Genomic DNA, 288,358 nt, shown 5'->3' with positions numbered 1-288,358 from the left:
GGAAAAAGATGTTACTTGAGGGATAAACATAAAATTAAATTGGGGGATAAATTGCATGATGAAGTTTAAATTAAAGAAGCCCCTAAACAAAGGCAATTAATATCATAGAATCATAGAATATCCTGAGTTGGAAGGGACCCTTAAGGATCATCAAGTCCAACTCTTGACATCGCACAGGTCTACCCAAAAGTTCAGACCATGTGACTAAGTGCACAGTCCAATCTCTTCTTAAATTCAGACAGGCTCAGTGCAGTGACCACTTCCCTGGGGAGCCTGTTCCAGTGTGCGAACTGAATTTTTTAAATTTTTAAATTTGAATTTTTTAAAACAAATTTCATAAGGACTTTTACTGGAGTCAAGCAACAATTCCTGATAGCCTCTTTGCATTGTCCTCTGCTGATAGGTCTTCTTATTTGTACTTTATCCATGCCTGACAGGGTATGGAATAGCCCCAGAAAGTGAATATGTAACATCTTTCTGATACTCCATCCATATCTTTGGAGCAAGAAAAAAAGAAAAGCCATCTCTTCTGCAACTACTTGTAACATACAACTCCTGTATCACATCACCTGCTTGTTTCTACACTGGTTAAAGTGGTGATTATGTGTGGCTAGTGGAATGTAGTTGAACTAACACCTTATGGAAAAAGCTCTCACAGTGAATGGGAGAAAGAAAAAACTTTGATATGAATCTCATGTCTGTGGTTTAGGCTCATCTTTTGTTAATTTAAATACTCAAGGATTCATAGATGAGTGAGGAGCAACAGATCTCTGAAAATGTTACAATCAATAACAAATCAGGGTAAAATGCACCTAAATGGGAATAAGTACAGTACTATAATCCATATGTAAGAACAATCAATGATTAGACATTTTTATGGTATGAATAAACCACCTCAGTGCTATTCAGGAAAACAATGTACTTTTCAAAAATGTTATTGGATTAAATTGCACTATTTTAAGATTAACAAAAACTCTAAAGATCAATTATTACCCACCAACTAGTTTGCAAGCCAGATGTCTTAGGGGAAATGAAACATCCATGCTGTTCTGATATATCAATAAGTGCAGGAACAACAGACATGATGGAAGCCATCATGATTAGTCTCATCTATATTTCCTTGTTTATTAAAGGCATTTTCTATGTAAAGAAAATATTCCCATATGCCTGCAGCATAGCTTAGAGCTAGAGTAAAATAACTTTTTTTTTTTTTACCATACACAACAAGATTAACTCAACAATAATTACATGGAACAGACGTAGAGAAGAGAAACTCAAAATGTCACATCAACAACATCCTATTCTTTGTTCCTGTTAATCATTTTAAACTGGACTTCTGCATAAAACAGAAACAGCCAGTTAGGTGAGTATGGCACCCTTTTAAACTGCATCTTATAGTACCTACTTATTTCTATCCTATCAATAACTGAATAGCTCATTTACTTCAGTGCCATTGCAAGCATTTACAACAGCATTGTGTTTTTCCATCTTGATACTTCAGGCCCCAGAATACTAACAAAACTCACGGGAGAGCAAGAAATGGGAAATATCTTGAAAGTCATCCTGACATCATCATAATGAAGAGTGTGTAGCGGGCTAGGTTCCTCATCAATTCCACTCGTGTGTCCCTTGTGGATTTCACAGTGTTATCGGGTAGCAGCAAAAGACCTTTGTAAAGCCTTTGCAGAGTGAAGGCCTCCTGACTTCCTCAGTCCACACTGCCCTCCTCTACAGGTCACAGTAGCCTGGCTCTAGCCCACCTGTTCTGTCAAGGACCTCACCTCCCTCAAAGCTGCTGTTATCCCTAGCCTATTTCTGTGAGTCCTGTATGCCTGCAGTCCAGCCATGCTCCCATTTCCCAGTTTCTTCACCGCCTTCTCTGGCCCTTCTGCGAAACAGCTGTTTGTTCTGTGTTTGTATTCTCAGATGTGCAAACCCTTGGCCTCCTGTTCAGATAACAGATACATTTATTAAAACTTGTATATTCTTTTGATCAATTTCCAGCCTTATTGAGTCTCAGAAAACTATGAGAAGGAGTAAAGAGTAAATGTTATATGCCATTCCTTTAGCAAAAATACTGTATCCCTAACCCTAGGTCTAATCCTGACTTTGGCTGCACAAGTTCTTGGCTGCAGGATGAGCTCAGCCAGCTCAGAAGGGCCTGTAGGCAGCTCCCACTGGTGCTGATGATTTCCCCACCTGTGTGGCCTTGTCTTTACCTAAAAGTGCAGTGAGAAGTTCTCATGAGAACATCCTTTATGAATAATGATTTATACAAGGGAATATTACAAGGGATTTCTTGTAAGAAAATCGTTTAATAGCTTGAATTAAAAACCCCACAGACGGGGTCTGTTCTGTACAGTGCTCTGTGGGAAAATCCATCTGGGCTCTATCAGAGCCCAAACATGGGGTGCCTAACATCTGCAGGGACAGAAGATGTACTCACTCTATATATTCCTCCTCCTATTCTGTTTGATTAAAACAGTTATCTTATTATGCAACTTGTTATCAGGCCTTTCTCACTGTGGTACAGAAAGAACATTACACCACCTCTCTCATTTCACCTTCTACCTGCCATTGCAGGTGCAGGATGCTCTGTGAGCCCAACCCTCCAAAAATCCTAGGCTACTTGTTCAATTCTTTTTCTCCATAACAACTTAATACCAGTTCTGAACCTTAGCTTTGGTTTCAAGTTGTCATCTTCTGAATAGTATGAGATACTCTGTTGTTTTATGCAATCCTATAGTTGGAAGTAATTATTATTTATATATACCTAAATTTCGTGTCTATTAATCATATTTCAAAAGGAGGTTTTGTATAGGTTTGTATTTTAAGAAGACTGAAAACTCTAATTTTTTCACAAAAAAAAAAAAAAAACAACAAACAAACAACAACAACAACAAAAAACACAATGAAACATTTCCTTGAATATGAAAGATGACTCATTCTTAAATATTGTTTGATTCTGTAACATGATTTGGGAAGTAATCAGCCACAAATGGATACCGACTGTTACAGTCTAGTTTCTGCTGGAATAACTTTCAGTGATTTTGAATAACCTTGGTTCCTGCTGAAGCCAAATGCAGCTTCAAATGTTCAACTCCTTGAAAAATCAGGCCTCATCTAAGCACTAGGTTTTCTTTTTAGTTTCTGTATTTGCTTGCTTCTTTAATTCATAGAGGGTACAGCAACATCTTTAAGCATATGCTGCAGATTTTCTAGTGATTAGTTCCCTGATCACAGTATTTCCTTGGGTCAAATGCCAACCACTGACTAGATCTGAAGTGGCAGTACAAGGGTGGCAAGTAATAGAAATATCTGGCAGAGTATGGCACTTATTTAAAAAAAAAAAAAAAAAAGAAAAAAAAAAGAAAAAAATTAAAAAAAAGTTTAACTTTAGTGGTTTAATGGTTTAAAAGAAGGAAGATATGCTAAAAATATAAACAATTATCCGGTATCAGCATCTCAACAAAAAAGTTTAACCCATCGGCTGCATACTCTATAAGTATCTGTAATGCAGAGGTGGAAAATGTTATGACAATTCCAGTGCTTCTGGGATTGTCTCATAATCCCATCTGGGAAACAGTAAAATAGATTGACTTGACAGTTGTTCGTATATCTTATTGGAAATTTGTTATCCTGATTTCTTATGTTGACATACCACACAGTTCTCAGGATAGAATGTGGAAAAAAAGGAAAAAAAAAAAAAAGAGAGAGAGAGAAAAAATAGAAAAGAAAAAAAAAAAAGAAAAAAGGAAAAAGGAAAAAAGAAAATAAGAAAACATGAAAAAAAAAAAAAAGAGAGAGAAAGAAAAGAACAGGGAAAAAAAAAAAAGGGGGGGGGGGAAGAACACCACCACCACCACCAAAAGCCTTTGTCAGTATACCTTACAATCTTAAAATTTAGAGCAAAATGCTAAAATGTCTAAAGAGGCTGGTATGAAACACACACTCCAACTTCTGTTTACTCTTTTAACGAACCAAACTTTCAAATATTTTTTAATTGAAGAAAGAAATATAATTCATGACAGTCATTCTCAGGCTTGGTTCCTCCAACACCTTTTGCTGCAATGCTTCAGCTTTACTGACAGTGATGCTCACCTGATAAATATGAACTCTGGCCCACAATGTAATATTCAAAAAGCCCTTTGGAGAACCAAAGAAACTCTCTGTTGCAAAATCTGTATCTGTGTTGTCATACGTTATAAAAAAGGAATTAAGAAAACTCTGTGTTGATAACATGAGTACAGAAGCACCAAACATCAGCAATCATTAGTTAAGAAAAAAATTGGAGTTTTGTTTTGAGACCATTGGAAGCTGGATGGCAGAAGCAGTTATGACAGTACGAAGGGAAGCTGTCAAAGGAGCACCAATGGGTAATGAGAGAAGACATTTCAGAAAATAAAATATGGCTCCATTTCTGCTTGTCAGGGCTCATTGAGGCTGAATAGCTCTGAATTCACTGCTTAAAATGGACAGTGTACATCGATGACTAGCAGCAACCAGCCATTCTCTAGAACTTCAAATGTGCCTGGGAAAGCAGCGCATGCCCACGTGCTTCCAGAGTGCAAGTTTGGTTGCATAAGCCCACTCTCTCATGGTGATTAATGTGATTGTCGAGCATTTACTCATACTGACACTGTGGCCCATTTATGATGGCAAATGTTATTATCAAAATCTGATTCCTTCCATTTTTACAGCATGTGCTGATAAAGGAGCTAGTACTTCCTTTCTTTGGCTTTCAAAATTGATATGTCCCTTGGAGTAAATTCATTACTGGGAAAATAAGAAAATTTGAGAAGAAATATATGGAACACTTAAATCTAAAACAGCTATAGATTGCCATATATTCCAGGAAAGCACCATATCAGTTAAATATAGTGTAAATACAATTTGATTTTAGATTGTGTCTTTCAAGAAATCAAGACAAAACATGTTCTTTTATCTCTATTATCCTTTGAAAGGCCTGCCTCTAGTGAAATCAGAGCTAGAGATTCTTGGAAGCTGAATGTCTAAAAACAAATGTGTAAGATGCTTGCTTCTGGAAGGAAACCTCTGAAGCTAATTGGTCCAATGTTCTGAATAGCATTTTACAGACACTACATGCATGTCCTTATTTAGGACACTGCTACAAGGTAGTTTCTTTCCCAAATCTCATATACAGATGAAAATAAATAAATAAATAAATAAATTGTTGTCTTACCTAAAATTTACAGTCTGAATGTTGTAACAAATTCTACTGAGATAGAAAAAGCAAAACTCCTGCTGATCAAGGGTGATTGATGTTGATCAAGCTCTAAGATCAGATTTATGCCTTGTCTCCACCATGAGTGAGCAGTGAGGAAGGCTGCAAGAAGTCTTTCCTCCTCTCCTCTGCATGTGCATCTCCTCCTCTCCTCCTCTGACCCACACTTAGCGGGTCGCCCCTAATCCACACTTAGCGGGTCCCCCTACCCTGTAAGTTCAGTGCTACCACAAAAGCTTTAGAAAAGCCTCCATAGAGAACTTGGGAACTTGGATTTGGCAGCTAAGTATCATAACTTGATTGAAAGACAGGCTGCATTTTCCAATCCCAATGTAGCCGTCATTTACCTCATGGAGAGAAACAAGACATAGAAGCAGCCCAAGCACTCTGTGAAGTCCAAAGATTTCTCCTAACAACAGGTAAAGTGGTAGACTTGCAAATTGCAAAGACTGAGAGAAGATATGTTTAGCTGTCTGCTCTCTTTCATCAGTGATAAACATAAGCCAAGCAAGCGTATTATTTGGGGGAGGAATATTTGCAAGTGATTGTTTTGGATTTGGAATCATTTTAAAGAATAAGCAGAAGGGCCCAAGGAGGAGAGTTAGCAGTGGATAATAAGCCACAGAGGACTGAAAGTTCAGAAAAGATATGTGGAATCAGCACATATGTGCTGGAATTCTCGTTTTCTAACAAGAAAACACCTGCTCAGAAAAAAACACCACAGCTCCGGTGGGTGGTCATGGGCTCATGGGCTGGTCCTAGAAATGGCAAGATACTCTAACATGAAGAGTGATATGGTGATGTGTGAATCCCACCCCTTCAAGGGATTTGGCACTCTGCATTCCCAGCTCTGATACAACCTAGCACAGTAACCTTGGCTCAGGTTGCTGAGGAAACTGAAGCTGTGAGAAAGAGCACTCAGAAGGTATCTACAGCAGAGCCAGGCAAGCTAAGGAAGGTAAAATTGTAGACACAGGGATGCTGAGACAGTGGTTGTTAGCAGCTTGAGGAGGAAAGTTCAAAAGGGAAAACATCAACAATAAAATCTTAAGTCAGGGAGCTGGAAAACAGCAACTCAATGCTATTGAGGATGCATTCAATGAGGGCTCTGTGGTGAGCTCACTAATGTTTGGCTGAATAGCATGGTAATCATTGCTGTCTTGTATTTGTGTTAGCCACTAAATAACTCTGTTATTCTCGTAAATTGTGTATATCCTATTTGCAGAGTCTTTTTGCTTATGGCAAAAGGTGTCTGAACAGAGTGACCTGGAAAATTACAACTGACACAAAGAAAATGATCAATAAGAGAAAACTTAAGATAAGAGATAGGCACAAATGAAAACAAAGTAAATAAAATATGACCCTGAATAAAAGATGGATGTGTGCCCACAGTCTATTTAGCAAAAGCTACCAAGAGAGAAATTGTTGTGACTCCCTGTGGTGCAAGTTCTCTGCAATACATGATATTTATTTAAAACTGAGTAAACCCTATCAGGAGGTAGATTTTTGATGAGCACCAATAACATCAAATAAAATCAGCATTGTAATTCAGCTTTCCATATGCATGAATTGTTAATCTGACATTAGCTATGTCTGCACTGCAGTTGCAGTCTGACATCATTGTAGCTTATATTTTTCTAACTAACTAGCCTGAGTATTGGTGGCAGTCTAACCACAGCAGAAAAAGAGCCTTTTTTTGCCAGCAAAAGCAGACTAATTCTGCTTGCTTATGTACACTGAGTGCCATAATGTTGCAGGTACATTTTTGCAAGTGCTTGAATGAAGCCTGCATTGGTATATCTAAGGTGCAAATAAAGCATTTTGGAGGAGGAGGGCAAAGATCACTAAAAAGAGTCACCTGAAATAAACTACCAAATGCAGCTGAGAATGCTGCTGATCAACAGCTACAGGAAAAGTCTACAGGAAAGGCTTTTGAGACAGACTAATGGAGTACTGCAGAAAAATGAGGAAGGAGTGCCACAGTGGGAGACACACAGACACCACGTTCTGGCCCAAACCTGTGACAGACAAAGAGTCAGGCTCCTACACACTTTCAGAAGAGGCAGTATAAAGTCAGGGTCAATATCAGATTGTAGCCTTAGGCAAAATGCTTCATAGCATCTTGGTGTCAGGAAAAAAAAATAATTAAAAAAAATCAACAAATCTTAGTACTAAAAGAATTGATGTAAGTAAGATGGAGAAAAAAAATGGAAGTCAGAGAAGAGCTAGGATCACTACTGAAGCCAGGTTAGTTAAAACCTGCACAGGCAGGATGACTTCCTTTAACAGTACAAATAAAAAACTCCTTAATTTTTAATAACTGCCCCATTTCCCCTTCACTATTAAGCTAATTGCTCCATTCTGTACTGTGTTTAGCCACAATTCTTTCACTCCTATCTTAGATCTGGGTCTGGTTTAATTTAAAGAGCTTTCTCCCAATGCTTCCCATCTAAAGCTGGGATCTAATGTTTTTTCCTTGTTCTCTCTGACTAGTCAATGCCTCTCTTGCATGGCTCTCAAATTTCAATGTTTTCATTTAGTACTTTCCAACAGCTTGTAGGTTACAACCTTCTGACCTCTTTAGCTAGTTGGATAGAATGATGAAGAATTCTGGGAATGGTAAATGTATGGTTTTGGTGATAATTTGTGCCTGGCACTTTCTACTAAGAAGAAAATGAATTAATAATAGCACTGTTTTCTCTATAAAACAAACCTGTTTTCTAAGACAAGAGTTTGTTTTATTTTTTGGCAGGCAGACAGGAAGAAATATACTCATTTAGATTTAGGATCTTGTGAAATAAGAAGTTTTTGAGAGGGACCATATTTTACGTTTTTCTCTCTTCCACTCTTCTCTCTTATTCCACATTCACCATTTCAATTCTTGCTAAGCTGTCACTTAGCATTTTTCCCCTCTGGAATGACAGCAGGGCATGCTGCTTACACTGGCTAGACAGATGCCTACCCTAGAGAGTGAGTATATCAGCTTCTGGACTGCACAGCCTGTACCAACATGGTATGTGTCCTTGACATCAGATCTTTGGCATTAATGTATGTAGGTGACAAGCTTGTTAGCAAGTCAGATGGTGCAGAAGTTATGCAATTCAGGCAACAGCCAACGAGCTAATTTTAACCCATGAAAATAAACAATTTAATCCTGGTTACTGTATAAATAGATGTCAGATAATTAAAATGAAGTCAAGTTCTTGCAGTATATTTAAATGGTTAAAATGTGTCTATAAACTCAGAAATACTGAAAAGTACTTATAGTTTAGTATGATTAAAAAAATATTAAACAAGAGCCCAGTTATTGCCAGTGAAGTGCCTAGAGCACTAGCATAAATGAAAGTTTTACTATGGGGGGAGATAAAATGTTTCTGTAAGGTTTCATTGTCCTAGAGCGGCCTTTGAGAAACACTTTGCAGGGCTGAAACTTTGAAAAGATGCAGTTAACCTTCCTGCACCAGCATACAAGCCACCAAGAACAATGAAGTCTCTTCTCTGCCACATTTCTGCTCCGGTTCAAGCTACAAAGACAGATGCATTGATTCCACCCTAACTTGTCTGCTCCTAAGTCCATTATATTATGCCATCATGGGTTCTCATTTCTCACTTTCACTCCTGCTAGGTCCATACAATACTAGCTTGGCAATACCTTAACCAATTCTTAAAATTCTCAAAACAAAGGAAGAAGAAAACCAGACAATATCAATCTGTTTGCAGATGACACCAAGCTGTTACTGTGTTCAGCTCTATGGTCCCCAACATAAGAAGGATGAGTCCAGAGGAGGACCTTGATTATGATCAAAGGGCTGGAGCACCTCTCCTATGAAGACAGAGAAGACAAGGCTGTGGGGAGACCTTACAGCAGCCTTCCAGTAACTAAAAGGGGTCCTCCTGTGAGAAAGCTAGGGATAGACTCTTTACCAGGGAGTATCGTGATAGGACAGGGGGCAACAGCTTTAAGCGAAAAGAGGATACATTTAGATTTCATATAAGGAAGAAATTCTTCACCATGAGGGTGGTGAGGCGCTGGAACGTGTTGTCCAGAGAAGGTGTGGATGCCCCATCCCTGGAGGTGTTCAAGACTGGGTTGGATGGGGCTTTGAGGAACCTGATTTAGTGAAAGGGGTCCCTGTCCACAGCAGTGGTGTGGAACTAGGTGATTGTTAAGACCCCTTCCAACCAGTAACATTCTATTATTCCAGGAAATCATCCCAAGCTTTTCTGAGAGGTTGTTTTGACAGAGTGAAAATGATTATATGACACATAGAAGAATTTAAAGGAAATAATTCAAATCTACAGTTAGAATACATTTAGATTAAGAAGAATTACAGCATATCCAGTGGCTTTACTGTAGATTAATACAGTTTTAGCACAGAGATTTCAGGTAAGTTACCATCAGTTTGGTTTAAGATACCACACTTAGACTCCCTTAGGTGTTAGATCCGTCTGATTCATAACTATTCCCACTTACAAAGTAAATATCTGCACTTGTGTTGGACTCATAAATTGTACAGCTTATAGTGGAGAAATAGGCTCTTCCTCAGTGTCACTCTTCACATCCTGAAATATGCTACTAAAAGCAAGGCAACTTAGGACAACTTGCTCCTAAAAGCAAGGCAACAAGGCCTTGCAATTGTCTCTATTTCTCTCTATTTTCATGGGAGTTAAGGTTGACTAGTTCAGATACAATTGTCTACATCACTGATCTCTAAAATCAGATATGATGAACTTGTTGTGCCCATGGAACATTTCTGGGACATCCACTGCATCCATTCAAAAATTTGAAACCTCTGTAATAAATGGAGAGTTAGAGATGGATTAGCTTTTACCCACTTGGAGAGCAAAGACTTCCATTTTTTTCTTGCCTCTGGCATGACCAACCAGCACAGCAAAATACAGTCAAAGAATCACAGAATATTTGAGGTTGGAAGGTACCTCTGGAGATTATCTGGTCCAGTTCCTGTGCTCAAGCAGGGCCACCCAGAACAGGCTGCCTATGACCATGGACAGATGATTCTTAAAGATCTCCAAGGAGAGAGACTCTACAACCTCCCTGGGCAACTTGTATAAGTCACCCATGCACTGAAGTGCTTTCTGATGTTCAGAGGGAACCTCCTGTGTTCCAGTTCGTGCCTGTTGCCTCTTGTCCTGGCACTGGACACCACTGAAAAGAGCCTGGGTCTGTCTTCTTTGTACCCTCCCTTCAGGAACTTATAAATATTGTTGAGATCCCCCTTAGCCTCCTCTTCTCTAGGCTGAACAGTCCTGGCTCTCTCATCTGCTCTTTGTAGGAGAATGCTCCTGTCTCTTGAATATCTTGGTGGCCCTCATTGGACTCTTTCCTGTATGTCCATGTCTCTCCTGTATTGGGGGGTCCAGAACTGGACACGTTACTCCAAGTGTGACCTCACTAACGCTGAGTAGAGCAGAAGGATCACCTCTCTTGATCTGCTGCTGATAATTTGCCTAATGTAGCCAAGAATACCTTAGCCTTCTTTGCTAAGGCACATTGTTGACTCATGTTCAGCTCGGTGTCCAGCAGGATCCTGGGTCCTTTTAACCTGTTCCAGCTTACTGCCAGTTACAGAACATGTGAATGGAGTATTTTCAGACTTCAAAGAAAGTATGGTTCAAATTTCAAAGAGCAAAGATTTGGCACAGTTCTCATTTTATCCCAGCTGACTCTCTCCTCCCAAGGCTCAGGTAGGTTGTCAGCTTTCAAGCAGGATGAGATCCATTTAAAGACTGTGACATTGCAGGTGTCAGAAAAATCACAGAATCTACTTGAAAACAACATTTATAATTACATTTGGCATTCCCATGCATATTGCTGTCACTTCTGTACTGCTGATGGCAATAGGCTAGGGAATGCCCAGCATAATTAAAAACTTTCATTTCTAATATATTCTATGACTTTTATGTACCTTTGAACCTTAGAACTGCTGTACTGAGTAAATTGGAAGAGAAGCTACAGGAGACTAACACCTCAAACACCACTTACAAATTAAGATCCAGCCAAGGTACCGCCAAGAGATGAGTGCCAAAACAAAGCATCAGGAATCAGCTTACCTGATGCTCCCACTCCTCTATGGAGTTAGAGTCTCTTCTAGGAGTGGCTGCTTAATCAGCCACATCTACTTTTGGAACCAAGGACTGGAGAAGAGGTAATGGTATTGGTGCAGTTCTCTGCCTTTTCCAGAATAGCACTGTGGTCAGGTCACTCACCCAGAAAGTGGAAAATGTATTTTAGGCTCTCTTTATGCTGAGACATTTCAAACTTCCCAAGAAATTAGACAAAACAGGTTTATGAGCATTTAGGACAGGGTGGGAGTAAATGGTCCTGAACCCTACTCCCAGAAGAGGTTGTGCAGCTCATGTGTGAAAAACTGATATGATCCAGAGTGCAGAGCCTCAAAGATGTCATCCTTGCTTCTGAATGACCTAATTCGAGGTTCTCAAGGTTCTCCTAGATTAACTTCAGTAAAACCTGTTCCAAACATATACTGAAGCATTCAATTCCTCAAACACCTTAAAATAGCATACTGTCAATCTTCTACAACACAGTATTTCTCTCTGAGCAAAGCTTCAAACCCTAAGAAAGTATATTGCAATTTGGTGTCAGAAACTAATTCTTTCGGAAGTAGAATTTCTTCCTGCTCCACAGGACACCTAAAGCAGAATTCACTTATGGCTGCTGAAAGTGAGCAGTGACATAAGTACTACATCTGACTCCTTACTGAAGTAATTTATCAGAAAGATGATCAAATATTGCAAGGTCAAATGGCCCTAACGTATCACTCACAAGATATGTGTTCTTCTAACAATAAATCAGGGAAAAGGGCAAATTAGAATGACAGTGCAACACATGTCTACTGTCCCATAATGTGACCTTCACGTAGCAAAATTTAAGATTGGCCTTAGCTTCAATATCCAGTCCAGACCAGTGGTAAACTGCACATTTTGCCTATAACGTTCCTAAGGCAGTGAGTCAAAGAACATCTGATATCACACAACCATCTTGTGATGGAATCTTGTTGCTTAGTATTGAGAGGGGTACTAAAGACTAGCTAAGGCATTAGGGAACATTAGCCACAGCATCCTCTGGTATTTCTGTAGCTTCCCATAAACTGGCATAACAAACAAATCTAAATTGCACTGCAGTATGCACATGTGCATGAATGTAAAAGTTTCCTCCATGCCATCGATTTCTGAGTCTAGGGACATCCCATTTTCATTTCCTCATCTGTGTTCCAGGTTCTGAACAACTACTGTAGCTGACCCCACTTTGGCAATCTCCAGAGCTCCCTTCCAACCTCAGCTATTATGACTGTCTGTGATTTCATGTTGTCAGTAAGGGACTGCAAACTAAAACATCTCATCACTATTTCTCTACAATGTTTTGTTAGCAGTGTTATCAAAATGTTATGATCTATATATAGTCTGTATAAGACTCTAGGTAAATTGTCTATTTTTCTGTCTATTTATTCTGAGCAATTTTTTGTCCTGTTTCCTCTTCACTTAATTTTTCAATTAATTGCAATGATTCTTACAACACTGGATTAGTGTCAACCATGACTGCCACCAAAATAAATAATGTAAACCTGTATATTGACTAAGTATTACTCCTTTAGTAGAGATTCCACAACTGTCCAGAACAAGCCTGGAATTTTACATATCAGTGATCTAGAGAGATAAAAATTGAACCATATTTCTGAATCAACTCTGTATCCTGTGATAAAATATTTTTTTAGAAAAAAAGTTACATATTTGTAACAGCATTATATTAACTGGGTAAGATTTCAATCTAGTATGTAAGCATTACAAGTCAGGAAAAAAAGAAAAAAGAAAAGACAAGAATCACCTGGAAGACACTGAACAAAATTACAAAGGATTATTGACTATTGTAGAATAGCTTATCAGTCAGTGTTTTGTGTGTTACAGTAAACTTTTTAAAATCATACACCAAGATAAAACTGGAACCAAACCAAACTTCTGACTTTTTTTTTTTTTTTTTTTTAAGTGCACGAAGTATTAAAACAAATCTTTGCAGCACAAATAAAATCAAGCAGCTTGGTGTAACAAAAGCCATCAATTGTCTGCTGTACTGATAATGTGATGGTTCACACTCTAGCCTTAAAAGTGAAAACGAACAAATTTGTTCCAAAAAGCTCTAGAAAAATTTATTTTATACATGTAAGTGATTCTCGGTCACCCTAGGCCTATAGCCATAAAACTAGATTAATATTCTTAGTTCTTTTTCTCATCTGCTTTGGAGGAAAGTTGTCATAAAGTACTAGTAGATCTTATATTTCTTCACTGATCTATCCTGGCCTTCTTTAACCTCTCACAGTAAAACACTTCTACTGAACAACAGTAAGTGGTAGAGTTTGTCATTCAGATATGTGATTGGCCTTTATTTTAATGGACAACACCTTTTGCAAAGCAAAGAATATTAATTTGTGCTGGTTTGTTGTTGTTTGTTGTTGTTGTTGTTTGTTTGTTTGTTTGTTTCCACCAGCAGATACTGGAACCCTCACTGGAGAAGCTGAAGACATTCAGTGACAAACTTCTGAATCTGGTGCAAACCGGGAGCCTCTGCCCAGGATGGAAATATGGCTATGCCCAGTCCTGAAATACAAACTAAGATCCGAACTAAGATCCAAACCTCCAGACAGCCAAACCAAGGGTTTCAGTTCCTCACACAGATGTGTCCTTGGCTCAGAAAGCAGGAAACATCTAAAGCACCTTAAGTAAATTGGGATAGTATAGAAAATGCAGATTCAGTATCTAGCATTAATTCAGTAGCCTGAGGCTGGTTTATCGATGTAGAAAAAAACACTAACAATACAGAATGCATCTGCAAGGTCTTTCAGACAGCTTCTATCCATATTCAGAATATTAGCATGTGACAAAGCAATTTCACTTGTTGTTGGTTAGACCAAGAGCTACAATATGCCTTCACAAAATGTCTGGCCTTTCTACTCTGTGTTTTCTACAGAATTTCTAGTGAAATGTATAGTTTTTTTCACAGGTTCACAATATTAAGATGTGTTTGCTTTTCATATTTTGAAACTTCCTAAATTTTCTTAGTCTTTGCATTCAGACACATTTTTACATGATGTGAACAATGTTTGCAAACCCTTGACTTACTACTTTATGTCTGCCACTGCCAACTCCATTTAGCTGGTAAAGGATTTAGCTTTCTGCAGTGCTATGTCTGATATAAGTAGTAACTGTTTTTATAAGCTGCAAACAGTTGCCTTAAAGAAAGTTCTGTGGAGTCTGCCTTTTCTTTTCTCCTTCTTAGAAATTATTTACATGCTTAGTTTTAAATATTAGTAGCTTTTAGCTACAATATTCAATTTAAGGACTAAAAAACTTCTTCAATTATATGAGTCCTGTAACATACTCATCTTTGAAAAGAAAGAGTGTGAAATATATGCTGATCTCTTCTACCACAGTGGTGCATAAACAACACACCTCACACACTGCAGAGCTTTTTGACACTCATATTGAAATTTTGTTTTCAAAGACTTCTATCCAAAGGCAAAAAATAATTGAAGGCTTACCTAGGCTTTGCAGACAAAGCATAGGCAGATTCAGGGATGGGAGAGCCATCCTTGTTGATAACTTTCTGTACAACAAGAACAAAAAAGTAAGCCAAGTTTATTAGTCAGATTATTAAACAAAGCAAAGTGAATGCCTAAGCAGTGGCAGGACCAACAGCAGGACAGCATCTGTGTCTTCACAGCAGCCCTGGCTCCTCCCTCTGTTCCACAGCTTGTCTGGTTCTTCTTCCATCACCGAACACATGGACATTTTCATTATGTGCAGCAACACTTGCCCTTTTTTCAGTGTAATCTTTCTCATCCCTTAAACCATTCCATGCACTCAAATGACAGAGCTCATCACATTTCCTTGATTTACATCATGTGGGACATGCAAAGCACCTTGTGGAGACAGTGCTATACAACTGTCAGAATATGGTTCCAATCTATCTGTCTTTTAAGACTTAAACATCACTATTTCATTAAAGCCTTCATCTTTAAAGCCTTCAGCTTCAAACTGTTTACAGTTTTGCACAGCACATGAAGCACCCTCAGCAGCAGGTTGGTTGTAGAGTTGGGTAGTCAACTTTTCCTTTTTTCTTAAAAGAAATATGGCACCTCACTTATTGTCATTCCGGAAGAGTTCAATGGCTGTCTGAGGTGCAAGGCTTCTACAGATGACTTGAAAATGAAGAGGTATCTTGAATGGACATACATAGCTATTGTTAAGCAGCTGAATGCAGCCTTTCATTTAGGAGGAGTCATTCTGAGATTGACTTCTGAATTTATCCACATATATATGTGCCTGCCTGAAGTTGAATTATGGCCTGCAGAGAGTTACCTAGAGTCAGTGCAGCCTATATAACCTTTCTCTGGGGACTGCTTAACTGCTTAAAGACAGGTATCTAGTGTTGTAAGAGATACCCTAGACAGTCCAAGATATTAGTGTGGGACTGCCAATATGCCACAGGATTTGACAGAGATGCATACTCATCTTGGGAGGGACGAGGCGCCAGAAGCCATACCTAGTCAGACCACATTTCAATTAGATGTCTATGGTAAAAATGTCCTTTGGTGTGTGCATGTCACAATCTGTAAACCAAATTTATTTTATTTTATTTTATTATTTTTTTTTGGGGGGGGGGTCTCTGTATTTTCTCCAGTCTTCTTTCACTTGAATGGTGTAACTGCCTGAGATTAGATAATTTCACTGTTTTGTTTAAAGGAAAAAAATAAATGCCCTGGTTTGTAATTCTCTCTCTCTCTATCTCTCTGTCTCTGTCTCTCAAATGCACACATTCTCTCTCTATATATATACAGTTTGAATACTTAAATGAATCTTTCCTTGAGCCTACGCTAAAAAAAGAAAAAAACTCTTTATTTTCAGGAAATTACTATGCTGTCACTTCTACAGTGACAATACATTTCCTCTGACATATGACAATGCTCAGATCCTGTAGTGATATTACAGCATAAGCCAGTAACTAGATTGATATATATTTTCTATTTTCGTATTTAACAGAGCAGAAGAATGATTTCTCTAAAATATCCTCTGTTTCTGTGGCATGGAAAGCATTCAGTTCACTTGCTGTGTGTCTTTGTCTTGCTCTTTCCTATGTCCTCATGATGACTTGATCAGATTGTCTTATCCTGGTGTGACAGACTTTGACTGAATGCTGGCATCAGTGAGATCTTTTCTCAGGCCCCACTTCGAAATACTCAGAAAATCAGGCCTAGATAACAGTAGTCTGGCTGAAGGATACACATGGGAGGACAAATTTTTGTTTCAAATCTGCAGACCTGTAAAAAAGCTGAGGCAGATCTGAAATGAATACTGCTGGAATTGCAAGGAATCTTTTTTTTATTATTATTATTCATTTTTTCAAAAAAAAAAAAATGTTGACATATATGCTGACATGGTTTATAAGAGTGTATGTATTAAGGACTCTGACATAAAGTGTTTGGAGTGAAGAGACATGTTTCATCTATATCACAGTTTGGAAGTGGAGATAGCATAGATAGGACATCAGCTAAAAGTAACACCATGTGTATTATACTGGTGAAAGCTTTCCCTATCCCATGCAAGTGTGAGAACCTTACAACATTAATGAGGTAAGGGTCCATTTTGTGAACAGTGTAGCTATTGTCAAACGGGATTAAGAACAGGATTCTGCTTTCTTTCTGCAGCAGTATGCACATAGCATATATGGCAGTGACAAGACCTATGGAAGGCCCAGTTGTCTCTACAGTGACATAATGTTCCAAAATTTTAAGAATCTAAACATAACCCACTAAGTCTGTGCACTTGGTGGTCTAGCAACTGTGAACATCCTGAATTTTTGCCTGACAGTTGCTAGCAAAAGCACTTACTTTAATTCTATGCAATATTGCCCTTCTTTGGACCGATTAAGAATCCATGTTTTAACGGAGCTTGACGTTAAGCTCTAATCCTCAAGTGTATTTAAACTCAAACTGCTTAATATATTGTACCAGGTGCCAGTGATGAGGTGTTGGCAGTGGGAAGCAGCAGGGGTGGCCTCTGTGAGCAGAGCCCAGCAGCTGCCCCAGGTCAGATCAGAGCCAGCTCCAGATGGCTCCAAAAGGGACCCGCTGCTGGCCAGAGCCGAGCCAGTAAGTGATGCTGGGTGGGCCTCTGGGAGAGCAGATTTAAGAAAGGGGGGAAAATAAATTTAAAACAACACTGGGAGCAAAGAGTGAGAACATGTGAGGGAACCAGCCCTGCAGCCCCTGAAGTCAATGCAGCAGGAGGGCAGAGGTGCTCCAGGCACGCAGCAGCAGTTCACCTGCAGCCTGTGGAGAGGCCCCTGGTGGAGCAGGCTGTCCCCCTGCAGCCCATGGGTCCCACATGGAGCAGATCTCCACGCTGCTCCAGGGGGCTGGAGGAGCCCCTGGTGGAGCAGGTGGATGTGGCCTGGAGAAGGCTGCAGTCCTCCGTACAGGAGCAGAACCCTGACCAGAACTGAGGCCCTTGGAAAGGAGCCCATGGTGGAGCAGGTTGTCTGGCAGGAACTGCAGCCTATGTGGGACCCATGCTGGAGCAGTCCACTCCTGACAGATGAACCTCATGGTACAGACACCTACTGGAGCAGTTCTTGAAGAACTGCAGTCTGTGAGACCCCTACAGAGACCCCTACACTGCACCAGGGAAAAAGTGTGAGGAGGAAGGAGCCGCAGAGATGAAGTGTTGTGAACTAAGCACAATACCCACTCTCCGTTCCTGCTGCACCACTCGGCAGGGGAAGGAGGTAAAAGGATCAGGAATGAAGAAGTGTCATTGAGCCTGGGAAGACGGAGGATAGTGGAAAGGTGTTTTAGTTTTTGTCTTTTTTTTTTTTTTTCCTTTTTCCTCAACATCCTGTTCTATATTTAATCAACAATAAATTAAGTTAATCTTCCCCAATTCAAGTCAGTTCTGCCTGTGATGGTAACGGGTAAGTGATCTCCCTGTTTTTAAACTGACCCACAAGCTTTTCCATCTTATTTTCTCCTGCTGTCCTGTTGAGGAGGGGAAGTGAGAGAGCATCTGGGTGGCTATCTGTCAACCAGAGAAGGTCAACACACCAGATATTTAAAATGAATGATAGTTACACTGACTACCTTTAGGAATGTGGTCTCAAAATAGGTTTAGTCAAAACAATTCAAAAAGTTAGCTGCAATCTCCAAATTGTAATTCCTATATTTAGCTGTTAAAAATGATTCTGTATGTAGTAGAAGTAGTTTCACAAATGCTGCACAAGTTCCCCTGCTTTAATCATGGTTTGCTGTACATCCATGGTCCCACCTACCACAAAATTCTGTTTTCCCCACATCATGCTGGCCCTGTAACACCCTTGGGTTTTCCCTAGTGCCCAGGCACTGTACTCATAACCTCTTCTGTTCCCTTGCCCCACATCTGCTCATAGAATTATGGTTGTTCATATTCCAACAATGGTTGGAAGGGACCTTAAAGATGATTTAACTTCAACACCCCCCTCCATAGGCAGGGATGCCACCAGATGTCCCCTCCAGTCCCCAGATCCCTTTCCGACTCCAGAAACAGGTGTTAACCTCTTGGCCAGATATCCTGTGCTGCATCCAAGCAGCCCTCTGCACAGGGTCCCAGGCCATTTAACAGCTCAAACCCAACAAAGAACCGTTCAGGTCATGTATCAGCCAGTGCAGGCATTTACATGGGTATTTTATTCTGACATATTTCCTCTACTCAGCCACTGCTTGTTATGACATTTTTAAGAGCTTAATGTCTTTGAGAATTTACCCAAGTCAAATTTTGGAGAAATTGGCCAATAACTTAAAAATACATTTTTGGTGGGGAAAATGATTGACAGTAAGATCACAAAAAAAAAGAAAGCAGATTAACAGTCTGGTGAGCTATGAGTCTTTTCATCTGTAATGCAGAGGGAAAGTCTGCAAAGACTTCAGAGACTACAGGTGCCATCACACAGCATTTTGTCTTGATCTAAACAGCATGAAATTGTAAGTTTGTATATTTGTACCTGTGACTTCTGCCATCTGCCCCTGAGATCAGGCTGGAGCATTATATGCTGGCACTGCATATCACATTATGAAGCATTACAGGCAGTGACCTTCAGTCTCCAGGGGCCACACTTCAGTTATTAAAAGATGAAAGAGGCAGCCGTCTTCTCCATTTGATTCCTGGCATAAGATCCTCTCTCTGAGCAAGGAATTAATTTTTTTTTTTATATATATTTTTTCTACAGCTGTTATGTATGCATTATGTCAGCTTAGCAGAATCATTTTCTTAAAAAAGACCTGAACCATGCATTCAAACCACATTGAAAGAGCAAATTTGAAAGTTACTTTAAACTGAATGTAACAGTCTTTTATGCTAGGGTGAGTAAATAATAACCTTACCAGTAAAGCTTCCTTGGGAATCTATTAAAATATGTAACTGTCATCATATTGCTTCCTCCTCCACATTTGAGCCAAGGAGCTATCCGTGCCCCTTAGACAACTCAACATGCCTCATCGAAAAAAGAATCTTTCTTGCTTCTGAAATGGGAAAGCAAAATTACAAATAAGAACACTTTGTATTTTTACTGACACTTCTTTTCTATTAAATGTTGTCTGCAAATATTAGTAGAAGGAAAGTTCTTCCATTTGTGAGACCAGTAGGGAGCTGGGCATCTGAGAGCCTCACTCTGCCAGGGCTCCCTCAGGCTGGTCCTTAATTTCCTTTGGAAATATCTATATGGCAGGACTTGGTGCTATGAAGAGACAGCCAAGTTAGCTCACATGCAGGAGACATGATTAAACATTAATTTTTACAGTATCGTGCACGGGCTACTTAATGCTCATTAATAACAGGATATATCTGCTCTGGAATAGAACCAGGGTGGCATAGCTACACACTGCTGCTATCCTGACTAGCGCAGATGGCTCCATGAGGCATGCTTTGGGCTGTGCAACTGTATCCTAAAAATCCCTGACAGCAGAAGAGAGCAAAATTCCCCTCTTTGGAAGCTGGTTAGAAGTTAGAAACCCAACCTTTGTTTCTTCAGGAATGTGTACCATGTATGTGTACCAGCGTGAAACCCTTCCACAATTCTTGTCAAAATGCAGATCAAAGTCTTTTCTACAGTGACATGGCAGATGTCAGACAAGTGAAATGTGAATTCGCTTTAATGGTCCTGCAAACCGTCACAGTATTTGTAAAGTGGAGTTTACACTCAGGAGGATCTAACCTGCTTCCATATGCTAATGCAATGGGAAAATATCTCTATCTGTCCCAAAGACAGCTAGAGGTATTTTCTAGTTTGCACTTTACTAATTGCTCCAACTTCCTCCTCCAATCAGATTTACAGATCTCCATTTTTTGGGGGGCTGTTAACACCTTCGAGAAATTAAAAGAGATCATAGAGAAAGTTTCAGGATTTCCTTAACACTCATTAAGTCATTTATATGATGACTACATAGGGTTTAGAATTGGGAGTTGAAGCCAAAATGCCTATTTTATCCCACATCAAACACTCACTGTGTTGTGATGTAGCCTGTTCCTTCCATTTCATTGGCAAAAAGGAGAGTAAGTCCCCTGGGATCCTAAAAGCAGGTCTGGGCTAATAAACAACCTTGGAAAGGTGAAATGAAATGCATGTAGAAATGAATACTATCCAAAAGTGCTCCATCTTCACCCAGCTATTCTGTAGTCAGAACAGCTGGCTACTGTGAGCAAGGCAGTAAGCTATTATTTTTGAAGATATGCTGTAAATTTTCTTCCTGTCTCCTGCTTTGTCTTCCCCCCTCACCAAACATGAGCAGAGGAGGAGAGTCCTTGAGGCACAATGCCTCCAAGGGCTGCCTTTGTGGTACTTCAGACTGTGCTGCTCATCTTGCTCAGGGCTGTGCCTAAAGACACAATCTAGCTCCAGGGCGCTAGCAACAAACATGTCAGCATTGTAATCAGGCATAAGAACATTAAACTAACTGAAAAAAAAATAATAATAAAAAAAAATGCTGGTTTCACTGTCTGTGCTGAAGGAAATATGAAGTATGCATAAAAGTGAATTTGGTTTGCAAAAATTCATTGTGACAATGTCACAAGATATTGCTAATCACCACACGGTGTTGGTCGTTGCACAGAGAAAGTATTTTAAATATGATTTTCATCTTTATGATGCCCTTTTAAACCTTCATATATGGACCCTGTTTGCATTGTTTCCAATCATTGTGGTCCTTAGGAAAAGCTCTTCAAAGAACAGTATGACTGTAAATAATGTCTGGGAACAAGCAGTTCCCAATAGGCTTAAAGCTGTTTTGCTCTGCCTGTCCCCCACCCCAAATCCCTTCAGATTAAGTCTAACACAAATGGAATGCATAATGGCTTGTGGCATGAATTCTGATTTGATTTAAAAAGCTAACACCTGCATATTTTGGCCAATAATATAAAAAGAAAGTGAAAAGCTGTAGATTTCTTTGTGGTACATAGTGTTTTCTGACATACATATCATTTATCTTATCCTGAAATCATACATGCCTGTGCTTACAGCTGTTGTCAGCAATGACTATAGTTACATGAGGACCAGTTACATGAGTTGTTTCCCAAACATATCCTTGCAGGACTGTATCCAACAAATCTTGAAGAGAGGCAAAACTATGGAAAATAGCTAAGAACAAAATATATCACAGCATTAAAACACTGCACTGATTAGCAACTGATCACAATTTTCTTGATACAATTCAGTCTGCCCATTCTGCACATTTTAAGTAATTTACCCCATCTCTTATGGTTTTGGTGTGTGGTGTTTTTTATTACTATTATTTTTTTTTTTTAAGAAGAAAAGAGAAGCTTATTAAAGGCATTTTGTATTTACACGTCCTGTCACTGCTACAGACTCTAATATAAATGGCATCACACTGAAACACTGATACAGGATGTAACATGCCACATAATGAGGATGCCTCTCATCTGCTTTCAACCCTTTTCAGGATATGATGAGACAGATATGTTTCCAACACACGTGCAGGCTGTGTGGCACACCACCAAACAACTTATGCACAGTTTGGGTTTTCATCATTGAAGTGTATATTTCAGTTTCCATTTTAATATGTATTTTTGTCTTGGTCTATGTCAGTCACCATCACAACTGACAGGTGCATGTGGCATATGCTAGCTTTGTGCTTTGCCTAAGGTCACTCTTTGTAAGTGCTCTACTTTTGCCAAATCATGTTATTTCTTAGCAATCCATCCTGGGACAGGTGCACAGCCTCCAGAAACATTTAAGTGTTTTGGATGTATGTTAGCACAAGTTATTTTAAATTCTATAAATTTATCTATGTATAGATACACTAAAGAAACTGAAGTATAACAGCTACAGGTGAAATAAAAAGGTAAAGAAAGTATAACAGACATGAATAGACATGACAGGCTGGGTCCTTTGAAAGTTCAAAATAGGAGAGCAGGAATGTGCTCTCCATAAATTTGGGATTACTAATTCAACATTTGCCTACCTATTTTAGCTTCTGCTGCATATAAATGACTATATATTATTCATAATATTTCTTTCATTATGATTTGATCTTCCCACTCAACTGTTAATAAGCCTTGGTTTTAATTAGGCCACCTGCATCTTGTAATGTAATGGAGGCACAACTTTAAAACTATGAATGCAAAACAGTAAGTGCAGCCTCACATGAAGAAACTTATCATGAAAAATAATTTGACATTATTGTTTGAAGCTTTGCATTTCTGTAATGTGATAAGTGAGAATAATTTCCTCTTGCTGTAATTCTTATAGGACACAATGCTTATTTAATACAGAATTTAATAGAACAGAAAGTGTTCATGCAATGGGAAAAGATTAGGAAAAGAGCTATGCAGCATGCATTTCAATGCAACCTTTCCCACACATCTATTTTAGTTTATGCAGGCCACCTGTTAACTAAATGTCTCATGTGACCAGACACAAGTACCATGCACCAGTTATGGCTGTGCCTCTCTAGATACTAAGGAAGAGTAACACTTGTCATGCACATCATTGGCTTGACAGAAGATAACAATCGTATTTTCTCATAGTTGGTATGTATCACAAGATACAAGAGTACGCTGCTGAATTGTCATTTGTTGTTTAGAGGCACAGCAGTTGCTATGTTTCTTCTTAAAACATTGATGGGGTATCCTAAAGCTATGTAAGTAAAGCCTAAGCAGCACATTGGGATTCATAAGGATACAACAAGAATGACTCAAAAATAGGAAATTTGTTTGCAAAGACACTCCATGCATCTAAGACTAGCGAGCTCAAACCACATTCTGAACTAGTCTTGCTTCAGTTGAATACACAAGAGTCCGGACATGAATAACAAAAGTTTATGAATAATAACAACTCATGGACAGTATTAATTAATCACTCATCCACAAGTTGGGAAAATGGAACTAGACCTCTCAATTGCAATTTATGTTTCTGAAAATACAGAGTTTGGCAAAAACATTTAATGATCCATTGAGGTTCACATCTTGATTAGACTTTTTCTAAAAGGCAAAATCTTTCTAATTCCATGGTTTACTCATAAAAGAGTTATTGTAAAAAATAATGAGAACAGGATAGGTAATATATGCATTTCTTATTGTTTATTTAGTAAATTTTTAAAATGTAATAATTAAATGTCAGACCATGCAAACATGAAACAAGAAATGACCAAGTGATAATGTGATGTTTTGTGAGAGCATGCTAACCAGATTGAGTAAGTAGAAATGTCTTATCTGAGATGCATTTTCTGGTAACAAGTTCCATCACTGACAGATTTTATTTAGGTTCCAAGAATAAGTTTCCTACTTCCATAACAGATCATTACATGAAACTGTAGCAATTAACTTTTAAATTTTCCTTCTGCTTTTTTTTAATTACATGAAATAAAACTATCAATATGCTATCATTCAAAAATTAGAACTGTTAATATTTTTAAGTTTGCTTATGAAATTACTGTGTGATTACTTCTCACTCTAGCAGGAGAATGTAAATAGATTCTTCCATGAGTCTACAGCGATTCAGAAACTTTGACACAATATTGTGCAGCTATTGCAAAGCTTGAAAATATGTGAAACCATTTTCTTTACCTCTGTGTCTGAAAATTGTTTCTGTGGTTAAGAATCTGGCTGAGCATTGCATGATTTCACTCCCACTCATGCCTTCCCCCAGTCCAGAATCATTGCATTTCCTGACTGTTCCTCTTTTAAATCTGTTACAAGCTCAATAAAAGTCTGTGAGACATTGCTTTAAGCCCTTCGAATATGCTTTGAGATGTGCCAAAGTTTGCCTAGACTTGGCAATTCAGAGCATCCTTACTGCCTCATGAATTGAAAAACCTGGTTCAAAAATCCCCCAGAGACCTATTATCTGTGGATCACTGACACAATAAACCAGAATAGCTTTCAAGGAACCATTCAGGTCAGCGGTGTCGCTTTGTATGTGGTACCTGGGGAATCTTTAATCCATCACTCACTGACACAGTTCAAAACCATTCCAGACTACTCAGGCTATGCTTAGGGAGCATTAAGGCAATAAATCTATACAACCTCCTAAGCTCAGCCTCCTAAAAACCTTTATTGAAGTTTCTGGCTAAAATTATTGATGAGTCCATGGTTGACTGGTTTTCTGCCTGAATTCATTGTGTTAAAACATGTGCCTTCCATGACATTGACCAGTACACCACTCTGACATCACCTGGAGACTGAGAACCGTGTCACCTTCAGGAGGTTGATTTCAGGATGTATCTAAAAGATGTCCAAGGCTTTTGTGTTCCCTTATTACTCATCCACAAGAAAAACTAAGGATACTATCATAAATAACCCATCAGGACCTGGGAGAACCAACAGGCTTTCATGGACCTGACCTCCTCTGTATTCTTCCTCTGGGGGTTTAAGGTTCATGCACAAGGTCTGCCCTGATCTGGTGCAGGTGTGTAACCTGGAATCCAACTTCACAGAAAACAGCAAAGTTGCAAGAAAAGGATATGAGAAGCCTCCTGTGGGGCTTCCCTGGTGATGGGACCTGCACTGAGCTCAGGCTCTGCCCTCAACACCTGCTGGCGGTACCTTGTCACTCTGCCTGTGCCTGGCCTTGTGCACTGATGGTCTTGATCTTGACCCTGACTTGCCTCCTGGGCTTCCCAGCAAGGTCTCAGACCTGCCTCATGGCTATAGCCTCACAGGGTACTGGGCTACCTTGACCACAAGCCCAGCCCAACCCATCTCACACAGCAGCCCCCTTCTGACCAGCCTTGGCTTAACCCAAGTCAAGAATATTTGAAATGTCCTGGGGAAAGGTGTTGTCAGGAGAAATGTGACTCCTTTCATGGTCATTTTCCCTCAGATGATGGGCAAAAGCAAAATTTTCCTCATGTCACATGGAAATCTGTTGTGAAGAGGTTGTCACAGAAGACAAGAACAGCAACATCAGCCTTGAGAAAGGTCTAGAAACAGAAGGAAAAAAATATTGGGGCATAGGAGAGAAAGGAAGATGAGTTGATCAAGTAAATATTCTAAATGTCTACATATCATCACAAGAAGCACGAAGACAAATAAGAAGAGCTGGAAATCTTGCTACATGATCAAGGAAGTGACTAAACACTTATAGCATATATTTTGTGGAAAAACTCACGATTCACTTGTCAATAGTAAAGTATATAACTTTTTCACAGAGTAGGCAAAGATATGTTGGCCTGTAGACTCAGCACCTAGACAGTAGCTTAGAGACCAAGAGTATAGAGAAAGCAAAACCAACTGAAGCAAGGTTTAGTTAAGGTTAAAAGAAAACAAACAAAAAAACAAAAACAAAAAAAAAACACTTGAAGACAAGGAGTACAGTCAATGAAGAACAGTTCATTACAGAAAAGGAAGAACAGGCTAAGGGAGTTTTTTGTCTGCACGAGGTAGAATTAAGTAAGAGACCTTTAGGAAAGTCTCAGCTGGCTGAATGTCTACGGAAAGCAACCCAGCAGGACGGACTTCTCATATGCAAGTTAGGGAAACATTGCTGCATGTCCTATTGCATGATGCAAAACTGGTTGGACAACTGGAGTCTAGACAACAGCTGCTAGTAGATAGCTGTCAAAAACAGAAGGAGGTCTTGAAGTTCCACTCTAGTGGGTCCTGGCTTTAGTGGCAAAAAACATTTTCATTAAGTGCCTGAAAATCAAATGGGAAGGCTTCTTATGTTTTTGTTTTTCTTTTTCTTTTTCTTCTCATTGTAATTATTATTAGATTTGCATAAGGCAAATAAAAACAGGGCTACAAGTATCTTGGCTGGCATCATTAGAGTTCACATATTAACAAACAAGAAATTGTCTACAGATACAGAACAGGAAACAATTCACTGTGAAAAAACAAACAAACAAAAAAAAACAGGTTTCTATTCTTAGCAATAATTGCACAAATGAAGGAAATACATCTGATTTCAGTAGCAGTTCTTCAGAAATGGATCTTTTGGATTACTGTGGATCACAGGCTGAACATGAGTGATGAGTGAACGAAGTCCTACTCCCAAGAAAAAGACAGCTAGACATGCTAGGATATATAATTAGGAATATGTGGAGATGTGAAATAGGTCCCTTGCTCTGTGTAGCATGGATTTGGTTTCAGATGGAAAATGGGATCCGGTTCTGGGCACAGAATGTCAAGAAAGTAGTAGCAATCTATTCAGAAAAAATGGAAAATTGTGGTTATTTTATCAAAGGAGACATAACTAATTTGGAAACATGGTAAGTCCTCACATAAGCTGAGGGATGGAACGCAGAAAGGGATTAAATACCCTGTTCTCTGCCTATGATGAATAGGACAAGAAGTAAATGGCTTAGGCTGCAGCAGTAAATATTCATAGAAGACACTGCAAAAACCATACTAACAGTGGAGGAACAAAGCCCTTGAAAAAGTTGCATAGGGAGGTTCTGAAATCTGTCAGGAAAGGTACAATATATGTTATAGATCCCATTTTGGAAGTGAGTGGTCATTTTAGCATTTTTCCTATGCTTATAATTAAAGTAACCACAATGCTATAAGAAATATGTTATATATGTATATGTATATATATAATGTATTCAGTATATTTTGCACTGTTGTAGCTCTCTGTTTGGATAAAAAAGCAGCATTCATCATGATAATGTTTGTTCCCTTTTCATCCACTTATGATCTGAACCTTTTTCCAAAGTCTGATGAAGCAGAATTTTTTTTAATTATTTTTAAAATGATTAGATTAGTCTAGAGATTATGAGAGATAACATATCTGATAAAGTTATATCTTTACGTGCAAGAGGAAGATTTCGGGGAAAAAAAAAAAAAAAAAAAAAAAGAATAAGCATGTATCAGATTCAATATTTAATCTCCCAGAAAGAGTGCAATTATATTTTGTACCACCATAGTCTTAAAGCTGTATGTCAATATTATTAGGTTATATATTGTGTATATTCTCTGTATGGTTTCCTCAGCAACTATATTTTGGATAGCTTTGCTATGGCAACCAGAGATGATTGCTTATTTTACTGTTTCAATTAATAATCCATGGCCTGAACCATAAAAGCAATAGTTAGATAATATCAATATGAAAGGCTAAATAAACATATGTTATACAAGTGGAAGCCTTCTGGAAGAGTTATTTCTCTGGTGTAGGAATAATACATAAGTACATCACTAATTAGGCTCTGTATTTCAGTGCTTAAAATAGAAAGACTGGGCTCAGTTCTAGCCTTATGTAGAGGAGGGCACAACAGTGGGTTTTGCAACATATGTGACAATCATCTATTATGTGAGAATCACATTATGTCAGAATCAGTTCCTTATTTAAGAAGGTAGGAGAATGAATTTCCCAGTATGCCCTTCTGCCTCAGTCCTGCCCCCAATTATATGGAAACAAATCTATCAAGTCAAAAGAGTGTCTCTATAGAGCCAAAAGAGAATTGGGCCTTTGTCTGTTCTGCTTACAGAATTTCTAACCACACTAAGCTGATCCACTGCTTTTGTTATATAGTGGTCAACATATGTATCTGTAAGAATTCTTAACACTGATGACAAAATATTCTCAGTCAAAAGCATTTCAGATTTGGGGACATTGATCACAAAAGCTGAATACATCTCTAAGCTAACACTATTTTCTGTAATTAGTTTGGACAAATATACAGGGTATTGCAATTTCCACTTACATAAGAATTATTATTTTTTTGCAGCTCTCCACATTTCAGCACTTTGTCATCTGACTATGAAGTGGCTCTCAGATTTAATTATAAATACAAGCCTGGAAGCTGGTTGATGTTACCAGTCTGGATCTGAACATTGCTTTCACATGTCATGTCTACATTTTTTTTTTTTTTCTCATATCAGCAATGTCCTTATATTGAATGCAGGTCAAATTATCTACTCTTTTGAAGTACATGTTTAAACAATGTAAGGCAACTTATGGAAGCTCTGAAAATTAAAACATGCTGAAGTCTGGGACTTGTGCAAGTATTAATATATGTTCTTACTCTAACAATTCTACCATCCTTTCAGATATATTTATGGTATGTCAGAACTGTGTACTTGGTGAACAGCTAGAAAATGTATGCAATACATAATATCATAGCACGTGAATACCCTACTAAACTACATTTTGAAAGCAGTACCTCATGGTAGACTTTGGAAATCCAAAGGAAAACCATAAGAATCTAAGCAAATAGGTATACTTTAAAATAAAATAAAATAAAATAAAATAAAATAAAATAAAATAAAATAAAATAAAATAAAATAAAATAAAATAAAATAAAATAAAATAAAATAAAATAAAATAAAATAAAATAAATAAAATAATAAAATAAAATATCTTGGCCTCATTGTCTTGTGTTTCAATCCATCCACAGAAACATTCTTTCTACTACAAATAATTTAAGATTTTGGACTATACATGTGCATAAGTTTTATCTGTACAGTAATATCTAAATATGTGATATGCTTATATAAATAGCTATATTTTTGTACATATCCTTCACTATTTGCCTGTTCAGCTTTCCCAGGTCAGTTAGATGGCAATCCATAACCAACGAAACTGCTTAGAATTCCTCTTCATGAAAACCAGGGTTCCGTAACTTTAATTATTTTTGAACCCCAGGTCCTAATGGGAATACTTCAGCTACTCAATTTATTTGGAAAATTAAATAATGCTATTTATTTATTTTTAATAGCCGCATTGCTAGCTGATGCACTTTTCTGCAGTTTGTCCATCTTTTTTTAAAGATGGTTAAATCAGTGCCATCTGTTTCTAAAGAGAACACGGGAATTTCCAAAGAGAACATTACCTCATGTCTAATCTAAATGAAGGTGAAAATAAAAATCAAAATCCTCATGTACAGGTGGGGATGTGCAGGTGAGTACCTAGTGAATTTTCAAAATAAAAAATCTATATATACACTCCATGAATGAATTCAGAATCTTTCCTTGGGTCATACAATCATCACATTCAATGTCAAGATGATCTTACTTTTTATCATCAGGTTTTTCCAAGTGCTATATAATCCATATGCTGTTCTAGATTGCCTTGGAAAATCTCTAGATGTTAAGACAAGATTTTTCCTTGAAAAATCCAGGACTGCTTGAGCAAGGCATAATGGAGATAAATGTCACACTAAAAAGAAAAAAAACAAAATGAAACAAAAGACCACCAAAAAAAAAAAAAAAAAACAACAACAAAACACAAAACAGCAAAACAAACAAACCCCTATATCTATATTTCTTTTCATAGAATCATAGAATCATTCAGGTTGGAAAAGACCTCTAAAATCATATAGTCCAACCTTTAACCTGGTACTAAATTCCACCACTATACCATGCCACTAAGTTCTAAATCTACACGTTTCATGAAGACCTCCACAGATGGTGATTCAAAAATTTCCTGGGTAGCCTTTTCCAATGCCACACAACTCTTTCAGTAAAGAAAGTTCTCCTAATATCCATCCCAAACCTTTCCTGGTGCAACTTGAGGCCAGTTCCCCTCATACTATCACTTGGTGCTTGGGAGAAGAGATTATAGCCTCCTGTAAGGTAATTGGACAATCAGGTCTCCCCAGAGCCTCCTTTTATCTAGGCTAAACAAACTCAGTTCCCTCAGCCACATCTCATAAGACTTGTTTTCTATATCACTTGTCAGCTATATTGCCCTTCTTTAGACATGCTCCAGAACCTCAACATCCTTCCTGTAGTGAGGGGCCCACAGCTAAATACAGTATTTGAGGTGGGACCTCACCAGAGCCAAGTCCAGAGGGAAAACCACTTCCCTAGTCCTGCTGGCCAAACTACTTCTGATACCAGCCAGGATGCTGTTGGCCTTCTTGGCCATAGTCATATTCATATGAATACTGATTCATATTCAGCCAGCTATGGACCAGTGCCCCAAGGTCCCTTTCCACAGGGCAGCTTTCTAGCCTTTAGCATTGCATGAGATTGTTGTGCCCCAGGTGCTAGACCCGGCATGTATGTTGAACTTCATGCAGTTGACATCAGCCTATCCAGATCATCCTGCAGAGCCTTCCTGCCCTCGGGCAGATCAACACTTGCTCCTAACTTGGTGTCATCTGCAAACTTACTGAGGGTGCACTCAGTCACTTCGTCCATATGATAAAGATATTGAAGAAAACTGGCACCGGTACTGAGCTCTGGGGGACACCACTTGTCACCACCTTGAGCTGGATTTAACTTCATTCACCACTACTCTTTGGGCCCTGACGCCCAGCCATCTTTTAACCCAACAAAGCATGTACCCATTCAGGCCTTGAGCAGACAGTTTCTTCAGGAGAATGCTGTGGGAAACTGTCAAAAACCTTACTGAAGTCAAGGTAGACCACATTTTCTTAATATACCAAGAAACTATTGCACTAATATGTTTCAAATAGTACACAAGGGAATTGGGGAAAAAAAGAAAAGTCCTTAAAATTTAATTCATGGTGAAAGTTTGAATATCTGCAAAGTCCAGGTAAAGCTGATAATTAAGAGCCCTTTATGGATCGTGAGTTGTTTTAAAGGTAACCTGGTGGTTCTATAGCATTGTGACTCCAGTTAACATGTATTAATCACCAAGTACCTGTCATATCCTATGAGTCTTAATCCCAAGAATCCTGTTTTATAGGAACATATTATTCTCCACCTGTACTATGCAGCATGAAAGTTTCTCCCCATTTCTGATTTAAGAGATGATTTGTAAGATTCATAACAATATGACGTTATTTAGACATTAGACATTATACTGTGATGTCATTTAGAAATCAAAATTTGAGTTACTCACCCATTGACCAGTGGAGAAGACATCTGAAAAATTGTTTTTGCTTATCCAAAGGAAAAAAATGTCTAAAAGAGGTTAAATAACTTCTAGAGATTCCCATTTCCTCATCACAGTCAGGATGATGTATGATGGTGAGGGCATCATATTAAGAGGACAGAGGAAGGTGGTACAGCCCTTATGTAAGAAGGTACGTCTAGCTGGATAAAACTGAACTGTTGTCAAGTGAGAGGCAGCTATAATAGATCTGGAGACTCCTGCTGTTAAAATAAATAAATAAGAAGTGAATTTACATGTCCAAATACCATTCTCTACAGAGCAATTTCAGGATTAGAATTTCTCCTGGATACCAGTGTTACATCCCGTTTTTTGCAGATACCAGCACAACACTAAATACCGATTTGTATTTAAATTGTTTAATTTTATTTTTGTGGCATTTTCCTTGGGATTTTACCAAGAAAAAGTTCCTTCCATTTCAAGATGAAAATGCCTCCACTACTCCTTTGTAAATGTGTTTAATCTTTCTTAACAAAAGTCCTTAGCAAATTGTAATTGGTTGGTTTCACTGAAATTTCTAGACAGAATTACAATTAAATTACTAAAGGCAAAAATAAAAGGAAGCTCTTCCAACAACTATCTTAGCAGAATCACCAAAGAGAAAGGAAAGGAATAGGCAACATTTTAGCAAGAAATGTAGCTGAGGAAGATCTCCTACACATATTAGTTACCTTATTTTGAAATCAATTTAAGCTACTTTTATATATTTAAGCAATAAATAGTACCAAAAACTTATTTTATTTTTCATGTTAAATATCGTAACTGTGGGTTCTAGAATCACTTCCAAGAGGGACGCATCACTTTAAATGTGATTTGAGACTGAGCAACCTGCATAATGCATGTATTTGTGTTGGTTTTCACACTAATAATTATCAAGCAAATTGCCAATGTTAAACGTAATTCTTGCCAAAAACCCTGTTCTTGTAGTAATCAATCAACACTTACTCAACAGTAGTTTAAGTTCCACAGAAACATTCAAAATATACCACAAAGTATAGAATTACTTGTGAGGAAAATGGTGCAGACACTTCTCATGGATAACTACATGATTCTTTTCCTTTTATGACCTCAGTGAAAATGACAATGGTGAAAATATTGCTTCAAGTTCTGCATTTGGCAAATATATACGTATGTGTATATATATATTCATATATTTTAAAATGTATGATAAGCAGGCAATTAAGACTTTGAAATTAATTCCCTCACAGGAAGAAGGGAAAAACAACAGTGAAAATCAGCAAATGTTTTCCAGGCAACAGAAGAGATGTTGCCATCTGAACAATGACCTTTTTAGGTCTCCAGAGATTTGGACTTACCAGAGGTAAAAGATCTGGCTTAGAGAGAAAATGTTGAGAAAGAAGGCACAAAAAAGGAGGTCACCTGCTTCCAAATCAATTACCAGACAAAAAAGAAGCACTGAGCTGAAAGTCCACAAGCGTAGTTTCAAATAGAGATTCAGGACTAATGAGTCTAGACTAAGACATTTATGGCCTTGATAGAAAATGCCAGTACATGTTGTCTCTTGAGAATTTTGACAGAGAATAAGAATTTGAGATTGTGTTACAAATACTAGGAATTATGTATCATCTCCATGATGATACATAAATATATAAAACTCACCATTCAAATGTTAGCATGTCAAGAAGTCTAATGCTAGGAAAAATTGCCATTTCCTCCTATGGAACCACCAACAGGAAATTCAGAAAAGCTGACTTAACTTCTATAGGAGCCTATTTTAATATGGTGAGGATTTCTAAGATATGCAAAGAAGTGACAGCTTGCTAGATTTCAGAACTGGCTGAGTTTAATAAGCAAAACTTAAACTAAGGAAGAACAAGGTTTCAGTTTACTTGACAACATGTGACACAAGGAGTAAAATGGAGAAGTTCTCAAACAAATCCTAGAAATCAGGATAATTATGAACATTCGAAACCATATGTATAAAAATTTCAGAGAATGAAGGAGAACTGGAAAGAAAATGCAGAAAGTCCCATCAAGTTCAAAAGCTATTCCGAGCCAGTTTGAAATGGACACAGTTCCCTTGGATAGGAGGGCAGTAGAAGAAAACAAACTTTCAAATATTTTCAGCTTCCAATGAAGCATAGAAATACAGGTATCTAGGTCAGTATTGCACACCTGGGTCCACACCTTCAGCAGCTGTAAATTACTCCAAAAAAATAGCCTAACTATTGCATCTTTGTGTATTCTAAATTTAACTTCCATAATGGACAAGTCTGGAAAATCTCTGTAATGTTGTGATTGCTGAAATAAAGTCTATTTCTTATACCCAGTTTTAACCTATTACAAGGATATTGGGAGAAAATCGGCTGTTCTTTTGAGAAAATCAGTACTGAAGATCTGTGATCCACACAGTGGTTACAATGGCTCCAATTACAGGATGAGGTTGCTTCTGGCCATAATGCTTACCTTCATCTACCAAAACATACTTCTAGGAACACATTGTTGTTCCTATAATCTGCAGTTAAAGAGTGTGCAAGGCCCTGAGTGGCACATTGCAGACATACTTTTTCCCTAAAACACCTGCATGTTGTGACTTGATGGGACATTCAACATGTGGATGCCTATGGACATGTTCACACCTAACAGTGTAATGTTCTTGATGTGAATTGCTGCCATAATTGATTCTTCTAGTATCCAATCCAAGTCAAGCCACATCCTCTCTGACATTCAGTGGTCCTTATGTCACCTATATGAACCTATATCATTTTGATAAAACTCCCTAGCAAAGCCAGTGCTGTGTATGTGTGCAAACAACTGTGCTAGAATTTCTCAAAGATTCACCATCCCCTGCAAATTGAGGGGAAAAATTTTCTCTCTCATAAAGGAAATTTAGAAGGAAATAAAATATCTATCCATCTTATTTTAAGTCTTATATGCCCTTGCACTATCAATCAGGAACTTATAGGACAGCATGATATCTTACACCATGTCAGATAAGGGGGGGAGACAGTCTTGTATTTGGATTATTTTTTAAAACAAGACACTATTGTAATTCATCCCCAGCTTCTCCCACCATCCCTCGACCTCACAGTTAGAGTACCTAACTGTTCACACAGTAAATGATCCTAGAGGTGTTATCTGGAAAACAAAAGCACCAAGTTTCATGGGGGCTGTGTAGACACAGTAGTCTTCATGGACTGTTAATAATGTTTTCAGTTTGCTCATACTTGTCCATACCAGCACCACACAATATTTATTGTGACTGAAGTAAAAAGTGCCTGCACAGCTTTGCTCCCTGCAGTATGTCTTCATTCACACTCAGCAAGGCACTGACATGAAGGCACTAGTACTTCCTAGAAAAGCCAGAGAGAACTTTACACCTCCCCTTCCCTCACACTGGCACTTTATGTCACTGATGTCCTCAGCCCCTATCTTCCCCTGCCACTCTACCCCTCCCTTGCATTGTACAGGATGGACACAAGAATGGGTATACAGAAGTCTGTCCATCCTCCAGGCAGAAAAATGAATCATCCCTTACTGAAAATAACTAATTTGCAAGGGCAAAGCCAACACAAGAGGAAAGAGAATCAGGCCTAGATTTGTGCGTACCTTTTTGTGTGAAGAAGTACTTTAGAAAACAGTTTTATTGCACCTTGATAATAGTGAATGAAAACTTTTACGGAAGTACAAAATATTATTATATCATTCTTACAGCATTATTTGAAAAGTAACATGAAAAATGTTATTTCTATTATACTCTAGGATGTCTTTCATTTCAGAAAAAAAAATATTTAAGTTAGTTTAAAAGTAAGACTAGCAGCAATGAAAACATGCTCACAGCATTCCCCCTGTGACAGACCTGCTAATGGACATGCAAAAGAAGCGATGCTGCCATTGCAAGGAGATAGCCATGACAGATCAGGTTCAGGAGATGTCTCTGCAGGTGCTAATTCAAGAGACCTACCTTCTAACCTTCTAACAGGGAAATACAGAGGAAGCACAAATCCAAATTATTCAGTGTGTGCATTTGTTTTACTGGAAGCAAATTAGAACAGAGGTAAAACGCATCCCACTATCACACAGATATTTAGCACATAGTGATACCTTTGACATGCAATTTGTCTTTCAAGATGGGGAAAATACTGTCTGCATTTTAAAACTGTTTAAAGATTATCTAAGCTGGCATACCTTTGTATTTCCTCTCTGGTCTCAGGTAGCAGAGCCGACAGTAATGTTCCTTGGTGTCACAGTCAGGCTGCAATCATCAAGCTGCCCACTTCCAGAGAGGCGAAAATTTACCATGTTGACATATTCTAACTGGCAGTGTAGCTATTTCATCTCACGCAGAAGGAACATACTGTCGTGTTAGATTTTGACAGGTCTCCAGAAAAAAATGCACTTAGCTGGCAACTTCTATGTCAAGATGCTGCAATATCTAACCCACTTCCCTGAAGACCAACAGAAACATTTTCATTATTATTGACAGTATAATCAGCACTATATGGATTTTCATTAAAACATTTCCTTGTTAGTTGGTTCTTAGAGAAGCTTTGAGACTAAACATGTTGTTTTACTCTTGTCTAATCTCCAGCAAGAAATTAGGGACATTGATTTCAAGATCTAAAGACGAACACTTTCTCACAATCATTAGTTCCTTTCCAGTTGCTTGCTGGAATAAGCTTTGATGTTTCTAACTCTGCAGGAAACAGAGTTAAAGAGTTTTCTGCTATTTGAAATCTGAAGTCTAAGGTGTTGCTCTATATAATCCCTTGGTTTACCTGAGAAAAGTTAAGTAAATTTCAACCTCGTTTGTCTTCATTCTGACACTTTTAAAAGGCAATGACCATTTGTTGTTACTACAAACATATTATTTCTTGGAAACAAAGGGATCTTTGTTCATTATTAGTAAGCAGTCTAAACAATATGTTGCTATAATTGGGGATAAATATTCTTCCCTTCTATATGCCCTATTCTCACTTGATTGTTTTTCGTGATGCTTTTCTCCAGCTCCTGAGCTAACTGTCCTGGGTTATCCTTGGTGTGATATCCAACAGGATTTGCTCCATGGTTTAGTGTGTTGCTCATGTCCTGCTTTTGGTCACTGGACAAGTCTGATTCCTGGGAGCTGTAGCTGAAAGAACATATTGGTTAAAAGAATAATAATAATACATGGACCACATTAAAAATGGTGAGCAGATTACTTATTATTTATCTGAAGTAACTGGAAGAGCTTCAAGATTACTATTTTGGATAGTAGCCAGGCAGAATTACCATCACTTTATTGTGGAGGCTCTAGAACTGCATTGGGGATGTAGGGATCTGCTCTAGCATATCCAACAGCTTGATGGTGGTGCCAGGTACAGAGTTGCCCTACAGGCATCCTGGAAGGCAAAAATGAGGTGTATATTTGCAGAGACATCTGAATATCAGACCCCCTCAAAGATCCCACCATTAGATGGGGTGAGATGGTACTCACTGAAATAATCCTGTTACACTGGTAGCAATCAGACACCTTTTTTCTTGCAGTAAAAATCCTTGCTTGTCTAAATAATGGTGGATGAATCTTTCCCACCACTAATGTTTTCTACTTACAGCTCCTATCATACAGGCTTGTAATTGCATTAGGCTAGAAATGAAGCCATGGTACTTTTGCAAGATTATGTATAAAGATAATATTCATTTTCAGAATCACCCAAACTGAGGAAAAACATTACTTCTACATTATACTGCCAGCTGCAGCATCTAGGTCTTGGTATGCTTTGAAGAAGTCAAATTACCTGGGATTACCAAATGTCTCAGAATTGAAGCAAAAAAAAAAAATATATATATATATAATAAAATAAAATATATATGTGGTAGGACAGAGATGAGAGTACTTTGGTTTATTGAATTTCCAGTACATAGGAACAGAGACCTAAACAGGAAATAAAACTTTTATTGGTCTCTGTTTGGGACCTGCACTATCATAAACCATCAAGTCACCCCGATAAAGCAGTGAAGAGAAAGGGTAATTAATGATTTGCAGTTCTAAATTGCGGTTTCTTAGCTTGAAAAACCCACCTGGCACGTTCATGGGGCTCTACAGCAGTTCAGTCAGATCCCAAAATAAAAAAGCTTTAAGTTCTGCAACACACAGAGAATGCATCATGTTTTAACTGCTTGGAATCCAAACTCCTGAATAAATCCTATGAACAACTTTGCAGTGTGCCGGAAGACCCATGAGAGACATGGACAGGACTGGGCAGAGTCCAGTGGACTGGGCAGGAGCCATGGACAGGGTAGAGGGCAGGGCTGTGTTTGCATACACACGCTTTAGCCTTCCCTGAGAAATTAGATGTAGGGGAAGCCAGATGTGGGCAAAAGATAGTTTGAGAAGCACTACCTTAACACAGCTCAAATACAACCCCCCACTGAACTACACTCCACATCCTAGGACTCCTGTATACATTTTCAAAAAATAGTCTGTAGCAAATTTGAATTGCAAATGAAGCTACTCTAATCTTAGCTACCTTAAATACCTTACTACATGAATCCTTCAGGGTGACAGATGACTAGATTTAGATTTCTTTCAAGTTAGTCTCATGACAACGATTTGTGAGATAATACAACCTCTATTTTTCTGCAGCTCTGAGGCAGGATTTAGCTGTTTGACACACACTAAAGACATCTTTGTTCCAGATCTTTGATATCCTGTCCAAAGGAAAGCCCAGTTACCCCTTGATTCTTGGTCCAGGGTCTGTGCAACCTTCTGTCAATAAAAGAAAATCTTCTAATCACCAACAGCGTGCAAGTAATTGCTCAGCATATAGCAACAGCATTATTCACCCAGACAATTACAGCATTTCTAGTGTCTAAACCAGTTTGGTAAAGCACTTCAAGATTTCCAACACAGGGAAAAAACACTGCCTAAAACTAAAATCTATTGCATGCTATTTACTGGTTAATCACCAAACAGTAAAGTTCTTGGGACAATTTCTCAGTAAGATTATATTAAACTCAACTGAAACAATTTAGTGAAACAGATACTGCTCTGAGCTCTAATAGATTTTTACTTGAGTGTTTACTATTGCTAAATTTTGTGTGGACATGTAATTTCAAGTGACATATTTCAACCCACAAATCTCATACCAACATTGCTAGGACAAAAAATAGTCCCCTATTATTCTACATCTCAGTAGCTGCAGTAGGTTTAAACTGAGGGGAAAAAAAATCTAAATTGAACTATTACTATTTTCATTGATGTAAATAACACAGCACTTCAGAACTAAACCCACACAAGGAAAAGTAAAAACCTGAATGTTTTCAGTTTTGCTAGATTGCATCATAAAAAATGTTATATCAATGTCAACATCTAGAAATGCAGAGGGAAGATATCTTTCCATTTAAATAGTCTGACAGGCAAACTGATATTCATATTCTTAAAGTAGAACTAATGGCCTATGTACAAAAAACAGTACTGTTTCCATACATTAGAAATAAATCGAAACTAATGAGCATTTTAAAGTAAAATATCACTAGCTTTGTTGGCACAAAGGACATTTCTAAGAGGACATGGGACTGCTGCCTTAGAACAATTGTCATAGGAGTAAATTACTTTTTTACCATTTCCTCCTCCTTCTACAGGTTTTGTCAGGAGAATGAATATATCTTACACTGCATTCTGTACTTGCTGTAGTCTGTCACAGGAATGAATTATCACCAAATTTTAATGCTTCAACACTGTGCATTTTTATTCTCATTATATTCTCCCTTTTTTCTCAATCTTGTGAGAAAAATTATAATAATAAAGAGAAAATAGCAGAACATTTATCCATTTATCCATTCCCTTGACACTCTTAAGATTGTAACCAGAACAGAAAATTATATGAAAATGATTTGTTCTTACACTAAATATAGACACAAGGAAAGAAATAAGTTTAAAATTAATCAGTTCCCTGAAGAGTATGAATCCTTGGTCCATCTTCAGTGCCCTAAAATGTGCTTCTACATTGAGCATTGTCATCAATTCAAGCTATAGACAGTATTAAACATTGACATCTGCTACCATGATGTGGACTGCTGTGAAGTAACACTGCAATTGGACCTGATACCCCATTTTGGTACAATGAGGCATAGAGAAAAGAGAGCAGAGCACTAGACCTCTGCAATTTTTTAACAAAAGCATAGATGTCAAGAAATCTGGGCTCTGCAAGTCCTTGTCTCTAAACCAGAGAGGGACATATCTCTGCTGAATATTCTGTCTATATTTAATCCTTTTTACTCATCTTTTCTTTAACACAGAATAACAAACTACAGGTGTATAAATCTGCATACATAAGATCTCCATACCAAGGAAGAAAAAATATATATCTGTTTATAAGAGTAACATCCTATAAATATTACCACTTAACTTTCTCTCTTGAACAATATATGTATGTATATACTTACATTTGAATATATCTATAACTGTATCTATACACAAACACACACACACGTATACATAAAACAACAATATTCCAAGTATGTGTAGTGGAACAAACTTTTTCAGTTACATTCAGGATGAGCTTTCAGCTGAGTATTCTGTAGTAATTACTTTACCCACGGATAAATGTAAAGAAAATTATCCTGCAGAGTATGAGTAGCAGGAGCAGTGGCCATGGCCAAGTTCAAATTGCCTCTTTTCCTGATGTGACTAGTTCACCTCATACTCCCATGCTCAGGGCTGTCGTGTAAGGACCTGTACCATCATGTAGTGAATGGCGATTCCTGTTGAAGATTATAAACTGCATCACTGAGAAATGGGTGAAGAAACTAAGGCACAAGATGACTTGATAAGGGCTTATCAAAAAAATGTGAGAAGAATATGATCTGGGTTTCCTGACTATCATTCTAGCATCCTTCCTCTTCCCAGGAGATGTAGCTCCTATTCACCAACCTATAAAGCAAGATAATTTAATGACTGAAGATGACATGAGGATCTTTTCTGTGATATTGGTGAAGCACCTGATACTGTAACCATGTCTAGAAAACACTTTATATATAGTATTAGTATTAGTTCACCTAAACAAGTCTAAACATTTTACAAGCTGCAGGTAACTGTACTTAGTTGTCTATGGCTTCAAATTCAGATTAGCATAAGTGTGAATCGAGAAGCTGTGAACCACATTATGGGATGAGAAACTCAAATCCCCTGGATGATTCTGGAAGCGCATTTCCCTGTGATGGTAGATCCTCTTCTGTACTATACTGATAATATCACATCTAGCTTTCAAGGACTGTTAGTTACTAATTATGTATGTTCATTCTCTTGCCCTTGGAATTTTCCATTAGGTTCTTAGTTGATGAAAATGTGCACCATAAATGAGAGAATAATATTTAAACTAATTGTATTTTTTGTGCTAATAAACTCATATCGGTGAGTTCACACTAAAACAAATGCATTTCCTGATTTTAAGGTAGTGCAATGCAACTTGAATGTACTAGTTTATCTAGTTTACTTTGCTCAGGTAAACTATGATTCTCCTGGAAGAATCAAAATGAACTTTTTGAAGGTTTGAATCTTAATAGGCATAAGAATATATAACACATGGTTTCTGTCATCCTCCTCACCTCCAATGCATTCTTCTTGCTTAAAAACAAGCAGCTCTTATTGGATCCCTTCCTGGCATTAAATTATACCATCTAATCTGGAATCTGAGTTTAGGAAGGTCATAAAAAATGCACTCTTTTTTGATCCAAAATGCACTATGTGGATATAATAAACACAAACATACAAACAAACAAATGGTTGACAAGAAGCAATTAACTACAAGCCTTAGCAGAGTACAAGCCTTAGCAGAATCTCATAGTAGTTAAAAAATCACATTATGTGGAAAACTAATAATGAAGTCTGTTAGCCATATATCTGCATTGTAGGTAAGTTTTAATAATTTAAAAATCAAATAAGATCTCCATTAGCTCTAGAAAGCAATTTTAAATTAATTTAAATTATTTTCATATTAATAATATAGTGATATTATTCTAGCGCCATGCTCTAGGTCTTTTCCTAATTATGCATTCGATATCAAATTAACTGAAGTATAAATCTATCAGTATTGAGAAATAAAATGGGAAAATATGGTCAAAGCCCACAGCAGTTGTGCAGGATGGTAGATCTTCTGAATGAAGAAGACAGTTATTTATAATATAAAACATAAATATGTGTAAAATTATAATTTTATATAAATATATAAAACACAGGGCTTGAAAACATAGAAAAAGAAATCACGGTTATAGGTTTTCAGGTCTCTTCTTCAAATCTGTAATGAGCAAATGGTAAATGATATTTTTCAGAAGGAATCCTTTCCAGATTTGGTCAAGACCTTGGCAGAAATGGATCACAATAACACCATGTCAAATACCTAGAAAAATTACTTACAAGTATCTATTATATGAGGAGGGATATTAAGGCATGAGAATTTCACTTTTGTCCTTTCACGTGGTGTTTAATTCTAACAATCACTGAGAAGAACCAATTTTAAGACAGCCATACCCTCCAGATGCAGATAATAGCTTTTAAAAGAATTAACTAAATAAGCATTGGGATTAATCTGGGGGGCAGTAAGAGAGTAAGATTAAGAAAAAGATGTAACAATAAATTGTAGAAAGCTTCAGGGAAAACATCTGCAGCAAATACAACAAAATTCTGACAGCCTTGATGGGCCACAAGGAAACTGAGTTAAGACATGCTGCGCATAACACATGAATATGAATTTCCTTCCAATAGGACTTTCCAAACTGTTTAAATACCTATGTTTTTTGTAGCCACTAGAGATCCTCTTCAACTGTCACCATACAACCTGAAATGGAGCAGGTAAGAGTCTTTTGGGAAAGTCTTCCTCTGGTTTTCTGCTCTTGCACAGCAACCAACTGGAAGCTGCCTGGAAGGGATCTTAGGTGATGCTGAGCTGCCATCCCCAGCAGGTCCTTTGACACTGATAATAATGATGTCTCAATTCAATGACTTTATGATTTTTGGCTAACCTTTGGCCAAACTCCCTGCTTTTTGAAGTTGTTTGTTTGTTTGTTTTATTTTACTTTAAGGTTTTACACCTTTCCATGCTTTACTCTTTTCCATAGTTTCCCTCTTGAATACTAGAGCTGATAACAATCTTGTCTTAACAATCTCACTTCTGTCTATAATTTTACCTTTCTGACTTTCCTGCAGAATTTCTAACAGCTCTTTCACATCAGTATAAGCCAAGGTCAAGCAGCAGGGATGTATGAGAGCTGGGACCTGGAACATCAAAGACGGGTGCAGAACCCCTAGGTAGGGCTTATGGAGAGAGACAGTAACCCTTGGTGCATGGGGTATATGTTCCTCACTATTCTTTGCCAACTGCTGGATCCCCACTCACTTAACATGCATTCCTTGGGGAAGACACTCTCCATCTCTCCCAGAGTCAACATAATAACCTCAGACAGACTGTAATGGAGTGCAGCTATCTGCCCCTTACCAGGTCCAGCTCAGGGTCAGACATCTGAGCTGTCAATGTCCTAATGGATCAGGAACTTTTACATAAGGAAAAGTTCTTTATTTCTTTTCAAGAACAAAGTGAGATCTACTGCTAGTTCTGGGGATAGGATTGTGTCTTTCATGCCCTTGATGCTCATACAGGGAGCTTTGATGTGGTATTCAAAGCTTTTTCATTTTCTTTTTCTTCTTTTTTATTTTTCATTTTCCTTCACAGCCCACTGTACTAAGGAATCAAAGTGCAGCCATACAGCTTCCACAATATAGGGAAAATGGCAAGCTTTTCACAGTAGGATACTTTACATCTGGTGTTTAACACAGCTATGTGCTCAATCAGCTGTGGCAGAACCAGTCACCAGCCCACATCTGCCTTCTTCTGCAGGACAGGTGCGACCTGGATGGTCAGGTTTCTCTCTGTCCTACCAGAGATTTATATAGCCCAGGGTCTTGGCATGTGTGACCGATTATGCACTCTCTTCAGTGGTCATGGGTGTTTCATTTTTCATGCCTGATCAGGAGAGGGGAGGCTACCCATTAATCACTGACATAAGTATTGTTTCAGGTACACATGATGGATAGTTATCACGTTTGCAGCAAAGCTGCATTTGCCAGGCTTGAGCAAATACTGAAAAAGTGGTCTGAAACAAATGAAGTACCTAAGCATTTCAGTGCTATTGTAACTATATTGAGAGAGAGAGGGAGTGAGCAAGCTGGTGACTTTTTAAGCTCTAGGTACTTTTTGCTCAAGATGTGCATGGTTGGGATAAGCCCTTTAACACAAGCTGTGACAAAATCAGGCCACAGCATTTGGCATCACCACTACCTACAGATTGTTATATCAAGGAATAGGACTGATATTTTATCAAATTTATTAAGTATATTGATCATATATTTTCTCTAATGCACGCACATTTACAAGAATCTGGCAAATTTCGTTTAAAATATAGAATCCTGTTGCACAAGTGTTATACATCTTGGGAAGGTATTGGTTGGTAGTTTGGCATCCATGACATTTCAGCAGAAAATATTACATATTTTTTATGATGAGTCCTGCATAAAGGGCATTTTCATCTGAGAAAAAAATGCAGGTACAGTTTAAACTGCTTAACAGAATTAACATATAATTTTCATTCTGTGTTATGGAATGAAAAGAAGTGAATAATAGAGAATGCAAGGGTATTTCATAACAATCGTATGCTTTACCATTGTGCCTGCTTCAACAGACAAGCAGAATCACAGAGATTTCTTGTAAGAGCCATCAGTGTTCATTCCTGCTCTAGTTGTCTGTACTTGCAAGCTGAAAGCACATCTTCAGGAAGATACAGAATGGATGCAAAGTACTGGTATTAATAAAAAGTTAAAAGAAGCACAAGAAGTTACCTAAAAGAATCATCAGTCCTAAAGTACAATGAAAATAATTATACCATTAAATACTCTGTGAATACATCTGGGAGAGTGTTGAAAAAGGCCTGTTACTACAAAATGATCAAAATGAAGGGCCAGTGTCAATGTTGACACTAACTATTCGAGATTTTTAGAATTTTTATGCTGATTGGCAAAAATTAGGTATTCCTACTACAATTCCTCAAGACAGTTAAGCAATAGATTTTTCCTGCCAAATCTGCTTTTGCTGGACATGCTATATCTAATAGCAGTCTGACAACAGGATCATACTTTGGAGGACATGAATTTAGGCAGTTAAAAATTATATATGTGATTACATGTATGATAATGAGTCGGTATTAACTCCCAGCCCCAACTGATGAATGTTAAGTACTGTAGAAGGATGTAGGAAATCAGAAATGCAGGAAAAACTTGCATCAGTGTTGCAAAGCCCCACACAAGACTTTGAGGGTGTGGGACAGATGGTTTTATGTTAAAACAACAGTAGTTTCAGTCATCCATGTCACAGTCTCATACCCACACATTCACAAGCACCAGGACGGAGGTACCCAGGTGGTCGGTCTGCCTGTCCCGGCTGTACAGAAGATGAGGGATGCCAGCTACTGAGACCTCATCACATCTCCCTGGCTCTTCCTGGGTTAGTGATGACATGCTGTTTTTAGATATGCTTTTCTATATTCTTTAGGAGTAGAATGTAATTCCTGTTCCTCCTGCACTGCTTTTTAGGACTTACTCACTGTTTCATGTCTTCTGATCTGGATGTCCTGAGAAGCTGTATATAGATGCATTGAGATCCTAAAGACCTGCCCTTACAGATGTCAAAAACACGTGCTTTTCTTTTGTTGCTCCTTCTGGTTCTTCTGTACCACAGCATTTCCATTCACTCCCTACTCATACCAGTCTTCATGGCTTTTTATAATTCCTCGCACAGATAATATGATCACAAAATTATATCAATGAATCATGTGCTGACAGCTTCTGACAGTTTGCTAAACAAAAACAAAACACCTGCACTGTTAGAAAACAATGTCAGACTCACTAAAGAGCTGCGGGATGAGAAAGAGACAAATTTGGTTAAAAATAAATAAATAAATAAATAAATAAAGTCTGTCAGTATTCTAGGATTTACAACCCCTTCATGAAAATAATATCTCTGAAAATTCATCTCTGTAGTAAGAAACTATGGTTGCCAACAGCTTTCTTGGGGGTTGCCCATTGGATTATGTTAGAGTCATTCTCAGCACAGATGAGAGAGACAGACAAAGAAAGGGCAATGTGAAGATTAACTGAATATAGCTAGCATAGTTTTTTGTTCAGTATGTTATAACGGGGGAATATATTACTGCTTTTTTCAGTGTTACTATTAGCTGTCAGCAGGAAAAGGAAAAGATGACACCGAGCTTTTGAGGTAGTGGGTCTGCATGCAGCGCAGCAGGGCCCTTGCTGTTGGGCACCAGGCACAGACAAAGCCTGACCCTGGCAGGATCCCCTGCTCCACACAGCCGTAAGTGTACGTTTCTTAAACCATGCCTGTCTCTGGGATATTCTCAGTCATGCCTGGGAGCAGATTGCCACACTTCTAAGCCCTCTGTCATTTGTGTCCTGTCATGCTGGAGTGTAATTCCACCCTGACATAGCACTGTCCTCGGACTCTTCTTGCCCTGGGTTGCACAGGGGATGTCTGAGAGACCTGTGGAACCCATGTGAGATTTGACTGCACGGGAAAATGATTTGGGCTTGAGCTAAGCATCTGACCTCTCCAGGGCCACCCACCCTTTCTGCCTGGAACACCAGACTGTAAATCTTTGTGTGTCTAAGGACATTTTGTCTTTCTAAGAGAAAGAGCAATTTGGCAGCCAGAACACTCCTGCCTTCTGTGGAAAACACAAGTTCAAGTCCGTACTCTAAATTGGGCTGTAGTAAAGATTTGAACCTGAATGTTTTGGGTACAAGGTGTTGCTCAGTGTTGCCTGTTGTGTACTCACAGTGGCATTTCCACACCTGGTCCCTGGGCTATGCTTAAGGTCACGTCCAGCTGAAGCACACCTCAAGCACAGACAGAATCTGGTGCTGCACTGACTGGGGGGAGACCCTTCCAGCTCACTGAGGACCCCACTTCTGCAGCTTTGAGTTAAGGTCTCTCTTGAATGGTCAATGGGCAGATCAGTCCTGCCTGGTGGCAGGATTACAGACACTTACGGACTGGGAGGCAGTTGGGTAGTACCAATGACAGTGGTGTTACAGGGACATACACACAGTACCTAAGTCTGCTTGATGAATTCAACCTATGTTTGCCAAGGTTATGGCTGCACTGCTTTCAAGGTTTTATATTTGCGTGCTTTCTTCCAGTAAATTGCTATCTTTATTAATGAAGCCATGGGGCATTTATTTACTGATAATCATGTGTCACAACTGAGGCACTGAAAACAACACTCAGAACTCAGTTCAATAATTCATAGTAAGAATAAACACAGAGAAAAAAAAAAAAAGTGTTGTGCCAAATTCCCTTAGATGATCACAGGGAGGATTAAATAACATTAATTCTCTCATTATTCATCTCATCATAAGGTCAACTGCATCTAAAGGATAAGTAAGATGCCTTTCGCTAACTTTGAGATCTTCAGGGAAGCATGATTGCTGCATCTTATCAGCTTGGAAATGTCAATGGTAGGAAGAGAACCAAACAAGTCAGTAGGGTTTATTCTACTTTCAGCATTGTCCTAAACTTAGAAACTTAGAGCAGGTCCTTAGAAAGTTGTTAGAAGGAAAAAAAAAAAAAAAAAAAAAAAAAAAAAGAAGTAATTAATGCAGCAGTCCACTTCCAGGAATGAGTTATGGATCTAGAATTAGCTAACCTGGGGAAAAGACTCAGTATCAAACTTCTTTAGCACATGAACTCCAGATACAGCCCAAAGAACTGATCTCCATATGACTCGTTTACTGAGATTTGTAATGCTAAAGGGTAGTAATGTTTTTGTTCCTCAAAATGACATCAAGGGTTATCATTTGTCCCTCATGTAGACAGCAGAACAACCATGACTCCACAGAGACATGAATAAAGACAAACACCACAGGATTATTAAGCAGCCTAGGAAATGTTCTTCATCTTAAAAGCAGCATTCACACACTGAAGTGTTTTACACATTCCTTTCTGTCACAGTGACTTACAGTTGAGCTTTTTCATGCAAGCATGAAGTAGAAAGAGATATTGTGAAAAACAAAGGACTATAGGGTGGAGAAATTTTAGCAACAGTTGCTAAGCTTTGGCTGCACAAACCTGTGACAAAACTAGGAATGAAGATTTCTCAGTGGCTGTTAATGGGTCGTGCAGCCTTTCATCTGTGCACTGATTCAAATCCAGACTGGCCCAGAATTCTTCTTTCAGTCATACTCAGCTGACTATTACTCTGCCAAAGTTCACCATCAACTTGAGCTTGGTATTTTTTTAATTCTTTCCCTTCTTTTGTATTGTCCAGTATAAGCCCAGTACTGGGGACCTCCCAAGACAGCCTCAACACCATAGCACAAGCCATCTGGTCCAGTGGCAATGAAAGTAACGAAACTGATCAGAAATTACTGCTTTTAAGCAGTACGTTTAGATAGCCTCCATCTGGCTTCACATGTTAAAACTCACAAGCCAAACTCATCTGCTTTCTTTCCCACCATATGAATACAACCACTATCATAGACTTGCAATGCAATCTTCTACCCACAGTTTCTGCCAGACACCCAATTGTCAATAGACCTTGTCATAACTTTCTCTTTAAATCAAAACACAACATTTTCTCCCAATATCAACTGTTAAAATATCAGTCTGTGGTCCTGTCGTCTACCCTCTCTGGCCCATCTAACTTTCTCTTTTATGGCCTCCCCAAGACATACATAAATCTTCTCTGATGCATCAAAAATAATAAAAAGTCATGAAACAGAAGGACAACATTTGTAAGGAAAGCACTATCTAAGCCAATCTGCATATAGCTATTGTGTTCCAAAATATGCAGTCTAACGGATATATGCTTTCTAATTGCCTGCAATCATGGATAAATAAAAGACTACATTACTACAGGCTGGTGAAGAGAAAGTGTGACTTATTATCTCTATTTGGACTGCAAGTCATAAAAAAGTCAGAATAAATTTTGAATCCCTCAGTGCTTGACACTTCCAGAAGATGACAGATACTGGCAAAAGGAGTCCTCAGAGACTACGAATGTGAGCAATTAGCACCACCTATTAAATACTTTCAAGATATCCTGCAATGGAAACAGATAGACAATGCATTTATAATTTAGTCAAAAGCATTAGAATGCAGATGTTCGTATAAAATTGGTTTCAAACTTGCTAATCAACTGTCACCCCTTTTTTTTAAAGTTTATTCTCCACATCCTCAAACGCCTTGTGTATTAGAATGCACTCTCAGTTTGTCTTTAATGTAGATGCCTCTTATATATGTCTGTAATTGCAAAGTCTGGCTGAGCAGTCGTTGCCATTCTGTGCACAGAGGTGCGCGACAGCACGTAACACTGAGGCATAAAACCTGGCTCCTATAGACTGAAAACCCAACCTTAATACTCAGAAGAGCCTTATCAAAAAGTGGGATGCCAGTTGCAGAACTTATTGCCTCTGTTTGCTGGGATGCACGTTCAGGGCTTGATCTGTCAGGGCGCTGAATGCCTTGCTCTTGATGCAGGGAGGCAAGCAAGCGTGTGACTAAATTTAAATGGTCTCACTGACTGTCCTGGTACTGAGGATATGCTTACAGGCTGGCACGTGATTAAGGGCTTCACAGGATGTCAGACAGAAAGTTCAGACAGTGTTCAGGCTGAGGGGGAAGTGAAGCATCCTAAGTACTTCAAGAGCTTATGTGTGTGCATGTATAGCTGTGCACATACATACCTTTATATACACGTTTGTGGGTGTCTTATGCACGTTTATGCTACCATGGATATTAGGTATTTTATCTAATAAGTGGTTAAGTTTGAGCCATGCTCTGTTTTGATACTGATGAGTTCACAACTGCAGACGAACTGGTTGCAGAACATATCTTCACTCACTTCGGAAGAGAAGTAACACCTCCCTAATGCATAAAATGTGTGATTTTTCCCTACCCCTTTCCTTGAAGAAGGGACCTGTTCCCAAAAGTGAATAAGCAAAATAGCAAATAGCCATGTAAGTTAACAGTCTCTAACCCATTTGAAATTTAGGACTGGTAAAAATAAAATATTTTATGATTTAAGGTGCTACCAATAAATTCTGAAAATAGTGATGGAAACATATATCTATGACGTACATATCCGCACACCTTCCATCACAGTAATCTTTGTATCTCAGCTGGAACATAAGGACAGTCAGCATGGAAAATGTTGAACTTTGTCACTGGAAAAGACTTCTGAGACATTCAGGGGCTTTGCGGTTTGGAAGGAAATTCCATACATCTTGCCAGAGACACTGTTTTCACAAAGGGATTTTCCTTTTCTGTTTCCCCTGAATTCTATGGAAGTTACTGTCAGCTACAGTGGGAATAGAAGTCACTATGAATGGTTTTTGGTAATTATGTTGATTTTTGAACATATGAACAGGTTTTTTGCAAAGTTTAAAAAGAAAAAGAAAATAAGAAAAGGAAGGGGAAGGGGAAGGGGAAGGGGAAGGGGAAGGGGAAGGGGAAGGGGAAGGGGAAGGGGAAGGGGAAGGGGAAGGGGAAGGGGAAGGGGAAGGGGAAGGGGAAGGGGAAGGGGAAGGGGAAGGGGAAGGGGAAGGGGAAGGGGAAGGGGAAGGGGAAGGGGAAGGGGAAGGGGAAGGGGAAGGGGAAGGGGAAGGGGAAGGGGAAGGGGAAGGGGAAGGGGAAGGGGAAGGGGAAGGGGAAGGGGAAGGGGAAGGGGAAGGGGAAGGGGAAGGGGAAGGGGAAGGGGAAGGGGAAGGGGAAGGGGAAGGGGAAGGGGAAGGGGAAGGGGAAGGGGAAGGGGAAGGGGAAGGGGAAGGGAAGGGAAGGGAAGGGAAGGGAAGGGAAGGGAAGGGAAGGGAAGGGAAGGGAAGGGAAGGGAAGGGAAGGGAAGGGAAGGGAAGGGAAGGGAAGGGAAGGGAAGGGAAGGGAAGGGAAGGGAAGGGAAGGGAAGGGAAGGGAAGGGAAGGGAAGGGAAGGGAAGGGAATAAGAATTGTCCTTGGAGTGTGGTGTGTCTGTCCTCTTTTTTTTTTTTTTAACTACTGCTGTGGTCTAGTGTCATCATCTAGTCAGCTGCTTTCCCAAAATATTGCATAATTCCTCTATCCTTTTGCCAACTGAGATACGTAACTATAGATCATAAAGATATTTAAGAGCTATCAGGAGTCATGTCTTTCTAAAGACTGAAATATGTAGGACATAATCAATATCTTATATATATACTATATGTCACTTTCATTGTAAATGTTTTGCAGGAAGTTTGACACTGCAGTTTAATGGCAAGAAAAAGAACATGAGAGATCCTTTCCTCATTTGCTGTTGATCTTCCACAAGAATTTCAGGAATTCATTTCATCTTTCCACATCTTGATTATTCTGGCTATAAAAGGTGGGTGACCAACCCCACTTACCTTTGTAATATGCCATGAAATCAATGAATGAAAGCTAATATTTAAACATCATCCAAAACCCCCTGAGTCTACGAAGATTCTTCCAATAAATTTGGTTGCTAAGTTTGGATCAGGTGCCTTAATACTAAACCTGCTATTATTTTATTATTTATATGTATATTATTACTAAGCATACACAAAATATACATCGATTCCATATTTCATGTATCTTAGATTTTTATCACCATGGTCCCTGGAGCCATTAAGGTGAGATGTGTCAGTTTTAATTACATATATTTACAACTGTATTTCTCAGTTTACTCTTGATGAGTGATTTTTCTCACTGCATGAATTTTCAAATGGGTAACAGAAGATAAATGCACTTTCCTTTAAAGGTTTGTGTAATTTGTGAAACACAAAGACATTAAGCAGTTATATTTTTTCTGAAATCATGGTGTCTTTTGTAACAACAGCTGTGTATTTAGTTCAACAGTGAAACTCAAACTGTTTTTGCTAATGAAAAGGGAGCCAAATAACCAAGTGCTGGAATGAATTGCAGGCTATTGAGAGCGGACAGTTGGCTCATTAAATTTGTCCCTCGTGAATGATGTCCCTTCCCTTTAGACTGGCTTTGAAATAATCCAGATTTACTTTCTATTTCACAAAGTATTTTTAGAGCCTTCTATGACCAAGATAAGATACAGGAAATATATTCCACAAATAAACTTTGTTAGCTCACAACAGCAAATCTTCAGCATTTACCAAATAGATGCAAATCGATTTTTGGATAGGTGTTTTTCAGTGCAATTATTTATTTATGGGATCTTTTTTGGGCTTAGCCCTAGATTTATGAGTTTAGCCCTTACCATTGGACTAGAACTAGAGCATCTGGCATATGAGAGGAGACTGAGAGACCTGAGACTGCTCAGCTCGGAGAAGAGAAAGGTCAAGTGGGTTCTTAGTGATGTGTATAAATATCTTGTTAAAGAAGACAAAACCAGGTTATTTTCAGAGGCATCCAGTGACAGGACAAGAGGTAATGAGTGCAGACTGATATAAAGAAAATAGCATCTAAACATAAGAATTTATCTATTGGTTTATTGCTGGGAGGGTGACTGAAAACTGGCACAGTTTGTGCATAGATGTGGAGTGTCCATCCTTGGAAATATTAAAAACCTGACTAGGCACCATGCCTTCCAGTGTCCCTTATTCTGTGATACCATGATTCTCCTCCCCTAATCAGGGAGTTTGGACATACAGCACAGCTCCTCCTTCTGACTTCTTCCCCTTCTTCTGCTAGATACACCACCTTGAGCCTGACACTAACCTCTTGTTTTCCCTAATTATCTTCTTATGTCATTATTTCGCATTCTTTTTCAGACACCAATCTTCAAATAAAAATAAAAAATAAAGAAGTATATTTTAGGCATGCAAATATAAGGGACAATTTCATTATACCAGTTTTCTCATTTATGACTAACACACTTGGATTTAGATGCTCAGAACTTAAGCAGACAAGCTTTATTTCTAATAATGTCTAAAGCTGGTAAAATAAAAAAGGCTATTTACATGTTCCTATAGATAAGCATGCATCCAAATATGGATTAGATCTAGATTTGAAACATATGATTATTCAAGCTTATTATGTTTTAAATCAATTTTTATTTTCATGAAGCTTCTCCTACTTATTACAACCATATGCACAGAAGCCAAGAAAACATCTGACAGCATAGCTTGGAAAAAGAAAAAAAAGATGTACTATACAAAACAATGTGTGGATGACAGCTGCTACTCCCCCTTTAAATCTCATTCTGTCATTCTTGTGTTGTATCCTCTTTTCCTTACCATTCAATACCGATGAATATAGCATAACCAGGCCCTCTCAAGCTAAGCTGCTGGTGCTGTATATATTTTCTTGCTAATGTTGTACAATAATTGATTTTTCTCAGAAAGAACCAACCAAACACAACACAATATTCCAATACCTGTGGAAACACTGATGCATATTGAAATAACATCTCAATAGTTCACATTAGTACAAAGACAGACTGAAGTCAAGAAGGCTGGACTCAGTCTTTAGTTACTTACTCAGCACTGGGGGGAGTTCGGATGCTTTTATTCTACTTCTAATATACTATGCTTCCCAATAATAATAATAATAATCATGACGGTGCTCACAACGATCACAGGGAATCCCTGGGTTTGCCCTTATTGATGGGCAGCTCTCGCATTCCCCTGCGGTTGGGCAGGGCAGTCAATCAGTGGGTGTTTAACTCTGGCTGGCAAGCTCCGCACTTGCTGCTGCTGTGGTTTCGCGGCTCCCACCTCCTGCCAGCACCAGCTCCAGAGCTCCTTTCTGCAGGGCTGGCAGCTGCCTCCATGCCTCTCTGCTCCAGCCAGCGCTGCACAGAGACACCTCTCAAGTCTTGGCAAGAGAGCTCAAAGAGATTCCAGCGGCAGAGGAGATCCCCTGCCAGACTAGAGGAGCAAAGGGCTGAGGGAAAAGGAATCACTGGGCTATTTAATCCTTGATTTTCATGGCTGTATAAAGGACAGCAGGAAGCATGTGGTGCCAAAGGAAAGAGTTTTGTATCAAAAAGTGGTGCAATTCTTTCTGTAAGCCTTTTGCTGCTCTCAGAAAGAAGTAACTTTTGCTTCTTAGGGGGATCAAAAGGAGTCTGCCAGGGGTGACAAAAGAAAGGTAGAAGTTAACCTCATGACATGGCAATAAGATAAACCAGTATGAAGGAAGATTAGACTGCAAAGGCCTTCTAGGACCAAGAAGAAAATTGTCTTTGGTTCAGCAAAAGAGGGAAGTAACACCAGAGGATTAAGAAGTGAGGGAACACAGCAGAAATGACAAACCTGAGAGAAGCACCTTGGCAGCAGCACTTTAAATAAACAAAGCTGCAGGGGTCACAGCAAGAGAGAAGAATGATTGTAAGTCCACGACTTCAGGTAACAGAGTCAGAAGGGAATTGCTAGGCCTAGGAACTGCTCTGCGAGATGCAGTAAGACTCCAACACCACCAGATGGGAATAAAAAGAGAGGGAAGATAAAGAAAACGTGAGTTGAAGGATGATATCCGAAGCCATGTTTGTTGAGCAGGGCAGCCAGAGACAACGTATAGACACTGAAGTATTAAAAACACAGATGGAAACTTATCACAATCTCAGCAGCAGAAAAGGACTCAGCAACAAATACTTAAGAAGCAAAAGTGAGGAAGCAGGAGAGGAAGCTTTTTTTAAAAAGCAAATGATTACTGGATTTGGGAAGAGGAATGAGTATTTCAAAAGCAGTCTGTCAATCAGAGAGACAATAAGGAAACACAAGCTTTCATATTTGAGATACTAACTAGAGATACGAACGTGAGCAGCTTCAGCTGATGGAGGAAGGATGAGCCACACTGAAGGAGATGTAGGATATAATTATAAATGCTTTGGACAGCATGTTTGGAGAGGTTAGAGATGACAGGAATAAAAACAGAGTGATAGTTACAGGAAGGGAATCCAACTGGTGTTTTCATGATAGGGAAGGTCTGACTACCTACACTGATTTGAGAGGAAACTTAAGGACTTCAATAAACAGAGGGGAAAAAATGAGGCAGGACAAAGCAGATACACATGATGGGAATGAGGGGGGAGAGGGGGGATAAAGAGAGAGGAAGGAAGAGAAGGGGTGAAGTCAACATTTCTGTGACAGCGGACTGGGAAGTAAATGTGGAACAAGTTAATGATAGAAGTAACTCATGCTGGGTTTTAACTACCTCTTTTCTCTGCAGAGGCAAATGAGGTGTCTGTGGTAGAGTCTACTTTCTGATGGGGAGCTCAGAGAAAAAGAAATGAAAGCCAAATAAAGCCAGTCCCAATTTTTGGAAGGGAAAAATATGGATGGATCTGAGCAAAGTGATGAGGTGAGGACATACTGATAGACAGCTAAAACGTCAGATTAAGTATCACCAAGGAAAAGTAGCTCAAGGGATGAACATGTTGGTGTAGAAGTGATAAGCATTGCCCCACAGTCAATGTCTTATCAGTAATCAGAGTTAGCATTTCTCATTACAGCTGAAGTCCAGAAATTGATCAGAACGCTTCTTAGATCAGTGTAGTCTTAAACAAATGGCTCTCATGAACAGATGAACTGAAGCAAAGGAAAAAAAAAAAAAAAAAAAAAAAGGAAAAAAGGAGAAAAACAATCTCCCCTTCAGGGTGCAGCCTTGCTCTGTTGATTATGTCCTAACTTCTTCCTGTCCAGAAAGTGCACTTTATTTTCAATTTCCAGTCTAACGCATACCTCCTTAGCCTTGTGCTCAGAATTTACAAAGCTTTAGCTTGTCAGCTCTGGGAGTTCTCTGCCTTTCCTCTGAATATTAGTTACATAATAGCTTGAGCTAAGCAATCAAAGTGGTGATAGGTCAAAAGGAAGATTTGCCTGAGGTGATGCAGGAAGTTGATGGCAGAGCTTGAAGCTGAATACACATCCCTCTGCTATTCAGACAGCATGAAAAACCACTAGAGTCTCCTTCACTGTTTAGATTTTGTTGGCATTTTTTCAAAGCAGCCTTGTTTCTGAAGCCAAATCTAAGAAATGCAATGGCATTGAAAGAGCTAATAAGCCAGAGATATATCCCCAAATGGCACTGCTTTCTAACTCTCAATGGCACTTCCATGCTGTTACTAAAAAATGACATATCTAACAATCAATATTTTCCACAACATTCGTACTGTACTTGTCCACGTGACTTCGACTGTCTTTAAATTAGTACAGCTGTTGAGAAGAGGGAAGAGACAGCAAGATAATTTTGTTAGGTCCAGTCTTCCTCTGGGATTTTACACACCTCACCTTCAAAATACTCAAGTCCAAAGATGCCATAACTCTTTGGTACTGACATTTCTAGTTTTAACATATAGACTTGAAAGACACTGTTCAACCCCCTCACATCTGTTTTGTGGGACTAAAATGACAGCTATTGGAAATTTTAGTTGGTAAGTGCTGGTGACAGCAAACACAACACTGAAATTTACAGGGATGACTTAAACATTTTTTGACATACTGAACACTGTAACATTTACCTGTCAACAGTGCAGGATGCAGTAAAAAGGCCAAGCAGGGAACAAAGAGGGCCAGGACTCCAAGGCCCCTCTCTGACATGACAGCAGTGATTAAGGTGACACCTACCTACCTCCTGCACTTCACATTGCTGCTCTCCAGATTTGATAGGGCTTAGATTTGTCTGTGATTCATTAAGGAATGGGTCAGGAATTGTAACATTACTCTCCTCTCTGACATGGTAACTTTATCTCAGAAATTTCAGGCTTTTTCTCAGGTAATGAGTTTTCTTGTTCAGCTTCTCGAGAAAATGCCTTTGGAGTTGACATGAAGTATTTCATAACAGAAAAACTGTGAAAGAGGTTTTTCACGAACAAAAGGGATGATTATCTGTTATACTAATATTTGTTTTTATTTGTATTACCACAGTGTCTAGGGACTCTTGCTTATAAAGAATAAGCTTTCACACCACTTGCTATAAAAAGAATACACACACACACAAACAAAATAAAAGATACAAAAATAAAACTACTCCTATCCCTGGTAGTTCATAGCCTAAAACAGTTGATGGATCCAGACAGATGAGGAAAGCATTAGCAGCAATAAAGTAATTATGGTCAGCACAACAGTAATATCCCAGCTCAGAGTTACAAAGTTTTTATAAGCATGATGAATGGTTGCTCAAGGGCAATCGTAGTGAAGTTATATAAGGCAGAGGCAAAGCTATACGTATGTTGGACAATTTATCTGAGTTTCTAATGTTCTTAAGAAGCTCATCAGAGATTGTTTCTTTCAAAAGAAATGATTAAGGAAGCTGTTTTCTTGCAGGAGTGCAGGGAAACATTGTGACAACGTGGGTTATCATGAATTAATGCTTTACATAACACATTACAAATTCCTGGTCGATTTTACCTCTGTATTAGCACAGCTTTGTCTGGTTATTTCTATGCCCGTTCCAAAGACACACACTTCAAAATAATTGTTTATATGTCTTTTATACAAACATAAGCACACACGTTTTCCACTAAAAAACAAGTGCTTAAGCTTTGATTAGGAACTAGTGAGGTATAGCTAGTGGCATTTACATGTACAGTGGTGTGGCGTTTACAAAAAAAAGCCATATTAGCCCTGTTCAACGTAATGAAATGATATTACATTGCAACACAGTACTTCCACAAGCACCATTGTCTAAAGCAAAATAGGTCAAGCTTGACTTGGATGCCGGGGGTGAGCTCAGGTGACGCCTGATTCCCCTTGCTTTCTGCCTGTTTCGTTGCAGCAGGCGCCGTTTGCCCGTCAGACCGCCCTAGCACTGCTGAGCTGGGGCTGTGATGGTGGCACCCACCACTGCTTGGTACCACGGTGGAAGTGAACCCGGCAGCGGCTGCAGTGGGACTGAAGGCAGCTCGTGCTATTTAATCATTTCGAGGGAGACGAGCGGACAGCCAGCCCGATCGCGTTTCTATTGACTCCGCCTCGATGCCGCCCCGCAGCCGGCTCCCCGTGCCAGGTGTGGGTGAGCCCCCTCACAGCCGCCGCCATGGCGGCTCTCACGGGAGGGCGACTTCCCTCACGGCAGGCACACGGGGCTCGGCGGAGGGCCGGAGCCGGGCCGCGCCGCGGCGCTGCGTGCCGGGAGGGAAGGGAAAGGATGAAAAGGAAGGGAAGGGAGAAGAAGGAGGCGGCCCGGCCGGGTCACGCCCGCCCCTGGCTCCGGCCCCTCCGCCGCCCCTTCCTGTGATGGCGGCCGGCGGCCCCCGGCAGCGCGGCGAGGCGGCGCGGGCCGGCCCCGCGGGGAGCTGAGCGGGGACGTTCCCAGCCCGGAGCCAGCGGCGCTGCCCTGCGCCGGGAGGTGACCGGGGGGCGACGCGGCCGGTCCCGCGGCGGGTGGGCGGCTGGGGGGGGCGTCCCGCTGAGGGCAGGGGCTGTGGGAGTGCCCCACGGCCTCCCCCGTGGGTTGGGGTTCCTGCTGCTGGCGCCCATGCGCCCTCCCCGAGGTGCTTGTGTGGCCCCGGGGCGAGCAGCGTGGTTTTTTATTGCCTTGGTTTCTTCGTGGTGGCCTCAAACTGGTTCTGGTGCAAACAGAGAGGGTATTTGTTCCACAGCGAGCGTATGCACAGGGAACTTGCTCAGAAGAAGGACTGAAGGTTAAACCCACGACCTCCAGAGCACATGCCCATCGCCCCACATACACAGAGGCTGTGCCAACTCCAAAAGGTAGAAAACCGAGAGGAAAAGGCCCCTGGTGGAAAAGGCACGGCCTGGGGTAAGCAGGCACTCCCACCGCAGACAGCGGAGCACATGCTGCCCTGACCTCGTGATGAGACTGAGAGATTTATTTTCGCCGAGTGGAAAAGGAAGTGAAAAGAGTTGCAAACCCTCTCGTTTCCTCATATTAAGTGATTCATTTTTGCAGTTGGTTGTGAAGATAAAACCTGTATGACCTACATCCTGTGCAGATACTTGTAATGCAGCAGTCACATTGGTTGACTTTTGGGGGAGAATCCAAGGGGGCAGCAAGGGAAATCCTGTCACGTTCCTTCTGTTTTCCTTGTAGATACCTCAGACGTCCCTGCGTTCCAGCACTTCCCTCGTTTAACTTCCCTGTGGGGTCGGCAGCATGTCTTCTACCGGGAGCACCTCAAAACTTTTCCTGGCCCTCGCTTCGCTGCTGCTGGTGCTGCCAGCGGTTGAAGCCATGGATGCAGGAGATACGATTGCCTTCCTGCTGGGCCTCGCTGTCAGCGTCATTGGATTCTGTGCCTGCCTCGGCTTGTATGCCAGGAAAAGAAATGGACAGCAATGATGTCAAGAAGATGCTCAAATGAAGTGTATTTCCAAATACTGCGTGGGATTGAGGTCTGGGACTTAACACTGTGTTCCAGTTCTGGATAGCTTTCTAAAACTTGTAGTGGGTAATTCTGCAAACCCCTCTTACTGTGCAATACAGCAGATCGAGATTGTACTCAGTAGAAGGGATTTGTAGGATCCCGTCCTCATGACTGTAAGGTGATGTTACATTGCTTGTGATTAAATACTGCCTTAGCAGAGGTTAAAAAACTGTTTGAATGGGGAAGGAAAACCATAGAGTGGTTCACAGTAAATGATTGCAAATGAAATGTGTGAGGGAGACTATCAACAAGGGCCGCAATATTGGTTTCAGGGGTTAATCAGGTGGAAGCAGCTATTAGTCTTCCAGTCAGGATGACAGAGCTTTGGAAATACCTCTAACGAGACAACTAGCGAGCAGGCTGCTTTGACATGTGTGCATGTGCTCACATTCTTTGTAATGACAGTTAGTACCTAACAACTTACTTCTGCTGTCACAGGGACAAGATTTGGGAGAGCTAAGAAAACACGGAAAACTTCATTCTATTGTGTTTTTATTTTAGAATGTGCCCCTTCTGTAGCCTGAGTTCTTGTTAGCAGAATGGGACCATTAATTTTCTTTAACATGAATTTTGCATGTAAATCAAATCAAATAAGGGTTATGTTTTGTTGCCACATGTTTATTATTTGCACTCAGCTTTCCTTTAAGCACATAAGGTTTAAATTTTTTTCTTTTTTACTTTTTTCCCAAAAAAGAAGATTTAGCTATTTTACTGAGGAATTATGTGTAGTGTTTCTGCATTAGAGGGTTGTTAGAAATATATCAAGGCAGTTGTTCACATTTCTTTTGTAATATGGAAACCATTTGCTTTGTTAAAATCCTGGTTTTAGTCAACAGATCTGTTGTTCTTGAGCATCATCCTCATGACAAACTTAGTGTTATTAGCTAAGCATTTAGGCTTCTTATCTACTGATACATTGGAGTTCCATGGAAGGACCAAAACCAAAGTAAACAATCCTGATGCAAAATCCTATTCATACTCAGTCAGATTGTGTTATGTGGTTGAAAGAATCTACTCAGTAGCATATCTAGAACCCACTTATTGCTTTTAGTACCAAAGGGGAAATGGTACAGCCAAGAATCTCTACCACAAATCCCTCTGGCTTATTAGGTTGTTCTAGCTGTCAGCTTGATGCAAGGAATATAGTCCATAAAAGCAAATAAATAGCAGCGGAATAAGCAGCGTAGGAAGGTGAACTCTCCACAGTTCACAGAATTTCCTTCGGATCTTGTTTTGTGGGTACTGCCACTCTTGCTAGAAATCTTGGCTTTTATCTTTTGGAGCTGGGGAAAAAGGTTAAATGTGATGCAAAGTTATATATTTTGATACTGTTTCTCCCTTTTCTGTGTAAATGTTTCTGTTCAGTAGAGCACAAAGCAACAGTTAGAAGAATTGTCAAGTAGGTCTTACGTAAGTAATTGGATGGGCAGATCATGTTCTACAAATTCTAAGATTTCTATGTTCTGTATGCCATTTGTGGCCGTTTTGACTTCCCTCTCTAGCTTCTGAGGAGGCAGAAGCCTTGTTCATTTCAGTCTTGCAACTTGTGTTTCTCTGTCTCATGGCTGATAGCAGGAGGAAGGTAAAATTAAAGCTTCCAAAATTTCGTGGGGCTGAAACTGTAGAACTCAACACAGCAAGCTGCAGGAATGGTGGTTTCTGCTCTCAAACTACAGGAATAATAATGGTCACAAAGTTGCTGTGATGAAATGTAAGCCTTTCCATGTAGCTCTTCTCAAACTCCATTTGTGACTTCCAAACACCACAATGGGATGTGGTGCACCATTCTCATACTTATGAATGAAATTTACAGCCCAACAGGGAGCTTTGGTGTCACCTTCAAAGGCTGTCCTGGAGCAGTAGATGGTCCAATATGTGATTTTTTTTGACTGGGTAGATGCAAGCACACATCATGTGTGATCTTCTGCGTTAGAGCTTGGCTAAACCATTAATACCCTTTCAAAACAAAAGATAAAAAAAAATAAAAAAATTTAAAAAAATGACAAACTCAATTCACTTTGTATCTCCCCAAATTTGAGAAGTCTGCCAATTTTTCAATAGAATATTAAATAATGCTCTTTCAACAGAATACATTTTATCACAAGCAGCTTTTCTCAGACTCCTTTATCTTCACATTGAAAAGATCCCTGGCAATGGTTTCACAGGACTGTGCAACAGTTTCACTCCAGGAGAATGAAATTTTAGCAGAATAATTAGTGTCAGGCTGTAGGGATACGAGGAACTGTGGTGTTTGCCTGAAGCTTTATGTTCTCCATTGAAAGGTGTTTGCACAGCACAATGGCGTTCCCTAGGCTCTGACAGAGCTTTATTGTTGGCAACTTGCATTTGTCAATGACTTGAGTGTAAAATTGGATATCCCTCTTTTTCTTCTGTTTTAATAAACTTTCACATATGATTTGTTACCAGTTTGATGAGTAGTTGTTATGAAAAGGAAAACAGGGATGACAGAAATGACTGAAAGTGCTGCAATTCCTTATATTAAATATTTTCTTCCATACTTTTGCTTCCATTAGGTGACTTACAAATTTAGGTGTTGGTAAGATGTCTTTTCTGAACAAATTGTATACTTCTTTGTCCTGTTACTGTTACATGTAAAAGTTACCTCATTTCAATATTAGTTACTTAAGAGCACTTTTTAAGAGGCTGGCCCTCTTACTTTGAATCTGACAGCTTGCAATTTTGAAGAAGCCTGTTTTCTCTGGTACCAGGGAAACTTGAAGTATTTATTTTTCCTTTAGAATACAAATTTTGAACATTACTATTATGTAGTTGCCTTTGTACCAGAAAAGCCATTTATGGCAGTTTTCTAGCTGGAGACCCAAAGCACATAAAGGACCATTTTCTCTCTTTTTTTTTTTTTTTTTTTTCCTAAAGAAAAATTGTTCTAATGCTTTATAGTTATTTGAATTATACATTTTTTAGACTTCAAAGGAGGTTGTTTTATCCCAGCATTTTATGAAAACAGGGTTCTGGTTCTTTGGGGACTTCAGCTCGGTGCACAAAGCAGTTTGTGCACTAAGCTAATACCATTAGTGGCTGTCTTCAGAGCAGAAAGCAAAACCAGCCTGACAACGCCCACCTCTTAACAAACACAACCTACCCTCTCATTAGCGCAGGAAAGTTGTAAGTCGGGAACATAGCTTTTGACTCCTGTGATTACCGTGTGCCTTAACAACAGCGTAGCTCAAACACAGGCATCCCACAATCATTTTGCAGCCAACCTACAGTCCTTTCGTGAATGGACAGACGTCCTTCAGCGCTCATTGCTGCCTTCAGGTGCTGCACGGCAGCTGGGCATTGCCATCCTGCTGCATGCAGAGGTACCTGAGAAAGGAATGCAAACACTGCTTCCAGTTCCTAACACCCTTCCTTTTCTGGGTGTGTTAAGACCGATAAAACTGCTGTGAACCCCTTCTCCCACTCAGACAAATCCTGGTGCTGCTGTAATACTATAGGGAGATTCAGCAATTCTGTGGCATCTTCCATCTAAGAGCCCTGATATGCTTATAGATATCAATATTTGCATGCCCATTTTATCCTATGAGTGGGAAAAGTGGAAGTCACGGTCAGTGACTTGACCCTGGTGTGACAGGAAGCATATGGCACCTCCAGGATGCTCCCTGGGATTTCTGGAGCACATCATGAGTGTAGTTGGCAATCAGTGTTCCCTTGCCATAGGAGCTACCCCTGGACTAGCCCAATGACTCTTGTGTACTGACTAGATACAGTCTGAAGCCCTGGTTCCTCTTCGCAAAAAGCTGTTTACATCAGCTCTGTGAGAATGGAGTATGGAGTTGAGTTCACCATTTCTAATAAGATCAAGCATGATGGATAAGATAAAGCATGGAAGAACTGTAATAGGTCTGTTACCATGGCAAAGGCTGTAATTATTATGCTACAAAAGTAACCTTTCCGTTCATTTTTTTACATGTGATGAAAGATTTGACAGATCTAAGCAGATATAATGACAAGAGATTCTTGGGACTGGTGGAAAGGAGGACTTGGATCTGTCCTCCCATCTTGGACCTATCCTCCCAGTTCCCACTTGAACCCGTTGTTAGGAAGTGATCTGAAGTCAACAGAAGTTGGGGTGGTTCACCAGCCTAGAAAAACAAGACCACTATTCAGAATTAAATACAGCAAACCATATCGGGTGACCTTTGAGGCAACTAAAGGTGGACAGCACCAAAAACATTCTTAAAAGAATGCAACCTGCTCTAAAACCATGAAGATTTTCAGTTCATGTGAATAGGCAATGTCACCTAAATATTACATTTCCAATATTCAGAAAGAAAGCTTCCCAGCAGACAAGTCAGCTAGCATAGCCTTTGGATTCTCGATCATTCATCTAATCAGATCAGAACTGAGATTTTCATGAGAAAAGCAAAATGAAACAGCCCATTCGAGTGCTAAGAAGAGAGAACAAGCTCTTGATGGAAGTGAAGACCTGAAGGGAGGTGGCCTCTGGCAGACCTAGCAGCTGCAACCAGCAAAGGCAGCAAAGGCAGCATCCCGTCCCCAGACAGCAGTCACGGAAAACTAGGCCTTGCTGCTGGGTTGGGTTAAAGATTATCTTGAGCATCACCGTACTAGCTGTGTTCCTCATCACCCATACCTGTCTTGGAAATTTTAACTGGAATCAACATTTCCAGCAGCTTTCCCAGCTGCTAGGCACTAAAACACTTGTGCACATTTTCATACTGTTACTTTGCAAACATAAGAGCTTGAAAATTACTTTTTTATCTGAGTGGGGTCAAAATTCTGTCTCAAATTTATTAGAGCAGGCTCTGTGTTTTTCTGTTGTTCTTCTGTTTGTGCAGACATTACACATTCTTACACACATTGCTATAATACAGGAATAAATGATTCAAAACCATTTCCCTTCCCCACCCTCTCACAGAATAGCAGCAGTCCTAAAACATGACCAGTTTTAATCCTGGCACAATTAAAGTGAAGAAATCTGTCATTTTAATCAAAATATGTTCACTTTCTATTTTATGAATTACCTGTGAAACCAGAATGTCTTTTGTTAATTCTAGAACTGTTCAAGGACATTTTCTGCCAACCTTTTTCAGAACTCAGCTGGCTATGGAAATTATGCAGTAAATACCTGCACTTATTCCTTAGACTTTAACCTAACATGATCTAGCTGTGATTGTTCATAAGTCATGTGGTAGCAGTTTTAAAATGTATTTTAATCTATTCATATGATCTGGAGTATTAGCAGAAGCCATCTTGACTCATTTTTCCTCGAAACGTGTTATTTATTTCAGTGTCTTCATGAATAGCAAGGGACAATTATGCCTTGTTAAAGTTTCAGATTTGAAGAAAGGCCAATTGTGGCCAACTTTCAGAAGTCTACCTGAGGTTTGGAGTTTATTATCTATCGTGTTTATAGACTATAGTCTGTATCTATCAAAAAATAAAGGTCCTTTTTTTTTCACAAAAAGTAGTACTTCAATGGGTCTTACACAAGTCACTTTTCATCTCTTCATAAAAATTAAAGATGGTGATCATATATCCAGAGCAGTTGCCTGTAAGAAACCAGGACTCAGCAATAAATGTCACAGCCATGCTTTTCACTCTATTGTATTTGCAGAAAAGAAACGTAAATCCCAGAAACAATTGTACATTAAAAGTAGGCAGAAAGTGCTTTCCCAAGAACAAGTCAGTGTTATCTAGTAATAATTATGGCCCTGGTGAAAAACTCGGTGAAGTCAGCTCAAAGAATTTTACTGTCTTAAAATTAAATCGAGCTCTCCTAGAGGGATGATCAAACTGTGTCTTTCGAACGCCATGCAACTTTGTCACGGCCATCTCTCATGCCTGGGTTATGGCAGCAGGCTGTCCTGATGCAGAGGTCCTGGATAACCTCAACTCCTGCCTGCGAGGTGACACAGCTGGGTCTCCCTGGGTTCCCAATGAACACCCAGGCCATCGCTACCTTCTCTGAGGAGTCCTCTCTGGCTATGACAAAAGCTAGACCAAGTATTTGTTTAGACACTCTCAGTTATAGCTGTGTGGCTTAAGACAGTCTTTAACCTTCTCCCATGCCAGATTTTGGGTTTTAAAATTCAGTATTGAATGTTAGCCTTTATTTTTAAAAACCACATACATAATATTTTAAAATGTAATCAGTGTGTGGGCTGGGGTCTGTGCTTGTATTTGAGAGAAGCAGGAAAGCAGAGGTCACCGTCAGAACTTAAGGGTGGCTGAAAGAATATCTCTAAATTGCCCATTCTCAAAAGGGGAAAAAAAATCATCTCTGGGAAGAGACCAAGCCAGGAAACGGCAGAGGTGACCTCCAGAGCTCCTTTCCAACCTAATTTACCGGATGATTCTATGAAATCTTAGTTGTAAATGGGACGCATAAACAGCAACTTGATTCACTCATATCTTTATGGCAAACAAGGATATATTTGTGGTGAACAAATCTAATCACAGTGTGAGCCCATAGGGAATCTGACCGCAAAAGCTGTGAGGCTGTTCAGTCATCATGTAAGACCACAGGGAAACCAGATGTACCAGGATTCTCCCACTGCGTCTAGTGAAACTCAATCCCTGAGGCATTAAAAGGTTATGGAAAAAAGGGAGCAAATATAGCATATGTACAGTAATCCTCTTTTTGGAGCAGAATTTTCAGAGATGGGCTTATGGGGCTAGCACTGTACTCCAAAAGGAATTCAGCGCTTCAGTTCAAAGGCTCAAACGCGAGTTACCTCAACTCCTGGCAAATTCAATGTTTTGAAAATATTAAGAGTCAACAGCCTGCATAAAACACTGTGCTGCACATGGTGTTCACACCGTGCATCAGTGGGACCTTCGGACAAGGTCAAAGGCAAAATGCAGGTCTGGATGCAGTAGCCACATCGATAATTCGGAGGGCTCCCTGTCATTGGAGCAGTAGTGCCCCTTGTACTACGTGGTGCTCACGGGGGAACTACAGCCACGTTAGGCTCCATCCCCACCTCATTCCTTAGCAAAATATTAGCTGAATTATGTATTCGAATAACTGAATGCCAATTTTTCATCTGGTTGAAAAACAGCCTGAAGTTGCTGAAATCAGTACAGTCATCCTGATTTAAATTCATTTTGAACAGAAATCACAAGAGGCTTCATTCTGACCTTGCACCAGCCCTTACACTTCTGTGTAATGCAGTAGAATTATTCTTGATTTCCATTTATGTGAAAATCTAAATTGGTTCTTAAAATAGACACTTTTTTTTTTTTTTTCTCTCAGTCCGCTACCAGTAAATTATTTGACCTACATCTTAATACATATTGGAAAAAATGTTCTCCCCACTCCTATTTTACAAACACATTTCAGAACTCATATATTCAACTTACACTCTATTGGTTTCCGCCCCACAAGATTTATCACCCAAGGAAAAGGGAAATCCAGAGGAAAGCCCACTCTCAAGGACACCAGATGAATATAAAGTGTCTATTCACACACTTCTAATGCATATGTGCTGCGCACGTCAGATGTACACCAGCTTACATTTCTGCCTTGTTTTTTCTATCATTTCAGCAATGAGAAAAATCCATTCTGAGTCTATGTCAAACTTCCGTAAGAGCTCCCTTCACCTTGTCTGCATGATGTCCTCTGTATTGAATGAGCACTTTGTAAATTTTCTTTTCCTATCCAGAAGTAGCAATGAAATCCCAGCAAAAAAAAAAAGGTTATGTGCTCTCAATTTCAGAAGTCAGAAATACAAAGCACTCAAAATCTGAACTTTCATGAGTTTTTCCATGATTTCTTTGCTTAGTTTCCAATAGCCTAATAGGAATTAACTATGAAAATCCCTTCTAAGGGACTACTGACCTTCCAATACCAAACATACAGCACACGGTCACTTTATGCACCCTACCAAAATAAATTTAGTGTATTCAAAGTGAAGTCCCAGTAAGCTGAAAAGGGCCGTACATACTGGTTGTCAGATTGCTGCCTTAATATAGTGTAATGCCAACTGTCTTAATGCAGGACAATGACAATTACTGGATTTATGGCAAAATACAGGCTTTGCAAAGCAAATGTCACAGAAACAAGGTGAAGAGGCACTGACAGACTCACCTTATATACACCCTCTTTCATGTAGTAGCAGCTGAGCTGTTTGTTCAGCAAGGATTTCACATCCTCTTACAGGACTGGGCTTTCGTTTTTTCGCTATGTGGTGTGGAAAAAACAATTTCCTTTTGTCCTGTGTTTGCAACAGCTACGTTCTTTTTTGTCAAGAAATAAATGCTAAGGGAGTAAACTTCATGAGTGAAAGATTGTTTTTTCCCGTGTTGAACCACTTGATCCCTACCACCTGCTTACAGTAACTATTTCTGGTCTCATTACCAAGACTGAGAAATGTGCAGCTTATATGGAACTGGGACATTTGCAAAGAGTTGTATAAGTACATATGCTTCTCTAAACTTGCCACAGAAATAATAAAACCCCATAAACTACACTGGTTCAAACAGTTCCTTCTAGGATTTACTCTCTAAACAGACCAGAACAAATCTTTCACCATCCCCTGGTACAGGCACTTCAGAAATCCTTTCTTAAAACTGCTATGTAATGCAGTTTTATTCACATTACAGCATACCCAAGCCTTAAGCCATAATGCTGATCCAAATTCTACTAAACTTGCATTCCTTTCTTCATTTTAGCACTTGGAAACCCAATGTTAAAATCTCCACATATTCTTAGTACTAGTAGTTATTCATCCTCTTACTCTTTCTTATATCATTCAGTGGATGTGGTGCTTAGGGACATGGTTCACTGGTAGACTTGGCAGTGCTAGGTTAAAGGTTGGACTTGATGATCTTGGAGGTTTTTCCCAACCTAAGTGAATCTACAATTCTATGAATTTCAGAAACCTCAAGGCATAATTTAACATATAAGGTTTTTTATTATTTTTTTTTTACATTGAAAGAAGTATTTAGCATTATTTTCTGTTTTGAAATGTGTCTTACTCTGTTCATTAGGAGCCATATTTGAATCCGTATCCCCAGTTTAGCAGATTTTTTCAGTAAGTGTTAAAGGGCTTAAAGGTTGAACACTTACCTTACCTTAAAAATAGTTTTGGTATAAGTAGGTTCATAATTGCACTCCAAGACTGCAAAGCAAAGCAGAAGTCTGAAAGTTTCATAATTAAGACTGTAACTTTAGCTCTCTCCTGCTTCTCACTGAAAGCTACCCCAGCTCCATTATCTAACTAGGCTCACCTCAACAAAAAGTACATTTAAATCTAGTCTTGCAATTCCACTGATTCTATGTTCTCAATTTCCTCTGCCTGCTTGTGACAGCAGGGAAAAAAATAAAAAATAAAATAAAATAAAATAAAATAAAATAAAATAAAATAAAATAAAATAAAATAAAATAAAATAAAATAAAATAAAATAATAAAATAAAATAAAATAAAATAAAATAAAATAAAATAAAATAAAATAAAATAAAATAAAATAAAAACCACCTTCTTACATTCCTGCAACGAGCTTTTTCTTCTGATGTCTGTCTTACTCCAGGATGGCCCTTCCCTTTTTAACCTTTCCTTCTGTTTCAGCATCACCAGGTTTTCCTGTGTTGTGGTCTGTGTTTTAGCAACTAACCCACTTCAGCAAATAAATCATTCTGAGCAATTGCCAGCTCTTTTTGTCTGAGGGTCCTCCATTCAATTTCAGGTTGTCAGCATTTCATTATTTTCCATGGTTGGCCTTATGGCAATGTCCTTTTAAAATTCAATACACTGAAAAGTCTAGGAAAAAAAAAAAAAAAAAGAGAGAGAGAAAAAAATGTTCCCTTTTCAGTAGAGAGCATGCAGGTTGAAACAGATATATCTTGAGGACCCATGATATCAAAGAGAATTCGTAAGTTTTACATAAATTCCTCAAATTGCCACAGTTTTGTTACGCATGCATATTTATGAGGAGATATTATACATAATAGAGATATACAGTATATCAGCTAAATGTTCTGTTAGCTTTTGAAGCATAACATTAATACCAAACTTGCAATGCAGTACAGAGTTACCCAACAGGTACGTTTTCCTTGGCTGCCTGTCCTGTACTGTGAGGAACTGGTAAGTTCACTCATCAAAGGAATGCTTTTATGTCCAGGCACATATCTCAGATTAGGGAGAACAGATCACTAGTATTTAGGTCTCTTCTTTCCACATTTTATATTAATAATGGAGAGTGAATAAGTTCACTGAAGTTTAACAAAATTATGTAATGCACAAGTGCAAGAGCTTCAGATATGATTTAGATATCTAAACCATGACTTGAAAAGAATTTAGGACATAAATCCTCCAAAAAGTGACCCAGGAATCCCTCAGTGCAGCAACAGCAAGACTTACCAGTGCTCACTTTTCCCTTTGGCATTTATTCTTGGGACCCGTGTTCACAAGCTTTCCATCCATGTGCAGGACTGCCCAAGAGTACGCAGCTCAGAATCTTTGTGATACAGATGTGAGACGGAGCATAACCCAAGTGCCTCCCTCCCCCCCAAGAAAGACTATAGAAGAGTCTGATATGACTAGTGTGGTCAGGTAAGGTATATCAGCAGTAGTGCTGAGCCCAGCGAATACACAAAAAGTTCAGGAAGCCCTCCTTCTGCACTACCACCTAGCAGTTGCAACACATGAAACAAGATCTGGAATTCCTGTTCATCCTGGATCCCCTATGTGCAGAAATGCAAGAGCAATGGCACCAGAAAACAAAAATTGAAAAGAGAAACTGACTCCCATATCCACTGCCTAGGACACTTGCCTCTTACGGTAAGATCTGGGTCTTGGTTGCTGCTCCATGGCCTGACATTAAGCAGTCAGTGAGGAAACAAACCAAAACCAGCACTAAACAGTGCAGGTAGCAGGGATCAGAACCCATGAGTTGCTCTTGCCAGCTGAGTGTCTGATTTAGTGCAGTGCAATATCCTGTTCCTGCTCTATTTTCCACTCTTTTCTTTAAATACCATTAGGCATTCAAACATTGCCTAATTATATGCAAATACTAGTCCAATTAAGCACCAGATATTGCCATTTGCTAACATTAGGCTAGATTAGTTTTGTAGGTGACAATTCAATAAAACACTCACTCTTTCACACCTCCACGAAACAGGCAATTCAACAATAATTTTGTATTCACAATTGCATCATAGAGCTGCAATCATGCACTTCCTCCTACTGTGCCATCGCCATGATGTTCCCAAAGTACCTGAACAATTCCAACTGTCACGTTTCTTACAGATGGCTTATCCTTATCCAGAGACTGATTTCTGCATCCTCATCAGTACCACAAGACCTCCAGTCTTCTCCCTTCCAGTACGTAAAGGGGTCCTACAAGAAAGATGGGGAGAGACTCTTTGTCAGGAGAATGATGATCACTATCCTAGTGAAAGGACAAGAAAGAATGGCTTTCTTAGATTAGATACTAGGAAGAAATTTTTTCTGCTCTGAGAGTGATGAGGCACTGGCAGAGGTTGCCCAGAGAAGCTGTGGATGCCCCATCCCTGGAGGTGTTCAAGGCCAGGCTGGATGGGGCTTTGGGCAACCAGGTCTGGTGGGAGGTGTCCCTGCCCATGGTGAAGAGGTTGGAACTACATGATCTTTAAGGTCCCTTCCAACCCAAACCAGTCTGTGATTCTGACTTAAAATTGCTTCACCATTTTCCATGCATAAATCAGATCATTTCAAACTTAATAACCTACAAATTGACAAAATGAAACCTTGGCACTAGGTTTTAGATGTCAAATTAGTTGCATCAAACAGGTAACAGGTGACACAGTACTATCCAGGAGCATTTCCACTTTCCAGACCATAAGACCTAAATTCATGAGTAGAACATACATTAACTGCTCAGAAAGCCACCATTCACTCTCCATCTCTGATGCTAGAGACTTGATTTTTTATTGCCTAACTCCTATGCATTGAAAGTAATTATTATTCAGGATAACACTTTAAAAATTTAATATTTTCTTTGCAGAGCTTTAAATCGATTCAGAGCCCTATAGTGTACGTCTGTATTACCTTCAATTGAAACAATAAATTAGTAGGAAGTTTAACGCCTAGCTGTGAACCAATTGTATCAGCAAAAATACATATTTCTAACACCAACACTGTGAATTTTTGTCCCTGAGAAGGGCCTAAAAGTTCTCTGAAAGCTGTCAGTGACAGTTATCCTATTTTATCCTATTATTTTTAAATCCCCTTCTCAGTATATTGCTAGAAATAGAAAATGTTATTGCCAAATAGTCTCTTTAATCCTACAACATATTGTCCATTCATGGTTCACCTCTAACCTAGCCTTAAAGATGGTAGAAAATGGGAGAAGTGATACAACTCAGCTCTGCAAAAAGTGACTTAGGTATACTGCTGCACACCAATAGTGGTCATGCAAATATTTCTATGAGCACCAGAAGAAATGGAGCAGTGTCTGTGCAACAGAAGCAAGGAGGGGCTCAGCAGTGTGCCTGTTGGACAGTTTGATGCTAAATTAATAAACAGGATTGGTTTGATACTAAACTACCAAACAGGATGTCTTCAGACTATCGCAGAACCAGCAAAGCCCTCGGTTCTAACAGTGCTGTGCTCGCTACTCGCCATTCCTCCCCTGGTCAGCTGCACAGCTGAGCAGAGCCAAGCCTGGTCATGAAGTGTTTGGATGAGGACAGACTGAGACTCCAGGCCATGGATGGTTTTGGCCAGTGAAAGATGGCTGTATCCTGAAGTGTCAGGCATCAGCCACAGTCCCTAGGGTGTCCTGAGATCACAAGTGGTGGCTCATGAGAAATAAGAGCAAGGGAAAAAGGTAAACTCTAGGGCAAAATGCCAACACCTACGTTCACAGAATTTACAGGAATCTCACTTGCCCGTGAGACCTCTCTGCTCATGTATCTAACTTCACTAAAAAGAGCCTTCAGGTTCAGTGAAGGGGAGGAAATGTGCATAAATTTCCTTAGTCATTATCTAGCTTCATGATAGAAAGTATATGAAAAAGTGTATGAGAAGTATACAAAAAATAATGAACCATAATAACTTCTTTCATCAGGTCCCAACCACTTCCTAATAATCTCCAGTGAGCCAACTGCACAAAAAATAGATGCGAGTAATACTGTACTAGCCCAGGAGCCACAACAAGAAAGCTGAAGAAGCACTGCACACATACCCATACCAGCTGGAAAACTACACATGACCTCAGGACAGAATAGCTTTACATAACTGGTGTAGCTACATGCATCACAAACATGAGGCTGTCTGCACTTAACACTGGGTGCATTGAAATGCTGGACACAGCTCAGCTGGAAGAAGTCATCCTTCCCCTGTCTCTCCTGCATTTTTAGGTTGCTCTCTCAAGGCAAGCAGTCTCTCTGTAATGTCACCAACCCTTTTCACTTTGCTCCAAGTGTTGCAGTGGCACCTGTAATGGTGATAAAAAATAAATAAATAAAAATTAAAAAAAAAAAATAAAAAAGGCTCTTGAATGCTGTGATTGGCACGGTTAATGACCATGACACTGCAGAGCTGCTGTGTGCTTCAGCAGTGGTTGGAATATTTCAAGTCCTGGCTTTCCATTTAGTAAAGTAAACCAGAAGCATTGCATAGCCTCTGAGTAAGCATTTTATTGAAGCTCTAGTGTTAAAATAGCCTAGACAAAAGGACCATCAAACATAATACCTAAGAAGGGATGAGGTGGGCAAACACAAACCACCTTTTCCTTTGTTTAAAAAAAAATAAAAATAAATAAATCAGCAAACTTTTGTCTATCAAGTCTATCTAGTCTAGCAGACTACACTTCTACAATCACGGTAACAGATTTCCCCACCGGAGTAAATGAACTTAGCTTTCTGTGTCAGTGGTTGAGAGCTGCTTGTGTTGGCTAGACATCTTTCCTTGAGTGGGGATGCTCCACTCTTACCAAAACATGTTTGGCAGGCTGTCAGAAGGTAATGTCTATGGACAACAGTCAGGGGAGAGATCAAGCCTCCTTAGCCATGCATTGGAGCCAGAAAGTCATTAGCATGGCCCTTGTCAGTGCTTCCAGTTCAGTTTTTGTATTCTGAAAGACTCCACCAGTTTCTCACCAGAGTGTTTTTGCATTACTGGTTAGACAAGGCACCTGCAAAAGTTACAGCTTTCACCTACGGTGATTTAGTCATGAATTCATGACTTGTCAGCATCGTTCCTTTCAACTGTCTTGGTTGCTGAATTGTACCACTGTGATGTATTCACATAGCCATATGTCATGCACAGGAAAATGTATCGGCGAATGGAATGTATTTACAGTAGCTGAAAGACATATTGTATATAGCTTATACTAAAATATGTACAATTAACTGGATTAATTAAAGCACAGATGAAAGTATATTGAAGAAATGAATAGCTATTTCTGTAAGACTACTCCCAGTGTCTGTGCAGATGCTTCAACAAGTCCCATCTACCAGATTTGTAAGCAATGGTATTTTATTTTTGGTTAGGGAGAAAGAAGAAAGTTATTTCCAACCATTCCACATTAAGTTACCAAAACACCAACAGAATTTCTGGCACGGAAGGAGATCAGAAAGACTGGAAATAGCAGGTACTTCCCGCAGCTTGGTCTGCATTCTCTTGAAGTCCTGGTGAGAGGTTTGTTCTCCTCCCCAGGAGGGCAGGGAATAACAGCAAGTGTCCTTCCAAGGTCAGCAGCTCAGGACCTCACTGAAGACTATGTTGTTGCTCATATTAACTAAAAACTGTTGACAGGAGAATTTCAATACTTTACAGTAAGAAAATTGCAAATACAGCATAATTCACATTTTAAAAAAAATATATATATGGACGCACAAGATAGCATTTACCCTGTTTTGCTTTTTTTTTTTTTTTTTAAATTTGAGCCAAACAAATTATTCAAAGATTAAATTTTAAATACACCATTATCTATGCATACAATTTACAAGAAATCCAAGACAGCAATATCAGACAAATATTCTCAACCATTCAAAAATGTAGCTACATGGAACTACGTCTTCAGCTACTATAAAGTAACCTTTTTTTTTTTTTTTTTTTAATATACTTCTGTGGTAATAAATCATCTATTCATATCACTGTGGCTGTGATTATCTATATCTTTAATCAGTTATTTATTATCAATCCACCTTGGCTGTAAAAATAAGTAATTTGCTAATTTTTCAGTACATTACGACATACATATGGAGCACAAACCACAAAGGCAGCATGAACCCTTCTTTGCCTCTCTCTCTTTCTCTCTTAAATATATAAAAAGGCCACTTGTGAAGTCCAGCAATTTAAAAATGTAGCTTATCTTTTTGTAGAAACAAGTAATTAGCAGTGCAATTTAACATTGGCAATTAGTCATGGGCATGGTTAAGCTCATTTGCATTTCTGACTACCTGATAGCAAGTGAAGTCAAGTAATTAGTTGTCCACACTACCTAAATTGCATAAAAAATAACTGAACTTAACACTGAAATATTTATTTAACAGTATATCTATGAAAACTAGATGCAGAAGATGTGTGTCCAGTCTTCAAATATAGTTGTAATGAAAAAAATGTAAGAAGATGTTTAGAAGCTTGAGGATACCGATGAGTACCTAATGGGATTTTCAGAAGCACGTTGGTTTCTCACAGCCATTAGAGTCACACAGAGCTGTGGTTTCCCTCTGCAAGACAAAACCTTTTTATATGCTCAGCAGATGAGTTTATGTATATTGGCCCTTAAACCCTTATTTATCTCTGTGTTAGCATGCAACATAGATCAGTTTTTAAGAACAAAATTAACTTTCAAAGGGCACTTTGGAAACATTTTTAAAATACCTCATTAAACACTTCTGAGAAATATTTATAAAACAACTGAGGATCCGGCAAAAGATTAATTTTAAAAATTGCAGTAGTTACCCAGAGGAATTGTTCTCAATATTCATATGAATGTGGTTTTGTTATACGTGAAACCAGGAATCACTGAGATGGAGACCAGTTCAGGCATCTTTAGCATGGGGTGAAATTTATGTCTGCGCTCAGAGCCAACCCCGCAGCCAGACACTACCAACAATGTCTTTACTCTGCAAACACTTTACAAAGCACAGGAATCAAATATATTGCAGGTGAAATTCTCTGTTGTGCAGGGGTCTTTCACAGGTCTCTGTATTACATAAGTCGTGCTTAAATACTATTTCAAAGTTGCACAAATCTACAGCGCTGGCATGAAACTTCCCTTGGAAGAATTCCTTGAGCCCTTTGAAAAGGATGTACTTTGATAGCATCTATCACAGTCTCTTAAGCAATACATAAATCTTGTGCTGGCCTCTGCGCAGAGGTGGGTACACCTTGCAGAGTATCTCCAGTTTTGTAGAGGTGTCACAAAATCCCACAGTGCTTCTCAGTTTGCATTTTTCAGACTGAGCAGGCATCGCATACATCCAAATTTCAGAACCACTAATAAACGCTTTAATTACTCAAACGATCAAGAGAATAGGGAAATGAATATTTTACAGTTTAGCTGCTCACAGCTTCTGGCCCTGGACTGAAATCTTGATTCCACTGAAATTGGTGAGAGTTGTTACTGACCTTAGTGAGGCCAATATCTCACCCCATCTTTCAGCTGATAGCCACTTGTCATCACTAGCCTGTCCTCCAGCCCAATCTCTACCTCAGACTCCATTAGCGAGATTTCTCAGTGTCAGACTTTTCTAAAAAAAACCTCTTCCATTCTGAGGAAAAAGCTCAAAACAATGAGAATCACCTACCCATCAAGCCCACAAGGTTTATAACTTTGGTACACAATTCCTCGAAAGAAATCAAGTGCCATGTACCCAAACTGCTCTCACTTGCCAACAAAGTTCTTTACAACAGTACTCAACTGTCCCCTACGCAGGTGCCAGAACTCCTGGTACTCGAACATCGCCACCACCTCATGGCAATGGGATGCCGTGATCTCTTGCCAAAGACCAAAAATCTCAAAGTATGATTCTGTAATAAGGTGATCCTGTTCTGGGAATGGATCTAGTGGACCCACACCTTGGTTATTCTTAATCAATACCTAAATAGAAAAATAATGACAGAATACAGGATTCTCAGTTACCAACAGCACTGCTGAGTACCTCACCCTTTATTTTCTAGGCTGTGGGTCTTTTGAAAAAATAAATAACATGGAGATAAATAATATGTTTCCAGGAGACATGGAAAGAACTCTGTACCATAACTGTCAACAAACTTGCAGTAGGGTTGCCCAAACCTGCAGAGAGTTCACATCTTTGATCTAAATCAGAAAATGAGGGAAAGAGCTCTCATATTTTCTAGGGAACGCTCAAATCATTCTGCTGTTAGCTCTAATGGGGTACATGAACACTCTTGCTCTCACACTTGACTTGTTCTCTGTCCTTTTCCTCCTCCTTCTTGGGGAAAAGCAGACAAGAACTTACATAAAAACGGCAGGGAAAGTTTATTTACCTTCCCAAGAGTAATCACTTCTGTCCTCTGAGATGCTTATACAGCATGCAAGTCCTCTCTTTTAAACTTCCTTCCTGCTGTCCTTAATGGTGTTCCCCTTACACTGAGGAGCGGGCCATTTATTCCAAGTTCAGGATCCCTTCTTGTGGCAAAAGCCCAAGAAGTTCTGCTTGGCTACCCCTAATCAGCTCACTTTACAACAAAGGCTTCCCCGCATATATTTTTTTTTCTGTACCTTTCAGATCTCTAGCCTGAAGAACTGAAGAGTACAGATCTGAAGAACTACTGAGGACAGATCTCTTTTCTCTTTTGTAGCTTTTCTCCTCCCCCCCCTTCCAAAAGCATATTCATTTCAGTTTATGCTTCCTGGAGCCACCTGTAACTGACCATTCCTTTCATCTCCCAGACTCCCAGTCCATGACTCCTGGATTTGCTTTCCATCCATGGGGAAAGTGACCTGCTCCCAGCACAACAGCTTAACACAGTGTTATTTCACACTTCACCAGAAATCTCTCCGTGTGTAACAAGGGTTTCTCTTGCCTAATTCTACCCCAGAGAACAGTGTATCCATCTGACCTATTTTAGACTCGTGCTTCAAAATGAGGTGATCTGATCCCTAAAACATCTTCTCATGTGCTGTGAGGAGAGGCCAAGGACACTTGGGTTGTCTAGTCTGGAGAAAAGAAGGCTCAGAGGCAACCTCATTGCTCTCTGCAGCTTCCTGAGGAGGGAAATGGAGAGGGAGATGCTGGTCTCTGCTCCCTGGTAATGAATGATAGGATGCACGGGAACTGCAAGAAGCTGCACCAGGGGAAGTTTCAGACTAGGCATTCAGAAAATTTCTTTAGTGTGAGGGTGGCCAAGCACTGGAACAGGCTTCCTGGAGAGGTGGTTGATGCCCCATGCCTGTCAGTGTTCAAGAGGAATTTGGAGAATGCCCTCAATAATGAGTTTTAACTTTTGTTTAATCCCGAAGCGGTCAGGCAGTTGGACTTGTTGATCTCTGTAGGTCCCTTCCAACTGAACTATTTTCTCTTCTCTTCTCTTCTCTTCTCTTCTCTTCTCTTCTCTTCTCTTCTCTTCTCTTCTCTTCTCTTCTCTTCTCTTCTCTTCTCTTCTCTTCTCTTCTCTTCTCTTCTCTTCTCTTCTCTTCTCTTCTCTTCTCTTCTCTTCTCTTCTCTTCTCTTCTCTTCTCTTCTCTTCTCTTTCTTCCATTTACAATGGGAAACTAGCCTAGTTATACGTAACTTCAGTCTAGATGTCTATATTTAATTGAATAAAATTAGAGCATTATTTCTCAGATTACACATATGATGATTATGCTAAACCAGCAGTTGAACAGTAGTCCATGAATTCTGAAGTCTATGGACGTCAGCAGTCCATGACAGGTATAAAAGAAAAGCAAATTTGTAAATGTTATATAGCAATATAAATTGTAACAGCTCTATGAGAAAGCACATATATTTAACAGAAAGGGGTAGCCAGAGAGGTCTGCTTAGCTCAGCCGACTGTGACATGAGAAGCACATCTTGAAGTAGTAGCTTTAATAACCACCCAAAATGGCAGTTTTGGGAAGTGAAATCAACCCCAAAGATGAGCAGCAACCTAAGGTCATAGTAATTACGTTCATGAAAGAAACAAAGAAACAGAGACAAAGAGACAAAGAGACAAGAAAAAATGATAAAGGTATCTATGATAAGGCTCTATGTGAGTTTTCTACTCAATAAAATATTTTATTTGAAGCAAGTCACATGCTTGAAATACTGCAATTTTTTGTTCTAAGTAACTGTATTACTCAGTGGCTGCAGACCTTTGGGCTCAATCTTGCTGCTCCTGAAGCTAATTTTGTGGCTTGGCCACTAATTCCAAAGACTTCTAGAAAGTGCCATAGCCATGAAGAACCCAAACTTTGACAACAGCTTTCGCAATGCCAGTTAGTCTATCAGTGATCCCAAAGATGTGCCACACAGTTTGAATCAACCTCATTCTCCAGAAGGACTTGTTTTGGGTTGAGCGGAGGCTCCCTGTGAAGCAGTTCCTCAGAACCCAAGCCTCCTTCCACCCTGGAATATCTTGTTCTCCTCTAAGCCTTTTGGGGCACCTCTTGGCGTGCCCGCTTGCCTTGGCTAAACTTCTACAACGCCTCAAGAGGCCGGAGGGCTGAGGGCCACGCTCTGTCAAGCCTTTTCACCAAACCCTCTGCTTCTTCCCCAGGTTTTATACCCTCTGCGAGTGGCAGCGGGCGGCAAGGCTCCCACAGCGGCTAAGCCATGGGTCGCCTCCCGCCATGCCCACCTCGGTCCCCCCGAAGGGTGCCATTTTGGGGGTACGGCTGGACCGAAGGGTGTCATCTGCGGGTACGGCCGGGCTGAAGGGTGCCCTCTCGGGGGACAGCGACCCACCCCGTCCCCTCGCCTCTCCCCGCTCCCTCACAGGGGGGTGCCGCGGCCCGGCCGGAGCGGGCTGCCATTAGCATTCAGCCCCGCCGCCATGCCGCGCTGCCAGCAGCCCTGCGCCGGCCGTGCCTGCACGCTGCCAGCGCCGCCGTGCCGCCGGCTGCCGGGGGGGCAGCGGGGGAGGCAGGGGGAAGGTGCGGTGTCCTAGCGGCCCCGCAGCCCGGGCGCTTTCTCCGGGAGCCCCCCTCCCTTCCCCATTCTCCCCGCCGCCGCAGGGGCTAGCAGGGGGAAGGGGGCGCTCCCTCCCCCCCCACCCCCCCCCCCCCCCGTTTTCAGCACAAGGGGAGGGAGCGGGGGGGAGTTCATCGGCACAAACAAGGAGCGCAGGACCCGCTTCCTCCCCCCCCTCCTGCTTCCCTCGGCGATAAATCCAGCCGGGCTATGCATCGCGATGGGGACGCGCTGCCGCCTTCCCCGCGCTGAGGCGGCGGCTGCTGCTGCCGGGGGGGCCGCCATCCCCTCGGCGGGGACAGAGCAGCCGCCGCGGGGGCTGCCCGGCCCCCGGCGAGGGAGCAGCCGCCGCTGAGGCCGCCCTGCCCTCGGCCGGGGCCGCCGCCAAGGGCCGGGGGGAGCCCGAGCCGCTGCGACACGGGAGGGAGGACGGGGCTCGGCGCGCAGGGAGGAGGCGCAGCGGGCATGCGCCGGCCGAGCCGCTGACTGGATCCTCAGGCGAGGTACCGAGGCGAAAAAAAAAAAAAAAAAAAAAAAAAAGGAAAAATAAATAATAATAACCCTACAGGAATGAGGGAGAGAAGAACGGAACGCGGCGGAGGAAAGCGAAAAGGGGCTTAAAAAAAAAAAAAAAAAAAAAAAAAAAGGATAAAGCAGCGCTGGAGGAGCAGCTGTGGCATGTGGGCACCGCCGGCACCAACAGGTAGGAGGAGGAGGAGGAGAGCAGGGGCTGGGGAGCCGGGGCTGCCGCAGCCGCAGGTGCGGGGACCCCCCCCGGCTCGGGGATGGGGTCCGGGGGGGCGCTGAGAGCCGAAGCCCGCAGACAAAGCCCCGGCTCCCCGCCGCGGGGGGCTCCCGCAGGGCGCCGGCAGCTGCGGCTGCCAGGCGGCGGCACCCGGGCGGCGCGGCGCAGCCCTGCCCGGCATGGCCGCGGGTGGCGGGCGGCCCTTCCCCGGGGGGTGCCGGCGTCTGTGGGGTGCGTGTGGGGTGCGTGGGGCTTCGTGGGGTGGGGGCGAGGGGAGGCAGGGCCGCCCGGGCGGCGGGGACGGCTCCACAGAGGAGGGGGAAGCGGCAAAGGGGGGGGGGGGGGGGGGGGGGGAAGGAAGGTGGGGGGGGGGAGGGGGAGCCTGATTTCATGGTTTTAAAACGATGCCATGATCTGATCAGCCTCTGTTTACACAGCAGCAATCAGGCTCTTTTGTGGACGGTAAGAATGGCAGGGTTTTGCTGGGGTTCAGTGGGAATATCCTTTGTGCACACCCGAGGTGGAAACGCTCGGGGTGGGGAGCGAAGGAGCCTGATCATGCCTGCTGTGGCTCCCGTCCCTGGCTCCGGAGGGAGGGGGAATAATAATAATAATAATAATAATAATAAAAACAACAGCAGCAGACAGTTCTTTAACGTATTTTATTTTATTGCACGAAATGGTGTTCCGGTGAGCTTCACCGGGAGGATTAGTGGGAATCGCGGAGCCCTAATTAGCTAAAAAAAAAATTAAAAAAAAAAATCAATCTATTATATGTTTATTTAAGCATAACCAAAACCAGCCCTCCTGAAAGGATGGGCATTGTATCTTGGGTGTGTTGCCTGTTTTTTCTCAGTATTTACATCGAGCGTTGCTTATTCTGAATTATGTTGAGGCTCTAAAGATTTGCATTAAAGCGGGGAGGGGGGGGACCCTAAAGCATAGTGCTATCGCCTGTCTGGCATACCTGTTTATTTGGAAGCCTAAATGATAAAATTATGGCTTATAGGAGGAAGGGAGGGGAATAATGAATACTGTTTCTCTTACAATGTGCATGAACCAACACAGTGTGATTAATGTGCTTTGGTGACTTGGGTTAAAAAACATAAATTCTGCAGGGTTTCTTTGGGTGTGATCCGTATCAACACAGCAGCTGCCTCTAAAACATTGACAAATACTGTAGCCGTAAAATAAATATAGGTAATGTCAAAATATCAGCAGCCTTTGGGGATTTTTAAAAAGATGTCAGTGATTAACTCTTGGGCTTGCAAACTAGGAATCTTTTTGATTCATAAAATCTCCGAGGCTTTAACTGTAAAATTATATATGCTGCCGAATATAAGGGGCACTGGTCAGTTCTGAAACTGTAACGAGCCAAATCTGTGAAATGCCAATAATCAAACATGCTAAACAGTAAGTAAAAAAAAAAAAAAAAAAGCCTCGGGATTTTTGAAAACAAACAATAGTACTCAAATTTACAACTTCATTTGCTTCTCCATAAATTAACATCTTTGTTAGCACTTTCTGACATCATTTCTTGTTAACTTAAGAACTGATAGCTCGATTTTTTTTCAGATATTTTGATGGCATGACAAATCAGAAAGAAGAGGATGTACTGTATGACTAGACACCAGATCAGTTCTGTTTGTGGATTACATTTTCAGTAAGATGTATGGATCTATTTTTTCCTTGTTCTTATATATAGATCATGAGACTTGACTGAGGCAATATACATATCATCCATCCATCTATGGCGAACTACAGCCATGCAGCTGACAACATTTTACAAAATCTCTCTCCTTTAACAGCTTTTCTGAAACTGACTTCACTGGGTTTCATAATAGGAGTCAGTGTGGTGGGTAACCTTCTGATCTCCATTTTGCTAGTCAAAGATAAGACCTTGCATAGAGCTCCTTACTACTTCCTGTTGGATCTTTGCTGCTCAGATATCCTCAGATCTGCAATTTGTTTCCCATTTGTTTTCACCTCTGTAAAAAATGGCTCTACTTGGACGTATGGGACTCTTACTTGCAAAGTGATTGCCTTTTTGGGGGTTTTGTCCTGCTTTCACACTGCTTTCATGTTGTTCTGCATAAGCGTCACCAGATACCTAGCTATTGCCCACCACCGTTTTTATACGAAAAGGCTGACCTTCTGGACTTGTTTGGCCGTTATCTGTATGGTGTGGACCCTCTCTGTAGCCATGGCTTTCCCCCCAGTTTTAGATGTGGGCACCTACTCGTTCATTAGGGAGGAAGACCAATGCACTTTCCAGCATCGTTCCTTCAGGGCTAATGATTCTTTGGGATTTATGCTTCTTCTTGCCCTCATCCTCCTAGCCACACAGCTTGTCTACCTCAAGCTGATATTTTTTGTTCACGACCGCAGGAAAATGAAGCCAGTCCAGTTTGTTGCAGCAGTGAGCCAGAACTGGACTTTCCATGGTCCTGGAGCGAGCGGTCAAGCGGCTGCTAATTGGCTGGCTGGATTTGGAAGGGGTCCCACACCGCCAACCTTGTTGGGAATCAGGCAAAACGCGAACACCACAGGCAGGAGAAGGCTACTGGTTTTAGACGAGTTCAAAATGGAGAAGAGAATCAGCAGAATGTTCTACATCATGACATTCCTCTTTCTGACCTTGTGGGGTCCCTATTTGGTAGCCTGTTACTGGAGAGTTTTCGCAAGAGGGCCTGTAGTACCAGGGGGATTTCTAACGGCCGCTGTCTGGATGAGTTTTGCCCAAGCTGGAATCAATCCTTTTGTCTGCATTTTCTCCAACAGGGAGCTGAGGCGCTGTTTCAGCACAACCCTTCTTTACTGCAGAAAATCCAGGTTACCAAGGGAACCTTACTGTGTTATATGAGGGAGCATCTGTAAATCTTTAGCCTTGTGAAACACTACCATTCTCTGCTAAGCAATTGTGGCCTGTAGCCATGTCTTGAGAAGAAAATCAAGAATGGGATGTCAGCAGTTGTAAGGATTTGGGCAACATTCTGCAGTCTTTGCAATAGCTCACCTCTAATCCTATTTTAAACCTAAACATGTTCCTGCTGACCACTGCTGAAGGTTTGTAATTAAGAACAAAGGACTGAACTACTGCCCTGAATTCCTTTATGTGGTTGAAATCTAGATTATGAAAGTAGCAGGTGCTAAGTATCAGTGCTAAATGCTGTGTATATCACTACATAAAATAAGACCATCAAAAAGATTAGCATTGGACATCTTAATAAATTAAGTTGATATGAGGTTAATGTGTTGATAAAACTAATTTTAGACATCTGAAGACCTTTAAAACATTTCATACAATTATTGTTTTGCAAAGACTGAAAACTGGGGACTCAAGTACTGTAACTGATTAAAGATGTGCCATGCATTATTGGATTATCACACTTACAAATCTGTTTGCCTTGTGAGTAAGTTTTGGGGAGCATTCCAAAGCAGTATTTTTGTTCGGATTTAGACTTTACTTTTTTTTTTTTCCTTTCTTTTTTTTTCCTTTTTTCTTTTTCCCAAATATATTACTCTTTCTAAATACCATTTTCCTTAACGGTGAAATTACTAACATTTAACTGTATTCTGTGGGTTTTGCTGATTTGGTATAAAGTTTAATAGACTCTTATTTATATTTTTTAAAAAGCTAGATATCAGTCTGTTAGGCAACGTTAATGATAATATCCAGTCATAATTGAACAGTTATAATTATACAGAATAAACACATGTTGCCTTAAAGGGTTATCTAGTATCTTCCATTTTGTTTAGCATTGAAGCAAATAAGCAAGGAAAATTGAATCAGTAACTCTGGTCAGTCATTTGGGAGTGCATGAGAGATCACTTAGTCCTCTTTTTTCCTTTTTACTCCAATGGTTCCCAAAATCAGTATGCACATCACTGGGATGATATGATTTTTTTCTAGGTGTGCCGCCCTTTCTAGTTTGTTCTGAGAAACACAGGCAGTTGATGTATGTTTATATTTTAAGACAGCTGTCATGGGGAGACCGCAGCCTTAGTATGATATCTTGCACAATTTGTGAAGCATTTATTCTACTGAAGGCACAGTCTTGTTTATATTTTCTGCACATTTTGGTGTATTGGTTGTTTTAAATTATTTAAGTTTTAACTTGTGAAAGCATATAATATGATTTCTTAGTATTTTAGAAATACATTAGAGTCTGTGAGTCTTTCCTTCTTTAAGATACAGATGTGTGGATTTCAATATAAAGTTGCATTTGCCAAAATTTACCTGTGTAGCTTGTTAATTTTCTTGGAATAAAATTTTACATTTTTCCAGTTATACAATTAACCTTTTTTATTTTGTCTAGTGAGCTAGCATGAAGTACTGAGAATGTAGCCATTATGAATTATTATCCTTTGCAGTCACTGTATTCCCAAACTGTAAATGCATGAATGATGGGGACCACAGGATTGATAAATGATATTATCTACAGTAGCACTATTGTGTAGTTTATCATAATTACCCATCTATCTGTTCTAATATGTCAGTTATATTTAAAGTTACAACACAGTATTTGACATTAACTTCACGGTTTAATTTTGGAAAATGTGTATATTTGAAGCACAACATCATGAGTCAGTCGATCGTAAAGAACATTGATTTTTTTCTTAATTTTTTTGGAGAGACAAGACTAGAGGTCTTAATTCAGTATTGGTGTATCTTGTTCTTTGTTGTAGTTTTATGACCAGCAAGTTAATATATACATACACGAGCAGCAGTCAATAATGGAAATGCTTAAATTTGTATGATAACATTATACAACATATGCAACAATTCAGAGAGTTGTGTCTATATGTGATCAGACAACTTGATCAAAGATTTAGTGAGCAATCTGTTTGACCTCACTTACACTTTTATACTGAGGTTGATTGGTTGAGAGGCATGGCTTAATATACTGTGTTGAAACAGAAAACTTGCTGAAATACCGAGTCCTCATCAGTACAAGGATGTTTCAGAACGTAATTTGAAACGGGACCAATAAACTTCCACCAAAAGGACTTTTTTTACTACACCGGAAAAGGCTTGGAAATTAAGGTAGTTAAGCAATTGTCAAAGATAGCAGGAGTGCATAAAAACCGAATCGTACGTTGAGAAAAATTCTGAAAGTTATCCCACTTAAGTTTATTAAAAGGTTGATTGGCAATAACTTCAGTCTAATTTCTATAAAATAGTAACCTTTACAAGGAACATTGATATTACATATTGTAATAAAGAAGTACATATAAATAAAGTTGTAAATAGTGTTATAGTTGTAGAAGTAGTCGGTTCTGAGGATTAGCCAGAAAATTTTCAACTATGAAATTTCACAAGCTGCAAATTTGGGGCCTGGCCTAGCTCCTAATAAAGTCAGTTGGTGTTTTCCCGTTCACTTCATTTGGAGCAGAAGCAGGCCCTCATGTTTCTATAGTACTATGCTTCTGAAATACTAAGAAGGCTGTATTTACTATGCAGTGGGAAAAGGAAAAAACAATTTAAAATTATTTCCCTGGAAGTTTTGCAAGCAGTAACTGATGTAAATTAAAATAATAAACAGTAAACAAGTCTGAAAGCAAATATTTTGCTAAATGTTTTTCTTTTGATATGAATATAATTCCTTTGACTAACTGAAAAATACACGAGTGTATTGCTACCTGACAGGGGAAGACTTTCTCTTTCTTAAGTGAATTTTTATACTTGTTCCATTAAGAAGTCTTGTGACAGATGTAATTCCTTTTATTCTCTCCAGTGTTAAAAGAACAAGGGGATGTGCAGTGAAGTTAAAAGCCAACATGTGAAGTAACATGCCATGCAAAGTTATTACTCAGTGGAACTCACTGGCGCAGGATGTCCGGTACCTTAGAGAGGTTCATTACATGTAGACATGAAGTAAAGCAGTGCTTGCAGGTTCTGCCACGGGTGCCATTTGATCCTAGTCAGCACATCAAACCTCATGCATTGGGGGATGAATTCCAAAGAGCAAGAAGGTTCCTTCCAGCTCAGTACACGGTTGTGTCACAGAATGAAAAGCTCTCTGCTCTCATTTTAGTACAGGAGTGAAATTGGTGTCAAAGCTTATGCAGGGCTGGTGGTTACTCTTCTGTTTCAGAATAGCAAAGAATATCACAGTGTTTTATGTCTGCGTTGATCTTTGATGCTCATGGGTTATGTGATGCTAGTTGTTGTAATTTTCCTGGGTAAGAAAAAAGAAGAGTAAGAACAGGTGCCCTCAAGAAAAGACTGTCTGCCCCTCTTGCTTTCTTGCCCTCTATTTGTGCCACTGGCCCTTTGGCAACCTCTCCATCAGTTCTTCTTCAATGTGAAATATTTCATATATTGAGTCCTGTATTTCTTCTACTCCAGTGCTCCTTAAGAAGTATCTCAGCCATCCCCACTCCACAGCAGATAAGAGGAGCCCACTTTCCTCGATAGTAGTTTCTTGCAGCAGCTTCCCAAGGTTTGTCAGTGTCTGGGTTCCCTCCTAAAGACAGAGAGAGGCCACTGGTTCCTTCCAGTTGCCCTCCTGGGGCCATTATGGCATGGTGCTTGGCTAGCACACTGCCTATCTTGCCTTTTGGCTTTTGTCATGAAGTAGTCACTGTCTATGTTATGCAGAGAAAAATGCATACTGGCGAGAGGGCAGCAGGAAGCAATTTCCCCTCTCCCAACTCCTTCATAAAGAAACCACAGTTATTGTTGCATTGATCCTCTAAATGAATAAAATGGACAGTTAGCAAATTAATGCAAGGTTTTTGGTATAGCCCTAAAATATTATTACACAATGGTTTTCAGGCAGTCTCCAGGCCTTGAGGGCAGAGCAGCCTGCTGTATCCGTCTCCTTTTAAGTGCATTGAGTTTGCTCACTTGTATTGTCTGTGCTTTGCCTTCCAAGCATGAGAACATTTTACTTATATTAATCCGAGCCCAGTATTGCAGCAGGCTGCTATTATTCATGGGTTTAATAAATAAAGTCAAAGGGAAGTCTGGTGGTTTTTGAGGTGAATTAAAGACGTACTTTGACTAATACTTGTTTTTTTAGCAAATGTTGAATAAAACTACGGGTTGCCAGGCTCTTCCGTAGTTACACAGTCAGCTGTCAATTATTGAAAACAGAAATGGTGTAGACTAACTTGCATAAAACATAGGTAATACAAAGCATATGCACGCTAGCCTCTAAGGACTTCCTGTGTTTATTACATTTCTTGAGGAATGAAGTTAAGCTGAACTAAAAAGCTGCAGGAGAAATTCAAAGGAAAATGGTGGGTGTTTTTCCTTTTATTTCTGCTTTGTTTTAGCATAGCCCTGCTAATCTGCAACCTGGGTTACACACCCACAGACAACCAGGAGTTGACTGTACAGTTCTGCATACCACATAGACAACTTCCCTCCAGTTTATACTCATTGAGAGCTATGGAAGTGCACGCTACTAATCTGATCGACTTTTCAGAGAAAAGAGGAGTCTCATCCTGAGATACAGTATTCTTCAAAACTCAAATTCAGTGTATGCCCTCTGCTTTTGTTTACTGAAGTGATTTTGAGTGTGAAGAAATCAGTGATCTAAATCAGTAATGATCATAAGCGTTCTCTGGCTGTGTCCATTAACAGCAGGATGAGATGACATTTTGCGATGCATATGCCAGCAACAAATCAAAGAGTTTGATATTACACACCATGACTTTCCTTGAGTGGCCTGAAAATAGCTCATGCTTATATTTAGAAAAGATACGATGAAGCTGTCCATTTAAATGGATAAAGTCTGTAACTAGCCGGTATCAGAAAACAAAGCAAAACAAAAAGTGAATTTTAAAGATTGCTCATTATAAATAGCAAAGAGTTTTTGTGGTGTTTTTTTGTTTATCTGAACTGTGTAATTACATAAGTATATGATGATCAAAGGAGCGCCACAGTAAATAAGTCAGAGTTTTAATAGTCTAAAGAGGAAATAAGTAACAACAAGCCATTTGAAGTAAAATAAATGTAGCTGACCATGTGTTTCATAATACTTAGGAAACAAAGCAATAATTGAGATTTTCACTACATAGTGATTTTGCGTACCCAATGCATTTAAAAAAAAAAGTCATTAGACAATGAGGTGACTGATACAGTCCAGTGAGACTTACTCTTCACATCACAGCTTTTGTACTATGCACTACATTTAATGAGCATGAGATTTGAAAACAGAATTTGTCTGATATAACTGTCAACAAACTGCATTAACTACAATAAAACTTCTCCAAATATTAGGTAAATTACTGTCTACAGAGATTATTCAAAATTATCCCTGTGCTAATTTAGGAAAAGTCTACTTCACCTTTGTAAAAGAGCCATCTAGTTAAAGATGTTTTTTCCATCCTTTCATGTGTTAGTCAAGACAGCTTCTTCTGTAATGTGGAATTAAAAATACCAAGTTTGAAAGGATACATCTGATTTCCAACTATTATGCCACCTATCCATGGTATTGTTGTCATGTTTTAAGTAAACCCACAAGGTCTATGGTTGAAGAATGTAAACAGTCACTTAGAAAACAAACAAACAAAGCAAAACTCAATGACATGCTTCCAGTTCATTCTCTCTCCTATTTGCATGGAATGCTAAAATTTCAACTTTAAGAATTTGAAGGCAAACTCTGAAAACAAGCATGTTGAAGGGGAGAGAAGGCAAGCCAGAAATACATTTGTTGAGGTTATCCTCACAAAGAAGAAGGTTACCATGTGTGTATTGCATTTTCTGCATGGTTTTAGTCTATCAGCTTGCCCAAGCTTTGCCAATGCATTTAAGCAGCATAGGTTGAATTCTCATGCTACCATCAACTACAGCATTTCCAGACCCCTTTTATTTTCATTCTATAACTGTAAAGCTCAGGCATGTTATCATTCTTATGCAAACTGAAGAAATTGCTAAAAATAGAGTTTTGCACTACAATAATTTTGGAGGATCAGCTTCTTGAGACAGTCTAAGAGCAGGGTACCTATTTCTGATGACTCCTTTAGGCAGCAGCCTGGAGGATACAACAAAGTTTTAACCCCTGTTCACGAGCTAGCTAAAGTCCTGCTGTCCCTCAGTGAAACCACCTCCCATGGAACCGGCCCACCTCCAGCCTGTGACCCACTTCCATGCTGAGATTAAGTAGGACTTCATTTGTGCATACCCTGAGTGTTAATGGGTGAAACTGAGCAGGGAGCAGAAATGCCTAGACAATATTCATAGGCTGCAGATAGATGATGCATTTGTTTTCTCAAAACAGAAGTAACAGAAGAAGGAGAGGCCCAGAGGTAAACATTTTTGTGATCTGGTTGGTATTTCATGCCCTGTTGCCCCCTCAGCAGTGGCTGAGATCTTCTGGTTTACTCTTGATTTTTTATTTTCTATTTTTTGGAAAATATATTCTATCTCTGCCACTCTACTATATCCCACCCCTTACAAGTTGATTTTATGCTTAATCAAGTTTGTATAGTCTTTACAATACATATTTAGTAGTAAAACATTCGTAGCTTTGCACTGATTATGGAGATATATATCAGTGTAAGTGCTTGCCCATTTCCATAAGCAATTCCTGTGTTACAGGCACACAAATCCTATTTTTGAAATTAAGGCACTCTACAATTATGCGTTTCCTGAATTCTCTGTTAAGGCCCTTAAGCTTTGGAAATTTCTCCTATTTGATCCAAAACACTCAATGCAGATTATTATGGCACACCGCAGGGAACATTCGATCTCTCTGACTGCAGGACTGTTTGGACATCATGAAGACTGGAAATGTATATTTAGCTCCTGTGTAATAATTTATGGTAATGACTGAGCAATAGAAGCGATAGTGATGGGGCTCCTAAAATAACATATTTGGGTAATTGCAACTTTTAATCGTAAGACATCCAGAACAAAGGAGAAATGCTCCTTTTGTAAGATGATTATGTAAATGAAAATTAAATACACAATTAAATGCAGTTCCATAGGATTTTGATTAACATATTCTGTCAAAGCTACAGCAAGATGGACATAAAAAAAAAAGAAGAAAAAAAGAAAGAAAATAGAGTACCATTTGACATGTAATCCTTGTAACTTTGGCTATATTCTTGCAATCCCTACTCAAGGAAGAAATTCCCTCTCTTTTGTGGAAACTTGTCTCAATAAAGTCTGTAAGATCTTGATAATTTATGTAAGCGTTCATGTTCTTTACTTGACTAGTTCTCAGCGAGAGCATGGTACAGCAGGTCTTGAACCATAATCTGTGTTGTACTCTATGTGCAAAGCTAATCTTTTGATTGCTTTCAAGAGGAAATGTGTATGTGTATTTATGGGCTTTTCTCAGGCTCTTTGATGGATTGTGGTGTAGTTGCTTCCAAGCAGTGGGGTTCGAGCCCATGGGGAAGGCATGGAGCATCACACTAGAGCATGACAAGTGAGTATAGAAACAGGTGCAAGGAAGGTGAGGGACCTGTGCTAATAGGAGTAGATAATGCTTTTGGACTTTTTTTTTGTAAGTTCCTGTGTGTTGGTACGGGTATCTGCAGCAAGGTGGAGTGGAATGCTGCTGCCCCCACCTCTTTCCATAGGAGCAGACTGGAAGTAGTACACATTATAGGTTGGTTCCTGCCCCAGGCAGCTGGTGTGGTCGTTTTGGTCACTAAACCCAGCAGCATAGGGATTTAGCCCAGGTGGATTATTTGGTCGCAGTCCATGCTGTTCGAATGTGTGAAGCTTGTTTTTCTTTCAGTGTTTGCTGTGAGTAGTTTCTGGTTTTCATAGGTAAAAAAAGAGGAGTGTGTAAAGAGAATGAATGGGCAGATCAAATCCTTTTCAGTACAACCTTTGTGTGAGGAATTTCAAAAGGATGGAGATAGATGTGGAAGTCCCTCATGGTTTTACCACAGCTCTGAGACAGTCTTGTATTTCAGCTTAGTTAGCATATATGCACACAAGGGACTGAAGTGATCGGCCCCCATCAGCATTCAGTCTCTTCCCAATGTAAATCTCCAAAAAGACAGAACACCATTTGTGGACACTCTTTTATACAGATGACCTTCCTCTAAGAGGCATGTTGTTGCAAAAGATGAGATTTATTGTATTCTTTTGTATTGGAGAAAATTCAATATTGTATCTTTTGGAATAAAATTTCATGTTATATTTGCTTATTAGCATACCAACTTAAAGGCAGTGTTACAAAAAGAGTCCATTGCCCTCTTTGAACTAGGTGAACCATAAGTCTAACTGGTAAACAGTATCAGCAGGGATATCCTCGTCCTTTGGCATCAGATAAATGCTGATATGTTAGCAGTCATTGCAATATTTTACTGTAAAACCCCTGAACAGGTTAATTTCCCACTTTGACATTTTCCTTACACAAACATCTTCATCCCCTTTCATACAGAATGGGCTTGGTAAATATGGATGCTTTGGGTGGTATTGACATCTCAGCCATGCCATCTAAGGACAAGTGCTAAATAATTTATTAATTGAAAGTTCAGAAGAGGCTGTGTAAAGCAACAAAACAAGCTATGTTTTCTTAAGTTGTGTTTGTGATCCATTAAACATTGGCTTTGGTACCTGGGTATTGACAGACCTAGCATACAAACCTGATACAAAATTAGAAATCAAGCTGTCAAGATAATTCCTAGTCATTGAGTATAACTATGAAATGCTATTGTTAGGTGTATTCTAATGGACTGATTCTTTGCAAATATTCACAAAGTCCGTATGATAAGACACAGATAGAAAAGCCTTGGCCATATTGAACTTAGTAATAAAATGCCTGTTGCTTTCAGTGAAGTCTGAATGCTGTGCATAAACCTTAATTTCCAAAGATGACAGATTCACTTGTGCATGCCCAGCATGTCTAAGAATGGAATTTTTAAGGCCTTGACCGTATTCTTAAACATTTTGGTTCTCTTTTCTTCATGACAAGGTTTTGTATGATGCTTGCTGCAATGAAATCTGAACTCCCTTTGTAATTTGTGTTTATATAACCATGTTGCTTAATAGCCTCATTACGGACAAGTACCTCTTTGTATTAGGTTCTGTGAAAAAGCAGCCTCTGTCTAAAAGCTTACAATTAAAAGATAACAGAAGATGGGTACAGACGAGTGGGCTTCCAAGGAAATTATGAGACAGTGTTTGTTGGTAAGCATGATGGGAGAAGAGATCCCACAATACTCCATCTTTTTTTTATCTTTTTTTTTTTCTTTATTTTTTATTTTTTTAAGGAAGAGAGGGAGAGAGATGATGGAAAAGGGAAGTTTTCAAAGGATTGAAAAATAACAAGGGGATGGGTTCTCAGCAGAGAAAAGCAGCTTGGGAGAAAGTACAAAGGCTGTTTCCTGAAAATGTAATTGTCGGTGATAATTGTCAGTGATAGCCTGTCAACATGAGCAGATCAGAACCTCTCGATAAAGAAAGAAAGATGATAGGCCAAGAAGAGCAGAAAGAAGTGGCAGTGAAGCTGAATGAGGGACAGAAAATAACTGCTGATCCACAGCATTAGGTAGGAAGAGGTCATTAGAGGTCGTGTTGAAAGTAAGGCTCAATGAAAACAGCTGGGGAAAGCCAAGGAGATTGACACCAGGTACTGACTGCAGCCAAGGAGCTTAAAAAGCAGAGGTAGAATAAGATAGCAGGGTAGTTGCCAAAGTAAGTGGAATATGGAAGTCCAGCTTTTTTTGTTTGCTTGCTTGTTTTTGTTTGCAAATTAAGGAAGAGGCTACATTACCCCTGAGTTGTTACAGGAGGAGTCAGAGGACAGCAAGAAGCTGATGAAGCCAGCAAGAGTGACTGAAGGACAGGTCTGGATATTCAAAGGAGGGATAGGAGGTGAGGCTATCTGAAAGAAAGGCTGGAAGAATGACCAGATTTGGTTGATTGTCCATGAATCAAAGCAAGTAGATGTGCATTTGAGGTCACAGGAGGAGAAGCACTCAGGCAAAAACGGAAAGGCTGAGGAGAAAGGGGGGTGGCATTAGCTAGGGAGTGGGAGGGTGAAAGAAGTTAAGAGCCAGGAATGAGGGTCACCTAGACAGGAGCAGGTTGCTGTAGTCTCTTCGAGGTTCCCCTTACCAATGACTTTGTGCTAACCCATGGCAAATAAAGCAATGCCAAGGGTTTCCAACATCAGTGATGTCTAGGCAGCAGTGGTGCTAGTGCTTGTGTAACTGCTGTGGTCCCAGTGTGGCAGCAGTGGTCCCAGTGTCTTGTAGCCACTATTATATCCAAGTTCAGCAGGAGCTTGAAGAAAAGCAGAATAATATCCATCATTTTCCATTCATTCCTTTTTAACATTATAACAGGATTTTCTGTTCTACTTCCATGTTCTTTTTCTTTCTCTTTTTGTAATGTTACTCTACTAAGAAAAACTACATGTTCTTCATAAGTGACACTCTGTATTTAGAGTATGTTGGGCCAGCAATTTTGATAACTTTCAGACTGAATGATAGCTTTTCTGAACAGTGGAAGTGCAGCTCCTGTGCAATTTGAGAGCACTGCAGTGTTTTATTATCATTATCTCCCATAATGGTGGTATCTTGGTCTGGTGAAGTGACCATTAGGATGAAAGCCAGTAACTTCCAGGTTCTCATTGCAGCTTTGCTGCTAGCATCATTGCATGGGTGACCTTGGATGATTTATACAGGCCAACTTTCCAGTTATCCCCAGTTAATTTTAAGCATTCCAAGGACAATTGGGGCTCCTAGTGTAAGACACTAGGTGACCAATTTCCAAGGCAATGCAGCACTAATAAGTACAGATTATGTTAGTGTGCTAGGTGTGTAGGTGGTAAAACTGATGAAAAATGTTTTGTTTAGCACGTTGTGCCAAGTCTTGGCCTCCTGCAGGAAATTTCAACATCTTTTCAGATTTTTCCTTCTTGAGAAACTCAAAATATTATGTGAAAAAAAAGCTGTTTTCTAACCTCTTCTTAATGATTAGGCCAAGCAGTGTTTCAGGATACAAAAGTTAGATAGCCAGATTATTGGTCAGCTTGAAAATGTATTTGTTGTTGTTGTTTTTGTTTCTTTTTTCCCCAAGCATTTTTTCTGCATAATGTGCCAGTTGAACAAAATGGCTAATAATATAACTTACTTGAAGGATGAGAGAATTAATGAGCTAATGTTTCCAGATTTCTGAAACTCATTATAAATCAGGATTTACCCCCTGTAATTGACAAGGCCATGATAAGAAGCCCATAGCTACCCTAGGCAAGGAAATAGTTGTTAAAGCCTTTTCAGCTAAAAGTTGACGAGACAGTGTGGTGGTCAGCTTTCATTGCTGACGGTAGACTGCAGCCCAAAAGTTTGGAGACAACTGTGACAGATGATTTGGGATGTTCAGATAACCTCATCTTGCCAAGAGATATGTTCATTAAGTTGTCAAAGAACTGAAATGTATGCATTGCCCATCCATCTGGCATATAATTTAAATACAGCTGAATTCCTGACCTCAGATATGATATAAGCATTTCTGAGTAGACGTGACTGATAAATTTGCATAAACAGAGGCTCTTAGAATAAAAATACATTTTAAAAGGAGAGTTAAAAAAAAAAAAACACTTCTGAGATCTAGACTCATGACAACATTGATAGATGGTAACATACTCAAATAAAAAAAAATATTTTACTGAGTACTAAATAATATTTTTAAATGTTTGCACAGGATTTTTAGTACAATTAATAAAGTCTCTCTGTAGCCTGAAGAAAGGTGTCAGCAGTTGAAGTGCCTGAAACTGAGATACCAAATTCATCACAATGAGTTTTCTGAGGGCTGAATAGATAATCTGCATGATTTTAAATATTAAAAGCCTTTGTCAGGGTAGATATGCCTGCAAAAATGCAAGCTGGCAGTTACACATGATGAAGGTACAGTTGTCTGGGCAATTCCGTATCTGGGTTACCAAAAATATTATAAATAAAAACAAATATTGTTACCTGATTTCATTTTTTTTTATTTACTTTTGCCAGACAGCAGTACCGTCATCAGTTCAGTGGATTTCAGCGACACCTAACATCTTAATATTTGAAACCCAGTCACACTGATCTGATGCTAGATCCCAAACCTGCAAAGCCCAGGTTGTGTGTGCTGACCCTATGGGAACAGTAGTGCTGTGGATGCTGCCTGTGTCCCCTGGGAGGCTGTGCAAGCAGCCTAGGCCCCCTCGGCTGTCTGTGGAGCTTCAGCAGACAGGCTGATGGTTTGACTGATAGGCTTGGAGAGAGGTTCTCTGAATGCTGCAGGCTTTCGAAGTAGGCACCTAAAGCAGAACCTGAGGTTTGAAGCTGTCAATACCCCTTCAGTCTTTCTTCAGGTCTCTCTGCAGGAACACTGCCGCACTCTCAAGGCTGCATCTAGCAGAAAGGGAAGAATCATCCCTCTCTATCTGTGCAGAAGGGCTGGTGCATGGATTTAAACTTCTACACAAGCAGATGGCAATATTTTCTTTTCCCCTCCCTTTTCTCGGCACGGAGCTCATCACTCTCTTCAAGTCACGAATCTGGAGATATGTTTATCAAGAGAGCTAATAGCAAACCCTCCCTCTGCTGTACAAGCAGTTTAAAGAGTGATGTATTTCTCACACGCTCATGAGCATGCTGAAAGCCTGCTTTGCTCATGGGCACTTCTGAGCAGCCCCTCAGTAGCTGCTTCTGCCAGTGAGGCTCTCGCAGGCACCCATGTCACAGCGTGGGAGGAAATGGCCCTACCTTCTAGCAGATCATCAAAATCCACATGGATTTTAGTAGTTCCACAAGGCAGAAACTTCTGCCAGCACTCAGGTGAAGAAAATGCAGACTTGTAGATACCAGAGGTACAGGTGTTAGGTATTTCTGTTCTGGCCATGGGCCTTTCACCACTTCTTCTGCACAAGTACCACCCCACCCTCTGCCCATTTTTTCCTTTCTCCTCCTACAGTTTCTCCATGCTTGGAACATTATGTTCTTGGAGGGCAACAACAGCAGAACTCATATGTCCCTGTTCAACAAAAATTAAGTGAATGTAAATCCATGTCTTGAGCAGTTTGGTGCCCCTGTGCTTGCTTCCAGGTGTCTTGTGGGAGGGCAGAGCTCATTCCCAGGGGACAATTTGCTGGTTTTCCCTGCAAAGACTCCTTAAATCTGTAAGCATTTACAGGATCTGGTCTTCAATCCTTCTTTGTCTTTCAGTGTTAGGCAGGCTCAAGAGCAAGCTGAGGCACAACAGTGCTCCATGACCCTTGTTCCGTTCACTGCAGGTCCTCCAGCTCGCAGTGACCACCCCACAGCACCTCCTACACAAACAGCCAGGTGTTCTGGGGTCCCTCTGGTGGCTTCAGGCTGTGCTGTAGGGATTTCAGTGGTATGAGGGGGTGAGCAAGTGCTTCTGTCCTCGGGAACTGAGGTGGGATGAGCACCCCAGCCAGTGAGGATGCACAGCTTTGTTGTCTTTGCTCAGGCCTCTAAGCCAAGCAGCACACCGTGCAGCAGGAGCTCTCTGAGGGACTCGGGGTGCCGTGGGCACTGCAAGGTGGGCAAAGGGTGGAACTGCCGCAGAAGAAAGAAATGGAAAGCGGTTTCCAGTGTGGATACACAGGTATCAGAAATTTTACTGAAAGCAGGGAGGGTCCCTGGGAGCAGCACGGATGCTCAGAGAGGTGATGTGGAGAGGCTGCAGGAGTCATTGGGGTTTTGGGGAAAGGAGCGTGGGCAGGCAGACACATTGGGTTCAGTGGGAGACTGCTGCAATGTAACCTTTCATTAGTAGGCATCCTTTAAATTAGGTCAGTTTAGACACAGTCAAGGTGTCTTTGGTTTACAGAGGAATTTGAAAATTACTTAAAAATAAGATAAATGCAGCCAGAAAGCTCTTAAGGAGTATGGGAATCAGTGACAATTGGACCCAGTGATCCCGTCTCTTCCAGGCCAGCTATCAATGCTGGTGCATACCCCAAGGGCAGGACAAGGCAGAAGGAGAGTATGGGAAGCCATAGTTGTAGGAGATGTGTGATTTAGTGCTTTCCCTGCAGCCTCTCTGTGAAATGCTTCTCCTTCACAGAACTCCCAGGGGAGGATGGGAACAGCGTTGTCTCGCACCCTCATTGGGATGATTTCTCTCTTCCCTTTCCCCCATGTGACACAAGCAGGGAAATTAATATTCCAAACCATTAAGCCTGTTTGGTGAAGCTAGCACGTTGTTATTTAAGATGACTGTGATTTTTTAATTGTATTTTTTTAATTGACTCCATCTAACTCAGCATTTGAAAAACCTTGAAGATCATATTATGTGCACAAGCACAATTAATTTGTTTGTTGCAAGGACCCCAGTCATAAAATGTGTAAATCCAAGGCCATCGTGGAATTAAGACTTAAGGTCATTTAAGCAATTCTGCGTGTGAATAAATAACATTCAGCCTCCTAATGCCCAAAAAGTATCCAGGCAAAGCCCACAGAACCGAGGCTTTCAGCACAACACTGCCCTCTGGAGCATTCTGAATCACTCTCATCACAAGCCAAACAAAGGACATAAAGGAGAAAAATAGAAAAAGGCCTTGGTCTCCAATGTAAAAATGAATAGCACAGTGCAATGAGTAATGAAAGCAGCTATACTGCAAAAGCAATGGAAATATAAAGACATTCATCCCCGTCACAAATACCAACAAACATTTTTCAACAGTGAATGGAAGGCAGAAAGAAATTGAGAATTTAGAACAGACCTGGAGAGAATGGCACATAATAACAAAAATGCTTTTTAATTTTGCTCAGAGGTCTTGGCAGAATTCTAACAAAGAAAAATCAACAAGCTATTGGGAAGGAAAAAAATAATTTGCTCTCTCAAAAATCTATTTTAGATGCAGATCTTTTACTGCTAGGCATCCTTTCACATTTTGGTAGTGTTTGTGTCAATGCAAAGATGATATGTTACCTTGTGCTGTCAAGAGCTTACCAAAATAAACCTCATCAACAAGGCATTAAATAATAATATCACCTTTCCCTGAAGTTTTGATATTCTCTGTGATGTACTTATGCATATTTTTAAAAGAACATAAATTATTGATTCCCTCCTTCCATCAAACCTGTCTAACCAGTGAAGTGTATATAGAATGCAGTCCTGTACTGAGCTCTGTTAAAGAACAATCTACAACACGTAATTGAAAGCTTGGGCTTGATAGAAGTGAATTTCTTGAATTTATTAAAGGCCTAATCTTGCAAACACAACCTATAACCAGCAACAGCTTATCGTTGCTGATCCTTCTGATAGCAGATATTATTGTCAGTAATACATGTGTGCAGAATTGGATTCAAGGATGTAAGAACCACATTGCAACACCAGCTTCCCAACACAGTATGTTTCAGCTAAACAGAATCATGGAAAAGCTGAGGTTGGAAAAGACGTGGAGATCATCTAGTCTAAACACCAGCTCAGCAGAGGGTCAGGTAGAACAGGTTGTTCATGGCCACATCCAGTCAGCTTCTGAGTGCTTGCAAGGCTGGACAGTCCACAACCTGTTAGGGCAATTTGCTCGAGTAAACACTCGCAATAAAGATTTTTTTTCTCTCATTTTTGCTCAAGTAAACCACCCTCGCAATAAAGTTTTTTTTTCTCTCATTTTTAACAGGTATTTTCTGTTTTCTGATTTGTGCCTGTTTCCTCTCGTCCTGCCACTGAAGATGGGAGGACCTGTCTTCTTTAATTCCCCAGCCGGGCATTTATTCACGCCAATAAGGACCCTCCTTAAGCAGTCCCAGCTCATCAGTTTCTGCTCTCAGCCTCTTCCCATATGTCAGGTGGACAAAGCCCTTAATTTTCTTTGTGGTCCTTTTCTGGACTCACTGCAGTGTGGCTTTGTCTCTGTTGTACCGAGTGGTCCAGCACTGGACCCAGCACTCCAGATGGATCTTGTTGGCACTGAGCAGAGGGTAGGGATGCCAGCGCTTGACCTGGTGACCAGATGCTGTAGGCTTTTTTTGCCAGAGGGACACATTGCTGGCCTGTGTTCAATTTGGGGTCCACCAGGACACCAAGCGCCTTTTCCACGAAGCTGCTTTACAGCCAGCCCCCAGCCTGTGCCGATGCATGGGGCTATTCCTCCCGAGAGGAATTCGTAGTGCAATTCAACATCATCAGGATAGTAGCTGCCAATGAAAAGAGCTGAAATAATGACTTGGGAGTAAATGACTTGTGTTGTTGTAGTTGAAAGAAAGGTTATTTGAATACCAGTAGACTAAGGGGAATGGATTGCAACAAACAGAAATAGCAAGAAAAGGGAAACAGCCATCCCCTGGTGAGTGAACGTCTGATCATAGAAACAGAGCTCCTGGATGATTCACTCAGGGCTTGATCTAGTAGCTGTTTAAGCCAGAGAGATTTTCCCCAAGGTTTTGGGGCACACTGAATGAAACCCAAATGTATCATGAAGAAAGGAAGAAGTTGCATAACAATCTTTTCTTTTTTTTCTATCCTGCTAATAACAAGCAGGCAGCAGAGTAAGCTTCTACAAACAATGGGAAATTCTGAAGGCATCTCATAAACTGAATTTAGAATACTAAAATGTAAAAATGTCAAGTACAGCTTTAGTTAGCCTCAGCGGTACCTCTGCAATGCAAACAATTAATTATGCACATGAATGTTTGCAGGACTGGTACATATATGGGGAAGGATATTCAAAGTAAATGATAACACAAATTCTATTGTCCTCTCTGTTCCATTCTATTGTCCTCTCTGTTCCATTCTTTTGGGAATAAAATCCAGTTTGGCACTACTGTATTCAAATACATGTTTGAGTGTTTTATAGAGTTGACCACTATGCAAAAAGTGAAGAGAAATGATTATATATTTTATCCTATGAGGCTAGTTATGAAATACTGATGCTAACGTTGCAGTGTATAATAGAAAGTAACAGTTATCAGACTTCATCTGTAGTGCAAGTGTTTAACAGTTTAATAACATGTTTAATTTCACTTCAGATCCAAACAGATAACATGGGGTCAGCTTGGCTGATTTGTATATCTGTGCATGAAAGACTGGTTTTCCCTTTAAAACTGACTTTTCCAAACACATGAGATTGTAAAATTTATGAGGCAGAAGCTGGAATTCAAGTAAGTTTTGCTCTTCACTGTAAAAACTTGGAATAAAAAGTTTTCAGAAAACATGTCCTGGTTGGATGTGAGATAGGATTTTAATTTAGGATCATGGATTAGGGCCGCTCTTGGAAGATAATTTATGAAGCAGATTTGTCCATTCATACCTTCCTGAAAGTAGAAATAGATCACAGAAATCTGAGATGTTTGTTTTTCATTTCAATATTTTATTAGAAAATCTAAATTTCCTATACAGCATTCAAAAGTTTACTTAATTCACTCTTTTGTAAGTAATTAATCTTAAAACACCAGATGGGAAGATGAAGAGCTCTTTGCCTCCCATACTCCCTGTGCAAAGCCCTGTATATTCAGTGTACAGATGCAATGTAGAAGGGATAAACTTATTATTTGTGAGTGTCCTTACAGAAAAAATAAGTAAATAAATGACAAAGTAGAAAACAGTGATCAGAAATCACCACGGGACTTACTTTGTTTATTTGCATTGATTATACAAGTATTTCTATATCATCCAGACACATTTGAGTGGATGACAGCTTTTTTACTTGAGATCTTTAGGATCATTTCTACTTTAAATACTTTCAGATATAAAATCTTTAAAGCATTCATTGATAGCTTTGTATAGTCAAATTTGTCTTCTTAAGTCAGGCTTTCTAAGTGATAGCATTGTTATCATCATCTAATATTTAAAGGAGCTGAAGGTCTTGTCCTCAAGGATATCAGTTTAACTCCAGCTCTGTGTATGTATTTAGCTAACTCAGAGGACATGATGTGGCTCATAGTGATTAATAACTATGGTCTTCAGAAGCTGGCATCTTCACTGAGGTCTACAGTATATCTAATTGAATTGGCCCCACTGAATTTAATCTTGAGATCCCCAACACACATAAGAATTAAGTACAATTTTAAGTATAGTTATTAAATTATACTTTCATTTGACTAGGAAATATGGGCATGCAACACTTAAGTGACATGAGATGAAAGATTAATAATAACTCCATACAAAACTTACAACTTTTCTTTATAAATAGAATGGCAATGTTTAGAAAAGATAGAACAATTATTTAAATATTTACAAAATATAGGCTAAGAGCGAGTCCTTATTCATTGTAAGTCCTTTGGTATTAGTGAAATCAATATACAGTTGGGGATTCAGACTATCATCCAGGCATACTGCCAGTAAACTGAATGACTCTTTACCCTTGACTTCAATAATATGAAGTAGAGAACAAAAATGACTATCGAGATGCCTGTAATTCAGACACTGGAAAGCCTGAATATAAGGCAGCTATGTCATACATGTTGATTCAGTGGAGTGGCAACATACCCTTGGAGGTTATATCAAAGTAACGAGAAAGGGGCACCTACTCAGAGTGCAACCCAGAAGGTCTACAAACTAAACAAAGTAAATAAAAGCTCACTAGTAAGATACAATGGGCACAGAAACCCTCTTCTGACCTTCAACACCTGGAGGCTTTCCTGTCCAGTCAAGATCCAGAACACAGAATCCTCTCCTGAGGATTTTAAAACAGGACTCTGGGAATGATTAGAGATCTGATAATTCAATCCCTCCTCAGGCTGAAGGAATTCAAACCTTCAGTTGTTTCATGCCACTGGACTACGATATAATCTGTTGAAATGGAATCATTGTTTGATCAGTGCTGTGAGACTGATGAAACCAAAAAGAAAGCAAACATGGTAGAACTTGATGTTATAGCCCAGTGAATATACGTCTTTGCTCAGAGGTATTGCCTTCCTGATAAACAGACTCCTGTATTGTTGCATTGTTGCTGATAATCTTGGACCAGTGTCTGCAAAAAGCATTTATGCTTCTAAAGATTTAATCAAAATACAAACTGATTTTCCTGGTATCGATATCAGAGCAGATAAAGAAACAGTTGGGGAAAAAAAAAAAAAAAAAAAAAAAAAAACACACAAAAATTGTCCTAATAATGGGATTCGTGATAGGATTAAGGAATGGTTAATGAATGATTAGTGCCAATCAAAAAAGTTTGAATTAACCTATAAATAGAGATTTCAATATTTCTGATTAAATTACAAATGTTAATTGTTAAAAGCAATATTGATGATATAACGTACTTAGACTTCTGTGCATCATTTGACCTAGACCTGTACAACTTTATGCTTCAGAAACAGGATACAAAAATAACTGATTAAAGCCATTGAAAACTAGGTAAATGACAGAACTCAGCCTGAAACAGTAGATGGGGAATCTGCATCAAATAGGATTTTTTTAATGGGGGCTTTCAAGGATTTGTTCTTGGCCTCAGATGATTTTGGTTTTTTTTTATCAGTGACCTGGAAGAAAAAAAAAAAATCATGACTGAGAAAGTTTACAGAAATTGAGGAGGCAGTGAATAATGGGGCTGACAGATCACTGATACAATTCAGATTGTGCTTTTGACCAGGCACAAACAAACAGTATGCATCTTTCTCATCTTTCTTCAGCTGAAGCTGTTCTTGAAGAACAGGAACTGCATGCTAACCAGCAGTCATTGCAAGGATGACTTGATGTCCTGGTAGATATCAGCCAAATGTAGGCTCCTGGTGCACAAGTGTGGCTGAAGGAGCCAAATGAAACCCTTCAGTGCACAAATAAAACAGTGTGAACAGTATTAAAGGGGCTGTGTCACTCCACATTGGGTATTGATGTGACTGCCACCAGATAACTGTGACCAGTTTCTGTCCTGGTGAATGCTGAAAAGCTAATCAAGATTTAGGGAAGCCCACAGCAGCACTTAAAAGAAAGTCATGAAAAGACTATTTGGCTTGAAAGACTAAAAGAATTGTTTTATTTGGGGCTACTGTTTAATCCCATCTGGGAAGGAAAAATTCATTTTGCTGACAGATCAGCCTGATACAGGCCAGCAGAAAGGCTGCTGAAAGAGTGACTCTACCACAAGTCGTTGGTGGCTTGGTGGCATGTGTACAGGAAGGGTTAGGGACTGTGGTGCCTCAGTGCTGGGCCCTGTTGGAGTGAGTGGTTCTACACTTGTTCCTCTGGCAAAAGCTTTTAAGGACAGGCAGTCTAAATTAAAGAAAGGATCCCATGACTCGGCTGCTGTCACTGCTCTGCAGTGCCAGGTGGACAAGAGAAAGAGAGAAGGTCAGGTTAGATAATCACCTTACAGTCTTGGTGCTTATCTGAACCTTATGTTTATCATATCCTACCTCAATCATTCGTATCAGCAGAACTAGTTTCTAGCCTCATTAGAACAAACTGTCCTAAAACATTTCATATTTATCACATCTAGTCAAGAAACAATTCCTGGGGAAACTGCATTTTTCCATTATATTTCAGCACCAAGTCTAGAAGTGCACCAGCTTGCAAAAATGAGGATGAGGAAAAATCCTAATTAAATTTCTCTATTAAAATAACTTAGTCCTTAGGGAGGAGGGTGTTAAGGTGTGGACAACAGGTTATTATGACTAAAAGGGCAGAGCTGTCACCATTTGTTAGCTTGTAAATGACAAAAATGCAAAAGATAACATTTTTAATGCAGTAACCCACTGAAAGCAACCTTGCTTTTACAGGGTATTTCCCATGCAGGCTGCCTTCCAATCCAAGCAAGCCAGATGAAAGTTTGAGCACTAAATATTACCAGGTGAAATGAATTTGCACGGTAATTGACCTCCTGCAACATGTCACTAATACAGTGTCCTTTCCCCTGGCTGTGGCCTCTAATAGAAGTTTTGGAAGAATATTAACCTGGCTGTATATTATTTTCTGGTTCATTAAATATAATAGCAATTCTGGCAAAGCTTTTTGTTGATGAGAGAGGTTTGGCCTCCACAAGAAAACGTTGTCACAATAGTAGATGCTATATCCTTATCTAATTTACTTACAACCAATGCAATTTTGAATAGAGGTATTAGATGGCAAAACCACAAAGGACAATTTATAATTTGCAGCCTACAAAGCTATCCCAGCCCTCAACCACCTGCTTTGCCTCTATTCCCAAACATTCCTGCAATCCCAGACACCTTTAATGGGTTCTCTGTTGCATATCAGCCCTTGGCTCCTCTTCCCCTGCCATTAGGACAAACTATTTCGTTCTAAAGGTTTAATTCTCCTTTGCCAACAGGATTCTGAGGAAGGAAAAAGCTTGTCATCCTTTTAGTGTTTTCACTCCCATACTTAAAAAAGGCCCTATAAAACAAAAGGGTCCAAGTGTCTGTTTTCAGTGTTTCATCCAGTTTTAAAGCATCTGCTGTTGCCCTCAAAGTATCTCTTTCAGGTCATTTGTAACTGTCCTGGTCTGACGGGCGGTGACAGTTCACCTTTTCTTATCACCCTGCAGATATTTACTCAGTAGTTCAGTGTTTTTTCCATGGCGTACTAATAAAACACCTGCATTTATACAAGACCTTTTATCCCAAAAGATTTCAACAAGCTCTGCAAGCTGTAAATTTACAGTAGTACTGTACAGGTAATGTAGCTTTCAGTTCAGTACAAAAGACAGTATCCAAAATCTGGAAATCCTGATATTCTAACAAGTGACTGCTGAACGCAGAATTAAAGCAGAGGGTTGTGCATTTTGGAGGCTTAGTCTCAGGTGTAGAGCTAGATTAAATTCCCTGCTGAACCCACACCCAAAAAACTCACCCAGGTTTCCTGTGGGACCTTGGGGAAAGTGCTGGTGCCCAGATCTACAAAGTATCTTGGCACCTGACATGGGACTTCTGTGGAGCCAAAGCAATGAATTTCAGTGGTGTAGGCCTCAAAGCTATGCCTGCCTCCTTCGTAAGGCTGTCAACACCTGCTTTTTTGTGTTTGTGGTGATGATGAAAAATTATCAGTAATACCAATACTGCACATACCCAGAATTTCAACGATATTGCCTAGACTGGAAAGTTGAGTGTTTATTACACATCCTTACCCACTCAAGACACACATTAAGTGTCCCCACTTAATGTCCTTGTTAGGCCAACTCCATGAAGCAGGATTAGGTGAAGCTTAAGGCCAAGTGGCAGCAGTTTAGCTCAGTCTGGATAGAGAGGCTGGAAGGAAACTGCTGTGCCATTGAGCAGATCCCTCGACGTGAAGGGCTGAGGAAGAAGGACCTTGAGTTGCAGTGCAGAGGACATCCACCCTCAGTCCAGACACACCATTCATGCCTCACCCATTAAAAAAAAATAATAATAAAATAAAATAAAAAAATCAGCTTTCTCTCCTCAGACTAGGAGGCTGCATTATACAGTAGCATTCAAAGTCAGGATTATTTCCAAGCTTAAAAACCTAACATATTTAGGATCAGACTTGGCCTCCATCAAACAGATATCTAAAATAAGCAGTCACTTTTTGAATTTTGGCCTCAGTAGCAAAAGTGAGATTTGGATGACACCAAGTTAGAAAATACAAACCTTTATATTGGATTTATGTCACAAGCCAAATGCAAATTTTTACTGTTCCTCATTTTCAGTTACCTCTGGCTATTTAATCCATCCTCCACTAATTCTCTTCTGCATTATTGGTCTGGAATGTAGTCTACATGATGAGAATCATTTAGTTGATAGCACTTTAAACTCATCTATAAACAGCTTTTGATGACTAATATGCATTTTTCTGTTCCTGCAATAAATTTGTTTCAAGCAAAAGGAGACTGTTTGGAAACACCTTACATTTCCTGGTAAATCAGCTATTTAATATTTAATTTCAAGCTGTACTGGGAAAGTAAATCTAATTTTTTCTCAGGCTCACATCAGAAGGGAAAAAAAGTACAATAGCCGCAGAAAAATAGACAGATTTTGTATTATTTCAATATGGATATATGTCTTCTCAAGCCATAAAAAGAATAATTTTATATGGCTTTTTTTACATTTTTCCATCTTAAAAGACAGCCACTTTACATTCATTTAATTTGAATTCCTACATGGCCTCTGCAAATAAAGAGAATGAATAACCAAATGGAAAATGCTTTTGCTTACTCCCAGCCCTGGAAGTGATTCATTATTTAAAGCATTACCATTAAAAATGAACCATTTCCACAGATAACATGAAACAGGTAATTCTTTTACAGGCATCCTTACAACTACAGAAAACGTGAATATTTGTATACTTGTATGCTTTTGAGAGGAATCCTCAGTAATATACACACAAAGAGACATCACAGATGTCTTCTATCCTACATTTTTTATGCCATTCTCATGCTAAATGGCATTAGACTTTAGCATACCTTTCTTTAATATTCTTCTTTTTGTGTTGTACCCAGTCCCTGTTTGCTTTTGCAGTCAAAACCAAAAAAGCCCCCACCTTCCACAGCTTCTTCTGCTATTCAGTATTATAAAACCTCACTACTGCCACTTAGAGATACTGGATTTTACCTTGCTGCTTCATCCTGCCCAAGGACAGAGTGCCTAATTGTCCTGTTCAGCCACGTATGAAGCAATCTGGCCCACAGAGGTTGTACTGAGTATATTTTGTGTTACTGTCAGAGGCTCAATACTTTCTTACTTGGCTGCATGCAGTTGAACCAGGCAAAAACTCTTCAAGGAGCAACAAACTTCCTCAGGCAGGAGCTCAAGGAAGAGAAGTCCTGTCAAACTAAAATATTCTTTCCTCACTTATCCACAAAGGCAGAAGCTGTGATGAGGGAGGATTCCTGATGCAGGTGGGCTGTGCCAGGAGTGCATGTGCAGCCACAGTTATGGGAGGTGCCTGGGGTATGACCAGCATCCAAGAGGGGCAGTAGATCTAAACCACACCATCCAGGCCATTTGGCTGATCACGTTGAGTTTTTTCATCATTCTTGGGATCTCTGTGTTCTAGTCAGAGAGCACAGTAGAGAATTGCATTAGTTAAAATAGTTCTTGAAGCAGACAAGAATTTCAAGCAAACTGCAGACTTAGAGCTTGCCATTAATATTTTCAAAAGGTAATGACTCAGCTCAGTCTTATCACAATTCTGTTGCAAATTCAGATTTCCATCTTTGTTTCTGCTGACTTCACGCAAAGATTTTGCTACTAAAATGAGACTGTGTTTTCTGATACAGGCCCTTGCTTCATGCCAGTCAAGCTTTTGTGCCAGTGGAGTTGCAGGATTGTCTGTGCTGTTCTGAGTACGTTAGGAAGGTATACAGGATATTTAGTACTCAGAAAGTACCAAATCAGTTCAAAATGACCTTATCTACTAAGTGGGGATCAACCCCAAGATTAATACCATGCATAGTTGTATGTGCTCTGTGCCCCATGAGGGGCTGGTTTTATTGCTTTATAACACTTCGCAACCACAACCTCTACATTTGCCAACTAACAGCCAATAATCCTTACAGACACATTTTTTTTTTCCATTTATATATGCAAGACTATCATGCATAAAAGCCTACAGCATTCTGTAGATAATTTTAAAGAAAATCCCCTTTCCTTGGAATTCAGTCAGTATCCTGAGCTCTTTTGGCACTTTATCCGAAGGTTGAGATACGGGGTCGTATTTTTAGCTTTCAGGCCAAGTCAAAGAGTCTTACTCATTTTAAGCGGCTGTTTGTGCTCTTCACCGTGAAGTATGAGTGATTCATGGGTTTAGTCCACTTGGGCTCATTTACAGTAATGCTGTACAGAAGCATAGTTTCTTGGTGTAATGAATTTCTCTCTCTTCTCAATAGTCTAATTTGACTGGCATAATTTGACTGACGTAATTGCTGGGCTTTCTATTAAGCAAAATAGAAGTACAGATCATGTATTCTAGTTATTCAGAGGATTCTCAACTCAGATGAGGAGTACCTAATCAAGTTATCATTCAGGTAAATACTACATGTACAAAAGTGACTTTCATTTTACCAGCTGGAATTGATGTGAAGGGGGATTTTTCAGCTCATTTTCATAGTTGCACTGATGAGTTTGTCAGAGTTCAATCAGGAGAGTTATCCACACTCCTACAACTGTGTTGCTATTCTCTTTCACAGTTTTGTCCCATTCTATCATGATAAAACATTAAAAGACAGTGCCTTGTTTATCAGCAGGAGTTTTGTCTTTGCTATTCAAGGGGCATTTTCACTAATCCAAGCAACACGTTTCCCACCTGCAGTCTGCAAGTTGTATGTTTCCTTACCATTTGATGAGAAACCTAAGTGTTGACATTATTTCTGTAACTTTTAAAAATGTGTTTCTTTGTGAACAATAGCTGGTGCCATCACAGTGTGCAACATTCTGGGCCCTATCCCAAACATCTGATACGTTAGCACCAGTCAATAGCTTGCCCTCCCATGCTATTTCCTTTCACCTCTTATGAAGGTAACTCAAAGCCATTGACCCCAAGCAATTTTTACAGTGAATAAAACTGACTATAGAGCAGTCAAGGACTACAGAGTATTTACGTAACATCCTCTATATTTCTTGATAACCCCATACTTTTTCAGTAGTTCCTTATCAAGGCATGAAGTCATATGACATTTTGCCTGGTTAATCAAACAGGAGGTAATCTGTGAAAGCATCGTTCTTGATTATCGCCACACTACACTGGTAGGGTTGTTACAATTACTTTGGAAGTAAAACTTCCTCTGGGGAACTCATTCAACTGCCAGTCACATCTTGCCGTAACTTAAGCCACACAATTAGCTGCTCTTAAAGGCTCGTATTTCATACTGGCTTCTCCTTCAATTAAATGTATTCATTCAAAGCAGATACTTTATCAACTATTAAATTGTTGGGAAGTAAGTATGATGCAGATCATATTTCTATTCAAATTAACATGGTTCAATATTTGAAGTATTTTGTGGTTAGATTATAGAGACAGCTGGAGGAGTTTATACCAAAATGCCTACAGATAGCTTTAGTTTTCTGTTAGAGCTTCTTCAATGACACAAATTAAATTTATTTTAGCTACTAATAATATCACACCATATGATACTGTGTTAAATGTTGGGCTTGATCTCCTTTATCTTTTAAAATGCACAAGGATACAGCATATAAAATGCAAGAAAAGGGTAAAGGGGGATGATAGTTCACAAATCAGCAAGGTTTTGTAGTTAAGGCTATCTGGTTAGCTGTTTTACTATGCAGCTTACACACCCCCAGTGTGAAGCACAAAAGTGTCATCTGCTTTTTGACACAACTTAAAGACGTTGGCCTAAGTTATGCAAAGACTGTGTGGGGGTTCATAGCAAGAGTGAAATGACATATGAAAAACTGTTACTATTAAGTTGCACATTTGCTGTTCTGCACTTTGTATGTCGATAGTGGAGGCTCTGTGCATCAGCCCTCACCTTCACTGAGGAGTTACCAGAGCAGCTTCTGAAAACCCAGCCAGACAGCCTGGCTCTGCTATCTGAGCAAACCATCCTATTTTCATACTGAAAGGGTTGTTAGGCATTGGAATGGGCTGCCCAGGGAAGTGGTTGAGTCACCATCCCTGGAGGTCTTTAAAAGACGTTTAGATGTAGAGCTTAGTGATATGGTTTAGTGGAGGGCTTGTTAGTGTTAGGGCAGAGGTTGGACTTGGTGATTTTGGAGGTCTCTTCCAACCTAAATGATTCTGTGATCCTCTCTGGTTTGCTCTGCACCCACTGTAGATGCTCCACTCTGCTGTTCATAAAAAGTTCCTCTAATGCACTAAAGAACACATTTCATAGTCTTTCTTTCTCCTTGCCTCATCTCACGCCAAAATTATCTAAGGATTTCTTTTCACTAACAAAATGTTTGCTTATGTTCAGAAGGGCTAAAATAATTCCTCTCTGTTTCTTCTTGGTTGTGTCATTGAATTTAGCCTTGTTTCACAGTGGTGCCTATACAATACCAGTATTACACGTAACCCTGTGAACTCATTTAGGGAACATCTTGTTTAAAGAGCTGAGATGTTTCTTTCATTCCCTGCTACAAGCCACTAAGAATAAATCCTATTAAAAGTAATGCAAATTGCTGTCGTTAAGAAGATAATCCTGTTTGGCCTACATAGAGTTCACATTTTTCTCCAGCAAAACGTTACAGATTCTTGGTTTGTTCAGCAAGAAGCACATAGGCTATGCTGCCATCACTGATAAATAACACACTACCTTCTTTTTATTTCATACCAGCCCTCAAAATATCATTGTTTTGTGCAAAACAACTATAAACCCCATAATCAGCCTAGTAGAGTTTGTAGGTGAGAGTTACCTGAAGCAGGGATCACTGGTACCCTGTGTATGTGGTCTCTCACTGACCTGGGCAAATTTGCACACATTCATTATACCCCACAGTTCCCAGCACATACATTAATTCTAATAATATATTATACTGTGTATTATACAGTCATTCATACTGAGATATTGTCAGTGGGGAAATGACAGCAGATCCTACGACAAAAGAATCTGAGGTTCCAAAACAATGATTACATGGAAGATAGCACTGTCTGTCTAAATGAAATCTGAAAGACTGGCATCCCATAATCGCAATTCATAGTCCTAAAAATATCATGCTGTCCTTTCTGAAAGTAATATAACCATCATATTAACTTACTCTGAACATACTAATGGAGGGTTTGACTTGGAAATGGAATAGATCAAACAAAGAAGTGATCTGCACGTACTTCAAACATTAGTTTGAAAGTCACCATTTTTACCAGACCATTCAGTTTTATTTGGAAGCAGAAGACTTCAGCCGATGCTCATAGCACAATATTAAATGAAAGTTGGAAGATTATTTTAAATCACCTACATAGTGTTTCGTGTATGGTTCAAGACAGCTTTGTCAATAATGTGTAAAGTGCTAGTCAGCGTGATCTGGAAGATAGAGCAGAGTGCACTCTCAGCAATTCTGCTGATGACACAAAACTGAGAGGAGTGGTGCATACACCAGGAAGTTGTACTGCCACCTGGAGGGACCACAACAAGTTGGAGAAATGGGCTGATAGGAATCTCATGAGGTTAAACAAGGAAAATTGAAAAGTCCTGCAACTGGGGAGGAACAACCACACGCACTGGTACAGGCTGGGGCCAACTGACTGGAAATCAGCTATGTAGAAAGGGACCCTAGGGTCCTGGTGGACACCAAATTTAATACATGCCAACATTGTGCCCTTGCATCAGAAACTAATGGTATCCTGAGCTGCACTGTCAGCAAGCTGTGGGAGGTGATCCTTCCCACTCAGCCCCAGTGAGGCCATACCTGGGGACAGACTGCTCTGGATGGTCCTGCTTGAGCAGGGGGCTTGTAGCAGATGGTCCCTTCCAACCTCAACAATTCTGTAATTCTGTGAACCAGAACTCTATTACTATGGTTAGAGATAGTCAAGAGAACAGAGTTTTGATGACTTCTGCAAAGATTCAGTATTTTACTCAGTGAAAATATGTCCCCATTATTTTAAAACAAAAGTGTGAGTTTGATCTATTTTAAGACAAAAAAAAAAAAAAAAAAAAAAAAAGGCAAGAGAAGCAGTGGCTTTCCTTGGGTGCCATAAGTGTTGTGGATCACAAGAAAAATTGCTGACAGTTTTGCACTTCTTCCTGGCTAGACTGAGACTGTCCCAGAAGCAGTGGGAAGCTCATCCTACCTCCTAGTAAAATTTAGACTTTTCTTACAGACCTCAACCAAAAGACAAAGTAGAAAATTTTACAGGAGAATAATTTATCTGTAGAACTATAATAAATATTTGAACATTACAAACATGGATTCATTAGCTTTCCATGCCCTGATGTATGTTTCCGTAGTGATGTCAGTCATTAGAAATGTCAGTTTTACTGTTTTCCTTATGTTTTGTGTATTTAACAGATGTTGACTTCCTAAAGATCTGGTCTTAAATATTCCTCCCTCCTATGCATGTAATATCCCTCATCACAGTCATTTTTTTCTTCCATTATGGCTCTCTCCAGACTTGGGATCTCTTATCAAATCTTGTATATTTTTCATTACACTTTAGGGACAGAAGGAAAAAAAAAAAAAAAAAAGTATTTTCTCCATCAGTAGTAATCTCTCAATGTTGCAGATTTCACTGTAGCTTGGCAATGCTTCCTACTGATTTCACATATCTGAAGTGGTAGATCATCATTAAATGATTTTTTATATTATTCCACGTCTACACCACTGAAGGAGTAGTTGTTTCCATCAAGAAATATTTCTGCCTCTGTTTTCAGTTATTTCAGTTATTTAACAGAAAGTACAACGTCCCATCTCCTTTCAAGATGGCAGTAGTTTCAGCCCCCATCACAAAGTTCTTTTGTCATGTCATGACTTCCAACAAAAGCAACTTAAAACAAATAAACAGTAAGGAATAAGTCTCTATAAAAATTAGTAACTCATAACAAATCTATTTCCAGATCTACTATATCAGAATCATAGTTTGCATATTTTCTGCCAACTGCCATTTGCAAATCCCTAGGATGGTTTTCATCCAACTGTGATCATAACAAACCTTTCCATCTGTGTATTTTTCTAAGAGAAATCTTCATCAGAATTGTTCCCTAGATGCCTTTTGGGCTCCAGAATTCTGAGATGGTTCCATCATTCTCATAGGAAAAGTGATACAACATTTAAGGAAATGTTATAATTGATCCTTAGGTTTGCTCAGCCATGATAAAGAACAGATCGTTTGCTTTGAAAATTACTTTAAAAATTATATTAACAATATTATTTCATTAAGTCATTCTAAGTTCTAAAATATCTTTTCTAACACACAATATATGTAGAATATTTGTCACTTTGAATCTACAAAAAGGTGAGTCTTCGAGTTTGCTGGTTCAGGACACAATTCTTTTCTTCCAGCAACATGTAAGTGGCAAGTGGGACTAAGGGAATGAGAAACTTTCCAAGAAACAGGGCTAATTATGAAAGGAGTAAGGACTATCTGAAAAATGTACCACAGCTTCTTTTAATAAGTCATCATTTCAAGTAGGTCATTAATAAAATTGTCCATTTCCCCACTTATAGACTGAAATAAACATATCAAAAGTAAAACACTTAAGCAAGTTTTAAACTTCAAGAGTATACTGACTAAAAAGACCTGCAGAATCAAAGCTCAATATGGGTAGGAAATTATTTTGCAGCACTAGGACTTCACTGTAAGAATGCAAGGACAAGCCATCTGCTCTGATCCAGGCAGGAATATTAATCTACATGAGAGATCTGACTTAATACCTTTATTTATTATTTTCTATGAAGTTAGCCAAGCAAACGTCTTCATATCAGGATTACCTTGCAAATCCTGTAAGACCTATTTCTCGTGTGAGGCATCTTGCCAATAACGGAGCAGTAAATACCATGCCCTGTATCTGAGAGGTAAAGGAGGCACTATACCAAGTAACATCAGCAGGTTCCAGTATCACAGGAGAAGGACATCAAGACATCAAAAAGAAAAGAAACAAATACATCTATCAGACACCATAACACACAAACAACATCCAGCCACATCTACAAGGGAATTCCTAGGGCCAGAAACACACTTCTAATATTATGAGGGATGCTGTTGTCTCTATCATGTGCTGGAGGCACATCTATCTAGCCATGTGTTGTTGATGAAGGGGCTGCGGAGAGAGGGAAGGAAGGAGGCAGCGAACACGTCACAGGCTGACAAACCAGTGAATTCAACCAGCATCCCACTCCCTGCTCCTGCCTGCAGCCTCTTGGAAAAGAGGCTGCAGGAGGAGGTTGTGGGGTAGGAAAACAGTTTAGGCAGGCTGTATCCATGTAGTAGGTCATATTTTGGAGAAAATCTAGCTAAACTATCAAAGAGTTTTAAAGGAAACCACTCACAAGCAGCACTCACACGTGTTGCTGAAGATACACTTCTTTATATCATAGCTCATCAGTGAGAATAGAGAAGCACCTGCTCATTCTGATAAAGACTAAACAGCCTTAAAGTCCAAAACAGCACTAAAATAAATTAATATATTATGGAGAAACTAGTACCACAGTCTAGAAGGAATTCCTGGTAACACTCATGAGGAAATCAAAAAAGACAATGTTACCTCCACAGTGGGAATGGAAATCTGAGTTCTCAGCCCTGGCACTGATCTTCCAGCTGATTTTGAAGCAGTCACTTCACAACCTCGTGTTTCTATTTCCCTAGCTTTAAAATTCTGATAAAAATCATTGCCTTATTTGTTAAATACTTTTGAGATCTGATGTTATTGATAAAAATCAAGGCAAGTGTTTAAGAAGAGGAGAGGTAAGCAGTGGTATATAATCTGTTGCTAAAATCTTTGCTGGGGAATTAGAGTATAGAAAGTGTTCTGCTACTCCTTTGAAAAGATACTCATACTGTGAACCCAAGAATTATGGATCAATAAGATTTAATCCAATCCAAGGTCAATTCTAAATGCAATAAATAATTAAAAACAAAAACAAACAAAAAATCACACACACCAAAATAGCCTTTTAAATCTATTAGAGTTATTTTAAGGAGCAGTTGTTGACAGTTGTTTATTTACTAGCTTTACTGTAAGTTTGGACTGTTGACTCTGGGAGAAAGACTAATTTTTTGGAAGTTCAAGGCTCCTCCATCTGAATACTCTGGAATAAAAAGCCACAGTGATGAATTTTAGACTAACTGGAACCATACAAGAGGAACACCTAGGTGTCCTGGTAAAACACCTGCTTATTTTGGAGAACAGAAAGAGGAAGGAGAAAAAAAAAAAAAAAAGAAAAAAAAAAAAAAAAGCTTAGGCATAGAAAATAATAACCGTATATGTACATCTCTAGTCCACATCCTGAGCTAACCTTCACAAAATAAAAGGTGAAGATTAAGAGGATCAGCAACAGTGATTTCTGGGAGAGAGGGAGGAGACTGGAATCCTGCCCATAAGGTTATAACAAGAAGGGGTCTGGGACAAACTTTGCCTTTTATTTTGTACACAGAAACACGTATGCTGCTGAAACACAGTCCTTCACTTCAGATGGCCTGTAGGACACACTCATGAAATACAGTACTGAAAATGCTACAGTGTCATCTGTACTGATATCACAGTTTCCACTCGAACACCGTGGTAGAGCTCATGAGTAAAGCAGTTTAATTTCCAATAATTTTTGTGTTCATGGTAAGATCTACCTTTTAGCACTCAAATTTTCAGATTGCCACAATAAATATAAATTTTCTTCCAAGAGTTCTTTTATTAAATAATTTAGATTTGTAGGCTTACAAGCAGTGCTATGTTGATGAAATTTGGTAAGATGCAGATTTCAGCCCTGGAGCAAATGTTTTAGAAGACTTTGAAAATACATTTCTGGGAACTGTGATTTGATTTAAAAGATATTTTTCAGAGAGTGGGATGGAGGAGTGTGTTGCATGAGATGAATAATATGAAAAAAGAAATCCTATCACTGCAGCAAAATGCAGTGGATTTCAGAGAGGAAGGTGATGCCCTATAACATATTCTGTAGGAATGCTGTAATTAGATGAAGCTTTTTCTGATATCTAACATACTGCAGCAAGAAAACAAAGCATAAATTGGAGTTTATTGAGCATTTATACATGGGATTGTGCACCGTGATACAAGCAAGGAAAATTAGATTTGTGTTTCTGTATTAGTAGATCAAAAAGTCGTAGAGCTCCTATGGTCATGGAACCATTGTGATTACCAGCTCCCAATAAATGCTTAAGGTTTATTTGATGGATAGACTTCTGTTTCCTTGATAGAAACATCAGAATAAGTTTATAATATATAATATATAATATATAATATATAATATATAATATATAATATATAATATATAATATATAATATATAATATATATTTATATTATACGATATATATAATATATAATTATCCATGTTTACTTATTTTGTATTTCTTCTCATTAATAAATAAATAAGTCCCAAGTAGTAAAAATAATAATAATAATAATAATTCTGTGTAAAACAACAAAAATATTTTGTTGGAGAGCTCCTACTTAGACAACATATTAGCAATGAAAAAATACTGTCCTTGTGCAAGCATTTGCAAAGCATTTTTAAGGACAACTTTAATATTACATTAAATAAAATAAAGCAGCATGAAAACTCTTTGCTATAGTGTTTTTTAATAGCAGAATTTACTATAATTTTTAGACAATCAGTTTTCCTGAGTTCTAAAAAGGACATGAATTTTTTCAACCTAGCCTTTGTGAGGTTCAGGGCTGCCATAAAGCACAAGCCATTAAGATAGCAGTTCTCAACAAGTGACAGAAATAACAGTTCACTTTCTCACAACAAAAGCTGCTGAAGTACTAGCAGCATTTTCTAAGGTCTTTTAAAATACCTTAAAAATAAATCTATATATTTATTTACCTACAGTATACTATAAAAATCATGGGCATCCTCCCTTATATTTTTAGAAATAGTAGCATTTCAGGATGCCATGACTAAGACATACCGATGCTGTCAGAAGTTATTATTTGAGTGGCTTAAAGATGTCAAAAACTATCTCCTAACTGATGGGAAAGGAATTCAATAAGAGACAATTTCAAGACAAAAAAAAATGACCACCTTGTCCTTAAATAAGAAAATGTTGTTAAATTGGAAAACCTCAATTAAATTAGAAGCTTATGGCTTAGTGATGAGCTGGACTACAAACAGATGCCTTTTTAAGGAGAGAGCTTTTAGTAATACTCATTTACCATATAAGAAAATGACACAAGGCAGAACTTAGTTAAGGTTTATTTTACATAATGGCAATTTACCCATGGGAGCAGTGCTTATATGCAAATTGTATCCCCAAGTGAGAGCTGCTCTCCTTGGCGGGGCATCGATTCTTCCAGTGATGGCCGGCAGCAGCTGTGTCACTGTCCTCAGAGGGACAAAAGATGTATATTATCCAGGTTTTGTAGCAGCCTGGCCACTACCTCAGAACATCTCCCAGCCCATGGACCTCCATCCCTCCTAAAATGGCTGGTCCCCATTAGAGCTGTAGACTGGAAATGCAGACAATGGTCTCAGGATCCAAGATTTATAAATCTCATCACTGCATCTGTCCACAGATCCAGATGTCAGACTTTTATCTTCCTTTCTGTTTCCCTAGACCACTTCAATTTCATATCATTCTTTAGTTTATCAATCTTATTTGAGGAAAATAATAGAAGATAATCTCTTAGTTTCCAAAAACTCACCTTCACCTCACAAACAACTAGTATCTTACACTTCTCTCATTGAAACTACTGCTTGTATTGAAATGATGTTAGTATTAAATTAGAATGACGCTCCTAGGGAGGTACATGCATTAATTTGAGCACCCAAAATGTTCAACATGATTAATGTGATTGCAACCAATGACAAGGTAATTTAAAATGATTACTAAAAATATCACCATCACACATGTTATTTTTAGAGTATCTCCAGCAGTAACAAAACAGCACAGAGCTGGGCACAACTTTCACAAACAGTGTAAGATGTGAAATCTAAGAAGAATAAATTAAGTTACTGGCATCTGTCTGTCTAGAAATAGAATCATCTTTAAGAGTGCTCTCTAGAGAGAAGGAAAACACACACTTTTGAAAATGAGTCAATATTTTCAAAAAAGCCACGGATTCTGAGAATGTCATATTCTCGTTACCCAGCTTGGACACGTGAATGCTGGGTGTTTCCCTGAGCCCCTCTCCATAGGCAGTTAGTTTCAAGTCCTCTGTCAACACATTTTCTCTCATATTTAAATTGGCTTCATTTATTTATTTATTGACCCCATCCATTTCCCTCCCTACTTAGTATCTGCCCAACACTAAAAGAAAAAAAAAAAAAAGGGTTTGTTTTAACCCTCAATGTTTCTTAAATGTTGAGTGGAGGGGAACAACCTTTATTTTACACAATAAAACTCCTATTAAATGATGCTTAGCAAGACCTGCAAGGCCTAAGTTGTTAAAGTCACGCTATTTGGAGATCAGAGAAAAAAATATATAGATCAGCTTCAATGAAGCCATACACTCACCAAATCTTGATTCTATGACTTTTCTTAATTTTCATTAAAATTCTCAGATGAATTATTCCTGGACTAATGAGGATACATCTCAAAAAGTCTCAGGAAAATCCAATTTTCTCTTCTGTTTTTCCAAGGGAAGTAATATTTTCATAGAGAAGCACATTATCAAGAAGTTAAGGCCAGCAATTTACTTAATTCCAGAAGATGTGATAGTATACAGTTATAAAATATATCATGGCCAAAAGGTAAAGGCCACGTTTCATAATGTTTTCAAAGAACATATTTCTTTTTAACTAAGTTCTTAAGTGTGTATGCATTACTGCTTCTATTAGCAATATTCATTGATTTGTGTAGGCAATGAGCTTTACAGCTGTCTACTTGTTTTATTTGCTTGGTAGAATTTTGTCATGAAAATTCCAGTTACATTCTGGTAGCAGCACATTCCAGCAGCACTTCTTCCCTCACACACTTCTTGCAGGTTCCTACTCAGGAAAGCACGAGTGTGGTAAACCCTGTTGGTCTCAGCAGGCTTCAAAAACAAGCTTAAATTAAAACATATGTACAACTGTTGACTTAAAAAGCGATGGATTCATGAACCTTTTAAATTTTAAAGAGTGTAGGGGCCACTGTTATTTACATCTATTGTATTATTTTGTCTTACACCTGGTATTGCTACCTGCTGCAGAAATTCCTGTGTAGTGGCACAGGAATTGTGCCACTTGTGGCTGGTGGGAGTCTACAAAAGCCTGAAAATAAGTTGGTAAGCTCAAGTTCTTTAAAAAGGTCTGAGTAAAGCCTCAATCTTGCTAAAGAGTAGGTGAATTTTATTGTTTGTCTTTATACCATATAATGTGTCTTTATATCACTCTAAATGCAAGTCAGTCATGACTAAGGACAGCATCTGGATGCTGTTCTGCAGCAGACATTAATGAAACCATGTTATTTCATAAAGATTGTTCCATTTTCAGTGTCTGATTGAAGCTGGTTTTTGTCATTGATAAGGGCTGTCAAGCCCTGTAGAACTGTATAATTATAAACCCAGAGAACCATTGAAAATCAATATGGTCCAACTGAAGTGATTCTGCAAATGTTCAGGATGTAATGGACTGTGATAAATCGTTCAAAATTCCATACATTTGGTAAAAAAAATAAAATAAAAAAAATATGTCTGTAAATATGCTTGGTATTAACTTCTGTAGAACTTTACATTTAGGTGCAGAGTTTGTCATATCTGTTGAATGATTTAACTAATATCTATTAATATCAATAGGATATTGAGAAAAGCAGGATAATCCATTATTTTGATCCATCAGAACAGGCAGTGTTTCTGTATCTCCTGTCTTCATGAGTGTACATAACTGTTAGCCTGTTTTCAAGACAGAATCACATCGAGGAAACTTATTCTAACAACTTTCTCCACCTTCAGGTAAGTACCTTTTGTTTTAGTCAAATTTGTTTAACCAAATCACGTTGTATATTTTAGTTTGACCAGTCTTGGAATTTGTTTTCTCTTAGAATTTAGGATTACATATTGCAGCATAATTGTCTCAAAGCCATGAACAGGTCAGAGCTGCAAATGCATTCACAAATTAATTAATTCCCATACTGAAAACAGTTAAAACTTGCTAAAGATTTGTCATTTGTATTAAGCTCACAGGCATACAAATAGATTAAAAAATCATGTAAAGTCATTAAAATGATGTGAATGACTGAAGCCCACGTCTCACGTAGTGAGACTCTGTGCCTTAGACCTCCATTTTACTACTCAGAGATGCCATCTTTAAGACTCATTTGTGTTCTACAGTTTTCCTACCTGAAATGTCTGCCTGACATTCAAACTAGGATGGATGGATGGATGGATGAATGGATGGACGGACAGACGGACAGATGGATAGACAGATAGATAGACCTATTTCTACAAATTCTTTTTCCAAAAAAGTCAACATGGGATCATGTAAATATATCTGGCAACAGCTATAAAGTTAAGTGTTGATCCTTAAAAAACTCTAATCCTATCTGGGAGGTGGTCTGCTAAAACTGGTCTCTTTCAATGACATGGAGAGAGCATTGCTGTACATTTGCATCATCAAGAGCTCTCGAAAAAATAGTGAACTAAACAACTGTCCTTACCAAGACAGTGTAGAGAGGAAGAAGAATGACTTGTGCACCTTTATTCAGCTGTTAATAACAAGTAAAACAGACAGTTATTACAGGTTTGCCCAAGGAAATACAATAATACACTTAAAATGAATTTTCTCTCTTCTCATAACTTAAGGAATAATTTTTTCTCTGACTGATAGGTAACAACCATGCTCATGTTAAATATTATTCCAAAAATAATGCTAGAATGGGATCTTCAGTCACTAGTTCTCAGTTCTAATCCAAAGCAATCTATTTGTTGTGAACTACATCATAATAAATTCAGTTTTACAGCCTCGGTATGATAAATCCTCATTGATTTCTTTTTGAGTAATCAAGTTTTAGGCATAAGTTTTTAGCATTTTTTAAACTCGCTGGCATCACTTCTCTAATATAAGGGGAAATAAAGTGTGAAATAGATTGTCAGATTCAGCTAAAGACCTACTAACCCTGGAAATGTTAGATGTTTTAAAGTCTTTCAACTGTTTTATACCCTTCCCCCTACCCACCCCCCCCCAAAAAAAAAAAAAAAAAAAGTAACTTCAGACTCCATATTTTATGGTCACTAATATGAGTAAATGAAAAACCTTCCAATACAATATGCTGCACTTCCATTCTCACCTATGACTTCAGAGACCAGAGAAGAATTAAAATTTTGTGAGTGAAATTTGGGGCCCATTGAGTCAATGACAATTCGTAATTCATTCACTAAAAATCAAGAATTCTACTTTGAATTTTTGCAGATTCAGTGACTGCATTCATACTGTTATCCAGTAGTACTGGCAAATTTATATTATGTCCACATGAGTGTATTAAAAATGTGTTTTCTTAAAACAAAATTTGGACCAAACTTCTGCAATACAGCTTTGTTGTTTTGTCATTATTTATTTATGTTTTTACATAATCATGTACTCAGATGTCTTATGTAGTCTATCACTATTGACAGAGTATTTCCAAATTTTGGAAAAATTATATACTTTCCCCTTTCCATAGCAAATACTGAAGGTTTCCATTAAAAAATAAATAAATAAATAATGTAACTATGTTTGTTGTATCAGATATTTAATCTAACATTTTATTTTATTTTTAGTTTTTGTACTTTAATGGCCTAACTACTGACACTGCAGTATATTTTACAGCTCTAAGTAAGGAAATAGCATCTTATGTATTTCCCAGAGACACAAAAACTTCCCATTCTAGCATCCCATATTTTTAGGCCATTCAGTTTCATTTAATGACTACTAGACAGAGCTGAACAACTCATGGTCAGAAAAGAAATCTAGAAAGATATTCAGCTGTGTTTCAAAAGTAATAAAAATGATGAACTGAAGCAGAAACAATGAACTGTCATACAAGAAGATTATGGTGGAGCTGAAAATTGAACTTGGTTCTCCTGGGTCTCAAGCTAGCTGCACTAACACCTTATCCTTTATTCCACTCTACCCAAGGCATTCTCCAACAAAATAAGGGAGAAATCTCTCTGAGGGTTTAAAAAATGCTAGAGCTGATGAAATGTTCATAACTAACTCATCACCTTGGCAAGTTCAAAATTTTGCAACAAAAAAAAAATATTTAAGCTGAATACCTGCCAAACCTTACCAAAATACAAGTGGTCAAATGAAGGCACTGGTCAACTGCTTTTGCCAAAGATTGTTTCCTAAATAAAACCCCAGAGGCAATCAGAGGTGTAGCTTCCTGGTTATTATGAAAGCTGGGTCATTTGGGTTTTTACTCAGAGGTCTGTTTTTTTTTGACATCCAGCTTTGCAAATATCATCTTGTGTCTCCCCCCTTTCTCAGAATGAGGTCGGAGGGTAGTCTTGCTCCCAGTGCTAAGCAAAAGTGCTGTTCTGCCACAAAACAAATTGTCCCATTCCCAGAAGAAATCTTCTGCAGGTGAAAGTAATTCCAAACATCCCCTGCTTTCAATGTAAAGAAAATGCAGGAGCATCATGCATTGAGTCAGTGACCTCCATCAGGTTGCCACAACTACCACATGCCTTTGCCTGGTGACCCTAGAAGAGCACAGCATTTGGTGGATATCTGGGAGGGTGCAAGAGGCTTTCACATGGCTTACCTTTTTCTTTGCAGATCAAACAGCGAACTCATTTGGCTTGCCTGGAAACACAATTGGGCTAAAATGCAAAATTTTCTCAGAAAATTAAAAGGACTAAATGGATTAGAATGAAAGCTATTTCAGTCTTAACCTTTAAATTCCATTAATGTGATGTCTCCATAACATTTCTTTGTTTTATCTCCCTAAGGCAAACATCTTGTGTGCATCCAGCTGAGGAATGTGGCCAGGCATTGGGAAAATCCACAAGAGGAAAAGAGGATTCTTTTCCATCAGACACCCATTCATTTTAACTGCCTCCACACTCCCTTAGCACGATATTTGGCAGTTCACAACGATGCACAGGGTTCCCCTGTCCTGTTTTCTGTCCTCTGTGATGGAGGCTATGACTGTTTGATTTGTGTGTTTTTAGTGTTTTGGGGTTATTGTTTGTTTGTTTGTTTACAGTGAATGGTACTGTACAGTGTATGTTTTATCTAAAATAATACAGTGGCTACATGGCAGAGGATAAAGCACCAGAAGGTGAGGAAGGATCAGAGAAAGGGAAGAAAGAAGAGGGAGAAGAAAAAACAAACAAACACAACAACACTGTTTGTTAGGTCAGAGGTTGGACTCGATGATCTTGAGGTCTCTTCCAACCTAGAAAATTCTGTGATTCTGTGACTGTGCTTTCCTCAAATGCAACTGTGCTTGTTCAGTTGAAGAAGGAGATGATTGAAAGGAGCAGGGCACAGGAATGGTGTCAACCTCAGGGGTTGTGGAAAGTTGGAAGCTTTCCAGGGAACTCAGAGGAGCCCCCACAAAGGGAGCCACTGATAGATGCTGGATTGAAAAGCAAGAAGCTGCTCCTTCAGGAAGAAAAGACTTGTCCCACAAGGATGCTGGAAGATTTATTTTCAAACCTTTGTGTTTAATCTGCCTCCTTCATTTACCATTTTATGGCAGAAGGCTGGGAGTCTTCTGATGTATTGGTGTGCTCACCTCAAAGAAGGTATTGACCAGTTCTACTCCAAACCTCTCTTAATTTGGGGTTCTGTCATAGTTTTTTTCCTAACATGGAAAATGAGCTACTTCTGGATTTCCAGCAGTTATATGACTATATTTATTGAAATGATTTTGTTATTTGCACTTAGAGGTGTACCACAAAATTCAGAATTCATCTTCTGCATTTTTGTTTATTTGTTTGTTTGAACAAATAAAGCTTTACAAATCCCTACTGTACATCACACAGGGATTCCAGGTCTTTGGCACTTGTATTTGTTTGTTGTTTATTTTTATCTCACTGTGTAAGTCTTGGGACAAAGCTTCATTTACAGGTAAAGACGAATGGCTGAATTTCTGCTGCGTTGGGACCAAATTACTTTAGCTTCATTTTGTGAACAAATGCAGTTTCACGGCTCATTGCTCAGATAGTGCAGCCTGTCACAACAGAGAGGACACAAAACAAGAAAACAAAAGGAAGAAATGTAGCCATGAGTAGCCTTGGTTGTACGTAACTAGAAGAGGTTTACTTTCTGAGTAGGGGTGGCAATATCCCCATCATAAAGCTCTCAGGGTGTACACAGGGAAGATGTTTCCACTTCAGTTTGGCAAATAGACCCAGAGAGGGTTTTCTTCCTTAAGCCATCACATATAGGTTGAGGTTCATAAAACTTCGTCCTTTAATATCTTTGGAAGTAAACAGATGCAAGGCAAATTAAAACAGCTGAGTCTGGATCTAGACTCACTTCAGCAGGCCGTGGCTTTCCACAAGGGAGTTATACATCAGCTGAATAATGCAATTTATAAAGAGTTGAGGTGATCTGCATTTATCTACATTCAGGGAATAACTGTACAAAATGAGCCTGATTCTTCTCGCATTTACCCAGTTTTCAAAAGTATTCCAGTGGGATTTCACCTCAGAGCACCCTGAATGAGAATCAAAACCCATGATTTCACACAGCAGTGATGAATCAAATAAACCGCTCTGCTTTCCACACTGCTGAAAACGGGCATGCTTTTCAGGGCATCCTACACAGCTGCTTTATATTCATTATATATCCACATATCAGTCGCAGTAGGGGAGATATTGCAATGGAGGGAGGGTGGGAGGGAGGGAGGGAGGGAGAAGGACAGATGGGTCTGTTTTCTTAGGTCCTTCTCTTAGGAGGAGGTGGGATCAAGAGGAGCTTCTCTCAGAGGTGACAACAGCATTTCAGTGGGGGAAGAAGACCCAGTCTTGGGGCCTGGGGAAGGTCACCAGCTCTCCACTGGATGTTGCACATCCCAACAGACCTGCCAGAATTGGGGCTGGTTCCTCTGGATGCTCAGAGCAACACCCATAGGAAAGACCAGCAATGAATCCCTTAAGAACTTTGTGAAGTGTTTTTTGTTGTTGTTGTTGTTATTTGTTTTGTTTTGTTTTGTTTTGTTTAGGTAGCCTTTTGGGTAGAAATACTTTTGAAGTATTGCAGAGGCTTTTCTCCCATAAAAATGTTTGACATGAGGTGTTCACTTCATTGCCTGTGGAAATTGCTGATTTGTAACCAAGAACTGTTTGTGAGTGGATCTGTGACTGCTCCTATTTCCCCACATGAGCACTAGTATCTTTTCTCACCTATTAACGTCTTGGTTAATATTCCAAGGAGATTAGAATCAAGGCCCTGAAAATCATAAATGTTACTTTACAAAGGAGGGAGAATTAAGACAGTCACATCAGACAGTATTTACACTCCTCATTTTTCTGAGATTTGGTTTTACTGAAGGATACTTTCTTGAGAATGAGACTTGCCATTGGATAAGGCATTGCCATCTTCAAATGGTATGAAAGCAAAACAGCACCATTCTTCTCAGTCTCTTCTGAGTATCTCTTTACTTTGTTTCCAAATGAGTTCCTTGTAAAAATGTCACATTGCTGTGCTGCTCAAAAGCTACTTAATATTCTTCTATTCTTAAAAGAGCTCCGTATTCCCTGACATCAGAGGTTTCTTTAATCAGCTCTGAAGATGTTCCATCTTCTTCATGGTTTTCCTTGCTAAATTATAATGAAATGCACCAAAAAGAAAAAAAAAAATCCATATATTTCTCATTTGACTTGAGGAAATAACTAGCTTTGGTAACAACATTTTAATTGCTGAGTTTCTTCTGTTGCCTAAAATATTACTAAAGATAAAGGATTTGGCCTAGTCATGTTTTTAAGAACTATTTACAAATCTAAGCATTTTACGGAATCTGATTCAATGTCTCCAAGCTAACATGGCAGCAAGCACATCATTATGAATTTCTTGTTTGTTATATGCATTAGTTTTCATGCTTAAACTGTTTGTAACAGTATTCCTAAGCAAGTAAAATACAACCTGTAAGAAAACAAAATGTTCATTTCTGCAGAAGATCTAATATTTCAAAGTATTTAGCTCCAAAATGGGATAAAAATGTGAAATTGGTATTGTATTAATGCTGTAGTACAATGATTTTTTAATATTTGAACACTATATATTTTATAAGGATTTTATAAAGTATTATATACGAAACTATATCATATTCAATCTGATACTCTAGCACTGAAGTTTAGAGTGAATCAAGATCTTTGTTGAACTAAGAACTTTATCTCATTAAAAATGAGACATTTTTTTCTCTCCTAGTACTTAATTAAATGTAACCAATTTAAATAAATTATCTGTTAAAAACGGAGAAATGTATTTTACTAACACTTAAAAGTGAATAAAACTAGCCAGAAATATAGCCAATAATATTTCTGAACAATTTTAAAGTAAAATAGTCATTGAAATACCACTCTATACCCACTCTACCAGGAAGTTCAGCATATATTTAAAACTTGTAAATTGAAAAAGGACACAATTTTGCATGTGGACAATTTAAAACTGTGTGACTACACCTCTCTTCTTCCAAAGGGACATGCAAAGGTGGTAACTGTATTTACCATTGTTTAATGGTAAATGTAAGCACTGTTGGACATGTTGGATTGGTTTAATTTATTTTAAAGAAAGACAAGATTTTTTCCTTCCCTCCACAAATAACTGTGCCTCCCGGGGCTCCAGAAGGTGCAACACTGCAGCTCCATTACATGTCATATAAAAGCACTCACAAACACTAAGCACAGGAGTTGTGATATAGAGAAAAATCCCATGACAGTTTTCTGGGGTGAAACACAAAAAGAAAAATAGAGATGAATATACAGCAGGATCAATGAATCTTTGCAGATTCTGTCATTCTCCAGTCTGAAGTGCTAGCAAAACAACACCTACAAAGTTTGCTTGAGTTATAGTGTAGTATCAGGAGCAAAGCAGATTCACAGCTATGTCTGTAAATTGTGATGAAATTCCATGTTTGCACCCCATATAAATGAATGAGGATAGTGTCAATAGTCTCAAATATGTGCAATAACCTAGCTGAAATAAAGTATATATTACATTTTATCTTTTTCTAAATTAATTTTTTTAATTACTTTAAAAAATTGCCTTCAAGTATGAAAGTTGCAAAATAAAAATGTTATAAACATTTTTACCTAATTGTTATGTTTGTGTTTCCGAACAGATGGTGTTCTATGTGTGCAATAATTTAAAGTAAAAAATTACTAGGTTACTGCAACAGGAGCTCCTTTCTCTGATGCTTAATTCTCTGCTATGTATAAGAAGGGAGCTAGAAAGAAAGACCCTCATGGTCTGGATTTGACTTTTGCAAGTTTTATATCTTAGGTTTATTGTAGGTTTAAGGGAAATGGGAGTATGGAAATTTCAAAGGTCGTAAGGATTTTAGGTCTGTAGAATGAAAAATATCACAGTTCCCAAAAGGCAGAAAATCCATAAGTTCTTAAATTCACCCACATGGAAAAAGTAGAGTATGTAAAGACTTAGCATCAGCCTTCAGTGACACATTTTAGACTTAAAAGGCACTTTGTTCTGGACAAAGACATGCAGAAAAACTGTGTAGGGGCTTTAGAGGAGTCACAGTGAGTGGGTTACTGGGAAGGGGCAATAGGTAGGGAAAAGCAAAGGAAAAAATATGGGTAGAAATATAATGTTATGTTTGTTATCTTATGTTTGTTGTTATGCTATGCTATGCTATGCTATGCTATGCTATGCTATGCTATGCTATGCTATGCTATGTTATGTTATGTTATGTTATGTTATGTTATGTTATGTTATGTTATGTTATGTTATGCTATTTGTCCTAATACTACCCTTTACCTTCCACGTAACATTGTCGGGGATCTATGACATCCCCAAGGCTTGGAATTGCAACTTCTCATCTATTTCAGTGCTTTCATTCCCCTGCTTCATCCTACTCCTGACATGCAGTGGTTGACCCTGTGCAGTTATGCTTAACAAGAGCCTGGTTTTCAGTGAGTGATGAACAGCTTCCTAAACCCTTAATAGGTTTGTTACTTTAGTCAGGGATGCACATGCATTTCCCTATTAAACTACCTATGAGATTTAATGTGAATTAAAGTTTAGCAAGTAAGACCAAACAAAGCACTAACTTCTCCAAAGGACTTCTTCTTCTTGCTGTAGCATCAGATAATATCAACTTCTGTTCTTGTTTGTCATAAGGCACTTTTATATCACATTGGCACAATAAAGGTCTTCAGTATTGTTTGGAATAGATCCCATACCTCTTTAAACTTTGGATCTGATCAAAATAATAATTCTGTAAAAACAGCACTGTATTTCTTCCACCTTCTCTTCAACTCCAGAGCCAAAGTATTCATCGCATGATGCTCTCCAGCTCATTCTGCTGTCAGCAATGCAGAGCCATTACAGCAATCAGATGTAATCTGCTTTATCACCAGCAAAGCAGTTGCCAGGAAAATTTCAGATTACTGAGATTTTTATACTAATTCAGTGAAAGTGTCCGTGGTATTTAAAGCACATCTTGATTTTCAGTCCCAGAGTTGTATTTTCAAGCGTAAAATTTGGATAGCTTACTTAGCAATTTTGGTTTATTGAGCAAACACATACTTTGCACAAATTAGGAAGGTTAAGTATGAAACATCAAGATAGTGTTTCTGCCGAGTGAATTTTTCACCCAGGCACGTTTAGCCAAAAGCCAAAATTTTAAGCTGATTTTAATTGCATGTTGATTTGTTATGGAATTAGCTGTGGACAAAGAGAAAAGTTTGATCCTTGAGCCCTACCTCTGGAATATCTAATGACCTTTTCTGTGCCCGTGCAACCACTTGTACTGTATTCACACGACTCCCTCTGGTGGCTGACATCTCCACTCCAAGCACGGTAGAGCATCTTGCTTTTTTTGTTTGGTTGATTGGTTGGTTGGGTTTTTTCATGTTACACATGGGTTACAGATATGTTGGTGGATTCTCAGCTCTCCTGGACAGCGAATATGCTCTTAAAGTTTTTGTTTGAGCAACCAGATCTCTTTTTCTCACAATTATATGTATACCAATTCAACTGGATAAACAAACTACTGTTAAATATTGAAAAGACCACTGAAAAAAATTGTTAAATACGTGTTTTTGGAAAAGATATAACATTTCCTATTCATATATTTCTCTTTTATGTAGCACACCACTACAGAAACACCTCACAAATAGTCCAAATTTGTCTCCAAGTAAGCCAGTGGCATAGTGCAAAAATTAAACCTTAATTTTCTTCTTACCTGGGGCAATTTATGCCACTTGGTTATATAAAGGGACCTTTAAGTCTACAAACTCACTTCTGCTTCCAATGGCTTTCTTCTCCCACTGCTGGAGACAGCGTTATGTATCAGCTGCCATTCTCACATTTTTCACTATATGCTTCCTAAACACATAACAGAGCCCAACAATCTGCGTATCCTATCCAACATCCTGGCAAATGCGTAGGAATTTGATGATAGAAGGCCCCCAGAGCACTGTGCTCCAATCACCTAACTCTATGAGACCTGGTTGGCACCAAAAGTATCTCACATACTTCAGACACTTTAGTGATGGTTAAGCTTCAACATGAGCTTTTTTTTTTTTTTCATGCATGGTTTGTCCTTTCTTAAGCACACCTGACCTCGCTTTCATCACACAATGCCATCTTAGCTAAAATATCAAGCAAGAGAAACCACAGATTTTAAAGAAAAACTAATCATCAGCAAACTTTTGAGATGAAAGAAAGATGAAAATTTCTGTTTGTCCTGACATCAGATTGACTGTGATTTATTTGTTACATTACACAGATGAGTAACACCAAGTTGCACAAGGGCACTGTATTGGTAAGTCACACTCCATGCTCACCTTGAACATGCAATTCCTTATCTCGGCATGAATAAATCATCTTAGCTGAGTATCTACAGATGATGTGCCAAAGCAGCATGACCGTCCCAGAATGTACAATAATGCAGTGGGGTGTCTGAGGAATCAAGGAAGATTCAGATATGAGGCACAGTAATGTATGATGATGTACTGGTGATCAACATAGAGGAGTCTTCCAATAAAGAATGATGTGCACTGCTGGGTGCCTAGGAGAATACGAAGGCCTCTTATGTCACCTCTGCTAAACAGGATCCTACTATTTTTAACATTTTAATTCAGGTTAGAATCCAGGTCTCTCCTTCAGACATACACGCCTTCCTGCCTGTATATATGTACACTGTATAGGTGACATAATTTTCCATTGCTTTTAACAGACATTTTTATTTGGTGATTTGTTATTCCAAGGCTGTTCTTCTGCAGAAAAGTAGTTCCTAGTGAATTCATTATGGCAAGGCTCAGGTCTTTATCCTGTAAGTACTTATGCAAGTTTTTTTTGTGCTTGAATTTTATTTTTATACATGAACCATACCCATTGTGGGTTCTAGGAAATGGAGGCATCATCTCAGTGATGTGGAATAAGAATAATGGTGCAGATTGAACCTAAACACGACAATCTTGTCTCCGTCTGTCAAAGAAGAGCAAACCCTTACATTTTTTATTTTATTCTTCTGTTTAGGTTTGCCCTATATTAAAGCTCCTTCGAGTAGGGTGGCAATGAAAATATAAAAGAGTGAGGACTATCAAGCATAAAAAATAATTAACACCAGAGGCCATTCCCATCTCAATGCCATAACCATTTGGTTGCATTTCTCCCTCCCGATATTTTTTTTTCTCTGCCTAAGCAAATCTTTTTCTAGCTGCAGAGCAGATCAACTGGAGCTGATGGCAGAGCTCCCCACACCAGCTAGAAACCAGGACACTCTCGTAGCACAGGGCAGTGTGGATCCAAACACTCGGAGGCTCAGGAAAGGCTAGACATCAGTGTCCTGTTCCTGAGTAGATGCTCCCAAATGTCAGCTGTAAGTAGAACCACGTTAGTTAATGAATTAAACAGCAATGTTGTTTGCAAGGCCTCTGGATTAAATCTCAGGCTACTCCATGCAGTGTCAAGTTGCTGACACCACACTCTACATGTATGGATGACATGAACCAGAGAGAGAAAATGACGTATCAGTGGGAATAATGCAAGGTCTAAAACCCATAACTTACAAGGAGTGCAATGGAAGAGTCAGGGGTATTGGTGGAGGACATGATCAGAAACATGTGCAGCTAAAAGACTGACTCTTGCTAAGAAAGAAGGATCTGTTATCCATGCCTGTGGTGATAAGACAAAAAATAGTAGCCTTTAATCAAAGAATATCTAAGCTAGATATTAAGGTGCATTCTCTTGCAGCCCACCTGAGGAGATGGTAAAAACTCCATCACCAGAAGCCTTAAGTGACAGGTGGGATGCAGCCACACACTCACCCAGCCTAGCAGAGGGTTAGATGACTCAGCTCTCACTTTTAGTGCTGTTTTTCTAGATGTTAGGTTTCTCAGAGCACACATAAGGGGTGTACCTCTGAGGTGGAAAAGCATTCAAATTCTGGGTTGCAACAGCTGCTCATCAAGAAATAGGTTCTGCATGTGCCTGAGTGAAGATGTTGCTTGTATTTAGATGCCCAAGGAACTTTCAGAAAGACCTCACAAACATCTTCAGGATAAGACAAGGACAGAGACACTTCTGCAAAGGTGTGTTGGACACAGAGTTTACAGGAGAGCATGGTAATATCCATTCACAGCATATTGGCATGTGACAAGCAGGGAATTTTAGACCAGTGAAATGCAACTAGCTAATAATAACAATTGCACAGTTTATTTATGGGCATAAATTTGCATAGGTTCCTCAGGGTCAGTAAGGTCAAGAACTCGACACATTTTCTTTTCCCAGCTCTGCAGTGAAATTGTGCAGTTATGTATGCCAAGAAACACAGTTAATTATAAACAGATAATGTCTTACCCAAGCCTGCACAACAATTTAAACCTGAAAAACTCAGGTTTAAATATTGTATAATTCAGGCACAATCTCTTTTCCACATTTGAATAATACAAATATTCAAATCCTATCGGTTTTACCTTATCTTCCCAGTCTGCTCTTCTACCCTGTTTCAGAGGCAGCTCCTTTCTTAAGTTGTCTCTGAATGTAGCTGTCTGAATGAATTGAAACTCTCCCTCTTTACTGTTCATATCATGACTTCCTTAAATATCCCTATTTTTAATCACAGCATGCTTTGATTACATCCTTAGCTAAACTACAGTATCAGGATTACACACACTTAACTGTCCAGCATAAGCATAGATCCACAGTCCAATTCATCGGGGTTTTTATGTACACAAGTCCCTGACCCATTAGCTGTTGACACACTCTTGGGTAAAACTACTTATTAGTGGATCTAATTTTATGTACAGAAACACATTTATCAGTGGCACTGTATAACTAACTGTAATGAAGACACATAGAATATCATTTGGATGATACCCTTGCTTTTCTATGATTTCATTCATCAAAATGTCATGTGGAATAGATATAATTAACATTGCTCATGTATTTTTGTACAGCATTCACAGCACCTTAACTGGCACTGTTTAACAGAAAGGCACAGAAGGAGCCTGAACAGCTTAGCCAGGAAGCAGCAGCTTGGCTCTTCCTCTCTCCATGGGGTCCCCCCATACCTCTGAGGAGCCTTGCAGGAGCATTAGCTAGAGCACTGGCAGTACAAAATACTCCCCACTTTCAACCAAGGTGAAATGAAGTTCTGACTCAAAGAACAGAAAAATAAGCATTCAATCCTGTGATATAAAGAAAGTAATTTAAATGATAAAGGGATGAACTGAACAGGAGATAAAGTGGAGACCACGTTACAATGCAGCTGCTCAAGTTACTGCTTGCTGGAAGCCCATGAGTTGAAAAATGTTTATGAGGCACTTGTTTTGTTGCCTCTGATCGTTTTTGCTGCTGATTCTCCATGAGCCTCAGCTGCTCCTGCACACATGGTCACAATGGTTTCTGGACTGCCAGGGCAGAGCAAAACATCTTCTCATTAAGGTCCATGGTCATTCCTGCCCATGTGGCAATGTTATTGAGACACTCAGAGGAGAAGGATTTACTGCCATATTGCAAAAGCATGTACTTTTGCTAACAGGTAGTTAAATGATTAAAGGCAATATTTTCATTCCTATGAATTGCTCGTTGTTTCAGTCTGGAAGATACAATGAGTATATAGAGAAGAAGGCTTCAACCATCTTTTTTTTTTTAGAAGCTTTCATAATCAGTTTGTCAAGGTTGAAGGATCATATTTATGTACAGGTTGGTTCTGGAAACGGTCTTTGCTTGTGTATTTTGTTTTGTTTTGTTTTATTTGTTTTATTTTGTTTTATGGTCCAATCAAAATCTGCTTCCCATATGTTTTTCCATCTACCAGTGTAACTTTATCTAAGGTACATGTATTTCTGAATTATTCTATTTCCATTTTTTTTCTCAGATTGTTTTCTTTTCTCAGATTGCTGGATATTTTATTTTCCATCTTCACTTGATGCAATATTTTTCATGTAGATTTTGAATCCACTTCTCCTAAACTCCTTGGCAATTTAATGAAATTCGTATGTCTTTGATTTCTTTCAAGAATCCTGGCCTAAAACATGTTTTCTATCCTCTCTTTGATGTTTTGCTTTAGGAGAATATTCTTTAGATGGACTATTCTTAAATGGCACCCACTGTGGAGACTTTATTCCTTTCAGTAAGTACATTTTTAAAACTCCATCTTAATAGCACACTCTAGTATTCACCTTTAATATCACCCTCCTTATCACATCAAAGTAATGTTTGTCTGTGGTGCTTCACTGAGGTATAATGAAGAGTATATCTGACAAACATCAGATGATTTGCATGTGAGTATGCTTCAGTGTGGTTTCTTCTGAAATTAAACCCTTCTGAAGCAGAATTAACTTGGCTTCTTTAGGAAGAAGTAGATTTGGCTCCAAGCTGAAATAGCAAGATTTCTCACTAAATTTCTGGTAAGACTAAAATTATTTCGAGCTCTTGAGTGGGAGATACCCTCCTGGTTCTTTTGTACAGTCTTCACGAAGCCTGGAAAGACCCAAGAATTTATCCAAGCCCAGGCAATACAAGCCCCTGTCCTACTACATGGGTTGTTACCTTTCCTGTGCCAAAGTCTCACTATTTTTGAAGCCTAGGAAGGTCAGATATTTCAAATTAGAATCTCACTGGAGATGACTAAGTGTTTCCATAGCATATGCAGTCTTCAGTTTCTTGCCACTGCTGCAATTCAGGCTGTTTCAGCCCTAAAGATGTATTCTGAAATAGTCTTTTCCCTGGGCAAGCACCTCCCCAGTTGAAGAGTTCAGAGTGCCCGGGCAAGGGCAGATCGCTGAGCGCTGCTCCAAAGGCACCTTCAGGGCTAATTTGTTTGACATTGTTTTGCTTATGCTTCCTGCTGCAAATCAAGAAGACACTTAGGAAATTAATATATAAAGCCCCTTTATCGCACCACTACATCCTGTTAGCAGTTCAGAGACCAGCTGTGAACGCTTGCTTGCCAAACCCTCCTATTGACACAGTGACAATGTGGAGCACATTTTTTTACCCTTTTTTCCCCACACCTAGTGGCTTTTTGCTTACCAGTGTCACTGGCCTTGTTTTTCTGCAACCCAGCAAAGATACATTCCTTAGGAAGACTGGGCAAATCCATCAAGATCTAATGTTCTGTCCTGTTGAAAGCTGTGCAAGAGACAGCACATAAGATATGAGGCTCTGTGTTGTGGTTTTCAGTGAATAAATCTACATCAAAAGAGTGACATGGGGGCACTGCACTAAATATTTAATGTTTTGAGGGGGCAGTATATATATATTTTCTTTAACAGAGCATTTTCTCTGCACTTTGATCTGAATACACATATTGGTAGATATCATTTTTCAAAAATAATTACTATTGGAGCTGTTCATAGTATTAGTTTTCATAAATTCATCCAGTTATAATTAATATGTGCCTTTCAAGGACCTAAAAGGGAAGGCATTCAATATTTCTTGTCTCTAATTTTAGTATGATCTGATTTTCCTCTGGTTGCCTTTCCAAACACCTGGGGCCAGCCATATGAGTAAATTAGATTGTGCTAAAATGCATATTAATGAAGCTCAAGCAATGGTTCCCTAAAGGGACAGTAAAACTATATATAGCTCCTTTTTTTCCCCTCTCTTGGTTAATGTGCCTTTCAACACATTTAGATCCTAGTAAAATCATGCCATTTTGGAATAGCCAAAATATATGTATATATACAAAGAAGCTGTTAAAACAAAACAGAGGCACATTTTTTTGAAGTGTATAAATGATCACTATTTTTAGTACTTGCATTTTAAAATTATTTCATAATAAAAATATATTTTCTTTTAATTGTCTTATCCTACAGAGAAAAAAAATCATACCAAGACATTTGGAATAGAAAGAAGTAGCATAGCTGTTAATTGACTACAGTACTCTCTGTTTTAGCTTTCTTAAAAAATTGTACTGTTTATTTTAATGGACAACAATGGAGGACATCAACCAATTGTCCTGCATGACACTTGGTATAAAAAGAATGAAAAGAATTTTGGAAAAGGACATTGGAATAAATCCCAGTTCCTCAAGGAAGCGAGGAAGTGTGGAGTTTATCAGGGTTTGTCCATAGAAGCATTTTAGTCCAGATAAGGAGGGTGCTTTTTAGGTGAATCACTCACTGCTCATGATGCCTTGATTCACACCATACACTGGTCACAGAGCATACATGCCAGATTCATTTCAGGAAAGTCTAAACTGGAAAATGAGCTCCAGAGGCACATTTAGAGTGCACTGACTGCTCATGGGCATTCAGCTCATAGAAAAAGACTAAATTAAATCCAAATGAAAACCTCCTGAATGGATGGGTACTGGGTCCCCAGCACCACCAGATGGATGTGTGTCTGCAGAGTGCCTGGATGATGAGAGAAGCCCAGTTTATCATATCAGAAAAAATTGGTTTGGTAATTAGACCAAAGGATATGACTCAGGGATAAACAACAGGAAGGGAAAAGAAATACCAAGCCACAAAACAAACTGACACAGAAACAAGTGAGTAGTACTTGCTCACACCCTTGAAATTAGAAAGAAGATGTAGACACACATCTAAGGACTGGAAGGAAGATCTAAACCAAACTGAAGTTTTGGAACAATCTTTCCACTGGAATATCATGGCTTAAGGAAGCTTTTAAAATGCAGTTCAAGGAAGGAACTGTATAATATGGGTGCTTTTAAGCACAGTGGACAGAATCTGACAGTTTAATCTGTTCAAAGGCCTTTAATTCCTAAAGATTTTCAAAGAATTACTGTAGGATCTCCATTTTATTACAAACAAGCTATATTTTAAACAGGCTCAACTCATTTTCAAGTGCCTTTAAATGTAAAAAGAGGGGAAAAAGAGTTCTCACTTCTCACTGTCAAAAAAAATAAAAAATGATGAAACATTTAGGATAAGGAATATCTCTGTTAAGCTTGAACTGGATTGAAATGTTGAAAGGCACTGTCTACAAACAGTGCAACGGTCATGCAATTGCAGCTTATGGATCCACAAGCAAGTTACCAGTCATGCCTGTTTACTTACTTATTGTCATTGCACAGTGTAAAGCATATCAGAATAGACAATCAACAACAGGGACACGCAGAGTCAGTGTCTGCTTCTCAAAATGTTGCCAGTCAGACAGGGACTTTGCCATGCATGATTTTCAATTAGAAAGAGGAGAGGTGGATTCAGTAAGCATTCACATAGTCATCCAGGTTTTCATTTTCATCCAAGCACCCCTTCAGAAACTACAATAGAAAATACAGAATGAAAGGGCTCTCTGTGTTTAATAGAAGTTTACTTTCTCCATTCTTCTTTTCTTTCTGAGTGAAATGGAATTTTTATGTGTGTCAAAGCTTTACTTGTTAATTTAAAAACTGCATTCAATTTTACAACTATTATAGTTTCATTTCGAGTGTTTTATTATTCCTATTATTGGCCTTCTTTCCCAACTACCTGTGCTAAATTTTCTTCCCTATTCTTATATACCCATCCTCTTGTTCTTCCCTTTAAAGACAGTCCATCCTCCCTGCCAGAATCATCCTTTTGCCACTGTAGGCAATGTTTGGAGCCTGCTGGTTTCCAGCACAAAGAGCAGTAGGATAATCATCCCTGCTACCTGCCTCCTCACTCCCCCCCATCACCAGTAAACATCTCTAAAAGCATGCAGAACATGTATTTCTTCTCCTGAAGTTGGTCAATCATTCTTGAAGTAAGATATCTTGGTAGGAAGTTCTCACTTGTTTCTTTTGGTTGCTCTGGACACCCAACATTGGCAAAGCTTGACTCATATCCTTGATGTTATTTCTGGCACTAACACTGGCTTCTCTGGAAAGTAAAGACTTTGTGTAGGTTTTGGGCTTGCTCACCAAAAACTGGGCAGCTAGTTGGGAGAACGAAGGACAGCCAACTACAGGCACACAGGCAAAGGATGCTCTCATTCATCAGTTGCCTATGGATACTATGAAGGAAAACCTGCAATTTCATCATGTTCTAGGAAAGAAACACTGTTGACTTTCCTGAGATTTCCGCTTTTATTCCATCATCAAATGACAGTTCAACTAGGCTCTGAAAAATTAAAAAGCCAAACATTAAGTTAGTACATACATTAATAAATGCAGAATTAAAAACTAAAGAGAGGAAGATTTGTATAAGATAGTCTGACTACAGCAGACAATGTCTTTCCATAGAAGTAATTCCAGGTCAGTTAAATTGCTCTTAGAAAAATTAAATATTATGCATAAAATATGCAAGACCTTTAGCTTTTAATCTTTTATGTTTTAATTGTATGGTAAAATAGTGTTTTGTCAAAGTAATTTTGTGTATTTAACTTTGAAGCACTTTTCAAAAGTCAATGACATGGTTTTAAAATATAGCACATCAAACGACATTTCCATCGACATACAGCAGTTGCCATAAACAGCCTTAATTTCCAGTCTAAATTACTGATCTAAATATATTCAGGCAAATTAATGCAATGGAAAATTATAGAACCTAAAGTGTATATTTATTTATTGCAACAAGTTTAACTTGCATCTCATCTGCCATTCACACAAGGTTACTTCAAGTTTAGTGATTTTTCACCTTTCATGCTCAAATTGAGAAAAAAAAAATGCCTCAAAATATCCATAATGCAGTTGAAAAACATACTATAACTAAGCTATTCAATGGAATATTATTTTCTGTATATTATTATAATTTCATTTAAGTTGTTACTACTGTGTTGAGCAGTTTAAAACTTGAAGACAAGTGAACAATAAGCAAAATTGCCTTTTCAGGTCAGGCATGGGAGTTTTTGAAGCAGTCAGTGCTACAAGATGTATCAAGGTGCAGAAAATTACCAGCACACGTGTAGATTTGTTTCACAGCCTGTCTCCTGATGACAGCTTTGTAATTGGTTTTAGAGTGGCACAAGGTGCAGGCAGCCTGAACCAGGGTGCTATTGAGACTGAGTTCATTGAAAAAGGGTTGTATTCATTGAGGATGGGTTTTTCAATATCAAAAAAAAAAAAAAAAAAAAAAAGTCTTAGCTAATGATATATCACTAATCATTTTAGGTTGGGACAATAGAAAGTAGATTAGATCCCACAGCAACTGTTAATACTGAAAATCAGAAACCATGTGTGGTACAATTTATTTCATAGTCCTAACAAAAAAGCTTCTACTTTAACACAAATTAAGACCTGGTTTCTCTGAGACAGAAAACTGTCCTCTTACTCTCCAGACTACTTTAAAATTGAGTCTTTTTCTCCTATTTCAGACATTGCAGCTTATTATGAACAAAATCCCTCAACTGTTCAGTATGTCACCTTCTGTTTGACAGGAGGAAACAAGGAACGATTACTGTGTCTGTGAGTTTCACAAGGAGCTGGGGAAGACAATAAAAAATGAAGTGAGTTTTTTTTTATAAGGGGAAATGAAAAGAAACCATTTATAAGCAGCAGAATGAATGGCTGTCTTTTTTTTTTTCTTTTTCATTTTTTTCTTTTTGTCTCACAACTGAATCCTATTAGCTTCTTTGTGTGTCTTCTCTGTTAAATATCTAAAGGTAGGGTATAAAGAAGCTGGGCCCAGACTATTTTCAGTGGTGCCCAGCAACAGGACAAGAGACAAAGGACACAAACTGAAACACAGGAAGTTCCAGCTGAATGTGAGAAAACATTTCTTTGCTGTGAGGGTGACAGAGCACTGGAACAAGTGCTCTGTGCAACGTGCTCTAGGTGATCCTGCTTGGCATTGGGGTTGGACTACATGATCTCCAGAGGTCCCTTACAACCTCAGCCACTCTGCGATTCTGTGATTAAACCTCTCACTTGCAACACTTCAATATGATGGTGGGTGGGATGACTGGGGGTGTATGGATACCAAGACAGTGAGGACCTTCTGTCCCTGTGTGTCCAACATGAGACAAGAACTGCTCTGCTCTGCTCAGACTAGAAAGGTGAAAGTTTTTCAAGCAAAGCATATTGTATGCTGGCCCACTCTAGGAACTTTAAATCCTGTAAAACTACCACACTGTCAAGTATGGCTAATGTCACCTGTGTAACTACATCACCTCTATTCTTTCTTCCATTCACTTCACGGTCCTTTGCATGCTGAAAACACTTGCTCTTTGTGTAGTGTCTGATATCAAGCAGGAAGAATTTCGAAAATCCCACCTGAAATTTGTCAGGACCATGTGCCTCCCAGTGTCCAGATTTGTCTTGGACACAAGTTGGAATTTGGAGATCTCAAAGAAAGCTTGTGGTGAATAGTATAAATTTGTACATTACTTACCAAAGGTTGTTTTGTCTGTAATCTGTTGGATCAGTGAAAACTACTAACGTAGTTTTGCCTAACTAACTAATGTACTACATCCTTGTGCATGTAGTACAAGGTCACCTAGCTGCACTTGTACCAAAGCTCCTTTTCTGCCTTGCAACTACAGAAGTAAAGGGAAATATCCCATGTCCCATATGCTTCTCACCCGGTGCATGGTATTCAAACATGCAGTACAAGAAATCTTACCTGTTCTCTGGTATCTGGCAACCTTAGCAACAGCTCCTCTGCCTTGCAGGCCCTATCAAACCAGTGCCTTGAACCTAAACCTTCAAAAATTGAATCTTGAAGGGGCATGTGAAGATGAAGATTGGTTCAGGCTCTGTCTGCATTTAAAGGGTCTGAGTCACACTTCCAAACGTGGCCCGTGCATTCAGTGGCTGATAAGACCTAAAACTGAACAATTTGGAGGTCAGAGACTACGGAACGATGTTAGAAATGGCTGCAGACAGGATAGGAGGGAAGCAGGGGTTCAGGCAAGCTCAGAAAACCCACAGGGCAGAAGCCAACGCCAGCGCATGTTGGAGGCAACCTGGAAGACTGTCTGGGGACCCCGCATGGGCTGGATGGCACACTCTCAGGTCCCACACACACTATGGCTGCAACAAGGGGCAGTTTGGGGGCCTGTGGCCTCAGTACTGGGCCAACACACCCACAAGATATACCAAACCACTCAGTGATACACTTGGTTTGCCTAACAGCAGCACCCTGGGATAAGCAGGACAGGGGTCTGTGCTCAGGGACAGGTCCAGCGCTCACTGAGCTCAGCATAATGAGGCCACTGACAAGAGCTAATGAAGGTCTTGTCAGCTGCTCTTGTCATAAATGCTTCACACACACTTTTGGAGATGGCAGTCAGCCCCTGCTATCACCAGTGACAGTGTTGTGCTGATGGGACACTGACATGAAGCCACAGATGGCCCTGTGGGGACAGCCGAGGGCTCCTCCGCAGGGTTTTTCAGGTGACACACAGCAGGCAGAATTCTCCTCTGCATCGCCCCTTCTCCGCCACCTCCCTCCTGAGGGACTGTGGTGCCTTGCAGCTCAGGGGGTGACATGCCAGTAGGAGAGGCCTCTAGGCCTCCATGCCTACCTCTGGGAGACCAGTTCCCAATGGATGCAGGGCCCCCAGTTTGACCATCAACCATGTCAGGAGAGATGGCAGTGAGTATGTTAAATTGCTGTTTCCATAGAAGGAGAAGTTGTTCGTGGAGAAAAATATACCTGGCTTTAGGCCTTAAGAAACAGTTAAAAATCTTGCTCTATTCAGGGTTTGCAAAAAGTCATAAAAGCAGGTAGAGAAACAATTTATAGCAGCAGCCAAAAACACACCATCCCAGATGAAGCGCTCCAGCACGGTTTTTTCTCTTACAAAGGAAGTTGTGGTAACGCAAATGTAACAGCCACTCTTCAACACAAAACAGATTTGCCCCAGAGCTCTGTAACAAAAACAAGCTTGAAAATGGGTTCTTTCTACTCAAGTACAACATTTTTCCTGCCTCTCTTATTCCTCCCTCCCTACCTTCACCCAAAAATAATTGCCTGGAAAAAGGAGAAGTTCCTGTAGTTACTCCTGAAGAGTGCTGTATTCAGGCTTTGGTGAAGTAAGGCAGATCACATTAGAGCCACTGAATATTTGAATTAGTCTCAGCAGGTCAATTACTACAAAGATTTTCTGCTCTAGTTGCTCGCAGAGAGATGTGCACTTCTTAAAATCCCAGCTATTTTCTGTTTAATTTATTGGTAAAGAAAGACATAACAGTGCAAAAAAAATAAAAAAAAATCAATTGAACAAAACAATTTTATTGGAATTCAACCTGCTACAACAAGGTGTACAAGCACAAAACCTCAAGCAAGACAAGCAAGCATTCTTGTAACTTCCTTCAAAGACCTCTGCTGTTTGCAGCACATCAGTCACTTAACAGGTTTCCCCGTTGATCAGTTATTTAGCCTTTCCTGTTATTTTTCTGAAAGTTATTTTCTTTCCTTAATTGCTACCTCTAAAAACAAAAAGTGTACCCTTATACTTCTGTACATTTCAGTTTAGGGCAGTATAAACTCCTGCCTTCCTACTTCTGTTTCAGTGGCTTCTCTCTACCCTCAGCTGTTTGTCAGGCAGGGGAAGGATGAGAAGTCAATAGAAGTTTGAGCAGATCAAAGAACAGGATCTGTCAGGCTTTCACAGCCTCCATGCCCAGTATTTATTATATTGCCATCCTCAGGAGCCGATGAACAACCTTTCGTTTGAGAGCTTGGACTGAAGAAGTTCCAGAATACCAAAAAAATGGATGAAAGCCAGAAAAAGTCAGTAAGCTTGAGAGTCACAGGAATAAAGGGAGAATTAACACTGTCACACACAGCTGCACTTGCTGTTATTAAGTAGGGGAGATAATAGAAAAGATGTCTGAGGATAATTAGCTAAAACTGTACTGTAATCTTCAATTGAAAAATAGATCCTTTACAAAAATTCCCTACAGAAATCTGGTAACTCCTACAGTATTTATTTCTATACTTTTTGTTTGTTTGTTTTTATTCAAATACTTTACATACACTTTAGATGCAATTGATATTTAAATTTTTTTCAATCCTTTATGAAGCTCAGAGGACAGAAGCAATTCAATCAGAAATAAAGAATGATGTGAATAAGCAGCAAGGGAGTGCCTCTTCATTCAGTGCACAGAAAAATTAATATCCACAGAACAGCTATTAAATAGGGCAGATTTTTTGCATGGCTTCAGTAGTAGAGCCACACTCATTTTGTACCAAGCAAGTATTATACGATTAAGGAAGATGGGTGACAAAGCTGAAATTTGCTAACAGGGAGCAGGGGAATAAGTGTTCTACTTATTTGTAATGATAAGTCCCAGAGTAAGACACTAACAGGTGTTACTTTACCCACAGAAAAGATTTCATCTTTCTTTTTAAATAATAAAAATAAAATTAAAACAAAACAAAACAAAACAAAACACACAGCACCTACCTTCACACTTGGAAAACAAAGAATATTTAGCAAGAGGTAACGATTAGCCAAACAAAATTATCTTACCATTAGTGATCAACAGTTAATGAAATAGCTCAAAACTAGTCTTCCTTATGTAGCACAGGCCAATAATACCAGAGGAAAACTGGACAAGCAAAGTAACAGAAAGGACAGACATACTTGCAAAAGCTGCAAATCAACTTCAAAACTAGATTAATCTCAAAAACAAGAGTGTCCAGGCAAGAGTATACATGCTGAGAAGGCAGGGCCAAAACAGGCTTGAGTGTGTGCTGCTGTCACTTGATGGATCTGGAACACACAGCTAAATCTGGGATTAAAATACCAGATAGTTATGTGCTATGCTGTTTCGTGTCTGATGTATGAAGCAAGGCATTGTAACCACATGAGCTAAAGCTGGAAAGTGGAAATGGGAGAAGCCACAGTATGGGGGCCTCTCTCACATGCACAGGAACCAAGCAGAAACACAGGTCTGGTGAAAACAGCAGGCTTTTCTGCAAAATCTGAAGGGTAAAAAATAGCTGCAATTTAAGCTGTTCAAATAGGTTCACCATCTCACGCAGAGACGTTGCATAGCTTGTTGTTAACAGGAAGGTTCTGTGTAGTGCTACCAGCTTTAACTCCATAACACAACTGTCTGAAAAAGGATTTTAGAAGTACAGGCTAGGAAAATCCCCTTCGCAGGTGCAACACAAACAGGGGTAAAAGCACATTTTCCCCAGGGATACTGAAGCTTCTTGTAATTTCAAGGTCACATAACAGCCTTTTCAGCATCCCATCTAATCTCTCCTTCCTCAAAGGGAAAACCATATTTTCAGTATGTTCTAACATGAATTTTTAGAATTAGTTTGAACTAGAAGGAGAAATATGTACCATTGTTTTTCATCATCTAATCAACACTTCTTCCAGGTCAGGGTATCTTGTTTTTATATATGTGCCTAGTACTTGCATAAAAGGGTAAGGAAAACACCATCAGCCAATCCTTATGCTCTTCGAATCTCTCCATACTACACTAGTGTAAATTTCCTACAGCGTGGAAGAAGATGAATCCATATTTACAAAAAATCCATAATAACACAAGAAATAAATTCAAAAATAGCATTTTCTTCTAGGCCTAGAATGGAAAAATGGAAAATAAGGGATGTGGAGAGACTTAAAAACAACGTTCTCATTAAGTATTTTTTCTCAGAACAGTAACAGAAATTTAGAATAGTATTTTAAATTCTGCTCTTACAGTTGCACTTCAGTTTCTCACATACTTTGACATATTAATTGTAGAAAGACAAGTTGTTTTAATCTAAGCTTTCATATGACAATTCCTATAAAATACGCAGATGTAATTCCCTGGTATATTACCTTGGTTTATAGGATGGTTGGCTTTGTGTACCGTGATGACATTGTATATGATATTTATATTCTATTAAAGTGGCTGGTAGTAATTATAAAGCCTAGACATTTCCTTAGTTTGAAGGTTTTTCGATAAGATAGCGTTGTTTTAATAACTTCATAATGAATCTACATAAAGATGGTATACTGCCATAGAAAAATAGATGAGAGTTTCTTCCATATCAGCACTATAAAATTAGGTCTCCTTTTTAATCCTATTTCTGGGCCATACAAATATAACCTTTATACTTGCCTACAGGTCATTAATAATGATACTTTCCATGCTTCATTTTGTTACTGTAGGGATATATAAACAGGAAAAAAATGTACATTGTGTGCACCAATTTCAAAATGTATATATTCTTAGTTCATGAATGTGCGGTGCTGATAGTACTTCTATGAATATTATGTATTTATTTCTCACTCTTAATTAGAGTCTAGATTTAATGAACTATTACTGCAAGATTTGCAATTTTTCATGTTTCCTAACAAGGTTGTGGAAGAATGCAGCCATGCAACCACCAATTAATTTGTAGTAAAAGATACTGCAAAGGAAATCAAAAGATAAATGTTGCAATTTTAACAGTTAAACAAAAGACAAACACATTCACACAAAATCCCCAATACGACTTCATTACAGTAACAAAGCACTAGCTTTTTCTGACAGTTTAATAGCTGAAACAAAGTGAGAAAGGAGATCCTGACACCCATAAGTAAGCAGGAAAGGTGATGTCAGGACAGATATCTGATCATTACCATGTAATCACAGCTGGCAAAAAAAAATAAAAATAAAAAAAAAATCACATGCAGATTTCTATTGAACTGAAAGACCCAGTAAAGGCTCAGATCACACCCAGCTAATGGGATGTGTCAGGAGGTAGAAACCACAGGTGACATTGATTATCCTACCCTCTAGAACAGAATTGCTGCTAAACAGGAAACAACAGAAAATTTCAGCATAGTCTCCAGATCCCCCATACGATCATGTGTTTGGAACTCTGAAAAGACAGCTGTTTTTTTGTGCCGTGACATTGGGGTGGTGGGCAGCAAGATGTGCTGTGCCCTGTCCCAGGCAGCAGGACCTGCTGTATGGGGCTCTTCATGCACAGTATAATTGGAATGGGGGGGTGTTGTAGGTATCAGCATGGCTTAAGCTGCTCTGAACTTCAGCTGACTGGTGCTGGAGAAACCCACCCTGCCTATTTAAAACCAGCCCTTTATGCACATAGTGCCTATGGAGACAACCTGAACTTGTCTGGAGGCAGCCAAGCAGAACAGGTAAGCAACTTCTTCGGAGCCACAATGTGTAATCCACCTCTCACCCCCCTCTCTTCCCATAAATATAGATATTATTTTTAACATTCATTTGCAATGTAAACTTACAGTTTTACTTCATTGCAAAACAAACAAACACCAACTTTCACAATATTTTTAGGATGACTGAGAGCAAATAAATCATAATTTTAGTATAATGCCTTACCTCTTATGTGTCACGCACACAAATTATCTCTGGATATTTTCTATGGAAATCAAATGGAACCAGAAAAAAATCATATACGGAAACTGACATCTTTTTGAGTTTCACATTAATACTTCTTATGAACTGTAAGAAGGTAGAAATGAGAGTACAGCCATTCTAGAAAAAGGATCAGCAGGTTTATCACCATTGAAAAAGACTATCTAAAACGTCCATCACCCACTATATAACATTCACTTTTAATATAATATATGAAATTAATTAACTGCATCATAAACCAGCAACACAGACCTAGGACTGGGAGAGGACTGAGCTGAAGATGTATTTGAACACTTGTTTAAGTGCTCAGTAAACAGAAACATTAAACACCTGCAACCTCTGATTTCTATGCCAACAAAACCCACCCCTGTCTGCAAAAGGGGCAAGCTCAATTCAAGCATGGGAAAAGCTTTAAAATTCCAAAAGCTGTTTTCAGAGAAGTTCTCTGTGGTATGGGTGATAGCTAAAAAGATAAACTTTAGAAGGAACGCTCTGACCAAAAGATGTTTTCCCCATTATATTTAGCTCTGGAAAACTGGCATTCACAAGAATCAACTGCAAAATATGTTAATTCTAAAATGATTTTTCTACACAAGCTGAGGGGAATATGAGGTGTAAAATAAATGTCATACTACCTTGTATCAACTAGTCAATCTTATTAGGGCACAAAGCAATTTAGATGATAGGCTGAAAATTGGCCAGTGCAGAATGCAGACAAGACCCAATTAAGACAAAAAGCAATTTGAGTTTACTGAATAATCTATAAAAGCCAATAACAAATTACAAAAGCCCAAGAAAATTACAAGTAGGTTTGGTTTTCAGTTCACAATTAGATATATTAAAAGGAAAAAAAAAAAAAAAAAAAGCGTAACATTACCAAATAATTAGAGTAGGTTTATTTTACATTCAGTCTTCATTGGCTGAATGAAGAAAAGAAAAAAGAAAAGCTAGGACTCTAGGGCACTGAATCCACAAAAGGATAGATAAGACAGCACCTTATTTTTAGGTGTTGGGTCATGAGCTGGCTTTCTTGCTCTGTTAATGGCCCTGCAGTCTGTGCCCAGGCTCTGTACAGGTGGGCAAAGTTAGGCTGCAGCTTACTGATCAAGCTGGCTTAAGGATTTCTAATGCCATATCAAAATATATTAAATTACTCAAATCACAGAGATGGTCTAAAAACATGAGCCAAAAGATCTTACAGGGTTTGAGCCAACAGCCCCCACGTTGGAGAAAGAGTATGTATGTCCCACCATGCTTCCCCATGCCCTGTCATCCCTGTTCCGACCTTGGGGATGTCCTGCCACAGGACCCAGACTGCAGGCAGCAATGACAGCTGCTCTGTCTCTGGTGGGGTGGTACAGACAGCACTTATGGCTCCTGGAGCAATGACAGAGGAAGCCAAGGAAGAGGCCAAAATCGTGATTAAGGCAGGCTTGTGCTGGCTGAGAGACCCCAAAGCTTCTTTTTACCCTGCTGCACAGATTGGAGATGCAGGACCCTCTCACCAGAAAAGAACTAAATGACATGAAGTCCTCCAAGACAAAGATGAAAGAAAAAAGAAAAAAAAAAAGTATTTTTTTAACTGGAAGATTTAGGCCTGTCTCTTGTGTATCTCTCCTGAGGCAACTGTGCAAGAAACCTTGGTGCTTAAATGAAAGTGAATCCCCACAAAGCAAGTGACTCCAAGGTACTTACCTGCTACCACTCTCATCGTCAGATTTCAGTATTTTCTAAGCATGTGCTACATTGTCATGAACATTAGCACTCCAGTCTGAACAGAGTATCCTGCTGCATCACTCTCCTCCTGTACGAAGCTATGAAAAGCACAGAAATAATATGTATCTTATTGGTGTATAAATATCCTATTCAAAGCAAACTTTGCTTATGATTGCAGTGGGCAGCTAGTTGAATTTCCAAAGGCTGTTAATGTGCTTTGGCTGTTATGCTTTGGCTGAGGATAGCCTCTGAAGTCTGGATCCAGGTCAAACTAGGATCTGTTTTCCAGACCTGTATAAAACTTGCACCACTATGCACAAGCAAACATAGCTCAAACAGCCTTAAGTCTGCAGGTGTAAACGTAACCCAAAGAATTATTTTGAACAATCAAAGTATTTCTACATTAAACCAGTATTGAATTGTTTCAGTAGGTTGGTTATGTCATTATTGGGCTTTTTTTCAACTTGATTGCACTGTCATAAATCAGACAACAAATTTGCCTACGTCAAGACAAGGATTTAGTATTGTTTCACCAATATTTTGCAATATTCAGTTAATCTCTATTTTGACAGCCACCCGTACTAGCTAATTTGTTATCTTTGCAGAATGTGACCACCAAAACAGTACAAATATAGCCTAAATGAGCTTCATAACAAATTGGAGAGCTAAAGCCTCATCCCATCTTTACTCACTGTTTTCTCAATTGTTTTCATGTTGTGTATGCTTTTACATGAACATCAAGGAGGTACCAATTTCTGCTTGTACAAGTTACTACTGCAGGACTGAAGTGGCAGAGGAGGCGGCACAAGACTTCTCCACCTGCAGTCAAGGAAAGCATCATCAAAAGCAGAGCGCAGCTTTACAATTAAAACTTCAGTGACAAATAAGGTCACTCAGCAGAAACAGGAACTCCCCAAGGGCAGCACATTCCATAAAATCATGTTTCATTTCTCTACGTTTATATATGTCACTTCTAGAGAGCCATGCTGTGCTGGATTTTCTTCAGAAGGAGAGAGGGAAGCTTCACCTTCTCCTCCACTGAGGCTTCAAAGATCCCATCAAGGAAGCAGAGTTCTGCTTTGATACCATGGCCTTGCTCTTGAAGATGGGTAGATGACGGTCTGCCCTTCGGGTCACACGAGCAGAGTCCTCTGGATCACAGAGATGAACCTGCACTATGTAAGACTCTGGGAAACTGAACTCCATAGCTTCTCTTCTAAATTGCCATTTTGCTCCTTAGGAAGTCACTGCTAGCTTACTGGAGTGAGCCTTAGCATCTGGAAAGCTAGCGCAGGCAGCAAACGATCTAATAGGCTAATTGCACCTTATATAACTTCAGAGATAAGTTTACAAGCTCAGCAGTCATTCAAAATGTTCAAAATGCTCTCTCTCACGTAAAAAGTTTAAGAGAATTTTTAAAAAGAATTAATAGGAGATTGCTTAATATTTAATTACTTTTTTTTTTTCCATTATTGCTTACATCGTGGGTGTTATCTTAGAGCAACCATTCAGTTCATTACCAGCCTGCATCTGTCAGAGGGGAGACGGTTGCCAGATTTTAGCTGTGCTCTGTGTAACTACGCAGTTCTCTGTATTTCAGTTCTGTTGTGAGCTGCCGTTCACAAAGATGAACAGGATGCAGGCTCGTAGCAAGCATTTTGCATAGTATTTCTCATTGGATTGCTAGGATCTCAGATCAGCAAGGAGCGGTGAAGCAGAACCCAATCTTTTGGTCCTTACTGTTCATTTCTGGTAGGTTGTTTTCTTTTGCTGTTAACCTTTGTGCCAGAAGACTTCAGCCAGATCTTTGGAAGACCGAAACACTGATGTCACACCAGTCTGAAACATGAGTTACAGCTGTTCTTCTGCAGAAAAGGGTGTCTCCCCATTCATCACTTGGGCCCTCATTGTAGGGAGGCAGAGCTGCAGCTAGGATTTCAGCTTCACATGACATGGCTATTCCAGACCTCCCGCAGGCTGTGAAGACCTGACCTTTCAAATGTAAAAATAGAAAACTGAACTCCCTGGACAGAGAACACAGCTAGAGTTTGAGGCAGTATAATATTTAACTTGTTTTCCTATCAATTAGATAGATTTCTTAGACAACATATACCCTTCAAACTCTCTTAAATTAAAAACATTAAAATCTTAATTGGTAACCAGCCCTTTCTGCTTCCCCTGGGCAATTATGACAACAGAATTAGACTCAGGTAACTCAATTAGACATCAGCCTAACCTAGCTTTCTCCAAGCAGGCTTCTTAGCAAAACCCATCGTGAGATTGACGAAAACACAATTCGGACTGCTTTGTTGAGGTCAGGTAGTGCATGCCTACTACCAAACGAATTATACTTTCTCCTCGAAGGCCAAACGCTGTGTAATTGTTTATCCCATAAACTGCTCAGCTCGGCACTTGGATGCTGCACCCATTGTGACCCAGAAATTCTGCAGATCTGCCTCATGTAGTGTGAGTTTGACCTTGTTCTTGTCTTCTTTCCTTTCAACCCTACCTCTTTTTCCTGACAGTGCACTTCAGACACATCCATGAAGAACAAGAGATCAGGTAGCAGCAATCTGTGTTTCCTTTCCTGCACACTCCCTTCCTCTTGGCTGCCAGAAACAGGGATGGGGCTTGACTTCACATATTCGAAACACAACATGAAAAGATGTGTGAGAGGGCAGCTCCAAAAATCTGCACAGACATGCTCTGTCCAAGAAAGAAACTCAAGGCCACATTAAAACAAAATTCTTAGCCTCTTTGCCTCCAAAAGGCAGTGTAGGATAAGGCACAGTGTAGTACAGGATAGTGTAGTATAGTATAGATAGTATAGTGTAGTGTAGGATAAGGACATCAGTGTAGTACATGGCGAAATGCAGGTGTCTCCAAAGCACCATCCAGACACCCTGTTCCCTGAAAACTTAATGAAGACATACAAAAAAAGGTTGAGCTTTTGATGCAGGTTCACAGAGATGGACCTGCACTATGTGAGTCCTGCACTTTCATAGAGGTGGCACAAAAGCTCCCAAAAGGGACAAACACCCAAATACACCCTTGTGCTCAACATCCCTGCCTCTAACATGGAGGAGATTCCTGTTGTGCAAGGGCTGGTCCAAAACCTCTCTCAGGCCATTAATTCATCCCATTCGCTGTCCAGGGAGCCTGTATGATTTACTGTTTGTCTGCATTTTACTCTAGGTACCAAACACTCAGGATTTGGGCACTGGAGCACTTAATACATGGGTGCTAAGCCCTTTATTATATCTGCTCTCAGTCAGTAACTTACTGACACAAGCAAAATTGATATAGACAAGGGTTAAAAGGATTAACAGAAATCTACATTAGAGATTTGCACCAGATGAACCAGATTGATTTTTAAATCCACTTGATTAAAAGGGTGTACTTTTTCAAGACTGATTCATTTAACAATTTCTCCCTCAAAGGCTTCACTGATATTTCGCATACAGTGACTAATTACTTTTCAGAACACGGTGTACTTGTTCTCTGCTTCTGTGGACTTCGTGCAGTCACTACATCTGGGTAAAGTGGGTATAAAGTGCTTTTCTGCTTGACAGTATTTCACATCACTCTGCGGGGAGGAACGAGGGATCACGAAAGGGGCAAGAGAGTGCCCAAAAACTGCGACTGGAGACAGAGCTGCAAACAGTGGAAAAATACCATACCAAAGCCTCCCCAGGTGCTGGGGTCCTTATCCTGGCTGCAGACCATGACAAAAGTCAAGTCGGGGTGTGAGCACTGTGCAGGGCTGGCTGAGCCCTCACTGCAGAGATCACAGGCAGCACAGGGGAGGAGAGGGAAGAAACGTGGCACTCTGCCACCTGCCCACTCCTCCACTGGTCCGCAGCATACCTGCAGGGCACCTTGGGCAGCCAAGGGCTGGCATCCTGCTGCCCTCCTGGTGACAGAGGCAGATGACAAGTGATGATTTAATACCAGCTCTACCCCTATTTAGCATTCTTCCCATGCTAAATTCTTGAACCCCTCTGCTCTATCACTGCGCCTAGGGTTTATTTCCTCCCCTTTCCTAACTCTGTACGCAGTGTTTCTATGGTTCTGTCTCACGTTCATGTAGCTTTTTTTTTTTTCCCTGCCTCCTTCATGCACAAGTGGATTTCAGTATAAAAGTCTGCCAAGTCTTCAGAAATCCTCTGAAAATTCTCCTCGGTGAAACACATTTCAGGATAAAAGTTTCAAAGATTTCTAAAACCTCCTACAACATCTCCTCCTCAGCGGTGCCTGCAGGACCCAGATGAGCAGCTGATCTGACTGATCGTAGCATCTATGTCCATCACGCCAAGTAGTGCTCCCTGCTCTCTTTTGTTTTATTGCTGTGCTGTGCCTCATTTTACACAGGAACTGTTTCCTTTATGAGACAGGGGGGTGAATTTATTTTGTTTGAATTTTATTTATAGCTATGAAATGCATGTTTTTACAATCCACCATCAAGGGGAGATGACTCAGATGCCCCCTTTGGACCAGTTTGTGGATCAGTCTCAGCGTAGGTTTTAAAGGACAGTTTGTCCAACCAGGGGCTCACTTAGACTGTTCCTGCTTTGACAAGCATGGGCAGATCTGCATTTACCTCCCCCGTGCTTGCCCCAGAGGCAGAAGTGTGTAGGACACAGAGCTGACATGGCTGGACAGGAGCCAGCACAGGTCTGGGTTTAGTCTGGGTGCGTTTGACTAACACGGGCACAGTGACAGCCTCAAAGAGGGCTCCAGCAAGGAGGTTCAGATCTCAAAATTCATCTAAATTACTGTAGTCATATGCTGCCCTAAATTCACCATCTCATTAAAATTAATGCACGGTACTAACGTATCTATCTAATACCAGTAGTCTCATGCTGCCAGTGCTGTCGTGAGCAGGAGGAAGAAAGCGTGTGGTCAAAAGAAACCCTTTTGAAAAGTATACAAGGGGATCTTTTTTCTTAAACACTATCACCTTGCTCACTGTAATGGTTGTGCTCACATGACCCAGAATGACAAGAAGCAGAACTGGGACAAAACCTCCCCAGAGACGCATCTCCAAAGCACTCAGATACGTTCTTTTGCTCTCCGTTGCTCAACGTAGGAAACCTGGCTGCTGCCTGTGGCATTAGCACGGCTGCATCCATACACGCACAAGAGGAGGTTGATGTCTTAAAGCCTCCCCAAGCCACACAGCCCCTTCCAGAGCTCAACCTTGGGATCCAATTGCTCTCATGCTGTTGAGTTGCTGGAAATGTTGAAATTCCCTTCAAGCACACTATTGTATCTTCATAATGTTCTGTATTCAACAAAGACATTTCAACTCTGGAAAATTTGTCATTTTATTTTTCTTGCATGCAGACAGACAGGGCTGGAAGGGTATCTGGATGGCTACAGCTTCTCTGCTTTCTTGGATGCAGCTTTAACCAAATGTGGAAATTTCCAGGGCTGTTAGTGCCACCACATGCTCCCTGCTAAAGCTGCCAGGAGCTGCTTGCAACTGTATACAACCTCTGTCATGGCCAGGAGAGGGTAAGACACCATTCAGACTAAAGGAATAAAGACCGATAGATAAATAATGGGGAGCTGTGTGCCAAGCCCAGTTCTGGCTGGATCCTGCCCCTGACTTGAAGCAATGAAATTCCTGTCCCACTGTCCTCATCTATAAAACAGGTATCTGCCTGCATCGTGCTGATGTGATAATTACAGCACAGAGTAAATAGAGTAAATCCCTGTCATACATACCCTATACAGTTCCACTGACTTTAGCATTGATGGATAAGGTGTGAATCATAGTGGAAATCAGTGAAGTATTTCTAAATTGTTACAAATATTGAGCAGTGGAAAGAAAGAAATCACAGTAATGTCCAACCTTGAGGGGGCAACGCAACAGAGACAAGGGCATTTCAAGTTAAAGTAACTACAGTGGAAAGGCAAAACCAAAAAGAGGACAAGAAGAAAAAGTTTGCAAAATTAATTAAGAAAGGAAAAGAGCCAAGAAAATGAAATCCTTTTCAGAAAGGAGATTATTAAAAAAAAAAAAAAAAAGGAGGGGAGGATGGGGAGGAAAATCAACACAAATAAATAAAATCCACACACACAGATAAACCAGAAATAAATCAGAAATAAAAAGTCCCCAAAGCATTTACAAGTTTTTTGTTTTTATTTTCATTTTTGTTTTTTTCCTACAACAGTACCATTTATTCTTCCTGTTAACTCTTTGTGCCCACTCCTAATGTACTTTCAAAATCACAAGACCTGATTAATCAAATATGGGTATAATATAGGCATCCTTCATGCTAAGCAACCTAGGAAAAGTATCACATAGTCTAAGATAGGATTGTAATTTGTTTCTCACATTAGCTCCATGGAATTGAGGACTAAATTAACAGGATTTCAATACAAACCAATTTTATTCCTTCTTTTTGCCAACCAGTCATCCATTAGAATCCCTCCTTTTAATGTATTTTGTAAGACAGCACTCTTAAGATTTGACAACACTTGATGAAAGAAGATATTCATAATATTTAAATAATCGCTATGAGATTAATCTCGATTTTAAGGTTGTTCTCCTTTATGTCTGACAAGGTTAACACTTACATGGTTCCTCCCCTTTGCTCATATTCTGATTGGACTAATGACTGTGACATGACACAGATTTCTTGTCCTACTTTCTACTTTGGATAGTAATTCACTTCTTCCTCTGACAATTAAGATATATCTTGTAAAATTACTATTCTATACACTACACTGAACACAAGTCAAAACAATTTTCAGTTCAGCTTGCAGGCCCCAGAGGAAGCTGCTAGTATGTGCATATTGCACCCTGTATAAATGAAACCGTGAATTATACATCAATGTTATACATCTCAATTCTTTTTAGATTATGAGTTGTTTATAGAGTACATTAAGATTATACAGAATTTAACATGCAAAGTGACCCAAACCCTATCTTGCTGAGTGCATAAGCAGAGGTACCAGTTAAATCTTCAGAGTATATAGCCATACCATTCACAAAAAGAGAAACAATGTAAAGCTTCAAAAAGCAAAATACAGGAAGTTCACCAGCATATCAAAAATCTTTGTGGCTCCCTTGATAAGCCATCAACAGAAAACAGAAAACAGTAAACATAACCAAATCATCACAGGCCCTAACTGCACAAGACAGCCCTATAATCTATCAAGACATCTAAAAATCATATCTTTCCATGAAAATTTGTGAAAGTTGGCACTAGACATCAGTCCTCCAACTGCGTGTTTTTCCGGAGTCATGAGTCAAAGATGGCATAAAGCTTTGAAAAGACTAAATTACTTAGGCTACAGTTTTATGATCCTGAAGTCAAAGATTTCAAGGACAGGAGAATCCACCTTGCTGAAGAATTAAAGAAACAGTTAAAGAAACAATTATCATAGTTTTCTTGGCATAAGATGAGATCTCTTTTCAGCTGTAAATGCCTATATTTCAGGAAGTGTATTTCAAGGACTTCAGGAAGAGCAAGAACATCAAAAAAGTATTCTGTGTTAGCAATGCTGGGCAAATGGGTAAGAGGATTATGAAGAGCTTTACTAAATACATATATGTAAAAGTAGGTCTAGGACCGGGGCAGAAATTAACAATTATTCAAAAATGACTATGATATTGAACATGGTCTGGAGTAAGTCTGAGCATGTGGTAAGAGAAGATGAGCCGCTAATGTAAGCAGATAAATAGAAGTAAAGGAAAACATGAGGACCTTCACATTTGGATAAAGTGTTGGGAAAACAGCATTAGACAGCTTTCTGCTCTGTTCAGTATTTTGAGAGAGCAGTCCATGAAAAGAGAAACCTGAAAATAAACCCCCAAAATAAAAATGGCTTTGAAAATTAACCTCCAACAGAAAAAGACACTTCCAAGCTATGGTCCCCCAAAGTCTACTGTTAGTCTTAATATAAAAGGCTGCTACTAATTTACCAGTACAGTTAAAGTAAACGGATATATTGAACACTAGAGGTGGAAGACATTTTCAGAGATCAGAATTTATGCTGAGCAAATACAAATCTGGAAGGAATTACAATTAGATTGAATTAAGTGAACAATTTTAATGCTTTTTTAATTAAAACATTCCATTCCAAAATTAAATTTTCTTTTCAAGTCAGAATGATACATTTAATGTGGAATAAATCCAAACAATTTTACATCTGATTTTTATGCTTGCCCCACAACAAAATCCATTACTCACACAGGTCTGGTAAGTACCTCTCATTCAGACTGAAGGAAGGAGTAATTAACTATTCCCATGTGTGATGACACCTGAAACAGAAACTCCTGCCCAAGGTTAAAGCCTGTACAGTAAGCAGTTAAGCCAGTTAGGTCAATAGTCTTCTCTGATTCCTCATTTGATTGCAAGGCCATGGGCTGAGGTAAATGTGTTTTTTGCTCTGTTATTAGAGGCGGAGAGAACTGAAAGGGCTAAAAGCAACTCAGCAAGTGTCACAAATTGTACTGAGCAGATAAAATGCTTGCTGTTGTGCAGGACCAGTGCGAAAGTCAGACTTGGCAATAATCAGCTAAAAAGTTGGTCATGGGAGTCCATTTCTATGGTGTGTTGCAGGAAATAAGCGAAGTTGCAACAAATAAACACCCAAGGAAGATCAAATTCTGCTGTCAATAGGGAGAAGACAGAAGCTCCAATTATTGGCAAACCATTTGTGCCAAAGGACAACAAATTACTATTGGGCTAATGTTCAGAAAAAAATACATCAGAAAAGGCACCAAGCCAAAGAAGTAGAACCTTGCATTCCTCACACAGTACTGATGTGAATTGGCCTTCTAGGGCACAGGGATCTCACAAGGTCTTCTCTCTCCTGATGCAAACATTGAAAAGGGAAAAAATACATCTATATATATAGAAGATCTTTGTACATACGCATGTATAAAACCTTTACTTCAGGCCTGAACCAGGCTTTTAAAAAAATAATTTGCATTAACGTTAGTCCTAGCTGTGCAGCACCATTCAGGTTTCTATGTCAATTTTCATGCCACACAATGAATGCTTTCAAACCAAAGAAAGGAGGGAAAGAGGGAAGGAGGGAGGGAGGGAGGAAGGGAAGGAGGGAGAAGGAAGGAAGGAAGGAAGGAAGGAAGGAAGGAAGGAAGGAAGGAAGGAAGGAAGGAAGGAAGGAAGGAAGGAAGGAAGGAAGGAAGGAAGGAAGGAAGGAAGGAAGGAAGGAAGGAAGGAAGGAAGGAAGGAAGGAAGGAAAACAGCATTTGTCACATACAGAGCCCATCCTACTTTACAAGAGAAAGGACAGAAATTGCATATGCATTCATTCATCATCAAGTACATGTGTTTTTATACATGAAGACAGGCCTCGAGTTCTTCTTTTACCTGGCACAGAAAGTAATGAGATCAGAAGTGATCCTGAATCAGTCTCCAGGAGAGCTCTGCCTCACACATCAACTCTTCAGGTGAGATAGTCAGGTTCATTGTACCTGAGATGACAGCTGCTGTCTTAACCCAGATGCATACCATAAAATGTCCATTAATGAAGAGGAAGGTGATCTTGAACATAATATTATATTTATTTTGCAGTGAGAGGTAGGACTGTGAAGGTAGGACAGGTCACATGGGTTCATGGAAATTTCTTTACTTGATGAGACATATTTGTGACAGCACTGAAGAAGTCAGGAGATCAGCCCAACTTGCATTATAAAAGGCACCACTGTCTGGGTCTCATCAGCAGAGATAGAAAGGCACCTCAAGGGCACAAAACACTGAACAGCAGCAACACTCTTCATTTTTTGCAAGCTCCCACTCACATCACTAGAAATGGATGTCATGACATTATCCCTGGCTTTATTGTACCTTGTGTGCAACAGATGAAATGCTGGGAAAAGGATGGCAGTAAAGCTCAGATACATCTAGCCTAACTTAATGTTTCTTCTCTCTACAAATAATATAAAAGAAAGCTTAGAATCATGTTCACAAATATTTGTTTTCTATGAAAAAATACCTCTGAAGAAGAAGCAGTCAGCTACTGAAAATTTGTTCAGCTTTTCAACTTTTTTTTTTCAGCTTTGTAGAAACATGCTGCTTTTGTCATATATATATATTGTATAATATCATCACCTGTATAATATTGTCTTTTAACTCTGGCATTGGATATATAATAAAAGATAATTACTTAGTAACTACTTATGCCTAGAAGCAGAAGATTTTATTTTCACTTATCAACTCTTTCAGCCATTTTGTCTCCTCTTGGGTTATCATACCAAGCAAATTAAAGAACATCATTTTTTCTTGGCATTAGCCACTCAGCCTCTACTCATGCATTAAAACAGCATCAAAAGGTACCTGACATGCTGGTGGTATTTGACATCCAAGATGTTGCTATCTACAAGAGATAAGTTAGAGATGTAATATCCAAGGACAGAGATCGGGCTAGGTTAAGAGTCTGCTTTTCCCAAATTTGTAATATAGTTGCAAGGTAGTTGGAAAAATATGGAGATTAAATAACTCATACACATACTTAAATAAAAGAATTATGTTCGGGGCTGGGAGTAGCTCACTTTATCAATAAATCCAGCATTTTTATGCACTACGTACTAAAAGCACTGTAAAAAACAAGTGACTTGTGAAAATTTTAAAGCTGTTTGCAATGGCAGTTAGTAGATACATCCAAACTGGGAACTCCTAATTAATTATATCATATATACTCATGTCTTACCAAACTAAGATAATGAACAGATACCTTGCAATAGCATAGTTGGTCCGTAGTAACCTACCAATCTACTAACACTTGTTTTAGATCCAACGTTTTAGATAAATCACAATATTTCTGACTGATATTTCTGTGCATGGCTATACATGGAAAGAAACATGTATCTTCCATTTACAGGAGTAACACATAGACAGTAAAATTCTGGAAAAGACAGAGTAACTTGTACTTTTAAGAAGTGCTGGCAGACAAGCTAGTATAGTGCCTAGTGCCTGCCACCAACCTGATTTTGATGCATCTGACAATTTTCTGTGATGCAGTAAATATGTCACTGGCCCATAGTGGTACATAGGTCATTCATGAAACAGGGTAAATCACAAAAAGCTCATTCGGAATTAAATAGTAGGGCACCTATTTTGATTTCAGGACATGCCCTTTTCTTTATACCAGCAATTGTCTCATGACTGAAGTAACATTGGTTATTCCAGGCTGAGGAGTTGCTCAAAGCCTCAGCTTTTTCCTTCTGGACTTAAATTCCTTTGTTAGCTCCACAGGAGTGATTTCCTAAAACCTTAGGATTGCTGTCAGCTGTCTAGGATTCCATCAAATTTTCAGACCTGGACACGGTATTCCCAAGTGTAAGGGAAGCCGCATGAAGCAGAATTATTTTCCTATCCCAAAAAGGCGTACTATATTTATACATATGGTATGGTACACGTTTTTTGCCACTTCATCACATTGTGAACTCCTGTCTCATTTGTCCATCACCCTCAGGTCTTTCTCTGCATTACTGCGTTTTAAAATTTATGATTAACAAACTGACCTTAAATAAAAATAACTCTCTCAGTGAGACCTTACCCAGAATTTTGAGAATTCAGACAATCCAACAGAATATTCTTCTACTTTCCTAACTCCATCCTCCCTAGTCACACTGCAAACAAGCATATTTACTCCCACCTCACACCAATCCTACTATAATGACTTTTCAAAAAAAGCTTTGCTGTGGGCTGAAAAGAAAATGAGAAGAAAACAAAAAACTGTGTCAGAGTCTCCAGACCTATTATGGAAAGGTAGGTGTACACACTTGGTGTATATCTACCACTCATTAAACCTGAGGGTGGAACCAAGAGTTGCTTCTTTGTTATAATCCCATCTGCTCTAGCGCCTTTCCTTTTTAAACACCTCTCTGAAGCACTACTCTACAATCTCCATCTTCTCTTTGAATATCCCCTGAAAGCTGGAAAACCCTTTGTTGGTGGCAAGTGGGCATTTTCTTGTCCATGTCAAGGTCTAGTTCTAAGATATTTAATTCAGAATGTGGGAGCATGCTGAAGTTACATTTTAAATTACATCTCTGCAGTCAAGACCTCTAGAAACTTCTGCATAAAGCAGAGCAGGATGAGATTCTTAGTTGATATCATTCTAAAACTTGATGCTCCATGAAAATCATCAACATAAAACAAAAACCACACAACACACTACAGCGTGATTTATTTTGCATCAACAAGGTTAACTGCTGCAAAATTGGCTCCATGATTTGAAAGACAGTTTACTCAAGTCTCACTTTTGAAGTTTGCAGTCCTACCAAGCAGTAAACTTGTGAAAAAAGAAAGCCAATGGTCAGCTCCTCTTCCTAGTTGTGTTACCTCGCAGTTACTACTGAGAGGCAACGGGACCTTCATCTTCAGAGGCTTTCCAGACTGGCCTAGACAAAGCCATTGCTGGTCTCATTTAGTATCAGAAGAGTTTTCCTTGAAGCAGAAGATGGGGCAGATGATGACCACAAGTTCTTTTCACACACTACTTCGTCTGAAATTAGCAGGAAAGTCAGTTGCATCTCACTGCTTTTTAGACGTCAAGTACTGAATAACGGAAGAGGAGAAAACACGTCTAAAAATAAAAATAGAGTCAATGAATGCCTTGTTTTTCCTGTCTCCCAACAGCAACAAGAGCCAGGAGCAGGCAGAAAATACAAAAGATCTTTTTCTCTCTGGCAGCTTGGGCGGGTGACTCACAGCGAGTGATGAACTCTTTGCATACTGCTCCTGTCAGTGCCGAGCCGATTTGCCTTCTGAGCCCTGACCTGGGCCATACGGCTGTGGACAGAAACAGGGAGCCTGGTTTCTTCCTAGCTACTTTGTCAATAAGACATAAAGCTAAGGACAGCTGAGGACAGCGATCACTGAAACTGTGAGTTTGCAAAGCAGCTAAAAACCCTGAGACGTGAAAGCAGGTTGAGGGAATGCCAGCACTCACACCCCACAGCTGCTCTGAATTGCAGCGAGCTGAGTCTCAGACCTTTCTTCCCAGAACTCAGAGTGCTGCTGCATGCCATTAACCTTTACACCCACATATTTCCAGCAAGAAAATTTATGATATGTGCTCTTGCACTTCTCTGCCAGGTAAGTTACACACACACACACACACACAAAATAAAAAATGTAGTTTTCTTTATGACTTCTAATTTGCAAACCAAAGCTAAAGATTAAACAAACACATTTTTTTTCTTTTTTCTTTTTCTTTTTTTTTTTTTTTTCATGTGAGGAGCAGAACATGGAATTTAGGATGATTTTGCAATAAGCTTATTTTTGTCCAATGACTATATATTGCAACTGCATGCCAGTGCTGAGGCACTGACTGACAGCATTTTTCACTTGGAGTGGCATGCATTTTCACAATGCTATATACCCAAAGAATGCTGTTTATGCTCTTCCAAACTAATAGGAAGACAAAATCTTGAAAATGAAGATTTTTTTACTTTATTTTTGGAAACTTTCACTTGTGTTATGCAAACCCAATGGATTTATGCCTCAGCTAAAGTTACCATTACTTTTATTAGGCCCAGGAAGCTGAGTTGCATTTAATATGGCCTTCAGCTAGAGAGACCAAAAGCTGGCCTCTGTAGCTCAGACAGCCCTATACTACCGTCTTGCTACTCCATGTGAATATATACTTTTTTTCATAGGTCTTACACCTAACGGCAATGAGCATTATGGATGTGACATCTGCTGCCAGTGCAGCTGTGGCTCCAGCTGGTTTTCTTCCCTGGGGTAAACTAATGGTCCAATAAGATTCTGAGGGGGGTTAATGTGTTGTAGGGTATATCATCATCATCACCAATCACACCAGCTTGTTTTTGAAACAAGTTCTGTTTCACAAGAAGTATAATTTAAGAAGCATTCCCACGATTTCTCAAGCTTGGGAGCAACATACCTGTTTTTTCTTGTCTTTATTGAATACAGCGTGTTACTGCCTACTTGTACACCAGGCAGAATGAGAGCATTTTATGCCTACTTTGCACAGCTCAATCCTGCTTTCCACAGCTCAAGGCTAAAAAGATTTCTACACTGCACAGGCTTTATGACTGAGAGTTTCCTGTGGAATTCACCAGAAAAAGAAGCAGGTGACTTAATATTACATGTAGGGTTGGTGGAAGCTTCCAGGTTCATACCCTGAGAATGGATCCTTTTTGACAACATTATGGAAGTGGTTCAGCAAGTGGCAGTGCAATTCCCTTTTCCTGAGGTCTTCCTCCTTTATTTCAGAGAATTAAGTCCTTTGATAATGCAAGAGATACTTCTATTCCATGCTGAAACTGTCCTTCCTAAGAAGTCTGATCTTTTTTTATGCTTTCTGACTTTCTACTTCACACCTAGTTCAGTTTTATTTTACATGTAGCAAACTTTTATTGTTGCACATGAAGTGAGATGATTTGCAGAACCTCCTGAGGTACAGGTGTATCACAGGATTTCCTGTGACTGTGGTGGATTAGTCCTAGTGGATGTGGTGGTTCCTTCCACTCCTAAATCAACCTGCAGATGCTGTTAGCGCTTGAGCTGCTGCTACACAGGCACTTGTCCACCAGGAACTGTCCCCACCACACAAGAAGCTACTGAACTGCAGTCACAAGAAATTAATTATTTTTAATTTCAATTAGAATAGATTTGAATCTGTGACTTCAGGGTCAAGGAGAGTGAGTTCTGTGAGTGAATCTCCTACTGCAAGATGTTCTGAGGAGAGCTGTATGGTGTCAACCGTTGACTCCCTTCTGACATCTAGTCTCTACGAGAAGTCAGGTAAAGAGAAAAAAAGGTGAATACAAAAGTAATTGTTTAGGGGAAAAAAGAGGCAACATCAACAAGACTTTGGGTTTTGACCAATATGAAAGGATGTTGTGCTTATCCTAATCAAAGATGCAAATGCTGGTAAGTAAGCACATTTGTTTTCATTGGAGGATAGAACCATTGATCCGTTTGCCCTTGCTTTGTTGTCTAATTGATCACTTAACTGGCTGCTTGGATTAAAATGTATTCCTGGCATTTCCCCTCTCGGGGGAATGTTCCCCTTTCCTCCTCTCAGTTTCTATTTTTTAAATTCTTAGAGAATATTAAAAATCAGTTTACAGTACTCTCTTTTTCTGAATGCAGACCAGGCTTCTAGTATCTCTTCATATTTTAAACACATTGTGAGCTTTAAAGCAATGTTCTATTCCTCTGTTATGTTTTCTGTCTCTAAGTGCTGCATTTACTTTGTCACTTCCCATTTACTGGTAATTGGCTCCTGCAAGAAATCTACATTTTTTGCTTGCCGGAAATTTGCAAGTGCTACAATTCAGTTTCAGTATTATAAATCAAGCAATGTTTGTGAAACAGCAGTCTCATAGATATTATCTTTATTTAGCCTATAGACTTAAAATCAATCTGGTGAAATCCAAGAAGACATATTTAGTGTAAGCTTTAATTTTATATTTTCTTCTGTGATTCATCAGATCATGTACCATCATGTATAAGAAAACTTGTCAATTTAAAAAAAATAATCAATATTTGGCTAAAGTTACCATTTCGAGGTATGCAGCCTTCATTTAGGAAGCATTATTTTGCAGTTAAAATTTTGAACTGGGAGCCAGGAACCATACAGTAACAGCTTGGCAGAAAAGGACCTAGGGTCTTGGTGGACACCGTGTTGAGCATGAGCCAGTGCTCGTGCACCCTTGTCACAAAGAAGGCTAACAGCATTCTTGGATGCATCTGGCAAAGTGTTGCCCACAGGTCAAGGGAAATGATTCTTCCCCTCTACTGGTCACTAGAGAAGTCACATCTGTAGTGCTGGGCCCAATTCTGGGACACCCAGTACAAGACAGACACGGGCATACTACAGAGAGTGCAGTGAAGGGCCACAAAGATGATGAAGGTACAGGAGCACCTCTCCTGGGAGGAAAGGCTGAGAAAGCTGCAACTTTTTAGCCTAGACAGGAGGATGCTCAGGGGGATCTGATCAACGTATATGAACACTTGAAGGGAGGGTGCAAAGAAGATGGAGCCAGGCTCTTTCCAGTGGTGCCCAGTGACAGAACAAGAAGCAATGGGCACAAACTGAAACACAGGAGGTTCCATGTGAACATCAGGAAATGCTTTTTTTATTTTCATATTTTTTACTGTGCTGATGACTGAGCAATGGAACAGATTGCCAAGACAAGTTGTGGAGTCTCCATCTGTGGAAATATTCAAGACACAACTGGACATTTTTGTGGGCAAGTGGCTTTAGGTGGTCCTGATTGAGCAGGGGTGTTGAACCAGATGGCCTCCACAGGGTTCTTCCAACCTCAACCATTCTGTGATTCTGTGAAGAACAAAAAACTGACTTACAGTCCAGTTCTTCATTACCTTACTCTGCTTTAAGGGTCTCTCATCAGGCAGTAGCATTTTTCTCCACTATTCAGAAATGGTAAGAGCTGTCTCAACATTTTGCATGGTCTCGTGGGAATTACAGGATCTCTGTGGCACTGCAGTAGAGGCTACCCTGTGCCAGAGTGGCTGAAAGACAAGTGTCTTTTTTTTTTCTCTACATTAAAACCACCTGGCAAGAGGAACTTGAGGATTTCAATAAATGATCCTCAGAAAGTAGAACACACGTATGATGCAAAGGGTCATTTTTTTTCCTTAGCTTGTAAACTGTGCACAAGTGACTACAAGTGTGTGACTTGACAGAAAACAGATGTCTCAATTTGCTTGAGTTAAAAAAAAAAAAAAAGTGATGTAGCTGGACCCAATTCCCACTTGAATATTGTTAAAGAAATCTCCTTTCTTAAAAGTGATATTCTGATCAGGACTAGGTTAAGGCACAGTTGCTACAGGACAGTTTACCTGTGGCATGAGGTGATGCATTACATCATATGTTCTCCAAGAATATACCATTTAAAACACAGTCTTGCTCTTTATTAAGAAATTATTTAAAGTCTGAACCAGGTAAAATTAATGAATTGATTTTTCCCCACAAATAATCCCAAAGGGCTGTTCTGAAGAGGGGAATTGCACTTGACCTAGGGTTATAGTCTACCTAGAGCCCAGTCTGCCCCAATCCAGCTGTAGCTGTGATCCTCAGTTTATGCACAGACCTGTCAGATTTTCTAGATTGTGTGTGACAGTCACTTAATGGATCTTTGTCTCATGTTTCCTTGCATTGGTGTCCAAATTTTATTAATTTACAGCACAGTGCTACCATTCCACGCTGATAACCTACCTACATGGTAGACAGAGCTAGGCAAGATTTACATGCTGTGCCAGTATAAGAGGCGATGGAGCCAGGTAAGGGCCCACTGTAATGTTGAATACCTCCCATACATCATTGTCACCACTACGTGATCCTGAATGTGGGGTCTTGCACATTGGCTGTAATGCATGTTTTGAGCTTTGGGAATTGTTTATATAGCAGACATAACCACATTGAAAACAATTCCATTAATGACAAAAAAAAAAAAAAGGAGTATTGTGCCAATTAATAAGATTGAAAAACTGCTTATTTTCAGCTTTGTTTGGTATACAAATCTCTTCTGTTCTCAATCTGTTCTGGTCTTGTTATTTAAGGATTCAGCAAGTGTACGTTTAGGAAGAAATTTACATCAGACTTCAACTTGTGTGAAATTATAAAATCACATAAGAAACAGTGAAGGACTAATGTGAGAAAGTAATTCTTCTGATCACACTGACTGCTATTCCTACAGCTAGAATTACAGCCAGTTCCAAAACTACACAGCTATTTTGCCCATTTATCAAGCAAGATTTGCATGTTTACACAGCAGGTGCCAACATGTGATCCAATGGCCATTACTGTTTTTATATTAAAGGAACGACAGATTACACTGGTTTGGAGCCAACTGAGTGTTTGTAAAACTATTGTAAAAAGAGTATATGCAGAGTAGTAGTGAACTCAAACCACTTACTAAGCTTATTGTCCCAAGCCTTACCATGAAGTTGAAGAGATTCAAATTTAGACTTGTAAGCATTTGCTGTCAGAAGTGATAGCTGATTATGACAGACATCCCAGCAAGCACATGTGAATTCAGTAATCTGCAATAGCTCAAGAAGACGTCAGACTACATCCATTTGCTTGTTGCCTTAATTTTGGTGCCAGGTTCTATAGGAAGAGGAGTCTCCTGACATTTACAGATGGCATAGTAAGTTGAAATATCAGAGAAGCAAGTATTACAGTTGCTAAGCATATACCCTAGAGTAGAGAGAATGTAAAGGGTAATTTTGTTAAAAATAAATTCCCTTTAAAAATGACTCACTGAGATTTAGGTAGCTCTTTTAGAAGTCCTTTACACCATACTAATGACATAGGTATTTTGGAAGGTCTTTCTCTTTACAGTTTCAAAAACCTCATCAAGTTTTTCAGACCGCAAAAAAGTAAACCCTAGCACCTCTATAGAAGTCTCAGCAATTGAGAGCTTTAAAGGCTCACCTTTGTGTTAGTATTTCTCTTATTCAGGATAAAAGAGGAAATGATGCTGGAGCACAATTCAAAATAATAACAGGATCAACCTCTGTATTCTTTCTCAACAGCCCAAAGATTACATGTTCCAATTACCTCTGGGGTGTGTTAGAAAAATCACCGGTGTGCAATTTCCAGTTAAACTTCTTCAGGAAGAAATCCAGTTCCTGTCCTCCAAAGGCTTTAAATGATGTAACTTAAAGAACATCGAGCGCAGAAGAGTCACAGGCAGAGGAGATTCACATCACAGAAACATTTATGTAGTCCTTTTAACCACTAAAGGAGACAGACCCATTCTATCCCCAGCAGTAAAAGGTTCCTTCCTCCAGCAAAAGAAATTTGGCCAGGGTCCCATTCATCTGTATGAAGAAGCCGTTGCAAAATAAGCCAGGTGTGAATGTAAAGTACAATAGCCATTTGTCTTCTTTCTCTTTGTGGATGTTTATTCTTCTCTTACTGCTCTGGCATGTTAAGCTGGGGTGGCTACAGAAGCTGCAGTTCACAGCTGGACTTGTGCCCCTAGTTCAGAGGTTTCTGTCTCCACGGTAAGGCTAATTCAGCTATGGCAGTAACTGCTGGTCTGCCACAAATTACAGGCTAAAGTTACAGAAAAACATCATGTAGAAGACATGAACACATGAGAATCCCAGGTAATTCCCAGGCATCTTAAGCAATGTTAATAAATGAGATTTCTGGGTAGCCTGAAAAAGAATCTGTCAAGAAGCAACCATGGGATGCCTTGTGCTGGAGTGGGAACAAGATGAAATTCCCAGTGCTATATTTAAATATAACCAGTATCCACACTACCAACAAAGTCAAAGTATTTATTCCACATTGTTTCATTTGGGCCACTTCTCTTATGAATAAGCCTTCATGGACTGACAAAATTCTGTTTGTCTTATCCAGGTACGTTCATAGGCAACTTCTGAAAAAGTGAATCATGTGAAAATACACAGAGACAACCTTCCAGCAATTGCAAGGTCAGCTAGATCTTTCTATTTGTCTATCGGTCTTTTGACTTCAGCTTGAAGGACAAAAGAATGGAGGCAACCTTTTACCAAAGGGAAGTATAACCTGAAATACTTTAAAACTGAAGATTTCTTCGTACCTTTTCAGACAAGTTTAAGTATTGTTCAGAACAAGAAAAGAACAAGAGAAGAGGAGAAGAGAAGAGAAGAGAAGAGAAGAGAAGAGAAGAGAAGAGAAGAGAAGAGAAGAGAAGAGAAGAGAAGAGAAGAGAAGAGAAGAGAAGAGAAGAGAAGAGAAGAGAAGAGAAGAGAAGAGAAGAGAAGAGAAGAGAAGAGAAGAGAAGAAAAAAGAAAAGAAAAAAAAAGAAAAAGAGAAGAAAAAAGAAAAGAAAAAAAAAGAAAAAGAAAAGAAAAGAAAAGAAGAAAAGAAAAGAAAAAAGAAAAGAAAAGAAAAGAAAAGAAAAGAAAAGAAAAGAAAAGAAAAGAAAAGAAAAGAAAAGAAAAGAAAAGAAAAGAAAAGAAAAGAAAAGAAAAGAAAAGAAAAGAAAAGAAAAGAAAAGAAAAGAAAAGAAAAGAAAAGAAAAGAAAAGAAAAGAAAAGAAAAGAAAAGAAAAGAAAAGGAAAGAAAAGGAAAGAAAAAAGAAAAGAGCACTTCAAAATTATTTTAAAAGTGCATTTTGGTCACGATTTTTTTTCTGGTTCATGGACCTTTAAGTAATGATGGATAAAATTCACCTTTATGAATTCTAGAGCTTGAAAGGTCATGAGTAATGTAAGAAAATTGGCCACAATTACCTTTTTTGATGCTTCAAAACTATTTCTATGTCTTCTAAGAAAAGGCTGTTTCTATTTATGTAGAAAAGCCTTCAGGAGACCATTCTTCTGAAAAATCAAGGACATAGATGCTTCAAGTACCTGTCAAGCCCTGCAATAAGGCTCATGCTGCATTTTGCTGATCTCGTCACACTCCACAAGAGGCAAATATTAAACTTTATAATGTGAAATTACATACCTACTGAGTATGTGATCCAGGAGCTGGCAGCCATTTCATTTGGATTTCCAGGAGCCATTCAGCAAAATCCACCTTTTACATCCAGCAAGTAGAAGTTCTGTCCCTGGTTCTTACACCCTCCTTACATTACAGTGTGCTGTCAAATAATCGTCCCCATCTTGTAGCATGTTGGCATTATGGCTTCTAAAATTATGTCTTTTTATTGGTGACCGGTACAGAAAGGTTAGTAGTCCAAATATATATTTTTATTATAAAAACATTGGTTGTATCATCTTTCTCTAATGAGAAAGATGTTTGAAAAATCTCAGCATCATAACCCCTGGTCTCATGCGATGCTGAAGAATAGGTGCTGCTGTGGTCCCACCTACATGCAAAGTCCAGTAGGAAGGGAAAGAAGGAGCTTTTGAAGATACCTATATACTTCCTTGCTACTTGAAAATTCTACTTTTAACCTGCATTTAATGTAACGATTTATACATAGTTCAAACACACAGTTTAAATTATTTTTGAAGTGTTTTTAATGTGTGAGAATTCATTCTTTTAACAACACTGAAAATTCCAACAATAATTATAGCACTCAACAATGGAATTTTATTTTTTATAAAGTTTTTCTAGGAGTTAACAAGGTGGTTAATGTCAAAGAACACCCTTACATGTAGAGAGTGGTTACAGAAATGTTTATTAGCAAGAAATCTGAAATATTTCCTTAACTAAAATGTGAACATCGATATGAAATGTATGCTTTGCATTAACTGCTGTAGCACCTTGCTGTCCAATTTCCTGGTTTTTGAGTAAAATACTTTATCAGTGCATGCTCAACAAATTGAAACAGTTATTTAATTTTATCACAACTCTACATACCTTTAAATAAGCATTCCAAAACTGCTCTCTCTTTGGCAGACTGTCATCTTGTTCATACCTCAGGGCAGCTGCTATCAGATCATTCTTAATCCATAACAATAGGAGATAAAATTGCATAAAAAAAAACCACAACAACATAGTGTGGAGAATGCTCACTTCATGGTACTTGTGTCACAGTTGGCTTATTAGGTGTTCTGGAGAAGAAGTGAGAAATCATTCTTCTAACTAATCTTTAGTCGTGGTGCTTATGTGGGAAAACTGTTGCGAGTCTTCATGTACTTAGTGCCTAAATTTCTGAAACAGCATTATTATTTGTGGTTTCATTTGTTCTACCATTTTTCTTTTGGTTCCCAAGTCCCAATCCTTTCCTGATCCTTTAGTAAAGTACTAACCCTTTAGATTTTATTGACAATACCTTAGACATTAGTGTCACTGAAGACAGACTTACCCTACTAAAGCATGAGCTATATCCAAGCTGTACAGAGTAGGAGCTTTAGCATTCCTTGCTCCTCCCGAAGTGCTTTATGCCGCCTGCAGTATACCATCCTGAAGATACAGCTCTGTTTGATGGTCTATGAATAGAATTTGTTGTTGTTCTCTCACCTTCTGAAAACCTGACTTGAACTTCAGTAAAGGCCCAGATGAACCATGTGACGGTATTCAGGAGACAGAAGAGATGAAAAGGAGTTGGGCCATCTTTGGGATAGATAAGAATAGTTTACGCATACCAGAAATATATTTCCTTTATAGGTCATATCTAATGATACCCAAAATATCTTCTCACACACCCCCTCAGGAAGAAAAAGAAAGAGAAAAGTGAAATGATGCAGCATACCCAGACCTATCCGCAGCATCACAGAAGCTCCTCATGGATTTTTTTTTTTCCGAGTCTCAGAAATTCACACAGAGCTTAGTCTTTCTCAGGGTGCTTTTGAACACCTGCAACTCCCATCAGACAGTGAGGTCATCTTAGTTTATGAGTCAGGCTATCATACCTGCAGTACAAGATTACAGGGATAGCGCAGGATTTCCCAAGCTGAGAATGACCCAACGTACAGCTACACTGCTGTTGAACTGAACTGGAGCTGTACATACCTGACCCATACGGGAAGATTGGGGTTTGTATGCCGGGAACTGAACTTAATGCTATCAGGTTCCCTAGATACAGCAATAATCAGACATAAAAGCCTTCCTGCTAGCTCCAACTTTTCGTAAAGTCGCTGTGTTTGAATTGATTACTCAGCAAGTTTATGCAGAGCAACTGACAGAAACATGAATCAGTGCTAAAACCACATACTATTTTGACTGACATCGGAAGAAAACCAGTTAGACCTGCTGGATGTTTTGACATCTCTTGCTAAATCAAAGTGATTTTATGAGTTAATCTTTCATGGCAGCAAGAAATCAGCTAGGAAGAAACTCCGTCTAGAAAGAGTAGCTAGTAGTCTTTGTTAAAGCAATCGTTGTATTGACTGTCTTCATTTAATAATTTATACTTTCCAAATAATAGGAGAATGTGCTTAGACTAAAATCAATGAAAAACAACGAAAAACAACAACAACACAGATTTTTAAAGGAATTTGGAATTCCTTTTCAATAAGTTATGTTTATATTTAATGATCTTTAATAGAGTGTTACGTATGTTTGCAATGCTCATGTCGTAAAGAAGTTGTACGATAAAGTACAGCTTTTATTTGAAAAACTCATAGTCCATTCTCAGTATTAAAGGATCGTTTTCCCTTCTACATTATACATAAAACTGAAAATAACTGAGGTATAAAGTACTTTGCTGCATTTTCAGTACGCAATTGAGTAGTTCCACAGAATTTAATTCCCACTGTATTATTAAACAAGTGTCAGACTGAAGCGATTAAAGCATTCGTAACTTCTTCCTTCCTGTGTCCAAAGAAACAGCTGGCTTCCATGCGTACACATGCTTGGTGTCTGCCGACTGGAATGGCACTGAATGCAGAAATGATGGCTGCTATTAAAATTATCCTTGTCTTATTGCAACACAGGCTAGCAAGCAAAAGATGTGATTTCAATAAATAAAATCTAAATGAAATCTCCTATCAGTATCAAATTCTAGTGGCCTTGAGAACAGATAATTAGACTCCATAAGGAGACTGCAGATGTGACGGATTTTTCAGTCTTCTTCTCTAAGTTGGGTGTCTCCAGCTACTTGGGGAGCAACTTTAATTGGTCCATTAATAGAAGAACCCTCAGTTTTCCAGAAGCAAAATTTGATTTCAGTAAATATTGGGACTTCAGATCCAAACTGAAGTCATTATCAAAACTATGTTTGCCACTAAAAAAGCACAGGGGACTAAGTAATGGAACTGCTGATGTAAACATACTTTTAGAGGTGTCAGTCTCCAGGAATGGAGTCACAGATCTATAGTTCAAAAATTATTGTTATGGGGTAGCAGTTTTAATTACCACGTAATTCTAATTACTAAATTGCCAAAATGTGTAGTCTGGAGAAATGTAATAATGGACTAGCTCTTAATAATTGCCTCAGTGCAAAAACAGAGATGTGATTTCCACTTTTTAAATCAAATTACCTGCTTTTCATGGCTTATAGGACACCACAATTAATAAGTAAAATCTTAAATGCAAACCATATATACTGTTGGTGCCTCTTTGTCTTCCCTTTGGGTACACATAGCAAAAACAGTTCCCCATCAACAAAGAAGCCTTTTATTCCTTTTAAATTACCGCAGCATCTCAATATTCCATTAAAATCATTACATGCTTTTGGTAATATTTTTACAGATTACATTGCATTAGAGACTTTTACGATGATGTCATCACACTGGAGAGTGTTATCTAGAAAGGTTACTTCTCTTTGATGATGTGTCTTTTTTTTTTTTTTTGTTCCTTTTCATACAACTAGCAACTAGAAGATAGAAGGGATGAACAGGCTGAGAAGACTTGATTGTCGAAAATGCCACTGAAACAGAGATGGAAGAAGAGCGCTGCTAATTTGCTCATTTCAGAAAGTTTTTATGTTACTTTTCTTCCATGGTTTTCCTGGGGAGAAAGCAGACTGCTGCCACCCTTCCCTCAGGAAGGAAGGAAGAGCTCTTCCACTCTGTATCATCCCCTAGTGAAGATGTGGGTTCAGAACGCTTCAGGCAGAGCAGGGATGTGAACTGGTTCTCCCACATCCTCAGTCAATATCCCATCCACCTGAGCACTGGGTAGAGAGGGGTAATTTCTCCTCCTGGTCTGTGAATCTAGACTTTTGTTTCTAAAATTATTCACGAAAAGTGAGAGGTGCTGAAATATTTCAGAAATGTCAAAAGAAGCTGTCTTAGTCTGCCCTACGTCTGCTTTTTTTGTTGTTGTTTCGTTTTGTTTTGTTTTAAGAAGTAATGCACAGAGGATCTTTTGGCCATTTTCTATATTCAAGATAGCAAGTCCAGCTGCTCAAAATGATTCTTTCCCAGATGGTGAAACCCCAGTGTCCCCATCAGGGCACAAGTAGTTTATTGTCACATTCCTTTGGAGTAAGTGCACACGTCCTTATCAGTAGTACTGCTGTCATGCCTCAGAGACAATTACAAGACTTGCAGTCATCTCTGTTTGTTCCTTGACTCTTCCTGTACTGAGTTCAAGAAATGTATTCAGCACAAGTGTTTTTCTCTGCCTCGCCAGAGCAGTGGGCCATCAGCTCCAGGCCTGCTAGAACCAGTCCTCCTTTAATCACCTGCTTGCCATCACCCTCTGGTATCTTCATGCAGCACCTGGTGGAGGTTCCTCCTTTGATAGCTTTGCATTCAGATTCCATTGCTGGAAGCTAATTCTCAACCAAGGTAAGTATCCATTGCCAAACCAAGGTAAGTATCTGTGTATCCTGAAAGTATAAAGCCTCATGTTTTAGTATTCTTTCTTTTTTTTTCCTTTTTTTTTTTTTTCCCCAGAAAATAAATAAATAAATAAATAAAATGAAATCCAGCAATTCCCTTTTACTTGCCTACGGAAGCTAAACTTCTAATTTACTTCTTTAAGAATGAAGAATGTAATTTTACTGTGGTCTATTTTACTATAGAAAATAGACCCATATGTTACTAATGTTACTCTTCTCTATTCCCTTTTTTAAAAAATAGCTTGTACACCTAGGTATAAATGTAGCCAGTGTAAAGCCAAAGTACATTAAAGTAGATTTTTTGGTTGTTAACACATTTCTGAAGCACAGAAAATAATTAATACATTGACAATAGAAAGCAACACCATCACTAACTTTAATAAAAAGGGAAAATCAGATTTAAAAATTGTACAGTGTAATGTAATATTAAAATAAAAATATTTATACTGTAAATTTATATATAATTGTGATCACATGAACCCACTTTATTAGAATCATGGAATGGCTCGGGAAGGGACCTTAAAGATCATCTAGCCCCACCCCCCCCTGCCACAGGCAGGGACACCACCCACTAGATGAGGTTACCTCATCTAACCTGGTCTCGAACACCTCCAGGGATGGGTCATCCACAGCCTCTCTGGGCAACCTGTTCCAGTGCCTCACCACCCTCTGAGTGATGAATTTTCTCCTGATGTCTAGTCTAAATCTACCCTCTTTTAGTTTAAGACCATTCTCCCTTGTCCTGTCATTATCTGAATGAGCACAAAGTTACTCTCCATCTTTTTCTAAGCCCCCTTTCAGTACTGAAAGGCTGCAATGAGGTCTCCCTCATTCTCTCTTCTCCAGGCTGAACAGCCCCAGCTGTCTCAGACTCTATTCATAGGAGAGGTTCTCCAGCCTCTGACCATCTTTGCAGCCCTCCTCTGGACTCACTCTAACAGACCCACATCCTTCTTGTGCTGGGGGGCCCAGACCTGGACGCAGTGCTCCAGGTGGGGCCTCACGAGGGCAGAGCAAAGGGGCACAATCCTCTCCCTTGCCCTGCTGGCCACCCCTCTGTTGATGCAGCCCAGGCTGCAATTGACCTTCTGGGCTGCAGGCACACACTGCTGGCTCATGTCCAGCTTTTCACCCACCAGAACCCCCAAGTCCTTCTCAGCAGGGCTGCTCTCAGTGAGTTCTCCCAGTCTGTGCTCCTGTCTGGGGTTGCCCCCACCCAGGACATCAGTTATAGAAAGAATTCCTAAGAACCAGCAAGCATCAGTGATAACATTATTCAAATAGTAACTTTAAATTATTGTTCAGAGGGAATATATTTCAAATAAGAACTCTGCATTTTTTTCTCCAATTTTCCAATTCTACAGATTTCTGGATCACATATGCACTTATGTTTTGACTGTGTATCCTACACTGCTGCATCCATAGACTCAGGGCTGGGGACAGTGGGGTTGATGCCACAGCAGTATCCGTCAGGCATTCTCCAAATGCCCCCAGCCTTATGTTGCTCCAATACTCCTAGTCTGCTGAAGAGGCTCCCTCAGTGCCCTCCTAGAATCACGCCACACACAGAAGACTGGCTCATGCTTTTCCTCTTAATTCTGTGCTTCCACAAATCCTACACAGCGTAAAAGTGGATGGAGCATTAACCACTGTGTAGGCTGCCCCTCTTGCAAGAAGTTCCCAGTAGCTATCAATTTATTCTCCTCTATTTAAACTGTCTTAATTGTTCTTATGTGGACCTGCATATAAAACCAGAAGCATTTCAGAAAGCTAAAATAGAGTCCCAGCACTAAGCCTTCTTTATAATTCAAATTTAGCTTCCTGGATCAGTTCTGTGAATATGAAATGTAATCACCTCTATGGGAAGCAGATTTCCGGATGCTTTCCAAGGTAAAGTGAAATTAATATATTTTTCTAATTAACCTGTGCTCATTTTCTTTGCAGTTTGAAAATTTAATGAAAATCATAACTATATCACCAGGCTTCTCTTTACTTTAAGAAAAAAATTAAAATTCTCCTTTCGTAATACTCCTGTATTTTAAGTAAAAAATAAATAAAAAAATCTGCAACATTTTGACAATAAAATACCCACTGGCATGTAAATCTAGCAATGGAAGATCTGAACTAGACTGCAGTTCTTTTATGCACTTACTGAAAAATAACAATACTGAAAAAGCTGGACCTTTGCTTGCAATCTGCAACCCACTTGCGAGATGTGTGCAATGCGGTATCTGACTGCATAGCTAAGAGTAAAGTTAAAAAGGGATGTTTTTACAGTCAATAATAATGGCAGGCTTTTGTTTGGACTTTTCTGTTTTGTCTTGATAATTGCAGCTTTATAAAGAACTTTATCAGAAAGGCAGACTGATGCCATGCTCCGTGATTAGCTATGAAATAATCTTTTTGGCAGGATTGACAGAGTGCTGATAAGAACCTGTTACATGCCCTGCTGGACAAAGTGGCACATGTCACCGAATTCTCATTAGGATGAAATCTTGACCCTGCCCAAGTCCGTGTGATTTGTCACTGGTTTAACTGCAGCCGCAATTACCTTCTTAGCGTTTATGAACATCCTCAGAGATCACAATTAGCTGCTTCTAGCCAAGTCAAACAAGGAAACAGCTTTACTGCAGATGTCCCTGCTACGATCCTGGGAGGAGTGGTTTTGCCTCTGTTGTTTCCAACTGCGCTTAGAGGAGAGAATCAAAGTGCTTCGGGTGTTGTGCAGCGCTCGGGCAGAGTCACAGGGCAATGCTCTGCCACTGCCCCACCAGCACTGCCCCTCCTTGGAGGTGACCCTTTGGCCAGACTTGCAGGTGAGGCAGGAAGGAATAACGGTGTCCTGACACTGCGTCCCCAGCTCTTCAGCAGGAGATAAAAACCCCAAAAACCTGGCTCCATCAGCTCTGCTGCTGGCAGGTTCTGTCCTGCCCTGGTGATGCATTTCCCTCCCAAAATGCCGGAAACCACGCTCAGCATGGAGGCGGGATGAGCAGCCCCAGGAAGGCAGAATAAAGGCTTTGTAGGGCCGCATGCTTCCAGTGGACACCAGCCTGCTGGCATCCATTTATCATAGAATCATTAAGGCTGGAAAAGCCCTCCATGATTATCTGGTCCAACCATCCCTGTACCACCAATGTCACCCACTGAACCACGTCCCTAAGCACCACGTCCAACCTTTCCCTGAACACCCCCAGGGACGTAGACTCCACCACCTCCCTGGGCAACCCGTCCCAGTGCCTGACTGCTCTTTGTGGGAAGAAATGTCTCCTCATTTCCAACCTGAACCTCCCCTGGTGCATCTTGAGGCCATTTTATCACTAGTTATCTGTAAGAAAAGGCTGACCCCAGCTCTGCACACCTTCCTTTCAGGTAGCTGTAGACAGCAATGAGGTCTCCCCTGAGCCTTCTCTTCTCCGGAGCAAACACCCCCAGTTCCCTCAGCTGCTCCCCATAGGACTTGTGCTCCAGGCCCTTCACCAGCTTCGTAGCCCTGCTCTGGACATGGTCGATGTCCTTCTTGTAGTGAGGGGCCCAAAGCTGAGCACAGCACCCGAGGTGCGCCCTCACCAGAGCAGAGCACAGGGGGACGATCACCTCCCCGCTCCTGCTGGCTGCACTATCCCTGACACACCCCAGGATGCGTTTTCACAGGATCATCGGAAGAGGCAGGCGCCTCGGCGGCTACGTGACGTGACGCGACGATACACCACGACACGTCACGATACGCGGCGACATGTCGCGACATGTCCCAACCCTCCCAGCTCAGGAGGAGGCTGTGGATCCCCCCAGGACTCCAACCCCCGGCATGCCGAGCGGGCCGGGGTGGGGCAGCGCATGCGGGGCGGGCGGCAGCTGCCGGCTCAGCCCTCGCTCGGCCGGGCTGCGCGCCGCGGAGCAGCGGGACCACCATGGAGGCCGCGCCCCGGCCCCGGCCACAGCCCCAGCCCCAGCCCGGCGGGGCCGCCGCCGCCGCTGCCCCCCCGGCCCCGCAGCCCCCGGAGCAGGAGCGCAAGCTGGAGCAGGAGAAGCTGTCCGGGGTGGTGAAGAGCGTCCACCGCAGGCTGCGCAAGAAGTACCGGGAAGGTAACCGCGGGGCAGCAGCAGCAGCAGGAGGAGGAGGAGGAGGAGGAGGAAGATGAAGGACAAGGGGGGGGGGTCCCCGCTGGCAGCTCGGCGCCCCCCTCGTCCCCCGCTGCCCGAGGGGGTGTGGCGGGGAGCGGGGGGCGGCGGCGGCCCGGAGCGGCTCCCGCTGGCTTCCTGCTCCTCCCCGGCAATGAGGAGGAGGAGGAGGAGGAGGAGGAGGGCGCCTTCGGCCTCGGTGGGCAGCGCCGGTAATGCTGCCAGGTGAAGGGGGCGCGCCCGGCCGCGGAGCTTGGTGTCCTGGGGGGTGGTAGCCCCAAAAGGGGGGCTTGCTGCGGGCTGGGGCGGGCTGCGGGGAGGATTTGGGGCTGTCGGCAGGTCCTGGGTGCCCGGGGGAGCCCCTGGTGCCGCGGGGGGCCCCGCTCTTTGTTATCCCGGCTGCCTCCTTCGGCCCCGGGGAGGGGGTCGGGCTGGGGCACGGCGTTGTGGCGGGGGTGGTGCCGGCCCTTGGGGATCTGCCCGGGCGGCGGGGTTGTGGTGGTGGCTTTGGGGTGCCTCAAACATCGCAGGAACGTCTGGAGATGAGCGTCAAGAGTTGAGATTTATTTTTCTGGGATTTGCAGCCTCTTCAGGATGACTTCAGTGATCTCTCCGACCTTCCTTGTAGCGCAGGTTACAAGAAATTCATTCATTCATTCTGTCAGGGCGTCCACCACACGCCAGTGACTGGCAAACAGCTGGTTGCATTCCTCCAGGAGGACACCTGTAAAACAGGGACGTTTCCTCTCCTGGCACTGGTCCTCGTGTCCCTTTGAGGTCTGTGTGTGGCACTTCTGTTAAAGCAACGAGGTCAGGCTGCTTGCTGGGCTCTAGGAGTCTCCCCAGGACCCCGACCATGGGACTTGAGCACAGATACTTACCTGTGTAGGCACTGGTCAAGAGTTGCTGTTTATTTTGGCCTTAGTGTGAGCCAAAACCGAAGGGAGGCTCTCCCGTGTTCCCGTGCCATTTGGGTGAGGGAACACGGCGCGTTCAGACCTTGCAGCCCTGGCAGAGGGGTCCGGCTTCTAGCAGGTCGCATTTCTCTGTTACTTCACAGCGCCTGCAGGTTAAAAAAGGCAAACATTGTCACTGTGAACTCTAAGAAATGCAAGCAGCCTCCGTAATACCTGAATTGCTTCAGATGGAAGCCTAAATCACATGGAAGTCAGCATAAGCACACAGCTCAGCAAAGAGCAAGTTAGTATGCAAAGCTTAGTTGGGTTTTGTCTTCAGCTGAATGTAATTGGTTAACAGAAAGGGGAAAAACAGTACTCTAATTTACTTCATAGGCCGTGTAAGTCACGTTAGAAACTTTACAGTAATCTTCTAGTCATGCTAATTTAGCAATGTTGTTTGTATCTTTAAAGAGAAGCTTTAAAAACAGGTAGTTAATCATGTCACTTCTGTACAGCAAGGAGATTTCCGCCCATTACGTGCTTATCCGATGGTTAGGTAGTCTTTACAAGTAACCTGTGATTAATAGTAGCTGTACTTCATACGTTAGGTTAGTTCAATTCCAGAGTTTTATTTTTGGAAGGAGGTTCTGAGTCCTTCTCCCCATGTTTCTCTCTGCTTCTAAAAGCAGACTTGAGAATTTCCTTCTGAAATGCCTTTGTTTTATTTTCTAATACTCTGCTGCGCTGACTGGCAAGCGCATTACTGTGACAAAATCAAAGTTGTCGGATTGCTAAAGAAGCAAAAAAGCAGTAAATCAGCTGAAATTTCTTGGTAAAATTTGAGTGGTAACTTGAGTGTATGAAGGAAACAAGGTTAAAAAGCAGTATCCTTGGTTATATCCACAAGGAAAGTCTCTTGACTCCCCAGTACAGTGCTCCCACCTCCGTATGAAGCAGTAACAGAGCTATCTGTGTTATTCCAGGGTCTCACATTGTCTCTTTTTAATTTATGCTGACTACTCTCACATTTACTGGAGTTCTGTGAAGCTGGTTTCTATTTCATCTAAATAAGCAAACAGCGCTAGAATTGCTGTTGCATGGACTTCAGTGCTTTGTATTAATTTTGTTGATGGAAAAAAACATGCTGAATGCCTTTCTGCAAGGTATATGATTATGTTGCATAGGGTCTAGGAAACCACTTGAAACTGTAATATGGTCATAAGTTACTGTGTTCTGTTAGAAGTGTTGGAGAGGAGTAGATGCATCCTTGAGATTCAGAGATGTTTGTGGATAGAAGTTATATAGGCTTGATTTTTAATAGCTGATTACTTTGAGAATTCATTTACCTTTCTGGTGTTAGCATGGCCTGTGATTCTGTAACGATAAGTCCATGTATTAACTGACTTGATTATAACTGGCATCTTTACTCGTGGTTTATTTCCCACAATCGTTCCCCTTTCTTTTTCTGGAAAATGAGCCGGTACAAAACTGAGAGCAGCGTGCTTCAAAACTGCAAGCTAACACTTCTCTGAAGGAGTCACAAACTTGTCAAAGTGCAAGTGCAGTGTTGTTTAACCAGGACCTCATCACGTCTTACTGCTATTTCTAAGGAATCACTAGAGAAAAGTTTATGAGAAATGTTGATTGACAGATTTTTTCTTAAGGAAAAACCGTGAACTCTTGACGCTCTCTTGAAGAACTCTTATCAAAGCTGAATCTTGGCTTCTTTTTTAATTTCTGCCTTTCTTTGAACTATCTTTACCCTTATGTTTGGTGGATGGGTTTTGTATGTGCTTCTGTACCGTGGCTAATGCAATGTCTTGGTCCCAGACCATGCCAGTCTATTCATGACCAAGAATTTTCCATGTTTGAAGTGGTTCAGCTTAAATTCTTTTAAGCTTGTGTAAAAGTGCGTTTTCTTTCTTGAATAATTTTAACTTTTGTGCTGTGTGACCAGTACTTACCTTTTCCTGTTTTCTGGGTATTACTAATCTAGTGTGACTTCGAGTGGAAATACTGATTCTTTCTTTTCTTTCATCTCCGTTTCTTTTCATCTTTTTCAATTTCCTTCCCTTTCCCTTACACTCTCTCTGATGTTAATGAGTAAATAAAGAAGGGGAAGCTTGTAAACATAAGTACCATGGCAGACTTGGTATTTTGGGATTGCAGGATACTCTTACTGTGGATCCTAAGGCACTATTGTGTGTCTTCTGTATTTTTAGATGTTTTCATGAAGTTTTACAAAACAGTGTGGCTTTTCTTAGTGTGGAGAAAATAAAATATTTGAATTATTGAAGGACCTTTTCCACGGTAAGTAAATGTGTCAACTAAATTAGCTAATCATTAATAAGTTGTCAGACTCCTTTAAGGCAGCGGTAGGCACAGACAAAACCCGTCTAGTGGTTCCTAAAAATACCTCATTCTTCAGGTTAGCCTATAAGCATTGTCTTCATAAAGAAAACATTCTGAAGTGAGAACAAACATGCTGAGGTGTGAAGTGTTCGCTTAGGAATATGTCTCATTAGTGTAGAGCTCACGTTTTTCTGGAGTCCTGTTTCCTACCCGACTGGATTCGCTGAGCCCTAATTGCTCTACACACCAGGGTGAGATCCACAAGCCGAAACAACAGCTCTCCAGCGTTTTGTTCGTCACTTACAAGAAACTTTGGGGTTCTGGACACTTGACACGAGCACTTAGAAAGTACACAAATTAGGGTTTTTCATGAAACATGAATTTGGTCTTCTCATACTAGCCTCTTGCAGAATGGGTATGGCGGAGCAGTTTTGGGGTTAGTCTCTTGCTCTTGGCTCGGTTGCCTGGTACCACAGGTGACCCCAAATTTGTGTAGGGTTTCCCAGTATGCACCTTTTAGGCACCTGCAGCCCTGAGCTGGAGCATGCATCGGCTGCAGTATGTTGGTGTCTGTCAAGCCCAAGAGTCAGGTTGTTAAAGCAGACTTAGTAGTTTGTAGGGAACTAAACATGATTTATTGAACGTGTGCAGTGTGCTTTTGGTTTTTGTTTACAGTTGCTCCTAATAGCCAAGTAGGGTTAATTTTTACTGTGGTATAAAAATCCCTTCCTTGTACAGAAGCAGCCTGTTTTTTTCTGTGAGTTGTTTATTACCTCTGTAATCGTGCAGGCCTCTATTTATCAAGTAAACATTTTCTGTACAGCCTGACACTTGGTTACAGAGGGTTTTATATATAGTTTGGAAAGATGTTTTGCAACAGCCTCTGCTTCTCACTGGAAACCCTGTATTTAATATAAGTGGAAAAACTTTGAGGTATCTTTAAAGGTGTTTGGTGAACACCCAGGAAAATGTTTCATAAGTGTTTTATTTATCTTTACACCTCTTGAGGCTGTTTAGTCTTTGAATCACACGGTATTGATACTAGTCTTGCTAAGTATTATTTGCTGCATCACAGAAGCTGATAGCAACATTTCGAGGTGGTAGTCTGATTCCTTATATATATAAATGAGGCTTTGAAGGAATAGGTTATAACTTTATTAAGAGGTTTTAGAACTCCAGAAAATGTGGAAGACTTTTGACAGCCATGCCCTACAATAGTAGGTAGCCTGAGTAGGTAAGTGGCGTAGACACTGATGTGAGAAATGTTGTTCTGAAGTCAGCTGCTTTATGGTCTCTTCCTCTCCTGTTTTTCATGAAAAACCTTGAGAGAGCTGAAGTTCTTCCCGATCTGAAACAGGAAACATTTTGAAATAGTGACATTTTTCACAGGGCAGGAAAACCTTTTTACTGAGCTCTATGTGGTATGCTAACAGTTGTTACTCCTCTCTAATGAAAACTTATGTTTATTTCTACAGTAAACCAGTTGTATATATAGTAAGGTCCATTTGCTTTTCCCCCCTTGCATTAATGTCCTGGAGAAGGGAAACATTTGGAAATACCGTTACATTTTCAAACAAACTACTTTTCTTTTTATTATAAATGAAAATTGATGGTGTTTTACGATGTAGGCATTAAGATATGATTGTCCTCACAGTTTGCACACCACAGTTTGAGCAAACATTTCATTAAAAATCCCATCTTATTTTACAGGCTGATGGGGAGTTCAGTAAAATTCCTGGTATCATTTGGCTAGCCCACAAATCTTGAATGCCCACTGGCTACAGCACAGACTTGCACTCGCTGCACGAACAGCTATGTGTAACCTCCTCCCCAGCTCCTTTTATTGCTTTTGCAGGAAAACAACGTTCCTGTTGCAGGGTCAGCATGATGAAATCCGTACCTGTGCCTCAGCTGCTTCAGTTTTTTGCTCCCACGTTTACATAAATCCCCTGAAATCAGTTTTACATTAATGTGTTTGCCTCCTTGGTGTCCTTAGGGTGCAGCACACAGTCATCCCTCAAAGCCAGGTTTGGGGAGGAGAGGGGGTGATCCTGCCAAGCAGAGTCGATTCAACACCTGGGGGCAGTAATTGCTTCAGCTATCATGAACGGGCTCCCCGCTGGCTGTGTGACAGCCATCAGTCTTTAAAGTGATTTGTAGCAGGTTGGAGACACAAATCATTCTTCAGGGTGATGTGAGCTGGCCCACAAGAGGTGCTTTAAATAGCAGGTGAGTTGTACCCTAGACGTCTGCTTAGTGTGAACAGATAGATAGTAGGTTCAAACACAAGATTTTTACCAGCTGCAGATACCTTGTCAGGTAGATTTCATATTTATATAGATAGATATCAATATATTGTTTTGTAAATGTGTGTGTGTGTATACATACGCGAGATTTTTGCACTTTAAAAGAAGATTTAATTGTGAAATATTTCAGGTAAGTCCTAAGAAATGTAAAGTAAATGCTAGTCAGACAAGAGAAGAAATACTAGCTTAAATTGCCTGAACTTTGTCCGAGTTGAAGTTCATGCTCAGTATCTAGACACGTAAAATTGGACAACGTCGAAGCCAAAAATACCTAATGTCTTTCAGATGTTGTTTTAGTTAGACAGATGTTAGTAGGTTTCTGGTTTATCTCGTATATTCTGAAAGTAGTAAATAGCAGAGCATTAGCTAACATTCCTCGTGTAATTAATCACTGCCATAGCATCCAGAGATGTAGTGGTACAACTAAATTCCAACTGGTGAGTCTCTGTTAATAAAGAAATAATGTCCTGTGAAGTATTCATAGGAATCTGATTTCAGTTTTTGCCTAGTGGACAGTGTAGGATTTCTCCCATTTACCAGTTGGCATGATTTAGAAGCTTCTTTACTGTTTCCAGCAAGTACGTGAGAGGCAGAGGGTTTAAGAGAGCCTGTAAGAGGCTAAAATGAGATGGATTTTTTTCATTCCACAGAGCATTGCCATCAACAACAACAAAAAAGAAAGCTCAGAGATCTTGCTAGGCGTTGCTATGGCTAGCAGCCTGTCATCTCAAGTTATCCAGCATTGTCATGGACACTTGTTAAATGTAGGCATGGGTTTTCTTTTAACAATGAGCAATTCAAAGAGTTTTATTAACACAACTATACAAATATGAGCACGTCACTTTTGTTTCTGTCTCTCATTGTTAGTCAATGCTTTAAGCTTATTTTTTTCCCTCCTGGAGGAGCCAACAGAGGTGTGTGCAGCAAGGTTTTGTGCTGTTAATTAGATGCAATCCACCCCCTTTGCATCTACCTCTGGGTTTTGCATTACCAGTTGATACTAGGATGCAGGTGGTCAAGACTTAAAACCCTTGTTTTTGTCTTTTTTTCTTTTGCTTTATTGCAGCTACTAATTAAAATTATAACTTTCCAAACAAAGAAAACTGGAATTAGAAGGGCCATTATTTTCAAGTCCTAAAAAAAAATATTTTGGGGAGTAAGGGAGGTGGATTAAGATGTAAAATGACATTGCATCTAGCTGAATCTTAAGTGCATGGTATCAGTTAAATCAAGTAATGCAGGTGATGCATTCTAGTTTGGTGGTGAATGAAGTATCTTGGGTTTGTTTTTGAGGTACTGCAGCCATCTCTGTTTGGCAGTTTTTCTGAAGTGCAGTGAGGGAATTAAGGAAAATCGTAACTACAAAAGCTACCCCCTGGGTGCAGATTGTGCATTTAGCTTCATATGGCATAACTATTTTATCACTGGATAAAACAGAATGATTCAGATCAGTTGTTTGGGTTTTTGTCCCATGCCAAAGTGATAAATACTGTTTTTAGCGAAACTGATCTCTCTTCTATAGAGAACTGTCTTGAAAAGACAAATTGATTTGATTTATTCTGTCAGAAGTCTTAGCTGAATAAGAAGAATTGACTAATTTTTCTATAAGAAACATCTTTTAAAAGTTTAACAAAACCAACAACAAAATAAAATCTGGGGTAGAAGGAAGCTGAATTTTGGGGAGTCCTTACCATATAATTGTATAATTCTTCCTTCTTTATTAAAAATGTCTTCAGTTGTTAAAACTTACAGCTAACGTTAGCTGTCTATTGCTGTTCCCCACAATTAAAACTCTCTCATAATTAGGGTTATTTTAAAAAATAACTCGTACATGATGGGCTTGTTCTCTGAGACAGGCTTCAGTGAGTGCTGCCTTTGGGGGCGTGTGTGGCTGCTCTGCGTGCAGGAGTCGTGTGGGTGGATTTGGGGGGTTCGTCTGCCCTAGGTAAACGTGACTGCTTTTTTGGTTTTCTTCTCGAAAAGGTCGGGCTGTGAAGAACCACCGAGTTGGTCACTCATTTCTTCATTGACTGAATTGCTAGAAAGAGGTGGGCTTGGCCTTGTTTTGTTTTTAAAGGAGGAGTTAATCTTTTAGGTGAAGAGATTTTGGATAGAGAGGAGAGCAGACATGAAATACCTTCAAAGTAATTGCACTGTGGTGATTTGATAGGTATGTGAAACTTCTGTTATGCACCGGCCTTATAAATCAGAGGCTTTTCAGATGGATTTTGGCTTAACTGGTTCCTTTATGGAGATCTGAGATGCGTAAAGATCTCTGAAGAGCCGGTGCTCAAAACAGGTTTTAAATTGCATAAAAAGTAATCATCAAGTGCCTAGTAAATATGTTGAGTAGCCTTAAACTTTGTCATGGTATGGTCATGAGAACCTGAGATGAAAAGTCTAATGCACTAAGCCAAATATTAAGATGTGACAAAAGATGTGAGGCTTTTTTTTTTTTTGATCCTTTAGATCAGCTACCACGGACTTAAATTTAATTTATGGACTTAGTGATTGCTTAACAGAAGATTTTTTTATTTTTTTTTTTAGTAAGCATTAGTTTTGCTGTGGAACCTTCCTGTACATTTTACAGTCTTTTTGGTTACACAAGCAATGATTCACAAATAAATGTTTAACTGCACCAGATTTAATGCCGTATTTCCACATGGATTATAAAGCTGTTTGAAAATATTAATACACAGCTCTGCTGTGTTCTGGGTACCACTTGAAAATCAGATATTGCAAGACCTGTTGTAGTCACTACCTTAAAATCTGTCAGCAGATAGGAATCGCTGTTTGCATTTCCAACTCAGGCAGGATTGGAGCATGATGCTGGAATTCGAGTTCCTGTAAATTTGCCTAATGCGCCTGTCTGTGCTTTCTCAAAACTCATGCTGGAGAAGAATGTGGAAAACAAGCCGAAATAACTCCCTGCCAGGGTACTTGCTCAAGGGAAGCTGAACCTCAAATGCTTCTTTGAAAGGCACTGCACGGTGATGTCAGTCTCTTCAGAAAACCTTTTGTCTGCGGTTGTTCTGGAAAAGGGCAGACAAATGGTCGTCATATCAAACCCGGTGAGTCAAAGGCAGGTGCTTAGACAAGAATATAGGACAAGTGCTGCAGAAGTATCTCCCTGCACTTGCTCACTGTGCTGTTGTTCAGTGATTTCATGGTCTAGGAACTCTAGGAAGCCACATCTTTGAAGTTTGTCATGGATTTTTTTTTCCCTTAGTTTGCCAAGCTATGCGAACTTTAAGCTAAATTATGCATTTTATGAGGAAACAACTTTATGCATAGAAGCTGCCCTTTTATGCGTTACCCGGATGTCTCCTCATCTTGGAACAACAAAGCCTTGTTTTATATTGAACTTTTCCATTTTGCTCATGATCATGAGGAGTCCTATTCTGCTTTCATCCATCCCTTTCCTGTGGCTGCAAGGTGTTGCACAGGCAGAAACCGTGCCGTATCTATCCTGTGTTGCCATTTTCCCTACTTTCAGAGATACTTTACTGACAGATGAGGACAAACCAGAAGTGCTCACGGAATTGATTTGATATAGGATGTGTGATGGAATTATTTTGTGATGAATTTTTCATGTTGGTTCTCCATGTCTCTTCTAATAGTCTGTATCTTTCAGTTTTATTTTCTTCTCTCAGTGCTAAAACTTGTTACTGCCATAGGCAATTTTATTGTAACCCAAAGTTCACATCCTGGGGTGCTGGTAGTCAGCTCCAGGTCTGCTTCTGTATACCTAAATTCAAGACTCCTTGTCTGTAGACTCAAACTTTTTTGTTTCTATTTAGCCTGTTTTCCTTGAACAAAGCTCTCTCAACTGTGTGTCATTCAGGCATTTTACAGTTACCTGGCTCATGCAGTAAGGTTCAGTGCCTTGTGGCAGAAAACCCATGGAACTATCTAAATTGCATCCCAATTAAGCAGCTATTAAGAGTATACTTTGGACCGGGCTGGGGCTTTCTGCCTTGATGCTGTGTATATTCAGCACTTCTGATGTAAGAAATCAAGTGCCCTAGAGTCGTGCTCGTTTTGCCCTCTTTGCTGGGAGGAGGCTGTCTGTACCATTTCTTGCTCTCAGTGCTAGAGTTTGTCCTGTCCTGCCTGACTGATTCCACACGAGGCCCTTTCCTATAGAGCAGCTCTCCCCAGATTTGCATTGTTTGGGAAATATGAGGGTTTCCTCTCACCTATCCTGTTAAATAAAACAGTATCACATCTACTCCTAGACTTCCATCTTGACTGCCATCTCATCCAAGGCGATGTAAACACCTAATTTGAAGGATGACTCATTTTGATGATTGCATGAGTGTGCTGATGATTATTTTTGAAGAAGAGAAAATAGTTGTGACATCCCTAAACCAAACTTACACAGGCAGAAACCTGGATGTCTGCCTTAGATCTTTTGAGTGTGCAGCTGTCTGTCATACCCAGTCATGCTGGAACTGGAGGACAGATGGGGAGAGCAGTTATTACTGCTTTGTACAAACGCAAAAAGAAAATAAAAGTTGGGACAGGAAGAAATCTATTGCTGCTAATTAGAACAAAGCACATCAAAGGAGTTCTCGTAAATGGGTGAAAAACAAATCTCTTACTGATATGAGGACAAGTCATACTGTAAGCTACTTTCAGTCTGTAGCAGAGATAGCTGGCTTATGCTTGGATACACTTTGTAAATATTTCTTTCTCATAGTAAGGTGCTGCGAAAACTGGTTTTGGAACCGTGTTGTTAAAAGCATGTTGCTTGTCAGTCAAATCTTAAAATATAGCTCTACTCTTAATAACTTGCGGTTATCTGCATCAGCTTATAGACGCAAAATTGGCAGATAAATATTCTGCAGATCTACATAAATTTATACCAGGTGTGTGCACACATTCCTGATTAAGAAACACAAAATGAATTAGTGAGGACTGTACTAGTGAGCATGTTTTTCTTCTCCTTCGTAGTGTAGAAGTGTCCTTTAGTAAAAAGTATACCAAGATTTTTCATGCTGTAGAAACCTCAGCAGGAATTGTGGCTTGCTACCAGTGGCATTTACCTTGTTTTTGTTTGACAGTATATTATGTAAAGCAAGCTTGAAGAAGTAGGTGCTTCCCAGCAAAAGTGGGAAAATCATGATGTTTAATTACTTTGAAGTGTCAGAATTTAACCTGCAAGTCTTCTTTTTCAGCAAGGTGAGGAAAGTGAAAATAAGCCTGTCCCTGGATGTTGGCAGGCAAATTTATCTGATTTTTTTGACTGTAGTCAGTTTGATTCTTCTGCACTGTCACCTAGACGTGAATTGGGTAAGACTGACTGCATAGGCAGACATTCATGAAGGCTTGAATTCCTTTTCCAATGTATCCAGAGAAATCTATAGCCTTGAATAAACCTTCAGTTAGGCAGTTTTACATGTAACATCACCCAGGGTAGTTGCAGTGAACAGGAATGTGACTACAAAGCCTTTCAGTCTTTAATTTCTAAAACTGTTTGTCAAGTTTAATAGTTATGCACAGAAACCTGAAAGCAGAACTTCCTGGGAACTTTAATTTCACAGAACAAACTGAACAAAATCCATATACTGAGAATATTGCTAGCTTCTCCAGTACTTGATAGTGCCTTCCTTCTCCCAAACCTGGAATTTTGTTTTTAACTAGAGAAAGAGGACCTTGTTTTTTGTTGTTAAATGCAGGTAAAGTAATCTCTTACTACATTATATAACTCCTTTTAATTGGAAGATGGGAATTTTGCCATCTACAATAAAGCAGCAATTGCCGTATCTCATGTGCAATTAGATACGTGTGCGTTGTATCTAACATGCAATTTTTTGTTGTTGTTTTCTTTAGTGGGAGACTTTGATAAGATCTGGCGTGAGCACTGTGAGGATGAGGAAACTCTCTGTGAATATGCTGTGGCAATGAAAAACCTCGCAGATAATCACTGGGCAAAAACTTGCGAAGGAGAAGGCCGGATTGAGTGGTGTTGCAGGTAAACCTTAATGTATTTGAAAGATGTAATTGCACATTTCTATTTGCAATTCTTTATAATAGATGATTTAAAGTTTTTTTGTTTGTTTTTCAATTTTTAAGATTTGTTCCATAAAATGTTAATGGTTTATTGGTTGCTGAAACAAGTAACTGTCTTACTGTTCTAGCTTGTTAGGGATATATAGCTTATGGAATGGTTTCTTCTAATGTGAGACCTCAAATGCATCTTCAACAATGTTATTTTTCCTTCAAATGCTGAAGGTGTTTGCAAATACCAATGAAGTAATTTTGTCTGAACCTAAACTGAACTAATGTAACAAGTGTAGTTCAAGTTTAATGTACGGAGTTCGGGTTTGATTTGTGCATATAAGTGCATGGATTTTAAACTTCTTACATGTCCTGATAACAAAATCATGGAACAAGTTCAAATAAAGTATTTCAATCTCTGAGGAAAATTCAAGGGGATAAATGTCAGTCACTCAGGATTCTTACATAAAGTTGAGGCATACCATAGAATCTGTACCACAGGGGAAAAAAAAAAAAATAGTTTGGAAATCCGACCTGGAGAAGAATTTATCTGTGGTCCTGCCTTTGGGACTGTCTTCAGACAGATGAAGATGCTGTACATCTGGGAGATAGACATACAGTGAGTGACTTCAGTCATCTAGATGTTTAGAACACCTTCTTATTTCCTTCCCATCATCGTATTACAGTTCTTTTAAATGATGTGACCTAGAGGAGGTATATCAACTACATGTCATTAAGTCTTTGTAGGCATCTCTTAGTTTGTTCTTAGAATGGTGCAGTGATGGAGCTCTCCAGCTTCCCTACAATCTTTAAAATCACTGAAGTTTGAAAATAAATAAGTTAAATATTAACAAAGTACCATTCTGCTCCAGTTCTGGAATAGCCACCAGGGAGGTGAGTGTTACAAAGTAATAAGCGAAAGACAGTGAGGTAAAGCAGGCATGGTATCACAAAAACTTAAACTTGTAACACAGGTCTTTTGAGCCTAATGAACGAACAAAAAAATTGGGGGGCACAGACTGTGAAACAGTTGGTGTAGTTGCCATCGTCTTGGTGCAAACTGAGATGTTCTGTGCCTGCAGGAAATGGAGCAAGTGATAACAAGCTCATTTTCTTTCTCTCTACAACACTTTTAAATATTTGAAAACCATTCCTTTATTTATCAATTGTTGATTCTTTAGGTTAAGAAAACATTCAAGTATTTCTTACCCTTTCCTGGGCATTTTTTGTGTTACCTTGTCTCATTTTCAAGAGAGGTGAATCAGTTTGAAACAACTGTGCCCAAAACTGGACGCAGTGTTCCACTGGCATCATTAGAGATAGTATTTCTTCAATTTATTTATCGATTAAACTCTTGTTATGCAGCTGCCTTGTTTGATGGGTTTTCTGGTGGTTTTTTTTTTGTTTTTGTTTTTTGTTTTTTTTTTTTTTCAGTTGTGTTGGTTTTGTGTCAATGACTTATGCTCACTTCTGATCTGCAACTGAGAGTTTCTTTTTTATGGGCTTTCTCAGTTGCGAGTTGTTTTCTGGTATTTATGTTATTCATTACTTCTGTAGAAATGTTGATCTTTGTCTCTTTACTAAATTACACTCTTAAATTATACTGAGTTCTAATACTGAGATTTCTTGCAGCTTCTCCTCTGTCCATCTTGGCATCATTTGCAGAGCAGTTGAGAGGAATACTGACTGTCCTGGTTATCTGTGCAAGTACAGATTGTACTGAACCCAGGACTGATTCCCATGCTACATTGCTCGATATTTTTTACACCTTGATTGTCAAGTGATATGTGAAACTTTTTCAGTAAAGTTATATGCGCATTATCTAAAGTAATATCTGCTAAGTAGTATTCCCCTAGCTTGTGGTAAGCTTGCCTGTTTCCCTGTAGGACAGGATAATGTTCCTTTTTGACAGTGGAGGAACAGTTGATGTCCTTTGTCCTGAGGCATTTTGTCACTCTTGCTTGTTTGGTAGTTGGGTGGTTGGGTTTTTTTGGTAGTTCCCACAAGACCTACAGAGTAAACATGTTTGGGCCTTGCAGCATGAACTAAGAAGAAAATCCACCTGGTAGGAGACACTAAAATGTTCTTTCTCAGTATAAAGCTGCTTCTAAAACATGGACCTTTTCAGCCTGTAAAGTCCAGGGGTCAGGAAATCTACATCAGGGAAGAGAAAAAAAAAATCAATTTTTTGAAAACTGAGGCCTGGATGGCTATGTACCAAAACACAGCAGATTGGCTTTGTGTTCTGCAATTTTTTTGCTCCTTATCAAAGGACCAGGAGGTGTGCCAGACAGATGGCAGGCCCCATTTTCCTTACTCCTCCTTGTGTCTAATTGCTTAATTGCACGCAAGAGGACTTCACATGCATGAGACTTCACGGAAAGTTTTTGTTTGGTTCTTTAACTGTCTGTCATCATGACAGCAGGAAGGTAGCTGATGTATTAGATGAAATTTAATTTGTGAGTGGAATGCTGAAAGTACTTGGGAACCACTGGTGTATCTCTGCTGAAGAAAGGATAGCGTGGGTTTTCTTGGTTTTCCTTTTAAGGAAGATCTTTTTAGACATATGAAACAGAAAAGTGTATTTTTTTCCACTAGATGAAAAAAATACTTTTTTTGGTAATCTTTCCTTCATTTTTCTTGTGTTCTTGTATAACCAGATACCTGATAAAGTAAACCAGCGGATGCAGAATAACCATCAGAGAAGCCGTGTGTATTTCTCAGCATCAAGAATAATTTTCCTGCCAGGTTATCATTTTGAAAGTCTTTCTAGTTGTTTAGTTGATACTGGCAAAATGCATGTTGTGAAGTTAGTTCTTATACCAGGTGACCTAAAACTTACAATTTTACTTCATTATTTTTTATTTATAACTGCACATATTGAGATTCTAGAAACTGTAAAAGATAAAGCAGTAAGGGGTAGGCTGTGCTGTTGACCATCTGCTGCATTGTGTAGGGCCAGTTTTCTTTCATTTATCGTTCCCCAGCAATACTATGCAATTTCTAGCATGGGGGAAGAGTGCTCAAAACCTTGTCCCCTTCTAGATGCAGCCTAGTGGTGTTGTAAAAAGCCTGAACTGTACTGAGCTGTCTTTCCCTCGATTTCTTCGTATATCTTTAGTAATCAAATGCAAAGTAGCAAATGATATTTGGAAACTAACATTTCTGTTTCTCTTTCATTTCAGTTTTGTTACAACAAAAAACTTAAACTGAAATGGGATAAGATTGCGTTTACCCTGAAAAATTGTCCTAACTCTTAATTTTTGCTGTCATAGGTAGCCTGGTGAACCTTTGTATGGACAGTGAATGCCAGCCTGTTCTGTTTCTAGTTAAACCAAAATGAGCTAGACTAGCAGGTTTGCTTCTTTCTGTTGCTTTTGCATCACTGTTAAGACTTGTGTTGGCTTGGCTATTTTTTTAAATAACAAAAAGCAGAATCTGCAATTCTAACTAGCTAGAAATAGCTAACATGACAAAACATTATCTAGACCTGCATTTTTTAAAGTCTTTTGACAGTTTTATGAGTAAACTGAAGAAATACGGTCTTGATGAAGTTACTTTTTGGGGAATGCAGAACTGCTTGGAAAAACTTCTGGAGAACAGATGTTAGAACCTTATCTTAAATATTTGTTTCACTGAGATGGGCTTAGTAAGCATCTGTCCTTACATCTATTGCTAATCAATATTTTTGTTAATGATCTGCTAGAATACAGTCTGTTCATAAAATTTGCAAATGGGACCAAATAAAAATCCTCACTCTGAGGGCAGGACTAAGATTAATAATGATGTTAACTATACCAAATACTGTCAACTATGCAAATACAGGCCAGGGTGTCATTGGTTATCTGTTAGTCTTTTAGAAAAGCATTTGGATTCTGTAGCAGACCACAAGCTGAATATGAAACACCCATGGGATGCTTTTTTCCCACAAAAGCAATGTGGTTTTTTTGTTTTTTTGTGTTTTTTTTTCTTTTTCTATCACCTAGGCTGTTTAGTCATAGGAGATCTTATAAGATCTTTGAAAATAACTACTAGGTCTGTTTGGGATTGGAGGATAGAATAAATTAATGTTTGAAGTCTTTATAGTGCCATTTTGTAGCTTTTTTGATTAATGCACTTAGTTGAGCAATTCACTTTCAATAGAATTAGTTAGAAGGGAGGTGGGGTAAAGAGGAGAAGGGAAACTATTTAAAATAGAAAAAGGATTTAATGCTCATTGTGTGTGTTTGTATGACAGCCTTTATTTTTCCTTTTAAATACTTTGTTCTGACAAAACCGTATCTGCTTGAGTGTTAGAGCTAATTAGAGCGTTGATCATACAATAACTGCTAGCTATTTTCAAATTCTTGGAATCCTCAGGTAGTGAAGGATAGTGCCTCCAGAACTTGGTTTGTGGTGAGGGGGTGGCCACAACACGGGAGAACTGTCTGATTACAGACCTGGCTGTGTTTTTCAAAAGGATATTGTCCCAAATACCTAGAACTGAGACAAGTATGAAAAATAAATTGGGAAAATGGGTTGTATACAAGTTTCTCATCTTGAACTTTAACAAAATATAATTAAGATAACTTGTAATGCATAGTGCTACGGTGCTGTCATACAGGCTGAATGTAGGATTTTCTTAACCTAAATCTGGATGCTTATGACAACAGCAGAATGTTTTCCAGCCATCCTGCATGATTAACATCTCCAAGGGACCTTAAGAACTCTCCATTTCTTCTTGATTTTCTTCAGTATGAGGTAGGAGAGGTTAAACCTGTAGAAGAGTTCAACCTTTTTTTTTTTTTTCAGGCCAGCAGTTCTTTCAGTTGAGTTTATTATGCTTCTTTGTAAATGTGTGGGAGCGGGAAAGAAAAGTTTTTGTAGACACAACGAGAAGTCTAGACTTTTCTTCAGCTCTGGGAAGTATATTATTTCTCTATACCCTCACTGAGCTTGATCTTTCAATATTAGATTCTGGTTAGTAAACAGTGTAAAGAACGTAACTAAGGCTCACCTTTTCTTTGAAAAGCAGAGAAGATGAACTGTGTCAGTTCTTAGCCTGCAAAGCTGTCTCCTTGAAAATCTTGAGCGTTCATGAAAAGCTCAGCATCAGAAACTGCTCTTTGCCAAGATAAAAAGTGACCAGCATTAATTTAGTTGTTAGTTATTACTTGGCAAGAAGAATAACTGCTGATTCTTTTGACATATTTCAAATTTCATATGGTGTTTCTTTGGCAATCAAGGATTTGAAACATGACCCTCTCCTCAATTTTTTATATTCTATTGAAGCATGTGGTTTTGGTTACTGTATTCTACAACAAAGCTTTTCTTTCACAGCTGAAGAGTGTGAACAAACAATTTATCTGATGAATGTGTATCATACTCTCTAACTGGAACTTTCTATATATGTCCAGCCTAAATGGGATTGGGGGGGGGGAGAGGGTGCAGAGAGGAGGCTGTTCACCATGAACAAATTGGTTAAAATTTGAGATTTGAAGTATCGAAAACATTTCACTGAGAAAATACCTGGAATTTTTGTATAAGCAAAGATATGAACTGCACACTTTACCAATATCTGACAGCAAGCTTAAAACAGTTTAGAACTGAAAAGTTTATTCTGCTGGTTTGTGTAAACTGTAGCAAGTGTTAGTTCAGGTAGCATTTGAATTGCACAATTCTTCAAAAACAAGTGTGTTAATTGTAGAGCTAATATATCATCAAAGAGTGGAAGCCTAAATGTCAGTTAAAATGGAGCTGTGGCAGGTCTCAGAGTTATAAAATAGATTCCTTCATTTTATTTCTCTTTGTAGATAATTAAGGGTTAGTCTATTCATTACTTGAGACAGTTGTTAAATGCAGAGTCTTAAGTAACTGCATACTCAAAACCACAGTGTGATTGGTGATGGGGTTTTAATAACTGTAAAGTTAAACCTGTGGCTACATCAACAAGTCACCATAAGGGTAACCTGCTGAGTGCCTTACATTTTATTAACTACTGAGAAGCAAGTGCCAGTGTGATCAGTGCTACCCCATCATACGTGTGAGGTACAGAGACAGCTCCTGTGAGGCCTTGAGGAGAAAACCCTCAGTGGTTATGAATTGCCATCTTGTTTGGTTTTTTTTTGTGTTTTTTTGTTTGGTTGGTTGTTGTTGGGGGGGTATTTGTTCGGATGGGTGGATTTGGTATCTTGTGCTTCCGTGTGGCACGGCACAAGTATGCAGACAGGGATCTGAACATGAAGAGTTTTACCCACTCTCCAGCTGCCTTTTGACTCTAGCCCTTCTTGTCTAGCAGTGAAAACCCAGGAGTAGACGATGCCTCTCATCATAGTTGACTTTGGTGTTTCATGACATCAGAACTCAGCTGACGTGAGAGAGAGCTTTAAAATAATGGGGAAGAAATACTGAATGACAGCAGTACCAACAACGAGGAAGAAATAGCTTCTTCATAATGACAGGAGAAGTTAGGCTACATTTTGCAAGTAGATTATTCTCCTGCACAACAGCTCACCAGTGTTAACCTGGGCAGCATGACAGCTTGTGGCGATGGAAGAAGTTGATAACATCAATAGTTGAGCAGAAGAAACAATACATTCCTCCCAAGTTTGTGGATTTTTTTTGTTTTGTTCTGATTCACCTGTTGGTGTTGGCAGCTGCATGACAGTATTTGGTCGTCTGTTGCTTTTGAATGTTTAAGAAGAGGTAACAAGATAAAAGACTTTTAGAGTAAAGTTAAGACACTGCAAAATGCTTACGAAGTGGTAAGGTAGCTGTAACAGGGTGAGGAAATGGATTTTCCAGAGTTTTGTGTTTTCTTTTGACTAAATGACACACAGCTAAATAGTTATGAAAGATGTTATCTCTAAATTGATTATATGCTTGCGAACAAATAATTCAATATAGTGTAAAATACAACTTTCATTAGCATAACAGCAATAAATCCAAGTCTTTCTGGGGTTTAATTTTTTTTCCCCTAAGTTCAGATTTCTACTTTAACGTTGTTGATTTTAGAATTGTATATATACAGTCTCTAATGGAGTTGGTGTGATTTCACAGTTTACGTATTTGGGAGTATTGTAGCCTGGACTGCTGGTCTTGCTTCTGTGTGACCTTGCTTAATACTGCCAAGACATGGATCTTATGATTTCTTTAGTGTGTTTTCCACCCAGCTTCTCTTTGGTCTGAAAATAGCTTTGGTTACTGAGGAATTGTAACTATAAACTTGTTGACTATTAATATAATTTTCACTATGTTTGTTTCTCATATAGCTGTTTACTACCGTAAGGTTACTGTCTGCATTTTAAACTTCTCATATTTAGTGCAAGAATGCCTAGGGCCTGCTTAAGCAAGTAAAACTTGCTTTTACTTTGATTTTGTTAGGCATGGGTCAGTTTTGATCTTGAGGCCATTTAAGCCTGTCAGCACAGAGATGTGTACAAGGTAACTTCGTTCTTTCCTTCACAGCAACAATTAATAACGTGGGTGTAATGTGCTACTGTAATTGTGTGTACAGATTCAGGGTGGTCATTTCCTGACAGTTTGGAGTAAAGTGGCTTCAATCTGTACCTGTTCGATTATATATGTTTCTCTTTATGAAACTCAAGAGTAATGACACTTTTAACTTTTTCCTTCGCGTTGTCTATGGTGGAGAGGCTGGATATATTTGTTACCTGTAATGTCACCATCACTTAGATAAGGCTTTGTATTCCAAGGCCTTGTCTCTATTTGTGATTTAACCTGCCATATTATACCAACATGTCTTTTCCCTGAATCTGGGACGTGAAATACAAAGCACAATAAAGATAATATAAGGTGTTTTATATAAGGTGATAATATAAAGACAATATAAAGTGTTACTAAATTAAATTTGGATTTGTCTTCTGGAACATTACCTCAAACCTCTGCAGCTTTTTTTAGAGGAAGATCGAATGTGTTTCAAGAAAGTATCGTAAAAATGCGTTGTTATGAACACATAATTTGAACAAGTACTATTTTTGTTAAACTTCTCATGCAAATGCTTGGCTGGTGCATCTAATTAAAAATACTGCTTTGTGCAGGGTGAGTCAGGCTTTTTAATTTCACAGCAACAAATTGTTTCCATTTCTAGTTGTATTTTGTGGACAAAACAATTCGGTTATTCTCTGGAACATATGCTCGTGCCTCTTACAGTAATGCTGACTGCTGGCTGAAGTATGCAGGTGCAATTTAACTCTTGATAACATTCATTCCTTTGAACTGGTTAACCTTTCAGTTCATGCGTGACTGAATATTTTGTTCAGTTTCCTAATTAGCAAAATGCTTAAACAGGGAAAAAAACGAAAGCTAGAATAAGCTTTCTGCAATAATATAGCTACTACAGATGCTATTTTAAAAAGGAAAAAAAGAGGGGTGGGGGACTCTAAATTAGAAAAAGGTATAAATAAGGCCATAAGCCTGGGTTATATTCACTTTTTTCCACATTCCCTAAGTGCACTGCAAGACACAGATGTTTCAGAAGTCCCTGCATTTAGGAGGAGCTTAGTTAAACCTGTGCGTGTATGCAAGCATGCATTGATAGAGAGCTGAGTTCAGGTGATAGCTGAAATTACCCACTGGTGATGTTCTGACAAGGCATCTGTTGTCTTGCATTGAAAGCCTATCCAGATAAAGTTAATTTGAGTCTGTTTACGCAACTGTGACTCACAGCCTGATATTTGGAAATAAAACCCCTATCTGTCTTTGGGGGTGTGTCACATCGTTCCTAAAGCTGACTTTCCAAAGTTGCAGTAAAACTGAAATTTGTTCAAACGATAACAGAATCTGTATCTCTCAAACCTCTGTCTTGTGTTCTAATGACCAAAACCACCATTTTATTTTTCTACTGAAATTTTTTTTTTGTCTTTTCAGTGTATGCCGAGAATATTTTCAGAATGGCGGGAAAAGAAAAGCACTTGAGAAAGATGAAAAAAGAGCACTTCTTGCTTCAAAGACCACTCCAGCCTTAAATGTTTCCCAGCCTCCCAAGATAGAAGAACCCTTACCGAGCCTTGGCTTGACAAATCATGAGGCTATACCAGAAGAGTAAGTTTTACTTGTTTTCCAGACTTATTTTCCTCTTTGTGTGATGAGATTTTTTTTCCCCATAAATATATTAGAAAAGTCTGATACATTTGTTTTTCTAAGGGCATTTTCATGTGAATATTTCCATGCTTAAAGAAATAGTTGAGCTGTAGTATAAGTTTTGGTGGATGCAGTAAAGATTGCTTGAGAATGACATCTTAGTCATCGCCATTTAAGTGTTAGAGTAATTTTGCTTTTGTATGTCATTGTTGTGCAGTGCAATTTATACTAAAGCTTGAGGTGAAATAAGGGAGACGTTAATTAAGTTAGAACCTAATGGCTATTCAGTATTGTTGAAAAGTCAATTGCTTATGTAAGTACCGAGTGGCAAATGTAAATATCAGAGTACTTAAAAACTTTCTGTTCATAAATAATTGCAGAGAAACTCTTGATTCCAATTACATACTTCAAAAGCAATTTTGAATTACAGCCCTTAATTTTAAATATGCTAGCGTTCTGATGGCTGGCTCTGCAGAAGTTGCACTATCCTTGAAGTATTTCCCTAACAACAGTTTTAACTTTTGTTTTTAACCTTCACTCAAGTAAGAGTTTTATTTTTCATATTCATGAGTAGCTTTTCTATTTCACTTACAGTCCACACTATTTTTTTCCTAAAAAACAAGGCTCATGTTTGTGACTATTCCTTGTGTAATGTGAATAACTTAAGTTTAAAGGAATAAAAATGCATAAACACATTTCCATTAAATGTTACATTTGACATGTTTCATACTCTGCGGACAGTTGTAAGAACTGGTCCAGTTTTCTCTGTTCTGTGAGGAGGGTTTCTCATTACTGTAACATGTCTGGAGTAAGCAATGTTGCTGGAGTAAGCAACAAATGATGGTAAGATTTTTAGTAGTTGTACGTACCTTATAGAAACGGGGCATATCTGTTATAAATCACTGCCCATAAAAGTCAAGTACTAATTTTTGTTTGTAAGGCTGTTGTGGTTTAACCCTGGCAGGAAGCTCAGCCCCACACAGCCACTTGCTTGCTATGGGCGAGAGAAAGGTAAAAGTGTGAGAACTCATGGGTTGACAAAGAGTTTCCTGGGTAAAGCAAAAAAAAGGACTAGTAACATGTAGTCCCCAGTACCTATTTCCATCCCAGGAACAGTTGTTTTTGCCTAACATTGCATCTTCACCTGCTGTGAAGCTGGACTTCAAAGTGGTTCAGTCTTGAAATATAAAAGTGGCTGTTATCTGCTGTTTACTAGCTTCTCCCTTTGTTCTGTTTGAGTATTGTCATCTTTTTCTATCAGGTTAAAGTCTTGATTTTTATCCTTAATGGTAAAAATCTTAACCTTGTATAGATTCTTCTCCGGTGTTAGGTTGTACCTTAAGAGACAGTCCAGCCAGCATTCCTTCTTTCAGCAAGCTAGTCCTTCCCATGGAGTGCATGTGTGGATGTCACTGAAGAGTTGAGATATGCCAGTGTTGGCACTTGGAACCAGTTGTACAGCTTCATTCTGCTCTTCTGACAACAGCATAGGCCTCTGATTTTTTTTTTTATTCCCCTCCCATCCTTGGATAAATAGTAGCCTGATACTTGAAAATTGTAAACTAGAAGGTCAGCATTTGAAGTGATTAATGACGGAGATACAATGACTTTCCTGGTGGTTATATAACTTACCCTAGTTTCTAGTTTACATCTACTTCCAAGAGAAAATGTCACCTACCTGTAAGACACCTACTTAAAAATATGTACATTTTTAAGGGGCTAATAATCAAGAACTGTAGTCCATTTAATAAAGTTCTTGAAATAAACAACAAGAACTGTAGTCCATTTAATAAAGTTCTTGAAATAAACAAGTGTAGGATAAGTTTAAAATGGACTCATTTCCAGGTTACAGACACTTCTTCACCAGTTCCTGATCTTTATTCACGTTTTCTGCCACTATATTAGTGCTTTGGAGAACTGTGATTTCAAGATGTGCTTGGAGATTACCTACAGTGCAAAGCATTTCTCTTACTGTCCATATAGTTGCTTTGAGTGAAAATCATTAGGAAATGGGGTTGAAGGGTGATTATCAGTGAATTCAGCAAGACTACCTTTGTAACACAGTAATTGGCTCACCGGATCAGTGGCTGTCATCTAGATGACAGTTACGTTTTCACTGAGGAATCTGACTTGAGAGTTGTAGTGGTTTTTGTTTGTTTGTTTGTTTTGTTGTTTTTTAAAAAGGCAGGTCTGCACCAGTGGTCTGAAGACCTCCAAAATTAATTGAAGCACCTAACTAAGATCCTGTTCTTACTGATTGAATAGATGGAATTGGCAGCCAGGAAACTGCTGTTAAGTTACTCATTGCACCTGTGTTCAGAGGGGCAGCACAACCTGACAAGCAGCAGGAAAGTCAAAACACAAGTGAGCAGCTGAATCTCTGCTACTGCTAAGGTTTCAAAGTGTATTCACATTGAATTTGGAGTCTGGTAGTCTTACCAGAATGAAAGAGAAACCTGTCATTGAAAGAACACCTATTAAAGTGAAAGAAGAAACTTATCTTTGTCCTATATCAAATGTCTTGGGATCTGTTGTCCATCAGTGTAGAAGAGATGGCTTCTGCTCAGCTTGGGATACAGAGGTGTAGCTATCCAGAAGCATGCCTTAATGCTTTCAGAAGTAGTCTGAGGGGTGTAACCTCTTCACTGAGTCAAAAGTAGGTTTTATAAGAGGGAAACAGAATGCATCACAGTGATTTTTTTTATTTCACCATACGTGCAGTGGGTTCTCCTGGAAATCAGAGGGTTCTATACTGTGTTACTTAAAATTAAGTCTGTTTAAGTATTTCATCTAATGCTGTAGATGGAAAATGTTGAGAACTCAAGAGGCTGTTGCTCTTCTTTATGGGAAGTTTTCTCTGAGCTGGACTATAGAATCAAACTCGCATGGGACCACAGGAAGCAAAATGAATCTTCAGTTATTTTGCTGTTACTGTTAGACTAATGTAGAACACTAGTGTACGTATAGACATGTATTTGAATGAAAAAGCCATTAGACTTGGCATGAAAAAGACACTGAGCCATTAGTCTGTATTTGCTAGACAAGGAGGAGTGCTGCTCTGAGAAGTGCTGACCTTACATGGAAAAAGACACTGCTTGACTTCAGCCCACGTTTGTGATTTGTTGCCACTAGGCTGAATGGTCCTCCTGTGTAATTCAATCCATTGCACAGATTACGTTGTCATTGGCATCCAAGTTGGGGAAAAATTGTTGCAATCATCTTCATTTTGAAATCCCACTCGGTGTCAGCTGCCTTACAGGGTAGCTTGATAATGTGTGTGGTTTTAACTGATTGTTAGACGTAATTGTTGTGCTGTTTGTCTTGGTGGTGCTGGTAGTTGGACGGAAGAATTCCCTGGTTATCTGCTATGTAGAAGGAAAATCCATAAAATTGGTAGTGTTACTCAGCTGAAGGCAACAAGGAATCTTCTCTTGCTTCTCTAACATCTTCATGGTAGGTCACTGAAAGTTAAGGAAGAGCTTTGGGAGGAACGTAGAGAACTTTGATGCTGCTTCTTAAAAAACTTCTTCTGTGGTATTGCTCACAGCTTTATTTTTGATGTGAGTACAACCATGGCTTTTTTGGACTCCATTAGCTCTGTAGATCTGTTTCTGAAAGTTTTTACAGTTACATTTCTCCAGGGCTGAATCTTTCCCAGAAAGGCAACAAATGATATTTGGAAGGTGCCAATTTAGAATTGGCTACAGAAACTTGAAGCAAAAAGCAACACTCACTTACTGGAAAGTTATCAGTCTCTTCTCTGTGAAAGCTGAGTTCACTTCTGTTTGCCTCCCTTAATGGATTTTGGGTGTTCTAGGTTCTTACAAAACATAACGGGAAATTCTTAGCTATAGCCCTGTAAACAGTCCAATAGAAGGAATTCAAACTCTTGAGCACTAGTGGTCCAAGTGGTTACTGCTCCAACTTCACTCGCCAGTTTTTGAGTTTGTGGTTCTGTACGGATTGATCCAACTTTCATAGCATCCATTGAAAATAAAATTGGAGCGAAGCTCAAGCAGTCGTCCATTTTCAAAAAAAAAAAAGCTAATAGAATATTTTAGCTATTCCCTGCAAAATATCTAAAATGTTTTCACATTCAGGGATATTTTTGTTTACTTTGGAATACAAGTGGATGTCCTCTGCTTAAACCAGTTATGACACTTGACTTTGGATGCCCTTTAAAATGGGGCTGATGAGTAGGTAGGTCATGGAGTGCTGTTATTTTCTCTTGTGTACTCCTGAAACTTCAACTCTAACGACTTGTGTCACTTAAATGTCAATAAGTACCACAAAAAGGTAAGTGGGGAAACATAAAGTGGTAGAGAAATCACTGATCAGCATGATGAGCGGGCACACTGGTTGCCATTTTACTTTGTTACTTTAAGTACCCAAGTTATGAGGAAATTCTTCACTCAGAGGCTGGGAAGGCACCAGAACAGGCTGCCCAGAGAAGCTGTGGGTGCCCCATCCCTGGAGGTGTTCAAGGCCAGGCTGGATGGGGCTTTAGGCAACCTGGTCTGGTGGGAGGTGTCCCTGCCTATGGGGGGGGGGGGTGAAACTACATTGTCTTTAAGGTCCCTTCCAACCTGAGCCCTTCTATGAAGTTAAAGTATTACAGGTGCACTTAAGGTTAATTTTTTAGCTTGGTGGATCATCTGCTTTACTGTTCTTTTGGTTCTTTAGACGTCTCAGCAGTTCAATTAAGGCATTCACTTATATTAGTCACTACCATAGTATTCAACAAGAATTTCTTTTGCATTAATTATCTGAAATTGTAATTCAGAATATAGCTTCAAAAATAACACTTCATAAAACTGAATTCTTGCTGCTTCTTAGGTTGCTTCACTCCTTGGGAAAGATCAGATTACTTGACGTTGGTAGCTGCTTTAATCCATTTTTGAAGTTTGAAGAATTTCTGACAGTTGGCATAGATATTGTTCCAGCTGTTGAGGTATGTAACATTTACTATGTTTGATATAAATTTGGCTCACCGATATTTTAGAATACTTCAAAATGGCTGTATTTAATGCTTAATCAGTATGTATCCTAAATGCCTTTGTTTTAAAAGGAACTGTGGTCCTTCTATTACATCCATTCCCATGAACAGTTAGCTATTATTTTGGAGCCTGTAGTTTTGATTTTAAAATACCTTTTTGTTCAAGAGTTGTGTCTTTATAATGCTGTTGTGCATCTTAAAACTGGAAAAACTTTAGCAGCCATCTTTTAATGCAGTCTCAGGTGAGTTCTTGCATCTTAAAAGCCATAAATGAAAATTGAGTAGGCTTGTGCTTAGGCTTGAACCTCTGGTAAGGTGCATTTGCTGACAGAAAGAAATAATCATTGCCTCTACTTGATGTATTTTTTATGGGGAATTTTAGTAACCAGAAGTGCTCTATAAAGGGGATTTTCAGTTTATTGCTACAGATACTAAACCGTAATTCTGAGTACAAGATTACTGTTTAGGGAACTTTGTAAGGTGAGTAATACGTTTGGGGTAATGCAAACAATACAATTGTTTCACTTTCCCTATGTAGTAAGATTTCCAACTGCATTAACTTTGCTGTAATCGTGTTTCTTCTGTCTTTCACTCTTGATCTGACTTTTTTTTTTGTCAGTCCTAGTAGTATTTATTAACCAGGCACACAGTATTTATTAACCAGGCAAAATGACAAAGTAGAAAAAAGAAAAGAGACATAAAGGAATGAATTTCTGTCAGAAAACGTGAGACCTTTGACCACACATATCTTGCTAACTTCTACAAAGTTGAATTTTTATAATAGCTTAAAATGAAAATCAGTAGCTTAAGGTAACCCTCTTTAGGTGTTGAGAGGTGCAAGAACCAGTAATACAGTTAACTTGAAAATAGTGAGTGTTCTGTTGTTTGCTGCAGCATGGTTTACATGCAAAATAATTGGCATTTTGTTGTGGTCACCAGGTTTAGTTTCCTAACACCTAATTTATCTCCAAGCACATATATAAAAAATAATTTTTTTAAAAATTATAGTTCTTTAGAAATACTTGAATCATAAATTGCTTTTTAAAGTAACTCAGTGCTAGTTTCAGCTAAAATGCAAAGCAACTAATAATGGATTTCATCTTGCCTAATTTTAGGAATAGACATCAGTTGCCCAAACACAGTTGCTTGCTGCCACTTGATATGCTGTAGGACATCAGCATAGGGTTGTTTCTTGCTCATGACGTGGGATGTGAAGAAGATAACACGCCATTGTGAAGTGGCAGCCTAAGGCATTTAAAATAACCATACATGGCAAGTAAATTTCAAGCTGAGATGTGTGCAGCCTGGGTGTCTACATCCATGGTTCTGTGTTCAAATTGGTCAGTGCAGGTCTGTTAAAACTAGAATCAGTTAAACTTAAAAATCTCTTTCACGGTGAGGTGAATTGTGTTCTGATCTCATGATCTCTGATCCTTTATTGACTAGCTCTACAGTGACTGTAATAGAAGCCTGGACACCTGAAGTTGCATGACACAAGTCTAACCATTAATTTGAGGTTATAAATAAGTAATAGTTTACTATGTATTCAGTCATGCTATTTTCTTTAAAAAAATAAATAAATCTTAAGAAAATAAGTTTAAATTTACAGTGACCAATATCATTATTGAAAAAATTCTAGAAAGGCTACTTCTGTGAATGTAATTGAGGAATACAAGTAATCCAGGCCAGACAACAGAAGAGAGGGGGTAGTCAGCATTTGTGTAATCTGTGTACTAACCAGTTCTTCAGGCTCTCTCCCAGTACAGTCAAACGATAAGATAATTGATTTCCTGCATTCCGACATAGCAACATGCCTTGATGACAGGTACTCACTGGAGCGCTGCCATACAGATCAGCATGGTTACTGTGAGACCTGCCTCAGGTTCACCAGCTTCTCTTACTGCCATTCTCTTGGTACCTTGGTGTATTCAGGGCACCTTGCAACTTAGCTAGTATTCTTGGAGTAAAAAGGAGCACAACTGGTGCACTCAAATGCTACTGCTGTAGTAAGTTCAGGCCCACCTCCAAACTGGAATTAATAAGCGCTGGTGTGTTTGGGATGACTCCGCTTTGAGCTGCATCAGCAGCGTAACCTGAATTAATTTATCTCTTGGCCAGCAGTTGGCTGCACTGATTGTAAGATTTCAGAATAACAGCCAGAGGGTTCTTGTGGGAGTTGATGTTGCCTTCTGACCTAAAAAATCAATGCAGTAACTTAGTGGTTGAAGTTGAAAATAGAAGAACCTGTAAAACCTCCTCACTTAGCTGATCTTTTAGGTAAGATACTAAAATGTTTTTTGAAACAAATCGAAACACAGAGGCTTTTTAGGAAGTCAGTTTGTTAAATATTGTTGAATAAATAGTTAAATAATTATGTATTGATAAGAATAGGCTAATCCACTATCTGTATATAAATATTTTAGATATAGAAGTAGCAGTTGAGTAAAATACTTCAGATAATTTGAGGAATTTTGAGGATGTAATTGAAACATTGTCAGAGAAACTAAAATGTTTATTTAATAAGAGAATCATAAAATCATAAACAAAAGAATAAATGTCTTCACAATGTTTAGAATCTATGTTTTTATACAGAAAATGCAACTGTGTGATATGAATGCAAACACATTTCTGTTAAACATTCTGGGTGTGTGCTTTGTGTGGTGGGGGGGCTGCTCAAGGGGAAGAAAGGCTAAGGCAAGCAGAACAGGTTTCATCTTGAGTGGTGCTTTTGTTGGTCACTCCTTCAAACACTCGGTGGCACAAATATTCCAGAGAATAATTAGCAGCTGTTATTTTCCTACAGGAGTTTATCTTGTTTACTTGTCAGGGGAAGGGAGAACACTGTAATTGAAATAAACGGCAAATCTCAATTTGGTGAAAGTCCCAATACGATTTTATAGTGCTGGGAAACAAGCTGAATATGCAGCAGATGTTGTATTGGAGTAAATACAGCCTGAGACAAAAAAGTCTGGAATGGTACTGAAGTTAAGAGAGACAAAAGACAAGTTGGATTGAGTTCTTAAATGTCAATGTATGCACTGAAATATGAGTTGGCTGTTTCAGTGTCTAGAAAGACTGTAAGATCAGTTCAAGACTTGTCCATCTAGAGTAGCAATCCCCACTTTAGCAGCAGAGCAACTTTTTTGTCATAAAACTGCATTGCAGAGTTCAGATTCCACTTGAAACATATTTTAATCACGAAATTTTCTTCTGCATAACTGTTTTATTAGTATCTTCCTACTGCAGAGAAATGCTTGCAGTGTAAATTTTTTTTCAGTTGTGTATGTGTAGCCTTTAAGTCCTCCTTCCAAGCAAAGTTAGCATGTTGCCCTGGAATATTATATTCCAAAGCACTTTTCTTCTGAAGTTGTTACTATATATCCTGAAGTTACTACTGTTGATTTCCTGTTCTAAATAGTACAAGGAAGCGGAGTATAACCCTGCAAATATGATGATTGTAATTATTTCACGATGATCAAGGAATTTTAATTACAATCTTTCTTGAATTATTTTTTCATCTACATCAGAGGCCAAGATTAAAGCTATTGAAAAGTAAATTACAAATTTTTTGAAGATTGATTTACTCTTTCTAGTTTTCTGCATGTTCTCTGGAGAGAATGTGATTTTATATGTAGAGAAATGTTATCTTCTACTTGGGAACAATGGCGCATATCAGTTGCTTTATGAATACCTTTTCAATAATGTTGATTTGTTTAATATTGCTTCATAAAATATGTTAGAAATACTTTGGGGAGGGGGATATGAAAATGCAGCAGGTCTACCTCCACCTTTCTGATATGCTCTGGAGAATGTTTTGTCTCAGCTCTAATATTCACATAGCTGTTTAGCAGTCTGGTTTTTTTTTCACTGCATGTTCTGTAAGCATTAATAACAATTTTTGTTTCTATCAAGTTGCAGCCTTGTGTCTCAATAACTTTTCATGAGAGAAGTCAGTACTAGGCTTTGAGTATAAAATGTCAAAACTTAAGCCTAGTGAATAGCCTACTATTTGTATCTTTTGAGTTCTCTGTGATTAAGGGTGTTATGAATTTGTTCTTTTGTATGTTATATCAGGGTGTCACTTTCAATCTTTGACAGCTTGAGCACACAAATGATTAAAAGATGAATTTAAAACTCTTATCTTGCCCAAATGTCTACTGGTAAGCTTTGCATTTACAACAAGGTTAAAACTTGTACCTTCATCTCTGTTACAAATTAGTTAGTGTACTGTAACTTTCTGATGTATTTTGCCTTGCCATAGTTTCTTCCCTTTTCTATACCAGTAAAGAACGTATCTTTTTTTTCCAAGTGACCAAATTATTAAGCCTCTTGGATTCTTTAAAAAGCTGGTGGAAATACTGATGATGTTGAATTTATTTCCTATTTACTTATTTCAGGTTTGTTTGTTTAAAAAATAAAAAGATACAAATTGAAACCCAATATAGTCTAGATTGGAATTTTAAGAATTGCACTGTTTTACTCTATTGCCACACCTTAACATGGAATTTGATTGGCAATGCATGATATGCTATGAAAGCATGGGATTTGGGGGAAACGAGCAACGTACACTCATCTGAATTCTTCTTAAATCAATTGTGAGATAGTTGATTTGATATGTTCTATTAGGGCTTTCTATTTCATTTCTTTGTTTTAAATGAACAGTTCTCAGCTATCAAATCTCCCCTAAATTGCTGCATATCTCAAATCATTCTTGGCAACTGTGAAAGCTAGTAATATGCATTACTTTTAAATTGCTGTTTTAGAGTGCTTGATTTAATAGCAAGAGGGATATTCAGCAGGCTTGAAATTCTCTCAAGGAATTGAAGAGGATGTTATTGATCATTATCTGGGTGTGAGTTGTATTTGCTCTTTAAACTAACCTTGATGTTTGTTTGTTTTTTCTGTTTTTCTTAATCCACCAGAGCGTATACAAATGTGACTTCTTGAATCTACAAATTCAGCAACCTCTCCAACTGGCACAAGATGCTATAGATGCCTTTCTTAAGCAACTGAAAAATCCTATTGATTCTCTACCTGGAGAACTATTCCATGTTGTCGTTTTCTCACTCCTCCTTTCTTACTTTCCTTCACCGTATCAACGATGGATATGCTGCAAGAAGGCACACGAACTTCTCGTCTTAAATGGCTTATTGCTTGTAATAACTCCTGATTCATCTCACCAGAATCGCCGAGCTATGATGATGAAAAGCTGGAAGATTGCCATAGAGTCCTTGGGTTTTAAACGCTTCAAGTATTCCAAGTTTTCTCACATGCACCTGATGGCTTTTAGGAAAACCTCCCTTCAAACAACAAGTGACTTAGTTAGCAGGAACTATCCGGGAATGTTGTATATCCCGCAGGATTTCAACAGTATAGAGGATGAGGAGTATTCCAACACTTCCTGCTACGTTCGATCAGATACAGAAGATGAACAGCTAGCTTACGGTTTTATGGAGCTACCTGATGCTCCGTATGACTCAGACTCTGGAGAAAGCCAGTCTAGTTCAATTCCTTTTTATGAGCTCGAAGATCCTATATTGCTTCTAAGTTAATGTAGTAGTTGACATGCTAAGTCAAAAACCTCTTGCTTAACTAATTTTGCTATACTAACGTGGGCTCAACACACAACAACGGTTTGCATAAAGAAAATGCAACAGTTTACAGAGTTTGCTATTTTTTTCTACTTTTGAATTTTAAAATCTATTCTTGTATGAAAGTGAAAAAAATACAAGTTTTATGCAAATGACTCTTGTCATAGCATAAATTGCTGTTACTTTCTTTAGAATATGTATCACTAATTTTCTTCCAGAAAGGTACCATTCTTTTCTTTAGTGCTGTGAAGTGTGAATACTATTTAATTTGCTAAATGTTGTTTCAATATTTTAACTCTTAATGTGGTTGAGCATAAGGCACTGGAGTCGGTGGGCTTCTGAGAAGTATACGTAGGAAGAAATAATTTGCACTTTAATTAAATGTGCAGATAGGTTAAGATGCTTGGTTACACATGTCCCTTTTTAATTATGGAACAAAGCTCTCTTTCCAAAATTTCTTTTGCTCTGGTTAAGCCTGGGCTGGAGAAACTATAATGCACATTTAATTTTACTTTAATTGCAGCCCTCTTGAGATAACACCAAAACACTGGAATATATTAATCCATAGTTATACATGTTGTGTAATTTCATTGCATAAAGAGCAGATAGATGTGAGATTGCTGAAGAGGTTATCCCCCAGACACAGAGAAGTATGGTACGTCTAGACAATTGTTTCACTTAAAAGCTGGAATATGGTTTTGCAATTTTCAGTGTACAAGCACTAACATACATCAGTATTTCCCCAATGTGTTCTGTATTTTTTTCAATTTTTTTTTGGGGGGGGAGGGGAGTGGTGGTGGGATTTTTGTCATGTTTTAAAGTAAATTATTTATGTGTTTTAAAACAAACTTTAAGTTGGGAGGTCTACAATTAAGAACAATTGTATGATAACTACAGACTGATTTTGTTTAATAAAAAAGGAGCATTTTCACAAGATTTTCAAGGACGTGTATTTGCACAAAAGACATATTCAGACCACACAAGTGAAGTTAACATACACTATTTTGTTTGCTTATTTGGACCCCAGTCTTCTGTTTTAGTTAAATGAAAACCCCATAGCTGTCTGAAAACTGGTCTGCACTGTAAGAAGGTAAACCAAGTGGTTTATGTTTATGAAGTTTTTTAAATCGTGTAATAAATTTGTGAGTACTTTGCAGGAAAAAAAAATCTGTTCAGCATTTAAAAATAGAGGATTCAGTATTACTTTAGCTTAGATTGCCCTCTATTTAAAAGTGACCAGAATTTTCAAATTTGAATGTTAGGCTTTAAAATCTGTAAGTGAGTGCCTATCACAAATGATTGGAACTAGGTGCTACATCATGGATTTAAGACTGACAGCAGCAACATGGTAGAAAATACAAATACAGTGTAAAGTTTCATAGTTGGAAACACACCTTACACCATTTCAATCTGCCATGTTGTTTTTATAATACAGATGTTACCAGGCAAACTGAAGTATTAGTGTGGATTTAACAGTAGTTGCTACAAAAATGAAAACTTTCCATTGAAGTTTTGCACTGAAAGTGCCAGTTTGACCTGTCTGTTTTTTCTTGTATACAATTTCCTACAAAGAGTCATACTGTATTGGTCCTGCTTACACTCAAACACGAACTGGACTGCAATGCTTTATTCTTAAACATAAGCTTTCTGTGTCTCTTTTCATAAATTTAAAGTGTACCCAAACATCTGATTCAAAACTGTTATTCAATCTGAATGATATAGTTGTATACAAACCAAACACCTATACAGCTTGTGTTTAGGAAAAAAAAAAAAAGGACAAGTTATTATGGTTGACTTAATTTTTATGGAAAATACCTAATGAAATATACAACAGATTCAAAACCAGCTGTAATTCAGTGTTTGCATCTACTGCTTTACCATTTCACTAAAACATTCATCAGTCAAAACCTCTCTTCTTTCACTGACTCCAGCAATGCTAGTGTTAAACTATTGGTGCTATAAATTCAGCTGTTTTTTAGAAATCTAATCTGCACATGCTTCGAAGTCTGCCTAGCATTTTAATTTATATTCCTCTAAAAAAAAAAAGTTGTGTACCAGCTGACAGAAATGTTGGCATTGGCCAATGTAAATCGGTTTGTGATTCATACAAATGAGCCAAGATTTATCTTTAAAGAGTTTAAAACATAATTATTTAAATTCTAGGCCTTCTTGGCAGCTTGTTGACACCATTGTATTTGTGGTTTAGGGACCTGAGATTTGTAACAGCTTGGTTTTCTTGCTGCTTATTCTAAATACCTGAAGTGTTTTTTTGTTTTGTTTTTGTTTTTTACAAGGGACAGTGAATTGTGGAGAATGAAAGTCAGTTTTGCATAAATACTTACACCTCCCTGAACAATACTAGTGATAGTGGGAGTTGTTGGATATTTCGCTTTGGTGCAAGAGGAATGTTTCTAGGTTATGAAATGTTTGAAAATTTTGACTGGGCAAGAGATGACACAAATCTCTCGTTCTTAAGGTGCTGGAGAAGAAAAAAAAAAAAGTGTATTTGCATTTTTGTTGTCTTCATGTCACTACTTTTTGTGAACAAAGCACATTTATTAAAAAAAAAAAAAAGACCTGTTTCTTTGATATGTGGGTGTTCTGTTTTTTTTTTTTTTTTTCTCTTGCAGTTGGTTTATACTGAAGCCCAATAAAACCAATGCATAGTTCTTATTTTCAAGAAAACACTTGGGTTTGTCTGGGTTTGTTTTATAAACTGGAATCTAGTAAAGAAGTTAAGTTGAAACTCATGTACTAAATTTCTACATCTTAGTTGTGACATGAGCTTTATGGACATCTTTCAGGAGTTCCTCTAGTTGATCTTGTATCATATTTATTTTCTGCCTACTTATAGTGTGACCACTTAGTAATACAGTTCCTCTTTCCATTATAGAGGTTCTTAATTTCCCCTCTGTCCTTCTGAAATATCTTTGCAGCAGCTGCGGTAAGTTTGCCCTTTGAAGTCATCCCTGTATTCCTCCACATGATGGTTTTGAGTTGTGCAGGTGCTGTGAAAGGATGGCAGTGGGAAAAGCAATCCAAAGAACTGAAAATGCAAGGCTCGTAATCAGGGCAAAATTGTAAGAAAATTAAATTTCAGCAGAACTTAAGTGTGCCCCTAGCACTGTGGAGCTTAGCTGATGTATTCTGGATCCCTTGCTTAACAGTGAAGATTAAAAAGCATCGTTTCACAGAATTTTCCTAACCTTTTCTGCTTCAGGGAGACTTGCTGACTTGCCTTTGGAAGTGATTATTAAAAGTGTTTTTAATCATACCTCCATTAATGCACAATGCATCTTTGATTCCTTGCAAAGTTGGGTTGTTCAGGTTCCTGCTCCTTTATTCTCACTTTAAGTTCATTGTTTTATACCTGTGGAATAGCGGGAAGACTTTTAGAAGGGTTGCATTTAGCAAACTTGCATTGAAACTTAGCTGCTTTTTCTTACTTTTTCTTACGTTTCAAATAAAGTATCATCTAGGAAGCTCAACCAGTAGTCGCTTGAAGTGTATCCCTAAGTTAAAGAAACACAGTGTTAAGTAGGAGTTTTTCATGATGCTATCACAGCATCCGTAGCAGGTGCTTCTAAAGGAAACAGATTAATAATTTTTAAGAGTATTGGGTAGTTTTATTTAAATTTTGAAGAGGGTTTAGGAGGGGTTCCTGTGACTCAGCTGCCCAGCAGCTTCGGGAAGAAGAGAAAGCGTGACCAAGTTCCAGCTCTTGGCGTGGCCAGCGGCTGCCAGGCAGCACTGCCTGCGGGAAGCAGGGGGTTACCCGCCATGGAGGGGTGCCAGGAAGGAGGGCCAGGAGCCTGCAGCCAGGAGCCTGCAGCCTGTCTCCGCTTCCAGCTCCGCTCCCGCTGCTGTGCCTGTGTGGGCAGTGGGGGCAGTGGCACCGTTAGGGTCTACGGGCTTCTCCTCGCACCCACCTGGCTGCGCTTGCATGAAACACGGGTGACATTTTGTGTAAAACAAGCCTTTTAGCTTGGGAGGAACGAGTCCGTCCAGGATCTGCGTTCCCTCTTGTGTGCCCCGAGCAGGCTGGGCGTGTGTCCGGCTGCCTCCCACCCACCCCCCCCCCCCCGCCTTCCATTTTGTGCCTGTGTGCCGGGCAGGGCGCGTTTCCCCCTCCTATCGCCCCGCTGCTCGACTCTCCCTGCGTGAGGCAGCGGGGGCTGCAGGGGGGGGGCGCAGCACCCCCATCCCCACCTCCTCCAACCGCGGGGGAGCGGCGGGAGTGCCCGCTCCCCCCCCAGCACCTCGCCCCAGCCTCCCGGGATCCCCCGCAGCCCTCTCAGGGGCCGGGCCCGGGGCTCGGGCAGCGCCCGGGCGGCGCCGTTTGAGCCTCCGCGCTGCCCGTAGCGGGGCCGCCGCAGCCCTAAGATGGCGGCGGCGCTGCGCGGGGGGGCGGGGAGTGGCCGGGACGCCCGCGGAGGTGAGGCCGGGCCGGCGGGGGCAGGGGGCGCACGGCGGGGCCGGGGCACAGCGGGGGGCTCGGCACCGGCCCGGCGGGGAGCCCCAGGGGGGGCTGGGCTCTGGGAAGGGGGATTTGGGGAGCTGGGGGTCGGGGCGGGTGGTGGTGCCCCGCCGGGACCCCCCGGGCGCGTTGCCCTGGCCGAGACGGGTGCCCGCGGCGGCCTGAGGCACTCAGGTGATGCTCTGCATAAATACTGCTTTTTTGGTTTATAAAGTCTCCCGGAGTTGCTTTTGTTGTAAACTTGGGCGAAAGTGGGTGAATAAAAGAGAAGGCCAGCTCCAGCCAAGAGACTGTCACTGTCCAGTTTCCAGAGGTCTCACCCAAACTCGAAGCCAGCTGCTGGTACGCTGCCAAAGCGTTCCTGGGCTTTCCTTGCGATTCCTGCAAATCACGTTAAAAACTGCCTTGGGAACGCTGCTCCTGAGTATCTATAGAGAGGCTCTTGGATAGTTGAGCTTAAGTTTAGATCTGGGTTCAGGTTCAGTTTAAAACCACAGGCTTGCGAAAATTGATGAGCGTTTAAAAAGAAAGGCGTGCGTTCTGTTTGCTTTGTGTCCAAGTTCGATTTGCTCAAACATTTAACGCGGATGATGCAACCTGAAACATTAAGGCCCTTACTTTAAAGAAAAAATAAATAAATAAGTAAACTTTGAACTGTCTTTGTTCAAAGTATAAGCACAAACGAGTGACAAAAGTAGCGAAGAGTTGCATTGTAAAGAATAAATCGGCTCTAGAAGTTTCCCATTGGAGTTGCTGTGTTACTGCAGTTTGGTGATATCCGCGAGATGCGATATGTAAACCACAAAAACGCTACTTTTTCTTCTTCTGACCAAAAAGTTGACCACATGATTTGGTTCAGAGGACATTCGCAGTCAGTAGCAGGGTTTACTAGCCCATCTTTTTGCAGATTCAGCGGAAAGCCAGGAAGAGGAGGTCAAATTTAAGGTCCGAGCTGTCATTTTGCAGATAACTCAGCGCTTGCTGAGCCTTTCTGCTCTAAACCCGAGTGTGTTTCCTGCCCTGGCACCCTGTGCAGGCACATCGATGGCAGCACCAGCAGCGTCTGTGCCCCATTTCTCATGACCTGCTGCCAGCAACGCGCTGAACTGGGCAGAGGGTTTCTGCCCCTCAGAGTGGCTGCTTGCCTGCTGGGGGGTGGTGGTGTTGCTTCTGCACTGATCCTACCCAAAAAGGATTTAGTGACAGCGGCAGGATTTTAAGCTGGATATTCGTCGGGAGCTTACGCCTTTTGTACGTGGGCTGGTCTGGTGGGTTGTGTGAGGCTGTTGTCTGCACGCACACTTACAGCAGCTGCAGTCCCTCGTCTCGGAGGGATTCCAGAAAGGTTCAGTGAGCGAGGTAATGGGACAGCATAGCAGCAGTCAAGTATCAGTACTGAGAGAGGGAAGAAAACATGAAATGACACCTCCATACTCACAGTTTCAATGTGAGCTAACTGGTGACTTTGGTGTGGGGGGAGAAGACACGCAGGAGTTTAAATAAATGGCTCCGGTTGTCTGTAACGTGAGTGTTGTTTGTATTACAGGAATACAAGAGCGAAACCAGTGCTGTAATAACCTGATATAGTGCCACCAGCAATATGATAGCTAACTGAGCTGTGCTGTCTGTATGAAGTAGGAAATAAAGGAAAGGTTGAAAGTATTCCACTAGGTGAGGGGAGAAACATTACAAGATCTTAAGTGTCTAGGCAGTTCAGAATTAAATTGATATGTATCAAACATTAATAATAATGAGAGCTAAGAAAAAGCATTGCTGAAGTTCAAAGAACTTGAACTTGTAATGGCACTGTGTAATAACCATCCCTTTTGAGTAGTTCGTATGTATGCTGTTTTAATTAAACAGACTTTTAATGTACAGTTCTTTCCAAATAATATTTGTAATATATCTTAGGTATTTAAGATAATTACTTAATATTGATAATATATATTTTCAAATTTAAAAACTAGGATTCCCTAGGCCTGGTTTGTCACTGCACCAGTTACGTAAGCTGGTTTGATACGGCGTGTCAGTCTTCAGAGAAGCCAAAGCAGATAGGCAAATCAGTCCCACACTTTTGTTGTTCACTGACTTAAAAAAAATAATAAATATAAAAATGAAGAGAGAGAACGAAGTCTTAGGAGTTTCAGTCAAAGTGTCCTTTAATACTTCCCTCAGCATTATAAATGAAAGCAGTAAGCTATAACACTAGCTCTAAGTGTTCTCGAGGCATTATCTGCTCTCTCGTACCATTAACTCTTCAGAAGTCTTTGAAAGATGGGCAATTAGGTAATTACTTCAGAAATGATAGAGGCTACAAATGAGTCTTCTTACTTGCTGGAGATTGCCAGTAACTTATCTAATTGTACTCTGAGATAAACATTTTGTTAATACATTGTGAAACAAACGTTATACGTAAATATAATTATTACACAGGATTTCAGTAAGTTTTAGCTAAGGGAATTTGTTCTGGAGCCCTTTCTAATTTGTGATGCTTCTTAGGAAAATTAGCAAGGGAAAAATATTGATACTGATCGTATTGTTTCTTTATTTTCTTCTGATCCACCTGCTGGTTTCTGTCTTACTTTCTCTGGAGGTGTAGGCTCTGTTTTATTTATTCAGTCACTCCTGGTTTAGACTTTCTAGGTGCAAAATGCTCAAAAAGCAGAAGTACGTGTGTTTTCCTTTACCTGTAAGCTCTCAGAAAGCTTGTTCTTGGAGTAACTCTTACCAGTTTGTTGCTTCTAACACATTCTGCATACAGAGCAGAGTTATGGCTTTGAAGCACAAACCTTTTTTGCCTTTAACAAGAGAACTTTGAACTTTGCCTCTGACAACATTGTGTGAAGTAGAAAACTATCATTAAATACAGTGAAATACAGATTTTGGTGGAAATAGAATTTCCTCAAGAACTTTTGTTTCTAATTATGGAAATGAATGCTATTCTTTATGTGTAAACTCAATAAAATTAAACACCAGTAGAATTAGAATAATCTTTGTGTTTCAAGATCCAGTTCAGACCAGGAAGAAACATTTTCTGTAAATTATTGATGATCTCAAGGGATATCTCCATAGCCACGTTTTCTTGCAACCCCTTCCCCCCAAAAAAAAAAAATAAATATTATGTGTTCCTATACTATATTGAAAAGAAAACCGGTGGTTAAATGGGTCTGGGTAGGAGCACATACATTCTAAATATAATATTTATCTTGTTCATTTTATTTGTGTGTCTTTTTGGTAGGGAAAAAGTGTCTCACAGGGGTGCAAATAAAGGCTTTGAGTTGACGTTAAAAAAAAAAAAGGCTGGATTTTATCTCTGAATATGTTGAATGCCACACAAGTTGATAAACTGTGTATCCATTCGCCTTCCCAGAAGTGGAGATAATGATAATTGCTTTTTTTGTGATCTATTGTGTTTTGAAGCTCATTAACTGATTGTGAAGTTCTTTTTGTAAACCCTTGTAGCTATTCAACTACTAAAAAGAAGTCTTGCAAAACATACCAAAAATGTTCAGTGTAAAGTGAGAACTTGTAAAATGTGGTGCTGAAATAAAACAATGCTTTAAAACAATGGAGAAATGTTTTAGAAGGTAATGGGTATCATAAGAATATTTTGGATACCTGTAGATATCCGATATATATACTCAATGGGTGTTACTGAAAAGCTGAATGGGCAAGGTTTGGTTTAAATTTTTCATATGTTCAAATTATGAAATTATAATATGATTTTCACATAAATTTATTTTAATAATGACCCCAATTTGACTGACTCTTGAGAATAGACTTCCCTGATATTCATTATGTGTTTTTTAATTTAGATGTTAAGTGAATGTGTCATGTTTATGCTGTGTATGATTAAATTGAATTAATTGCCACTAATGCTTCTTTTAATTCTTCTTCCAGGACTTCAGTGATTCTGGACCACTGTTACTGCAATGATATTACAGAAGACAGCTGTTACATTGCATTTGTTGGATGAAACCCAAATATTTTCTTTCGGTCAAGTGGGTAAAACCCCCTAACTGCAGTTTACATGTGTAGGTCACTGCGTTACTGTGTTAGTCATTGTCTCTACGCAGCAATGACAAGGCTAGAAGAAGCAAACAGAGAAGTGAACATGCATTCATCGGTCAGATATCTGGGCTATCTTGCCAGAATCAACTTATTGGTTGCCATTTGCATGGGCCTTTATGTCAGATGGGAAAAAACTGCAGATGCACTGATTTTGGTAATATTTATTCTGGGACTCTTTGTTCTTGGAATTGCCAGCATACTCTACTACTATTTTTCAATGGAAACAGCAAGTTTGAGTCTCTCCAATCTTTGGTTTGGTTTTTTGCTTGGCCTTCTCTGTTTTCTTAATAATTCTGCCTTCAAGGATGATGTGAAAGAAGAAGCGACTAAATATCTGCTCCTTTCTGCCATTGTTTTAAGAGTATTGTGTGCTTTGGTTGAGAGGATTTGTGGTTGTATCCATCATCGACCAACTCTGCTGACAACAGTTGAGTTCTTGGAGCTAGTTGGGTTTGCAATTGCCAGCACAACGATGCTGGTGAAAGAATCTATGAGTATCATTCTCTTGGTTATGGCTTTGGCCGTGTTAATTATTGACTTACGTATGAAGTCTTTTTTGGCAATTCCAAATTTGGCAATTTTTGGAGCCATTACATCCTTACTTTTTTTTCCATCGCTGCACATTCCCACAAACCCATTTGCCTTGGCCTGTTTCTTCAGCTGCCTGATTTCAGATCCCCTTCTCGACGTTTACTTCAGTGGACTTTCTGTTACTGAACGATGGAAGCCTTACCTGTACCGTGGTAAGATTTGCAGAAGGCTTTCTGTCATCTCAGTTGGAGTCATTGAACTGATCTTTTTCATCCTTGCCGCCTTTAAGCTGCGCGATTTGGATCTCTGGTATTTTGTGATACCTGGTTTTTCTATTTTTGGAATTTTTTGGATGATCTGTCACGTGATTTTTTTTATAACTCTTTGGGGATTTCACACAAAACTAAATGACTGTCACAAGATATACTATACCCACCGTGCAGAAAACAACAGCCTCGACAGAGTTATGGCATCCAAAGGAATGCGTCACTTCTGCTTAATTTCAGAACAGCTAGTATTTTTCAGCCTTGTTGCAACTGCTGTTTTGGGGGCTGTTTCTTGGCAGGTAAACAATAATCTCTTTATCTTGATCTCCCTCTTGAGAATTGTTGACTCCTAAAAGTTCTTGTGCCGTTTGGTGGTGTATTGTGACTCAGCAGTTCAGAGTTGGAGCCTTTGGCTTCAAAAGCACACTCTTCCAGTTCAACACTTTGTGCTGCCCGTGTCTTAGGAAGGCAACTGGCACTTGCCAGTTTCCCCGTATAGTCAGAATGAGCAGAGTTCATGCTTCCAGGCAAAAGAAGTGTGCAAATTTTTTTAAACGTACCTACTTACAAAATAATCTTACCCCTGAGTTCTTTGTGCCATAATTTATTTATTTTTTTCAGATGAAAGCACTGTATTGAAACCTAGTAATGTGCACCACATTGAGGGCTTTTCTTAGGGACTATTTTAATGGAATCAAGGCAAAGTTATGTTTTAAGAATGCATTATTCAGTACTTCTGTTTTGATGTGAAGTCAGAGGTCAGTTGATAAACTGATAAGTTGTTGGTATAAGGTGCTCTTAGTTTCTTAAATTGCAATCTGTTTATGCATCTCATACATTCCTAGAAAGACCAGTTCTTAACATCACATGGTGTTCTTATCTGTGACTTTTCTTTCCACTCCTGACATAAGGCCTATGCATGTTCTTCGTCAGAAAACAAATATTTCTCTAAGAATGCTTGCTCAGTGCTCAAACTGAAGTACATTGTGTGTTATCACTAGTGCAGCAGGGTGAAAAGGGAGTTTGGTGCCTGTATTCTTTTTTATGTTGATCTGAAAAACAGCAACAGTCATTCTTTTAATAAGAGGTAAAAAAGAGAATGGATTAGGTTAGATACACGGAGGAAATTCTTTGATCAGAGTGGTATGGCCCTGGCACAGGCTGCTCAGAGAAGCTGTGGATGCCCCATCCCTGCAGGTGCTCAAGGCCAAGCTGGATGGGACTTTGGGCAGCGTGGTGTGGTAGGAGGTGTCCCTGCCCATGGCAGGGGGCTGGAGCTGGGTGGGCTTTAAGGTCCAACCCAAGCTATTCTGCGATTCTGTTTATTAGGGGTGAAGGTGCTAATGCACTGAAAGAAATGGGAAAATAGTTTGGGAAACAGAAAGAAGTCAAGGTAAACTTTCACAGATTAATATTGTTGATTTCTTTTTTTTTCCTTCAGAGAGCTATGGGATTTTATCAATCAAAATGCAGATTTTTAATTTTGATGTGCCGGGTGACTTCTTCATTAAAAGCAAATTTCTTAGCATGTCTGAAATAGCCTTACTAGTTTCTCTGCCTTTACCCTACTCCTTCAACGTCCTTGATACACCTTAGTTAATAGTTACAGAAGTGATCTGGGTGGAGTCACTCCACCTAGTTATACCCAACAGCAGTCAGAAGAAGCCAGGCATGTAAGCTGGCTGGGTAGTCACAGGAGAGGGACATTTTCTTTTGGTGGCTTCCAGTGCCTGTCCACGCACAGCTGGACACCAGATAGCATCATGGGGGTCCTGCAGGATCACCCTGGGCAGGGCTCCGTCGCCCTGCTGGTCTGCTGAAAGCACACAGGAGCTGCTTTCAGGGGGCTGCTTCCTGAGTGCAGGTTATGTGCACAAGCAGGGAGGTTTGGATTCAAACTCGTCAAGTTACATTTTCCTCTTCGTGCTGATAATTCATTGTTTTTCTTTTTTCTGTCTCTGTTGTGTGCCCAGAAATAACTGCAGCAGTAACAGGTTTGATAATTTCCAGGCCTCTCTAATTTTGGAGAAGTCCTGTTGTACTTTGGAAGGACTCGTGCAGGACAGTTCACAAAGAGCAAGCTGGCAATTCAGCTAAGCCTTAGTGTTTGTTATTGGCTAACTTCAGTTTCTGGCATCGTGTGTGTACGTAAGATAAGCTGTTACTCACTGCCTCTGTCCCATAGGTTGTTTGTTTCCTGTTCAGTGGGAAGGGGAGTAATGGTGGTGGCAAAAATGAGGCCACGTGCTTTTACTTGTCGGGAAATACTTTTTTTAATTATAATAATAATTAATTTAGTAGATAATTATATTGGCATTAATTTTACTGTATTTGTGGTTCTTCCATTATGTATTTACATCAACGAGTTACTTTAAGGCTACAAATACAGTTGTCTCCAACCAAAATCCTTTCTGTTTCAGAGGTGTGATGTTTGCCACACAGATCACTGTGCCTATTTCATCTGTTGTCAGAAAATGAAATACTTTACCAGACCTGGTCAGAGCATGACTTAATAAATGGATACATCATTTATTATAGTGACTGCAAGGAGCTGTGGCCTTTTCTCTGTTTTTCTGGATAGTGTCAGTTTTCAAAATAATTAGAAATAAGAAATTAATGATGTATGAGCATATGATTTACCCTCTTGTGGGACTTTTTCTTTTTTTTTTTTTCTGGGGCTTTAAGGAAACTTGTTTTTTTTTCTTCTTTATAGGGGGAATTGCAGGCCTCAAAACTCTTCCTGTAGAGTCCTTTGCAGGGTTTTTGAGTTGTTTCTGAAGGTCTAGCAAGCTCAATGGTAATGCAGCAAACAAGCTTCTGCAGTTACTATGTACTTTCCTTATGATGTTTTACACATATTGTAACAGAGACAAACTGTTAGAGAATTCTCTCTGGTTTTCCTCTTTAAAAAAAAAAAAAAAGGAAAGAAAGAAAAGCTATTTCTAAATGCTTATTAGGTTGGGATTTGTATTTTGTTTGTGTTTGTTAAAAAAAAAAAGTTACTGGCATTAGGACGTAATAGAAAAAGATCTTAAGGCTCTTAGATGCCTTTCTATGAAAATGCTTTTATATGGTCAAAAAAAAAAAAGTATTGGGAATTATTGGGAAAGGACTGAAGGTATCATCATGCCACAGTATAAATCCATAGCTTCAATATGTCAAATAATTGTGCAATTCTTATTTGCCATCCGAGAGATCAGAAAACAGGAGACGGTTCAGAGAGGGGTGGTGAAGTTCATTAGAGACCCAGCACAGTTTCCATGGAAGGAATGACTAAGGATGCTTCAGTATGGCAATGAGACAGCGGAGTGGGAATATAAAATATTATATGTGATGTGGAAAAGTAACAGCCCCAAAGCTGAGGGGAATCGAGTTGGCAGGAAGCAGGAATGAGACAGGCAGGTGGGGACAGCTCCTCGTACTGAGCCAAGCTACCTGAGAAGTGGGCATCACGGTGCGCTAAGCAGTCATACAGGCTCAAGGGGACACTGCACAGTCCCTGGGGACAAATTCACTGAGGTTTATTTTCTGTAAAGAACCAGTGTCTGGCTCAAGAGCCACCAGTTGTTGGAGTACTCAGGAAACATGCCTGCTTATTCTGTCCTTACAGTCTTTCCTAGGTATCCATTTGGCCTCTTTGAGACAAGACATTCTCCTAGTTGGATCTGTGGTGCAGCCTTGTGCAGTCACCCTTACATTTTCATGTTAGGGATGTATTTTTTTAGTTAAATTTGCAACATATTTTTTCTTTATGTTCTTAGGAGTGCAAAGCACTCCAGAATCAGAAGCTCCTGAAAATGTGTTTGCTCTTTTTAAAGTTTCCTTCTTAACATTTTCTGCATGTGTAAAATAACAGGACTGTTTCCAGACTTTACAACTTCCAATTTGGGATTTATGTCATCTTAGTAAGTGCTAATTGTATTTGAAATCTGCTAAGCGTAGCCTAGAAGATGAAGCGCTTTGTGTTTATACCTTTCCTCAGTCTGAGGACGTGCAGAAAGCCAGTTTAATGACACTGCGTTCGATAGGAGAGGTGGCTTGGAACCGCTTAATGGTTTGCCATTTGGCCTCTCGTATAATGAGCAGAATTGGCTAAAAGTCTGCGCCTTGGAGAGTTGCTTCCTAACAGTCAGCTATAAATAACTAGCCCTAGCATATGAAAAAGCTGGCTCGGTTGTGTGTGTTATCTTATAGCCAAAAATGGGGTAGAGGATGGAAGGGGCTCTGTTTCATGGAGAAGTTCATTACAGCAGCATTATGTATGCCCTTTGAACCACTGCAATATCCATGCATCGTGTAAATGTAACGTGTATGAGAGGTCAAGGCCTAAGGAGAACGTTGCCTGCTAATTGGTGGCTACAGTGTGTGCTGATTGACGAAAATTGCCAGGAAAAAAAGAAAAAATCTCGTTTCTTAGAAAAGCCTTTAAAATGGGGAGAATTAACTCACTGGTGCGCACGTAGGGCTTCTGTGACTCACGCAGAACTGCTGCGGATGCAGGCCTGTTAGCTGGGGACCTTGCTTTAAAGGGGGTCTAGCCTTTGCAAGAAGCCAGGGGCTGTAGGTGTGCTTGGGGAGGGTTGGAGCTCCTGAAAGGAGAATCCCTCACCAACAGATCAAACTGAACTGTGAAGAGCAGAGCCCTCGGGTCTGTCTGAAGCTGGAGGATGACCTGAGGAAGTGCGAGGAGCGTAGAAGCAATTTGTCAAAGATGATTGCATTCAAAAATGGAGTAACAGCTTTTCAGTGGGACGTGTTTCAGGAGTGACACGGTCTGCTTCTGAGATTAATCCCTGCTTGAGCTGGAGAGGAAAAACACCTTGACTCCTCAGTAGAGACCCGTTGAAAATTTTCTTTGCGAAATCCGCAGGAAGCGTTCTGTGCTGCCTTTACATTTGTGTGAGTAATTCCAGTCAGATCAATAGCCTCTTTAGCTCCTGTAGTACTTACTCATTTCAGCAATTACTCATGTCTGTAATTAGGCTCTGGGTTGGGACAGGATCCAGCAGAAGTCGTGCAAATGACTCAGGCATTACCTCTTCTCGAAGCTAGTAAAATGATGAAAAATTTGGAGAGGAAGGGCTTGGAATTCACAAGCATAGTTCTTGGAAAGGTTTGGAGGAATCTTTTTCTGAGAAACTTCAAATCAGATTTGGTTAAGTGCTATATGCCAAGGTAGCAGTGCAGTTTTGCTTAATTACTGCCTGAAGAGAATTATTATCCCTGGAAGACCTGTATTTAGTATTACCAGGAGAAAAATGAACTATGTCAGAGACAGGTAAAGTAATGGAATGAAGTGCTTTCAGTACATTATTCTTAGTTTTAGTGAATTTTATGGATTAGTAAAGTAATTGTATTCATGATATGCATGAGTACTTGCCCTTAAATGAGCGGTGCTGTTGAACTCCAATTGTTCGTGGAAGAAGAGTCAGCTTATGGTGTGTGTGTTCTTGTTTGGGGAGAGTTGGTGATTTTGTATTCTTTATGCAGTGTGACTGTCTCGCAGAAGGTTTTTGAAAGCTCAGGTTACAATGCCTTAATAAAATTGAAGGTGGTGATTTTTTTTAACTTCTCTATAAGAGATTGCTTTCTGAATAGTAAAAAGTTTTCTAAGTACCCTCTGTATTTGCTTACACGTACTTTTGTTACTGTTGCAGATTAAATAACTGTTTTAAATGCAAATCATATCTACTCCTCCTTTGTTTTCCCCTGCTTTTCTTTCTGACTTGTATTTTTAATCCGGTCTTTGCTGGGCTTTGCTTGTTGTTGGGCTTGCTGTTTTGACTTGCATAGCAGCCTCACAATTTCTTTACAGACTCATCTGCTCTGTTTCTTCCACAACACCATCGTTTCCCCTTTCCCTGCTGTTTCACATCTCTTCAGCTAGATCCTAAATCCCCCTCATGCCCTGCTGAACCATTCTCAAACTCACCCCTTACCCTCCTTATTTTTGCTTATTTTGTCTTCCCCTCTTGGAAGAGGCTCTCAAGCCCTTCTTGGCTACCTGCATCTCCGGTCCCATCCCGGTCAGTACGTCACAGCGTCACCCCATCTGAGGCTGACGGGGACCTCTGGAGCCTCCTTCCTGCCCTAGCTGCATCTTTATGCTGCTTTGCCTGAGAAGAATGGATGAGGACAGAGTTCAGATGAGCCTGGGTGCTTTTGGTAGCTGAGGTAGGCTCAGGCTTTGGCACAGTGTAATGAGGAGCGATTGGGTCTGTTCGTTGCGTCACGATGAGTGCCGTCAGACCAAAATTCAGAGGCAAGTTAACGTGCCTTGTTCACAGCCCCTTGGCGAAATGCTGAGAAGCAGCACCAGTGTTATTTTGTGACAAGAGCATTTGCATTTGTTGTAAGCCTGCAGAATCTGCCCAATGTGCTCAGCCTTGCTGTCAGCCTCATTAATTTCAGAAGTCAAATTTCTGTATTCCGAATATTCAGGATTCAAGTTAATGTGCTTGTAAATTGACCGCCTCTTCTGCTTCTGCTGTTCCATCTATGCAATGGTGCGGGCTTTCCTGGGATTAGAGCAGGGGTCAGGGATGGGAAACAACTTGTTAAATCTGCCTGCCAGGGAACGTGATGGCTATTTTCTGCAAATGTGTGTAGATTAGTTATCAAGTTAGTCTTTTTCACCTCAGATTTCTTCTTCACGGAGTGTATTACGTCTTCAGTTTTGCTTGATAACTGCAGAGGAGCTAAACAGCTTTGTTTCGTATTTACTTATATGCGTGTGCAGGCACTTAGGGATATATAAAACCTGAAATTGGATAAATTCAGCTTGGATAATGGAAAGCAGGGCAGAATTTTTCCTCACAAACAGGCAAAAACATCTGTGTAAGCCTCCTCAGCTGTGTCGGCCTGTTGTGTGTAATCCTGGGCAGCCTGCCCTGGGTGTCCCTCAGCAGGGTGACGGTAGGACCGGGTGACCTCCAAAGGTTCTGTGATCATCTAAGTTGACATCTGCTTATGAATTTATTTCTATTTGAATCAGAAGGGCTTTTCTGTAGGCCTTCGTAACTGGCTTCCAATTTAAATTAATGCTTCTTTATTTTTTTCTTCCTTCTAGTTATTTTAATCTGTCACATAATGTTCCCTCCTTAAATACTCCATCAGAAGTGTTTCACTTTCAGCAGTGGTTTCTCCTTGGGAATGGGGTTGTCCTATCTATTAATATAAAATTATTTATTTAGGGTACAAAGTACCTGTAATTTCTGGTGTTTTACCAAAGCAACATTAAACCATAAAATGTTGCTTGAAAAGCTAAAGGAAGAGGAAAGATAGTACAGCTTGCGAATCTCACCCATCTTTCATTGTCTGTCATTTCAGTAGCCAAAGGCAAGAAGTATTTTATTTTATTTCATTTTATTTTTCCAAGTTCTTGGAAATGAGAACGCACTGTATTTCAGAAGTACTCATTTAGAAGACAGGCAAAGGCAAACAGACAAAAACAACCACCACCGAAGACCAAAAGATGAAATGGCTTGTTAGGTTTTCAGTGGTGTTGCTGTGAGGGTCCCTGTGTTCTGCTTGCTTTTGGCGCAGCCTGGGGTCAGTGGGCACTCGGAGTACAGAGAGCTACTGTAGGCCAAGTTTGCCAGTGCAGTTGAAACCAGAGTGAAAATGGGTTGAACAGATGAAAGAACAGAATCCCTTTGTGGCCCCGGCTATGCATGCACAGCCATCTGCTGCATGGAGGACCAGTCATCAGATCTTTTGGATTTAGTAAGTCTTCACCTTGCATCTTATCTGCTATCTTAAAAGAGGGACCTATCTTAAGATTTACAGTAATTAGTAGCTTAATTAGTGTTGTTTTTTTTTTTTTTTCTGCTCTTGCAAGTTGTTAAGTTTAGATGTTTTAAAATTACATCATTTTTTGCAGCACTAAATTAAAATATTTTATTATCTTACTATGGTGCTGCTCTAAACACTATTGATCATTCTTATATTACTTAGTGATATATTTATTCTAAATCAAAATTGTTGAAGAAGTGCTGACAGCAAATGCCAGCATCTTTACATTACATAAATGCCTATATGTGTGACATATCCATCCTAACAATCTACTTCTCTACTTCAGAGCATAAGATGGCCAGTAAATGAAGATGAATTTGAAACTTCAGATAGAGCTGAGTTGACTCATAACACTATAGAACGCATTTCCCTTTCCTCTTTAATACATGTATGTGGTACAAATTAAAAGCAGGATACAGGGAGAGATGGATCATCATGATGATCAGAGGACTGGAGACCTCTCCTGTGAAGAAAGGCTGGGAGAGCTGGGGATGTTCAGTCTGGAGAAGAGAAGGCTCTGGGGAGACCTCTTTGCAGCCTTTCAATACTTAAAAAGGGTCTTATAAAAAACAAAAAACAAAAAAACAACAAAAAAAAACATAGAGGACTCTTTACCGGGGTAGATAATGATAAGACAAGGGGGAATGGTTTTAAATTAAAAAGGGGTTATTTAGATTAGATATTAGAAGGAAATTTTTCACTCAGAGGGTGGTGAGGCCCTGGCACAGGCTGCCCAGAGGAGCTGTGGATGCCCCATCCCTGGAGGTGTTCAAGGCCAGTTTGTATGAGTCCCTGAGCACCAGTGGGTGGCATCCCTGCCCATGGCAGGGGTGTTGGAGTTAGATGCTCTTTAAGGTCCCTTCCAACCCGAGCCATTCCATGATAGGAGGCGATCCTTACCATTTCTGTATAGGGCCTTTATTTTCCTGCTGGCATCTTCGTATTAGTAGGAATACTTTCAGCAATTAAAAGTAAATATTTTTTTTTTGGAAATCAGACTCAGTCAGGAATTTGGTGAAAACTCTTAACATTTTGGATGATCTCAAGTTCTGTTACTGCAGAATACTCCATAGGTTTACTGACTTGTGTATGTTTTAGGAGCTTGGGGAGTGCAGGGAGTGTTTAGAACATAGCAATTTGAAATAAAACTTTTAAAATAAAAAGTCAGAGCAAGTACCAGTACAATAGTATTTTTATGATATTCTGGTAGCTGTACTTTTTATGGGCAGGTGTATTTTTTATTTTCTAATATGTTCACTCAGATCAAAACACTAATGCAACGTAAGAGCAGTTTGTTATAACAAGATCCAAAAAAGTCATATACATCATATGATGGAGAAGCTAAATTTGCCGTAGTTCTAAAAATGGATTATAATACTTCACGGTCCGTGCATTCAGTCTTTCCAAGGTTTAGAAAATCCTCAGACTGATCATAAATAGGAAGCTTTCTCAGATGAGCCCTTCAATTTCTGCATGATAACTTAAGGCAAGTTACCTTCAGGCATCTGCAGTTTCAAAAGTAAGTCTTCAAATCTTGAAACGAGTTTAGCCAGAGAGCTCCACAATTTCATCAATGCGTTATACTTTAACAACTTTCTGTAGAATGAACGTTAACATGATTTTTTTTTTATTGAGTCCTTTTGATTTTCAGAGCGTATTTAGGAAACTGAGCAACAAAAATAAACTTTCTGCTGATGCATTTGGGAAAAAAATAGGGGCTTTTTGTTTTGTTTTGTTTTTCTCCTAATTTACAACAGAACAAGTTCAGGTTGCACCATAATTGTTGCACTGTGTTTTGGGGAAATTACTCTGAAAATCCTTATTCTCTGACACAACTTGAGAATCACTAGCTGAATGCTTCTCTGCCCTTGCCCCAAATATCTGACTTAACCTAACTCACTCGTTGATCCTGACCCTCTGAGTAGTAGGCAAGATTGGGAATGGGAAAGGAATGTGTCTGGAGCGATGCAAGATAGCTCCCGAGATGGCTAAGAAAATGATGTATATAAAAGTGATTAGCAATCTCCTACAATGTATGTGCACTTAATAGGCACGCTTTACTCCTTGTGGATTGAAATTATTAGCACCAAATCAGTTGACATTATACCACACGAAATCTGATGGCAGTATTAACAGGAGCATTACCACCTTTTACAGACTTGCTGTATCTGGGCTGGTTTTGTAGCCAAGCAGTTAGCAGATTTGAGGAGTGTAGGGCTGTGGGTATTGGGAAGGTCTCCTTGGCTGTTCTGATTTGATGTCTGCCCAATGTCATGGCCTCACTTTTCAGCACTAGAAATGAAACAAACAAACTTCTCATTTGTAGCAAATTCAATAAAGCATCGTTGGTTCTGGCTATAATCTTCTAGTGGCTTCAGGTAGTGCAATTTGAGAGTGATGCTATCAGCTAAGTTACCAGTTACTTGAGAGGAGTGCTACCAGTTATCAGTTAGTTATCAGGTAATATCAGATTCTGGTGTTTATTTGTGGTAAAAGTATTGCTGTCACCATTTCAAGGACACACAAGTGAAATCCTTCTGTCAGGAGTACAATGGGGCACTATTTAAAACTGGGACGCTCGGCAAGCACAGAGCTCTTTCTTAGCTCAGGAGGCACATTAGGTAAGGAAAGCTTGCAAAGTCATGCAGTATTTCAGTTCTTAAAAACTGAATATTTTGGAGTTAGTGCTGTGTGCCGACAAGAACTGACTCCGTTTAGGTGTCATTTTTTCAGTCTCATTTACTTTCCAAATTATAAATTGCTTTGTCTGTGTGGAAACTGAACTACCAGCCCTCATCAAATCACTGAGACTGTTAAACAATAAGGGAGTATCCGGTTTCATTTTTTTATAAATAAATAAATAACCATTAATATTGTAGATTTATGCAACGAGGACACAAAAATAGGTGTGGTTGGAAGGTCATAACACTGTTCTAAAGACAGAAGGCTGTAGGTATGAATTTATTTCCTTTGCTACATAAACATGAATACTTAGTATTCCTTATAGCAGCCTTCCAGTACCCAAAACGGGGCTCACCAGAAAGCTGGGGAGGGGCTCTTTGTCAGGGAGTATAGGATAAGATGAGGGCTTTAAACTAAATGAGGGTAGGTTTAGGTTAGGTATAAGGAAGATGTTCTTTCCTCTTAGGGTGGTGAGGCCCTGGCACAGGCTGCCCAGAGCAGCTGTGGATGCCCCATCCCTGGAGGTGCTCAAGGCCAGGCTGGATGGGGCTTTGGGCAGCCTGGGCTGGTGGGAGGTGTCCCTGCCCATGGCAGGGGGCTGGAGCTGGGTGGGCTTTAAGGTCCCTTCCAACCCAAACCATTCTATGGTTCAGTGAATAACCATACCATTTACTAGTGCTAGTGGTTGCAACATAACTTGTGAAACTTTTTTTCACAGAAGTCATTACTGAAGTAATCTTTTCCAAAACAATTTTCTGTCTGCAAAAAGGAAAGCTTCAGGTAGGGCATTAGCTGTGTGGGCCCTACAAAGTCCCATTGTAGATTTTCTTCCTCATCTGATATTTGTGTAGCTGATAGAGAATTGTATTTTTAATTGCAATAATGTTCTCAATGTTCACATAAGTCATCCTTTGTGTGACACATTAAATAGCCTGCACTAGGGATATTTTTAAAATCTCTTGGCATTAAAAAGCAAGAATAGTTAAATGTTTATTTTTAATGATGCAATATAGTATGTTGTCATCTTATGTTAGGTACATGATATTCTGTTCAGTGCATTAAGTCCTGATCCTGCTGATATTTACCAATGTACATATTTTATGCACATAAATAACTTTGTGGCATGTGATTTCTCTGCTTAAATGGGTAAAGCTGAGCTGTGATCAGGGTTTTCAAACCTAAATCCTGTGCTGTCAGTGACTTCAAATGCATTCCTTTCAGAAGAGTGATCCCTGCTTGCCAGCCACTTTCTCCCCAGATATCCAAATTGAGCTTTCATTTCTCTTTAGAGTACTTCACTGTGTAACATATGTGGAAAAATAAGTCTACATTTCATATAGTAACTCCCATTCCATGTTTCAGGACCCAATTACATTTGATCAGACACAGGGAATTATTATTAAAAACCATACCCAGCATACAGAAAGGGTTTTTCATGCTGTACCTAAATCTCTCTCTATATATATGTGTTTTTTTTTTTTCTTTTTAGCCAACCAATGGAATCTTCATGAGCGCATTTCTCATTGTTTTGCCTCTGGAATCCATGGCTCATGGGCTTTTTCATGAATTGGGAAACTGCCTGGGAGGAACGTGTGTTGGGTATGCTGTTGTGATTCCCACCAATTTTTGCAGGTATAGTTACTGTGCACTTCAACCTCACCGTAGTGTAAGTGAGCTGTTAGCCAATAGAGGCAATCCAGTGCTGCTGCTTGTAGTTTTTCAATAAGAAAATACTCCTTTAATTAATAGACAAATTTTGTACTTTCATTTCTTTCACCTTTCAAAAAGAATGAGTAACTAATTCCACTGGGTATCTTGAAGAACCAAATCTCTTACTGTCATGACTAACGAATATCTATGAAGACTTATATATATAACATATATAAAAGCATGCATTTTGTAATCCTGAATCTCGTTGATTATGTATTGATGTTGAGGTATATATGCACACATACCTGCATATGCCTGGTTTGTTCCAGGCCCAGTTCATCATTTTCTAAGCACTGAATGCCATTATCTGAAACTTGCTTCTGATGCTGAAAGATCAGCATCTGAACAACACACACAAGTAAGAATTATTCTATCTGTGTAAGTGAGTTCCATATTGAATAAAAGCTACTTTGGAGCAGAGATATATGAATTCAAAATACCTGAAGAAAATGAGTACTTGAATTTTTCAAAGTCTATTGTTGGAACTCATTTGCAAGAGTTTTTTTGTGGAGATATGCATTCATTCTCCTGCACTTGGTTCCAATTGTGTGTGAACAAGTGCCTGTCTGAAGGCAGTGTACTCGCAGTGGGACTCCATGAAATAGTTGAAGCCCAGCATGTTCACATCACCGCTCGTCTTCGTTCAGCAAGTTCAGAGTGCAAGCAGAGCAAGTGTTAAGTCCAAAGATGAGCGCTCTCTCTTTCTCTCTCTCTCTCTCTCTCTCTCTCTCTCTCTCTCCCTGCCACTTACCTGTATGGGGTTGAGTAAAGACTACATTCTGAAGTGGAACAAGTGTGGTGGGAGGAGGAGATAGTGGCTCCTCACTCAACTGCAGTATTTGGCATTGTTTGTAAGCTGCACATTTCAAGTCAATTTGAGCATACAACAGTGCTACTTCATAGAGGAGAAAATATGCCATGGGGGGGGGGGGGGGGGGGGGGATGCCAATTGCTAGAAGTCCACTAAACATGAAACTGTTGTTGATCATAACTGGTTTTCTTCTCTTTAGTCCTGATGGCCAGCCAACTCTTCTTCCACCTGATCATGTGCAAGAGTTAAACCTGAGGTCTACAGGCATGCTTAATGCCATCCAAAGATTTTTTGCGTATCACATGATTGAGACATACGGCTGTGACTACTCTACGAGTGGGCTGTCCTTTGATACCCTTCACTCCAAGATCAAGTCTTTTCTTGAACTTCGGACTGCAGATGGACCCAGACATGACACCTACATTTTGTATTACAGTGGTCACTCACATGGCACTGGTGAATGGGCACTGGCAGGTAACTGTTTCGTGATTTTTTTTAGTAGTAGTTTTGGCATTGATAAACATTCCAAATCATTGAATTCTTTCTTGTAAAAAGAAAGAAAAAGTATTGCTAAACTTCTGGTTTGGTCACACTTTATATCTGATAGTTTGGAATGACAAACACCAGTCTTTGGAGTACAAGTTCATATGAGCTCCTGGCAGGGAAGGAGGAAAGGAATGTGTAATATACAGAGCATGACTGTTGAGAAATTCAGGGGCTATGAGGAATCATCAAAATAGGCAATGTTGCAGGCTGACTACTTCTACTACTGGAAAGAATGCAGTAATGCAGAAGCCCCTGTTCCATGCAGTTAACTCGATCTAAAGAAGCAGCCCTCTCCTTACCTTTCTCTGTATGACAGGTGTGTTACTGTGTGAACCTCTATATCATTTTTTAGTATTTAATCACTTTGATAAAAATCCTTTTGAAACTAGCTGTTCTTATAGTTGTTCACAAAATTCTCTGATTATTGTTGACCCCAAATGTATGCTTACAAGTTTAAACATGATTTCTTATTCCACTTACAGCTCAAAAAGTTGCCTTTGAAGATCATTTTTTTTATTCCGGAAAAGTAATATGGAAATGACCCCCTCTTTCTCTAAATACAGATTTTCCCTGTATTTTGAGGAATATTTGTTCACTGTATTGAACAAGAGTAATCTCATTCCCTGGATGTGGTAGAACAAGCACACTTACTTATGAGTGAATTATACAATGTTCTGTATTGCTGTGACAGCTAGTCTGTCATGAAGGACTGCCTGTACGTCCTTAAGATGTACTCTGTATTTTATAAAAGATAGAATTAATCAAAGTGTTAGGAAGCAGGTGTAAATCCCGTGCTAGAAAAGCAGGACTTCTAACATACAGCAAACTTTGTATCACGGTAGGAACTATGGTTTGCTGACATCCTAGAGTTTGGGAGTCATTGTGGGTGCAATGTAGCCTCAAGACGACAAATGCATATATAGAGGGTTGTTTCAATGCATAAAAATATGTTTGGTATAAACTTCACCCTTTTTCCCTTTTCTGGCCCATTTTTGATCTCTTTGTAATAATGCAGTTCTACCCCAACTGTGTAAAAATTGTTCTTTGGTAAACCTGTGAAGCTTTCACATACTGATGGGCTTAACCTTGCTGTCTTGCTGTACAGAACGGGGCTTCTGATGCTTCTGTGTGCAAAAAGTGAATCTTCTAGTAATAACTTTGAAAATTTGCAACTTGTTTTCTTCGTGGGACAGAATTCACTTTCACAGATAGCACTCAGCCTGTGAGCTGCTGTCTGCTTGTCAGCAATCTCTCTTCAGGAGCATGTGCTCTGGAGCAGTGTAGACAGATTTGCATGCAGTTGTGCTGAGCTGTTCGGCCACAGGTCAGTCTTCATCTGGAGGCCCAACACCTGTTTTGGTGCAATTCCAGACCTGAAGTACTACACCTGCTGAAGAGCAATGCATATTTTTTTCTCAAAGCCTTCATCTGTATCAGCGGATTAAAAAAGCCACAGCAGTTCTCAGCAGGAGTGATGTAATGCAGTGTGTGCCAATATTGCTGAATTACTTCTCTGAGAGTAGGGTGGTCTTGTTCCTGAGAGCAGCTGCCACCCTGCGCAATTGCCAGGCATGTCCACACGAGGTGTGGAGCCTGCTACCTGCAAGACTGCCTCCTGCCAGGGCTCCAGCCGGCTGCATACACTGCTAGGTTATGTACAGATGAAAGCTGATGCAGAAATTCAACAGCTTCCAGATCACGGCTTACATCTGGCCAGCTTGGAGTATGGCAGAGGAGCTGAGATCTCTGTGTACCTGTTCAGAGAGCTATAGTCTGTATTAAGCTCTGTCTTTACTTTTCAGGTAAGGGTGAAGGTACCAGTTGCAATAAAAAGAGTTACTGTGATAACAATATAGTGTATAAATGTGGTGGTTTTCAGCTTTCATAGCAGTTCTTTCTCAGTTCTCTATCCAAGCACATCTTCAGCTTCTACTCTGAAATAATCTATAGTCACAGAAAGGAAAGGAACAAGCACTTGGTGCTTGTCTTGAATCCTTTTTTGTGCTCAGTTTCATTGTGAGAGTTGGATGTGTTATGGAGCATAACTTGATAATCCTGCCAGATAGCACAGCTCCTGAACGTAACCTGAAGTACAAACTGAGAAGACTAAGGATATTTGATTGTATGAAGTTCTGTGTGTTGGGCAGTGGTGTTTTGTGGCAGATGGTCGTTATCTCCTGCAATGTGTGCCGTCCTCTGGCCTCTGGAGAGGGTTAAGAGGGATGGCAACCAGGAAACACAACATTTGGATCTAACAGAAAGGAGCATCTCACTGCTGGCTTAGGCACTGCTACAGCACAGCAGTAGCATGTAGTCTTTCCTTTATAATGACATCCTTTTAAAGGAGGCTTACTGGATTCTTTAGTTCACTAATGATGTTTCTCTGTTGTTGGAAGGTGGGATGTAACACAGTGGTGTACAAAAGAAAACTGTTAACGAGTCATGCATAAAGCATGAGCAGTCAGACGACCTGGGAGGTCATGTTATTCTCAGCTAACGCAAAGGCAAGAGCTGGGCTGCTGAAGTGTTGTCTCTGTTGCTGAATTGTCAGCTTAACTGCCTGTGAAGCCTGCCTAAGAGCCAGATGTGGCCAGACACATGGATTTCTTCCTCAGCTTGGTGCCTGAATCTTTTGCCAGCTGATCAATGCATGTGTTTGATGTCAGTAGGGTTAGAAAGGAGGGTGTGTTTGTGTGCATATGAAGGCTGAGTTGGTTTTCTTTGGACAGTTTACCCTTGCATAGTTACACCAAAATAAAGTTTACTTACAAGCCTTTCAAATGTTAACAAATCCATTTTACTGATAATTGACACAGAAGGCTTACCTAGGAAAAAAAAAGGAAACTGGCTTCTATACAAACCTCTATTGTAAACACGCTCTATTGTAAATATTGTAAGTACAGCAATCTGGGGATCGTGTACCAAGACTGTCATTAATGTACGTTTGTATATTATGATTTTCTTTGATGCTATTTTTGCAGGTTTGCATTTGTTTTGGAGAAAGTTGTAGCCCTGTAATTTTGCTTTTACTATAACTGCAATATCGTGCTCAAAGCCTTAACTCCAAGCTATTAATTTGAAGCACTTTTTTTGTCACCCCTTATAGACAGAAATGTGAGTGCTGAAATACGCAGCTACTCTGTTTGAGATTTATCTGTGCAGTTCAATTGCTAGTAACAAGATTTTAAACACTGCTAAATGTACTTATGCTACACAATGAAAATCACTATGGAGTTGAAATGCAGTTATTTTAAATAATGTTTTTCTACCTCTTCTGAAAGTCATCTTTTTTTTTTTTTTTTTAAAGCTGACATTTTCAAACTAGTGTTTTTGCTGTAAATCTGTATCATAGCTCCAACTTGCTAAAACGCAGACATAATTTCTTCACATTAATAGTCACTGTGGAGCCAGGGGAGTTTTATTCACTTGTTTGCAAGATATTTTCCTTGGGCACTTGAGTCTGCTTTTCAAAGCTACGTAGATTCTGAAGTATCCGCTACACTAGGCAGAAGGAATCCCCACTATAGGTAACTTTGCTTAATAAAAACGTGCTCTTTCACAGCATAGCTGGAGCATGAGCTGAGATGGAGCATGAGAAATTGGACACTCAAATTGCAAGTGTCATAGTTAAAATTCTATCGAGTTTTCAGTTTCTTCATGTTAACGTTAAATACATTTCCTTGTTGCAGGTGGTGATGCTTTACGGCTTGACACACTTTTGGAGTGGTGGAGAGAAAAGAACGGCAGTTTCTGTTCCCGACTCATCATTGTGCTAGACTGTGAGAACTCTCAGCCTTGGGTTAAAGAAGTAAGGAAAGTAAACGACCAGTACATTGCAGTGCAAGGAGCAGAACTGGCCAAGGTTGTAGACGTTGAGGAAGCAGACCCTCCACAGCTTGGCGACTTCACCAGGCAATGGGTTGAGTACAACTGTAACCCTGACAGCAACATCAGCTGGTCAGAAAAGGGTCGTACAGTGAAAGCCCTGTATGGCGTGTCAAAACACTGGAGTGACTACACTTTGCATTTGCCAACAGGAAGCGATATTGCCAAACACTGGATGATTTATTTCCCACGTATTACCTATCCATTAGTGCATTTGGCAAACTGGTTTTGTGGTCTCAATATGTTCTGGGTCTGTAAAGCATGTTTCAGGTGCTTGAAAAGATTGAAAATGAGTTGGTTTCTTCCCGCAGTGCTGGACACGGGACAGGGTTTCAAACTCGTCAAATCCTAATTAGGAACCAAAGAGGAAACGAAGTGAGAGCTCTGGGAACTTTCTCACTTTAAAGTATTTGCAACTTTTTGTATGACTATTTTCTCTGAATAAATCTGCTACACTCACTTTGTTCAGCTCTTTAAACAGCTAAAGTATATGCAACAGTTAGAAAACTGCAGTCTTAAACAGAAGAGGCTAGGACTATAATAATTGCGTTTTGTTACTGAACTGTATGTACATATGTAAGAAATTTAATATGACCATGCATTTTGGAGGCAGTTTGCGTGTTCATATGTGTTACTTTAAGCAGCCTTTTTTCAGAACCACCAGTGTGACAGACAGGAGCTCCTATGAATATGAGAGCATGCTTACTTGTCATTTATATCCTGTGTAAGGTTCAAATATGGGAAGGGAAACAAGCTAATCTTGAAATCAATATTTATATTCCTGAATTTGTTTGGTGGGATCAAGGCTATTATGAAATAGCACTGAGCCAAAAATTAAAAGAGAAGAATGGTCACTGTAGATAAGTAGCTACCAAGAATCTTGTTTTATTTGCTTTTGCATCTTCAGCTCTTGCATCATTCTCTACTGCCATCAGTGGAAATTTGCTACGGAAAACAAGGAAATCAGACAATCTTGTAACGTTCTGATGGAGTTAAAAGTGCACTGAGAGGTTTTTTCCTCACTTGTCAGGGTGGTTCTGTCTTTTTCAGGCTCTTACCTGTTTGTATTTTTGAAAAGCTACTCTGAAGTAAAAAAATAACAAAAAAAAAACAAACAAACAAAAAAAAACAAACAAGGAATTTAAGTAAGAAACTAGTCTATAGATAAAAAATAAGAAATACAAATGCTGCCTTGCTTCCACATCTGAAGTCTTTGCCGTGCCTAAGACCTCAGTCCTGTAAAATGTTGAGTCTGGGATTAGACAAATGGGTTCACGCTCAAAAGTATTAAATCTGTGAGCAAGCAGTTTGTCAGGAAAATTATTCCCATAAGCCAGCACTGAATCCTAAGTGTTCCTCAACGCTGTTCTCCCAGCCACAAAGTCCTTCAGTTAAAGTTGGATGGGACTCTGGAAATCCTGTCTTGGTACTCTTCAGTCAGAGAAGCTGTGTAGATTTTTTTTGTCTTGTTTGCCTAAATACCGTAAGTCAGAAGGTAAATAACTAAGCTGCCAAGGTAGTACGCTTTGTGGTGTTGCACGTGTGTGTACAATCCAAACATTTGAAAATCAAGAAATTAGTCCTTTTTATTTTGAAAAAGTTTGGAACATCAACCATAACACTTCTTGCTAACTACAACGGGTACATCTTGCTCTCTTTATTCTGCTGTTACATCTTTATGAACATTGTCTGTATCTTTCTACAACAAGAGGAACTGAAAAGCGTGGGATTTCTGCCCTGTGCTGGGAACTGTAAGTAGACTAAAGTGAAAATCTGCTCTGCAGTGTCGTGACACACAGTTTTGTACAGAACAAACACAACATTTGGTGCTGATCTTTTGCCTCAGTTTATTAAATGGTTTCCAGCATATTTATTAAACTGTTAGGTTTTTCTGTAGGGTGGACTGTGTGATCTTTAGCAGTTTGTTAGAAATTAAACGAAGAGTCAGCTCTTCAATCTGCAAAAAGATTATTTGCAAAACCAATCATGTGTTTTTAGATTTGTTTCAGTTTTCACAATTAACTCTAGTTTTCTGAATTTGTAATAATATTAACATTAACTAAGGTTATTCCTACTTTTGATTTTATTTTTTAAAGCAAAGGCATGGTGAAAATACCTTTTTAATCTGAAATATATGTTTACAGCCATTGAAAACTGTGAGGCCTTTTTGGACAAAGAGACTGTATTTTGTCTTTCAAAATCCAGGGTATAGGATGATGAGCCTCAGGAATTCAGCAGTATTAATTCACCACTTCTATACTAGTTAATATCAAGACATCCTACCACTGCCCATGTTCCCAGGCAAGGACCAGGTGAAGGCAGAGCTCTCCTCTGGTGCCTGGTACTCAAGGAATTCCATGGGTCTCTGCCTAGCCCCAGCCCAGCCCCATGTGCACTCTGTGAGAGACAACACACCAGAAGCTCCTCATGGCAGCGAGGGATTATCCCTCTGCTGTGCTAAGTATTAAATACGGGGGCAAAGCCTGAAAGAGAAATTTAGACCTAATTCCAAAGAATGTTACAAATATTATCATTGACATACAAGTTATTTTTATCTACTGGTGACACGCTCAAGAATTTATTATATGGATTTATATATATGGATTAAGAAGGGTAGCTTGAGGTCTAAACTTTTTTTTTTCCAAGATGCTTGTTTGTACTGTACATTCAGAAATTTTGTTATAAAGGTTGCTATAAATTTATATCAATTTTATGTTGACTTTTTTTTCATTTACTTCCCATACATTATCAACCTTGCTGCAAATGCACAAAGTCCTACAAACTTTAGTCTTTGTTTTTCTCTGAACAAGTATGGGAATAAAAGCCATCTTAATTTTTGCACTACGAGAGTTAAGTATTTGCTGTTCATTATGCTTTGCATGCCTTGTGATTGTTGTTGTCTAGCCTTCAGTTTTTCCTAGAAATTTCATCAGTTTTATTAAGCGTTCCCTTTATTTTGCAAAGACATAATTAATGTTGTGCTAGCTGTAAGCATCTATGGTGCCAGCAGTGGACAAGGTAACTGGGTTAAATTTCTTGTGTATAAATACCTTTCTTTGGGAAGATTTTTACTGGAGATACCGTTTTTAAATCTGTAAATAGATTTTTTTGTGTATTTGTGATATTGCTTAAATATATTTTGCTGGTTTGGATGCTCATTTCCATTTCATGTTTTTATTTGTCACTTCCAAAACTTCTGTGCTCCATCTTGAATTAAGTCTGTTCTTTTTTGTGTACATCTTGTTTCAGGGTTGTTTTTTTAGATAGAAGGTACAATGGGGCTTTCTGAAAACACTGATTATTTATAGCTTAACAATTCGATAGAAATGATAAATATTAACTTAAATTATTAATATACCCTTTACCTTCTCCTTTTTTATAATTTAGTCAACAAGCTAGTAAAAGTGTTCCTTGTGCTTTGAGGTATTACTTTTTAGAATCTTAACTGAAGATTTCATTGATGTATTTGTATTTATTCAAACTTGCCATCTCCGGTAAGATCAGACTCTAAAGTTAATGGAGGGTTCCTGTTGAGTTAGATCAAGCCTGGGAAAACAAAGCAGAAGGAAACTGTGATGGTGTGCAGTGTTGAAGAGGTCAAATCTTAAATTACTGCTAGGGATGTTCTTGCACTCCCTCCTCACAAAACACTCCTACCGTCACTCATAACAAGCTGGGGCTGGGCCATGACCCTCTCAGTGAAGACTACGGGGGGAAATGCCAGAGAAGCAGAGCTGCTAGTGTGAGGTGCAGGTGATGGGCACAGCAGTGCCCAGCTGGTATGCAGAACTGTGGAGGCAGTCACCGCACCATTAGCAGTGTTAAGACACCAAAAAAAAAAAAATCAGATTTGACTCAAAGATTTTTATGAACTTAAAAATGTTCAAATCATGTTTCTCCTTTGGTGCTGTTACATATTTTTGTTGGAAAACAAAGTAACCTAGAACACCTAGTAAATAGATTTTATTTATGCCATTACTGTGGCATAAGAATTTAATTTTTAAAAGCTCTTTAAATTCATCTCTCTTGAACATTGACCTGTTTTCAGAAAGCCTTCTGTTGTTAAAATCCTGCAATTGTTGGTTAGGAAGAAAGATAAAACAGACTCATCGATAATACAGTATTTAGTTGCACTTGACTAGTATGTAGGATGAAAAATGCTAATATTAAGAAAAGTCCACAACATTTTGTAGCAAATAAATTAGCAAGTAAAAATCAAGCACATTGATTTGGAACAAATACAAAGGCTCTGATCCCTGTTCCCTACTGATCCAGCGCTGTCCACAGCTGGGCTTCATCAGCTCTTGAATACATTGTGCACCAGTCACTACAAAGTGAAATACAAACATGCTCTCATAATCCAGGAGATTAAAAAGCTGGATCCAAAAAAAAACAACTAAAAACAAATGCCTTCAGTGTTACAGAGCTCACCTTTGGAGATTCAGGTCCAAACTGAGTGCAATGTCCTCACACAACCAGATGCACACCTCAGGCATTTGTGAAGGGTCAGTCACCCTGCAAGGTGACAAACTGCTCAGGTTACCAAGTAGGAAGCTGCTCCAAATCCGTGCATGCAGCTGCCTCCAACCAATGATATGGCAATTTAAAATTTCAGTCCTCATTAACACTGTTTTCTCTGTAGTAATAGTATCACCATCTCAGGGTACATTGAAATATTTTGGGGTCCTACCTCAGTTACTGCTTTGAACTGAGCTAGGGACTGCCAGCACTGACTTGCCCATGCTGAAGCTGACAGAGAAACATACCAAGCTCTGTTTAAGATAGACAGTTCTATAATTAATGTCTGCTGGTAAAATAAAGCAACCTGAACCTGACTTTGCCATCCCGCAAACACGAGGCCAGGATACTGGAGAACAGTCTGTATCAGACCATAAAACAGGCAACTCACTTCTTTTGCAAATCAAAGAGAACAGCCTGATTTGGAGATTGGCAAGAGCCAGAAGAGAAGTAGAAAGTTTTTGCAAAAAAAATAAAATAATGTTTGCTTTATAAATTGTGCATAAGGTCCCTAGATACCATGGTACTGAGTGTATTATAAATGCATGAGATCCATTAAGAGAGATGGGGGGGTGTGGGGGGGAACCTGACGGATCAGGTTTATATAGCTGAAAGCCCTAAAGATTTATTCTGCCTTGCAAAAGAGTATGAAGATTTTATCCTTAGAGAAAGGCTAATTATTTTCCAGAAAGGAAATGGCAGAAGAAAAAAGGAAAAACAGGAGGAAAAGAAATACTAACAGTTGGGCCTGATCCAGAGTTGTGGCTAGGAGAACAGACTTCACAGACCTAGAGCTACAGGGAGGCTTCAGGGCTGGTCAGTTTTGGCCCAGCCTTACACACCAACAGGATAGGTGGTCACATTTCATTTCTGGGTCCAGACACTGTTTATTTACTGCTATAGAGGTTTCTATTTAAAAAAAAAAAAAAAAAAAAAAAAAAGTTTTATTTTTAAATACAGAGCCTGAAACCAGTTATTGCTATACAGCAACAGCTGGCCTAGCTAGTGGGGTTTGTGTAGTACAAGTGCAACAGTGGCTGACCCATACCCTCAGGCACATTCCCACAGCAGTGTTTGCACACAAAATGCCTGCTGCAGCACCAAGGAACCTTCCCATTTCCTGCCATCACTAGCGAGGAAGGTGTCTCAGTCCATTTAAGCCGGGTCTCTGACTCATTTTTACTCTCAGGCTCCATGTGCTTCTCTAGATAAGGAATCAGAATCATTAAGAGAAGACCTCTGAGAAAATCTGGTCCAACATCCCCCTACCACCAATGTCATCCACTAAACCATGTCCCTAAGCACCACGTCCAACATTTCCTTGAACACCCCCAGGGACAGCGACACCACCACCTCCCTGGGCAACCCGTCCCAATGCCTGACTGCTCTTTCTGAGAAGAAATTTCTCCTCATTTCCAACCTGAACCTCTCCTGAATGGTGCGTCCTTCCCTGCTGAGTGCAAGCCAGGTCTCTAATACCTAACATTCCTCAGAGAAACAGATTCTCTAAAGGCCTAGCACATTCTGACAAGAGGTTTTATGAACATAGAGCGAGCGCAGCGCTGGCCTACACGCATGAGGTACATGAACTACAGCCCCATTGAAAGCTGGGCGGGAAGTGGGGCAGGACGTCCAGCAAGTGCCCCGCATCCTGTTTGTCTCGCGCCCAGACGTACCAGAAGACAGCTTGGCTTAGGGCAGGAAGTGAAATTATATTTTGTAGTGTCTGCTTGTGTGGCATAGGTGGATAAAAACAGCATAGCTAAGATAACTATCAGGAAGGATTCCGATGGCTGACGTACCGTCTACCTCATCTCAAGTACAGAAAATGCACAATGGGGTGAGCTCCTGTGTGGACAAGGCAGAGCAGACAGGTTCCACCCAGAGACAGGAGGAAACAGACCAGCCTGGTCCTGACGCACAAAAAAGGGTGCACACACACCAGAATTAGCTGACGGAGACTTGTTACACATGCGGAGTATTCAGGCACCTTCAGTTCTGGGTAAGCAAACTGCCCTGCCGGGGATGCCAAACTTAAATTTAGCATGTGTGGTACTCCCGAGAACCTCTTCTGAAGTTTCTAATTCCATTTCATGATGTGCAGCATTGAGACAATTTATGGAGTTTTGGTGGGTTTTGTTTGTTTTTATAAAACAAACAATAAAAACACTTTTCAATAGCTAGACCTTAGTACTTGTCTGGAATTCATTGCTAAGCAGCAGGTGCCCTGTGGCTCTTCTGAGAAAAAAAATAAATAAATAATGAGTTGATGACAACTGGGAAATTGCTATGCACAGCAAAGAACTGCCACTGAAAAGTTAGCATTTACCCTGGAGAGAAGGTTTGTTGGTCACTGCATGATGCTGTATATTAATTTGCAGCTGGGCAGCATTACTTTAGTTCATTTTGTGACTCTTTCCCCAGCTCCTCACCAAGTAACCTTAACAGGGAGTTAGGCTGCTAGTCCTACCAGAGCCTGTTGCAGATACTTGAATTAAAGAGATAAGGGACAGATTCATGGACAGCAGCTGCACCAAGGGCTCTGAAATACCAAGCTGGTAACCCAAGGCCAGGACTCCTCTTGTTGTCAGTTCAGGTTCTCCTCCCACCTGAAGAGCCTGCAGCCCTCCGGTCTGCCTGGGGAGCCACGTGCCTCATGGCTGGCAGAGCATGAGGGCATTATCAGCCATCTGCTGGAGGTTAACAGGGTCTTTAAGATTCATCCGTAAAACAGAACCATAAACTGTGAAATGACTTTCATTTTCGGGTCCACGTCAGACTTTCAGACAGTCACTGTGTGACCGCCAGTGCTCACAACTGTGCCAGTGTGCTGAGTCAACCTACAACATCGAAACTGAAATAAATACCCAAAATATCACTTTGGTGAGGGAAATCATTACACATTCACTCTTCTTTTCTAGTTACAGTAACTGCTCCTTAAATTTCCAGAGATCTTAAATAGTTTCTGCTATGTTAGTTACAGTTTTGATATCTTTAGGATTTATGAGGCACTCAGCTTCAGACCACAAAAGGGAAATAAGTCAGAACTGGTCACAAAGCTGTCAGTTCACAGCTCATTCCAACTCGTCCATCTGTCATTTTTCATATATTTATCTTGTTATCTTCAAACCACAGGTCTTGGTTTGAGTGCTTAGATCAGCTACAATTCCTCTTTCAAGCCATTAGGCTTACCCCAAACACCCTCCCACATCAAGAAGGGAATGGTAACGCCAGCAGGAGTGGAACATCCTCCAAGCTGACCTGCAGCAGGTGGAAGCACCCTGCTGCTCACATGACTGTGGTCATCCTGTATCAGCACTGTTCAGTAGAGCCACACAGGTGCTTCTGCCAACTATGCATCCTACAGACCTGGACATTAGTATATTTACCAAAAAGCCATGTCAAATGGCAGCTGTAACATACTTTAAGACTGGGTATTTAGGAGATAGGCAGCAGGACACAGCTAGTACTTCACTTCATCATTCCACCACTGAAGCAAATCCACCACTATGGCCTTCCTCCATGTGCAGAAGCAGCACCTTTCTCTACCAGAGCTGTTTGCCAGCCCCAAAGATATCGTGCAATGGGTTTGGAGAGGAGCTGCCCACCAAGCTCACATGGAAGGAGGGCCAGGCCAGGGCCTCTGCACACTCCTGGTGTGTGATGTGAAGGTGTAGCATTGCCCTATCCCAGGGCTTCAAGTCACAGATGTGTGAGGAAAACAAGGCACCCAGGCAGGCTCCCAGGCCCCAGGCCAAGCAGCACACCGCTCACAGAGCACGGGGAAGTGCCGAAAGCCCAGCCACAGGCAGGTGAGCAGGTTGAGACCGGAATCTCTGAAGCCTGTTCTGGAGCCAAACATTTCAGTTAGCGCCTGGAGCTCTGTTTCACCATTAAAATGGCATTTTGAAAACATGCTGAGAGAAAGAGAAGGAGAAGAGGACAAGAGATACAGTGGCACTGCTGGCAGTAAGGTGGCTATGGGTGCAGGGGTAGCAGGCAGAGCAGTTTGCTGTGAAGGGGCACCACATTCAGATCCCTGCTGCAGTGCCACTGCTTACACCTCGTCTATCCTGAGACCCAAGGTCTGAACTCTGCCAATGCCTGCAGCTGTCAAAGGAACTTCTGTATCCCCTCTATGCTTCTGCTGTGTCTGGCTGGAAGCCCCCAGTCCGCAGGGGTCTGCGTACCAAACCACCCAGCCCAGCATTACAAGCTCCTCTCGGTCCAAGGGTTTCCTCCTGGAAAGCCTGACCTCATGAGTCTGATCAGACAAGACCTTCAAACACGTGCTCTAGACACAAGCCGGTAAGAGAGGAAAGATGTTGCCATTTGACTAGACAACTGGCTCAAGTGCTCGCTAAGGGTGCTGGAAATCTGGCCTCACCTGCCAGCATTCCAGTTACTTCAGCACAGTGTTTAAAGCTGTTTGGGAGGAGGTTTCCCCACTCAGGACAGCACACAGCATCCTTCCCTGAGCCAGCCCATGCTACCAGGCCAAAGTGAAATATCAAGATGAGGCATGGAACAGATGTTCCAGCAAGCACTTTAACATCTGGAGGTGGTGGCACCCATTCTCACTGAGCAGTAGCAGGCAGCAAAGTGTGACCTCCCACACCATGGGTAAATAGCTCGCAATGCCAAGTTTGGGGTCAGAAGGAAAACTCCTGCCTCCTTGCCAAACACCTGTTGATTTATTAGGGCAAGGGTGTTTAAGGCTCCAGAAGCAACTTGCCTTTTTGTAGAACAAATCCCATCCGGTACATCCTCATGGTGTATGCAGGAAAACAGCAGCGAGTATTTATTTACCACCCTTCATCTCAGGAAACCATGCACGAATGCAAACACAGGAAGCTGTGTTTTAAATGTCAAAGTATGCTGTAAAAGCTTCGTGTCAGCTACACTTCTCCAAACTAGAAAAATACCATCAGTTTCAATAATAACATAATGTAAGAAGAAATTTAATTACTTTTCTTTACCCTTTCTTTCTTCTTCTTCCTTTCATAAGGGACAATCTCCTGAAGTCAAGCATCGATACAGTAAAATGTTTTTCACCAGGGCATTTTGCACATCAGGAAGAACTCAATTTTATTCTGTATTGATATTTGCATATTCATTTAGGCAAATCCATTTCTCCTCATGATTAAGAATGCTATACAACTGATATTCTTCTTCCCTGTAGTGTGACACAGCATGTGACTCACAGCTTGACTTCATAAGGACGCTCATGAATGCTAAAGCACAACAACTGCATGAAAGCATACTGCGCTCCTGTATGCTCAGGCTAGAGGAAAATAGCTGTAGTGCTCCGTAACCTGGCTTTCTTCAGGGCACTGGATGCTGTCTTTGATCTGAGAAAAAGATTTGCAAGAAAATATCAGGGAAACTCTCTCCACTTGTAACTCTATGAGTCTCAGGCACACTGAGGGAGATGAGATTATCACACCTAAAATGCATCCATTTCTTATAAAGGGGGCACAAACCCTGAAGACCGATTTAGGCTTTTTGCACGTTTGATTTAAAAGCATTGAATTCACTTCAGAAACTAAAGCAAAGCTATACTCAGTGAGTTGCTCGAGAAATTCACAACCATCCCTGTGGGTTTTTTCCCCATGGGTAGCCAGAACTGAGCCCTGTGTTTCATCAAACATTTAGAGAGGCATCACATGCCCAGCCTCTGTCCTCCTGCATTTGAAACTTTCTTCCACCTAACCTAGACTTTTCAAACTTGCTATAATTGAAAAGTAAGCCCCTGGCAAATATAAAATTTTAATATTATGTCACCTGAGATGTCCAGTGAAGAAAGCTTTTTATTTTTTTTTTTAAGAAAGTGAACCTGAAAAAATATAACCACTGAAGCAACCACTGGAGTAACTGAAAGCCTTAGCAAAAAAAGGATTTAAGTGTTGAACACAGGCTTAGACCTCAAGAACTGCTTTCATCTGTGACAGCAAGCAATGTATTCGTCACTTGTATCTATGCACTTTCCCTGAATGTTAGCTGTCCATGTTTCTCCACTTTGTAAGAAGTTTTATTTCTTATTCAGATCAACGTTTCTAATTCTACAATGATTCATAACACAAGGTAATGTCATTATATTACAAGACAGTTTAATTTGCAAGTTCATTTCTTGCCAAGAACAGGGCAGCAGAGTTCCTAATTCTAAATAAAACCTATTTTATGCCAAATATCCTTGCCAAAGCCCTCTAATGAGCTGGCACAAAATGGTTTCACAGGAACATCCTACAGTCAGCAGTGCTTTCCAGGCATTTGTGGTACCTTATGACAACTCTATTTTTTTATTATCTTTTTATTTATTTATTTATTTATGTGGTTGTCATTTTGTTCTACTCTTTTCCAAGAAGTAAGCAGGAGAATTTCCTCTCTCAACCACCACGCACATTAAAAAAAAATGAAGAAAAAAAGAATCAGGTCACTTCAGTGCTTCAGCTCTGTCATGTCTGGAAATATTAAACATTACTATTAAATATTTATAGCAAAGCAGTTCGGTCGCTGATAGAGAAAGCGGTCAGTGTTAGAGTCTGAATCACAAATGTCAGCAGCAGACCTCTCATTCATACACAGAAAATAGTAAAACAGTGTGGGATTCAATTGCTTCATGCTCACAGGAATCACAGCAGACTTCGTTCAGCCCTAACTTGTCCACGTGAGGATCTGAGGATATGTGAAGGCCTCTCACGAAGAATAAGTATGTTCCTCTTTGGAGGAACCAAAAAATTAGTTTTAAGTACTCCCTTTACTGTACTAATTTCTTCATCATGGCCAAATTACGAATTAGCCTCATACAAATTCCCATTAGAAGAAGCTTTCCTTAAGCAACTAATAAGCTAAGGAAGATATTCTTATTGTCCAGCACACACAACACTTTCCTTCAGTATTAAACCTTACTGACTGAGGGCTTTAACATTATGGTAGGATTATTTAAAATACTCCATACTAGTTACATTATATAATATGCTTCATACTATATCGCCATCCACAAGCACTGATAGCCAAGTACAACAAAATATTGAAAAACAAAGGGAAAAAAGAGAAGGTAATGCTTACCTACTTATTTTAGAGCTTATTGTAGAGCTTATGAAGGTCCAGTTAACAGTGTACCCTGGGATGAAGTGAGTGCACAGAATGGCTGTGGGGTATAAGACTACCAACACCTCTCCATGACCTCCCTCCTCTTGAGCTTGCCAGTTGTTTCTAGGTCATTATTAGTGTGTGTGTCAGGCACAGTGATCCACTCCACAGCACTGCTAATACCCACATGGTCTTGTATTTGCTGCTCCTTACAGCCCCCACTTTGCTAGTGAAGCAGCTTTGCCAACAGTTCCAGCAGATGACAGACAAGGAGCCACAGGCCAGCATCCTCTAATGAATTTTCCTGTACACCCTTGCTGCCCCTTAAAGGTGTTTCATGGCTCAAGAAGGGAGAAACAGGTTCATCAGATTCAGGATAACCTACCCTGTTTGAAGAACTTTGCTCTGAGTAGATCACATCCATAGAGACAAGCTGCTTGCAAAGCAGCACCCCAATACCAGATCTCTAATACCAGCCTGCAGAAGCCAGTCACCAGCACCACCCAAAAACTGCTGCCTCCACTGGGTAGCTCTAAGCTGCGTTTTGTGCTTGTGCTCCACTGATGTAAAGCCAACATAGCTGGTGCAGGTAGGAGGTGACCAGTTTTTAATAGGGTAGGAGTGATTAAAGAACCTTTCTCATTGTTATTGCACTATGTGCCTTTCTTTGTTGATAGATTTGGTACTCCAAAGTGGGGTTTATCACAGTGATCCATTTGTCACCAATGTGTTGTGCTGGAAGGTATCCATTTCTTCATGAAGCTACTGTACTTGGTAGAGCTCATGGTCCTCCCCCTGGAGCCCCACCTTGCCTCCCCCAGCTCCCCTGATCAACAGAGCCCTCTCCTGAATGACTGCTGAATTACTGACTGACAAGCTGCAAGGAAACAATGAAGTATGAATTTGGAAATCTGAAAGGCAACTTGCCAGACTAGAGATTTCTGTTTAAAAGTCTTTGAGGGGTAAGATTTTCTACTTCAAGACAAGGAAGTAGAAATTCTGAGCAGCTAGGAAGATACAGGAAGAGCATTATGTGGCCTCTGACAAGGGCTGTCAAAGCAGCACTCCTGCTATGACAGGAGGGGGCTATTTTTTTGTTATTAATAATTTAAAATAAATTCCACTTAAGCTGTGGCTATGCTGTCTTTACGCTTTGTGGGATTTTGAATGGCTGGCTTATGAATGGCTGGTGAGAATTTTAAGACCTATCTTGCAAATCTGTCATGAAACATTGCTTATCTTTCTTTAATGAAATATAACACAAATGAAGCAGGATGACTGTTCTCTTAAATTTCGGAAGGAAGTTTTCACTCCTGTAATTTATTAAACTCATGGCTGTTATTTCTTTTTAATGCTTTGTTTAATATTGTATGAGCATTGCTATTAAATGTCATGAATGCTGCTATGAAACTTAATTAATATTGTAAAATATGGGGCCTGAACAGTTAATGAAATGCAACATACAATTTCATGAAAACTGAGCGTATGTTCTCTTGGAGTCTTTTCAACATACAGTGTAATTCACTAAGATCTTAATTATTTTCTTTATACACTGGCACCTATATTTCATGGAAACATCAGGGAGCCTTTAAACGCTTTAGATAGTTCATAGAAAAACTGAATATGAAATGAATATGAGAACAGAACTCCTTTGGCTGAAGGTTGCTTGTTAGTAGAACTTTTTTCAGTTATGCAGATGTGATGCAAATCACTTGTTCTTGTCAAAAATGTAAGTAGAAATTATTTTGCTGTAATGAAGTGCACTAAAAAGGGAAGTTTGTAAACTTAAAAACAGTAAGTCATCAAATTTTGATGTTTATAGAAATTATTGCATGGATTTGTCAAAGTCCAAGAGATCACAAGTTTCCAGTTTTACATTTTGCTGCCCACTTTGTTTCAGGTATCTTGAGGACCAAGATCTTGTGGGGGAGAAAGCCTTCATCTACAGGAGGAATCCTCACTTATCCCTGTTTTCCAAAGTCTTGCTGATAGTGTGGTTATCTTTGGTTATAACATGGCTAACTCCTCATCTTTCCCTTTCCAATCCTGAGATCCTATTCAGTCCCAAAAACCCTTGCTATCAGGCATCTTGAACTACTAGGTATTGTTCAAGCATGTTATCCTCTGATTTTTCTTTTCTCATTCAGATTTGCAAGGAAGAAGGAATTAGTCCTTGATAACACTAATGGATCAAGCTCGATTACTATGAAAGGCAGTAAGACAAAGATGAACTTCTTGTTTTGGTGTCTTAAAGGATATACTTCCCCACCCCCTTCAGTTAAGAGATGTTTGCCTCTTCCCTAGACTGCAGGCAATAAATGGTTCCCCTCCTTGTTCTCCCCACATCTGACACCCTGTGGTCAGAATTACTCGCTGTATACTCCTGCAATGCATGGCCACTGGGCAGGTGGGCAATTTTTATTTTTTATTTTTTTTTTGCTGTGGACTTCTGACCAAGAAGAGCTATCAGCAGCAATCATCCCCATCTAGTGGGGAAGGAAGAAGAGTTTTCAGAGGATGTTGGCCAGGAAATACTTGGGAAAGTCATGGAAGAAAGTTCATGCTAAGAATACCTTCAGGAAGTAAACTGTACTAATTGTGCAGTGGTTTCCATTGGCAGACTGTATCTAGTATTAAAAAGTACAAATGATTTAAGGTAAGTGGGAACTCAGCATGACATAGGCAGATTGATCCCTCACAAAATGCTGTTGGCATGCAGAGATGTAGCTTTATGTGCTGGAGCAGATGAGAAGGGAGGGCTGTCTGGCAGTGTTACAGTTGTACCTTTAGCCTATCCTGAAGATAGGTACAAAGTTCATTTGACGGTTGCAATAATCCTTGTAGAGCTAGGCAATTAAATGCTTTATCACCATGGCATAATTCTGTGAGTCATCTGCCATAAGTATCATCTCAACAACTGAGGGATAAAACTGAATCAACCTACTTTAACTGTTGCGTTGCTTCTAGACTGCTCCAGAAATTCATTTATTTTAAGGTTTTATTACTCAAATCTAAGGTGTGTGCACACTAAAAACACCACCAAGATAGACAAGTTGGTTGTTGATGCCAGAATTCTCTTGAACTTCTCTCTTGCCAGCTTTGTGAACCAGAAGCTGTCCTCAGCTTTGTTGGCAGCTAGGAGAGGTTTCTGCTGGGTGCTCTCTGACAAAATTCCATCCAGCTTGTCAGACCAGGAATACAATAAAAATATTGCTGAGCTCTGGGTTTTGGACAGTTTCCTAAGGAGATGACACATATAATAACCCCTTCTGTGCCTGCATATGTTCCCAGTAACACAGTGGCCAATATAAATCTAATTTTGTATCAAGGCAGAGATGCTAAAGATATTTGGTTCCTACAAGTTTTATGGAAGTAAGCAGAGGAGATGGAAGGAGACCTCCCATATGTGTGCATCCCTGATCAATGAAGGGTACTCCTCACCGTACACAGGAGCAAACGCATCATGAACACCCATATAGCTGGAGTGTGAATTCCAGCTAGTGTCATTAAAAAACAGAGATTTCAAATAGGAAATTCAAATCCACAGGTAACTCATTTCCTTTTTGAACTCATGAAACATCTTGGTTTTAATTTCTTTGGGTTTTCTATAATTTGGCTTTAGCTCATTGTGTTAATAAAACATTGCTGGCTAGCCAGATGCATCTTGTTTCAGTTAACCCTTCAAGGAATACTTCTAGAGCCCATCCTGAACCTTTCCTTCCCCCTCAAAGTCAAGAACTGCCCCTCTTTGGCTGACACAGTCCTAGAGTACCACAGCCATATTCTGGTGATGATGATTTCAGGAATGTGCAAGTAATGCCCGTAATTTTCTTCACAGCTGGATAACACCTGATGGCAAAAGGACTGCTTGTTCCTGGTGTGAAGCAAAACTGAAGGACTGCCATACTTTAAAGGTGTATTTTTGTCTGTACTGCATCAATAAGCAGTGAACTTAGAGCACCTTCAAAAGAGAGTGAGGAACAAACACTGTCTTGGCAGTCAGTGCACTCTAATTATTGCATTGTTATTGCAGCTGCTTTCATGAGCAGCAGCTAAGCTAAATGCAAAATAAACACCCCTGTGAAGATGCACCTTCAGTTTTGGAGTTGTCATCTCATTGAAGTTGCTGCAGTGCCACAGGAAAATAGCTATTTTAAAATGATGAATGGATCTTCTGAGCATTTATTTGCTATACCCTGTTCTTGAACTGTTTTGTAAAGTAGTCTTCAAGGCACTTTTGTGAGGCCGTTAATGGTATCCAGTGAAATGGCTCAGCCAAAACAAAATGGATACCCTCAAATATGAAATTACAGGGAATTTTCCCAGAATGGCTAATGTAGCATGACAGCTCAAACTTTGGTGAGCACAGAACAAGCTCTGAATCTCAGCGGCAGGTCCAAGCCTCCTGCCCCCAGCTGGCTGCCTGCTTTTGTGCCGAGCACCTGCAGAGGAAGCAGGAAGCTGGGGCCTGCCAGCATTATTACTTACCGGCAAAACAAAAAGTGCCTGGCAAAAGTTGAAGGTTGCTTTGCGGTGTCTAATGCCCTCCTCAGCTAGCTCGAGATGGGGTCTTGGACAAGGTGACTGAGGAAGTTGGAGGCTGAGCAGCTCTCTTGGCCCCTAGCACAGAGGTCTAATCTCAGATGTTGCGGAAGGACAGGAATTGCAGGATCCTGGTACACAGTCAGAGGTAACAGCCCTCTCTCCCCTATAAACTCAGTTTCTCTGACTTCTCCACCTCCCTCCTCACCCAGAACATCCTCCTTAGTATTGCTCCAAGACTTTGACTTTTCCCATAATTTCCTTATTTCTTCTTTGCAACCCCAAGGTTTCCCTCCCCAGTATTTTGTCTTGTAGCCTCTGCTCCTGACAAATACTCACACTTCATTTCCTTTCTGAAATAGGTGAATTGTAACCTGTAAAGCAGTTAATTTCATATTTCCTTTGGGGGCAGGGCAGGAAGAAAAAGAAAGAAAAAGAAAGAAAGAAAAAAAAAAAGAAATCCACCACAGAAATACAGAAATAAGTTTCCCCCATCAGACATTTCTAAATTCCACAGTGATTTCTGTCAACAATAAACATGAACTTTACATAGATTGGATGGTGTTGCAGTTCTGCAACATTTTATTGTCCTAGAAGATCCCCTCCAGTTTCCCTCAGGAGAGAATTTAGCTCTCTGTGCAAAGCCCTAAAAGGTGCAGCAGGTGCTCTGCCAAGCCTAGCATAACTGCTCAGTAACTAAGGACATTTGAGGAATAAGTAGATTCAAGATTTGCAGGTCACATCTTCACAAAAGACAGTGGAACTTGCTAGCACTTGAAAAGTGCTGTTTTATGAAATGGAAAATGAATTTCAAGACCGTTGCCTGAATTTGGGGTCACAAGTGCTATTCCACTTCACCACAGGACATGCCGGATCTCAAGGTAAACTTAAGTACATGTATATAATGTAGACTTCCCAAATGAGTCAACCTGTACAGGGCAACAGCAAAGTCACCACTGTAGTATCTTTCCCATATGAAACTGAAAGCCGTAATTCATTCAGTGCACAGAGATTAGCTAGGAATTCCTGTTGCAAATGCCTTCACATACTGTTTATTTGTCCTCTCTCTTGGAAAATTCAACCCCTTGCCTCAGGCATGCCTCTGCTCTTCACGTAACAGATGCCAAAATGCCAAAGATTTGCAGTAGTCTTGGGTTACCAGTGGTTGTGTGACATATTCTGCAATAAAAATGGAAGAAGCATGACAGAAAACTAGGTACTAGAGAGTTTCTGTAGCTGTCCCAAGTAACAAAGACCTCAGTTAGAAGAGTAAAGCAAATGACAGGACATAAGACCCAAAACTTTCAGGTCCCTTCCTGCTTCACTAAAATACATGGCACTAATTTTTGAAGTACTTTACATTGCTCACAAAGGCTGTCACAAGACACGATAGACAGAGCTGCTGTTAAAATTACAGCACAAACCAGTGGCTCTTGTGTTTGATTGAAAGCAGGAACAGGACTGTGGCAACTCCTCTCCATTGCAATGACAAACTGGCTTATACTGACCGAAGGGATGCATGCATTTAAAAGACTTATTTTTGTAAAGGTAGCACTGTGTATTGAGAGCAATTATGTTTGACTTCATAGTAGTCTGCATGTCCTTTTTGTTTATGGGTACAACAACTCACTACACAGTGAAGTAAATAACACTCAGTCACAGATTTTTCTGGAGTATAAACCACTGCCTGTTAAAGCTGATAAGGTGAACTGCACTGCTATTAAAGCATCGATACCTTGGATTAAAATGTTTTTAGTAATTGCACTGAGTCAAAGCTGTTCCTGAGCTCATTAGTCACAAGGGGTCTCTTAGTCTCTCCCTGCCATCTCAGAATAACTGGGATTTTGTTGCTCTCTGCTGTCTGTGTTTTTATTTTTCTACCATTTATATCCCCTCCATGACCCTTTAAATAAACACCTTTTCTGTAAGGACACCTGTATGTACTTGAGAGTCAAGCAAGTCTCCTATTATGGCTATACAGAGCACCTAAGCTGGAGCAGTTTTGCATTGAAGAGGGACAAAATACTATATTGTTCATTAGTATTCCTTTAAATGCTTCTTCTTCATCACAAATGTAATCAGTATTTCTTAATTAAAAAAAAAAAAAAAAAAAGGGATCTGCAGAATCTCTGAAAATGAAAACTAGGCCACGTGTTTTAGTGACTAAGTTTAAAGAATGCAAATACCATCAATTCAGCTTAAAATAGCCATGAAATTTTACATTCTGATACTACACAAGCCTAGAACATACTTGCTGTCTTAAGGCCATCTTCTCTGGATGCATTTTTTGAAATTGGCCTGACTCAGGATTCTGTCCAAGATAACTGTGATAGTTTAAAACTTCCCAGCCCTAGCTCTGAGCCCCCCACTGGCACGGATGAAGCTGAGTCAGAGGGACGTGTGCTCCGGCACGAGAGATCCTGGGAGGATGCTGAAGCGTTGACTGATACTTGTGAAAAGGCAGCAAAGCTTCCTTCTTGCTGTAAATCCCAGGTGAATGTGAGGAGAACCTGAAAGACAGCAATCATTCAGCACCAGGAGAGCTCACCATTTTTTGCTGAACAGGCCTGGATACCAGGTTTGTACACGACATGCTCTGGGGAGCCCAGGCTTGTAAATACAAGTTTCTAGATTAAGCTGTGGGGCACAAGACAGCAAACATTAGCAAACTGACTTACTGGCACACAAATCCTTTCATGGACCTAGGGTAAGCCAGGGTTTCAGGCTGTGAATTCTGTTATATAGTGCCACAAAACTGAGTGAGTGCTGCAGGACTCACTTTTATTCGCTTTGGTTAAACCTGTTTTTATTTATTTATTACAGATTTGATTACAGGTTAAGCAGGGTATGCTACAGAAGGCATGGTTAAAAAGTTTGCAGATAGATGCAGATGCCTTGTAACTAAACTGAGAGACATTAGACTGCTTGGCAGACCAGCACAGGTAAGTTGTCGTTTTATCTGTACAAGAAACTAGTGTCTCATTGAACAAGGGCAGTAAAGCTGCCAGTAAAGGGGCACAGTGCAAAGCCACATAATCAGAAGCAGAGACTGAGACATGCAGAGTTAATGCAAAGCTTCTCTCTGAAGCAATTAGCTTTGCTGAAAAGGTTTGGCTTTACAGCGTTACACAATACCACAAAATGCACAAAGCTATGCAGCTGGACAAATGCTTCCTCCTACTGCTGTCCATATATATTCCCAGACTGGAAGCTGCATACAGGTACTAGCTGGCCCAAGACTTGCGTGTGCTTTGTTTTCATAAATAATGAGCTTAGCTTCACCTCAAGAGCTTTGGAAACTTCTTAGGCTAATAAATCTGTTAAATAGGCTCTGAACCAAACTGCAATCCTGGTTTTCCTGGGCACTGCAGCTACTTGACGATGTTGAGAATCAGGTCATATATTCAGTAGCTTATCTTTAGATAACCATAGCTAAACAAAATCCCCAAAACCTTGGCATTAATGTCATACCATTAAAAGATAAAAGGAACTTCAGCTTAATTTAAAAATGTCTTTTGAGAATGTTTTTTAAAATACAATATTATAATGCTATGGCAAGTTGGATTAAAGCCTGAGATTTAAAATAATAATAATAATAAAAAAATAAAATAAAATAATCATTTACTATGAAGTTATACTGCTGAAAAAAAAAAAAAAAAAGAAAAAAAAAAAGCAGCTAATACTTGAAAGGGATTGATGTGGTATAATAGGACTTCTAATTTATGAAGCAAAAGCATGACAAACAGAACTATGCCAAAATTCAATTTAATCTGTTTCTTTCCACCCCTCCTCCCCCAATATGGGGTTGCAACGCAAACAAAACTAGTACAAGTCTTACACTCAGGAGAAGAACTGTGCAAATGGTTTCTAAACTGTGCTTAAAAGACAGCAGAAGTGTTGTAGTGTGGATGTGAAGGACATGAAAGCATGGCTGGAGAAGCCCTTGCCCCAGGAGAGCAAAGGCACGGGAGAACTCTCTGCAGCAAGAGCAGGGAAAGCACAGAAAGAGGTCACAGGTCCTCAAGACTTACAAAGAGCAACTGTCTCTGCAGGATCCAAAACAGGTGCAGAGGCAGCCAGAACAGTTATCTGAACAATCTGCAGTGAGAAATATAAAATCAAATACTATAATGCTATAATAAAGGCTCTTTTTAGCAAGCTGAAATGAGCACTAAGCATGTGAAAGGTTGACAAGGAAAATATGAAGGCATTTAATTTGTAAGGCCTTAGTAAGCCTGTTCCCTTTATGTTACTTGTATTACAAAGGAACAGAGGATCGATCTCCTCCAGATTTTGCAGCATTTTGGTCATAATTATGTCAGGTAAAACAAGGTATGTGCATCCATGCCTGGATAAAAATAGTGAGATGGTTTTCTTGTTCAGTATCATTGTAGATCAATGTGCTGTCATAGGGACTTAAATGCAGAAATAATGCATTTTTTTTCTGGTTGAAATCTTTCATTCTGTACAGGAAAGTGAAATTAGTAAAGATTCTATAAAAAATAAATGCATATGCTAATAATGCCACTCAGAGAAATGATCTAAAATGAGTAAAATTTATGACGCTTTTAAGAGACCAGTTTTCCAAGACTACTCCTCCCCAGCTTCCCCAGATTTGATAAGAATAAAAAGCATTCAGTGCCTCACTAGAAAGACATGCCCCACAATGTATAAGCTGGGAATGCAATACTATAAAGCACTAGCACCTCCCAGAGGATGTTGACTGCTTGCAGCTCAGTGGCATCCCAAAGAGTCTTTTCTCTCAGCTAGTTGTCTCATATTTGGGTCTCAAATGTTGATACACCTATGAATTAAGATGCTAAATATCTTGTAAATACTACACAGCAAGTCCTCAGAAGAAGCTCTCGGAAGGTACAGTCACACTACCTTCAGTCATACCGATAAATAATCTTCAGGTGACAGAAATCTTCCTATTCCAGGAACAAGACCTAAGAGCTGCTGAAAGCTGGGGCATTCAACTCAGTTTGGAATCAGGGACATGAAACAGGACAGCTTCATTTTCTAAGTGGAAAAATGCTTTGAAATAAATTTCAGATAGAAAAGAACTCCAGATGTATAGGCTTTGTAATGGCAACACAAACTTCTTGAAATATTAGTATGCCTCATTTAATAGAAATGTTCATTTAACAGAAATTATCAGTTTTGATTAGAAGTGCTTAATTAGAAGTAGTACCTACTACTTAATTAGTAGTAGGATCTGCAGGCTGAGGCTGCAGTAATGGCTTGTAATATATAAGAGCAGTGCTCTCTCAAGGAATGGACAGAACAGAAGGGTGCTGAGATGCATCTTCATCACACAGCAACACGGGGATACCTTTGTTTGATCTACAAGCTATCATCCATTTTCATGAAACCTGCTTCACTCTCCATTGAGATTACAAGAGAAAGAGTCTGGTTTCAGTAGCAGCTAGATGTGGTCTCTGTTGTCTACAGAACAATCATTGCCATGGGGAAGATAAAAGAAGCACCAATTAAATTATTAGACTTGCATATTTTATAAGCAAAATTATGATGGAAGATTTCCAGCCCCACAAAAATCAAGGGAAGGAACGGATTCCAAGTATCTGAACAAAAATATTTCCCAAATAAAAATAGGGGGTATTGCTTGAAAAAAAGAAAAAAATATATATATATATATACATGTATATATACACAGAAGGAAAAAGTAGTTAACCTAGAATAAGAGAATATTTTAAAAATAGAATCATTTTAATTGGTTCTTTAATTAAATAGCTTGTACTGAATCACAATAAGGAAATATAATTTATGCATCAATGTCTTAAATGCAGATCAAATAAAAATAATGCAAAAGAGACTTTATGCATTCTTTCATTCTATTATATTTATGATAAAAGTTTGCAAGCCGTGTAGTACAATATTATTTTGAAAATTCATCACACAAAGGCTGTTGTGAAATACTTCAAAGTGATTTGAGACAAACAATCTTTTTTTGGTATGTTAGTGAAAAAAATACTGTACAGAGGGAAACTTGCAATGGTGATAAATTTTCACTGAAGTGGTTTTGGCTTCCTCAGGAATTAATAAATACTGGCACTGACACACTGATAGCCTTGACACCAAGAGCTGTGACATAGTTCAGATTAATCTTTAGCAAGGGTGACCTGTATGAGTGCAATGCTCAATATGCAATGCTACTTTTTCATTTTAAGTCTACTGTTGACTACTCTGAAAAGTGCAACCGTCTGAAGTTTTACATGGATGCAAAGTTTTTGTAAACAACTACATCAGACAGACAGATTACTGCTGAACTCAACAAAGGCAAAGCACACGGTTCCACTAAGGACAACGGTCCTTCTTGAACTATTTGATAAATAACTCTAGCTTAAGTCAGGAAACCTGGTCTCTCGATACAGGGACACATGCTTCCAATTCCAATTCTGCAATGTACTGAGAGACTTCAGATGAACTTTTGATTTTCCATGTCACTTCAGTTGTAGTTATTTCTACTAGGCCACAAAATTCAGACTTACTTTTGCAAATTTCTGAACACATTGGAAGTAACCTTCTCAAATGTGGAAAGAAATAAGCTTGTTAAACTGCATTTCAAACTGAAATGTGACTAAGCATAAAATAATCTCAGTCCAGGAGTAAAACTGATACATACTACTAGAGGAAACCTGTTTTATTTTCTTGGTAATGGCAGGATTGAACAGTAAACTGCAATTAGTTATAATCCTACAATGAAGTTTAATTCCACAGTATTTTAAAAAAAATCTTCTCCAGATAATCCATGCCAAGAATCCATGAATGGGTTCTCTGAAAATGTTTCATCTTACTTCAGCTAACTACTGGCATTATACCTCACAGAAGTCAACTTATTCTGTTCTTAGTCTATGTAATCAAATAGATCTAACTGAAAATATAGTTGAGGAGTTTCATGGAGTATTACCTAACCCTGAGGCATTTTCTATGGTGAGTTAAAAAAGACTTTCTGTTAGTTGATGACACTTCCAAAAAGTGAAGTTAAACCTTCAAACAAGTACTTTGAAAAATAGCTTGCAAAGACACCAAGTATGTATGCTGAAAGGTTAAATTCACAACAGGTTTCTCAAACTTGAAGTTAGGTAGAGGAATCAAATTGTCTAATGCCAGTTAATGAAGTCACATTTAGCTCAATGGAAAAAAAATAAAAATAAAAATAAAAAAATCATACTATCACGGTAAGATATGCATTTAAACAGTTTTTACATATAAAAAATCTTGACCTCTAATCTGTTTGTAACTGGCCACAAAAGCCACAGTGAGCTCCTGAAGGTTCTGTCCTTTCCAGGTTGCCTTAAAGATCCCTGATCACATCATTGGTTAGAAACTCAAGGTTTTTCTGGTTCAAATTGAGCTTAATTGAAGAAAAATGAGAAAGCTAATCAATGGTGTAAATACCAATTAAATAATATATTTGATAAAATACAAAAATATGGATTTGGTGAGGAGGAATCTGTCTTCCAATTAATTAATAATGTCATTTTTCTATAAAACTTTATTAATTGTCACTATATTTTCGTCCTTTAATTATATATTAATCAAGTCCTGCATCAGCATCTCTCATTTTGCCTTGGATGAGTGTCAGAGAAATCTTGATTTCTTTATGGAAAATTTCAACTGATAAAGTAATTAAAATATGTTACTTAGACTTATAAACCTTGGCTCACTTACACCCTTAGGCTATCAGAGCTACAGTAACACTGTTACTAGAGAACCCACTTTCAACAAAGGAAGGAAGAAATAACATTTTAAAAAGGTAAAAAATAATGATTCAAAATATATTGTCATCTTTAGAGAATACAAAGTCATAGAGTCAGAAACATGAAGGGAACTTGGTTAAGTTGAGACTATGCTGTAAGATTTTGAAAGAAAAAGCCTGAGTATAGACAGAAAGAAATGCTCTAAATTCTCATGGGAGTAGCTGTGGGAGGGAGAAGACAGAGCTTTAGAACAGACACAACAGAATCTCATCTGCATTTCAGAGTTGCACATTGCAACTGCACAGTTGTTGCATTGAACAACACAGTGGCTTCACTGTGATTTTTCAGTGGAAAGGGAGAAGAGCTTATGTTTGGAAAATAGGTATAAAGCCCTGAAACATATTCAGGAGAGCTGAAAAAAATACAGAGATTCAAGCATTTTGTGCTAACCAAAACTGAGGTCTTATGGAAGAACCATACTCCAAAAATGTGTTATTTGAGTAAACAGATACAGACTCATCTGCCTATGACTCTTCCATTGAATATTATACCTAGTCACTAATTCTGTGCTGAAATCAACAGTTTTTGCCTAAGGAATAGGATGGAGCAATAAAGTAAGGATATTCTTCTTCGGAGTCACTTTGATCTTTTGTACCAACATAGTCTCAGTTAATATCCATACTTATAGTACAGGGGCATCTGGAGAACCACATGTACTACAGGGAACCTAAACTGTCATGACTGATGTTTATGTCTAATCAGCCCCACAGATGTGACAGGATATTTCTGCTGAGTTGTTTACTCTCTGCACACTGAGTCATACAAGGTGTCGATTATACTGAAGTTAATAAGAAAATATTTAATTTACTAACTGCAAGATCATACAATGAATCAGCCTGTGAAGAAGCAGGATTAGTTTAAGAAAACAAGCAATAATTGCCTGTAATTTTTAGAAGGCCACTGAAACAATATAAAATCTAGTTCAGTCTTATTTTCCACATGCAAGTCAGATTATTTAAATTCATGAATAATGGATATCTCTCTTTCATGATGTCTTGTTGCTTTCTGTAATAAGAAAAGACAAGCATTTTGCAAATATAACATCTTAAAACCAGTCTCTTGTCAAATAGGCATTGTTATCTATTTCTCTGTTGTTAATGTAATTGACAAAATACTTGATACTACTGATTATGCTTTTTCTTGTAAACCATTTATTTTATGGGCTTAAACAGCTGTGTTTTTGCCTCTATGAATCTGTGATTTCATTATGAAGTTGTAACCATGCTGTGAAAGAGCAATAGGCAAAGTCTTAGGCATACTACCTACCAGCTGGTAAACAACATTTATTAGCAATAAAGGTATAATTCAATCAACATTGGTACATTTTTAAAAAAGCTAGAAGGTTAATTTTCCTCTCCTCTCCTCTCCTCCTCCTCAAGTAGTTGAACCCACATGAAATAAACAGACATTTAATTTGGTAATCTAAATGTAGATGTTCTTGATTTATATGGAGTCTCTTCATAGAGTTGCAAATATCTGTCACTGTTGACAATTATAGGTCTGACCCTGGGACACAATGAGTCAATTCAGCACTCTGCAAAATTTCTTTCAGGACCCATTGTATCTTATAAAAAATTAGACCACAAGCTAATTCAAACCTAATAGCTCCAAGATTAGAGAAAACAAGGTTACAATTAAAGCATAAGCCTTGCTCATTCCTACATTACACAACTTCTGCAAATGAAACCCAACTAACTTCTAAGACAATGAAACAATTACAATAAAGCAGTGAATTCTGGCTGAAGATTTTTGTATGGAAACATAAAGTTATTTGCCACTAAAGGTACTTCAAAGTTTCCAAGTTAAAACAAGATGAATTCTACAGTATTACAGCCACTGAATGAAAAACTCTGTTCTGAAAAATTTCACTTGCAGTTCAGTGAGGTCTTGGGGCCCAAGCCAACAGAAACACCACACAGTTCAACACAAAGAGCCAAGTTCAGCACCCGGGGCAGAAATACTCGGATGCATTGGGACAGATGGGAACCAACTGGCTGAAGAGCAACCCTGCTGAAAAGCTCCCAGGCTTATCATGGTGGATCTCAAGTCACTGCGTTTTCTTCCACTTGGCATTGATGTGGCACATTTGGAAGAGTCTATCTAGCTTTGTGCCATCTAGTTAAAGCTGAAAATTAAGAGATGGAAAAAAGTATAGGAGAGAGTTCTCAAAAGGCAGAGGACACATGGCCTACAATAGAGGTTGAGGGAAGCAGGCTTGTTTAGTTTGACAAAGAGGAGATTAAGGCTGAGAAGAACAAACTGCAGCCTAGAATAATTAATTGCAGGGGTGCTACTAAAAAATAATGGTATCAAACTTTTCAGAAAATGACCTCGAATTGTAGGTTGTGAGGTTCATACTTGTCATTAGGAAAAAATTCTTCACGGGGAGGATCCTGAGCATTGGCACAAGTTGTCCAGAAAAGGCATGGAGATTTTCAGAACTCAGCTAGAGAAAGCCACAGCTGACATGATTTAGATTAGCAGCAGTCATGCTATAGGTGGGAAACTGGACTAGGTGGCCTCCAAAGATCCATTCCAACCAATATTTCTATGATTCTGTATGAAGAACTGAAAACAAGCATATAGTGCTTATATCTGGAGAATAGCAACAACAACAAAAGTAACAAAAAAAAAAATTAACTGCAGTTTGCCTTCCACAGCAAAGTGTAATTAAATCAGTACCATCTTTAAAATTACCTTTCTTTTTTTTTTAATTTACACTAAAATGAAGCTAGTTCAGCAGGAAGAAAACTAAGATCTAAAAGCCCCAGCTGGAGGCAAACACCTTTGAGGGATGCAATTTAGACCTTATTTCTCTTCCCCACATTCTAACTACTCTACATTTTTCCACTCATCTTTGCAGCTTCTTTGAACTTACTTCTAAGGTGCTTCACTTCCCCTGCTGTCAGACAGCTGCTCTCCGAACAACTGGCAGAGTGAAGGACTGCAACAACCAGGCACTATTTGCCAATGCAGCTTCTGAACCTGGCAGCACTCCTGCTGAAAAAGATGGGTTGAAGACAGAAGGGAGAATGCCTTGTGTTTTTACTTTTATTTATCCTGTAAATTAGGATAGCCTACGTACCAAAGAGTCGCTAGATACATTTCATACAAAGGGTACTCTAATTAGCTACAAGCTTTTTCACTAATATTAAAACATAGAAGAACCATCACAGTTTGGCTTCCTTCCCTTCTCTACAAGTCTACCATGGCTGAAGGAGTAGCTAGTCTCAAACACAAAATATTTAAACAGATTATTCATATCTGTCCTGGGAATTATCAAGAATGAAAGTGCACAGTGGCTAAAGGAATGGAAGGGGGTGCCTCACTAATTCCAGAAAATCACAGTAAAATAATACTCATTTCTTGGCAAACACAGCTTTATTCTGCTCTCCTTTATGAACACACAGAAACTCTATACCACAATGGCTCAATATATTGAAAACATTAATAAATGATAAATATCACATATACCTATAAATCCTACAAGATATCACACTCAATTCTATAGCATAAGAAAGTCACCGCTGTGCATCTGGACCCGTAAAGAAACTGTAGTTCTCAACTTTCCTTTTCAGACTTTGGGTTTCTTTGGCATTAGATTATTTTAATTAGAGAAAGGGAGTACATCTGTGTGGAATTTTCAACACTTTTCCATTCTCAGCACTCACAACTTTTATCTTTGTATCAAGCGTATTTCCATATTAAAACCACTAGAAAGCATTATTCCATCACTTTAAATGTCACATGTTGCATGTTGTGTCTTGGTCTGTTACAATGGAAGACAAATGATGACCTAAGAAGCCCTTTCCAGTTTCTGGTGTCATAATTATTTGTAAAAAGCACATAGTTGTTCATGTCAAACAATCTGCCACTACTGACTGCACAAGGAAAATGCTTTGCCATCATTTTTATGTCTGATTTATTTTTCCTTTTACTGAAGAAGTCTTTTCCCTTCATGATAAAACAACACTTTTTTTTTTTTTCCTTTACATGTATGTATGTATGTGCATGTGTTTATACTGGCCATGAGACTTCTTGTTCTGATTGAATTCCTAAAAAATAAAAAAAATCACCACTACAACACTACCACTACATTTTGTGATGACTCACAGAAATATCACTGGGAAAAAAAAAAAAAAGGTGTGTGGGGGAGAGTTGTCACCTTCCGTGGTATGTTTGTGAAGATTATAATTTTGAGTAACCTGGAGCTGGAAAAGTCCCTACAGTCTCCTCCAACATAAAAATGTGGAACATCACTTGAAAGGAAATTTAATTAGTTGGCATGACTCCTGGGTGAAATTTATTATATTATATTATCAGTAGAAAAACATGCTGATACTCTAACTACACATTATATCTTTTTACTCTCAGAGACAGAGGCAATTTCTCTCTCAATCATTAAAATAAAATGCATGGCCACCCTCAATTTTCCTCCTCTCAATAAGAAAAATAGCAAGCAAGCTACAATATCTACACTGCTGTCTCATCCTCTATGGGTAATTCCTGTGCACCCAAATCTCTGGTTTCACTATGTTCTCTAGCTTAATGTCAATCCTCACACTATCCTCTATTCTTATCCTGTAGTAAGTCACAACAACAGACAAGTTAATACTAAATATCCCAGAATAAATTATGACTAAACAAAGGATAAAATAAATGGCAAACAAACCATTAATATTTTTTAGGATACAACATTTCTTTACTTCACAAAGACTGAGAATATAGAAATGTTTTCTACTTGATTTTTCTTGTAAATCTGAGGAAATTCTAATGGCAGGAACTTAATATTCTTTTACTTCTGGAGTATGAAATGGCACTAATAAGGTCAAATATCTAGCTGAGGAGACTGCTTATACACCAAATCCAGAATAAAATCAGAGAGGACATTTCAATACTAAAAGATTTACTCTGAAGCTCTGGTTAAAGAAAGTCAAAAGGGTATTCTGAAGCTGTTCGAGATATTAATCTAAATCATGAAGTTTTCTATTTTCCACTTAATGCTTAGAAACACTGTGTCTTTCTAACACAGCTTCCAAACATTTTGTCTTGTTAAGCTAAACACAAGCTTACTGAGAAATTACCAGTAACCCTCTCTCTTCATTTCACATTGCCATCTTAAGCTGTTATATCTCTTCCCCATCCCCCCCCTTCTCTAACTTCTCTAATATATTTTTGGCAATCAATTTTCCTCCTCTTCATATATCCATCCATTTAAAAATATATATATATAATTATTGACATTTTTCAAAAATTAATGCTTTATTGATTCCTTATTGTCTTTAATATGATTTACCTCCTTAAAGGAACCATTAAAAAATGCATTGTTTATAGTGTAGCTTGTCACCACATTTTAAATCTGTAGACGGTTCCTTAAAATTTTCATTTAAATTGATGATATAAATAATTATGCCTGCCATTTTTTTTTCCCAAATGTAATTACTATCCATATTTGTTATCTATAAATTAGTTTGAAAACAGTCTTACAATAAGCCTGGTCAAAAATTAACCTATATTTAAAAGTAAAAGTGTCTTCTACCAAATCTGTATGGGTAGATAACCAGTAAGACGATGAGTATTTTCACTAATTCATAAAGCTTTAAGATTTTCCAGTTCTCTTAACTTCTCATTCAATGTAGAGAGGGTCTTGCTTCTTATGCTGACGTTTTTTACCCAACCACCAGCCACACCCCACTACCCTTTTCTGCACTATTTTTAATTCACTGATAGCACTAGTTCTCATGACACCAACAGCATGTAGTATGAACTGTACTATATTACACCAACAATTGCTACAATTTTACAGAGTCTTCAGCTTACTGAAAACTCTGGAAAAAAAAAAAAAAAAGAAAGAAATAATTCACTAAGACATGTTTAGCTTCCGCTATAAAACCCTCTGTCACATTTAAGCAGTGTTTTTTGGTTGGTTGGTATTGGGTGGGGAGAGGGAAGACAAAAGCAATCTGTACTTCTAAACTTCTTGTAGTGCTGACCAAACCAACCAGCCCCTTAGTTTCAGATGGGTGAAAGTGCTGTGCTGGTGTCACAGGGAAGGACAAATTCCTGAAAAAAACTGGAACCAGTACATATATATGCATGTATGTGTGTAGACATATCTCTCACCTTAGTATGCTGCCTAGAATTTTATCCTTAGCTTGCCAGGGCAATCTTGCTCATCCTATTTCACAGTTCTTCCTCATTACCCAACTACTATCCGATAATAGCAATGCTACCCCTTCTCTAAATCGCAACTGAAATATATGTAAAAATAATCAGTGTATAAATTTCAACCATGAAAGAAAACCATTTGACTAATTAGCACTTGCCCCAGAGAAAAGTCACATGTATAAACTTAAGTAATAATAAAGATAATAATTTAATTAATCAGCATTAACTTCACAGCTCTGGAATGAATGCTTACCTTGCAGAACAACTGGTAACTCATGCCTATGGTGACACTTATACAGCTATTACCATCTTGTTTTTTTTTGTTTGTTTGTTTGTTTGTTTGTTTTTGTTGTTGTTTTGTTTTGTTTTGTTTTGTTTTTCACAGATCTAAAGTCTTCCTTCTCTACTGGCTACTCTGAAAAAAAGCCTTTGTGAATCCTTTGTAGAATCCTTCCTGAAAACTCACATTCTGAAGGGAATATGGACGAGTAATTTTATGTTTCAGCATGCTTGTACCTGGACAGTGGATTAGGGATCAAATTCAATTTCATCTTCTGCTGCACTTTTTCATATAATTCTGTTTGTCCCAGTGTTGCACTAAATTTATATGTTTCTTATTCTATCTTTCCCAGAACAAATTTTTTAAGTAAATCTCATATGTATTTATGTTTTTTGTTTATGGCTTTTATTCTTATCCTGGCTATACCAACACTGCTGTTCCCTCCTTTGGACATATTTCACACACACCATTACTCATTATCTGCTTACACTCATGGTTTCCTATATTTTAGTGTCATGAATATTAAAATCTTCACCTACCTGTACATTAGTACTTAAACAAGCACAACAAATAAACAAATTACAGAGAAGCGACAACCAGAAATGAGTTTATATTTGCACTTCAATAATTTTAAAATTCTTCTACATCATATGCTTCTCTGTTAGACATAAGCTTGCAGATATACTCTATATCCAAAAATAAATTTTAAAAATAAATAAATAAATCTCTTTTGAACCTTTCCTACAGGTATAGTACTTTTTTCCTTGTGTCTCTAGCTAAAGGGTGGAACTGGTCTTTAACTATGGTAAGAATTCTGTTTTTAAACTGTTTAATAAATTTGACGCATTCAAGGGAAAAACAATCTTTCTTAGTGATTTAACTTCGTAAGAACATCAGCCCCTTCTAACCAGTAACCTAATATATCAGGACTGTAACTGTCATTGAAAAGCATTAATTTAAATATCTCTATAAAAATAATAATAATAAAAGTCTATGGATAAGTTTATGAAGACATAACTTGGTCATTTGTCTACAGTTATTTTATTTGCAAAAAGTTTTGCAGATACTATATTTTGCAGATTAATCAGCAAATCAAATCTACCCACCTCTCTTCAAACTCCACTAATTTAAGCCTTTCTGTCCTTACCTTTTACCTGCCCATCCTTTCCCCTCCCATAATTACAAACAGCAACAACAACAAAAAGCTTATACTTTCAGGTGGGGAATAGGTATGTTCTGTAACAGCAATAAGTGATTCAGTTGCATTCAGTTATTCCTTAATGCTTCATTGAAATTAAACACTTTCCCAAAATGTGAAACAATTTCAAAATTTTGGTAGAGAAAGTTTTATGAGTTAGCAACACATTTTTTGAAAAAGTATGTAATTACATCTCTAAGGTATTCGGAACAATGGCTGTACGTAAACAACCCTAATGGTACTTAGTGAACATAAACATACTTATGGAAAATGTTAATTACAGTACATACAATGGGACTTTACACCGACACAGATGTAACTGTCTCCAGCCACTTCTGGCAGTCTTGCACCACTGCCAGAGCTGCCTGGGAGCAATTCCAAGGCCTATCGCTGATGCTGCCAGTTGTGTGACCTTAGCTCTGCCTACTGAGGAAACTGCAAGATGAGAGTAAGCAAGGAAAAGATCTGTAGAGTAAAACCAGGCAAGATAAGAAAGGTAAAATTTCAGCTAGAGGATTACTGGGGCAGGGACCCTTAGCAAATCAAGTCAAAAAGAAAAGCAACAAAGAAAGGTATACATTTTGGAGGGGTGGGGGAAATAAAAATAAAAAATGAAAGAATGACAAGAACTATCAAGGGTCCGTTCCAGGGAGCAGCAAAAGGCAATTTTCCCCCTCTGATTGGTACCTATCTTGGCCAGCAACTCTTTAGGAGTTGAAGAATCTTATGTGTTTTAGCCAATAAAAAACTGCTTCCTGCATTTGATTTGGATGTCTTCTGCATGTAGAATGCTCTTTTGTAACAGGTGCCTGAACAAAGCGACTCCTCTGCAATCACAGAGGGAAGGTAACTGTTGCGCAACAAAGGGTCTACAGCACAGTGCACAACCTACTTGCAATAAAAAGAAAAATGTCTGGCTATACACACTTGCAACATCTGCATTTAAAATAGTGAGGGGGTGTTCTCTGGAGGAAAGAAAAAAAAATACCTTCAAAGAGAGGAAACTTAAAATAAAATTTATATTTTGAGACCTGGAAGAAATGTTATGACAAACCAAAATGTTGCATGACATGGATACTTGTAATTGCAAGGATTCTGATTTAATGACACAAGATGCCCCTTCCAGTCTTAAATTAATGTTTTGATCATATCTGGTCCTGTTTCATGGTCAAACAAACCCAAACCCCAGACATTACAAAACCAGTCCAACTTGCTCCTCTAAATATACTGCCAGGTGTTAAAAATTATAGTGCATGCATATATATTTTTTTCTCTTTGGCTTGAAGTTTATCTACACAAAAGGTTATGCCTATAAAGAAATAGACAGGTTGGGAAAGGACGATCATGATGGGTTTTCTTGAAAGCAATACTTAAAAAAAATCTGTATCTTTACTCATAAGCAATTTCTGCATCTTTACTCATATATATCCTGAAGCATGGGATGAGAGGCACAAGAAAGAGCCCTGTTGTCTCAGTGGAAGAAATGGATAAAACTGAACAATTTATTAAGTTCAGTGTTATAAGCCAGAGAGGAACATTTCATTATTTTAAGTTATAACAACATTAGAAAAAATGGTCAGATGAAGCCTATATATAAGTTATTTATAATCAATATCTTCTGGTGAAGTCTGAGCACAAGAAAAAACTTAATTCCCAGGTATCATTCTCTGACAAATGGCAAGTCTCAAAAGCTTGGTCTATATTAGAGAATTAAACAGGACTGGGACAGTATCGAGCACTGTTCCGCATTTTTTTTTTTACTTATTTATTTAACTCTTAGCAGAATCCCTTATACGGTTTTGTTGTGTCAGATTCTGCTCTCCCAAGTTACTTCATATTGCTAGGATAGCATGAGCCAGGCACTTACCCCAGTAGACAGTATGATAAGACCACAATGTTTAACACAGATAAATAAGAGAAAGGTTGGTTATATGAACACAAGTAATAATGTGACATTTGCCTTAAAAGTCAGAGAACACGTTCTGTTGTATTTTATTTAGTAATACAGACACGGCAGTATGGACTGCACTAGCAGAGGATAGGAGTTTTAAAGATACAGCCCCCTGAGGTCTGTACAAGAAATATATTGTGCTGCCTCAAAGTGGATTATAGAGCTTTAGAAATGAGTAACTCTCAGTATTCCTAAATTCAGTGGAGGCAATAGAAAGACAGGTTTTTCATAAGGGAAATTGTAACTCTTCCTAAACAAACAGTATTTGTAGGGATATATAAATATATATAATTCATGTATATATAAATTTTATTGTGTTATTGACCATGAGTAATTATAATGGTCTATCTTGCAAAAAATACTGAAGGTGAAAATACTGTTGAAGGTCTTATCTATACAACAACAAAAGGATAATTATAACACCGTTGTTACAATACTAAATCTTCTCTATAATATAAGTAAAGAAAATTCACATAAAATGCTAATGTTGGTATAGGTTTTTCCTCTAGAGGAAAGACAATAAACCATACTGGTAATGCACATTTGCAAACATAGCTACATTCACACCACAATTTGTACTACTTACCGACTACTTTAGTTAAAAAGAAAATCACATTCTTAGTGGGCATTACCACAGTAAAAAGTACTCCATTCAGCAAAGTTGGTTTATTTTTTAAAATGAAGGTTTGCAGTCATAAATAAGTGTCTCCTTGCAGGGTTGGAACACCTACTAACTACCAGGTGAATGATCTATTAAGACATTAATTTGAGTTATTTTAACTTAGACATAGTTCAGATTACCTACATTCTAACTGAGCTAGAATGCAGGTGAATCTTCAACAACCAAAACCTCTTTACCATTTGTGGAACAAGCTTTAGATAGTTATTTTGGGAAGGAGGGGAAAAAGAAATAAATTTCCAGCATTTATTTTTTTTTGTCACTATACATTTTATAATGTGAAAGGCACCTGTAATCCAAGATTACAAATATCAATTAAAAAACATGGAATGAAACTGCAATCAATATTTTTGGAAATACTTTGGGGAGCAGAAATTAGTAAACATGAATGACCTAAAAATATAAAACATTTTATGGTATTCTAAACAATTCACAGATAGTGGACTGACAAAGGCAAAATAAGCAAGGTACTGCAGTTAAGATTCTCACAATACGATGACAATTGTGAAAGAAATAACTGTACAGGTAATAAACTGAAATCCATAATTGTGTGAGGTATGCTTAGTGACCAAAGGTGTCTGAACAAGAAAAAAAGCCGCTGAAACTATTTTTTTGTCATGAGGATTTAGTTCCTTGCCAGTCTCCAGACAAGCTTTCATAAATACAACGAATCATTTTAGTACACTCCAATCCATTCTTAAAAAATAATGTAGTCTTTCTTCTTAGAAAAATGTGCTACTATAAGCAAACTATAATTATTTTTATTTTGTACTAAACAGTATTTGAATTTTTGTATTCACTCATACGTAAGGCTTTGAGAAAATAGATTTGTTCTCTTTGTATTTTCTTCTTACTTTTTTAAAGCTACTAACAAGTATCACCTGAAAATAGACTCCAATATTCTGCCTATCCCACCTTCTTTATTAGGTTGCAAGGATAAAACATTTATGCTTTCTCAGATGTTCTCTGCCTGATAAGCCATAGGTCTAAGATAAAAGTTTCAAAAATGTATTTGCATCCACTGCATATCAGATTAACTTTCCTGTAGGCAATCTTGGAGGTACTGCTGCAGAATATGTCACGGTTACAATATTTTAGTAAGTTTTTTAAAAAGAAGTTCACACCCTTCACAAACATTCACAAGTCTCTTGAAATGAAGCAGTATTTCCCTACCACCCAATTGATAAGCTAGCTATTTAAAACTATTTAAAGACCTGGTGGATGAGATCCCCTGGAACACTGTCCTCAGGGACAAAGAAGCTGAACAGAGCTGGCAACTCTTTAAGGATGTTTTCCTTAGAGCACAAGAACTCATCATCCCCCTGTGTAAGAAAGCAGGCAGGGAGGGCAGACAACCCGGATGGCTGAGCAAGGTCAAACTGAGGCACAAGAAGGAAATGCACAGGCATTGGAAGCAAGGACACATGGCCTGCGAAGAGCACAGGGATACTGTCCGGATGTGCAGGATTGGGATAAGGAAAGCCAAGGCATGGATGGAACTGAACTCAGTGAGGGATGCAAAGAATAACAAGAAGGGATTCTACAGGTACATTGGTCAGAAACGTAAGGCCAAGGAGAGTGCACCCCCTCTGATGGATGAGAAAGGTGAACTGGTAACAACAGACATGGAGAAGGCTGAGGTACTCAACAACTTCTTTGCCTCAGTCTTCAATTCCAGTCATCCCATTTCCATGACAATTGAGAGAAATGAGAGACAATTCCATGTCTCTCATTTCCCTGAACCTGTGGGTGAGGCCTGTGGGAGCAAAGTCCCTCCCACTGTAAGCAAAGAGCATGTTTGTGACCACCTGATGAAACTGAACAGGTACAAGTCTATGGGGCTTGATGACATCCATCCAAGGATCCTGAGGAATTTGGTTAATATAGCTGCCAAGCTTCTATCCACTGAGCTATTATTTGAAAATATTTATCTATTTGAAAATATTTATCTATTATCTGAAAAGTCTTGGCAGTCAGGTAAAGTCCCTGATGACTGGAAAAAGGGAAGCATCACTCCCATTTTTAAGAACGGTAGAAAGGGGTATCCAGAGAACTAGAGACCTGTGAGCTTCACCGCTGTGCCTGGGAAGATCATGGAAAAGATCCTCCTGGAAGTGATGTCAAGTCACATGCAAGACAAGGAGGTGATCTGAGACAACCAGCATGGCATCACCAAGGGCAAAGGGTGCTTGAGCAATCTGGTGGCCTTCTGTGATGGAGTCACTGCATCAGTTGACAAGGGAAGACAGACTGATGACATCTACCTGGATTTCTTGTAAGCCCTTTGACACTGTCCCACATGACATCCTGATCTCCAAATTGGGAAGATACGGGCTTGATGGGTGGACCATTCAATGGCTAAGGAGTTGACTTAAAGGCCTCACCCAGAGAGTGGTGGACAATGGCTGTATGTCCAGGTAGAGGCAGGTGACAAATGATGTCCCTCAGGGGTCTGTCTTGGAACCGATGTTGTTTAATATCTTTATCAATTACATAGACAGTGAGATTGAGTGTACCATCAGCAAGTTTGCAGATAACACCTAGCTGAGTGGTGCAGTTGGTACAACAAAAAGAAGGAATGCCATCCAAAGGGACCAGGACAAGCTTGAAAACTGGGCCTATGAGAACCTAATGAGGCTCAATAAATCCAAGTGCAAGGTGTTACAGCTGAGCTGGGGCGGTCCCAGATAGAAGTACAGACTGGGAGAAGAACTCATCAGGAGCAGCCCTGCAGAGATGGACTTGGGGGTTCTGGTGGATGAACTCTACATGAGCCAGCAGTGGGCACTTGCAGCCCAGAAGGCCAACTGCATCCTGGGCTGCATCAACAGAGGAGTGGCCAGCAGGGCAAGGGAGGTGATTGTGCCTCCCTATTTATAGAGCCTTGTGAGGTTCTACTTAAGAGAATTGCATTGAGGTCTGGAGCCCCCAGCACAAGAAAGATGTGGACCTGTTAGAATGTGTCCAGAGGAGGGCCACAAAGATGAGCAGAGGGCTGGAGCACCTCTCCCATGAAAAAAGGCTGAGAGCTGGGGTTGTTCAGCCTGAAGAAGAGAAGGCTCTGGGGAGAGACCTTTCAGTATTTAAACGGGTCCTATTAAAAAGATGGAGAACAACTTTTTGCTTGTTCAGATAATGACAGTACAAGGGGGAATGGTTTTAAAATAAAAGAGGGCAGATTTAGATTAGAGATTAGGAGGAAATTCTTCACTCTGAGATTGGTGAGGCACTGGGACACTTAGGAGCTAATACAGAGCCACAAAATTAAATTTCCTTTTGAAAGCCATTGTGACCATCAAAGGTTGTACCAAAGTCAGTGCAGTCTGAGCAAAAGTGGTCTGAGCAGACCAATGCATTTAGATTGAATTAGCCATTTAGACTGAATTCAATAGCTTTGCTGCCCATTATTAAATCATAGGAGGTATTACAGAGGACATAAGTAACTGCTTTCCCAGGTCGGGATGCCTCTAAGCATACTCTAGCAGCCATCCTGATGCACCAAAACTGAAAACCAAAGTGGAGGACTGAAATTACTTGAGTTTGCCTCTAGAGCTAGGTGATGCCAAAGATGAGACAATTAATTTGCCTGAGACTTGGCCTTCTAACAGCAAGATACAAAAGGCATTTGGGCAATTTGAATCTGACCCCAGGACTTGAACTCAAAGGGACTAGGAGATTCTTCTGTGCTTAAAGACCCAGAATTCACTGGATATATCACCAAGTAAAAATGTGTTATTTATGAGTTCAAATTCAAGAATGAGAATAGCACTGTCTGAGGTACTATGCCAAGAAATAATGACCACACCATCCAAGAATAATGAGTTGTAGTCTAGACCTTTTTTTTCTCAGTTACAGAATACATTTTAGACATTGAACAGAACATTTGTGTCATAACTATATAGAGAATCCAGTGGTAAACCTCTAAATCAAAACCTAAGTTATAGAGATGATTCATGTATTGGTATAACTAAGTTGTAAAAGAGAAGTATTTCAGGTTTTGATATTTACCATATGATGTTTTGCAAAATACTGTGTGAACTGAGTTTTAATGATGTTTTTGTTCACCCCCAAAATGGCACTTGTGTTGATGTATTATCAGAAGAGTATTATTTATAAACTCTTCTCAAATACAGGGAGGTAAACAAGTGTACTTATTTGGATCAACATTAAAAACACAGAATACTTATTCCTAAATTAGCTTTATTTCAACTGTTCATGATCTTGCTATAGTTTCTACATAAAATGGTAGCCATAGCAACTGCATATCATATATCAGATAGAAATCGGTATTGAATCCATCCACTATACACAAAAAATGTTAGTATTGAGCTAAGGAAAAATAAATAAATAAATAAATAAATAAATTGTATGTTAAATTTGTCACGTTGAGAAGCTGAATTCAGCAATACTTCAGCAGATTATGTTTCATGTACAAGGCACCGTTGCAACATGTCACTCTGATGATCAAAGTTCAGACCTGAGCACTCTCAACAATAAAGGGTAACAGCTGAGGTGCAGAGCTTCCCTCAATTAGAGAGCTGCCGGACAAACCAGCATCCATCTCCACCAAGTGACCATTTTACTAAAAAATAACTCTACTTATGTAAAAGCGCTATCAAATAATCATATATATTCAATTTCAGTGAGGATAGACATTAAAAATAAAAACATCAAAAAAAAACACCAAAACTGTTTTTACCTAATTCTGTTCTCAATAAACAAGTGCTGCAATTTCAATTTCAATGATATATGACTATATTTAAGGCCAGCATAGTGGTAGATGTAGTTTTACCATAAATATTCCATTTTCTGAACAGAAACTCTCAGTCATGGGAAGCAAGAAAATAAAAGTCAGCTTAAACAGAGCGGTTTCCAAGACTCTTCTCAAGGCACAAAAGGACAATATTTTTACCTAGATTTATAAAATGACTTGCTACTGCTCTCTAACTTATGCAAACTAACTGATTCCTAAACCCATGCTAGTGTAATAGCTTGGCTGGGCTTTTTTTAGTAGTGTTGTTCCTACGGTAGATCAGTACTATTCATTGTTCCATTTTGCACCCTTGTTGTGCCTTTTAGCACAACAGAGAATTACCAGGAGCATTAACAGTTATTCAATTTCTGAACTTCCAATTTAAGCAATCAATTAAGCAGCTTTTAGTCAAAGAGTGTGTTGTTTGTTTTTTTCTCAAACGAATAAACTCTCTCACAAAGTATTTTACCCAGTTAGCCAGATATACAAAAACCTTCCCTGAAGCAAGACTCAGTATCTCAAAAATTGAAAGACCAGAACTGAAGAGAATCACAGCCTAATTTCACCATTTACTACGTTTGTTTTATCACAAAGTGATGATCTAACTGAAATTATTGAAATATAGAGTAACTACACTGAAAAAGCAGCAGATTAGCAGAACACCTTTGTTTTTCCCATTCTTCTTTTTTGTATGCATTTCTAATCACAATGCACATATGTAATTACAACACAATCCTATAGAGTGAAGAGTAACATATAGAAATTTCAAGCTATCTGGTAAATGAATTCAAATACTCCAGGTGTATATATTAAAAGTCCATTTGAATGAGTTAAAATATTGGTTTTGGGAAATATATCATTAATTTGGAGTCACACTGAAATCTTTTGTGTTACTTTTGCGTTTAAAATTAAGCATATTCTTCAGTATCACTCCTTCACAGTTTTGTCTTGAAGCCTAATCACCCTGTTTGCTTAGCAAGATCCTTTGATATCGTATTTTCAATTCTCATCCAGTGAGGTGACTTTATTTCCTTAGCTTTAAAGAATGATTAATTACGTTTCATATACTTCATCATCATTCATCATGTTGGTACCATAGAAACTGATGTTTTATCTGCCCAAAATATTACATAATAATGTAGATACTGCACAAAAAGTAATTTCTGACAGAAAAGGTTTATCTTGCTGTTCAAATACCATGTTCTGTATTCTAAGGTTTGCTTGCAAGAAGCATTCCAAAAATTAATTATTCATGTAGTAAAAGAAGTGTAACCTTCAGTAAGCCAGCCTGAGGTTTGCCTGAGGGATTTTCCAAATTCTCATTTTGTGTGTTTCATATAGATGTTGATGAAATTTCTCACCTGCAAAGATCTTTATGATATAATATTGTCTCACGCCAAGTAATTTGCATCTAATACAAAGTTGAAAAGTCCTATGTCTCCTTCTTAAAATACATAAGAAGGGAGAAGAAAATCTAATATTGATTGAACCTCAGTTATTTCAAAGCATACTTTCTCTCTGATACTGAAATGTGTCAGGAGGTGATAAAATAAACCCAGGTTTGACACTTTATCGATCAAGTGTTTTACCCTGTGAACTGCAAGAGTATGTAGAACTGTTCCCCTGATGCTGTATTATTATATGCATGCACACACTGCTCTGTAGCCATGAATCTTTATATTTCTTAGTATTTTTAATTTTAACTTTAATGATATTGTTCAATTTAACTGTAACTCCTTTTTCTTCTCAAAACTCAAATACCATATTTAGTCATGCTGACAAAAAGAAAAGACACTCCCAGTTCTTCTGTCTCAGCTTCCACCCATCCTAAATTTGCAAGTATTCTTTCAGTCAACGTTAAAATAATTTTAGCTTTTGAAAATATTGTCTGCTACAGTGGTATATCAAAATGACTGTTTTGAGGGGGCTGGCATTCTTTCATCATTGATATTATCCCAACTTCTCAGAGGATAATCAGTTCAAATTTCAATGCCTCAATCACATCAGTACATCCTGGGAAATCACTGTAAGCTTCCTTTTGATTTCAAACTATAATAATAGTTCCTTTGGTCCCTATAACGGATTACATTCACTGTAAAATCTACACTGGAATCCTTCCTCTGAAGAACAGCTGTTTTCAGAGAATGGCTTTGATAGTGAGAAAGCACTTGTTAACCAGGCAGATAACAGTGAATAAAATGTAGTTCAGAATGTAGATAATGATGGTCAAAAGTCAGACAATTCACTCCAGTACTACACCTGTTGCAATATATTGCCTATTCTTGGTTTATTCTATGTAGGTTTTTACACATTTGTCACAATAGTGTCTGAATGCCTTCCAGTAGTACACATAGCAATGTGACTAACATCTGTCACATGTTGTTGTTCCCTTACCTTCTCCCTAGGGAGAACTGTATGTGCTGAGGAACATTCTGCTTCAGTAAGGCTTGATTATTTTTAACCAAGCACTACTAGTTACTGCAGAAAGGATGAGAAATTGTAATTAAATGAGTATGGAATTATGACTAAAATGTGATCCAGAAACAAAGCTTTTACTTTAACACTACAGTATGAGAAGATTAGATCAAATAAAAACTCAAGAATCAAAAGCATCTGAGGTCCGTTTCAGCATAAACATTTTCATTTCAGTTCCAGTTTCAGCATAAACAGTGGCTGAGCAAAGATATGTATGTGCTTAAACTAAAGCCTAATTTGGTTTCATGTTTTCTCTTTTTAAACACAGCATGAGAAGTCAAACAAACTAAAATACCTATACCTTGTCATGGTATTATTTTATTTTTTTTCTAAAGGCTGCAGGCCCTCTTTTGCCCTAAGAATAGTTATGATGCCTTCCCCACCCTCCTCCCTTATGATTAAAGCACAGACATGAGAAGGATTCAGCCTGAGGCTGTGGTCTAAATCAACAGCAGTTCTCTTCTGCTACTCCACGGTACTCCACAGAAGAGCTCTGACATAGAGTATTCTGTAAAACAAAGCATAGCAACAGACTCAGTTTGTTCCATCCTGAAGGTAATGATTATTTTGCAGAACCTTTCTGGTGTGGAGATTGAAGATGTAAAGATGCCCCTGAAGCACACAGAAGACTTTAAGAGCACCATCTAGCAGGTTCTTGTTAGCAGACACAGGCCTGGTCAAAACCAATATACAGCTGGCTGGCGTGTACCAAGAAACACAGTGACACTTTTCCAATATAAAGAGGAGTATCTGTTACAACATTTTTACTTAAAAAGTAATATCACAGACCAATTCTGGATGCTTTGTATTTTATGTAATCCTGGTGTTTCTAGCCACAACTGTTCAAGCAGAAATTATGTTCCCTGTGTGACTGTGCCACTATTGGTAAGCCTCCACCAGTAAACCCCTTTCTTACACAATGGTGTCAAAATATGTCTGCACCATGAACTCTTCTATGACTTTGTACACATAGCCCTCCAGCTACTTCAAGTACTTGAAGAAATTAAGCTATGCAACTCCATGCTCAGCATAGGCTAGTGGTGCAAAAATATATCTGTCATCTGGATTTTCTTTTTTTTTTTTTTCTTTTTTTTTCCAGTACTGAAACTTGGTATCTTGAAAATGGCTTTGACAGATCTCCATTACCCATGTCAATACATGTAAGAGAAAATGTTTTTCATTTAGATAGATAATTTTTAGGTATAGAAATGTAAATCTGCAAATATTTCTCAATGAAATCATTTTCTCCCACTCCAAAATATCTTACATAATAATATACTTTTCACAAATATATGTAGGTTATTTTGATTATTGCACCGCAACTTAAAAGCGAGTCAAAGTGTTGCTCTCCTATACCTAATACAACAGACTAGACAAATGATTTCTAGGAAATCAGCAATAGTTAAATGAATAAAATCAAACACTAATAGAAATTAAATGTTAGAACATGAAGTTCATATAACAATTACTCACAGGGTTTGAAGGGTCCAAGCAGACAGCTTTATTAGCATCATCTATTGCTTCTTTCCAATCTTACAGAATAAATGACATAAAATAACAAATAAAAGTATGGACATTTTTCTTATGATTAGACACATTTCACAATTAAATCAGAACATTTAATACATAGAGTAGATAGAGTAGGAGTACACAGTACTGACATTTTTACAATAACATTTCCTTTGTTCTATCTGGAAGTATCTTTTACAAGTTTTAGCTGAGTTGACTTGATGTCACCTCAGGTTATCTTCCCAAAATGGAGGGAGGTATTTGCTGAGGAGTTATGTCAGACAGTTATTCTTTCAAAAGATCTTTCTTACTTTTTTTTTTTTTTTTTTTTTTTGCTATGCATTCAGAAGCAAATTCAGGATAAAACTATAGCTTCCTCTGTGATGCTTGTAGTGCATATACTACAGAACCATCCTGCTGGTCCTGTAGTCCAGAACTGTGAAATTAAGGAGGGATATTCTAAATCAAACTTATGAAAATATGGTATTCTTTCAGTAATTAAATCCAAAGTGAAGTTACTTTTGTTTGTTTGTTTGCTTTTTCCTAAAATCTTAGGCTTTTAATGGCATTTTTATGTAAGCTTTTCTTAGTATTGAAAAAAAAATGTTTCTTTTTGTTTTAAAAGTCTAAATGGAATATCAATGTTCAAAATAGCCATCAACAGGATCAAAAACATACTAGAAATATATGCACAGAGATGGGAACCAGAAATTCTGAGTTACCTTGGAAGCTCTATCTGTGATCCAAATATTATTCAAGATGTCTAATAAGACAGACCTGTGGATTACAAGCATGAGTCAAAATACATCGGAATCGTGGTCTAGAAAGAGAAAAATCTTGTTATACAAAAATAAATAAATAATTAAATTTAATAACAGACAAGAGGTACTTCTCTTTTTAAGAATATGGTAGGACAAAAAAATGTTTATTACAGAGTACCATATGCAAAGAGAAATGTAGTGATCATAGTTGTAAAGGTCCACTTTCAGAAATAATGATATTTCTGACACTACTTCACAATCAGTTGTAATATGAAGCTGTAACTTCAAAATTATTCCACAGCAGTAAGCTATGACCTAGTTGAGAAACCACCACAAATGGATTAAACATATACTTTGTGGCTGAATAGGTGCAAATCTCTTGACAAACATCCCTGAAGGCTCAGATTCAATGCTCAGTAGGTTACTTCTCTTCAAAAGAGGCAGTAGTCTAAAAAGGAAAAGTAATAAAAGGAAGAGAAAGAACAGAGCTTTGGATGAAAGACAGCAATTATTAAAGTCCACAATATTGCTGTGGAGAAAAGCACAGAATTCTTTGGAAGAAACACTGAAAATGGCTACCTACTGCTTATTCTTAGTTTAGTATAGCACAACTACCCAAACTAAATACTTCTATTTAACTGAGTACACTGAACTTACGTAACAGATCACAGCAAAATATTTGACATAAACCAACACCAAACCATCTACATTCTCTAATTTTTCTTATATTTTCAAAGAACCCTGTTTCATGATATGAAATGTTTCCCAGAAACTCTGTTCTGGCATAAGACAGTACTGCAGAACAGTATTTGAAAGCTGAACAGTCAATATATAGAAAATTAGTCTCCTTCAAATTCTAAGAACTTTTAGGGAAAATATTTCATCACTCATTTGAAAGCTATATTACCTGTTCCTAGGCAATATTAAAATATAAAAAATAAAAATAAAAACAGCCAATATTAATAAGTAATGTTCTACGACAATAAGCTTTTATATGTTATGTTGGAATAAATCAGTATGTACAACAAAGGCAACATCCAATAGCATTTATTTTAATACCATAGTATTAATAATATAATAATAATAATGTAATAGTAACTGTATAATGGGCATTATACTTTTATGTGTGATGTTGAATTAATTTTGCAGGAATAATTTTTTTTATGAAAAGATCATATTTTTGAAGTTTTTTTTTTTTTTTCCTATTATATAGGTTTATACACATTAAAGACCTACAGATTGATAAAAATTCATTTTCAGATTAACTGCTTTTACTGTGTATCCTAAACTCATACTTAAATTCCCCTGCAGGTCAACAGAGGAAAAATGTATTGGAATATCAATAAGTATTAATTACTGATGAAGAAGTTACTGTGAATCAAGAAGTCCACTAGGCTACCCAGCTGTCCAATTCACTCTGCACTCAGAGTACAAAGTGGGCTAAGACTCCAGTTGAACCTAAACAACACTGCTGTATGTGAATGAATGTCAGATAAAATATTTTTAGTACTTAATTTTCCTACTTTTCCGACATCTTGACTATGGTAAACAGGAACAGGAAACAAAGAACAAATCCATCCCCACAAGCATATTTTTATACCCGGAATGTCAATATTTGATACTAAATTTAACCAAAGTCCTAGAGAACCTTGCTACTTTTCACACGTGCATATGCTCTTTGAGAAAGTGCTGGTGTTTGGAGGACAGCTCTGGAGTCACAGCCAACTTGCTATGCTCTCTGAAGAAAAAGACAGGATCATGAACTATAAAGTTATGATATAAGCACCAGCATTACACTACATCCAATATCGTTACACCAAATAAACATTGTCATTACAAACTTAATGATATTCTTGAGACATCCACATTAGCACCATTGGTCTTCTATTTATTTCAAATTACTGTTTTTATTTACCTCAGCAGGGCTCTATATGATTACTCCCCAGACTGTTCAGACTCCTATGGGGATGATTTATGCTGTCATTCCTACATAATGTTTCCCATAATTGTACTGTGTTTAAAAAACATTAGAACCCAAGGGGCTAGACAAGGAGTTATAACATTAACAGCATGCTCGTATAAATCAATTTACTCCCTTGGAGGGAAAAAATGAAAAAAAAAAAAAAAGTTAATAAGATTACAGAAAAAAACCTGCAAAGCCAATGCAAACTTACAATTATCAACATGTTTAATCAATAAGTATAAATGCACCACAGATAAATTCTAGAAATGAAAACATAAAGAGGGATCCATTTCCACATATGTGTTATTATGTGTTATTGACTTTAATAAACATTAATCATAAGATTAGGAAAAATAATGTTTTATTGAAAAGATTCGATCCTACAAACTGGTGGGCACCCCCAAAACCTCTAAATGTACAATATTTTACAAGAGTTCTCAGAGTTGTGTAAGGTCAACCAAATATTAGCAGTAGATATAATTTCATAACTACATAATTTAAAAAAATTCAAGTATATTGGAAGGATCAAGATGTTATCCATGATTTCAGAAACACCATTAAATAGAAAACCTAATGATAGGGGTTATTTGGGTAGGGAAACAGAGAAATTCAGCTTTTCCTTTCCGGTACCTAACAAAATACCTAATTTTACTCAAAAAATAAATAAAAAGCAATACCTCACAAGTCAATTTTTAATATGCTTAATGTAATGTGCAAGCATAAGATAACCTAATATATTCAGAAGATGGATTATTTGTAGCTCAGTCTGATCTGAGCCTCTAAATGTAGTATTGTTTATTGCATTCACTGATCTAATTTTGCTGTACTGTAACTTTATTCTAAGATGCAGCTGTCACTCAGTTTAGAATAAATTTAATGTGATAAAAAATGACAAAACTAAAACAGGACAATGTATATTAAAAAAAAAAAAATGCTATTTTGATATACTCCCTGATCAAAAATGCAGCATTTCACTAAATCTATGATATTCTTCTCCCCACAAAATAGTGTGTTATTATGCAACATACATACCATAAAATTCCACTGCAGATTTACCTTAGGGATAGATGAAACTTCTGTTGCTTTAGTGAGTTCATCCAAAGCCTCTTTATGGCAACTCTGTTTTTGCAAGGCTACAGATAGATGACAGCAAGTTTCAAATAACTGAGACATATGATCAGAATCACAAATTAGTTTTTGGAGTTTTAGCCTTAGTTAAATTCATTTTATCCTAATGAAAACTACTTTTACTGTTTTTCCTGTGCAGCCATTATATAAGGACAGATTCTTATTTCCATAAAGCAGTGTGCTCTATAGGATTAAATGGTAAGGTGGCACTTTACAGGAGCTGAAGATCTAACACTTTGGTTACTAGTAAGTGGACAATAAAACTTGCAGCTGATATGAGAACTATGTTATTATTTCATGTTACAATAACTTCTAATAAGCAAGAAGATGTTTTATAACTCTGACAAATTAATTTTATGTTCTGCAAAGTTATCACAATACTAAGCCACAAAAATGTATTTGTTTCAGACTTGTGAAACAACAACAAAAACACCAGCATTTTGAATTCCAATATCAAATGACACATAAGCTGCAAATTGGACTGGTTATGTAACCAGGAGTACTATCATGGAGAAATTTTGACATCTAAGAAATAAGTAGGTATGCAACCAATCAGAAATTGTATTGAAATTAAAAAAAAAAAAAAAAATCAAGTTGTTCAACATGAAGTATTTCATTTAAGCAGCTACTATGAAACTACAAATCCAGGTAACTGCAAGACAACTTATCTGAATATTAAAAGCCTACAAGCACAGACATCATAGCAATTGTAAAATTTATTGGTGGGAACTGCAATAGAGGCAGGAGTTCCAGGTGTTCCACGTTAAGCTTGTAACAAAATTATAAATCATAAACCTTACTAACTTACTAAATCCTCATGAACAGGAAGACAGTAACTGGAGCCTGGCTGTTGAATGAAATGCAATCAGACTTCAACACCTTTAAAAGATGGTGGGCATGGTGAAGGTGAAGACTTCATGGGAAATCTGAGAAGTAACATGAAATTTAGTCTTCATACTTTTTGAATTTGTGGCTAAGACTTCTAATTTTCTCTTGCACACAAGGGGTGTGTACTACACATTTATACCAACTTTGGAGACAATAATGTTCATCAGTCAGACTAAAATTCTGCTTCTTTCCTTCTGGTGACCCAAACCACACATTCTCCCAACTTTCCTAGCAGCTCTCCAGGATGTCATCAGTCAAACACACAATTCAATTCCATGATACTTGGCTAGCATGTCATGTTCCCATGCTTAGGAACAAACAGATTGGCAGAGAAATATTCCCTGAATAAAAATTTACAAGAAAAAGGTTTCTTTGTTATTTTCACTTTAATCTCCAATATGGGGAACAGCACATGGCATATATTTTTTCTCTTTCTCTCTTATCATTTCTCTTTCTCTCATTCTATGGCATCCTGTACCATGTACATTTCTGATCTTTAACACTAAATCTCTTGAATATTTTGTGGCTTACAATCTGAAAGGGACAGATTCTAGTAAACTGTGCTGGGCTTTCATGTAATGTTGCTTTCATGTAATGTAGATACCTATTCAGGCAAGTTGAATTTGATGATGAAAGAACAGGGCTGAAAGGGCACAAACATTTCTAAAATTCTGTTAGTGATCAAATTAAGTCTGGATCCAAAGCTTCATTGAGAGGAGAAGCAGTCCTTCCATTCAGAACAAGAAACAGATCCACTAGTATTTTGTGAAACACCACCTGCTCAGAATTTGCCATTCAAATTCCAGAATGATGAGCCAGCTTCCATCCTCTGACCACAAGTAAGTTAGAAGTACTAGACTTCACAAAGGAATCCAGGTTTTTTGCCATCATGTGTGTTTTGTTCACTCAGAGTTCACTTTAAGGCTATTGAGGTCATTGTTGATTTCTGTATGTTTGTTTGGTTTTGGTTGGTTGTTATGTTTTTTGTTGTTGTTTTGCTCTGTTTTGGGGGAGGGAAGCATTTAGGAAACTTCCCAGAGAGGAGCTTCCAAATTTTATGCAATGAAAGCTGCAGATTTTTTGCAAGCATGTGGCCGAATATGACAATAGGGACTGAATCAAGGAGCTCTGGTCTCCTGTTTATAATCTGTGAAACAATTTCAAGGTTGCCAACTGTGAATAGTTAGCATCCCTCTCAAGAGATTAATTAACCTCTTTGAATTGCCACTGACATTAAAAGAGGTTCCTCTCAAAAGTAAGAGGTAAAAAAACATCGTGGTGGATAGTTTCCTCACTTCCAGATACAACTGAATTCAAGGCAATAAAGAAAGAATTAAACATAGGCAAGCTTATTTCTTGTCCAAAATTTGTCAGACTTATAAAGCCCAATCTTGGATAACAGAGATGAAGATGAGACCAGCCAGCACTAGTTGCCCTAAAAGTTGTGACAGAAACGATTTTATGAATGTTTAGTTTAATTTCTGGGCCTGAAGAATATTTGGAATGCTGTTTTTTTCTTCATTATGCTTTGAGAAATAGGTAGAAATTAATTGCTTCCTATTCTCTGGTCTCTTGCTACACAATGCAGAAATAGTAAACTTTAAACAATTTTCTTTACCTGTTACTATTATTCATTTTCTATGCTTTAATACTTGTGTTCTAATATATTAATATAATAGTGATACTGTAATATTTAAATAAGTTATTAAAATGAAGTTATCCTGTTCTGGACATTAGATCAAAAATGTTTATTCATTTAACTGAGAAAATAATAAATACATCAAGAGACCTTGATACTTGGTGCATAAATTCAGCAAGTCATTTGTTTTCTAAATCAACAAAGCTGTTGTCTGTTGGACGTGGAGCACGATGATGGACTGCAGAGAGCCCTTGGGAGAAAGCTGCATTGCCAAGTTAAGGTATTTCTGAAAGCTACAACACAGGCAGGGGATGTCTGGTGCCAGAATTTTCTCACATTCTTCTTTCAGTCAGCTCAGTTTTCTGTTGTGTAATTGTAAATGAAGTGAGTGATTTAACTTCATACACTTGTCTCTTCTTTCTTTTGATACTTTCTTCCAAATAATATTTGGCTTAATTTCCCTATGACCTTTCCACTGCATATCAGATGGTATCAGCTGGTATTATAGGAAATCAGTGTACTTTCCTTCTGCTCCTCCTCTGCATGATGGTATTAAAAATTTGGCTTGAATAAGATTGCAGTTCTGAACAGCCATAAGCATTACATTGATCTGTGCCTGTTTCAGACTAGACAATGCTCCGTCTTTTTTTTTTTAAAAAAAAAAAAAAGTGTTAAAAAATAGTACAAGACTAGGAAACAACCAGCACATGTTGATCAATTATTTTTTGTAAGTCAGTATGTTGACTGTCTTAACTTTCCTCCATGCAGAAAGCAGGTAAATCACAGGAACGAAACTGATCCGACATTTATTCTAGTTTTTTCTTTAACAGTAGGATTTGAATATCTTCCCCAACCAGTTTTAAAGTTTGAATCCATTTATTCCATTAAAAATTAAATCCATGGTCCAGTTCCTTGGAAAATACAGTTGTTCAGTTAACAATGCAGTTTTGTGATTCCTGGCATCTGACTTTCATTAGAAATAATAAAATAAATAAATAAATACAACTTAGCATGAAGACAAATAACAGCTAATTGGTCTAGATAATTTAAGGGACAGATGTTACAGTTTAAAAGCTTATTTTAGACCATTTCAGTGGATTTGCTTAATCATGTGTACTTTAAAAATATTCTCTACATATTACTTTGAACAGAAGAAAAAACTCGACACTCTGTTCACACACTCATTGGTTCTGGAAAAGTCATGAATGCATTGGATCTCTTGTCCTTGTACACATTTGACCTCTGCAAACAATCTACATCCTGTGTGTGTCTGAGACTGCAGAGTCTGCTTACAGATGTGTCAGCAACACAAAAATAAAAAATAAAAATCAGTTTGGTGCTACAGAAACACAATTCAAAACCCCATATGCAGAGAAGGGCAGTTTGAGAATACATCTAAGTTATCTAATGACTGACTGCAGCCAAAAGGGGCAGTCCCACCACCTTTCCGAGTCTGGACAGTCAAGCACCAAGCTGACATTTATCTGACATCATGGAAAGGCAGTTTATGGAGCCAGCTGGCTGGAAAATCTGAACCAGCTCACTGCTGGATCAGGTAAGCATCAGCACATGAGAGACTACTAGAGAACAACTGAAAATCCAAAATCTTATTACTTCTGCAGAGTTAATGTTCCTGAGCTAGCTTTTACCTGTATGGCAAGCAGAGGCCAAAGCACTCTCCTAAGAGCTGGCAGTTACAAATGCTATTACCAAGAACACAGCAGGGCTTATTATTTTTTTTAAAATCACAGTGAGAGATATTTAGTTGTGAAAGCAGGCCTATAGTATGTGGGAGAGCAATATGGAAATCCCTTTGAGCATTAAGATGTTCAGACACATCTTCCATCCTCTAAAATAGTATCCTACCCATCAGGCTCTATTCAGGGCAGTAGAGGAGAAAAGCAACCACAACTTGCAATTTTCAGTGCCTAAACTTGCAGGCCTTAATCACAAGCACATGGAAAAAAAAAAAAAAAAAAAAGAAAAGTCAGTTGGCCAGACTAGAGAATATAAAACAGAGTAAGCCAAAAAACCTGTCAGCCTATTTAGGTTCAGAATAAAACCACTGAAATGGCAAAATACAAGTCCTTTCAGACTCGAGCTGTAGAATACATGAAAATCTAACTCATAACACAATGGTATTGTTTGAAAAATAACCTTCATTTTAGATGTAATTTTCCTGTCCGTAGGTGCTAGAATTACCTGCAAAAGAGGTAGTTCAAATAGAATTAATAAAAAGTGAACAGTTGTGTACAGCAGCTACTTTTAAAGATTAAAATCATTTCACCTGTTACAAAGGCAGAATCTGTAGGACAGTCACCATACCCCAAATTGCAATGTAAGTCCTGAGAGGTTGAGAGCACAGGAGCAGGCTGCTGTAAAACATGGAAGCAATTTGCCTTGGAGCAAAAATGGTAGCCAGTAATGACAGCCTATTTTATGCCCCAGTGACTGAAGAGGTGATTAAGTTTTAAAAAAAAAAAAAAAAAAAAAAAAAAAAGCTATAACATGGTTAACAGAGACTCTAAGACCTGAACTTCAGCATAGCGAGGAAAAAACAAAAAACAACAAAAAAAAACACACTATAGCTAGGTTCTTTGAATTATCCTTTCTGTAGTCCATTCTTATTGTTCTCATGGAAAACAAAAGCAAATAGGCAAGTCCAAATGTTTTATGTTTTTTTTTTTTTTCAATATTCTGTGATCAGTGCTCTCTATATCTAAGCAAAGATATGGCTTAAATGAAATGAGTATTCAAAACTCATTTCCAAGTAAAAAGTATCAGTTAAGTAATTTATTTTCCAACAGAAGCTTAGGAAAAAAAAAAATAAAAAATTGTGTTCTCCGTATAAATGAGGAGAAAGATTTTTTGTTCCAGTTCTAATTTGCTGACTGAAAAGTTGATGAATCTGTAAGTATATTTTAAATAAAATTCTGTGGTGGGACTACAAGTAAATCCATAAGGAGGATATGGGCACAAAAGCCTACACATCCAGCAAGCAGTGGCAGAGGTGCTCTTTTCATCAGTGCTCTTGAACCAGCCGAAGTGTACAACAAATCTCAAATTAATGAAACCAGAAGTGGAGATGGGATGACTGTGACTCCTTAGTTAATGATCAGCAGAGCCATTTTGGAAGGTGGGCTTATGGGTGTTCTCATTGCTATTAAAACTTTTATGTATTTTATATTAAATAATGTTTTGATATAAGCCAGGATAAGTCAATGTATAGAGAAAAAAATTGTAATATCATCTGTCTAGGAGAGGACCCCCAACTTGAGAGCCTTTCCTACAGCTTGATCCCTCAGGAGGCTTGAATTCCTCTCTCTAGGTGACAGCAGAGGTTCAATGAACAAAATGGAAGAGACAACCACGTGCAATAGCCTGCAGGTGACTGCACTCCTTTTGGAGATGGTAGGTAAAGCTTTAACATCTCTCTTGCCTCAGCTCAGAGGGAGGTATGGAATGAGTCTCAGCTGCTGAATGTGCATCACCTGTGCTTCAAAATGCACTAATTCTCACTTTCATGTGCTGTGCATTAAGTGCTTTATTACAAAGCCCTCTGGAATCAGCCCTTCGTGGGAATGGAGGTGGAGGAGTGCCTCATTTCTGGGTTCTGGCTGGGCTGAGGCCACAGTTAAGCACAGAGCTATGACACCTGGGTGGTTCTGATCACCTCTGATGCATCCCAGGTGCAGGCACCTTCCTCCAGAAACACAGGATTGTACTTCAGCACCTAAATGTTTCCTGAGCCTCACTTCCAGCCCTAAAGTTGTCTATCTGATCTGGCAGTCTGTGCTGTAAAGATATACAGTCATTAAAAATTTACCACAGAAACTAAGCACAAGTTTATGAAGCGAAGAGTTATGTAAGGTTTTATTTATTTATTATTTGATTAAATTAAATTTTAAAAATCTTTATTAAAATTACAGATTGCTTTTACTTACAAAATCAAATGTTTTAAGTTCTACAGCTGATCCTGCAATTCTGCTGAAATTTGAGTATCTCTGGCTGTGTGCAGCAACCCTCCTCTTCCTCCCCCAGTAGAATGAAGCTAATCAGGCCTCTGATATAGAATCCAGAGAACATAGAATCTATTAGAAAAAAAAAAATTCATATTCTGGCTGAAAAAAAAAACAGCATAATAAGACCTTATGTTCCTTTCTATGGATCATCATGTTCTGCTATTAAATCTTAATCAATTGGATACTGCTTCTCTTATACAAAGTGGATTTAAAAAAAATTACAATTCATAGTAGACAGTTATTTAAAAAAATTGAAAACGAGTACTCACAAACATCATTTTGAAAGTAGACTAGAGATGTGGTACTGTGCAATCCAACATTACGCATTGTATGCTTTTGCTTTAAAAAATATGAACACCTTCTTCTGGTTCTACATGATATGATTTGGTATGCTTCCTTGTCAGCTTTCAAAATAGATTTGCATAACATGTACCACTGATTTATAGAAGTCTGGTTGGGGGGGGGTGATGAATAGGATGTCTAGCCTATTTTCTATATGAGTTATAACTGCATGAGCAGGTAAAATACTTTCAAAGCTCTCATCCAAATATATACAATAAACTTTCAATTCCCTCACTTTCCTTAAAAAAAAAAAAAAAAAAGCAGAAGGTTTTTCAGATTGCCAGTATCCATATAGACCTTGGAAATGCTGCCAGAGGCAAAAGCCATCTGTCCAGAGACCTTGTGTTTCCACACAGCTGCTCTGAACCTACTTTTTTACTCAGAATTCGAGCACATACAAGATTCTGTAGTAGACCCTAAGCTCCCTTGCCTAATGACAAAGGAATCACATTAAAAGACTTTAAGTAAATAAATAAATAAGTATTTATCTCTCATCCCTCCATCAGGTAACAAAAACCTAATGCTGATCTAAGAGAGATTTCTCTCCACCATCAATTGTCACTAGGCATTGGTATTTTGCTCCCTTAAGTGGATCCCTATTAATGAAGGAAAGAATCGGGTTGTAAATTTGAGAGTTTTTTGCAGAAAACTCTCAGCTGGCAGCTCTTTGCATTTTAGAACAATTAGTGTTACACCTGTTGTGCTCTCACTATCCCTGCCATTCCAGAAGCTGTATA

General features: G+C 39.1%; 4 protein-coding genes and 4 long non-coding RNA genes across 17 annotated transcripts; 4 read left to right on the top strand and 4 right to left on the bottom strand.

The window, feature by feature from the left end:
* The first annotated feature begins 57,451 nt into the window (after nucleotides 1-57,451).
* SMIM30 (small integral membrane protein 30) lies at nucleotides 57,452-61,384 on the top strand. Of its 2 annotated transcripts, none has more exons than XM_068669501.1 (2): nucleotides 57,452-57,580; nucleotides 58,628-61,384. In XM_068669501.1, exon 2 carries the CDS (start codon nucleotides 58,691-58,693, stop codon nucleotides 58,874-58,876), a length of 186 nt encoding a protein of 61 aa, XP_068525602.1. In that variant the 5' UTR covers nucleotides 57,452-57,580; nucleotides 58,628-58,690; the 3' UTR covers nucleotides 58,877-61,384. The 2 variants fall into 2 exon arrangements, with proteins under 2 accessions (XP_068525602.1, XP_068525601.1); XM_068669500.1 differs by lacking the exon at nucleotides 57,452-57,580 and adding an exon at nucleotides 57,742-57,922.
* A 17,476-nt stretch (nucleotides 61,385-78,860) lies between these two features.
* On the top strand, nucleotides 78,861-123,097 carry GPR85 (G protein-coupled receptor 85). 4 transcript variants are annotated; one of them, XR_011092010.1, is made up of 3 exons: nucleotides 78,861-79,741; nucleotides 81,359-119,057; nucleotides 122,034-123,097. XR_011092010.1 is itself a non-coding variant. In XM_068669502.1 (2 exons), exon 2 carries the CDS (start codon nucleotides 81,534-81,536, stop codon nucleotides 82,644-82,646), a length of 1,113 nt encoding a protein of 370 aa, XP_068525603.1. In that variant the 5' UTR covers nucleotides 78,861-79,741; nucleotides 81,359-81,533; the 3' UTR covers nucleotides 82,647-123,097. The 4 variants fall into 4 exon arrangements, 3 of the variants coding, with proteins under 3 accessions (XP_068525603.1, XP_068525604.1, XP_068525605.1); XM_068669502.1 differs by having other exon boundaries at nucleotides 81,359-123,097; XM_068669503.1 differs by lacking the exon at nucleotides 78,861-79,741 and adding an exon at nucleotides 79,748-80,014 and having other exon boundaries at nucleotides 81,359-123,097.
* A 7,615-nt stretch (nucleotides 123,098-130,712) lies between these two features.
* On the bottom strand, nucleotides 130,713-137,695 carry LOC137849656 (uncharacterized). Its single transcript, XR_011092009.1, has 2 exons — nucleotides 136,577-137,695; nucleotides 130,713-135,946 (listed from the first exon to the last, which is right to left on the bottom strand). It is a non-coding gene; the product is annotated as an uncharacterized lncRNA (long non-coding RNA).
* Nucleotides 137,696-158,797: 21,102 nt separating this feature from the next.
* Nucleotides 158,798-159,643, bottom strand: LOC137850307 (uncharacterized). Its single transcript, XR_011092457.1, has 2 exons — nucleotides 159,340-159,643; nucleotides 158,798-159,214 (listed from the first exon to the last, which is right to left on the bottom strand). It is a non-coding gene; the product is annotated as an uncharacterized lncRNA (long non-coding RNA).
* A 15,994-nt stretch (nucleotides 159,644-175,637) lies between these two features.
* SAMTOR (S-adenosylmethionine sensor upstream of mTORC1) lies at nucleotides 175,638-208,983 on the top strand. 3 transcript variants are annotated; one of them, XM_068669496.1, is made up of 5 exons: nucleotides 175,638-175,892; nucleotides 187,321-187,462; nucleotides 196,357-196,530; nucleotides 201,406-201,520; nucleotides 206,488-208,983. In XM_068669496.1, the coding sequence occupies exons 1-5, from the start codon at nucleotides 175,718-175,720 to the stop codon at nucleotides 207,115-207,117; spliced, it is 1,236 nt and encodes a 411-aa protein (XP_068525597.1). In that variant the 5' UTR covers nucleotides 175,638-175,717; the 3' UTR covers nucleotides 207,118-208,983. The 3 variants fall into 3 exon arrangements, with proteins under 3 accessions (XP_068525597.1, XP_068525598.1, XP_068525600.1); XM_068669497.1 differs by lacking the exon at nucleotides 175,638-175,892 and adding an exon at nucleotides 175,924-176,140; XM_068669499.1 differs by lacking the exon at nucleotides 175,638-175,892 and adding an exon at nucleotides 176,023-176,153.
* Nucleotides 208,984-211,253: 2,270 nt separating this feature from the next.
* Nucleotides 211,254-237,087, top strand: TMEM168 (transmembrane protein 168). Of its 4 annotated transcripts, none has more exons than XM_068669492.1 (5): nucleotides 211,254-211,591; nucleotides 215,534-216,800; nucleotides 228,467-228,609; nucleotides 229,698-229,972; nucleotides 233,734-237,087. In XM_068669492.1, exons 2-5 carry the CDS (start codon nucleotides 215,664-215,666, stop codon nucleotides 234,279-234,281), a joined length of 2,103 nt encoding a protein of 700 aa, XP_068525593.1. In that variant the 5' UTR covers nucleotides 211,254-211,591; nucleotides 215,534-215,663; the 3' UTR covers nucleotides 234,282-237,087. The 4 variants fall into 4 exon arrangements, with proteins under 4 accessions (XP_068525593.1, XP_068525595.1, XP_068525594.1 ...); XM_068669494.1 differs by lacking the exon at nucleotides 211,254-211,591 and adding an exon at nucleotides 211,687-211,807; XM_068669493.1 differs by lacking the exon at nucleotides 211,254-211,591 and adding an exon at nucleotides 211,848-211,975.
* A 686-nt stretch (nucleotides 237,088-237,773) lies between these two features.
* On the bottom strand, nucleotides 237,774-246,136 carry LOC137849654 (uncharacterized). The gene is made up of 3 exons (XR_011092008.1): nucleotides 245,925-246,136; nucleotides 238,361-238,444; nucleotides 237,774-238,256 (listed from the first exon to the last, which is right to left on the bottom strand). It is a non-coding gene; the product is annotated as an uncharacterized lncRNA (long non-coding RNA).
* Nucleotides 246,137-283,364: 37,228 nt separating this feature from the next.
* On the bottom strand, nucleotides 283,365-285,679 carry LOC137850306 (uncharacterized). The gene is made up of 3 exons (XR_011092456.1): nucleotides 285,545-285,679; nucleotides 285,415-285,459; nucleotides 283,365-283,899 (listed from the first exon to the last, which is right to left on the bottom strand). It is a non-coding gene; the product is annotated as an uncharacterized lncRNA (long non-coding RNA).
* Between the last annotated feature and the right edge of the window lie 2,679 nt (nucleotides 285,680-288,358).

This window comes from Anas acuta, chromosome 1 (genome assembly GCF_963932015.1).
Source record: "Anas acuta chromosome 1, bAnaAcu1.1, whole genome shotgun sequence".
Taxonomy (NCBI): domain Eukaryota; kingdom Metazoa; phylum Chordata; class Aves; order Anseriformes; family Anatidae; genus Anas; species Anas acuta.
This window is presented reverse-complemented; position numbering and strand designations above follow the sequence as displayed.

Excerpts from the sequence above, each read along its gene's own strand:
- TMEM168 (XM_068669492.1), top strand. The coding sequence starts at position 215,664 with ATGTGTAGGTCACTGCGTTACTGTGTTAGTCATTGTCTCTACGCAGCA. Across the intron at positions 228,610-229,697 it reads ATTCCCACCAATTTTTGCAG|TCCTGATGGCCAGCCAACTC; the intron begins GTATAGTTACTG and ends TCTTCTCTTTAG. Across the intron at positions 229,973-233,733 it reads TGGTGAATGGGCACTGGCAG|GTGGTGATGCTTTACGGCTT; the intron begins GTAACTGTTTCG and ends TCCTTGTTGCAG.
- SMIM30 (XM_068669501.1), top strand. The coding sequence starts at position 58,691 with ATGTCTTCTACCGGGAGCACCTCAAAACTTTTCCTGGCCCTCGCTTCG.
- GPR85 (XM_068669502.1), top strand. The coding sequence starts at position 81,534 with ATGGCGAACTACAGCCATGCAGCTGACAACATTTTACAAAATCTCTCT.
- SAMTOR (XM_068669497.1), top strand. The coding sequence starts at position 175,945 with ATGAAGGACAAGGGGGGGGGGTCCCCGCTGGCAGCTCGGCGCCCCCCT. Across the intron at positions 196,531-201,405 it reads CATGAGGCTATACCAGAAGA|GTTGCTTCACTCCTTGGGAA; the intron begins GTAAGTTTTACT and ends GCTGCTTCTTAG. Across the intron at positions 201,521-206,487 it reads ATATTGTTCCAGCTGTTGAG|AGCGTATACAAATGTGACTT; the intron begins GTATGTAACATT and ends TTAATCCACCAG.